The sequence below is a fragment of the Giraffa tippelskirchi genome, chromosome 1, assembly GCF_054371585.1.
Source record: "Giraffa tippelskirchi isolate mGirTip1 chromosome 1, T2T-mGirTip1v1.2.pri, whole genome shotgun sequence".
In the NCBI taxonomy this organism is placed as follows: domain Eukaryota; kingdom Metazoa; phylum Chordata; class Mammalia; order Artiodactyla; family Giraffidae; genus Giraffa; species Giraffa tippelskirchi.
In genome coordinates, this window is record NC_137275.1 from 196959133 (window position 1) to 197202925 (window position 243793).

Sequence of the window (243793 nt, forward strand, 5' to 3'; positions counted from 1 at the left end):
GTAGAAATTACCATTTACTAAGGAACATTTTTGGGGGGCAGGAGGAGAAGAGGACGACAGAGGATGAGATGGCTGGATGGCATCACCGACTCGATGGACATGAGTTTGGGTAAACTCTGGGAGTTGGTGATGGACAGGGAGCCCTGGCGTGCTGCGATTCATGGGGTGGCAAAGAGTCGGACACGACTGAGTGACTGAACTGAACTGAAGGAACATTTACATTTTTAAGGGAACTCTCCATTCATGGTGGTATCTCCCTCTCTACACCAGGAGGAATAGGATGACTGTAAATCACAAGAAACTTATCAGAGGAGAAGTCACCACTTAAATCTGTATAACAACCTTACCCTTCTTTACTGGGCTTTTCCTGCTACCCTCCCATAACTGGCTCTCCTTCTGCCCCACCCACCCTTTTGTCTTTAACTGAAGATATATTTAATATAAGTGGTGGCGTGGGCCATTTGAGGGAGTTCTACTCAGTTTTCCTGGGTATCGCCCATGTATATGTCAGGTATACACACTAACAGACTTTCATGTGTTTTTTTCTCATTAACCTGTCTTTTTTTACAGGAGGGACTCAGCAAAGAGCCTGAGAGGGTCGAGGGGAAATGATTTCTCCTCCTCTACACTTATATAAGGGCTTCCCAGGTGGTGCTAGCAGAAAGAACCCACCTCTCAATGCAGGAGACACAAGAGACAGGTTTGATCTCTGGGTAGGGGAAGATCCCCTGGAGGAGGGCATGGCAACCCACTCCAAGATTCTTGCCTGGAGAATCCCATGGATAGAGGAGCCTGGTGGGCTACAGTCCATCGGGTCACAAAGAGTCGGACATGAGTGAAGCGACTTAGCATGCATGCATGCACATCTTCACAAAGAACTGAGAGTGAGGAGATTGGTTGAGGGTGAGCTAGGGCAGTAGTTGTTAAGCTTTGCTGTGTATTCAGTCCCCTGGAGAACTTGGGGAGGCTGCTTAGTCCCAGGTGTCTCTTATGAGCCTTAGACTCTGTGTCCTGTATTAGCTCTCTGGGTAATTCAGATACACACTAAGTTGGGGGATCACCAACTCAGGTAAGCAACCTCCTATAGTGTGATTGCCTCTTAAGCGACTTGCTCCTCCCTCCTGCTCACTAACCATAAACCTCAGGAACTGGGCTGTTTCCTATGGCGGGAGCCTTTAGCCGTATGTGTCTACGTAGCACTTGAACTGTGGCCAGTTCAAATTGAGAGATGCTGCCAATATAAAACAAACACTAGATTTCAAAGACTGGGAACACACTGAAATGACAGTATTTTGCTATATCGAGCGTCTCTCTTTTTCCTTTTTTTTTTTTTTTTCAGTGTGGCTACTAAGAAATTTAAATTACACTTGTAGCACATAACTTGTTTCTTTGGGACAGGCTGCTCAGCACCTGGCTCAGCAATTTTGCATCAAATAGGCACTCTATTGAGATTTTTTGAAAAGAGAAAATGAGTTAGTGAATTAATGAATGCACACAGACATACGGCCGCCCAGGCATTCATGGTATTATCCCACAGACAAAGGAGAGACTTTTGAAAAATAGCAGCTATATTGGCTTGGGTTCCCCCAGAAGCAGTCCCTGAGACAAAGATCAAGTGCGAGTGATCTATTGGGGATTTACCTGTTAATATTTGCTCTCTCATTCCATCCTAGAAAGACCAAAAACAAAAGCCAGGGAGTGGAGAAGTGAAACTGGGAAGGCAAGAAGGCTAATCAAGGGTGTGATCTCAAGTCAGTTACCACCGTGGGCAACAGAAACTTGATCCTGCTGGGAAACTGCAGAATCAATGCTTCCAAGGTATCTCCTTCTGCCAGGGTATTTCTACACCATTCCTATCTATCATAAGTTAAAGCTGCTGGGAGGGCTACATGTGTTCATCCCAGGAACTCTTGTGCTGCTCTGTGGCACAGACAGAGAAAGCAGGCAAAGAGACATCAGGGCCAGCAGGTGGCATGTGCTAAAGTGGTACAGCTGAGGGGTGGGGCGTAGCCAGTGACAGCTAACTATAGTTTCTTTCAAAACAAGCCATCATTTATTCCATCACCTAATAGTTAAAAGTGGGACCACCGTCATACAGCTCTCCACAGCCCACAAGACAGTCAGTAAAACCCCTTTGGGACCCTTGGACAATTCTTCACTTGTTAATCTCACTTCTTGCCCTCCCATCCCATCCTAGAGTTACCAAATGGAAATTGGGAAGTGGTTACCAGTTATGAGCTCAGTGCGCCTTAATGAAGAGTTGCCAAAGTTGATTGAAGATGGCCCCAGCTTCGCTGTCACTGAGTTACAACCCTGCCCTTCATCTCCTGTTTGTACACCCTCGGCAGGTATGGGTAGCCGATTTTTTTCTTCCGGTTTCTCCACTACAACGCATAGTTACCCAGGAGTGTGACCAATCATTGTCTTTGAATTGCCCTTAATACATGTACACATGAAATGATACCTGTGTGTGAAACATGAAGTGGTGGCAGCTCAATCTTTTAACAAAGAGTCTCAAATTTCTAGTTCATATGACTTACTCAGTACTAAGTCATTTCACAGAAACCAGACCATAGCAGTTCTGTTGCTGGAGGTTAATTTTGTCTGGTTCTAATTTGAAATCAGGAGAGGCTCCAGAATAATTTCATTAAGCACAGTGAAGCAAGGCAAGTAAGACAGAAGTAGTAAACAAATTGAAAATGAGAAATGGCTAATCCAGGGGGAATGGAATTCAAAGTAGTCTGGAGTCTTTATAGTAATTTTAAATCTACTTGATACCATAAAAATGTGTGTGCTTTCCATGAACAGTTCACTTCAGTCAAGGCCCTGGTTCTCTTCAGAGGACTTGGCCAAACCACTGTCACAATCTGTCACTGCTGGAACTTTGCATTCAAGGCTTTTTCCCCAATCTAACATTTTAGCATTAATTTTCCTTTCCTGGAATTTAAGTAATGTAACTATTTAGGTTATTTAATTATACGTTTAGGTTATAAATAACCAGGTGGCTTAATTTAGATAGATTAAATAGATAATGTAAAGGTCCTGAAAATATTTGGACCATCATAAATTTAAGAATAAACTGGATATGCCAATAAAAATATGCAAATTAATCCCGCCAATCACCGATCTTTCTCTGCTTAACAAACACATGTGAAGCACCAAGAGTTGGAGAGCACAGATGTCCATAGTGAGTAAGATAACAGCTCTGTCTGGGCAAAGAACCCCTATAAAGATCCCCAATTGTTGCCATGAAGGAACATGGGTTCCATCTTTCTTAATTTACTGATTTTATATGAGAAATTGCATCACAGACTTTTATGAGAAATATCCCTTTTTAGTTTAACGTTGGCAACAAATGTTTAAAATTTTTAAAAACACTTTGCAGGACTTCCCTGCTGGCCCAGTGGTTGAGAATCTGCCTGCCAATGCAGGGGACACAAGTTCAATCCCTGGTCACGGAACCAAGATTCCACATAACATGGGGCAACAGAGCCCTTGCGTGCCACAACTACTGAAGCCCACACGCCCTAGAACTGGTGCTCTGCAACAAGAGATGCTATCGGGGCTTCCCTGGTGGCTCAGTGGTAAAGAATCCATCTGTTAATGCAGGGGACACAGGTTCAATCCCTGATCTGTCAGGATCCCACATGCTGTGGAGCAACTAAGCTCGTACACCAGAACTATTGAGCCTGTGCCCCATGTGCCACAGCTACTAAGTCCACATCCAGTAGAGCCAACGCTCCACAACAAGAAAAACCACCGCAATGAGAGAAGTCCACACACTGCAACTAGAGAAAAGCCTGTGCAGCAAAGAAGACCCAGTGCAGCCAAAAATAGGCAAATAAACAAAATTCTTTTAAAAGTCAGATTTTCATTTAAAAAAAGAGAGAGAAGCCACTGCAATGAGAAGCCCACGCACCACAACTAGAGAGTAGCCCTTGCTCACTGCAACTAGAGAAAGACTGAGCACAGCAACTAAGACCCAGAGCAACCAAAAATCAATTAATTAATTAGTTAACTAAAAATACCATGCAGATCCAAATAAAAAGAGCCAAGTAGGGGGCAGGCAAGGTTGTGTCTTTGAATTCACCATAGAGCAAATACAGTTGTAGGTGCTAACTGGGTCAGATGCGAATATACAAAGAACATGTCAACTGCTCTGGTTTATGTTTACATGTGATCCACAAAAGGAATGGGCTTAAATTCAAGCAGAACAAAACACTGATAGAACACTGGAAATATTCTTGGTTGTACATCAGGAAATACACATCTCGACCAGAGAAAGAAAGATTTATCCTGGGAAACCTGCTGCTTTCAGCATTGAACTCCCTAAAGACCAGACAGGTTATAGTCATTTAGTGGGAATGTGTATCAAGACTTTGAATTTTGGTTATTGATTGGCAAGGATAAAAACACAGCCACCCACACAGAAAACAACAGCAAAATTGGCTTCTCTTAAATGAAAATATTTCTTTGGCTTTCTCTTAGTTGCTTATTTTTAGCAAAAATTAAACATACACTGCAAACCATGCTTTCATTTCTTGGGTAGGGAATAGACTCATTTCAATCTAACTTGAAAGGAGCAACCAGGAGACTCTTCTTTCCTAGCCTGATTTTGAAACACTCCCACACATTTTTATCCTTTTCTCTCTGTGAGTTATTTTTTCTCTCCTCAGAACGTAGAGTATGTGAGAAATCTGTACTGTTCTATTTTTGCTGAGGAATAAATTTTAAGCTCAAACTGTTGTCTATTCGATTGTTATTCCTTCTCTAGATCTTTATGTTAAAGTCAGTGCTAGGTCTTCATCCCTCCCATGGTCATAAAGATTTCATGAGAGATAGGCTAATGATTTTAGCTACTATCTAAGACTAAACAATCATCTGTAATTGTAAGTATTATATCTAGTCTAATTTTTTCTCTGTAATAGTAATCATCCAACCCCTCATAATTTTATGTGATGGTCATGATATTGCAGATCGAATAATAAAAATAAAGTTTATATTCACTGAGCTGTTCTGTGTGTTAAGCACCAGGCTATACACATATTTAAAACTCACATCAACCTTATGAAAAAGTGAAAGTGTTAGTCACTCAGTCATGTCTGACTCTTTGCGACCCCATGGACTGTGTGTGGTTGGTGTAAAGGGTCTCCAAGCCTCCACCTCTGTGTTATAGCTTATTGTCTGGTGTAGATTCATAGTTCACCTTTTGACTGGTGTCTTCCCTGAATGAGGATAAAGCCACCAACTTCTTCAGTGTTTCCCTTTGGAGTATTTGTGTTTACCTGTTCTGCCTTCATTGAATGGTGTTTCAAACTCCCAAGAAGGAAGAGAAAATCAAGAAAATAAAACCTCACTATCTTTTAGTGGGAGTTGTATACATCTTTACGACCACAGATGGTCTCTGCAGTTAGAGGCTTCATTTTAAATCTCAACTCCATTCCATGTAAACACAAGCTACTGAAGTCCCCTACATCTCAGTTTTCTCCTTCAAAAATGGGGGCAACAGTTTGGCACCTACCTCCCTGGTTCGATCTTGGAGTAGGGAAGATCCCCTGGAGGAGGGCATGGCAACCCACTCCAGTATTCTTGCCTGGAGAATCCCTTGAACAGAGAAGCCTGGTAGGCTATCACAAAGAATCAGACACAACTGAAGCGAAAGAACACACACACATAAGAAATCATAGTCATAGAGCTTGACACCTGTCTTAGACTGTCCAGGCTTCTGTAACAAAATACCATTGACTGAGTGTAAACAACAAAAATTTATCTCTCACAGTTCTATAGACTAGAAACCCAAGACCAGGGTGCCAGTAAGGGCCCTCTTACTGGCTGCAGACTGCCAACTTTTTGCTGTATCCTCACATGGCAGGAGGAGAAGGCAGCTCTCTAGGATCTCTCTCTCTCTCTTTTGATTTTACTTGTTTCTATTTACTTTCTTTTTTTAAAAAAAAAACAAACAACATTTTATTTATTTTTGGTTGTGCTTGGTCTTTGATGCAGGGCACAGGCTTCTGACTGTGGTGGCTTCTCTTGTAGCAGAGAACAGGCTCTAGGCTCACGGACTTCAGTAGTTGGAACACAGAGGCTCAGTAGCTCCAGCTCATATGCTTTAGTTGCTCCATGGTATACGGGATCCTCCCAGACCAGGATAAACTCATGTTCCCTGCATTGACAGGCAGACTCTTATCCTCTGTACCACCAGTTGTTGTTCAGTCACTCAGTCATGTCCTCCTCTTTGCGACCCCATGGACTGCACCACTCCAGGCTTTCCTCTCCACCATCTCTGGAAGCTTGCTCAAACTCATGTATATTGAGTCAGTGATTCCATCCAACCATCTCATCCTCTGTCGTCCCCTTCTCCTCCTGCCTTCAATATTTCCCAGAATCAGGGTCTTTTCAAATGAGTCAGCTCTTCGCATGAGGTGGCCAAAGTATTCGAGTTTCAGCTTCAACATCAGTCCTTCCAATGAATATTCAGGACTGATTTCCTTTACGATTGACCGGTTGGATCTCCTTGCAGTCCAAGAAGTCTCAAGCGTCTTCTCCAACACCACAGTTCAAAAGCATCAGTTCTTCGGTGCTCAGCCTTCTTTATGGTTCAGCTCTCACGTCCATACATGACTACTGGAAAATCCATGGCTTTGACTAGATGGACCTTTGTTGGCAAAGTAATGTGTCTGCTTTTTAATACTCTGTTTGTCATAGCTTTTCTTCCAAGGAGCAAGCTTTTTTTGATTTCATGGCTGCAGTCACCATCCACAGTGATTTTGGAGCCCCCAAAAATTAAGTCTGTCACTGTTTCCATTGTTTCCCCATCTATTTGCCATGAAGTGAAGGGACTGGAGGCCATGATCTTTTTTTTTTTGAATGTTGAGCTTTAGGCCAGCTTTTTCACTCTCCTCTTTCACCTTCATCAAGTTCCTCTTTGCTTTCTGCCATTAGGGTGGTGTCATATGTATACCTGAGGTCATTGATACTTCTCCTGCAATCTTGATTCCAGCCTGTGCTTCATCTAGCCTGGCATTTCGTATGATGTATTCTGCATATAAGTTAAATAAGCAGGGTGACAATATACAGCCTTGACATACTCCTTTCCTGATTTGGAGCCAGTCTGTTCCATGTTCTAACTGTTGCTTCTTGACCTCCATACAAGTTTCACAGGAGGCAGGTAAGGTGGTTTGGTATTTCCATCTCTTTCAGAATTTTCCACAGTTTGTTGTGATCCACATAGTCAAAGGCTTTAGCATAGTCAATGAAGCAAAAGTAGATGTTTTTCTGGAATTCTTTTGCCTTTTCTATAATCCAACAGATGTTGGCTATTTAATCTCTGGTTCCTCTGCTTTTTCTAAATCCAGCTTGAACATGTGGGAATTCTCAGTTCATGTACTATTGAAGCCTGGCTTAGAGAACTTTCAGCACTACTTTGCTAGCATTTGAAACGAGTGCAGTTGTGTGGTAGTTTGAACATTCTTTGGCATTGCCCTTCTTTGGGATTGGAGTGAAAACTGACCTTTTCCAGTCCTGTGGCCACTGCTGAGTTTTCCAAATTTGCTGGCATGTTGAGTGCAGCACTTTCATAGCATCATCTTTTAGGATTGGAAATAGCTCAGCTGGAATTCTATCACCTACACTAGCTTTGTTCATAGTGATGCTTCCTAAGGTCCACTTGACTTCACATTCCAGGATGTCTGGCTCTAGGTGCATGATCACACCATCATGGTTATCTGGGTCGTGAAGATCTTTTTTGTACAGTTCTTCTGTGTATTCTTGCCACCTCTTCTTACTATCTTTTGCTTCGGTTATGTCCATACTGTTTCTGTCCTTTATTGTGCCCATCTTTGCATGAAATGTTCCTTGGTATCTCTAATTTTCTTGCAGAGATCTCTAGTCTTTCCCATTCTTCTATTTCTTTGCATTGTTCACTTAGGAAGGTTTTCTTATCTCTCCTTGATGTTCTTTGGAACTTTGCATTCAGATGGATATATCTGTCCTTTTCTCCTTTGCCTTTTGCTTCTCTTCTTTTCACAGCTATTTGTAAGGCCTCCTCAGGTAACCATTTTGCCTTTTTGCAGTTCTTTTCTTGGGGGTGGTTTTGATCACCGCCTCCTACACAGTGTTACAAGCCTCTGTCCGTAGTTCTTCAGGCACTCTATCAGATTTAATCCCTTGAATTTATTTGTCACTTCCACTGTATTATCATAAGGGATTTGATTTAGGTCATACCTGAATGGTCTAGTGGTTTTCCCTACCTTCTTCAATTAAAGTCTGAATTTTGCAATAAGAAGTTCTTGATTTGAGCCACAGTCAGCTCCTGGTCTTGTTTTTGCTGACTGTATAGAGCTTCTCCATCTTTGGCTGCAAAGAGTATAATCAATCTGATTTCAGTATTGACCATCTGGAGATGTCCATGTGTAGGGTCATCTCTTGTGCTGTTGGGAGAGGGTGTTTGCCATGACCAGTGCATTCTCTTGGCAAAACTCTGTTAGCCTTTGCCCTGCTTCATTTTGTACTCCAAGGCCAAATTTGCCTGTTACTCCAGGTACCTCTTGGCTTCCTACTTTTGCATTCCATTCCCCATGATGAAAAGAACTGCCAGGGATGTCCTCAGATCTCTTTTATAAGGGCACTAATCCCATTCATAACCTAATCAGCTCCCACTCATAACCTAGTCAGCTTCTAATATCATCACATTGGACAGTAGAGTTCAACATATGAATTTGCTGGTGGGGGAAACATGAATATGCAGTCCACAGCAATATCTAACCCATCCCCCTCTTTTCACCACAGTGACAACAGAAGTCTAAAGAAGGAAAGTGGCTTACCCAGATTCACAAAGTTTTTGGTAAAACTGTAACCATTTATTCAGTTAACCAATTTCTCTGCATCTCATGGCCTCTCAAACAGGTAAGTTTAGGCAAAAGTGTGTGGCTCTCAATGTCAATTCAATAGCTCAAGTTAAATACAGAGACAATAATATTCGGGTATCAGATGTTCATCTTCTTCTTTTTTTTTTTTTGAAATGTAACTGACTTATAACACTTTATTAGTTTTAGGTTTACAAATAGTTATAAGATAGTTACAAAATTTGTTTTTCTTATGATGAGAACTTTTAAAATGTACTCTTTCAGCAACTTCCAAGAATGCATCACAGTAATATTAACTACAGTCACTATGCTTTACATTATACATAATTTGTTTATTTTAAAACTGGAAATTTGTAACTTTTGACCTCCTTTACCCATATTGCCCACCCTCCAGTCCTGCCTATTTTTTGCTTACGTTTTTTAGATTCCGCATCTCCATAAGATCATACAGTAGTTTTCTTTCTCTGATTTATTTCACTTATAATGCCTTCAAGATTCATCCATGGTGTGGCAAATTGCATTCTGTTTTATGGATGAATAATATTCCATTGTATACCACAATTTTTTATCCATTCATCCATCAGTGGACACTTAGATTATTTCCATATCTTGGCTATTGTAGAGAATATTACATAAACATAGAGGTGTGTATGTCTTTTTGAGTTAGCGTTTTCATTTTCTTTGGTTAAATATCTGAAAGCAGAATTGCTGGATCATGTGATAGACCTATTTTTAGTTTTTTGAGGAAACTCCATACTGTTTGCCATAGTGGTTTCACCAGTTTTACTTTCCCACAACTGTGCACAAGAGTTCCCCTGTTATTTCTCATCTTTTTGATAACAACCTTTCTGATAGGTATGAGATGGTGTCTCATTATGGTTTTGATTTGCATTTCCCTGATGATTGAGCATCTTTTCATGTGTCTGTTTGCTAGCTATATGTTTTCTTTGGAAAAATGTTTTTTCAGATCCTTGGCTCATTTTTTAATTGAATGTGGGTTTGTGTTTTTTTTTGCAATTAAGTTGTATGAGTTTTTTATACATTTTGGATATTAACTCCTTATCAGATATGATTTGCAAATATCTTCTCCCATTCCGTAGGTTGCCTTTTAATCTTGTTGATGGATTCCTTTGTTGTGCAGAAGTTTTTCAGTGTGATATAGTCCTGTTGCTTGTTTTTCCATTAGTTGCCTTTGCTTTTGCTGTTAAATCCAAAAACTCATCACAAAGACTGACTCCAAGGAACTTACCACCTATGCTTTCTTTTAGAATTTTATGGTGTCAAGTCTTATGTTCATGTCTTTAACCCATTTGGGGTTAGTTTTTGTGTATGGTATAAGATATGGGTCTAGTTTCATTCGTTTGCATGTAACGATACAGTTTTCTCAGCACTATATATTAAAGAGACTGCTCTTGCCCCATTGTATATTCTTGGCTCTTTTGTGGTAAATTAATTGACCATATAGGCCTAGGCTTATTTCCGAGCTCTCAATTCAGTTCCATTGATCTATATGTTTGTTTTTTATGCTAATAACATGCTGTTTTGATTACTTACAGCTTTGTAATATAGTTTGAAATCAGTAAGGATAATGTTTCTAGCTTAGTTTTTTTCCTCAGGATTGTTTTGGCTATTTTGGGTCTAGATGTTCACTTTTTCTCTGGCATTACAACAGATTTTACCAATATTTCAGCACCTCCAAATCTCTGTTAGCTGGAATTTCCATAAAAGATGCTCATAATTCTTCCAGATTTCACTGTGCCTTCTGGATCATCAGAGAAAAGATAAAATTGTGGTCAGTGCAATTTCACTGTTGGCAATCTGCTTTATTCTCTCTCTCCATATGGCATTTTATCTTGTATCTTCTAAACTCAGAGTCTGCTTATTAACCAGAGCAGCCAGGCTGAGCAAGAATGGTTAAAAGTTGGTGGAGGTGGGTCATGTTTCTCTCCAGAAAACTCAATAGGTTCTAAGTAGAACGGGAGGAAAACTGGGACAAAATAACAGAGAGAAAATTGCTATAAGACAGCATCAAGGTCTCTCAGACATAGAAGACATAATGATTTATGCTTCTTCATGCAGGGAGAAAGCTTCCTTCAGCTTATACATGAAACCTCAATAAACCTACCTTCTTCCAAATATGTAAAGCAGCAGAACTTGGTCTTACTTCAGGAAACACTTGGAAGGAGTGTAGTCAGTGAGAATCCGGGTGACTCTGAATACTCAACACCAGACAAGCAGAGGTCACCGTTGCCAAAGCCCTGGAGGTCCAGGAATTGGGTTACAGGGCTTGGATTTCCCCGGACTCTGAGTGGAGGAGATTGGTCTGCAGAACATCGGTTAAGGGGTATCTTGAGATCCACACTTGAGGGGGCAAAGGGCAGGAGATAAGACTGGGAAGAGGGGGAAGTGCAGCAGCAGAAGGCCACCGACTGGGATAACCCATTCAGGAAGTCTAAAGCTAGGATAACTGTTCAAAGATGTCCTGTACCCCACCTTCAGCCATCACTGGAGGAGTCCAGCCCAGATGGAGCCACGAGGCCCTTGCCAGCTGAGGAAGGTCCTCCACTGGGCTGACAGCTGAGGGTTTTCTTCCAGGGGACCTTCATGCACCTGGAAGATCAGCGCTTCATTCCTGAAGGGAGCCTGGGGGGCACATCAGCACCATCCTAGGGACACAAGCGTGCTCTTCTCCTGGGTGCAAGGCCTTGCAAAGCCAGGCAAGAGTCTTAGGGCTATCATCCCAAGACAGGGGTCAGGGCATAGCTCCCATCCCAAGAACAAGGGGAGTGCCTGGGCTTGGAGGATGAATCCAGACTTTGCAACAGATCACAAACTAGACTCAAGGTCAGGCCTGTGATGATGCAGACCCAGGCAGGAGGGGGCCAACCAGAGGGCCCCTGAATGCAGGGGTATGGCCTGGGGCCTGGGCCTTACTGCCCTCTCTCCTCCACCAGCTTGATAGTAAGGAATCACTAGAAGTCGCTAGAAACCCAGCGAGATTGTCTGGGCCACACACACACACCCAGTTTGGGGTGTGCGGCTAAATGGAGAAGTGAAAGGAGATTACTGAGGTGCTGGGTGAGGAGCAGGGCCAGACTGGTGCTAGGGGTGGGTGTATGGATGGGGACGTGATGAGGAACTTCTCAGCCACACCAACTTGAAGGAGATGGGCAAGGCAGGAGAAATACAGTGGGGGTAGAAAAATATACAACTGATAATACTTTACATATATAGGATGTTTCAATGTTTCAAAATTCTGTGTGTGTGTGTGTGTCTGATCTCAGTTTGCTAATTCTGCTCCTTTTATGTTTATATTAAAAATATATATCATCTGTGAATGAATGTGACAGATCCTTGTAACACAGTTAATCACCCTCTCTCTCTGTGTCTCTGTCTCCTCTCTCTGTGTGTATCTCTGTGCCTCTGGGTCTTTCTCTGTTTCTCTGTCTATGTCTGTCTCAGGGCTCTGGAATTATGAGCAAGACCCAGCAGGAGAGTGAGTGTCTGGAGTGTGTGGTTTTGTGGGAGTTGAGCCATTGCAGATTTCCTTGGTTGCATGACCATTCTTGCCCAGAAAGTCACCTCTAATGGCCCTTTCTTCTCTTCACCCTTCACTTTCTTCATTCACAATGCTAAATGACATCATCATTTTTTGGAGATTCACCTAAACTGTGAAGATGGTGAGGTCGTGTCACCACTATGACAATGAGATTGCTTTAATGTTTATCCAAACCCACCATAGTGCTGTCAATGACTCAGGACAACCATTGAGTATCTTTCCCAGATGATGTTCAACCTGGAGGATGGAAGTATTTTGTTTGAAAAAATATAAAATAGAGAAAGAGAAGATCCCAATCATCCTAAGTGTTAATCAAACATGGCTCTGCAAGAGGTGACGTTAGAAAAGAAATTGGATGTCTCCTGAGGTGATCACATTCTCTTGTTGTAAAAAGTTAAAGATAAGTCTCAGGAGTGCCTATTAACTTCAGTGTGGTGGACCACATCTTCATCTCCATAAGCTGCTTTGAATGTTCTACAGAGAAGGCAGGAGAATGGAAAATCATGTACACACAACTGAGGCACTGATTGGAAACTTCCATTGCTAGCTGCTCACAAGTGATTCTTTGATGACACAATCTTATTATCATAATGGGTGAAATCTAACCCTTCAGGGCCAATTAACAAATGCTTTATTCAGATACTTGCATGCTTAGAACTATTGAGGAATGTCCTTGCACAGCCACATCTTCCTGTCTGTTCTCAAATATGTAATGAATGACCTTGCTCCATGATAAAACACATTGTGTTTTCAATAAAATGATTAAAAGCTTTTTTTAAAAAAAGTATCCTAAAAAAAAAAGTATCCTGCATGTCACTACACTTGAAATTGTCCTTCGACACAAAATGGTGAAAAATTATTGTAAACAAATCTATTGTAGTAACAAGACTACAAATCTATTGTAGTCCCAGGTGCCCAAGGGGTAAAGAATTTTTCTCCTGTATCCAATGCAGGGGACACAGGAGACGCGGGAGTTCGATCCTTGGGTTGAGAAGATCCCCTGGAGGAGGAAATGGCAACCCACTTCAGTAATCTTGCTTGGAAAACCCCATAGACAGAGGAGACTGACAGACTACAATCCATGGGGTCACAAAGAGTCGGACATGACTGATTGAGCAAGCATGCATGCACTGTAGTAACAATTAGAGAGGATTCAGCTCTGGAGGCTGTCTGACAACTAATTCATCCGGAGACTTTAAGAATATATTTATATTGTGCATTACATGCAAAAGGTTACAGTCTATTATATCAGACTGCCAGGAGAAATATCAATAACCTCAGATACACAGATGACACCACTCTAATGGCAGAAAGCAAAGAGGAACTAAAGAGCCTCTTGATGAAGGTGAAAGAGGAGAGTGAAAAAGCTGGTTTAAAACTCAGCATTCAAAAAACGAAGATCAAGGCATCTGGTCCCATCACTTTATGGCAAATAGATGGGGAAAAAATGGAAACAATGACAGACTTTCTCTTCTTGGGCTCCAAAATCACTGCAGACAGTGACTGGAGCCATGAAATTAAAAGACGCTTGCTCCTTGGAAGAAAAGCTATGACAAACTTAGTGAATTAAAAAGCAGAGACATTACTTTACCAACAAAGGTCCATATAGTCAGAGCTATGGTTTTTCCAGTAGTCATGTATGGATGTGAGAGTTAGACCATAAAGAAGGTTGAGCACCGAAGAACTGATGCTTTTGAATTGTGGTGTTGGAGAAGACTCTTGAGACATCCTTGGATAGCAAGGAGATCAAACAAGTCAATCCTAAAGGAAATCAACACTTCATTGGAAGGACTGATACTGAGGCTGAAGCTCCAATATTTTGGCCACCTTTTCACTGGAAAAGACTCTGATGCTGGGAAAGATTGAGGGCAGGGGGAGAAGGGGGGCAACAGAGGATGACTTGATTGGATGGAATCATTGACTCAATGGACATGAATCTGAGCAAACTCTGGGAGATAATGAAGGACAGGGAAGCCTGGTGTGCTGTAGTCCATGGGGTCACAAAGAGTCGGACATGACTGAGTGAACAACAGCAACAGCTCTACTTCAAGAATTTCAAGAGTTTTCTCAATGCCTCTTTGGATAAAATTCTGCAATTCTTTTTTTTAAAAAACAGCTTTTTTGAAATTTATTTAAGTGTTCAATGATGTTTAGTACATTTTGCTATTCATTTTCAAGGTGATTATCCTTGGTAAAACTATACATTGAGTTTTCCTAATCACATGAAACATTTCCAATTCGGATGTTTTGGTTGTTCCTGGATCTGGGTTACTCTTTTGTACAGAACTCTGAATTCTTGCTAACTAGAAGATTGAAAGCCCTGGGATTCCCTGATGACAGCTTTTAACAAATATTTGGTTGCCTCTGCATTATAAAGGAAAGGGAAGTTGCTCAGTCGTGTCCGACTCTTTGCGACCCCGTGGACTGTAGCCTACCAGGCTCCTTCGTCCATGGGATTCTCCAGGCAAGAATACTGGAGTGGTTTGCCATTTCCTTCTCCAGGGGATCTTCCCGACCCAGGGATCGAACCCAGGTCTCCCGCATTGGAGGCAGACGCTTTAACCTCTGAGCCACCAGGGAAGTCTGCATTATAATCAGAATACAAAGAAATCTGCCTGGCTAATCCTATTTAACATCAGAAAAGACTCCAAGGGCAGGCCATGATATGTTAAACATTTACAGTTTGCATATAAGTCTGTCTTTTGCAATTATATTTTAAAGTGGTTTATTCCACTGTCAAAATACAATGTGTTTCCTCATCATTAAACAAATTTTTCTTTGCTTTTTGGAAGGTGTACAACCTATCTATCATTGAGAAAGATTGCCCCAATGCAGCATATAAAGGTGCTGTAAATTTTGCACCTTATGAACATCTGTGCCTTGGTGTACTTAAACAGCTTGCAGTGCATATTAAAAGCCAGCTGATCTAATTTAGCACTACAGTGATCCACTTTGAAAATAGATAGAACTGTTAGGTTTTCAATTAGCATATATTTAATCAAAAGGTAAATGAAGGAAGACTAGGAAAGAAACAATTATTTGACAGTTTTAATTGAAATCCATGTATACAGCAGGTGTAAGATACTTAGCAGTTATACAAGGCATGTTCCTGAAGAAACAAACTGTGCAGAGAGATGAGAGCAGCAAACATGGAATGATGAAGGCTACATAAGGGAATACATTTGAGGATAAGTTGCATAGAAAGACTTAAAGGTCAAAGCAGCTTAGAGAAGAGAGATCAACATAGACCATAAATAATAGGGAATTTTTTATGGAGAAAACAAGACATGCGCTGGACTTAAGAGATGGTTAATATCCTTAACAGAAATTTTCAAATTTGGAAACACTCTGGTACATACAGTCATAATTTTGATGAAGTGGCATAATCTGTATCTCAGTTCAGTTCAGTTGCTCAGTCGTGTCCGACTCTTTGCGACCCCATGAACCGCAACATGCCAGGCCTCCCTGTCTACATCACCAACTCCCAGAGTCTACCCAAACCCATGTCCATCGAGTTGGTGATGCCATCCAACCATCTCATCCTCTGTCATCCCCTTCTCCTCCTGCCCCCAATCCTTCCCAGCATTAGGGTCTTTTCCAATGAGTCAACTCTTCGCATGAGGTGGCCAAAATATTGGAGTTTCAGCTTCAACATCAGTCCTTCCAATGAACACCCAGGACTGATCTCCTTTAGGATGGACTGGTTGGATCTCCTTGCAGTCCAAGGGACTCTCAAGAGTCTTCTCCAACACCACAGTTCAAAAGCATCAATTCTTCAGTGCTCAGCTTTCTTCACTGTCCAACTCTCACATCCATACATGACCACTGGAAAAACCACAGCCTTGACTAGACGGAACTTTGTTGGCAAAATAATGTCTCTGCTTTTAAATATGCTATCTAGGTTGGTCATATCCTTCCTTCCAAGGAGTAAGTATCTTTTAATTTCATGGCTGCAATCACCATCAACAGTGATAAAGGTGGTCCCAATAAGAATTTGCAATCACTAACTAATTCCATAAGGATTTCTGGTCTACATATATTTTTTTTTTTTGGCAGCAATTTGCAGTTTGTGCAAAGGGATCTTTGTTCCCTAACCAGGGATTGAACCTCTGCACTGGGCAGTAAAAGTGTGGAGTTCTAACCACTGGACTACCAGGGAATTCCCTCTGGTCTACTTTTTAGCCACATAAATCTATTATTTCTCCTTAAGGACTGATATCCTTCCACCCCACTCTTACCTTGAAAAAGCAGATGTAATTTTTAAAAAATGTGGCGGCTGAATGCAGTGTTTGGAGAATGATCTGATTAAATCAAACATGTATAAGACCCACAGCTCCCACTTTTCATCTCTTTTAGTACATTCCCTACTGCCTGGCAGTCATTTAGCAACCCTTTTCCATTTGTGTCCTTCTATACTTTTTAAGGAAATGGCAACCCACTCCAGTACTCTTGCCTGGAAAATCCTATGGACAGAGGAGCCTGGTAGGCTGCAGTCCATGGGTTCACTAAGGGTCGGACACGACTGAGCCACTTCACTTTCACTTTTCCCTTTCATGCATTGGAGAAGGAAATGGCAACCCACTCCAGTACTCTTGCCTGGAGAATCCCAGGGACGGGGGAGCCTGGTGGGCTGCCGCCTGTGGGGTCGCACAGAGTTGGACACAACTGAAGTGACTTAGCATACTTTTTAAGTCTGAGTCCTTCTTCAATATCTTTAGTCATTTTTAACATTCTTACTTTCTAATCTCTATCCAATTGTCCTATTAGCTAAATTTCTTGGGAGAGAGATTGTTCCCCTCATTGATTAAGCCTGAAAAGTAGTGAAAGTGTTAGTCATTCAGTGGTGTCCAACACTTTGAGACCCTGTGGACTGTATGTAGCCCACCAGGCTCCTCTGTCCATGGAATTCTCCAAGCAAGAATACTGGAGTGGGTGGCCATTCCCTTCTCCAGGTGATCTTCCTGACCCAGGGACCAAACCCAGGTTTCCCACTTTGCAGGCAGATTCTTTACCATCTCATCCACCAGAGAAGTCATGACTAAGCCTAGTGATTCTTAATTCTGCTGCACTGGTTCTTGGAGAATTTTATAGCTTTTGATTGTGAACTCATCTTCAGTGAGATTTGGGTATCCTCCCTGGGGTGGGGATGAGGCCAGGTCTCTTCAGAGGATTTTACCAGTTCAGAACCACTTTCCTGACATAGGTGATTCTGGACCAACACAAAATATCAATTTTAAACTCAATTTCATTTGAGGAGGAGGGGTAAAGTTACAAATTCCCACATACTCTGTGGCAGATCAGCTTTATGTCATCTGCCCATGTAAGAGGGTAGGTTTTTTATCAGTTCACCTCTTTCTGAAGGTTTGATCTCTTGAAGAGCGTTTTATCTAAAACTGCCCAAAGTCTCAACTCCTGTCCCATTTGAATATTAAAAGTCTAACCCTTTATATTCCTGACGCTGACGCCCATCTCCAGTACTGTCAGGATTCATTTTTATCACTAATTTTTTAAATTTTAGTAGCTTTATCTTTTCTTTTTGGTTTTTTTCTTCCTCACTTTCTTTCAGCTGCAGATGAACATTTAAATGATTTTTTTTGTATGTTATTAGTGTTTCTAATAACTCAAAGCTAGAGGGTTTTATGTTTTCTTATTTGCTATACAGTCAAGTTCAAAATGTCTTTGTGCTTTCACTGAATGGCTTCTGTTAGAGAACAAGGAAAGAGCTCAGGTTGCTCAGATTGTGTTATATGCCTTTCTTGATTAACTCTATTAGAATACATAAAACTAATATTATAAGTTCAAGGTTTTTCAGTGCACTGGAAAATGTTGTTCTGTATTCTTTTCTGGGAGCTTTCCTTGTATTTCATGATAAACAGAATTTGTAAATAAATTGATGGTGCAGCAAACAGTGAAGAAGAGATGTTTGGTCAAACTTGAGATCCTTAAAAAATTACTTCTCAGTGTAGTAGCCATTGATGTCAACAAGTAACACATGTTGATAACTTCATACCGTCCTTTGAAGCAGCACTGACGAATTCCAAAGCTTCTCATTGCTTTAAGGAACTTTCCCAAGAGAGAAAGGGGAATCACCTTAAACCTTCTTGAACAGATATTAGAAACCTGTCCCATGCCAATTATCTCGCCAAAGTCCTTCCAAACTTAGAAAATAAGCATGGTTATTATTGATGAACTATTTAATTAATGCATATTTTATTCAGCATACCATTTTAACTAGAATTTATGTTACTATGAGATGCATTTTATATGACATACTTACATATATACACATGTATCTGTAACAGTGGAGTGCTGTGGTGATGTCTACAGTGAATTTATGCCCATCTTATTAGGCTTGGAACATAATTTTGCTGTTTTGTATTTTCACAGAGTCATTGCTGCTGAGCCTTGATTTTTATGACACATTTTTGTTTACTGCCATGTTTTATATCATGCCAAATCCTTGGTCAGTAGTACAACCTCCAGTTATTGCATTCTCCCCATGGAAAAGCACTATATGTTTATATAGTGGGTTGCACGATATTCTAGTTTCCTCAAATGCATTTTGGTTAAAAGCAAAGACTGTTTGTATATCAGAACATCATTGTAGCTAACTGATTACCCCAAAAGGCAATTAATCCAGGAAAAAATTTCACTGCCATCATGTGCATGAAGTGAAAGTTATCCAGTCGTGCCTGACTCTTTGTGATCCCATGGGCTATACAGTCCATGGAATTCTCCAGGCCAGAATACTGGAGTGGGTAGCCTTTCCCTTCTCCAGGGAAGCTTCCCAACCCAGGGATCAAACCCAGGTCTCCCACATTGCAGGCAGATTCTTTACCAGCTGAGCCACCAGGGAAGCCCATCATGTGTGTAGTACCATTGTTTTTTAGTACTAACTTTTTGAGATCTTCTTAAAGATACAAAACCTGGACTTTTAACACTCAAAGAGTCTGTAAATATTTTAAAAACTTAAATAAATCAAATATCTAATCAAATATTTGAAAAATATTTGACTTTGCAAATCAAGTGGGCAAAACTCATTTTAAAAAGACATATTTAAGTCATTGAAGACATACTTAAGTCAACCTAAATGCAATTTTCTTTTTGGTCATACCTCGCAGCAAGCCAGATCTTAGTTACCTGACCAGAGATTGAACCCATATTCCCCTTGGAGTCCTAACAACTGTATTGCCAGAGAATTCTTCCTAGATGTAATAATTTTTTTTAATATATGGAAGAATCTATCTGGTTTCATGCACTGGAGAAGGAAATAGCAACCCACTCCAATATTCTTGCCTGGAGAATCCCAGGGACGAAGGAGCCTGGTGGGCTGCTGTCTATGGGGTCGCACAGAGTCGGACACGACTGAAGCGACTTAGCAGCAGCATTTAGTTAATATTTGAAAATTTAACCACCTTTGCAAAAAGTTAGGATAGGAAGAGGGGTGGGAATCTTATGTTTTTTAAATATTAAGAGAGTGCAGTAGAATGGAGATATGGCAGTGGTGTGAAGGTCTACAGAAGAGGTGGGAGGTACATTTTCAGCTATTATGTCTTTTTTATTGTGTAACCTTGATTAGGGGGAACTACTCTTATCAATTGTGGTTGGAGAGCTCCATTGGGGAGATTTCTCCTAGGAATCTTAATCAGGATATTTCAGAAAAACCAAGTAGATCTTTCTTTAAGAGGATTCTATTAAAACAGAAATATAAAATGTAGCTACTTCTAAGTCATTACTCTCTGGGTCTGTCTTATTCACTATTATCCTTATCACTCAATAAATAATTAAATGAATGAGTGAGCATGAAACAATTAGAAGTAATTCTGAATTCCTAAGAAGTTATAAATCCAGTATAGTGTTCTTAAGTAGTATTTCCTCAGAAATTTTCATCATCTCAATATTTCTTAAAATTAAAAAATGGAGGAAATAGTTAAGCAACAAGTTAAATTATGCCCATTGTTAGAATACAATTTTTTAAAAAGAATATATTTGGACTTATTAAGTCTATGTAAGCAAAAGCTATCAATTTTGTAGGTGTGTAGATTTATGAGAATACAGCATTGAAAGGGTCAAAGATTATTGCTTTATTTTCAAATCTTCAGACTGACAAAGCCTTCTGGAAAAATTTATGACAAGTTTGTCTTTTTTTAAAAAGCAATGTTTCTATAAATCCTACCAAACTGCTATGAATAAGGCTGTAAATCACTTCATTGGCTTGAGTAATGGGACCTGTATTTCATGAAACCATGCCAAGAAACGTGGAGGCTTTCATTGATATTGAATCTCCTCCTGTAATATTTAATGTCTCTGTGTCCAAAAAAAGAATTTGGTACTGATCCAAAATATTTTTGCCATAATTTTTTCTTAAAGGAAAATAAATAGAAAACAATGATATTAAATCTGATGATTTTAAAGAGGTTCATTAGTTACTGATAGAGAAAAAAAAGATTAGAAACGGTAGAAAATAAATAGAATTACCTTCACTAAATCATTGAGGCTGTAAGCTTAGATTTTACCTGTAATTATGATTCGTACATCCACTCCTAATGGAAGAGTAATATCAAGTGCTTCCTTAGGGGTGACTTTTCTTTCAGTCTTGCTTTAAGTTTGTTTGACAGAACAGAAACTCTTGAATGTTCCACTCTTCCCCTTCCCTCTATATCCGAATGGATATGGTCCCAACTTTATCCGTTATATCCAAATGGGGAAATGCTGTAAAATCTGGTGGTTAACTGCACTAAAAGTCCAACAGCAGGAACTCTGTGGAGAGATAAGGAGTTATATGAACGCTATATTTGCATTTAACAGTAAAATGAGTGACATGTACGGTGCTTAGAGACAGTTCTATGCACCTCTAGTTAAGAACATGACTGACACTCTGGGCTATGAGTTTTATGATTGCTGTTCAGTGGTTCAGTGTTACCAATCTTTTGCTCCAGGGAGTGTCTGAACCTAAAAGAAATTGGGCCATGCATATAAGAAATCAGGCTAAGGACCAAAGTAGGCCGGTATCTCAAGACATTTAGAATCTCCTATGGCCTTTCATACACTGGTCAGTGATTTGTATGTGTTTGTTTACATCCCACTTGTTTTTTTGTTTTTGTTTTTTTTTAAAGAAGAATTTAATGAGGGTTAGCAAAGCATTCAATATCATAAAATAAATAAATAAAAATTGGAAAGAAAGTGAGTCAAATGAAAGTAGGTGGAGCCAAGCAGACAATATCCACGCCATGGAGTCTCAAACTTGGGGTCCTAAACTCCAGTGCAGAGGACCAGGCAGGTAATGGCATGTCCTAATCTTTAAAACTATGCACTACAAAAAAGTAGAGAGGGGAAGGGTCTTTTGCACTGTGTGCAGCACTTGGATAAGAGCAGAAAGGTAAACCAATGGAGAGCTTGACAGTCTTGTCCATTGTGCTCAGCACTTGGGTCTTCACTCTGAAGACTCTTTGATACCCTGGGTGATTTGTGCTAACTTGGCACATCCTAGGAGATGGTGGGTAGAGAGAAACAATGAGAAACTTTAAGGAGGTAGAACTCATAGGACTTGGTACCAGAGGAAAAGGACAGAGTCAGGGCAATACCCAAATTTTGGGTTGAGTGATTAAGTAGATATTGCTGCTGTGTGAGCTGAAATACAGACGGATGAGCTTTTGGGGGGATGAGAAGATGAGGTCAGTCCTTGATACATGAAGTTTGAGGTGCGTGTGGGGCTGAGTCTGGAGCAATGGTGGGAGAAGGGGTCAGAGAAGTGTTTCATTTATCTCACAGCTCAGAAGGAGTTGTGCAATGTGCATTCGACGTTTTGTTTGTGAATATTCAATTCTGTTATAGGAAACAAGAAAACGAATGGGATGGATTAAACTCACAAGATGTGTTAAGCACAGATAAGGAAGTTAGTAACCTATTAGACCAAGAAGACAGCAAATATTTATAATGCATTGTACATACAGGAGGCATTTGAGGCACTCAATATTCATGAGGTCTTAATTCACCGCTCTAACCCTTTCTGACCCCAAGAAATACAAGTAAAACCCATAGCTGCTCAGCAGACTAACTCAAACCTCCAATGGTGTACACAAGAATTACCTCTGCTCTCCCATAGGAACCCTTCTCCACCAGGATGTTACCTAAATGCCCCATGGGCACCTCAAACTTCTGTCCTTTTCCTCTGGTACCAAGTCCTATGAGTTCTACCTCCTTAAAGTTTCTCATTGTTTCTCTCTACCCACTGCCTCCTAGGATGTGCCAAGTTAGCACAAATAACCCAGGGTATCAAAGAGTCTTCAGAGTGAGGACACAAGTGCTGAGCACAATGGACAAGACTGTCAAGCTTTCCCTTGGTTTACCTCTCTGCTCTTATCCAAGTGCTGGACACAGTGCAAAAGACCTTTCCCCGCTCTACTTTTACATTGGAACATTTCACTGCCCAAACTCTGGTTACTTACAGACTTCTGAATGAGCCATTATCTTCCTCACATCCGTGATTTCACCTTCGCTGTTCTCTCCCTAGATGTCCTTCTCTCCTAGTCGTCCCACCCCACAACCCACCACCCCATCACCCACCACTTTATTCTGCTAGCTCTTAATCTACTTTCACAGATTTTTAGGACCATCAGCTCCTCCAGGAAACTTCCCTGAAACCTCAGGTTCACCCATTGTCACCCTCCATCCCCGGTTTTTATCTGAATTAAGGGCCCTTCCTTTGTATTTTGACAACAGTCTGTTGGGGTTGCAGAGAAAAGTGATGGCACACTCAAATTAGGATGATTCAACAAGATGTGCAAGAGATGCAGAGGAGCCATGAAGGATGAGGCAGGAACTCCAGGTTTGTAATGTGGAGCTGCCATCAGTTCTAGGTCTGAAGAAATTAGGGGAGAGAGTGGTCAGAGACAATCACAAAGAAAATTTACCTGGTGAGGGGCAGTGACTTTTATTTGATAGTGACCAAGGCAAACTTGCAGTGAGAAAAGCAGGACAATAATTACCCTGGCCTCCTTCGCCTCCCTTTTCCTTGACTCCATGCCTGGTACCTCAATGGCCAAACCCACCAGAGGACAAGGTAATGAATTAAAATAACCTCACAACCAGCCTGGAGACCTGTAAAGGTGGAGGAGCATAGAAAGTACATCTTGAGAAATAAATGGATTATATCTAACACAACCACACTTTAATAGAATTGCCCCTTTGTTCTTTAGTCTCCCTCACTGGATTGAGTTACTTGAGGACAGAGAATGTTTATCTTTGCATCCTTAGTATTTAATATATATTGAACAATAAATGCTTATTGATTGATTCAGAGAATATAGCAAATTGGACATTACTTGGAAGATTATATTTTCTGATCCTGCTATGTGCTTTCTGGAAGCCAGGGGAAAATGGAAAACAAAGTGAGCTCTGTAATTTTCATTGTCACAAAAAAGAAACATTATTTGGTCAGAAGTGATGTGTTCTCTTAGCACTCAATGCTGAGAAGAATTGGAGTCAGTCATGTGACTGTCTACATAAGAGGCACTCAACTACATAATGGGCAATATCTTCAACAGGGAAACCACAGGTGCAGAAACATTCTTCCTGTGGCCATTTAAAAACATTAGCCCTTGATAAAAGCCAAAGGCATGTCACAAAAAGTAACCCCAAAGTTGAACTAAGCTAGTGTATTCCACTCTGTTTGCTATTAGAACATCTTTTCCAAGAAAAAGTCTGAGGCTTCAACCTGACCTCCTAAAACAACTTCAGTGCAGTCTTTTCTGAATTCTCTCTTCTCTCATCAGCCAATAGATGAAAAGGATCAACTGAGAAACTCAATGTACCAAGGAACCATGGATCTATTAGAGGACAGAGGCCTGGATCCTCCAATGAATATGTGGAGGGGAACCCTTTCTCTAATTCCTGCAAATGTCTGTTCTGAGTGCAAGAAATAAAAATGCGTCAAACCTCTAAGATCTGTGGAGTTTTTAGCAGCAGTTATTTTACCCTAACTAATGCAGATGTAAAATAGTGTCCTAAATTCTATACTTGAGTCTGTTTTGAATGTTATCATCATGATTATCATAAGTCACAGTCCATATCATAATCAAGTTCTCTTCATGGAAGTCCTTTCCAGATTGAATCTCATAATTTCAGGATTGTAGTATTGTCATCTTCCATGAAAGAGATGTTCATAAGAGCTCTTCTTGCTTGGAATATGATAGAAAATATAATACCAACATTCTGATGTATTTTATAATGTACAAAGCCTTGTTTCATGCATCATCTCTTTAGAATCTTCCAGCAACTCTGAGGAAAACACAAGGGTCTATTTATTGTTCCCATTTTGCAGGTGATGAAACTGAGACTAAGGTTAAATATAAAGTGGAAAAAACAATTAATTTAGAGTTGTTTGAAGATTAAGCAAGAGAATAATTCAGTCTGATTATCATTTGGCACAAGTTAAGAGTTAAGTTTTCTTATATAAGTTATCTATTGCCTCATAACAAACCACCCAAAATAATGACTTAGAATGGTAACAGTCCTTTCTTCTGCTCCCAAAACTGGGGTTGTGAAGACACAAATAGCTGAGAGTGGGGGTGGGGCTGGAACAGCTGGCTTCTTTGGGCTTCTCTCTTTCTGTGGTCCCTCCACATGGTCCCTCCACATGGCAGCCCCAGTGTAACCATGGCAGCTGAAGGCTTCCGGAGTGTGTGGAAAGAACAAGAGTAAGAGAGGGAAAGAGAGAGAGAGAAAGAGACAATAAGAGAGTATTAGGCAGAAGCTCTAAAACCTTATGACCCAGCCTTAGAAGGATGTTACGGCGTGTCAACTTCAACTACATTTTCTTAAACTCAACCCACCACAGCTAACTCATATTCTTGGAGGAAAATTAGACTCAGCTTCTTCACTGAATTTTGGGCACATTTCCCTGTCTAAAATGCTTGCCTAAATTAGTGCAGACGTGAAACTAAGAGGTAAGGGACACAGCCAGGGTCATTCACAGCTAGGATTAAATGGTTCCACTACTATTAGATCCAACTGTGTGACTCCCAAGTCTGTACTTTTTTTTAATACTCTAGAAAATCCACTGTGATCATCATGTCCAATAGGGTAGGGAAGACATGCTGGTCACCAAACAGAGCCAATTCTCCTCACTGCCTTGGAAAACTTATTTATTTATTTTGCAGGAAAACATTACCCCTAAAGCATTCATCTACAAGCACTCAAGCCTGTGTTTTTAATCCCTCCCACAAACAGATGTATTCAGTTACATTTTCCCAAACCGAATCACTTTTTTTGTTATTTTTGCCTGTATTTCTCACCTCTCAAGATCCTTTTGAAACCCATCACTTAGGTTGATAATGCCTCCCAATTTGGAATCTTCCCTTGATTCCGTCATAATGAATGTGTGCCCTTTCTGTGGGTCACTGTATGAAATGTTCTTTAAGAGGAGGGTCTCACATAAGATCTGAGGAGTATTCTTTTTTACCCCAAGAATTTCTGTTGACCTAAAGCGAGTTTTGGAGAAGGAAATGGCAACCCACTCTAGTATTTTTGCCTGGAGAATCCCATGGACAGCTGGCAGGCTACAGTCCATAGCGTCACACAGAGTCGGACCCGACTGAAGAGACTTAGCACAAAGAGAGTTTAAACCATCTCATTTTGGAAAATCTGGAAATTTGAACAATGACATGGAGCTGAATTCTCAGTGTGTTCACATACCAGTTTTAGTAACTCTCAGCAGTAAGGTAGATTTTTCCAATAGGAGTTTTTCTCTGTTTAAGAATTCCCAGCAGTCTCTACGGACTTCCCAGGTAGCTCAGTGGTAAAGTAATCTGCCTGCCAATGCAGGAGACTCAGAAGACTCTATCCCTGCATCTGGAAGACCCCTGGAGAAGGACATTGCAACCCACTCCAGTATTCTTGCCTGGGAAATCCCATGGACAGAGGAGCTTGGCGGGCTACAGTCTAAGGGGTCACAAGGAGTCAGACATGACTGAGCTGGCAGGTACAGCAGTCCTTATAGGGAAACATCCTTTCTGTTTCTCACACCTCAGGGCTTGGTGGGGGCCTGGGCTAAGAGGCAGAGAGAATGGATAAGGATCTCCAGTAGGTATGGGATCTCTAAGAAGACCAGCACAGTCCACAGAAATATAACTGCAAGCCATACAGGTACTCATATTTTATAATATCTGCATTTTGAAAAGTAAAAAGTGACATTAATTTTAATAATATATTTTATTTAACCCAATATGTACAAAATAGTATTATTTGAACATGCATTTAACATAAAAAATATTCAAGAGATGTTTTTCATCCTTATTTCTATACCAAGTCTTGGAATCCCATGTGTATTTCACACTTCTTGCACACCTAATTCTGGACTAACCACATTTCAACTCATCAATAACCGATTCGTATTGGACTGCACACATAAGCTTTTCGTTTCTGCTGTTAACACTGAGCCTCTGATACCCCAAACTTTATTCTTTGGTTTCATATCTTTTCACAATCTAGATCTCAGCTCAAAACACCTGTTCCGTAGAGAAACTCCTAATGAGGTCTACTCCTGTCCAGTCATTCTTTATCGTGTTATCCTTCAGTATTGTCTCCACAGAACCCATCCTTTCTAAAATGATCTCATTTATTTGTTTACATACTTATTGTCTAGTTTCTCTGCCAAATGTAAGTTTCAGAAGGGCTGAGATTTTTTAAAACTTATTATGGTCTGTTGTGATTTTCCAGTGCCAAGCACCGTGCCTGGCCCACGCCGGGGGCTCAAAACACCTTTGCAGGAGGAAGGAATCGCATTCCTCTGGATCCTAGCGGAAGAGGGCAGCGTAGCCGCGTGTCACAGGTGGGGCACCCACGTTGCGCGCGACCGCTCTCTGCGCGGGTGTAGGGTGAGTGGGTGGGTGTGGGGGTGTGCGCGGTAGAGCGCGCCAGCGAGCCCCAAGAGCCGAGCAGGGAGGAGCAGCCAGCACCGCGCCGCAGCTGCAGCGCCGGCCCGGCCGGGCAGCTCGGAGGTGGGTGGGCCGTGTCGCCAGCCCGCCCGCGGGGTCCCTATTGGCCGCCTGTCGGCCGCCCTCCGCCCGGAAGGCGGCGAGGAGCCGCGAGGCTGCTCCGGAGCCGGAGCAAGAGAGCCAGGCCGAGGCGACGCCGGGCGGACGCGCGGGATCCGCGCCCCCACTCGCAGCTCCTTACACTCCCGCCGCCGCCCAGCTTGTCTCGGGCGCTGGCGCCTGCCGTCGGCCTCCGACAGCGCCCGGGAAGGACCCGGGCAGCTCCCGGGCGCCCGGGTGAGTGGCCGCGCGCGACTCTCTGCTCCTTCCGAGCCCCGCTGCCTGCTTTGGCTTTCGCGGCCGCGGCACGACGAGGTATGCCCGGGCAGCGCCCAAGACAACAGGGAAGGCCGAGGCAGGGTAAACTTGACTGAGGGGAGAAGTGGGATCGCCACCAGGAGGTGGCCCCAGCCCCGCGGGCCGGATGGGAACAGGTGGCGCGGGCCGGGCGCTTTGTGTTCGGGGCGCAGAGACTAGGAAACCGGCGGCCGCGCCTCCTTCGGCCGCTCCCTTCCCTCCCTTGCTCCCCCGGGCGGCCGCACGCCGGGTCGGCTGGGTAACGGAGCGGGAGTCGCCAGGAATGTGCCTCTGGGGACAGCTTGGCTCAAGGGAGGAGAGAAGGTGGCCGTGGCGGCCGGGGAGCTGCGGGCGCCGAGAGGTGGCGCGGGGGCTGCACGGCTGCTGCTGGTAGGAGAGGGATGCTTCCAGCCAGGCGCTTTCCGCCCGGGCGAGGGCTTCATTCTTCCTCGGCGCCCCTGGAGGTGGGGAGCTGGGTGGGCGTGTGTGCATAGAAAGAGGAGGCGGGGAGGCCAGCGACTTCCGGAGCGGGTTCTGATCGGTGCTCCGCGCCTTGCTTTCGGAGACCCAGACCTTGGGGTGCGGCGGTGCCCGGCCACACGAGTGCGCCAGCGATGCTGGGCTGGGGGCATCCCTATGCTGGGGTTTAACAAAGAGTGCTCCTCTCCACCCGGCGGGGTGGGGCAGCTCCGGAGAGGTGGTCTTCAGCGAGCTCGACTTAGCCCAGGGGAAGGATACTTCCTTTTGGGGTTGTCATTTAATTATCATATTGCCTTTTTTTTTTTTTAAAGGACTGCTGACTGATGCATGAGGGGCCCACGGAGGCGCAGGAGTGGTGGTGATGGTTTGGGAAGCGGAGCTGAAGTGTGCTGGGCTTTGGTGACGCGTGACAGTTTATCATGACCGTGTTCAGGCAGGAAAACGTGGATGATTACTACGACACCGGCGAGGAACTTGGCAGGTACGGGGCAGGTGGGGTGGGGTGCCGAAAGCTCAAGCTTCTGGGTGGTGGGAATGCATAATATTGCGGGTAGTGGGCGGTAAACAAATGCAGTTTGAATTCAGACGTCTCCCTCTCCCTTCTAGGAGATGTGCAAATTATAGAGAAAAGAGTTACTAACCCAGCAAGGACTAGGGACCAGAAATAAACTACCACATCCAAGAGGTTGGGGGTGGAGAGGCAATTTCAGTGTTAGATTATGATGCAGTGTATTGATCGAGACCCCTGGACAAGAACAGATTTAATTGTCTTCAATAACTCTTGTCAGCTTTTGCCCTTCTGAGACAATGAGGCAAAAGCTGATATGTAGTTGAAATTGGAGTTAGCTGCTTATGTGTGATTCAGATAGAGAGAACAAAGCTTTTAAAAGCTTAATACTTTCCCTCTTTATGAATTTTCGGAGTAACATGCATGCACAAGTATTGGTAGGTCACACATGAAGACTTGCCAGATGTTGATGTTGGGTTTAGATTTTGAAACTTCCTTGAACCAGCAGTTTAATTACCCAGTTGGTGTCAGTGGTTGCTTTGCTTTGCTTTCATTCACAATGTTAAATTTTTAACAAATCCCTGTTGGCGAGTCTAATATGGCTATCTGGATTCAGAGCATACTTCCATTGCTGTAGGAGCTGTGATTCTGAAAGTGGAGGCTTTCAGTTCCAGGTGAACAAAGAACGGTTTTTTGGGGGACATGGAAGGGCTGGATGGGTCTCCTCTTGACTGGGGATTTGACAAGGTGGGTTGTGCTCTGGTCTAACTTCAGCAGAAAACCCAGGTTACACACCTTAATTTAAATTCAGCATAAGGAATTTGACTGTGGTTTATTTGTATTGTGAGTCAAGTAGACAGAAGAATCTTTAAACAAACAAAAAAGTATGTCTTTATTTAATATGTGTATCAAAATGTGTATTTTTCCATATACATCTGTTGTCTGATTCAGTGCTTCCTTTTTCCCCATGAAAAGGAAATTCAAAAACACCCACACCCTAGATTACCTTATGAGAACTGAAGTTGAGTTTAAAATATTTTTCAAGTTCAAGTAATAGTTGAGACTAAAAGCAATGTTTTTAAAGTTATTATATAAAATGTTTCTGTATACATTTAGTATGACCTAAGAACATCACTGGGAGCTTGTGCTTAGGGGAAGGAAGCTTATTGTATACTGGAGATTTACTGAATGAATAAGAAGGAAAGCTCTCAAAAATCACATTTCGTGGATATGTTTAAGATTAAGGTTTAAGAGTATGTGGTTGAAATACTTGGTTTAACTAGAATTAAGTCACTTTATTCCTGTGGCTTTTAGCAAGATGAGTGGTACATGGAGTTTTCCTTTGGGAGCAGGGGAGAAAGGCGAAAAACTATATTTAAATTCTGTGTAGTGTGGCCTGATTATATAAATTCTGTCATAAAGAGAGATGATTAAAAGTAGGTGAGATGACTGCTTTGTAGATTAAATATGCTGACCTTATTTTCATTAAGATCTTTTGATAGAATTATGTGTGATGAGAAGGAAAAACAAAGAAACGAGGACTCCCTGTGGCTGGTGGGGGAGTTTGTGATCCTTTATTTCGTGGGTGTGATGACAGACCCTCTGCCTCTGCTATGGGAAGTGGTTTGCTCATTTGTCACTAGCAGTTGGCTTTGATTCTGGCTCGTTCTACATTTCTGTGTATAATTTTCTCCCCACTGTGCAAGACTAACTGACAAATTGTTTATTGAAAATTTTAACTTGTGTGACCTATGAATTTCAAAGAAGTGCTCTGAAAAACTGGGAGTTGGGGATTTTGAAAAAAAGTATACGTGCCCATCTGTCTAATAGGTCTTTTGTTTTTGTGTAAAAATGTGGTAAATAGTTAGGGTTTGTTTTTTTTTTTGAAGTTTTTTTTCAAGTCCTGTGAATTTTATCTCTGCTGGGAAATTGCCGCTTCCTGAAAACAAATGCAGACATAAGATGGAAATTTGGAAAAGATGCTGCTTCGTGTGTCACTGTGAGCAGATTGGGAGTAGAGGCAAGAGCTTAGTGGTGGAAAATGGAAATGGGCAGATATTGAACACAAAAGCAAGGTTGTTCTAAGAGTGAGTTACAAATAGACCAACTTCTAGGATTTAAGACTTCACCCATGTATCTTTAGCAGAAATCTAAATAATAGCTACTCACCTTATAAATGAGCTGAGAAAAGTCCATAGCTAGAGGAGGAAAGATGGGTTTTTTAACAAGTAGAATATAGTATTATGATTATTACTATTGTCACTTTACTTTTACGAAAACAGAGTTTGTATGTACAAGGGCAAGAGTGTGTGTGTGTCTGTTTATATTAGTGTGTATACTGCCAGGACTACCATAAAAACTCTTTGTCAGCTCTAAAAAACTTTATAAAGGATTATGATCATTTGCAGTAGTGACAGAACAGACAGACCACTGGACAGATAGTCTGATCCAAAATTGGCTCTACAGCTCAGTAGCTTTATAACTTTGAATAGGTCAGTTATCCTCCCTGACCCTCAGGATCTTCATCTATAAAATTAGAGGCCTAGTGCTTATTTCATGACTGTTGTGAGTATCAAGTAATCTAAGACATGTAAAAGTATTTTATCAGCAGTCAGGAGTTAAACAAACAAAGATATCATCGGCAGAACTTGGTTGAGACGTGAGTATTCCAGGCACGCTAATAACTTGGTTTGCAATCTGATATTCTTTTAAGTGTCTGTTTACCAATTTGGGGAAGGAAGGGCCTGTGGGAAAAGGGCCGTGGGGAAGACCCATTGCTGACGGCCCTCAGCCTCTCCACTCTGATTCTGAATAATGCAGCTCTGGCCTTGAAGTCAAGTGGAGACAAGCGCCTGCAGTGAAAGGGACTTCATCATTAGGGTATTGTTGGGTGACCTCTGTTGACTCCAGGAGGTCCTCTGGGTCTCAGCCTCTATCCCAGGAGGTGGAATGAAGAACTGCTTCCATCATGTGTAGTGGTTTCTGGGAGGAGTTCTTACAAATGTGGATTTCTGCATGTGCTGTTACGCTGGGTCATTTTAATGCCCCAGGTGCCTTAGCATCTCTTATCAGCTGGCACTTGGGGCAGCTGAAGTCAGGCTTGTCCCACCATCAGGCTCCAGTTTCACCCCTGAACCAAAGTTCAGCCTAATCTGTGAGCCTTCCGGGCATCTTTCTGAACACTGCCTTCCTAAGGAATGGCTTTGTTTCTCTTCCACTGTCTGACCTTATGTGATCTTAAGACCTCGGTCCTACCTCCTGAATAAATCTCTCCACAATGATCCCTCCCTTTCAGAAGCCAAATGGCTTGTCTGAAGCACTCCACTGATTGTGACCACAGACTGCCCCATCCATGCTCCATCTTTGCTTTGTGTTATTAATGTTCTTGTATTACTCCACGTAGCTGACTTGAAAGTTCCTTTAGAGTGTGTTCTGGTCTCTTTTCTCCCCAAGGTGTACAATGTGCTTTATAATTCCAGGCAAAAATTCGATCGATGCCTGAATAAGTTAATGCGGGCCTGCAGGTACAATATGGAGACCAGAATGGGGATTTGAGATGCAAACAATGATGCGGATGCCGACACAGATTGAGAGGCAGTGTTTAGCATGGGACAGCCTGGTACACCAGAAACTGGGAAGATACCTACCTTTGCAGGATGTTGTGAGAATTGGAGGCAGTGGCTATAAACATCGGACACATAGTCACTGCCCCAGATATTATTTTTAATAACCTCTTTTCCTCATTATAACATTTACCACAGTGCATACTCATTACTTGTTTGATTGTCTGCTTTCCCCACAACTTGTCACAAGGTTGTGACCTTGGACTTTCTCACCACTCTTTATCTCTTATGCCTAATTAGATGTGTGATACTAGGTGCTCAATAAATGCTTGCTGATTGAATGAATGAATGAATGAATTAATATTCATAAAACATCATGAACACACCCATATATATTTACATGTATGACCCTCAATAAGTGATGACTGGTGGGGATGAACTTAGGATATTAAAGACTGCAGCTCATCAAAATAAGAGCTGCTTTTGCTTTTGCATTCTCTGGCTGAACAGTAGTGTGCACAGCAGCCAAAATTTCTAAGCACAAGATGAGTTTTAAACAAAACACAGTGGAGCCTTACATATTCTACCTTTGTTTGGGTGGTCACTGGAAGATAATAATTCAAAATTAAAACATTCTCATTTTGGCATAAAATCCATGGGCATTTTAATCAGCATAAGGAGCTATATTGATAATAAACCCTGACAGTCTGAGTACATCTCTCAGTTGATTTACTGTGAACTGCAGAAATCAGTCTTAAGGATACTGGCAATCTCATGGGGATGGGGGTGAGGGTGGAAGAAGGAGAGGCCTCCGAGCATGTTTTCTCCTTGAAGTGGGGCTCAAAGGCTCATGGGGTTGACTAGTGAGATCATCCCATAGGACCTCGCTGATTGTGAGTTTTCTCTTTTCATTTCCGCTTTCTTGTCCCCTCAGATGTTCGCTCTGATGGGAAAGGCAGCCAAGCTTTAAGAGAGATAAAGTTCAAATATACGTATTAGAGATAACAGTCAGGGATTTAAAAATTCTGTGCATTTCAGGGAGATCTAATAATAGTCTTCTAGAGTCTGAAGGGAGGGCGCAGTGACAGTGCTGAGTGGCGTTTGGGCTGAATGCTTGCTTGCCGGCACTGGGAATGCGGAGTGTGCCTCTGGACCTCCTGGGGACACAGAAATTCAGCTCACTGGAACCTAGTAGGACATACCCCGGGAATGTAGGGCATGGAGGTGCTTATTGATGGAGAAGCCAGGGAACACTGAAGCAGCCTTCTTGGCTCCTCTGTGCTCTTTACTCTAGGCTTGTGTCTCACCCAGCTGCTTAGGAACCTAAAAGCCCCATAGCGTTGGCTCACCCCTGTAAAGCCATGAAAGACACAATAAGCTTACAGAGATGGATGCTCAGATTAATTTCAGTAATTGCAAATACGGTGTTATGTTAGAAGAGGTGCCATTGTCAGACATATCCTCTGGTCTCCCAGCAAATTTGTAACCTCTGAAGTGCAGAGTGCATTTCCTTGAAGCATTGGTGTGTGAGTGTGTGTGTATGTGAGGCATTGGTGTGTGAGTGTGTGTGTGCATTAAGGTGAGGGGTGGAGGGGAGAGGCTTCAGAGATGCTGTGGTGGGGGGATGAGAGGTAAACCTCAAGGTCAAGATTGTGTTGTCTGACCTCTGGGACACCCTGCCGGGGAATGTGTTATGAACTTCCACTTTTAATTCTAGTCAGTTGCTTTGTGTACCTAACCTTACCTAATCTTGCATTTCATATGCATGAAAGAAAGCATGATTTTAGTGTAAAAACTTATTTCTGATCAGGACACAAAGAAAGCTACCTACTGGTAGAGGGGAGGGGAGGAGCTTTTGTTGGTGAAGGGCAGCCCAAGACTCTTGGACACTTAGACCTTAGAAGAAGCTGAGCAGCCAGTGAGTCCTTTCTTCTTGTTTCATCCCATCTGACCTTAGGTCCAGTAGCTTTCTTGAGGTAGCTGGTTGGTAGGTAGCAAGAGATGGACCTAGACTCCTGAGCAGGACTGTTTTCATTATATTCTTCACACTACTTAGGATTTGGTGATTATCTTTTTTTTGGAAGCCAAGAAACATTGATATTTAAGAGAAGTGGTTTAGGTAGCCATCTAATGCCCATCTATCTTAATACCTGCTTGGACAGGATGGTCAGGAGTAACCAGTAACCATTTCATGGTGGGTTTTCATTTTCACCCCATGCAGAGATTGACCCTTGGTGTTCAGAACGCTCATGGGCACTTGACAACACACGCGACATTCTTGCCTTTTCCAAATGGCTTGTGCCCCGTAGTTACGAATGGCGCTAGAACCCAAGTCTCAAAGTTAATAATTCAGCTTTTTGGAAAGTTCACAGAACACTTTCATTATTATTTAACCTTTGAGTCTTGGAATGTGTGAGAGCTGTAGCTCTACCTAATAGGTCACCCCATAAGTGACAGCTTCTCATTTCATTAAGCATCACTAGTCTGTCTGGTTTAAGGCTGGGGTATGATTATTTAAATCTTTATGTGGATTTTTGCTAATTGTTTTGCTTTGGTTTGTTGTGGTAAGTTATCACAACAGAATGCATCATCCCTTGGCCTTGAAGGAGATTATATGATAGTATAATTTTTTATAATAAATGCAATTATTACTTTGTTAATATTTTAAATGAATTCCTTTAAATATACAATTAGGAGAGAGTAGAGGAAAAAATGATTGATCTGTGGTTTTTCTACATCATCTAACAAAAATAGGTTTAAAAATAACTGTCTAACTAGTGCATCTTTCTTAAGTAAAACAGAAAGTGCCATATCCCCGTTCTAGGTTTAATGTTCAGTTCAGTTCAGTCGCTCAGTCGTGTCTGACTCTTTGCAACCCCATGGACTGCAGCACGCCAGGCTTCCCTGTCCATTACCAACTCCCGGAGCTTGCCCAAACCCATAACCTAAAATCACTGGTCTCATTTTCAATCCCGGTTCAAAACGAAACAAAACCAGTCATGTGCTGGTAACTAATCCCTTGTGATAGCTGACAGGCGTGACCCTTAGTGACTCTTGTTTGTCACTCCTGTCTTTTGGAGGGGACGTTAAGAGCTCGTGTGGCTTACAGACCACAGTGTGATCATTTAAGTATAATGTTGCTTACCTCTGAGAAATGACCCTGAATCCTTCCCTTGTGTCCTACCTGTCGACATTTCAATTGTGAGCTTGAGAAATTTTATTCAGTAATATAATGTTATATTCGGAGACATCAGGAGGGGATGGAGGTAGGGAGAAAGTTGGTTTTTTCCCTTTAAAAACACCTTCAACGTTGGATGAAGAACATAATGTTTGAACAAATGAATGCTGTGGACTGCTGATCTCTGGTGTTTGAAAAGTTTATACTGATGGTGCTGATATTCATAAGCCTGATGGTTTTCAGCTGGAAAATTTGGCTCTGTGTGTAGACTCTTGCAGGACACATTTTCAGTCAAAACTGTTTTGATTATTCCTACTCAGATATCATGTGATGAGTGGGCCTGGTTTTTAAATATCTCAGTACAGTTGATATAGTAAATTTTCACTTATAAGTAATGAGCTAATTTCCATTTTTCCATAGCTCATTGTTTTCTACCTTCAGAACCATGCACCCCTTCCCTTTTTAACTTGTAAAGATTGTCAGGATTTTTGAGACCTTACTTCAGTCCACCATGTTTTTGTCCACCTCCCAGTGTAGAGTTTTCCATAGAAGAAGTAATCAGTACCTTTTTTGGTCCCATCATGAAGAGGGTCAGATTTCCCTCTGAACTGCCTGTCTGTGTGTCTGCCTAGCAACTCATACTGCTGTCTTAGACTAGGCTATATATGTGGGAGGGTAGATAAGACTCAGCTCAGGTGATGGGACAGAGTTGTGACAGGGATACGTTGGCACATGGAAGGAGTGGCTTGGGGGAGAAGAGATCAGTAGTTGGTGCTGGTTCTGCTCTGATGTTTCCACCCACCCCACTTTGAGAAGTTTTTCTAAATTGTTTTGCCTCCTCTAAAGCCAATTTTTTTTTTTTTTTGCTATCTGTTGTTTATGGTAAGCAGCAGATATATGTGTCTCTGAAAGAGTGTTGAAAGGCTGCAACCTTTTGAGTCTAATATTATATAACAGACTGCTTCCCTTTAAAAAAACAAAGCTATTGGCCCTGTAGGTATATGGATACTGTAGAGAATAGACTTTTCACAGCTAACTGCTGAAGCTGTAAATGCTGAATTGCACCTGATACCCAGAGGAACTGTCCTTAGAAATTTGGTAAGTCAGAAAAACATTAATAGGTTATTTGTTACCTTAAAAATACTAGTTTACTGCGACATAAATCAGTTAACTGAAACCAGAGCCTGCCAGGGTTTCTGCTATACACCTTAGATGTGGATAGAGAAAGTTGTCTTTCTAAATGTTGTTTTTGCCACTTGATGTTGAGAATCAGCATGTGAACTGCTGTTCGTAGTGCCAGAATTTTCCACCAAAATGTCCTCAGGAGCTCCCCTTTCTTTGGATAACAATAGGTTTATTTCCCTCCCCTTCCCTGGCCGGCTTACGCCTCTCTTCAGACCATAACTGCAGAGGCACCATGTGCTCAGGACAAGGCCTGCCTGACCTAAGGCAGCTCTGCTCTTGTTTTCCTCCTAATGTCTCTTTTTCCACATTGTACAATCAGAGGAGAGTCCTCACGTGTCATCCCATTTGGTGAAAAATCTATAAAAAGAGTGCTTGAGCCCCTGTTCTAGGCACTTCTTTGCCATGTAATTCACACTGCCTTTGGAATAGAGTGAAGATAGTTACAATGACACTTTTAGAACTGCAAAGTTTGGACACCTGTCAGATGTGCCTTCTCACCAGCTTCAGGCAGCTGATTCAATTGTTTGGCAGAGAAAGTGAATTTGAACAAGTGGAATATTTTCCAGGATGAAGCTTTATCATCTTGCTTTCCTCCCCACCCCTCCCCTGACACAGAGAGCTAGGAGAGTTTGGCAAATGCAGTTGGGGACAGGCAAAGTAAGCCTAGCTGTGGTATAGAAGCGTTAGGTCCCTTGGTTTTGCTAAACATGGTTGGGGCACTGAATGAGTATATCCAGTTTTATGAATGGTACCAGTTAAGATGGACCATCCTTTGTAGGCCTTATCTTCAGAAGCAACATTCTTTGAGGCATATAATTTTTAAAAAAATGTATGGTGTTTTTTTTTTTGAATTTTGCATCCACTGGACAAAGTCAGACGGAGAAACAGTGGAGCAGAATCCAGAGTCCTGCTGGGTCCACACTCTCAACATTCTTGAGTCTCCAGTGCTCCTTCCCCAAGGCCCAATCTGCCTTTTAATTTCATCTAGAACCCAGGCGCCCCTGGGGAGGGGCTCACAGTCATTGCGCAGCCTGCCCTCTGCCCACAGCCCTGCGGGGGCTGGGTCCTGACTGGCCGGTGCGTGCACCCAGCCTGCCTGGAGGAGGATGCAGGCCCGTGAAGGCCAGTGCCCTTGCCCGCCGACCCTGAGCCACCTCCACTCTGGCCCAAGCTGGGCAGGCAATAAAAACATATTTTTTTTAATTAAAAAAAAATTATCTGCATTAGAGAGAAGTTTTAACCTGGAGAACTAAAAAGCAAATGCAAAGTGAGCTGGCCAGTGTTGGCCTGCAGCCTTCTGTGGAGCCTGTCCAAGCTTGTCCTGCAGGTTCTCTTTCTTATCTTCTATATCCTTAATTTGTGGTAAATAACTGCACACTTGGTATTTTTTTATACTTGGCTTGTCCCTGTGATTCTTGGCTTTCCCTATGAATTGGGCGTTTCTCAAATTGACTTTTTGTGGGTCTTACATTGGGTGGGATTCACCTATCTGCACAGGAGGAGGTCTTGTTTATCTGCCTCGAAAGTGTTAGTCTCTCAGTTGTGTCCAACCCTTTGCGACTCCTGGACTGTAGCCCAGCAGGTTCCTCTGTCCATGGAATTCTCCAGGCAAGAATACTGCAGTGGGGATCTTCCCAACCCAGGGATTGAACCTGGGTCTCCCGCATTGCAGCGGATTCTTTACTGTCTGAGCCACCAGGGAAGCTGTGAAGGTACATATCCAGAAATGATAATATAGATCAGAGCTTTTGACCTACATCCCTGACTCAACAAAGCACTAGCTGTTACCTTGGGGAAGGCACTTGACTTCTGTGAGACTCAGTTTTCTCATCTGTGAAACTGGTATAATAATCTTAACCTGCCTCAGAGGGTAGTTGTGAAGATACACGTGACGTGTGTAAGGTGCTTGACTTAGTAGCAGGAACACAGAAAGCACTGAAGAAGGGGTGGCTGTTTACTAAGACAGAGTAGGAGAAGCTGACCGCGCTTCTGGGTCCCTGCCTCAGGGGCCTGCCTTTTTCTGTTAGTTCCTCATCTCCCCACCCAGGTTCTGGCCTGGCCGCCTAGGGGCGGGATGGGGGTTACTTCCCACTTCTCCTCAATTCCATCCTCCCGCTTTCTCTTCTCCTCTGTCTGCCCTGTCTTTGGCTCAGCCCACAGGGTGGGCTCATTCTACCAAGTTTGATGTCGTTTGTGTGATGTCTTGGCTGTCTGTTTCAGCTGGCTCAGACCCAGGACTCAGTTTATGTGCTGGGCTCCCTTGCTGGTCTGCCCTGTGGTGGTTAGTGATTCTCAGAACTCCTGAGAAACAAGCTATCCAGGAATTTAGCCGTGCATTTGAGAGTGGGCTGCTGGAGGCGGGGCTTATGGGATGCCATTGCCAAAATGCACCCAGAGTCTCTGGGAAGAGGGAGGGAGGAGCTCATATCAAGATGGGAAGACATGCTTTCAGGAAAGCCAGAACAGCTAAAAGCTGCACAACAACTGTGGGAGGGCTGCTCAGAAATGCTCCGGGGGACGGTCATCCTGGCATTATTAAGAACCTGAGATATGCCCACACACAAATTCATGTTTTAATGGGGTGTGCTGTAGCTTCCTGAAAAGTCAATTTCATTTTTCTAGTTGCTTTTTAAATGAAAAAAACTGTCTTAAGCAGCTGAATAAGAGACTAGGAATTTGATCCGATGAACAAATCATTGATTTTTATTACAGACCTTTATGGGGGAAGGAGTCTGAATGAGTGTGTGAGTTCCATTCCAAGATGAGCTTGCTGCAGAAGGCAAGACGTACGGCAGGTCTGAGCCTCCGCTCAGTTGTGACACGTACTGATTTAAGATGTGAAAATGAGTGTATGGCCAAGCCAGAGTTTCCTGTGCCAAGAAAAGCCTATTAGGCTGGTGGCTGAAAGGCTGAATTGTTAGGATTTACTTAATGGTGAGGCTCTGCCAGCTGCTGGGAGTGAATGCCCACTTAGGCATTTGAGTGCATCCTTGTTCCCTGGACTCGGGGCCCATTTGTTCAAGGAACATGGCGCCCTTACAAGAGGCCACTCTAAAAGGATGCCTGCTTATTCTTTGGGCCCCTTGTGTTGAGATATCTGTAGTTTGTAACAGTAACATTAGTTGCTCACAAATTTGTAAAGAAGAATGCCTGGAAATTGGGCTTATAAGGTGAGTTCAGGTGAAATATCAGGGAGTGACAATGTTAACTATAAACAGGCAACATAAATGGCCTGTTAAACAAAAGTTGTCGCGTGAACTGTGATATCTGCCCATCACGTATGCATTCATCCAGGGTTGGTGTCTCAGTGGTAGGGCACTGTCTGGGGTAGTGGGCAGAACCTTTTATCTCAACGAGTTCCAAGTAGGGCAGACAGACTTTATATAACCAATGATAATAGAAAACCTAAATAAGAAGTGAGATAAACCAAGTATGAAAAACTGTTTCTGGAGTTCCAGCAAAGAGAAGCCATTCTGACTTTGAGAGTTCATTTGTTTATTCACTCATTCATTCAGATTTTGTGGGGATAAAAACATAAGCAGGTAGGTGCCCAAGTGGTTATGTGTGTGTATGTGTGTGTGTCTACTTGTTTATTCCCTGAAAAAAACTGGAACTCAGACATGAAGGAAGAGACTAGGAGACTAAGATTTACTGAACCCATTCTAGACCAGTGACTGGAGGTAAGTTTTGTAACCCATATTTTACAGATGAGAAAACTGAGGTACAGAAAGGCATTGGCCTTGGATAATGTGTTTAAAATAGTGGAGGCAACCATTGGACACTGCAGATTGCTAAGCGATGACTGGAAATTGGGTGATGGGCTTACTTTGTGGCCTGCTCCTCTGCCACTGTCATGGAAGGGGGAAGTTCAAAGAACTTTAAAACATTCAGAGCAATGCCTAGCACATGACATGTTCAATACATATTTCCTTCCTTTAAACTGGAAATTTTCAACCTCAGTACTAGTGACATTTTCAAAGAATCGAGATGATTCTTTGTAGTTGTGGGAAGCCAGCATCCCTGGCTTCTGCCCTCTGGATGCTAGTAACATTTCACCCTACCCCCACCCCAGCCCACTGAGAATCACTGGGCTACAGGATCAAGACAGGGAAGTGTTAACAAATGGACCTAGGGGTTGGAACAGGTGGTAGCCAAGGAGGATCCTGCACCCAGTGAGCAAAGAAACTGCCTCTGAAAGAAGGTATTGGCCTCAGATGTCCAGAGCTGAGGAAGGAAGAGAGCAGGCTACTGATGGTGTGAGCCAGAATTCTGGGGCAGATGTTGTTGTGGTCTGGTCTTTACGTTGTCCCTGCGGTGGGCAGATCTGTTGTGTCCAGTAGTATGGGGTGGCACACAGACAGTGAGTAAGACCTGGAGAGACTCCATGGTGTTGCTCACCCAGTGTGACAGCCACCCATGGCCCGCATGGAAGTTTCTGCCTGCCCTCCCTGATGCTCTGAGTCATGGCTCAGCTGGGTCCCCATCATGGCTTGCTCTTTCTTGGTCCACTCTGCTCTCTCCCAAGGGTGGCCTTCTGCTACTGTCTCCATGACTCTGTTTTTAACCTGAATAGCTATGTGGTTTTCTTTTTAATACTGATTTCTGATTTTTACTCAGAGCTAGAGAAAAGTGTGTTAGTTGCTCAGTCGTGTCCGACTCTTTGTGACCCATGGACTGTAGCCCGCCATGCTCCTCTGTCCATGGAATTCTCCAGCCAAGAATACTGGATTGGGTATTCTTCTCCAGGGGACCTTCCCAACTCCTTGCTTTTTAATCGCTTTACATTCTCTTAAGCCTGCAGTGTGGTTCCAGCCTCTCCAGCAGGCTGGATGGCATAGCATGCTGTGGAACTATGGGGAACCCACAGAGCTTAGTTGTTGCCTCCTATATCCCCTCCTCTTGGCAGGGGGCTTTTGAAGGTGAAAAGTTGGGCCTTGGGATGTGGCAGGAGGTGTGAAGAATGCTTTCTGCCCTCTCCCAGCTCCCTGGGGGAAGGGACACTTATGTGGAGTTTACCCGAGGAAGCTTGCCAGTGGTGGAGGGTGTGGAAGGACCTAGGCTGACTGAGAGGGCATGGTGGGGAAGGGAAATGGGTCAGTCAGGGGGCTGGCAGGAAGTGAGTCCACTCTTGATGGTCACAGTGAAGAATGGCCAAGTATGCATTGTCTGGGAAGATGATACTTCACCTAGGGCTGAGCTGGAGCCACCGAGGAGGGCCATTAGCACATGCCACGCCCCATTAGCACATGCCATGCCGGGGAAGAACACCTATTCTTCCTGTTAACGCCCTGCAGGGAGCCAGGGTGGGGCAGGATGTGGGGCAGCCTCTGGCTGGGCAGAGAAGAGTGAAGAACAGATTTAGGGGGGGTGCTGGCTGTGTGGACGGATGGAGGAGAGGGACGTCCACTAATGGCAGCTGTGAATAGCACTGGGTTTGTCATGGAAACTGTTCCCCTCTGTTGGTGCAGGTGCTCAGAATCTGTACTGTCAGCATGCAGGACCCGCCTCTCCACTCTGAATAATGGGTCTCCATTCCATTTGTCCCAGGAAGTCACTCCTGACTGTGCCCTTGCAAAGTGTTCCTTCCTCTTGCAAACGCTTGGATATTTCCTCTTTGGCACAGTCATCCAGCATTTAGACCCTCCATGTTGCATTGCTGGCTGTCCCTCTGTGTGTGTTCAGTTCAGTCGCTCAGTCGTGTCCGACTCTTTGTGACCCCATGGACTGCAGCACGCCAGGCCTCCCTGTCCATCGTCAACTCCCAGAGTTTACCCAAACTCATGTCCATTGAGTTGGTGATGCCATCCAACCCTCTCATTCTCTGTTGTCCCCTCTCCTCCCGCCTTCAATCTTTCCCAGCATCAGGATCTTTTCCAGTGAGTCAGTTCTTCACATCAGTGAAGGCCAAAAGTACTGGAGTACTGGAGTTTCAGCTTCAATGTCAGTCTTTCCAGTGAATATTCAGGACTGATTTCCTTTAGGGTGGATAGGCTGGATCTCCTTGCAGTCCAAGGGACTCTCAAGAGTCTTTTCCAACACCACAGTTCAAAAGCATCAATTCTTCAGTGCTCAGCTTTCTATATAGTCCAACTCTCACATCCATACATGACTACTGGAAAAACCATAGATTTGACCAGACAGACCTTTGTTGGCAAAGTAATGTTTCTGCTTTTTAATATGCTATCTAGGTTGGTCATAACTTTTCTTCCAAGGAGCAACCCTCTTTTAATTTCATGGCTGCAGTCACCATCTGCAGTGATTTTGGAGCCCCCCAGAATAAGTTCTGTCACTGTTTCCACTGTTTCCCCATCTATTTGCCATAAAGTGATGGGACCAGATGCCATGATTTTAGTTTTCTGAATGTTGAGTTTTAAGCCAACTTTTTCACTCTCCTCTCTCACTTTCATCAAGAGGCTGTGTGTGTATCTTCCCTGTATTGTAAGCCACTTAAGTTGTCATAGTTCTTTTGTTGCCAGCATCTTGTGCAGAGAAAGTATTCCAGAAGTACCTGTTGTTTGCTGATCAGTTCCCTTCATTGGCCATAATCAACAGAATTCTGAAATGCAGGACTGTACCATAGCTCCTATGAATTTTAAGTCATCACTAAATACTTCCTTAAGAAGTACAGTATGTTTTCATCCTTGGAATAGCCCTGGGTAGCATCAGCCCCTTAAAGTTACAGAGTGGGTCCCAGTGTCAGTAGCTCGCTGGAGAGTAGGATATGGACAAAATGGTTATGTCCTTTCCATCATGGTATCCTGATAATTTCCTCCAAATCTGGTGGTACTCTCTTTTTTTTTTTACTATGTTACCTATTCTCATTGTCATTTTTTTTTTTTTTAATTTTAAAGCATGATGGAGTCTAGTGAGAGTAAGCTGTGGTTGACCCCATATCAGTTACTGAAGGGAAAGTAGGTGTCAGAGGTGATAGGCACCAGGTACTGATGTGCCCATGTCACGGCTTGTGTAGCTCTTAGAGAAAGCAGCACACGTGTGTGCTGAGTCTGTGAATGGAGCCTCTACAGCACAACTGTTTGCCCTAGAATATTTGCAATTTAAAAGTGAAAACCCACGGGACTTGATGTTAAACCTCTCTGCAACTGGCAGTCTCCCTGCTGTCAGTCAGTCCGGTCAAGTTTGCTCTGTTTTTTTATGATGCTGGAAAACTGGGACTTCAAAAAGGAAAAAGGAGGTCTGAATATAGAATTGACTTCTTCCCCACCAAATTTTAATTGATTCTAGTGCAAGTAGAAAGGTGTATCATGTGTTCTGAAAAGATAGGGTTTAATTATGGTTTATAATTAGTTCTCTAGGAAGCGCTTGGAGTTGCACCCAGAGACAAGACACAGAGCGCTCCGGTGCAATCGTGTAAACGGATTGATGAGAAAATGGGTTTCTGCTGAGGAGGATTTGGGCACGGTGACAGCCTTACGACAAGGTGTCAATTAGCCTCCTCACTCAGGGAGCAAGAGAGGGGACTGCCAGCATGGGGGACCCCTGCTCTGGAGGACAGGGACAGCTGGAACCAGAGCAGTTTCCAGGGCAGAGATGCTTTGGTTTCTCAGGTAGCATTTCTTCCTGTGATAAAAACGAGGTTACAGGCAAGAAGACAGCTGCTCGAAAGCCGAAGACAAGGGGACAGTTGTGGGGAGTATATATTTAAAAATCAGCCACCATGAGATGGGAAAAATTAGGATGCTGGAAACAATTGGGGTTCAACTTTATAACTTAGAGTTTCTTTTTTGACCCTTGAAGGTAGGTGGAAAGTGTTTTTTTTAATGTTCCTTTTTCAGATTGGGAAACTAGTGTTTAGAGAAGTTAGGCTCAAGGTAGCATAGGTCAGTTCACAGTGAATTGAAATATGTGTATGTGTGTATATACTTACATACATGTATATACATATATGTATATAATATACACATGGAGAGAGAGATATATATATACCATACATATATTTATTGTAAATCTTACTGATGTAAAGGATATGTAACAATTGACAAATAATGCAAAATATCCATATTCATTATTATAAATTCCATACAGCCAATACATAGCCAGAATGCATTTGTTAATTTTTGACAAATCTATGCTTGAACTAAAGAGCCTCTTGATGAAAGTGAAAGAGGAGAGTGAAAAAGCTTAAAGCTCAACGTTCAGAAAACTAAGATCATGGCATCTGGTCCCATCACTTCATGGGAAATAGATGGGGGAACAGTGGAAACAGTGTCAGACTTTATTTTTTTGGGCTCCAAAATCACTGCAGATGGTGATTGCAGCCATGAAATTAAAAGACGCTTACTCCTTGGAAGGAAGGTTATGACCAACCTAGATAGCATATTTCAAAGCAGAGACATTACTTTGCCAACAAAGGTCTGTCTAGTCAAGGCTATGGTTTTTCCAGTGGTCATGTATGGATGTGAGAGTTGGACGGTGAAGAAAGCTGAGTGCCGAAGAGTTGATGCTTTTGAACTGTGGTGTTGGAGAAGACTCTTGAGAGTCCCTTGGACTGCAAGATCCAACCAGTCCATCCTAAAGAAGATCAGTCCTGGGAGTTCATTGAAAGGACTGATGTTGAAGCTGAAACTCCAATACTTTGGCCACCTCATGCGAAGAGTTGACTCATTGGAAAAGACCCTAATGCTGGGAAGGATTGAGGGCAGGAGGAGAAGGGGATGACAGAGGATGAGATGGTTGGATGCCATCACCAACTCGATGGACATGGGTTTGGGTAAGCTCCAGGAGTTGGTGATGGACAGGGAAGCCTGGCGTGCTGCGATTCATGGGGTCACAAAGAGTCGCACACGACTGAGCGACTGAACTGAGCTGAACTGATGCTTGATGATGTTTTGACAAATGCTAGTTCTTGTCCATCTGCTAACTCTTTTCCTGATAAATTGATTGCCCCGGAATCTGACATGTGATCTACTGTTAGACTATTTCTCACCCTTGTACAAATTGTATTTAGTAAATTGAACCCCCTTTCACCTTCAGCACTGCTGATTATGGTAGTGCTGTGTTTTCAGCTCTTGGTGTCATTGCTGGGATTGGTACATTGTTGGATTCTGTATTCTTTAACAGTGGCTGTGTTTAACCAGCAATTCACAAAATTCCTACAAAATGAGCAGTGGGCTCTTGTGAGTAGCACTGGTCATCTAGAGCAGTTCCCAGTTCCATTGTTAAGGTCTGAAAAGGCAAGTGCTTGCCTGTCTTACTCACTGTTGAGCCCAGTCCCAAGGATGGTGGCAAATGTGTGCTTGGAGGACTTGTTGTTCACAGGGATGAATGAGATTTCAAAGCTGGGACCTGGAGCCAGTTTGTGGGACTCCAGTTTGTACCCCATGAGGACAAGGTCCTTGGTGGGCAGTGAGGAAGCTCCGGAAGGAAGAGACAGCAGAGACGGTCTCCACCGTCAGAGCTGGCTGACAGAGCCCTGCCTTCTGGTGGGATGTGAGCACTCGAGCAGTGACACAAGGAAGAGGAGAGAGGACAGCATCTCCTTCTGTTCCCTTTCTTCCAGCTTTATCAGGCCTGACATTTCTCTGTCCCGTCTTCGACATGGCCTTCTTGTGTATCAGTGTGAAGACTTCCGTAGTCATCAGTCCTCAGTGTGGGTAAGCAGTCATGGGAACAAGAGAGAGATCACTTCATCTGAAATGGAACAGGTCATACCTGTCACTGACACAGATGTCAAAGAGGACGTACAGGGAAATCATGTCCCTCCTTCCATCTTCCAGCCACCAGCTCCTCAGCTACTTGGGGATCCTTCCAGGTGGAGCCTGTGCATATTTCAGTCAAAAAACTTTTTACATTATTTTCATGTGTTTACTAAGATGAGCTCATGTTATATCCATTGTTCTGCACTTGTTTTTTTTCACCTGACAGCATATTTTGAAAATCATCCCATTACTGCACAAAGAGAAATGACTCTATTCAATGGGTTTACCGTAATTTATTTAACTTTCTCCCTATCTATGAACTTTTAGAGTTCATTTCCAATTTTTTACTACAAATAATTCTGTAATGAAAACTTTTGCATAAAAGATTGAAATTATCTGTAGGATAAATTCCCAGAAGCGAAATAGCTGGGTCAGAGGGTATGAGCATTTTTCATTCTGATAGATATCCTCTAGGTTGCTCTTTCTAGAAAATAAGCCAGTTTACCACTCTGTATGGGCTTCCCTTGTGGCTCAGCTGGTAAAGAATCAGCCTGCAATGCAGGAGACCTGGGTTCGATCCCTGGGTTGGAAAGAGCCCCTGGAGAAGGGAAAGGCTGCTCACTCCAGTATTCTTACCTGGCGAATCCCATGGACAGAGGAGCCTGGTGGGCTACAGTCCATGGGGTCCCTGAGTCGCACATGACTGAGTGACTAAGCACAGCATAGTGCAACCCAGTACAACTGAGAGAGCCAATTTCTCCCCCTCCTTTCTGGAACTTTTGGGTACTTGCTACTTTGATAGGTGTGGTTTTATTAATTTTTTTTTTTTTTGGGCTCCACCACATGGCTTGCAATATCTTAGCTCCCCAACCAGGGATTGAACCCAGGACACTGCAGTGAAAGTGCCAAGTCCTAACCAGTGGACCACCGGGGGATTCTGTCATTAATTTTTGAATATGAATGAGTATAAGCATCTCTTCATGTGTTTAAGAACTATTTGTCTTTGTTGTGAACTTTCAGTTCATACTATTTGCTCATTTTTCAATAGCATTGTAGACCTCTATTAATTTGTAGGAACTCTTTATATATTAAAAATTGCTTTATGTCTGTTGCATGATTTACACATCTTTTCTATAGATTGTCCTTTGTCTTTTGACTTTGTTTCTGGTCTCTTCCCAAGATATGCATGTTTTTCTGTATTATGGTAAAATATACATAAAATAAAACATACCATGTTTAAGTGTACAGTTTAGTGGTGTTAAGTACAATCATATTGGTTATACACCACAATCTAGCTCCAGAACATTTTCATCATCCTATTTTTTTAAAGTAGTTGAATTTATCAACAATTTGTCATCTTTTTTAGATTTTATATCACTTAGAAAGTCTCTGCTCACTTTGAGTTTATTAAAAATATTTTCTATCATTTCTTCTAGTACTTTTTATGGTTTATTACTTATTTATTTATTTCTTATTTTTGGCTGTGCTGGCTCTTCGCTGCTTTACATGGGCTTTCTTTAGTTGTGGTGAGCAGGGGCTACTCTAGTTGCAATGCACAGGCTTCTGATTGCGGTGGCTTCAGCACAGGCTCTAGGCTCATGGACTTCAGTATCTGCAGCACACAGACGCAGTAGTTGTGGCTTCTGGGCTCTAGGGTGTGTGGGCTTCAGTAGTGTGGTACTTGGGCTCGGTGGTTACAGTTCCTGGGCTCTAGAGCTTGGACCCAGTAGTGTGGTGCACGAGCTTAGTTGAGCTGTGTGACAGGTGGGATCTTCCCAGACCGGGGATCAAACCCATGTCCTCTGCATTGGCAGGTGGATTCTTACCCACTGCGCCACCAGGGAAATCTTATTACTTATGTTTAAATTCTGTGATCCATTTGGAATTCCTTTGGGTATAAAGTGTGACCTGTGGCTCCAAGTGTACTTATTCCTGATAGTGAACTCCTTGATTGCCATTTGGTCATCAAACATGGTTTGAGGACTAGGTGGATGCCCCTGGCTATAGGGGATACATACAGCACACAGGACAGAACTGCCTCTTAGGTAAGGCTGTCCTGCAAGGCGAGCAGTTTGTGTCCTTCCAGGGGCTCTGCAGCAGGCTAGGGAGCAGTGAAGTCAGGGCTGAAACCCAGCTGATGCTCAGCAGCATCTTCCTGGAAGAGGGGGCACCTGTTCCTAATTCTCCTGAAGGTACCAAGTAGGCAAGAGGTGCCATAATGTAAGAACTCAGTTTCCTAGGTGTCCAGACCCACTAGCAAGTACCTTTCTGGATCTGTCCTCCCAGGCTCCTCAAGCGGAGGGTCAAGGAGCACCCTTCATGTTCCAGGTGGGCTGGGCCATGGATCATTGGTCCCCTCACTCTCAGGGTAGCTGGGCATGGCCTGAGGGCACCGGAGTCCCGAGGCTGGTAATCTCATGCTGCAGGCAGCACATATATCTTTTCTTCGTGGTCCATGAGGTGGGGGAGAAAAGCTGGAAAGCACAAACCTGGCCTCTTGAACTTGTGTCTTTCTCAGAAGCCTACAGGTGGAGCTGGGGTGGGTTCCCTGCCAGAACCACCTCCCCACAGTATTCCAGAGTACACCAGCCATGGACATTCACATCTGACCGTATGAATGGTATGCCCTGCAGTCTCCCCAGGGTCCCATCTTATACCATAGAAGCCTGTGGGTGGCCCAGTAGAAGCAACTGGGGTGGAAGGATGTGTCTTTTCTATGAATGAGGGTGAGTTCCAGGACTTTCTGCATCTCTGTTTTTCACTGCGTGCAGCTCAAAAATGAGTTGAATAAATGAATGGCATGATATGAACTTCTGAAAAAAACCCTGTGGTATTTCTTTTGTCAGAGCAGCCACGTCCAGACTGGGGGCTTCTAGTCCATGTCCTCCGTGTGTTTTCCCTTTATCCCTTCTCCCATGAGCTCTCCAAGGCCTGGTCTGGGACATCTCTCCTTTGCCCAGCTCCTCTCTCTATGCTTGGCATGTACTGAATGCTTGAATGTTTGAGGAACTTAATTACCTGCCCCTGTTGCTCCTACCACAGGTGAGAAGTCAGTTGTTCTGAAGGGCATGGCCAGTCAGTTGAGCCACCAATGTACAGAGAGATGTAAGTTTGTTTTTAAATATTAAAATTAAACTTACCTAGAAAGAGCAAATATTTAAGTTCTTTATTGGGTTTTGCCTTTTTTTTTTTTTCAGATATAGTTGGTGTGCAGTAATATTGTACTTTATATTGTACAATGTTATGAGTTTTAACAAATCCATATTGTCATGTAGACACTGCTGCAATTGAGAGATACAGTAGTTTTGTAATCCCTCACAAATTTCCTTGTGCCCCTTATAGTTAACACTCCCCCTGTTCCCACCATCTGACCACTATCAGTTTTCTGTTCCTCTAGTCTCTCCTTTTCGAGAATGGTATAGAAATAGAATCATAGCATATATATACCTTTTAAGTCTGGCTAGCATAATGCATTTGACATTCATTAATGTTGTTGGTATCTTCAGTTCAGTTCGGTTCAGTCACTCAGTCATGTCCCACTCTTTGCGACCCCATGGACCGCAGCATGCCAGGCCTCCCTGTCCATCACCAACTCCCAGAGTTTACCCAAACTCATGTCCATCGAGTCAATGATGCCATCCAACCATCTCATCCTCTGTTGTCCCCTTCTCCTCCCGCCTTCAATCTTTCCCAGCATCGGGGTCTTTTCAAATGAGTCAGCTCTTCGCATGAGGTGGCCAAAGTATTGGAGTTTCAGCTTCAGCATCAGTCCTTCCAATGAACACCCAGGACTGATCTCGTTTAGGATGGACTGGTTGGATCTCCTTGCAGTCCAAGGGACTCTCAAGCGTCTTCTCCAACACCACAGTTCAAAAGCATCAATTCTTCAGGGCTCAGCTTTCTTTATAGTCCAACTCTCACATCCATACATGACTACTGGAAAAACCATAGCCTTGACTAGACGGACCTTTGTTGACAAAGCAGTAATGTCTCTGCTTTTTAACATGCTGTCTAGGTTAGTTCATTCTTTTTTATTGCTGAATAGTGTTTTGTCATATGAATACAGCACAGTGTATCCATTTACCAACTGAGGGACACCTGGGTTTTTCTAATATTAGCACTTTGACTCTATTTACTATGGGTGGGAAGCTTTTAGATAATCGTTATGGTACTAACCTAGTATGTTTGGTATCATTTTTGAGGGCAAAGCTCTTTGAGCAGCATCCTCCAAGGCACCCTTGTGAAATTGTGCAGTCGATGGTCCTTTAAGGTGATGGTGGTAGTGGTCCTGTCACCGTGCCCAAATCTGGATGACTTCTTACCCCTCAGCCATCCTTAATTGCTCTCTGCTGCTCACTGTTGTGGGTGACATGCCTTCTTTGATGTTGAGGCCAATTAGAAATGTTATAAAAAGCATTTCTCTGAAAACTCAGAACCCAGACTAAACCATCTCCATATGCTGATTTCTGCTTCAAAGACAGCTGGAGGCTAGTTCGACAGGATTTCTTCCCATTAGAACAGGGAAGACTCTTGGCAGTGGGGCCAAGGAGGAGGGGATGAGAAGAACCCCCTGAACAGAACACACTGGTCTCAGGCAGGCTGTGAAAGTGGACGCCTGAAGGGTGGAGGGTCAAAGGTGACATTAGCCTCTGTACTTACTTAGCTGATGGAAATAGAATTCCACAAACATTCCGTGAAAGCAAAGGCTAGTAGCTGGCTACACGCTCTACACACTCCATTGAGCTGGGGTCTGCATATTTCATGGATGGGGTGTTTCATTTGGGGGCAACTCTGCCTCTCTGGGCTTTCCAGGTGGCTCAGTGGTAAAAAATCTGCCTTCTAATGCAGGAGACACGGGTTCCATCCCTGGGTCGGGAAGATTCCCTGGAGGAGGAAATGGCAATCCACTGCAGTGTTCTTGCCTGCGAAATCCCATGGACAGAGGAGCCGGACAGGCTATAGTCCATGGGGTCTCAAAGAGCCAGACACAACTTAGCGACTGAGCATGCACATCTGCCTCTCTAGATGTTGATCTCCAAGTGACCAAAAAAAAAATCCAAGAGACAAATTGAGGAAACTCATCTTTTGACTTTGACTTGTGTGTCCTTAGGTGGATCACCTACTCTCTAGTTCCTCTTTGCCAGAATGAAGGGCTTGTAGGGGATGGGCCCCCTGGGTCTCTGACACTGATGTCACCCTCTCAGAGCCCAGCACATCTTTGCTCTTTGCATCTGCAAGTCCAGAAGTGACAGCTCGGTACCATGGGGAGGTCCCTGCAGCCATCGCTGCTCACCAGCCATGGTGGGTAGGGGCATACTCTGTTGTGGGACAAGCCTGGGCTGGCCCTGCCCCCCTCACAGAGGGCAGGTACAGCTTGCTCCCCTTGGGAACTTCCCGGGAAACTTCTCTGATGCTTTCTGAATCCAGGCCTATGAGGAAGGCTGTCTGGCCAAAGATCTCCAGAGCCTTTGAAAATCCCCTGTTTAGATGTGCATGCAGTACTGTCTTTCAAAACACAAACCTTGTGGGGTTTTTTGGACCATTTCCAAATACTGAGCTTTTTTTTTTTTGAGCTGTCAGTGGCTGAATTACTGGGACTTACCTCAGATGGTTATTTCACATCCTCCTTTTCTTGTCAGTGACATTTAAAATATCAACACTTCTCCTTTGATAGCACGCCATGGTAAGCCAGGAGAAAATCCTAGGATAGGCAGAGATCTTTTGGCTGAGGTCTTATCTCCAAATGATCGTTTGCCGACTGGAACACAGAAGCTATGAGTCCTCCTTTGTTGCTGTGTTCTAGTGACTTTGAGGTGGAAAGTGAAATTTCAGAAGCATTCCCAGTGCTCTGTGCAGCCCACATTATTTCATATGCCCATATGCACTGGTAGTTTGAATTCCATACATGGATATATTAAGCTACCTGTGTACAGAGAATGCTGTTGACATATAGGAATGCACCATTTTAGGCTAAAATCCAGAGAGTGAACGCTCCTTTGCATTCATGATTCTTATGAGTACTTCAGCAACATGTGGACGCTTTGTCCACTTAAGCTTATCGTAAGGATGTGATGTCTATTCCCTCTTCCTGGGATGCTCTTCTCCCCAAGAGCCACATGTTAATCCTCACCTTCTTCAGTGTTTGGTCAAGTGTAACTGTCTCAGTGAAGTGGAACTTTACTACCCTATTAAATTCACTTCTTACCCCCCCCCCATTTTTCTGCCCTATATCTCCCCCAGCATTTAGCACTTTCTAACATGCTACTAATATCACCTTACCGTTTTAAAGTTGTTGTTCAGTCATTCAGTTGTGTCCGACTCTTTGTGACCCCATGGACTACAGCACGCCAGGCTTCCCTGTCCCTCACTATCTCCTGGAGTTTGTTCAAACTCATGTCCATTAAGTCGATGTTTTAAAGTTAAGAATGTGTTTTCTTTTTTTTCTGGGCAGAGATCATTGTCTCTTTTGTTCTAGGTATCTAGAACATTATCTGCCTGACACATAATAGTTGCTCAATAAAAAGTGATGGTGTGAACATATGCATGGATGGCATAGTTGTTTGCTTTCATTCTTGCCTGCAAAGCTGGTGGGAAGGCCCAGGTTGCATTGGAGGAGACCAAGCTTTAACACTACATGGGGTGCAGTCCACATCCCTTTTCCTGTTGGGATAACTGACTGCTTTGAGGCTGCCTGGAGTGAGGAAGCTGTGACCCTCAGGAGGCTCAGGCTGGACCAAGAGAGCCTAGGAGGAGGAGGGGTCCTGGTCACCTGCCCCTTAGTGCAGGACAGATCCCCTCCTTGCACTGGAATCTGGTCTTTTGCTGTAAATTTATTCCTTGTTGCCTATGGCCCTTTAAATTTGGGGTTTTATGAGAATAGGTGGGGTGGTAGAATATCTGATGCCTCCTTTGCTTCTCAGGGCCCCTTCTTCCTCATCTGCAAAATAAAATCCTAAGAACTGCTTTAGAAATCTGTGCACGTTAAATGAAAGAATGTCCATAACTTTTTATTGCAGTGCTGTCATTAATTTTTAAGCTCCCTGCTTCCTCCCTGCTACCATCCCTATTTAGAATTAAGAAAAACCTTGCCCTCTTGTTTTTCCCAAGAACCTGTATGGTTTCTCTTGTGTTTTCTTGTTATTCTTCCATTCACCATAACTTAGGCCATAGAAAAGTAGCATTTTCCAGAATGTGAGGAATAGCTAAACATTGAGACTGTCATTTTTGTGCAGTTGTCAGAGGTCTGGAAGAAGCAGTTGAGAGCTCTTTTGATCTTTAGTATCAACCTCAGAGACCCTTGCGTTACCAACATAGGTCGTGTTTTCAGTTCATGCCTTTAGTTTTTTGGAAGGTAGCTTGATTTTAAGATTGCAGGTTGATTTCAAGTTTGTTTCATAGGTACAGTTTATATTCAGCACATTGACTATCATCCATTGACTACCTCGGTCTCTCTGAGGGTCAGATAATAGCTCTTCTTTTCTGGACCCATTCTGAAGTTGGCAGAGACAGTTAATAGGCAGCTGTGTGCCCTCCCTTTTAGTTTTAATAATGGATGAAAAGTTCTTTTATCCACTGTATTTCTTAGAAAATTCCAAAACAGCTTTCCTCTGAGGAATATTAATATGGCTCTTAAAAAGTTAAGCATGTTATTTAATTTTAATTTCTAGACACAACTTTCCAGTGGAATTCTGGTGTTTGGGGACACCCTGGATTCAGGGGTTGGGTGTTGCTACATGGAAAGGGCACACAGTGGGGAGCCTTCTCAGGCTAGTGGGAAAGGACATCAGGAGATCCCTAAGGGGCCCTTTTGAAGGTCAGGCTCCCTAGAACAAAGATAGTCATTGGGGCCAGACCCTTGGCCTCTTCATATTCATGCAGTTCTCCCCTTCAAAGGAGATTTTTAAGTAATTTCCTTCCCCCGGGGATGGAGCAGCTGTGAGCCAAGGATTAGCATCAAGCCTTTTAAAAATAGAGACTGATGAATTTAAGAAATGCTTACCCTTTGGAAAGTCGAGTAGAGACATGGATATATTTTAAAGTAGCTATCTATCTAACCCTCTCTCTCAAAGGAGATGGAGAGGGAGGGATGAGAGCGGAAGAGTGAGAAAAAAAGCTAGAGACAGGTGGATTTGTGCAAAAGATGGGGCGTGGAGGAAAGAGAGAAGAGTCAGACATTTTTAGGGGAAAAAAATGGTCTGATGATTCTGTGTTGGGCACAGTGGGCTTGGTTTGTGTGCACCCCATTGTGGATGGTGGCTTGTTCTCAAGCCCTCTTGTGCACCGTCCCCTCTGAGTGGGGGGCTGCCCTATGCCCGTTGCCAGCAGCCACTGAACTGCGTTACTGGGCCACCAGCCTCCGGCCTGGTTGTTCAAAGAAGAAGCAATATTTGAAAACTAGCTTGATTTTTTTTTTTTCCCTTTGAAATTTACTGCATTTTCTTTACTGAGCGTGTTTTCCTTTGTACAGTAATTGGGGCGAACAGAATAAATAGCAAAAGGAAGGGTCGTGAGATGAGATTATCTGAAGGCTTTGTGAATTGTTAAGAGGGAAAGGCCGGGGTGAGAGCCTGGTCACCAAGCAGCAGAGACTGGTGTGTTTCAGGCCAGTGCAAACCTCTGTGAGATTAGTGACCCAGGATGGGTAGACAGATGTAGAAAAAAGTCATCACTTTCTTTTAATGCTAAGGAAAAGCCACTCCCTCCCTGGCAGAAGGCACGGAATCCTTCAGGATTTCGTTCAGGGATTAGACATTACATATAGTTTAAAAAGCTAGTTGTTGAAAGTTAAGCTATTATTGTTTGCTCTGGCTTGCTGGAGAGTTCTCAGTATATTGGAGACAATGGGAGAGAGAAAGAAGGGGGTGCCTGAGAGATGGTATCAGTTCAGAGAAATCCCTGGGCTCTCTTATTTCTGCCATTTTCCCTGTGTGTCCCCAGGCATTTGCTCCGTAATCTGTTACAGGTAGTGGCGAGAACATTCCTGGCTCTCCATTTTACTTTTTTTTGAGGCATCATCATCTTAACAACATATTACTAAATTGGTGTTTGTGCTGTGATGGGCCTGCTCTCTTTCTGGCCATGTGGGTATTAATGACACCCTTTGATCTTCTCCTATTTTTGAGCCCTTATGTGCCATTGATAACTGGGGCCAGACTTGACCAAGGTCCTGTGGTTTACATCGGATCACAAAAGATGACTCTAAAGCCAAGTCTGGCCGAATGCCTTTTTGTCCAGCTTACACATTTTTAAATGATTGGAAAAAATCAAGAGGAGATAATACTTTGTGACATGTAAGAATTATATGAGATTCAGATTTCAGTATCCACACATAAAGTTTCATTGGGACACAGCCTCGCCCACTCTTTTACATTTGGTCTACAGCTGCTCTTATGCTATAGAGTTGTGTCGTGGCAGAGATCGGAGCCCTTGAAGCTGAAAATACTTACTATTTAGTGCTTTACAGAAAAAAGTCTTTAATCTCTGGTTTATACCATTGGGCTTGGCATATTGTACTGTTATCCTATGCTGTTTAAACTTTGAAAGTTGAAATGTATTAAGTTTATCCTGTTTATATTATTACAATGGAGCAATTTTTGTTTTGACAGCATTTTTCATGCCCCCTGTAAAAATCTGAAAATGCTAGACAATGAATAAATGTTGAAACTATTGAATAGACAGAGCCAGGTGTCCATAACCAAGCGCTCTGATGCTTTAAGAGAAGAGAAACCTCATCCCTCCACTTCTACCCCTTTTTTCCCAACATGTTTAATGATAAATTTAAGGTATGCAAAACAGTTGGTAGAATATGCAGAGAAATTCTCTATGCAGTAAACACTAATATGCCTACCACTGAGATTCTGCATTTTCTAACATTTTGCTTTATTTCCTCTATCCTATATCTATCCATCAGCCTACCTCATTTTCAATGCATTTTAAAATAAGTGGCATATGCTACTACATTTCAACTATGGGTTACTTTTATTTTCACTACTGATGAGGCATAGCCAGAAGGGTGTGGAATATTTTTATTCTCTGAATGGAGTAAAAGGGAGGTGCTAAAAGTAGATAGGAGCAAACAGGAAGAGATAATTAATTAAAGCCTGGATTTAAAAAACTAAACGTGTGTGTGTGTGTGTGTATGCACACACATTGTAAAATTGTGTGTACATATACTTGTGTGTATATGTGTATATATGTCTACACAGAAAATAAAGTAACAAACTTGTCCATAAAATATGGAATTTGGGGGAAGCTGGTTCAGAGGCAGCTGCTGGGAAAGAACTATGCATTGCTGGGCCTGGACACCAGGACAGTGTTGTGAACTTAGAGATGCTAGAGACAAGGCCAGGTTGAGTGTCTAGAATGTGAGCAGATGTATTTTAAGGAAGGGACCATGTGGCCATCTGGGCAGCCCCGTTTCTAGCCAGGGTGTGTGGCACCACCAGGGCAGCCTGGACTTGCCTGCCCATTTTTGGCGAATCCTCCAGAAGACTGAGCGCTCCCGCAGTTGTGTTGCAGTTTTGCCTGAACCTGTTGGGCTTTGCTCCAGAAGAGCCTTTGCGGAGTGGGAAGAGTCAGGAAAAGAGGTGGCTGTGTGTTCCAGGTGGCTTCAGACAGGTGGAGAGGTGCCCTTAGGAACAGAGGCCGGCCAACCCAGAGTGCATTGTGCCCAGGTGGGCAGGGAGAGCAGAGCGGGGTTCAGGGGAGCAGAGTTGGGTTCCTGAGGGAAAGTCTGAAGTGCAGTAGGCAACCTGCTACCTGAAGGACCAGTGAGGAAACTTTGATTATCAGAGAGCCTTTTATGACAGGAACAATTAATCTTTAACCAGTTGTGTTCACAACCTTCTCAGCTCCCTGTCCCCAAACCGTATTTAAATGTATGTTTGCATAGTGCTTTACAGTTTTTAAAGCACTTTTCATGGGTGGTATTGACCGCCACTATGATCAGGTGGGGGTTATTATCCCAATTTCTTAAGAGAAATTTTCTTTTCAAATTGCTCTAAGTTCTTAGGGAAAACTATAGCCTATTTAGCAGTAAATGTACAGGAAACTATGTACCACATATGTAGCAAATTACAGTAGGCTTATTTTGACAATTGTTTTTGGTTTTTATTTTAATGCTATGATGCTGTTCCAATTAGTTTGATTTAGAAGTTTTTTAATTGACAGTTTTTTGCCACTCCCAGTCTTTGCTCCTGAGGATTGTACTACTCTGTTGGACATTTACTCAAACCTTTTAAGCCCCTTAACATAATGTTGATCCTCTTGCAGATCCTCTGTAATGCTTACTTTAAACAGACTGAGTTATTGATAGGATGACTTAGTTTTGATTGATCTCTGACCCGTGGAACAGCAAAAACAACTTTAGGCATACTCGGTGTTCTTGTAACTGGGTATGTCGCGAACACATGAAATACCTTCTTTTTGGAGACCATTATTTTAAAATTGTGTTCTTGCTTGTGTTGTATTCATCCTTGATTTGTTTTCTGTCATTGATTTGATTCATGCAAATGTATTTATTAATATGAAGGACACTTTTCGAGAAGACATATTATTCAGAAGATTAAGGAATAAACATTTCCTGATTTTAAATAATATTGTAAAGCTATAGTAATCAAAACAGTGTGGTATTGACATAAAATAGATACATAAATCAATGGATTGGAATAGAGAGTCAAGAAATAAACTCACATGTTTATAGTCAATTCTCAAAAAAGGAGACAAGACATTGCAAGGGGGAAAGGACAGTCTCTTCAATAAATAGTGTTGGGAAAATAGGATATCCACATGCACAAGGACAAAACTAGACCCCTGTCTTATACCATACACAGAATCAACCCTATCAGTAACTCAGAATAATCCTATCAATAACATCCTATCAATAACGGAAAATGGATTAAAGACTTGACTATAACTTCTAGAAGAAAATATAAGGGGTAAGCACTTTGACATCAGTCTTGGCAATGATTTTTTGAATTTGGCACTAAAGCAAAAATAAACAAGTGGAACTACATCAAACTAAAAAGCTTCTATATAGCAAAGGAAATCACCAACAAAATGAAAAGGCAGCCTGTGGAATGTAAGAAAATACTTGCATATCTGATGAAAGACTAATATCCAAAATATATAAAGAACTCATACAACTCAATAGCAAACCCCCCAAACCATCTGATTAGAAAATGGGCAGAAGAACTGACTTAACATTTTTCCGGAGAAGACATACAAATGGCTAACAGGTGTATGAAAAGATACTCAACATCACTAATCAAAACCACAGTGAGCTATCACTTTACACCTGTTAGAATGGCTGTCATCAAAAAGATAAATGTTGGTGAGGATGTGGAGAAAAGGGAACCCTTGTACACTGTTGGTAGGAATGTAAGTTGTTATAGCTACTATGGAAAACAGTATTGGATGTTCCTCAAAAATTTAAAAATAGGACCACCATAAGATCCAGAAATCCCACTTCTGGGTAATATCCAAAGCAGAGGAAAAGAGGATATCAAAGAGATATATGCACCCCCATGTCCACTGCAGCATTATTCACAGTAACCCAGATATGGAAACAACCTAATGTTTCAATCAATAGAGAAGTGGTATAGAATATTATTCAGTGTGAGAAAAAAACGTCTTGCCATTTGTGACAACATGGATGAACCTTGAGGGAATTATGGTATATGAAATAAACCAGACACAGAAGGACAACACTGCATGGTATCACTTATGTGGGATCTAAACAACAAACACAAACTCAAAACCCAGTCAATCTCATAGAGATAGAAAAGTGGTTGCCAGGCACTGGAGGAAACAGGAAGAGGTTGTTAAGAGGGTACAGATTTTCAGCTATAAGATGAGTAAGGTCTGAGGATCTAGGGTATAACATGGTGATGATAGTTGATAACACTGTTTTGTGTGATTGAAATTTCCTAAGAGAGTTCACACACACAAACACATATACACAAGAATAAATAAAACTTCATCAGCTCTTAGCTTCTAGAAATTAGGTGATGTAAATGAACGGATGACACAGCCGTTTTGTTTTTTTCGTGTCCTCTGTGCTTCTAGCCCCAGGCTAATCCCTTTGTAATGGCCCCTGTTATGCTGTCACCGGGGCTTATGACTCTTCCATTAGCCCCCCTTTTCTGGGTTTACCTGACCCTGGATTATTGTTCCCTTAGCAGCTTCAAGCAGAAAGCAGCAGAGAATTGCTTGTGAACATGCTGCATCACCAGTGTTCTTAGATTTATCTTAGTGTTCACTTCTAGTATTGACATGAAATTAATTTGTTTTTTATATTGACTTAAAATTATAAGTTCTAGCTTTTGAGTGTGGTTAAAAAAAGTCCTATAAATTTGAAACTGGTTCTTATATCGAATCAGCATTTTATATCATAAATTATAGATACTCAGAATAACTTACAGGGTTCAGTTGATCCTAACGTCCGAGCTCTTATGTGTGAAGGTCTCCTTTGATGTCAAATATATAATCTTTTTTAATGTAGTACTATCTATAAATATGATTTTCTTTTCTAAGCAAGGTTATAGTCTTGCCTTAGTTAATTTAAATACATAGTCCTTTAGAGTTTTATTCCCCTTTGTATGATAGGGACATAATTGACATAATTCAGGATATCTTAGTGTATTTCCAGACCCATAAATTTGCTTCACCAATTCCTTACAAAATTATTAGATAAAGTGTGTATTATTTTTATAAAATAGATGATGATATAGTAAATGTCTTTTGCCTAAGACATTCTATTAAGGCAGCTAAATATATTCATATGTATAGGGAAGAAAAGGGTTAGATATATAAATCAAAAGCCACTGGTGGTTATCTTTCCATAAAAAATTGCATCTTAGTCATTTTTGTTTCCCTTTTGCTCATCAGTTTTCTAAAATTTCTACAGTAGATGTTTTACCTTAGTAAAAAACTAAAATGATAGATTTCGTTTAATAAAATCAGTTGCAGTACCTCTCAGCTTTTCTTCCTTCCCAAGTGAGGCAGAACTCATGTAAATGGTTTTTTAAAGCTTTATTGAGATGTGATTGACAAAATTTTAAGATATTTAAAGTGGATATTGTGGTGATTTGATAAGCATTGTGAAAAGATTCCTCCCATTAGTGTGTGTGTATGTGTGTATGCATATGTGTGTGTATGCATATGTGTGTATGCATATGTGTGTGTATATGCATATGTGTGTATGCATATGTGTGTGTGCATATGTGTGTGTGCATATGTGTGTGTGCATATGTGTGTATGCATGTGTGTGTATGCATATGTGTGTATGCATATGTGTGTGTATGCATATGTGTGTGTATGCATATATGTATACATGTGCCAGTGTGTGCATGTACACTCAGTTGCGTCCGACTTTGTTACCCCATGGACGGTAGCCTGCCAGGCTTCTCTGTCCATGAATTTTCCCAGGCAAGAATAGTGGAGTGGGTTACCATTTCCTGCTCCAGGAGATCTTCCCGACCTGGGGATCAAACCCATGTCTCTTTTTTTTTTTTTTTTTTTTTTGAATGTAAGAACAATTTAATAAAATATACTTACTTTTTGTGATAACCTACTAATATCTTCCCCTCCCCCAAACAGCCTCAATTCTGGCTGATCATGCGAACAAGAATACAGAACAGTGGAATGTTAGGGGCTGTCTTCAGAGTCCACAATGAGTCCAAAATCCTTCCATCCCTTTAGCCTACAAGCAGTAGAGGAGACTTGTTGGTGAAGGTCAAGGCTGCAGGTGAAGCTGATCCATGCTTCGTGGGCTGTGACCCATGAATGCTGGGTGTAAGGCTCTACTGTCACTATCTAGAGATTCTGAATCATTTTTGAACCAAGGAGCTTTGTGTTTTCGCTCTGCACAAACCCATGTCTCTTGCGTCTTGTGCATTGGCAGGCAGCTTCTTTACCAGCTGAGCCACTGGGGACACAAACATATATAATATTGTTGTTGTTGTTCATTCATTCAGTTGTGTCTGACTCTTTGTGATCCCATGGACTGCAGCATGTCAGGTTCCCTTGTCCTTCACTATCTCCTGGAGTTTTCTCAAATTCATGTCCATTAAGTCGATGATGCTGTCTAACCATCTCATCCTCTGCCACCCAATTCTTTTGCCTTCAATCTTTCCCAGCATCAGTGTCTTTTCCAGTGAGTCAGCTCTTCACATTAGGTGGCCAAATTGTTGGAGCTTCAGCATTAATCCTTCCAATGAGTATTCAGGGTTGATTTCCTTTAGGATTGATTGGTTTAATATCCTTGCTGTCCAAGGGACTGTCAAGCATCTTCTCCAACACCACAGTTCAAAAGCATCAATTCTTTGGTGCTCAGCCCTCTTTGTGGTCCAACTCTCACATCCATACATGACTACTGGAAAAGCCATAGCTTTAACTAGACAGAAGTTTGTTGGCAAAGTAAAGTCTCTGCTTTTTAATACGCTGTCTAGATTTTTCATAGCTTTTTTTCCAAGGAGCAAGCGTCTTTTAATTTTATGGCTGCAGTCACCATCCACTGTGATTTTGGAGCCCAAGAAAAGAAAACCTGTCACTGCTTCCACTTTTTCCTCTTTTATTTGCCATGAAGTGATGGGATCGGATGCCACAATCTTTGTTTTTTGAATGTTGAGTTTTAAGCCAACTTTTTCATTCTCCTCTTTCACCTTCATCAAGAGGCTCTTTAGTTCCTCTTTGCTTTCTGCCATTAGGGTGGTGTCATCTGCATGTCTGAGAAAGTGAAAGTGTTAGTTGTTCAACTGTCCAACTCGCGACCCCATGGACTGTAGCCCGCCAGGCTCCTCTGTCCATGGGGTTTCCCAGGCAAGAATACTGGAGCGGGTTGCCATTTCCTACTCCAGGGGATCTTCCCGACCCAGGGATCGAACCCATGTCTCTTCCATCTACTACACTAGCAGAAGGGTTCTTTACCACTATCGCCACGTGGTAAGCAAATCTGAAGTTACTGTTATTTCTCCTGGGAATCTTGATTCCGGCTTGGGATTCATCCAGTCCAGCATTTCACATGATGTACTCTGCATATAAGTTAAATAAGCAGGGTGACAGTATACAGCCTTGTTGTACTCCTTTCCCAATTTGAACCAGTCATTTGTTCCATATCACCAGTTCTAATGGTTGCTTCTTGACCTGCATATGGGTTTATCAGAAGACAAATAAGGTGTTCTGGTATTTCCATGTCTTTAAGAATTTTCCACACTTTGTTGTGATCCACATAGTCAAAGGCTTTAGTGTAGTCAATGAAGCAAAAGTAGATGTTTTTCTGGAATTCCCTTTCTCTATGATCCAAGGATAGTTGTTTTTCTTTAGTGAGAACATTTTAATTGCTACTCTTATAGCATATGGCCCTTATATAGTACAATAGTACAGTTTTATCAGTGGCAGTCACCTTAGGGTTGTATCTGGCCTTGTTCATTGCCTTCTAGGTGAGATCACTGCTCAGGTCAGCACCAGAAGCTCTTGGAGGTCAGGAGTAAGGGTAGCTTGCTGTCACCAGAGTGGCCTAACTGGCTGAGACAGGGGCATGGAGAAGGTTTCAGGTCTCAGTGGATTTTAAACCAATGAACTCTTTTGGTTTCTTTTGGGGAATCACATAGTGCGGAGAGCTTGGGCTTTGGCTTCCTTGGCAAAGATGATGTCAGGCCAAGTGAGGGGAAAGGATGTAAGTCATAGTGTGTGTCTGCAAGCAAAGATGATTTTAAGAGACCATGTGAATGAGAATGTGACCCAAAGGCTGAGTAATGATGATTTCTTTTCTCCAGGGAACTGCTCAACAATTAAAGCCTTTATCTGTCTATCCTGGTTTGGAAAACCAACTGCCTAAGAGTCTGACAGCTGAATTTGTTTAAAAGAAAAATCTTGAGGTCATATGAGAGTTGTAAAAAATCAACAATACTTGATTTCCCACTCATTCTTCTTTTCAGTCACCCCACATTCATGCCAGCTTTAAATGAAACTAGTATTATGCTATATTTAATTCATTTCACAAATTATTGCCGTTATTGCTACTCTTTCCATGTCATTTGGTTTTAAGTCAGATGATATCCTCTCTGAGAATGTTTTATCCTTATTTAAATTCTGTATTGCTTTGAATAGGCACAGTAACAATAAATGTATTCAAAATTCAAGAATGGGAAAAAATTTTAATTATCCTGATCATTTTATATTGTTTATAACGGAATAGCAGTGTTGGTTTTATCATCTGGGCAATAATGTTTGTTTTAAATTAAATTGTACTTAGAAAAAATTGATACTGAGGAGAGATGAGGTTTTGATGTGTTTTGGAAGTCCTGTTGAGAACATCAGCATCTACTGTGATAAGAACTGTCTTATCTGCCCCCTCACCAACCCCTGACAGGCTGGGTGTCCAGGGAGATGTTCCCGGGTGTGGTAGGGTCTGTGTTTGTGTGTGTGGCATATGGAATGCCTGTGTGTGTGTGTGTGTGTGTGTGTAGTATGTATTGTATAAGGTGTGTGTCTGTGTGTTCTCGGAAGGAATAGTGGATGCCATAAAGGATGCATTCTCACGCTCTGCTCTAAGTGGAGGGAAAAGGATTTCTGGAAGCAGCAGATGGAATGAAATGTGCTGCTGTGAAGTCAGAAGAAAATGTTGTTGGGGACCAGAATGGTTCTCAGACCCGAGGAGCATCCTCGTAAAATCCACCACTTAAAACTATAAACATCAGATAGCAGAGCCGGAGGCCACCCAGGGGGTTGAGAGGAGCTGAAATGTGTTCCCATTCACAAAGGCAGGGGCTGCCAGCTTTGATCCACAGTCCCATGGGAATTACAAGTATTTTACTGGTCCAGAACACTTTGTAATTCAGCAGATGGCTTGAAGAATTCAGTTTCTTCCCATTTTTACTGTAAGGCCAAAGGATTCTAATGAAAGCTAAAGCTACAATCTCAATGTTGTTGTTTAAATCAATTCGCTAAGACTGTAGTTCTAGAATCTTTTTAAAGACATTTGAAGATGTTAATTTCCTACAGAAGTGTAGTATACTAATAATTGAACCAGGTAATTACACTAAAGAATGATTTAGAGATCTGCCTTTTGGAGTACTTTTTTTTTTTAAAGAAAGATTTTTTTTTTCTTTCCTAATTTAAAAAACTACCATTAAAAAAAAAAAACCCTGAAAGAAAAGAAAATTACTTATAATTCCCACACTCAAAGAGAATCATTGTAAATATTCCTTCATTTCCCAATCGTAAATGCAGATGTCTGAGACTGCATGAAAGTGTATGTGTTGATTTATTTTGCACATCTGCAGTTCATGTTGTGTCTGTAAAGGTTAGTATCTTTCTCTTCAACCTAAGGTTCTATTATCATCTCCCTTTCAAAGGCCTATATCTGAAATCCCCAATATGTCACAGTTCACATGTCTTGGAGACCTGTTGTTAGAACAAATATTTGAACAGAATTCTTTTAAAATCCTGAAATATGCAAGATACAATATTTAAGCAAGACTGACTTTCTGCCCAGATGTTTTGTTGCTGACTCATTCTATGGAAATTGACCATATGACTAAAAAGATATTGTGAAAGATTAGAAACAAAATGAAACAAAAATAAAAATACTTTAAAACCACAAAACCGACTGTCCATTTGATTGATTAAAACATTTAAATATACCTATGTTAAAAATAATAAATTGCAAAACAACAATGAATTGTCATAGCTTTATAAACTGTTGACTTTGTTTTTTAAATTAATTTTAACAATTTTTAAAATTAGGTGGCTTGGGGTCTTTAGCTGTCTTGTCTTTGTAGTTCTAGATAGTAAAGGCCTTTAGACTCCAAAAAGTGGGCTAAATACCCTAATTGGATTATATATGTATTTGGAGGCTTTTTAATGTTAGCTTAAATCTCCTAAAGGGATGTCCCAGATGGTTCAGTGGTAAAGAATCCACCTACTAATACAGGAGGTAGATGCAAGTTCGATCCCTGGGCCAGGAAGATCCCTTGGAGAAGGAGATGGCAACCCACTCTAGTATTCTTGCCTGGAAAATTCCATGGACAGAGGAGACTGGTGGGCTACAGTCCCTGGGGTTGCAAAAGCGTCCGACAGGACTTAACGACTAAACAAATCTCCTAGAGGTGATGAGACTTACATCAAGGCAGTTACTGAAGTTAAAGTTGTATAGATTTTGTTTAGATTTAAGATGAATAGATGTATAGTTTAAGATGTATAGGTTATATGTGCTGGTAAAAGCTAGGTAAAACCTTTTCCTGGCTGCTGTTAAGTTAGTTTAATAGGACAAATAATTATAGTTGATAATAGGAATATCAGTGTGACAGCCATAACTAATTCTGTTATTATACATATTATTCAACAATGTAGTCGCTCACTCATCTGTCTCTGTCCTAAACTGTAAGCTTCTTAGTGAAACGTTTGTCTTAATCATTTTTTAATTCCTAGGACTGACATGTACTTGAGACAGAAATAATTGCTGAATTAATGAAAGACCCTCTCACAGAACTGGTTTCTCTTTACCTAAGTTCGTTTGGACTGTGACATGCATACCACAGAAATCTGTTTTAGTTTTCCATGTCAGTCTCATCCTCACACAGAACTGAAAATAATTTGACTTTCCAGGAGCATTCTCATACTTTACCACATTTTGATTTAAGTACCCCAGGTTTTCAAAAAGACATAGTAATATTTATTATGTGTAAATTACCAGTAGTTACATAAGAGCAAAATCAAGACATTCAGTTAGAACATCCTTTTACTAAACATTGAATATTGGTTACTGCTTTTATTCCTCCATCAGCCATTTTTGGCAAATGCTTATATATTCCTGTGTAGTTCCTGTCCAGTTAAAGTATAAGTGTGTCTTCTTCCAGCACTCAAAGAATGGTGATAAGAGACAATGAAAGGTGCTAGAGCAAACTGCATCCCACTAGAGGAAACTTGTGACTTTCTGAAAAGTCCCTCAAACACTGGTTAACCAATGAAGAAATGCAAAAGAGGAAATGTGAAGTTTATTTTCAGACTGAAGATGTAGAAAGAAGAGTTAGAATCTCTCAAGGATATATTTTCATTAACTACAATCACATCTTACATTGCCACAGGTACTATTGTTATCTGTAGGGCCGTTCTGGTTACTAATGTTATTGACTTAATTTTCTGTTATTTATCTACCATGTAGTCTGTATATATTTATGCTTTTCTTATTTGTTACAATTAGATTTTGTTGTTTTCAGTAGTTCCTTGTAACATTTCATGCAAACATGGGCTCGATAAAGGACAGAAATGGTATGGACCTAACAGAAGCAGAAGATATTAAGAAGAGGTGGCAAGAATACACAGAATTGTACAAAAAAGATCTTCACGACCCAGATAATCACGAGGGTGTGATCACTCACCTAGAGCCAGACATCCTGGAACGTGAAGTCAAGTGGGCCTTAGAAAACATTACTATGAACAAAGCTAGTGGAGGTGATGGAATTCCAGTTGAGCTATTTCAAATCATAAAAGATGCTGCTGTGAAAGTGCTGGGAAATGCTGGGCTGGAAACGCTGGGCTGGAAGAAACACAAGCTGGAATCAAGATTGCTGGGAGAAATATCAGTAACCTTAGATATGCAGATGACACCACCCTTATGGCAGAAAGTGAAGAAGAACTAAAGAGCCTCTTGATGAAAGTGAAAGAGGAGAGTGAAAAAGTTGGCTTAAAGCTCAATATTCAGAAAACTAAGATCATGGCATCTGGTCCCGTCACTTCATGGGAAATAGATGGGGAAACAGTGTCAGACTTTATCTTTCTGGGCTCCAAAATCACTGCAGATGGTGATTGCAGTCATGAAATTAAAAGACACTTACTCCTTGGAAGGAAAGTTATGACCAACCTAGATAGCATTTTAAAAAGAAGAGACATTACTTTGCCAACAAAGGTCCGTCTAGTCAAGGCTGTGGTTTTTCCAGTGGTCATGTATGGATATGAGAGTTGGACTGTGAAGAAAGCTGAATGCCGAAGAATTGATGCTTTTGAAATGTGGTGTTGGAGAAGACTCTTGAGAGTCCCTGGGACGGCAAGGAGATCCAGCCAGTCCACCCTAAAGGAGATCAGTCCTGAGTATTCATTGGAAGGACTGATGTTGAAGCTGAAACTCCAATACTTTGACTACCTCATGCGAAGAGCTGACTCATTTTAAAAGACCCTAATGCTGGGAAGGATTAGGGGCAGGAGGAGAAGGGGATGACAGAGGATGAAATGGCTGGGTGGCATAACCGACTCAATGGACATGAGTTTGGGTAAACTCCGGGAGTTGGTGATGGAGAGGAAGGCCTGGCGTGCTGCGATTCATGGGGTTGCAAAGAGTCGGTCATGACTGAGCGACTGAACTGAACTGAATTTGTGTCTCAGGTCAGAGAACATCTTTGCTCATCTTTAAAATAGCATTGATAGCTGCATAGAATTAAATGAATTTTTGAAGAAATAGAAGTTAGATTGTTTTAGACCCTGAACTGAAGAACTACAGTAGTATTTATAAGTCCTCTAAATCCTCAAAGGTGATGCTGTGAAAGTGCTGCACTCGATATGCCAGCAAATTTGGAAAACTCAGCAGTGGCCACAGGACTGGAAAAGGTCAGTTTTTGTTCCAATCCCAAAGAAAGGCAATGTCAAGGAGTGCTCAAACTACCGCACAATTGCACTCATCTCACATGCTAGTAAAGTAATTCTCAAAATTCTCCAAGCCAGGCTTCAGCAATATGTGAACCGTGAACTTCCAGATGTTCAAGCTGGTTTTAGAAAAGGCACAGCAACAAGAGATCAAATTGCCAATATACGCTGGATCATCAAAAAAGCAAGAGAGTTCCAGAAAAACATCTATTTCTGCTTTATTGACTATGCCAAAACCTTTGACTGTGTGGATCACAATAAACTGTGGAAAATTCTGAAAGAGATGGGAATACCAGACCATCTGACCTGTCTCTTGAGCAACCTGTATGCAGGTCAGGAAGCAACAGTTAGAACTGGACATGGAACAACAGACTGGTTCCAAATAGGAAAAGGGGTACGTCAAGGCTGTATATTGTCACCCTGCTTATTTAACTTCTATGCAGAGTACATCATGAGAAACGCTGGGCTGGAAGGAACACAAGCTGGAATCAAGATTGCCGGAAGAAATATCAATAACCTCAGATATGTGGATGATACCACCCTTATGGCAGAAAGTGAAGAACTGAAGAGTCTCTTGATGAAAGTGAAAGAGGAGAGTGAAAAAGTTGGCTTAAAGCTCAACGTTCAGAAAACTAAGATCATGGCATCTGGTCCCATCACTCCATGGGAAATATATGGGGAAACAGTGGAAACAGTGTCAGACTTTATTTTTTTGGGCTCCAGAATCACTGCAGATGGTGACTGCAGCCATGAAATTAAAAGACGCTTACGCCTTGGAAGGAAGGTTATGGCCAACCTAGATAGCATATTTAAAAGCAGAGACATTGCTTTGCCAACAAAAGTCTGTCTAGTCAAGGCTATGGTTTTTCCAGTGGTCATGTATGGATGTGAGAGTTGGACGGTGAAGAAAGCTGAGCACCGAAGAATTGATGCTTTTGAACTGTGATGTTGGAGAAGACTCTTGAGAGTCCCTTGGACTGCAAGAAGATCCAATCAATCCATCCTAGAAGAGATCAATCCTGGGTGTTCATTGGAAGGTCTGATGTTGAAGCTGAAACTCCAATACTTTGGCCACCTCATGCGAAGGGTTGACTCATTGGAAAAGACCCTAATGCTGGGTAGGATTGGGGGCGGGAGGAGAAGGGGATGACAGAGGATGAGATGGTTGGATGGCATCACTGACTCGATGGACATGGGTTTGGGTAGACTCCGGGAGTTGGTGATGGACAGAGAGGCCTGGCGTGCTGCAATTCATGGTGTCGCAAAGAGTCGGACACGACTGAGTGACTGAACTGAACTGAACTAATAAAAAAGAGTTGGGGACTTTAAAAAATGAAGTACAGAGTTTGTCAGCAAAGGTGTATACTAATCTGTCCCTTCATAATAATTTAGCTCACTTTAGTTTCACATTAACAATGAAAATTAATAAGATACAAAAATTAATTATTAATAATAATAGGTAACATTTCCTAAAGACTTAAATCAGATAGTGATAATGTTTAATAGTGCTTTCTATGGATTTTCCCATAATCATCAGTATAATCGTAAGAGGTTATTGCTGTTATGCCTATTTTGCAGATGAGAAAACTGAGGCTTGATGAGGTGAAGGAATTTGTCCAGGTCACACAGAGAGGAAGGGATAAAGCCAGAATGAGCCCAGGTGTGTCTGACCTCCCGGTCCCTGACGTTGTGCTCCACGCATCATTGCTAACTTTGTCAGCAGTCCAGTATGAAGCTGCAAGCAGTGTGCATGCCATTGCCTCACCAGACCTAGCCTGTGCTGCAGGGGTTTCAGCTAGGTTTTCCTGTGCATGTTACTGAGGACTTACCAGGTACCTACGGTGCTAAATGTGACTTACATTCAGTGACTTTTTTGAAGCCTCACCAAACCCCATGAGCTTAGAAGGATTATTTGCATTTTAAGGATGAAGAAACTGGCTTTGTGGCTAAGTTGTCAAAAGGCAGACGGCCAGTGACAAGTGAAACTCAAGTCTATCTGAAGCCAAGACTAACACCCTTGTCATTGCCTGGGGCTGACTTCAGAGTCAACGCAGCCTTGAAATGTTGGATGCCCTGCACAAGTTTCCTTGCCCTTATCACCACAGAGTTCATTGACAAATACATGAAATATCAGCATGGTCCTAAATAGATGTTCAAATAACCTGGCATATTGTTAGCATGTCATTTTATAATTAAATCCTAATGCCATTGTGGCAGAAAGCGAAGAGGAACTAAAGAGACTATTGATGAAGGTGAAAGAGGAGAGAGAAAAAGCTGGCTTAAAGCTCAACATTCAAAAGACTGAGATCATGGCATTCAGTCCCATCAATTCATGGCAAATAGATGGGGAAACAATGGGGATAGTGACAGACTTTATTTTCTCGGGCTCCAAAATCAATGCAGATGGTGACTGCAGCCATGAAATTAAAATATGCTTGCTCTTTGGAAGAAAAGCTATGACAAATCTAGACAGTGTATTAAAAAGCAGAGACATTACTTTGTCAACAAAGGTCCATATAGTCAGAGCCGTGTTTTTCCAGTAGTCATGTATGGATGTGAGAGTTGTATCATAAAGAAGGCTGAGTGCTGAAGAATTGATGCTTTTGAACTGTGGTGTTGGAGAAGACTCTTGAGAGTCCCTTGTACTGCAGAGAGATCCAACCAGTCCATCCTAAAAGAAATGAATCCTGAATATTCATTGGAAGGACTGATGCTGCAGCTAAAGCTCCAATACATTGGCCACCTGATGAGAAGAGCCGACTCATTAGAAAAGACCTTGATGCTGGGAAAGATTGAAGGCAAGAGAAGGGGACAACAGAGGATAAGATGGTTGGATGGCATCACCGCTTCAGTGGACATGAGTTTGAGCAAGCTCCTGGGGATGGTGAAGGAGAGGGGAGGCTGGCATGCTGCAGTCCATGAGGTTGCAAACAGCTGGACACGACTAAGCGACTGAACAACAACAAAAGTGATTGTACAGGTGACAAATCAGAATAAATTTTTATTGCTTCTACTGTAAAACGTGGACATTTTGTAAGAATCATTTTAATAAGTATTAAAAATATGGCATGTATTATATAGAACAAGTTAGAAAATAACATAAAAGAAATTCTAAAAGTATTAAAGTTTCACATTTATGTGTAAAATATATAATTCTTGGCTATGATAGTTCTGCTTGTCTGAAGCAAATGATCTGAACATCCCTTAGCCCTGAAGGTTGGGGCAGGGTGAGGGCAGGAAGTCTTTATAAACAAAAATAAAATTATGGTGACCTCCTTAACAGGCATATGGATGAATCTTTCTCAGTGCTCATCTCTTAAAAACTGCTTTTTATACAGAAAATTTTCTTTGCTCACCAGTTAAGTATAACTATTAATCATTTTGAACCCAATTTCTTTAAAATACATTGTTGTTAATACATGTTTTCTGGAGGTAAATAAGTGGATTCTGATGTGGTTAATAAAAGCAGCACAATCAGCACAAATGCTTCTGAGGATTATCTTTTCATTTCATGGAGCTTTCTGCACATTTATCACTTGTTCTTATCTGAGTTTTTTCTGCAGTTGCTTTATTAAGCATTGCATTGTTTAATAATGCAAACTGTTTGAATTTGCATGAGCTGAATGAAGTGGTACAGACTTGGGGAAAATGTACAAGCCTCACTTTTTAAATATCCAAGTTAATTTCAGTATATTCTTGTGTGTTTGGACTTTGTTTATTGTTAACATTGTGCTGTAGGTTTAAAGACTGAAGATTTAGAAGACTGTGGCCTTACTGTCATATTTTAAACAAACTTGTATCAAGATAATAAATATAGAAGCTGTAAATATTAATATTTACAGCCTCAGAAGGCAGGGGTTGTATCCAAAAAATTATTTTGGATAATTTTTCAGAAGAGACTATGCATGATTAAATGTATAAATCTATTATCTGTAGAAAAATTATACATAGACCACAATTCATTATCCAAATTTTGAAAAAAACAGAAGAAAATTCACCCATAGCTCTACTGTTTCTTTAAAACTTTGTCATGATTTTGAGTTAATAGACGCTTGTTGACAATGAAGGTAAACCAGTAGTTCACCAGGTTTTCATTTTCAAATATTGCATGCATGAGCAGGGAAAAATTTTGTAAATACCATATTCAAGAATGTATGGTACTTGAGACTCTATGAGTGTGTTCAGGTAATGTGAGTATACATGTATACATATATGTACACACATTTCAGGAAGTTGTCTAACATGTCTTCCAAAACACAGTCTGCACCTTTATGAAAATAAGTATTTTTCCGTTGTATTTAGTGACTGTATCATTTACACCAAGTCCCCTACATATAGATGAGTTCTGTTCTAAGAGCATGTTCATTAAGTCAAAGTTGTTTAACAGAGTTAGCCTAGGTACCCAGCTAGTCTAACAGAGTTTGCCTAGGTACTCAGCTAGCACCATCAGCTATAGAGTACTGTACTATAATAAGTTTATAATACTTTTTGGACAAATAATCATAAAAACAAACATAAAAAATAAAACATTTTAAATCTTACACTACAATAACATGAGAAGTACGGTAGTACAGTACAACAACTGGCATACAAGTGAACAGGCAAGAAGAGTTACTGACTGGAGAAGGGAGAGGAAGTGGGAGATGGAAGAGCTGAAGAATCATCAACAATGGGAGACAGGAGGGCAAGCTGCAATTTCACTCATACCTGATGCTGATGGAACACACATTCGCATCTTTGAAAGTGTGCAACTTAAAGGTTCATGTGTAAGGGACTTACTGTATTTTTCATAGCAAGATTCGGGTGGTCCCTATAGAAGGTGCTCTTCTTTTCAAGGTGAATTCTGTATGTCCCACTTCAAACAGGGAAGGCAGGACTGCTGGATACTGGTAAATTTTAAATGAGAGCTTAAGATCAACACAAAGTTAACTTCCCCGCTGGTATCCAAAATGCAGAAAGAAAGGCATTTTTTTTTCTAGGATGAAATTGAAAAGTGAAGATTTTAATTTGGTACCCCCCAACCCCCAAGGTGGAACTGCAAAACAGTTCTGCTTTCTGACAGGTAAATGATTTTATGCACATTTGTGGCCCCCACACTGTGGACAGTGTCCTCACATCCCCTAGGATGCTTTCAGCATCTCATTGCTTGCTTTCAAATCTGCTTCCCATCTGGAAGATATTGTCAGCTACCCTTGTAACTTCACAGAGGAGGATAGAACTCCTGAAGAGCAGAGGTTGTCAGAACAGCTGCTGAAGTGCTTACCACAGCCTTTTTTTTTATTCAGGGCCCCCCAGCAGTCTGGTCTACCTGCTTCTCCCAGAGCAGGCTCCCTAGTGAGAGGTTAGGAAGGACTTAGCTTGAGAATGGTTCCTGAACCCAAAGCTTGTTGTTGTTTAGTCACTAAGTCATGTCCACCTCTTCTGTGACCCCATGGACTGTAGCCCACCAGGCTCCTCTATCCACAGGATTTCCCAGGCAAGAATTCTGGAGTGGGTTGCTATTTCCTATTCCAGGGGATCTTCCTGACCCAGGGATTGAACCAGCGTCTCTTGAGTCTCCTGTATTGACAGGCGGATTCTTTACCACTGAGCCACCAGAAAAACCAAAACCAAAGGTAAATTGTTATTGATCATCTCAATTCCAGCAGTACTTGGGATGAATAGATCTTAATGGCTTTTTAAATGAAAAAATGCATATATAGAGAGAGGATTAGGCAACCTAATTGAAGCTGAAGCTCCAAAACTCTGGCCACTTAATGCAAAGAACCGACTCACTGGAAAAGACCCTGATACTTGGAAAGATAGAAGGCAAGAGGAGTAGGGGATGACAGAGGACGAGATGGTTGGATGGCATCAATGACTCAGTGGACATGAGTTTGAGCAACCTTGGGGAGATAGTGAAGGACAGGGAAGCCTGGTATGCTGCAGTCCATGGGGTCGCAAAGAGTGGGACACGACTTTGCGACTGACCAACAACAAGACAACCACAAGTAAGAGTCTTTGTCATTTGTTAGTTTTAGGTGAATATGGACCAGATTGAGAAAAACAGGCTGGACATAGACATCAGTCAGAATGTTGAAGATCAAATCCTAGTTTTACTCATGCTGGTGACATTTGGAGAGACATTTCAGCTGTAAAGTAAGGGGTTTTGTATGATGATCTGATAATTAAGTTTCAGAGCAGTTCCACATGGTCCTGTAGGACGAACCATTTTGCTGCATCCCCAAAAACTATAAAAGGGGTGTCTTTTTTTGGCTGCATGTGGCTCTTGAGCATTTGAAATGTAGCCAATGAGACTGAGGCACCGAATTTTTAATTTTAGCTCATCTAAAGTTAAATTTAAATAGCCATCCCGGATGGACCGCACACATGTAAGACAGTCCTCCTGTTAGCGTGCCAGGCACTTCACGTGGGGCTCCATCAAATAAATGCTGTTATACATTCTGTAGAAAACATTGCGGAAGCAGTGGTTAAGTCATTTGCCCAAGGTCACTAGGCTGGTAAATTAGGATTCACACTGGGCAGCTTGGCTACAGAAGGCCTGGGAGCCTCCCTTAGCTGTGAGGGGCAGAGTTGCTTTCTAAACACGTCTTTTTTCTTATGGAGGCTAAAGTCAGAAAGCTTAGGTTAGAACCCTCATTCTGCCCCTTAAATAGCTATGTGATGTGTAAGTCACTGAATGTCTGTGAACAGTATCGTCATCTCTAATATAGGAAAGATTATTCCCTCCACTTGCATTTCTTTTTTTTGTTTTAATGAGGGGAAAGAGGATGAGAGGGTCCTAAAATTTTGCTCGCATTTGTCTCTTTCACCGTCTTATGGACTATGTTTTTCCTATTCCTGTATCTCTTCTGCAAAACAGATGGATACCGTCATCAATAAAAGGCATTTGGTTGTTGAAGAGTTAAACTGATTTGCATTCTTTCTTTAATGCTAGAGTGCTGGAATGGCTTCTTTAATTCTACAGAACAGCTAAATTTACACATACGAATTACCTTGCTTACTCAAAGAGGAAAGCATGGCATTTTTCTTATTTGTGTAAGGCTTTTCTTTTGAGTAACTGTCTCTGAGCCACTTCCTCATATTTGACTGCCATCTTGTCTCGGGAGCACGGTGGTGCTGATTTTGCTCCTGCTATGCACACTCCAGAGGTTCTCCGGTGGAGTCTCCCCATCAGGTTTCCATACCTGCTTCTGCTTCGGGGAGCTTCTGTCTATGCCACACCTCCAAACAAGGCTCTCAAGGACATACCTTCTGAGAACTCAGCACTGAATGTGAATTTTTTATGTGGTTTGTTGGTTTGAGTTATCCTCGGGGTTATTAAGAATAGACTTCCCTCATAAAAAAAAAGGAAAATTTTGCCATTTGCGACAAGGATGGACTCAGAAGGTATTATTCCAAGAGAAATAAGTCAAACAGAGAAACACAAATACTGTATGATGTCCCTTGTATATGGAATCTAAAAAACACAGCAAACTAGTGGAGATAACAGAAAGGAAGCACACTCACAGAGAACAAACTAGTGATTACCAGTGGGGAGAGAGAAGGGCGGGAGCAATATAGGGGCAGGGGATTAAGAGGTGCAAACCATTAGGTATAAAATAGGCTAGAAGGATATATTGTATAACATGGGGAACATAGTCAACATTCTATAACTATAAATGGAGTATAACCTTTAAAAATTATGAATCACTACATTATACACCTGTAATTTATATAATATTGTATATCAGTGATGCTTCAATTAAAAAAAAAAATAGACATCCCTAAAGTCAAGAAAAAGTTTTTGGTACTATCCACACTCTATTCTGTTTTTTTAAAGTAGGAATTCAGACAAATTAGTTTTACAAATAGATTGGAGTAGGAAAACCTTCCTCATCGTAAAGAGCATAAAGTAATGTTCCCTCTCATTAACCTGGTTTTCAGATCCTTAGCAGAACTGTCATGAGGTGGTACTGCCTGGCAGTGGTGCCCTGAATGAGGTCAGACGGTGGGCCTGGTAACAGTTTTCTGTGTTTTATTTTGAAAATCTGCAATTTTGTAGTACTGAGTACCCCATGCATTCCCTAAATTCAGCAGTGAACATTTTGCTCTATTTGCTTTATCAAATCTCTGTTCATATCTGTTCATGGGTCTAGCCCTCTAACAAGCCATCTTCATTTTTTTGTGGATTTCAGAGTAAACTGGAAATACCAGTACATGCCACTCCTTAACACTTCAGCCTGCCTATCACCGCCTAGATTTCAGCATTTTTTTGTAGTTCTTTTTATGTGAAGTAAATTTTACATGTAGAGAAATACTCGTCGTAAGTGCACCTTTTAATGAGCTTTGGTAAATGCATACCCCCATTTAACCCAAACCCCCATCAAGATAATTATAGAACATTGACATCTTCCCAGAAAGTTCCCTCTGCCCCCTTCTTAGTCATTCCCTGTTTTCACTATAGTTTTGTTTAAGCTGTACTAGAACTCAAGGTAGATAAAATCATACGTTTTATATGCTTTCGTGTTAAGATCTCTGTTGCCACCAACATTTTGCTAGGGCTGGTGGAACAAAGTGTCCCAGACTGGGAGGCTTAAACATCAGAAATGTGTTTTCTCCCAGCTCTAGAGGCTGTGGGAGGCAATGTGTGGGAGACAAAATTCAACCCATAACCCCAAGGAATGACTGAAAGTTTCTCCTAGGTTGTTGCATGTGTCAGTACTTTGTTCTTTGTTTTTGAGGTGTTTTCCAACATGTAAGTAAACTAGAGTTTGTTTAGTCGCTATCCTGTTGGTGGGTGCTAGTTCTGACTGTGGTGAATAAAGCCACCGGGAACCTTCTTGAGCAAGTCTTTCTGTGGACTTGTGCTTTTGTTTCTCTTTGATACAGAACTAGTGTGGAATGATTGGCTCATCTTCTTCCAGCTCTAAGCTACTGAGATTCAGAAACAAATCTTTGGGCCTCTATTTCCATATCTGTGGAATGAAGATGATTAGACTAAATGAATAATCTCAAAGAAAATAGCTTCCTTCTATGTTCCTCTATAATAATAACCAAGAGATGGAGGATTCCCCAGCATGTCAGGATCCATCAGCTGTAGGACAGTAACCACAGTAAGCTTTGAATATTGGCGGTGCAGACTTGGGGAAAATGAAATAACAAGTGAATTTCATACTTGCCATAAAATAGCTCCTGTAGGATAATTGACAATTCACCTTGAAATATACAGCGAAATAATGAGAAAGTCAGTGTCTACTTGACCAACAGTGAGAGAGGTTCAACAAATTCAGTAGACCTGTAGGTGATAGGTGGTATTTGTGTGTGTGTTAGTCACTCAGTCGTGTCTGACTCTTTGCAACCCCATGGACTGTAGCCCACCAGACTCCTCTGTCCATAAAATTCTCAGGGCAAGAATACTGGAATGGGTAGCCATTCCCTTCTCCAGGAGATCTTCCTGACCCAGGGATCAAACCGGGGTTTCTTGAGTTGCAAGCAGATTCTTTACTGTCTGTACCACCAAGAAGCCCCTGTCAGTGGTAGTGAAAGTTAATTTTGCTGGGCAAGCGCTGGGAATCGTCAGGCAGGTGTGCCAAGGTGACTGCCTTTGTCCTTTCCATAAAAGGACTTGAATGCATTCAAGTTTCTTTTGGATTGAAGCATTGCTTACTCTGGGCTTTCTGGGTGGCTCAGTGGTAAAGAATCCATCTGCACCGCAGGAGCCACAGGAGATGCGGGTTTGATCCCTGTGTTGGGAAGATCCCCTAGAGGAGAGCTTAGCAACCCACTCCAGTATTCTTGCTTGGAGAATCCCCATGGACAGAGGAGCCTGGCAGGCTACAGTCCACGGGGTCATAGAGAATTGAACACAACTGAAGTGACTTCGCACACACACACAATGCTCACTTTCCAAGGGGTTTGGTGTAGGGTGAAGGGATGACACATGGGTTAGATGAGACCCTAAGGAGGGGCTGGTGTCAAAAATGGGAGGCAGTGAGCTGTGAACTGAAGCTTTCTCTGCATCTGAAGCGGAATTCAGGGGAGGGAGGCCTGTTGGGGCCAAAGAAAGGCTAGAGAGGCAAAATGGGGCCCTGGGCGGTGATGGCCAGGAACCCCTTAGGCCAGGGATAAAGTCAGCATGGAGCCCAAAGAGGGACGAAGTGTCAGCAGAGCTTGCAGATGAACAGAGAGTGATGGGGGTGTGTGTGCCCAGCAACCACCCGGGATGCCAGGAGGGGTCAGATGAGGAGGCTGGGCTGCCAGCGGTCTGGTCAGGCAGAGGAAAGTCTAGCCCCTGTGTCATCTCAGGGACTTGGGACCAGAAGCAGGGATGAGATGTCCCAGCATCCAGAAGCAGCAATATTTAGGAAGGCAGAGACAGAAAGTAAGTGTGTGTTGTATATTTTTATATATAATAAAAATAAATAGCAACCTTTTCAGGGTTGTGCAGAATAGCCTGGTGCCCAGGAGAGCCTGGGAGAAGTTCCTTCACCCATGGGAAAGCCAGAAGGGTTGACCTCAGGGGTGGTGGTGCATCTTAGGGTGAATGTTAAAGGGCATTCCCCTCCAGGTCAGAGGACCCCAGCTGGTGGATCCCCCCCGCCCCCCTCTTATGGGCAGAAACCTGACGGTGTTGCTCGGATAGAGTCCAGTTGGGAGAGAGTAATACAAACCACAGCCCTCCTTCTTAAAAGCAGGCGACATCTTCACGTCCCTTCATTTAGACCCTAGGCCAAGATCTATTGGTCTCTGTCTAAGGTTAGTGATGAAAACCCTAAAGACCCAGTGATTGAGAGTATAAGTGAGACCGCAAAGTAAAGGGAAGATTGTCCTAGTCCCCAGGCCTGTGCTGGCAGCGATGAAGGACAAGGAAGAAGGTGACATCCTCCAGAGCTGCAGAATAAAGAGGACAGACCTCCCTGTGCATCTGGAGGGCCAGCCCAGCACGATGTCCCTTGCATCTGTCATGGGAAAGGAAGCGATCAGCGCCTTGAATGCTTCCAAGGCAGCTCGGGTCCTGATACATCAGCACAGAGAAGCCGTAAGAAAACCAGACGGTGATGAACCCTGAAGGTGGATCATGAAGATAATCATCACCCCTGTACAGTAGTGATAGTCAAAGAAACTGGAAGCTGATTCGGAGTTTCAGATCCCTCTGTGGGGTGTCAAATCTAGAAGCATAGCACTCTAGATAATCTCAGCTGCCAGTGAGCCTGGGGGCTTTGTGAAAACCAAGATCAAGTTCTGAGATGACCAGGAAGCCCACGTAGCTCTTCCCACAAGTGGCTCATTTTTCAGGCTGCCTGAGATGGAAATATGATGCTGTCCGGGACCCAGGGAGCAGGCAGGAGACGCTGTGGCTGGTGGCCACTCCAAGTATCAGAGGAGGCTGCCAGGCACCACACCTCCGCTCAGGGATGCTCAGGACTCCTTTCCAACCCTGAGGGCGTCTGAGAGGAAAGAAAGGAAGGGTGTGTCAGCCTGAGAGGGACACCACCTAGGGAAGAACCAGGCGTGCATCAAGGTTTGTGAAACTCTAGGTCCAGCAAACTCATTTCTTTAGCAACCCAGCATAAGGCGGTGCCAGTATCATCTCTTTTTTGTCAACTATGTACAGAAAGGGCTTCCCAGGTGGCACTAGTGGTAAAGAACTCACCTGCCATTGCAGGAGACATAGGAGACATGGGTTCAATCCTTGGGTCTGGAAGATCCTCTGCAGAAGGAAATGGCAACCCACTCCAGTAGTCTTGCCTGGAGAATCCCATGGACAGAGGAATCTGACGATACAGTCCATGAGGTTGCAAAGAGTTGCACACGACTGAAGCGACTTAGCATAGCAAACAGCACATACTGGAAAATCAAGACTGCTTCTTATTAATCGTGGTAAGATACACATTCCCTAAAATTTACCATTTTAATGTGTTTTTTTGTTCATTGTCATTCAATGCATTCACACTGTTGGGGAGCCATCCCTCCATTTGCCTGCAGAACTTTTTCATCTTGCCACCAAAATTCTGTACCCGTGAAATATCAGCTTCCCATTCCCAGCCTTCCTCCTGGTCATCTGCTTTTTATCTCTGAATTTAAGACTGCTCTTGAGGACACACAACTCATCCTTGACATTGTTATTGATACTGTTAATGAAAAAATATGTCAGTAGTAAGAAATGGAAGATTTTGATCTAAGAAATGGAGAATTTTATTTGAGCCACCCTAAGGTGATAACCCAGGAGACAGTATTTCAACAAGCTCTGAGGACTGTTTCTGGCCATTAGAGGTTAAAGCACAGATAAATAAGTATTTGAGATAAAGGGTTATATGTCAAATGATGTACTATTGACAGTTTACACAATCCAGATCTGCACTTATAAAGCGAGTCATGGATCATGGGTCATCTTGGCCCCTTACAGGATTAAGAAAGAAGGTTATTTCCAAAGGAGCTTCAACTCTTGATGAGATTAAGAATATTATCTCTTAAAAAAAGTGCAGCTTTCCTGATAGCTCAGTTGGTAAAGAATCCGCCTGTAATACAGGAGACCCCGGTTCGATTCCTGGTTCGAGAAGATCCCCTGGAGAAGGGATAGGCTACCCACTTCAGTATTCTTGGGCTTGAGATCAAATTGCCAACATCCGTTGGATCATCGAAAAAGCAAGAGAAAACATCTACTTCTGCTTTACTGACTATGCCGACGCCTTTGACTGTGTGGATCACAACAAACAGGAAAATTCTTAGAGAGATGGGAATGCCAGATCGCCTGACCTGCCTCTTGAGAAATCTGTATGCAGGTCAGGAAGCAACATTTAGAACTGGACATGGAACAGACTGGTTCCAAATTGGGAAAGGAGTACATCAAGGCTGTATATTATCACCCTGCTTATTTAACTTATATGCAGAGTACATCACGAGAAACGCTGGGTTGGATGAAGCACAAACTGAAATCAAGATTGCTGGGAGAAATATCAATAATCTCAGATATGCAGATGACACCACCCTTATGGCAGAAAGTGAAGAAGAGCTAAAGAGCCTCTTGATGAAAGTGAAAGAGGAGAGTGAAAAAGTTGGCTTAAAACTCAGCATTCAGAAAACTAAGATCATGGCATCTGGTCCCATCACTTCATGGCAAATAGATGGGGAAACAATGGAAACAGTGAGAGACTATTTTTGTGGGCTCCAAAATCACTGCAGATGGTGACTGCAGCCATGAAATTAAAAGACGCTTACTCCTTGAAAGAAAAGTTATGACCAACCTAGACAGCATATTAAAAAGCAGACATTGCTTTGCCAACAAAGGTCCATCTAGTCAAAGCTATAGTTTTTCCAGTAGTCCTATATGGATGTGAGAGTTGGACTATAAAGAAAGCTGAGTGCCAAAGAATTGATGCTTTTGAATTGTGGTGTTGGAGAAGACTCTTGAGAGTCCCTTGGACAGCAAGGAGATCCAGCCAGTCCATCCTAAAGGAAATCAATCCTGAATATTCATTGGAAGGACTGATGCTAAAGCTGAAACTCTTAATACTTTGGCTACCTGATGTGAAGAATTGACTCGTTAGAAAAGACCCTGATGCTGGGAAAGATTGAAGATGGGAGGAGAAGGGGATGACAGAGGATGAGATGGTTGGATGGCATCACCGACTCAATGAACATGAGTTTGAGTTAACTCCAGGAGTTGCTAATGGACAGGGAGGCCTTGCGTGCTACAGTCCATGGGGTCACAAAGAGTCAGATACAACTGAGTGACTGAACTGAACTGAACTGAAGAAAAGTGAAAGTGGAAGTTGCTCAGTCCTGTCCAGACTCTTTGTGACCCCAAAGACTATAGAGTCCATGGGATTTTTCAGGCAAGTGTACTGAAGTGGGTAGCCGTTCCCTTCTCCAGGGAATCTTCCCATCCCAGGGATTGACCCCATGTCTCCCTCGTTGCAGGTGGATTCTTTACCAGCTGAGCCACCAAGGAAGCCCTCCTGAGAAAGTCTAGTTAACACGCAACACACACTAACAGGGAGGGAGGAGGCCCAAACAGGCAGAGAAAAATTTTATGTTCAAATTTTTCTCATCTTGCCATAAAATATGAATTTTATTTCGTTAAATCTTTTTTCTTCTTCGGTTTTTGCTTATTATTTCATTAATTCTTAAGTTCCAGCCAGCCAACTCAGCTAGAAACCACTCGAGATCCCAATCATCAGGTTCTTTGAGTATCTTTTCCCTTGATTTTTGTCTCTGATGTAGGCTGGGATTGGTGATTGGAAATTGCCATCTCTCACAACAACTTGCGAGGCTCTTCCAGCATTCTGCCTTAGGCATATCAGATTATTTGTGTCTTCTTTTCTTTCATCTGACACCAAGCTCCTTGGGAACATGGGAATGACCTTGTATCCCCAACTCTGAACACCATGTCCGGCACATGGTACTCAATATTGATTTATTTAGTTTTAAATATTCTTCAGATGAGGGTGACAAAGGAGGAAGAAGAGAGAGGATGAGATGAGTAACTTGTGGGGAGAACAAGGAGATAGGAAAACACCCTCATGTGTGTCTTCCACCAAGTTTTAACATGTTCAAGGGAATAAAAGGAACTGGATGGGATAACTTTCCTGTAAATTAAGTAGACTCTGAACTTAACATTTTGGGAATCTTCTTTGGGAATAGTTGAGAGTATATACTCCTTTCTCAGGAAAATGCCCTGAAATACTCAAACACATAGCCCATTCATTAACCTACAGGTCAGAAATCTTGTCCCAAGGCTAAAAAATAGGATTTTAATTTTCTTCTAAATAAAATTCATAAGCAGCTACAGATTCATTAAAATTTTACAGTTGGTTTTGCCCTCAGTAATCTCTTCAATGAATGCAAGGGAGTCAAAGGAGGGTATTCTCAAGTACAATCATACTATTGCTGTTAACGGTTCTTGTTGCTGACTACCATTTTAAAAATTATTATTATTCCCATCTTGTGCAATGCCTCAAGGCATTTTTAAGCTCAACAGCCATCATTAATTTAACTAATGATTAAATAATTGTCAAATACCGGAAGCAAAGCAGTAAAATATAATACTGAAAAAAATGTTAAAAAGTCATCTTTACTTCAGCTAGGAAATTCAGTTGAAAGAAAAGAAATCCTTTCCTTACAGACGTAGCAGTGACTAAGCCAGAACATTCCCTCTGACCCAGCAGGGCCATGGGGGTCCAACCTACCCAGTCTGTACACAAAGCCCCCTTCCTCACCACCTTGACTTAGAGGTGCTCATGTAGCTCCTTCCGGTGGTCGTTTAGTGAGGGCATCTAGAGAGAGACTGCTGATCTCTAACACAACCTGGACCAAGGGAGCAAAGCCCATTGACTGTTCAGGGACCTCTGACTACTCGGAGGGACTGTGGCGGCTGGTCCAGCCCTGGCTTCCTGCGCCACCTCACATGGACACCTGGGGCAGGGGTTTTCCACTCTCAGCTTTAGCTGGTTCTCCAGGTGGTCTTTAAAGAGAAGCCATCAGTTCAGTTCAGTTCAGTCGCTCAGTTGTGTCCAACTCTTTTAGACCCCATGGACTACAGCACGCCACGCCTCCCTGTCCATCACCAACTCCCAGAATTTACTCAAACTCATGTCCATTGAGTCGGTGATGCCATCCAACCATCTCATCCTCTGTCATCCCCTTCTCCTCCCACCTTCAATCTTTCCCAGCCTCAGGGTCTTTTCAAATGAGTCAGTTCTTCAAATCAGATGGCCAAAGTATTGGAGTTTCAGCTTCAGCATCAGTTCTCCCAATGAGTGTTCAGGACTGATTTCCTTTAGGATGGACTGGTTGGATCTCCTTGCAGTCCATGGGACTCTCAAGAATCTTCTCCAACACCACAGTTCAAACGCATCAATTCTTCCACGCTCAGCTTTCTTTATAGTCCAACTCTCAAATCCATACATGACTACTGGAAAAACCATAGCTTTGACTAGATGGATCTTCTTGGCAAAGTAATGTCTCTGCTTTTTAATATGCTGTCTAGGTTGATCATAACTTGACTTCCAAGGAGCAAGTGTCTTTTAATTTCATGGCTGAAGTCATCATCTGCAGAGAAGCCTAGCTGGTGACAAATTCCCTGACACAGCCCAGGGCAAGGTTGTAATGATGGATCTTTAGGTGCTCAGGGAGCCAAGTGACTTGTTGGAACAGAGGAGGAACTGTGGCCTCTCAGAGCCCGTAGCATAGCAGACGCGGGAGAGCTGTGTGATCAGGGAAGCCTCACTGGTATGACTTTTAAGGACGTGGAGGTTTACGTAATATCCCTTTTTCTCAGCAAAGTAAGTTCCTTATTTCTGAATCTCGTTGCTCTGAGAAGATCCAGTTCCCGAACTGGCTGTCCCTTTAGAGCACTTCCCTAATATAGCACAGTCTTCAGCAGGCGTTAAACCAGGAAGTACTTAGGTCAGAGCTAAGATCTCAACCTTCTAAAGCAGTGTATCTGCACTTCCTTTTGGCTTCTCGCTCCTGTCTGATGGATTAAGGAGAAGCTGGGACTGATCCTTACGGAATAGAAAACACACCACAAAAAGAAAACCAAAAATTTAAATCCACAATTTTATAAACTAACCACTGAAAGCACCTTAAAGTTTGCTGTTAAGCACAAATATACAATCACGCAAGAGCACGCTGTTAAAAAATTACTAACTCACTACAAAGCAGGTGAGTTCCATATCAATATGATTAAGTGGTGCACAGGAAAATGATTCTTTAAAGGAGTGGAGGTGGTCACATGCTGCCACTGTGGGAGATAACTGTGTTAGTCTTTAAAAGACAATTGAGAAAATTAGGTATTATGAATGAAGAAGCAAGTGCAAATGTGACCATCATAATTACTGCCAAGGAGCAGGGGAGAAACTGTCTATTTGTGTTCTAGTTTTGGTCACTGGGATTCACAGGTGAAGCCAGATCCAGAAACAGGAGAAGGCAATTTGGGGTGGACCTTTCATTAACAGTAACTTGTATGGCTAAACGGCTGTGTGGGTCAGGTCCTGTGCTAAGTGCTTTTTCATGTATTATCTCAATTAATCCTCGCAACAGTCCCTGAGATAAATCCCTACCAGGGCTTCCCTGGTAGCTCAGATGGTAAAGAATCCGCCTGCAATGCAGAAGACCAGGGTTCAATCCCTTTGTCGAGAAGATCCCCTGGAAAAGGGCATGGCAACCCACTCCAGTGGAGAATCCCATGGACAGAGGAGCCTGGCGGGCTACAGTCCGTGGGATCACAAAGAGTTGGACACAACTGAGTGACTAACTCTCTCTCACACACACAGATTGAGTGACTAGCTCACACACACACACACACACACACACGTATTTCAAACATGGTGTGAGGATTTCAGCTCAGACCTATGTGGCGCCCAGCATCTTAGAAGGAGGACTTCCTCCCCATGTTTTTATATAAAGAGGGAGAAAAATTGCTTTTCCGTCTCCTTGCTCTCAGGAAATCCTAAGAATGGAAATGATTCTCCCCTGCCAGGCTCAAATGGGGTGCCTTCACAAGGGTCGGGCCTGGGGGCTGGGGCTGGGCTTTCCCAGCTGCTGTTTGCAAGGGGGCAGCCTGGAGATGGAGGCAGGGCGGGCAGAGCTCCCGGACCTGGTGGTGGAGGTGGATGGAGGGCCTTCAGCTCTTCCCGTCTGACCCACAGCTGCTCACATCCTTTAAGGAGTCAAGGAAAGAGGAAGGTGGAGGCCTGGCCTCTACCCTTATTCTCCCCGAGGCTACTTTGCAGGAAGGAAGGGCCGCAACCTCCCTCGGCAGTGTGGCTTCTCCGAGGTCAGTGTTTAGCTTTGTGAGGCTGTGGTTTTCTAATCCTCTTTGGTCTCTAGTTCAGGGCGTGTTCCCTGGCAGCCCTACATCTACCAAGCAGCCGTCTGAGGAATGTGTGGGACTCCTGAGAAGATTCTGGAAGCCTGGAATCTGCCTTTTCCTTTATGGCTAGGCCTCAGGGGAATCACATTTTGCTTTCGTCCTGACCTCTGTTCACTGCATCTGGCCCCTTCCTCGTGCTTCTAAGAAGAAAATTACAGTTTTCTTTCTTCGATTCAAAAAGTCCTCCTTTGTGAGCTCTAAAGCCATACAGATTAAGAAATTATAAAGTTAAAATAACATTGAATGTTCATTGATTTTTTTTTTTGGCCATGCTATGCAGCTTTCAGGATGTCAGTTCCTCACCCAAGGATCGATCCCAGGCCCTCAGTGGTGAAAGCACTGAGTCCTAACCACTGGACCACGAGGGAATTCCCCTATTCATTGCTCTTATTGCCCAACAGTTTTAGTCGATAGAATTTTTTTCCTGTTTTTTCCTGTCTCCTACAGAATCCTCCTCTTATTACTTAAACCATTACTCATTGAGAAGTTATCTATTAAAAATGTATCAGGCTTTTAAAAATACCTAGTCCTTTAGCCAAGTGTGTCTCTTTGAAAAGTCAGTGCTTTCCTTCTTTCAGTCTTTAATTTTAACTTGAGTGATCAGGATCTTGAGTGAGAGCCCAGTGTGGTAGCTGGTAGTGAGCACATCACACGTCCAATCGTCTGACCAGCCCCTTGGAAGTCAAGTGCAAGGGGCAGACAGTCTGTCTGGTTTCATATCATGGTCACAAAATCTCCCCGGCTGATGTCTTACCTGCACACAGGTGTGTTGTCCTGTCCATACTCTCCTTGAGGCATCGTGGGAGGATGCTAAACAAAGTGGATTGTATCTTTTTGTGATAACAACCCAGTGGTGTGTATTAACAAAACCTGAGGATAAACTCACAGACCAATGGGAGAAAATAAATAAGGCAAGTTTATAAAATTGAGATATATTTTAATTATGAAAAAAATCTTAAATGAGTAAAGGATCTTGGAATCCCTTGATTATGTGCTCCATATACACAAATATAGCATATGTATATGTCCATACATGTAAACACATACACAGTAGCAGTACGCTAGATATGCAAGGTGCAAAGCAGTCAGTGAATATCAGTCCCCTCTTGAGGGACATGAATAATTCCCCGTACTGGCTGGTCCCTGGGTGTCCGACATCTATCACTGCAGAGTCATTGAAGGGAAGAGCTGTGATTGAAGGGGTTCCTATTGACATGAGCAGCAAGTTTTCATCTGTGGATCCCTCACTTGACTCATTGACAACCTGCTCTGGGCCACACTCACCCATGTGGGCTCCGCATGTGGTCCTTCTCCCTGCAGTCCCTGTCGGTGGACTCCTGATAAGCAGGTGGGAGAAGGGAGACCAGACCTCCCTGAGTCTGGCCACTGTGCCTGGTGCCTCATGGGCTATCTGGGAGGGGCTGTCCATTTCAGTTGTTTAATCAGAATCTAATGCACTCTCTGGGGGTGAGGAGGGTATACAGAGGATGGATTCCTGCTCCCTCTCTGCAAGGGGTCCCCAGCGTATATATGCTTCTGTGCATTCGTATTCCAGTTGCACCCTCCCCACAAAATAATACCCGGTCTTCCCTGAGCCCTTACTGTGTGCCTGACAAGTATGATCCCATTTTCTTCACTGAAGAGCCCTGTAAGTTATGTGCTAATAGTATAATTTATGTATCACATAAATGTATGTATCACATTTTTCCAGTAGTCATGTATGTATGTGAGAGTTGGACTATAAAGAAAGCTGAGCACCAAAGAATTGATGCTTTTGAACTGTGGTGTTGGAGAAGACTCTTGAGCGTCCCTTGGACTGCAAGGAGATCCAACCAGTCCATCCAAAAAGAGATCAGTCCTGGGTGTTCATTGGAAGGACTGATGTTGAAGCTGAAACTCCAATACTTTGGCCACCTGATGCAAAGAGCTGACTCATTTGAAAAGACCTGATGCTGGGAAAGATTGAGGGCAGGAGAAGAAGGGGACAACAGAGAATGAGATGGTTGGATGGCATCATCGACTCAATGGACATGAGTTTGGGTAAACTCTGGGAGTTGGGGATGGACAGGGAGGCCTGGTGTGCTGCGGTTGAACTGAACTGAATGTATCACATGTAGATCCCAGTGCCCCAGGAAGCCTTCTTTCCATCACTGTGTCATGTAGTATATAGTGTAGCATCTATACCAGTGCTGTGCAATAGAACTTTCTGTCATTGTGGAAATGTTCTGTGCTGTCCATTGTGCTGGCCTAAAGATTCTGTTTTTAAAGGTTAAATAGTATTCCATTGTATGTGGGTTTGCCTTTATCCATTCATCCACTGATGGATGTTTGGATGCCCTTCTATCTTATCTTTTCTTCCTTTTCCCCAGGTATATCAATAATATATAATTAATATATCTAGACAGTTATTGTATTAGGTGAGGAGTTCAGTTCAGTTGCTCATTTGTGTCCGACTCTTTGCAACCCCATGGGCTACAGCGTGCCAGGCTTCCCTGTCCATCACTAGCTCCCAGAGCTTGCTCAAATTCATGTCCATTGCGTTGGTGATGCCATCCAACCATCTCATCCTCTGTCGTCCCCTTCTCCTCCTGCCTTCAATCTTTCCCAGCATCAGGGTCTTTTCTAATGAGTCAGTTCTTCATATCCGGTGGCCAAAGTATTGGAGTTTCAGCTTCAGCATCAGTCCTTCCAATGAATATCAGGACTGATTTCCTTTAGGATGGACTGGTTGGATTTCTTTGCAGTCCAAGGGACTCTCAAGAGTCCTCTCCAACACTACTGTTCAAAAGCATCAATTCTTCAGCACTCAGCTTTCTTTATAGTCCAACTCTCACACCCATACATGACTACTGGAAAAACCATAGCTTTGACTAGACGGACCTTAGTTGACAAAGTAATGTCTCTGCTTTTTAATGTGCTGTCTAGGTTGGACATAACTTTTCTTCCAAGGAGCAAGTGTCTTTCAAGTTCATGGCTGCAGTCACAGATGAGGAGTAGTTTGTTCTTATTTCATATTTTAAGAGCAACACGTTAAGTCTTTATTCTGTCCCTCTCATCACCCCAAAATGCACCAAATGTGTCTACCCAAAGTAGATTTTAGTCCGACGAAGCCTCCCAGTGATTTTAATTCCTCTAGGTTGTTGATTTTCCATGGAAAAAGAAATTCTCCAGGCCTAGAGAGTGAGTTCAGATGGTAGGTTGGATAGGCGTTGCTTTGGGGGTAATGTTTGTGTATGTTGAGCACAGTAATCCTGATATGTTAAAGGGTTAGTTTTTCTCTCCTACGAAAGTGAGGAGGTAAGTGGCTGAGTGTGGCATGGTGGCCCCTCGGTGCCATCAGAGACACAGACTCCACATGGATTTCTCCCCTGCCATCCTTAGGGGTCACTGTCATCTGTGAGGCTCCATGTTGGCCACCACAGCTCCATCCACCATGCCTGTGGTTCAGGCAAGAGGAAGGGAAGCCTAAGGGGTCCTGGAAGTGCCACCTGAGACTGTCCACTTATCAACCGGACTCTGTCAGAAGGCACCCTGGCTCCTCCCCTAGAGCACGGGAGACAAGGCACATTTGCTGCCATGAATAAAATTTGATTCTGGGGGAAGGTGGAAGGAGGTGGACATAAGGCAGGCAGCCAGCAGCTCAGCTGGGGGTCTTCAGCACCTACCCTCTTGGGGTTCAGGATATGGCATCAAGAACTGGGGCACAGACTCCTTTCAAATGGCCTGCGCTTGATACTAGAGGCATTCAACTGCTTTTTTTTTTTTTTTTTTTTGCTGCTAAAGCATGCCAGCTTCCCTTTGTGGTTGAGGACACTGAATTCTTCCAAAAATAGAGGAAAAGAGTGTGTTGTGTCGCTGTCTGGTCTCCTTTTCTTTGTGTGTCTTGTCATGGAGAAGTGTGGGATAAAGCAGCTGCCTGTGAGGTCTCCTCTGCATGGGTCTCTTTTAAAATTCTTCTATTTAAATGGGTTTTAAAATGTGAAAGGGAAAAAGGGTTGTCCCCTTAAAGAAGTCTTTTTCAGATGATAGTTCGTCAAACTGCAGCTTAATAAAGACACTCATTCATAGTGATTAGGTCTTTGTTAGAAAGGATGGGGGAGAGTTACTGAGGCTGGTTTGCAGTCTGCAATTGCCCAGATACCCTCGTGGTTTGAGCAGACAGGTAATTTAATCTTCCTCTGTGCTTCACGGGGGTCTGTGAAGGAAGAGGGCACAGAGAGTGTGGGCACTGTCTTAAGTCCTGGCTCCTCAAAGTGGTGAGGTAGGAGCAGGATTGTCAGGTGCTGGAAAGTCCTGGCGGGGTTTTCTTGCTGAGTAGCTGTGATCAGCTAGAAGTGATCAGCTTTGGGCATCCAGGGGTGGCCTTTGAGGAGATGTAGCTGTAGGACCAGAGAAAAGAAACCTCTTGGGGAAGCAGAGGAATCTCAGACCTGGAAACCCTTAGACCAGAGGCAGAAAAGGCAAGTCAGATTCTAGGGGAAGAAGATGGCAGACAGCAATTGGCTTCAAAAAAAAAAAAGAAATTGGCTTCCATGTGTTCCGTGTACTAGTGTCAGGGAATAGTCTATGAGCAGCCATGAGCCTTGGAAAACAGCCGGGCCTTAGACCTGAGTTTGCTACTTACTCTAGGCAAGTGGCTCACTCTTTGCCCACAGGGTCAGGATTGTGAGTGAGACAGCCCTGATAGTCAATGCAAAGACCCTGTGATCCCATGATCCAGACTTGGGGGTGCTATCCAAGGGGTCAAGGCCAAGATCCTGTGCCAGGGAGGAGCTTGATATGCCCCAATCTCTCTCCCTTAACACAGTCACTTCTGTGCATTCCCTGCAAAGAAAGGATATAAAGGAGTTTCCTAAATTCAAGACAAGCAAGAAGAGAGAAGTAGGAGTATTCAGGCAGAGGGAAGTGAGGGGCAGAGTAATTATTTCACTTAAACTGCCCTAAAATCCGGAGCCATCTTGCTTAAATGGGCTATCACTTTCTTCCTTGTAGCAATTTAAGGTAATTGTGTGTTCATCTAGTTATGTTAAGATGGGCAAAGTCATGCCACTATAACAATCAATGCCAATGGCCAGTATGAGTGAGTTGAGGGCTCTGTCTCACATGTCCTGTTTCTGGTACCTAAGCTGTACCATCTGAAAAATGGCAGTCACTTTGGGTGAGGGAAGAGGATGTGGCAAATCAAGGTCTGGCTCTTGAAACTTTCATCCAAGGCAAGTACTTTGGCTCACGTTTCATCAGCCAGAGGAAGTCACATGGCCAAGCCTAACTTGAAGAGTATGGGGGTGCCTCCCTACCATGTGCTGACCAGAAAGGTAGCTGAAATATGTGACAAATAGCACTGCCACAGTGGTTATTTTAATAAAGAGTTATATTTTCACAGAAAAGGGGTCAAGAACTGGGTCATTTGCTAATCCAAGTCCCTACATTATTTATACCTAAAGGAATTTGAGACTCCCATATAACCTTACCATTCCATTTGCTTAATCTCAGGCACAATGTCTAAAAGGAAATAAATCTTGCCAAGTCTAACTCATAAAATGATAGCTTGTCAGTTGCCCAAATTAGGAAGACAGATTGAAACAGCAGTCTGCTGCTACTGCCGAGCAAAGACAATTTACTGTATATTAAGCTTAAAGAGCGATTTAAAGAGGATTCTGCCCAGACATGATGATTTGCTCTGCTTTTTTATGGAACCTAAAGCAGGTCCTGACCTCTCAAACTTTTTTACCTCCATCATGACAAATGATGGGATCTCGAATGAAGGCTGGAAAATGGAAGAAGAGCAATAATCTGTCTGGAGATTTGTTACTGGTGAATTCCAGGGCACATACTCTTTGTGTAACAGTCATGTTCTTATTCTGTCGTCTTGATGTGTTTTGTAAGCAAAAAAGACTTTTTATTCTTTATTAACTGGGCCCTTGGGCATTCTCTGCCCATAAACTCCAATTCCTAAGTTTATAATTATGTGCATTTGTGACAATTTAATTAATCCACATGAATTTATTAAGTACTCATCAGAAAGAACTATGGGAGTTACAATTGGGGTTACAAAAGTAAGCAAGATTTTAAGTTTCTTGAATGCTTTTGAATTTAAGGGACCCACAGAGAAGGTATAAATAGATGGTCTAATGATATCTCTTTCCTCTCTGGGGTAGGTGGTAATAATCATATTCCCTCAGGAACCTCTGCAAGGGGCGCCACCTGCCTTAGCAGTTTGGCATTTCTGTTCTTCCCCTCTCTTTGACTCAAGGCTGGCCTTGTGGCTTGACCTGGCCCAGCAGAGTCCTACAGAAGGGATGTGGTGACCTCTGAGGCTAGGCCTTGCTCTCTTGGCCACTTTGTCTTCATGTAACGATGCTCTGGGTAGGCTCCTGGAGGGTGAGAGGCATGTGGAGCGAGAGGCCCAGGTGACGGCCACCAGATATGTGAGTTAGGCCATCAACCCCAGCCAGTCCCAGTGGACTGCAGATATGTGAATGAGCCAGGACAAAACGTGAGGAGTGGACAGCCTGCCCATATTGCAAACATCAGACCGTGAGCAAGTCAATGACTGTTATTTGAACTACGAAGTTTGTGGTGGTTTCTGTGCCTCTTGGTTGGCCGTGGCCCACTCCCTTCACTTACCCTCTGTGACAGCTAGACCTACCCTCTTGCTGTTCTCCAACATGATGTGATTTTTGGCTCCTTCTTGGGTATATTGTCCCCGTAGTCTGGAATGGCAGTCTGCCCCTTTCCTTCTTAGAACTTCATGTCCTATCTTCAAGACCCAGGTGCCTCTCTGAGTTCTCCTAGAGTCCTTAATACACATCTCTGGAAGCGGTACTTTCTCTGTTGCCCTGTGGTTCTTTGCTTACAGGTTGAAAGGGAAAGTAGTAGTCGCTCAGTCATGTCCTACTCTTTGTGACCCTGAGGACTGGAGCCTGCCAGGTTCCTCTGTCCATGGAATTCTCTAGGCAAGAATACTGGAGTGGGTTGCCATTTCCTTCTGCAGGGGATCTTCCTGACCCAGGGTTGGAATCCAAGTCTCCAGCATTGCAAGCAGATTCTTCACCATTTGAGCTACCTAGGATTTACATGTTAATGTCTCCTGTTAGATGCTGACTTCCTAGGGAAAGAGGCTGTCCTCTCCTTCACTGACTCTGGGCCTCTACTCAGATCCTGGACCACAATGGACATGGTGGTCTGCCGGGAGACCAAGCTTGGAGAACAACTCCTTTGTGAGGGTGAACCCTGCACTGACCGTGAGACATGGCTGCCGAGTCCTGGATATAAGTGCATGCCATACTGCAGTGCTTCTCATGTAAATCAACTGTGATCCTGTTAAAATGCAGCTTCTGATTCAGTGTGTCTGGAGAGGGGCCCAAGAGTCTGCATTTCTGTCAAGCTCCCACAATCTACATTTTGAGTAGCAAGGCTATAAGATAAGCCAGATGCCCAAGAATGACAATCAGTAACAAAGGTCCTCAGTGGTTCATGGAGAAGAAAATTATGAAAGAGTCTTTTTTTTTTAATTAAAGTATATTGTTAATGTGCAATATTGTGTAAGTTACAGGTGTACAATATAGTGACTCACAGTTTTTAAAGATTATACTCCAGTTATAGTTATTATAGAATGTTGGCTATATTATTTGTGTTATATAATATATCCTTGTAGCTTATTTTATACGTAATAGTTTGTATGTCTTAATCTCCTACCCCTATATTGCCCCTCCCTGCTTCCCTTGCTCCACTGGCAACCACTAGTTTGTTCTCTGTATCTGTGAGTCTGTTTCTTTTTTTGGTTATATTCACTAGTTTGTTTTATTTTTTAGATTCCACATATAAGTGATATCACACAGTATTTGCCTTTCTGTCTGACTTACTTCACTTAGCATAATACCCTCCAAGTCCACCCATGTTGTTGCAAATGGCAAAATTCCCTTTTTTATGTCTGAGTAGTATTCCAGTACTCTTGCCTGGAAAATCCCATGGACAGAGGAGCCTGGTAGGCGACAGTCCATGGGGTCGCCAGGAGTCGGACACGACTGAGCTACTTCACTTTCACTTTTCACTTCAATGCGCTGGAGAAGGAAATGGCAACCCACTCCAGTGTTCTTGCCTGGAGAATGCCAGGGACGGGGAAGCCTGCTGGGCTGCCGTCTATGGGGTCGCACAGAGTCGGACATGACTGAAGCGACTTAGCAGCAGCAGCAGTATTTCATTATATATATATATACACCACATCTTTAATCATCTGTTGATGGACACTTAATAAGGATGAGCCTTGATTAGCAGTGCTGATAGCCATAGAGTATAGAATATGACTAATAAAGTGAATGTGATCATTTTAAGGGTGTTCCAATTGAAGGGAAATGGTAGAAGGAGATAAATATTGATTAGAAAAGGAGTGTTTTAAATAAGCTCAGATTTTGAAAGGATCTACCAAAAATAAGGTAGGGAGAATCAATTATATCAGTACTGTTGACTATAGAACTAGCCTAGATTCTGACAGATACTAAATACAGAAACAAGACAAAAAAATCTGGTAGACTGATGTTCTGAAGAAGAACGAGGATGGGATAGATGCATTAATCGACCTCTTAGAAGGATGAAAGGAAAGCAGTGAACACTTGGGAGCTGGTCATAACAGGCTGACCTTATTTCCTTGTTTGAAAAGATGACTGTGCTGCTGGAACAGAGGAGTGTGGTTACCGCCCACAGAGGGTTTCAGTAGGGTGTTTGATTCCTGGAACAGATCCTGTGGTCAATATGGAAAGAGATGTACTTTGGAAATGTACAGTATATACCTTTGGAAAGATATCTGTATGTTTTGGTGACTGGTTGGAAAACAAAAATAACAAGAACTCTGGTTGATGATGTTTACCAGTGCCAAGATTTGTGCTCATAGTTCATCTGAAGATATAATTGGACTACTTATGAAATATAGAGTTCCTCCCAAACCAATTATTAGAAGATTAAAATATACTCTTTCTATTGGCAAAGCAAGTGAAGGCAAAGTCCAGGGGACATGGCGGACATGAGAGATACTTGGCGTCCCCTCCCTGGTGGCTGGTGCCAAGTCAATCTGTAGCTGTTTATTGTCTTGAATATGTACTCAAATTAGCTGTGCAGCAGGCCATCTGCCGTCTCCTCCAGACTCAGTTGATAGGCCCTGGGAAAAGGAAATCCTGCCAAAATGCAAATAACCTACTAAACTGATAATACAGGGAAAGATAAGGTCTGTGGGGGGATGGGGTAGAAATAAGTGACTGTCTTCTCAGCTTCTCTTTGTCTTTCTTCCACCTGTATTTCTTCCTGTTAGAGAAAGACCAGGTGTGGAGCAGGAGACCCTGGTCTCAACTGGAAATGCCGGGTCAGAACCCGGAGTAATGGGGGAATTAGGAGGTTCCCCTTTAAGAATGCATCTTGCAACTTCCTAAACTAGTCTCAGCCCCTGACTTGGTTTCTACTGATCAGCTTGCTGCCGTGGAAGCCTGATCAGATCTGTGCTCTTCCAGGTGCAGGGTTGAGGTCTCTGCCCCTCTCAAGGGGCTATTTATTGCCTGAATTCCCCAGGTTGCCTTGTCATTAACCCATGAGCCCAACCCCCTTACTCCCCACCCCCACCCCAGACTGCCCTCCATAGTGTTCCCACCCAAGCATAACTCAACTGTTCCAAGTGGCCGTCTTGAGCTGGTTGGACAACTGTCATTTGCAGGCGTCTATGGCTTTAGTTTCCAAATATTTTCACAGTCACATTCAGCTCCTTTTCATACTCGTAGTCTCCCCAAGAAGCTGTCACTACTTAATCAGAATAGTAATATTAAAGAAACTCCGGCTTCATCCAACGAGGAGGTTGTGACCATCTGAGACCCATGGCTCAGCAGTTGGAGACGAAAAATGTGAATGCAGATCTTATCACCAGTTCTGTTGATTTAGAGGGAAGAAGAGTTTGCAAACTCAGGTGTTGGCAGGGGCTCTGCAGCTAGCAGCAGTGAGTGAGGCTGACCAGGCACAATGCAGTAGGGAGCAGTGAGGCCTGTGTCCTGCCAGAGGGCACAGAGTCATCGCAAGTGGCCAGCCGTTATTCACTGTGTGATGGTCGTATGTGGGGATGTGGGCCAGCACTGCCACCTCTTCCAAGTCTAGGCAGTGCCAAGAATTAGTTTAAAATATTGACAGTGGATTCATTTCTTCTCAAAACACTGTGTGGCTCAAACAAAAATCATCCCACAACCCTCCAGTTTGATCATCAGATAGATTACAGTAATATTCCCCAGTGAATGGTGCTTTTGAGGGTACTTGCATTTTAAAAGAATTTGGTGAAACAATTTAGTTTCTAATTAATGCAGTCAGTGGGGGAGATGTTTTTTTCATCCGTGGCACCACCTTCCTGAGCCTGCTTTAAATCTCTCAGCTTCAACAAATCTTGGCTAAAGAGAGTCTGAAAATGAGATGCAGTATTCATAGCATTGCCTTGCAGTTTATAACCATATTCCCCCCACACCCCCACCCCCGTTCTGTCTACACAGGGGTCTAAACTCTGCAAGGTGGCTGTGCACCAGGATGCAGAAGAGGGGGCTCTCTAAAGTCACCCTGGGGAGTGCACAGAAGTCATTAAAAAACCGTTTTCTAAAAATCCTTGAAAAGGGGGGAAAAGGACTGTGTGAGCTGCAGATTATCATTTGGGGTGGTTGCAAAGCAGATCCATTTAAAAACTGCAGTTGTTCATCATCTACCCCCTGTGTTTGAAGGAGGATCTTGCCACAGCAAAGGACTTGGTGTGCTTCTGGGCTGAGGTAATGAGCAGGCTTCATACTGGGAGAGGAGTTTAGAGGAACAGAGTCGGCTCCTGAAAGGAAGTGTGAACCTAGCAGGAGTGATTTTAAAAATATGGTGGTTGGGCGGGGGGTGGGGGTGGGGGCGCAGGGGGGCACGGCCCTCTCTTGATTCAGGAATGCCTTAGGCCATCCTTATTTCACGGCCTGCATGAGTCTCAGTGGTTCCAGGGAATCTGGAAACTTTAGAATCCACTGCCATCAGGGCCCAGCCTCTGAGATTACGATTTCATTGGTCCACGTCTGATCTAGGCACCTGCATTCTCAACAGCTCCCTGTAACTCTGGTTGAGAACGATTACAAGTCTGGGGGTTTCAGACTTCACAGCATTAAAGCACCCAGGGAGCCTGTTTACATGGGCAGTTATGCCTTGCCCCGTCCAATGACTAAGAACCTCAACGGAGGCCTTAGACTCTATTTTTAAAGACCCCAGATGATCCTTGGCTTAGATTTTTAATAGTTTTTCAGCCCTTTGTAAACCACCCCCTACCATATGGGCACCCAAGTACACACACAAACACACCATTTACAAGTATTTCTAATAAATAGAAACACTTTATGGTCCCACCTTTGGCAAGCACTTGAGGTGAAAATAGATTTCCTGAAACATGTCAGTTAAGGCACAAAGGCTGTGACTGCCCAGCTCTTCGCTGCTGGGGGAAGGGGGTGGTGTTGGATGGGGCAGCAAGGACTGGATTGGGCTGGGCTTCTGGTTAAACTCAGACTTTCTCTGCTACAGCATCAGTTCCCAACCTTTTTGGCACCAGGTACTGATTTTGTGAAAGACAGTTTTTCCATGGAGCAGGAGTGGAGGGTGGGGGGAAGGTTTCGGGATGATTCAAGTGCGTTGCATATATTGTGCCCTTTATTTCTAATCTAATGGCACCACTGATCTGGCAGGAGGTGCCAGTCCACGGACGGAGGTTGGGAATCCCTGTTCTAGAGATCTTCCAGCCCACTGATCTTGCGTTATTTGTAGAAATGGTGCCAAATCGCTGTAAATGCAAGGCTGAGAGTTGTCTTTCCTCTTTCTTTGTTCTCTTTCAGATTTCAGAAAACACTTCTGACTAATAATGTCAACTTAGTTTTACTTATTCTCTTTTGATTCAAGAAATCACCATAAAACCCACCTTGGAGAACTCTGAATGTCATGATTTTATTTCTGGCACTATAATATTCGTGTTTCTGGGTCTTAGCATGTTGGAAAAGCTTCTGAAACAAAAGCAATTTGTTTTTCCTGCATGTGATTCTTACACTCCTTCTCTTGAAGTTTGCATTGCACATTTTAGCATTGGTCTTTGCATAACTGAATCACTTGCTAATATTATTTTTGTTGTTCTTTTGTGATTAGAGTGAGCTGCAGTCCAGGAGAAAGAAGGTACAAACCCTGCAGATCAGATATCACCTGGGCCCGTATGGACTCCTGGTCTTGCTTCCCTCCTGTGTCTACAGGAGTCACCTTTCATTCTGACTGTTCAGGCCTCTCTGCCTACTAGAAAGTTCCCTTCTGATCCCAACCTTGTCTAATTATTAACACTGAGAGATACTACTACCGAGTTGATCAGTAAGGGGGAGAAAACTTAAGTTTGGGACTAATTTTATTACATCTCAAAATGGCTTTGATGAAAATCTGCCACGTGTATCTGTTTATATATCGTCAAACACTGCTTTAACTTCAAGGATATTACCCTCCACTTGGGCCGTGCTCTTTTCCATTCTCCTTATTATTTTGTTACGCAAACAAATAGCCAATTGCACATAGCGTAAGTAATACAGATTTTATGTGCAGATCTAGAATTCATGGGGCACCTACAAGCAGAGTACTTTTTTCAGGGAGTGAAAAGCCCACTGAGCACGTCCACTTCTCAGGATTTTCTCGAAGGAAGAGAGTCATCGTTCACGGCAGCCAACAAAGGAGATTTTATTCCAAAGACTGAATTTTCTGCTCAAATGTCTGAAATACCTGACTCCGCAGACTTGGGGGGCAGGAGAGGCAGAGAAAGCATTCAGGAACACATAGCGTGTTGGATATGAGTCTCAGCAATTTTTTTTCATCCTAAGTGTCATTTGCTCTATTTGTTTTCCTTGCTTACATGTGGAACTGACCCCTAAACGTGCTGATAAGGGAAGAATACGTAAGTAAATGCTCCCAAGGTTCGAGGCTGATATAAAAGTCACTTGGTTTCAGTGAACCGGACTGGAACACGAGCCTTTTGTTTGCTGTTGAAAGTTTAGCACTTGAATTTCGGGTTGGGCTGTTCATTTCATTAAGGAAAATGTGGACACCTCATGCCAACCCCTGTTTTCTTTAGTCCCTGAGAATGAAAGGCATTGTGTATTCGGTCCACACACAAAAAAGTGAACAGTGACTTAATTGTACCCTGGGAACAAAGCTATTACCTGGGGACTAGATGGGAGACCCCAGTCTTCTGCTCACCCGACTTCACTCTTTATAAAGTCAGCCTTGCTAGGAACCTCAGAGCAAATGTTTGCATTGTGGCCGCTGTTTGCATTTGAAATTGTAATCCACAGAGTAGTTTCTCCTGGTGCTTACAAATCAGAGGAACGTGGCAAAGTGTTGCTGCTGCTGCTGCTAAGTCGCTTCAGTCGTGTCCAACTCTGTGCAACCCCATAGACGGCAGCCCACCAGGCTCCCCCGTCCCTGGGATTCTCCAGGCAAGAACACTGGAGTGGATGTGGCAAAGTGCAGACCTGGCTTATTAGGAAGAGGCCAGGCATTGGGCCCCAAGTCCCCTGACAAAGGCCAGACATCAAGCAGAAGGAGGAGACTGAAAGGGGAAGGAGAGAGTTTGGTTCCTCCGCTCAACCTCCCTCTTCCTTGCAAAAGCTCCAGTGACACAAATTGATGGCTGCATCAGTCATGTGGGTCCCATCTGCTTGCCAGCAGTTCAGCTATGGTTAAATCCATTTAAAAAGCATTGACCCACTGTTCAGTTATTTGCAGGCAACGACTGTGTGCAGTGTGAGAATTCGGGGGCAGCAGCTTTTTGGGTGGTTAATGGCAGCCCCTTGATTCTTCCGTCACACAAGGGTGAAGAAACTATCTCCATGAATGGTGATGTTGGGTCGGAAGCCACTTTTCTCTTCGGAGAGTGGCTGAAGAGTTGGCTTCGCTGTTGGTTGAAGCCAGCACTTTGGTTAAGGACCTCAAGTCCCAGGACATTTTCTTTTGCCTTGGAGTATCAGGCAGGACTAAGATTTTGAAGGTGTTTTGGTTCACTGGGGAGAGTGTTGACTTGCCAGGGGGTTTGGGATAAAGTGTCTCCAGTCAAAAGAGTTACTTCAGAATTTGAAATTCCTATTCCCTCATTGATCCCATTGAGTTGTAATAAATTGAGATCAGTGAGTAGCACAGCTAATAATAATGGTGGTAGCAAAAACCAAGCTAGAATTTTTTGACCTTTCACACTACATGCGTGCTAAGTCACTTCAGTCGTGACGGACTCTTTGCAACCCTGTAGACCATAGCCTGCCAAGTTCCTCTGTCCAGGGATTCTCCAGGCAAGAGAATTGCCATTTCCTCCTTCAGGGGATCTTCCCAACCCAGGGATCAAACCACTGTCTCTTATGTCTCCTGCATTGGCAAGCAGGCTCTTTACCACTAGTGCCATCTGGGAAGCCCAAAATGTTCTGCCTTCCCACACCAAAAGTCAAACCCAGCCCACCTGGGTGAAAAGCAGAAATTCTAACTGCTAGACCTTGTGGGATTTCACACTATAGCATAACCTTTAAAAGCATTATCACTTATAATCTCACAGTAAGTGGTTTTTATTTAAAAAATGACACAAAACGAAAAGCAAATATTGAGATTGGTTCCCAGGACAGTGGCTGAATATGTTACATTCTCCATGAAGTCATGACATCATGGACCTAAGCCAGCATTTCCCAAACTTCAGTGTGTACATGAATCACCTGGGATCTTGTGAAAATGAAGATTCTGGTTCAGTAGGTGTGGGTGGAGACTGAGGGTCAGCATTTCTAATGAGTGTGATGCTGGAGGCCCACAGAACATCCTGTGTGGCAAGTTTCTAAGTCAGAAATTGACAAACCTGGCTGATCGTTGGAATCGCCTGGAGACTCTGAAATACAGTTTGCCTTCCACTGTGTGGATCACAACAAACTGTGGAAAATTCTGAAAGAGATGGGAATGCCAGATCTCCTGACCTGCCTCCTGAAAAATCTGTATGCAGGTCAGGAAGCAACAGTTAGAACTGGGCATGGAACAACAGACTGGTTCCAAATCGGGAAAGGAGTACGTGAAGGCTGTATATTGTCACCCTGCTTATTTAACTTATATGCAGAATACATCATGAGAAATGCTGGACTGGATGAAGCACAGGCTGGAATCAAGATTGCCAGGAGAAATATCAATAACCTCAGATATGCAGATGATACCACACGTATGGCAGGAAGTGAAGAAGAACTAACTAAAGAGCCTCTTGATGAAAGTGAGAGGAGAGTGAAAAAGTTGGCTTAAAACTCAACATTCAGAAAACTAAGATCATGGCATCTGGTCCCATCACTTCATGGCAAATAGATGGGGAAACAATGGAAACAGTGAGAGACTTTATTTTGGGGGGCTCCAAAATCACTGCAGATGGTGACTACAGCCATGAAATTAAAAGACACTTGCTCCTTGGAAGGAAAGTTATGACCAACCTAGACAGCATATTAAGAAGCAGAGACATTACTTTGCCAACAAAGGTCCATCTAGTCAAAGCTATGGTTTTTCCAGTGGTCATGTATGGATGTGAGAGTTGGACTATAAAGAAAGCTGAGTGCCGAAGAATTGATGCTTTTGAACTGTGGTGTTGGAGAAGACTCTTGAGAGTCCCTTGGACTGCAAGGAGATGAAACCAGTTCATCCTAAAGGAAATCAATCCTGAATATTCATTGGAAGGACTGATACTGAAGCTGAAACTCCAATACTTTGGCCACCTGTTGTGAAGAACTGACTCATTTGAAAAGACCCTGATGCTGGGAAAGATTGAAGGCAGGAGGTGAAGGGGATGACAGAGGATGAGATGGTTGGATGGCATCACTGACTCAATGGACATTAGTTTGAGTAAACTCCAGGAGTTGGTGATGGACAGGGAAGCCTGGCGTGCTGCAGTCCATGGGGTCACAACGAGTTGGATATGACTGAGCGACTGAACTGAACTAACTGAACTGAACTTCCACCTTTGAAATGCTGATTCTTAAGACACCAGCCTGGCTTTTATTTTTTAATTATTTAAAAAGATTTACTTATTTATTTATTTGGCTGTGTTGTGTCTCTGTTTCTGCCTATAGGCTTTCTCTAATTGCGGTGAGCAGGGGCTACTCTTCATTGCAGTACGTGGGCTTATCATTGCAGTGGCTTCTCTTGTTGCAGAGCACAGGCCCTAGGGCACATGGGCTCAGTAATTGTGGTGCACCAACTTAGTCACTCTGCAACATGTGGGATCTTCCCACACCAGGGATCAAACCAGTCTCTTGCATTGCAAGGTGGATTCTTAACCAATGGGCCACCAGGGAAGCCTTGCTTTTATACAGTAAGCCAACTGTGACCCTGAGAGCAGCTGTGATCTATACAAGATCACACACAGGAATGCAGCCTCCTGGGGCCCAGAACACCTCCTTCCTCACACTACCTTTGACTTACTGTTGACTGGAATCATATGCTGAAAGATGCACCCATGTTTTTATCTTTCTTTCTTGCTGAATCTGCATAGCTGGCAAACTACCCTGGGTGCCAGGAGGAATGGGCCTCACTTCCTTCCACATGATCTGAGCTGGTCTTCCTCCCTGCATGTCTCATTGTGTGCTACACATTTCTCCCAGGCGGCACCACAGCTAAGGCTCTGTCTCTACAGGATGGAAACAGTGCTCCCTAAAGAGCTGGTGACCCTTGAGTTGTGTCCTTGCACACAGCCATGTATTAACATAACATCTGGAGGTGATATGAGGAGGAAGTGGGGAGGGCTGGGGCTGGGGTGGTGAGGATGAGTGGTTCTAGAGGAGGCTGGGCATATATTTGCAGAGGTGAGCAGCACAACAAGGGCTTCCCTGGCATGGTATCTTGTTGCTGTCCATCCCTGACCAGGAAGGCCTAGGCTCTGGAAGTGCTCCCAACTCTAGCCAGTACCTTATATCAGTGTCCTATGGCCTCAGGACAATCTCTAGTCACTTACACTCAGCCCCAGTCTCCATAAGTATCCAGGAACTCAGCAAGCTTATGAAATGGTCCTACAGGATTCACTTCCTGCCCCTGATCTCTATGACTCTAACCCAAGCTGACCCTTGATCATTTGGAGGTTTGAAGATATTTTCATTACTGCATGTTTGTTAGGATTAGTTTTGGCCACTTGTGACAGAAAACCCAAGATACTAGTGGCTGAAAGAAAATAGGACTTTATTTCTACCTTGTGTAGGAGTCCATGCTGCTGTGGCACCCCTGTAGTATCAAGGACTTTGCCATCTTTTGTGATGCCACTCTGCCATCCTAAGTATGTGATTTTTTTTTTTTCACCTCATGGTCCAATATGGCTGCACATGCTTCAGCTATCAGATCTTCATTCCAGCCACAAGAAGAAAGGAGGGCATGTGCTTTCTCATGAAAGACATCCCTTGAATGTTTCACCCAGTACTTCTGCTCAAATCACTTTCACCAAGATAAAGTTACATGGCTATAGCTAGGTAGTTACATTGCCACAGAAAGGCTGGGAAATGTAGTCTTTATAGCAAGTGACCTGACTCTCAGCTGAAAGTTGATAATTCTAGGACTCAAGGTGGTAAAGAACTCACCTGCCAATGCAGGAGATGCGAGAGACTTGGGTTTGATACCTGGTTCAGGAAGATCCCCTGGAGAAGGACTTGGCAACCCATTGTAGTATTCTTGCCGGGAGAATCCCATGGACAGAGGAGCCTGGAGGGCTATGATCCATAGGGTCTCAAAGAGTTGGACATGACTGAAGCGACTTAGCACAGCACACAGGACAGGACTCAAGATAAAGGAAGATCAAATATTGGGATAGACAGCTGGCCCTGCCTCTTACGGTCATTTTCAGACCCAAGTAGTATTTAAATTAGAACCAAATGTTTCAGATCGATGATTCTGAGCCACATTATGTACCACAAGAGGTTTGAGGTTGTGCTGGATTGCTTAGGCATTCCTCCAAGAGAAGTCAGAGCTGGCATTATAGTTTTATCCAATTAATTATTATTTAGTAATATAATTAATTAGGATTGGTGTGGAATGCAGATTTGAGGAGAAGGCTGCCAGTAGTAATCAAAGCTTAAAGGCAGAAGGCAAGATTGGTAGATATATAACATTTTCTCTGATGCCATCATCAGCTTTCTGGAGATGTTTGCACATGTGTTTGGAGCCGGGCAAAGAGATTAACTGTAACCACAGCAAGAAGAGAAAAATGGACCAAGTCTTAGTACCAGAAGAGATGGTTGTTTTGAATCAGCATTAGGTACATTCTATAGCATGATAGAGCCTGTGAATCTTAGGAGCATTTGGGTCCTGAGATCATTCTTTTGTAAAATGAAAGCCTGGATCTGGAGGTACCTAGGATGTCAGGTTTCATGGGGGTTTCAAAGAAGCAGTTTGAGGAGTGGCATCTATATTATTTGAACATTGATAGCTAAGTATATTTTTCTCAGATAGTGTAGGGCTGAGTGGGTCATTCTGTGTTTTTTCTAGAATATTCTGCCTTGTTTTTAGAAAATACCTCAGATAACTTCTGTGTAGCCCATAATGGGCTGCCTTCCCACCTTTTTTTTTTTTCTGCCTAACAGCAAACACAGAGTTTTCACTTTAGAAGAGAAAGTGCCCAAAGAGGTGGGAAAATAAGAGTTTTCTTCAGCCTAATCATTCCAAACAACTGGAACATAGCAGTCCTCACACTCACAGGTAATAAGGAGCTCCCTGGCAAGTGGAATCTAGGGCAGGACCAAAGATGTGGGTAAACCCAGCCATGCCTTGCAGGGGGAGGCTGTGAATACAGTTAAGTCCTGAAATCAAAGTAGACAAATCTCACATTTTTTACAAATGCTTTCTGTAGTTTCTTGCTTTGCTTTTACTGACTACTCAGGATGTCTGCTTTAATGTAATCCTCTTTAACATCAGTGTCCAGAGTCCTCCAAACTTCAGTGGATTTTGATGGGCTCATTCTTCACAGACATACACATTGAAAGTATGTTTGAATTTGTGCTAAAGGTAGGCTGAGATGTTTTCTTACACTGAATGCATTGCTTCTTCCTTGTACTAATAACTTTAAAAAAAAAAAAAAAAAGCGTGATAAACTCATACGTTTGCTCCTGCGTTTTCCTCATGTTATGTAGGTCATGTCTTTTCAGGCAGCATGATATTTGTTCAGACGAAAGGTTTTATCTTAGTAAAATGTGTCTATTCTCAGTGGGAGAGAAGCCAGAACTTGGGCATCTGACAACTCTGGTTGCCTCTCGGCCCCACCCCTCACTAGCTGCCTGTCCCTGGCAAATGACCCTGTTCCCTGGGATCTCAGTTTTCATTTTCCTATAATAAAGATTCTTTACTGGCTGAGCTACCAGGGAAACTTCCACCGGCTTCCCCAGTGGCTCAGAAGGTAAAGAATCTGCCCAAAATATGGGAGACCTAGGTTTGGGCTTCCCTGATAGCTCAGTTGGTAAAGAATCCGCCTGCAATGCAGGAGACCCCGGTTTGATTCCTGGTTCGGGAAGATGCTCTGGAGAACGGGTAGGCTACCCACTCTAGTATTCTTGGGCTTCCCTTGTTGCTCAACTGGTAAAGAATCCGCCTGCAATCTGGAGACCTGGGTTCGATCCCTAGGTTGAAGATCCCCTGGAGAAGGAAATGGCAACCCACTCCAGTATTCTTGCCTGGAGAATCCCATGGACAGAGGAGCCTGGTGGGCTACAGTCCATGGGGTCGCAAAGAGTTGGACACGACTGAGTGACTAACACTTTCACGCTTTCCTGATAGAGATGGCCATGCCTCCCTCCAGCAGGATGGAATGAGTTCTAGAGGATGTGAAGGGTCCAATCCATGCCCAGTTCCCTGCAGCTGCTTAGTCAGTGGGCATTTCCTTTCTTTGTCTTGATTTTCCGGAAATTTACCTTCTTTGGGAAAAAAACAAAAAACCCTGCCAGTCAGTGTTTAAGGCAAGAAATAATAATCTGGTTTGTCACTAAAATTTGGGAACCTGCTGTGGGTGGGACTTAAGGTCCCTGGGGCAAATTCAAGAAATTTTTGCTCTGTATCTGCGGTTCTGGAAGTGTGGTCCTCAACCCCATAGCATCATCGTCTGGGAACCAGTCAGAAATGAAAATTCTCAACGCCCCAACCCCAGACTTGTCAGTTAGAAACTCTGGAGATGAAGTCCAGCAATCTGCATTTTAACCAGATTTCTGGATGATTTGAATGTCCACTAACATTTGAGAACACTCCTCTATATATATGGGTTCTCAGACCTTGCTAGACCTGAGAATTCTAAGGCCTGTTTTGAAATACGTGCACCAGGGCCCTGATCCCAGAGGCTGTGATTTCCTGGGAGTCTGGGGTAGAACCCAGACATGAGGATGTTTTAAAGGTTCCCAGGTAATTCCATTGTGTGCCACGATTGAAAAATTTTGCTCTGAAGAGTTTCCATCTTATCCTCTTTTCCTTCTCTCTTCCCCTCCCCACCTCCTCCTTTTCCCTCCTCCTTCATGTTGGAATTAGGGAAAGAATCCACTTGTAACGTGAATCCAGAGAGGCTCACAGGGAGTGGGGGAGATGCTACCCACAGACCACAGAAAATTTCTATTGCTTTTGCTTCATTCCTATGGCGCTGTGCTCTGTGACGCAAGTCTGACTTTAAATGTACCACACATTCATGTACAAAAAGTTTGGCAAAACTGAGAAACTTTGAAGAAGAAAATAGAAATACCACATAATCATAATCCTATTCCTCCAAAGATCTCATTACATGTTACCATTTTAAGAGTTGAGAGAGTAGCTTTGACATATATACACTACCATGTGTAAAATAGCTAGCGAGTGGGAAACTGCTGTATAGCACAAGGAGCTAAGCTTGGGGCTCTGTGATGACCTGGAGAGGTGGGTTGGGGGGCAGGTGGGGGACAGGCTCAAAAGGGAGGGGTTATTTGTATATATATATAGTTGATTCATGTTGCTGTACAGAAGAAACTAACCCAGCATTGTAAAGATATTATACTACAATAAAAAAAGTATGGTAAAAAATAATAATTATAAAAAATAAGTAAATATGTAACATTTTGCTCTATTAGCCTCCAATCTTGCACTTCTATGTTATTTTCAATATCAAATCAGGATCATGTATATGTATACACACATACACACATATATATAGTTGTATATCTTGCTTATTTATCTGACATTATGATAATTTTGCATGATATTCTCTGAATTCTGTTTCAAAGCCAGCATCAGATTTTACTGCGTGGATTTGTCATAATTGTCTCAGCCATTTCACTCTGGTTAATTCCATTCTGTTTTTTCCAGGATAAGTTCAAATATCCTTGTAAATAAATCCTTGCTTTTCTGATCATTTCCTTAGATGGATTCCTAGAAGTAGAATCACTGAGCCAAAACTTATAAACAGTTTAAAGGTTCTTGTTACCTAGTGCTAAATTTGTTTTCTCAAAGGGCTATGTATGCCATTATCACTCCCACCCTCTGAAAGTGTGCTGTTTGCTTGTACTTTTGCTAACATTGGTGGTTATCTTAACAAACAAACAAAACTTGTCACTTTGCTGAGCCAAGTGGTCATGTTCTTGCTCTCTAGCAGCTCTCTCTGACATGGTCACAGATTTCTAAACCTATGTGTCTTATCTTCCTTTCATTCATCTTTTGGATCATGTTTATCTTTTACTGTCTGATAGCACTAGCTTGGGAATTTTCGTCTTATCTTGGGATTTGAAGCCATCTGGAATTCCCAGCTCTGCTCTTTTGTAACTCTTTCTTCACTGTATCTGGGCTTCATATTCACTGCCATTGAACCTTTGAACCCATTCATGTCATGCACGCCAGCTTACCAGGGAGACCCCTAGGACAGCTCCCTTAAGAGGCCCTTAATAAATGCTCTGGGATGTGGTAGCAAAGGGCATACATAGGATCACAATCAAAATTAAATTATTATAGGCTATCAACCAAGGTATAAGTCATCTAATGCAGAAGTGACACTGCATTTGCACACAACACACACACACACACACACACACACACCCCAACACACACCCTCAAGCGCACTTCTACAGTGCATCATGAGGGGAAGTCTTTTAAGGACCTTCAACTGAAAGAATCAGAGAATCCATTTTCTTGGCCTTCCATGGCAAATGATATTTGCTTGAAGCACAGAATGATTATAATTGTAGACTTCCCTTTTAAACTGAAGGTGCCTTACTTTCATGGAGGAAGAGGTTGAGAACATTTCCACTAGCCATTTAACATCATGCAGCCATCCCAGCTTGTCACAATGGCTAAAGCCATGTGTAAAATAGCTTATCTTTAAGTTTGGGATCTCCTAGGACGGTCTCTGGGCTTCCCAGGTGGCTCAGTGGGTAAAGAATCTGCCTGCAATGTGGGAGACATGGGTTCGATCCCTGGGTCAGGAAGGTCCCCTGGAGGAGGGCATGGCAACCCATTCCAGGATTCTTGCCTAGAGAATCCCTTGGACAGAGGAGCCTGATGGGCTACAGTCCATAGGGTTGCGAAGAGTCAGATATGACTGAAGCGACTTAGCGTACATGCAAGAAAGTCTCTGCGCTGGAAGGGTGGTGATGAAGTTGTAAATCATCATTGCTGTAATTCATGAGGCTTCTTCTGGTACCTTCCCATCCTAGGTGCTCTACTTTTGAAAGTGTAGACATCTACCTGCCAGCTTCTGTGGTCTGTGGTGAATAACAGAGGCCCAACTATTGGTGAATTTCAAGAATTTGGCATTATTTGAGAGGTGGGAAGTTTAGGCGGGACAAGAGCAGAAAGGATTGAACTCTTCTATTTCAAGGTCAGGGCCACATTACATTGTCTTCTATTTGTTTGCAGAGTGATTTCTTTTTTTTTTTTTTAAGCTAGATCAGATAACTGATGGGGCAGAAACAAACTGATGGCCTTGCTTTTATCCCAAAGGCTCCTGGATGTGTTCTGTCCTATCCATTCACCCATCCATCCATTCACATATCCATTCACCTACTTACCCATTCAGCCAGCCAGTCAGCCACCCAACTAGCCAGCCAGTCATCCATCCATCTATCTATCCACCCACTCATCTACCCATTCATCTATCTATCCACCACATATCCATCCATCCACCCACTCATCCATCCATCTGTCCACTCATCCATCCATCCATCCACCCATGCATCCACCCACACATCCATTCATCCACCCATCTGTCTTTCCAACACACATTTATTAAACATATACTACCAGAAAGCAGTCACTTTTATCCCTGGTTTTCTGAAGCACTCTAATACTGTATAACACATGAGGATGTGCTGTGTATCCAGAGGCCCAGGTGTGGACTCATTTGCATATGCAGGGTTTTTTTTTTTTTCACTTAAACTGGACGTTATGGCAGATAAATAGGAAATTAGCCAATAATAAGGTCCAATCTATTCAAAGACAGAAGTCGTAGCATGTAAATAGTGATTGAGGGGGCAGTTGGAGAACAGCTTTAGTTTTGGTTAGAGAATCTCCAGGCTATAGACAGAGCTGCCCAGTCTGCTTCTTCTTCCATACAATTCCTTTTAGTTCTTAATTTAAAAAATAAAGGTCTGTAGTTATGTTTAGCTCATTTTGTGAGTGTTGCAGACTTGGGTAATAGCCTCCAGTGATGTCCTTCTCCTAATCCCTGGACCTGTGAATATGTGGCAAAGGGACTTTGCAGAGGTGGTAGGAGAACCTAACATGAGGGGTAAGGTGCTGTTCAGTGCAGAAGAAATCTCAAATATTTTATCCTAAGGGGCTTCCCTGGTGACTCAATCAGTAAAGAATCTGCCTATAATGTGGAAGACCCAGATTCTATCCCTGGGTCAGGAAGATTCCCTGGAGGAGGAAATGACAACCCACTCCAGTATTCTTGCCTGGAGAATCCCATGGACAGAAGAGCCTGGTGGGCTATAGTCCATAGGTCGCAAAGAGTCGGACACAACTGAAGTGACTAGCACGCGCGTGCACAAGTATAATTTGACTTTTTTCTACTACGTGAACTATTTTTTGGTTTAAAAGGTTCAATCTCATAGCAGATACACAGAAATGAATTCTGCCCTTACACGGCTAACATGAAAGTGACCACACAGGCTGATAGCTACTCTTTGCTTTTGCACTTTACCACCTGTTATAAGATCACTTTGGTCCTAGCCTCCATGGTGTCCCAGTAGTGATCAGGTTGTCCCATAAAGGTAGAACATGTATGGTTCTCTCAGGTAGGACTGTGAGGTTCTTCCAAAGAGAATTTTGAAAGTTTTATGGAGAGGCAATCCTGAGTACGGTTCTGACAGTGTATCAGAGCAGGTAATACAAAATAACATCGTAATTTCAGTTGTGTGGCCTTTGTACAACTTGGTGTTGATTCTGCTGTAAAATGGAGATGACACCGACCTCCATGGAATGCTATGCTGACAAAGTCAGTGCAGAGGGACTGCGTGCCCCAGTCAGATAAAAACATGATGACTCCTGAGTGGTTCTCACCATTCGCTCAGCCTCCTCAACCACTTTCAAACTCACTGTCTAAAACTATGATGCAGGCTGTTTCTCTCAGCAGTTCAGACCAGCCTCCAAAAGCATAGCTTCCTCGAACACCAACTATAATCTTTAAATTGCATAGTTTCTGTGCCTTTGTTTTCATTTTTCCTTCCACGAGGAGGAGCAGGGAATAGCAGTGGCTGGTGGGAGTTACCCTAATCCGTCATGAAAGTTTTTATGTCCACAGGCAGATAGACTCAGCTTTGCCTAAGCACAAATGGTGATGATGGAACCACACTGTGACTCTTTTTAAAATGTAGTTAATTTTACTTATTATAATATTCTGTAATCAAAATGGATTTAAAATTGTGTAGTTATCATTATCAGTAATAAAGCTGACTCCAGGGCCTGTGTTTTCGGAGGTGTTTAAGACCATTTCAGTTTTGAGATCCACGTGTTCTGTATTTGTGGCTAGGTTGGGATGTAAATTAGAATTTGATTCTTTTCCCTAACTACCCCAATTCCCTCTTGGCCATGTGGAAGGTAAGCTGTTGTGTGTTGAGAGCATTGTGCTCACATGACCAGCTAACAAACAGAGGCAGCCTTAAAACATGCCTGACTAAACCAGTTTGGAAACTTGGAGAAACTTCCCCCAGTGGGGAGAGGGTCATGGTCAGGGAACAAACCAGCAATTCATCTATGCCCTTCACTTGGAGTAGATGATGTGCCTGGAGGTCATGTGTATTTTTAAACATTTATCCCATCTCATTTTCTTTCATTTGAAAATCTTCAGCTTAATGTAGTAAGAAAGTTTAACTGAAATTTTGAACAGAGCCTCACATACAGAGCTCAGTGCTCTACAAAATAAAAACCTGAATTTCCAAAAGAAAGCAAATTTAGAAAGCCTTCACAGCTATACTACTTAAAACAATCAACTTTATGTTTAAAAAAAAAAAAAATGAATTTTGTGTTCCGCTGGAATGCGGCCCCATACCAGTGTGTTCTCCTCCAGTTCCTTTCTTAATGAGCTGGAGTATCCACTGAGATCTGAATGAAGTGCACATAAAGTAACACTGGAAGAATTGCTACAATCTTGTCAGCTTTTCTGATTGTACCAAATAATTTAAAGCAAAGTTGGAAGTGTATAGCCCAGGAAGCCAAAACAGAATTCCATTGACTGGGTGGCTTAAACAGCAGAAATGCATTTTCCCACAGTTCTGGAGGCTGAAAGTCCTAGGTTAAGGTACAACATGGTTGGATTCTGGTGAGAATTTTCTTACTGGATTGCAGATGGCTGCCTTGTCACTGCGTCTCTTCTTATAAGGGCACTAGTCCTGTCATGAGGGCCCCACCCTCATGACCTTATCTAAACCTAATTCTCCTCCAGATGTCTCAAATATCACCTCCAATATCATCATGCTAAAAATTAGGGCTTCAACATATGAATTGTGGGGAATGTGAACATTCAGCCCTTAAAAAGGGCTGTGTAGCACAGGGACCTCTACTGTGTACTCTGTAATGGCCTATACAGGAAAAGAACCTAAAAAAGTTATACATGTATGGATATGCATGTATATATGTGTAACTGATTCACGTTGCTGTATACCTGAAACATGATATTTATAAATTAACTATACTCCAATACAACGTAAAAAAAAAAAAAAAAAAACTTTTCAATCACACACACACAAAGGGTAAAATCAGTTAAAAGAGTAGATGTGTTGTGAAAACGATAGTAGAAAAACAGCAATCTCTAGAGTCTCTGGGACTGTAGCCTTTTGGGGCATAGTAGTGGTTGACATTCAGTGACCATCTTCACTGCTCTTCAGTATAATGGACTGGACGGATGAGTCCTTAAAAATGTGATCAGGAGTGGCCAGCAAGTTTGTTGAGACTTGATGCTCTTCTCCAGTTGCTTCTGCCATGTGTGTCCATAACCATGAAGCTTCTCTTTCTACCATGATCACACTTTGCCAGCCGTCCCAACTTCTGGTGGGGTCCCTGTGCTGTAAAGGACCCTGAATATTGATGATCAGAACCACAGGAGCAGTGTAGTGTGTGCACATCTGCCAAAAAGTAGCTCCTCCCTGGATCTTGGGACCTGTCTTTAGTGGAGTTGGCCACTTTTAAAATGGCATGACATTTATCTTCCTATTATTTAATAGGGAGAAGGGAGGAAGCAAAGGAATAGTAAACAGAGGAGAGACCCTTAGAGATCTTAATTCTCAGTCAAGCAAGGAAAAAGTAACATTTCATTGTTACAGACTCCCCCTTTTTGTGGTATTTTAGGGAGGAAAAAACCGACCATACTGTGCCCGACTCAGTGCTCAAGAATTGTTCGATGAGTGAATGAATGAATGAATGAAAGTAACAATTACCCGGAATTCAGGCAGAGACCCCAGTTTTTCTCAACATAAACTTACCATCTGCTGCTGCTGCTGCTAAGTCGCTTCAGTTGTGTCCGACTCTGTGCGACCCCATAGACAGCAGCCCACCAGGCTCCTCCATCCCTGGGATTCTCCAGGCAAGAACACTGGAATGGGTTGCCATTTCCTTCTCCAATGCATGAAAGTGAAAAGGGAAAGTGAAGTCACTCTGTTGTGTCCGACTCTTAGCGACCCCAGTGACTGCAGCCTACCAGGCTCCTCCATCCATGGGATTTTCCAGGCAAGAGTACTGGAGTGGGTTGCCATTGCCTTCTCTGCTTACCATCTGACAGAGCACTAAGTATGGCAGATTTAGTGAGTCCACGTAATAGGCTTGTTAATTCCTATGAGTTTCCTAAGCAAGGGGAAATAATGGATGTCAGTACCATGATCTCTCACAAGAGAAGAAATAAATCAGCCCTGTGTTTAAGAAATGTGCATGAAGAGGACAGATGTCAGTGAGCAGTGAGAATCTGGGCTTGCAGACATCCCTTCCACCCTTCCCCACCATCCTGTCAGCAGCTTTAACCTCCCTGTGGATGACAGAAACCTTACCTGCCTCCTACTCCCTTGACCTCCTTGTTTCTGGTATCCTTTTCGCGGCTCCACAGTATCGCCAGAGACTCTACCAGTATATCCATTTCCAGGCAGCTTCCCAGGTGTCACAGTAGTAGAGAATTCACCTGCCAATGCGAGAGATACAAGAGATGTGGGTTTGACCCCTGGGTTGGGAAGATCCCCTGGAGTAGTACAATGCAACCAACCTTAGTGTTCTTGCCTGGATAATCCCATGGACAGAGGAGCCTGGCAGGCTATAGTCCATGGGGTCGCAGAGTTGTACACAACTGAGTGACTGAGCACACACACTTCTCTCAGCACCTCCCCCACTGACCTGCCCACCCCTTCCACCATAGATACGCTTTGGCCTCCTTGGAAACCTGTGGTTCATCTACCATTTTTCCATGTCTATCACTGCTCTTCTTTCTCCACTTTAGTCTTTGGGTAGAAGGAGGGGATGACTGAAATAAATAAGATCATATGCAAAATAAATTTACCAAATAAGGTCAAACTTTTGAAGTCAGCTGAGTCATAATCTTTGTGTTTCTCACTGGGGCTGGATGTATTTTTGTAGTCTCATGTAGTATGCAGCATAGAAATCTTGATGTTTGCCTTTTCTGAACCATAAGATGGTCTATACCAACCAGTGGTTTGTGGTAGCAAGAATCTGCTAGAGAAAGCTATACAGAGACTTAGGAAATGCCTTAAAATGCAAAAAAGTTGGTTAAAGCATATAGGTTGTCCAGTTGACTCCCATACTCCAAACAGCAGAGTATGCTTACAAAGAAAACTATCTTAGGGCACATAAATGAAGAATTGAAATGTATTCATATAATTTTAAGAAGAATATTGAGAATACATAATCTAGGTTTCCAGGAGAATTTTCATCTCTATTATTGTTCTAATAATAGAACAATGGCAGTATTGTTAGTATTAATAACAATGTTAGTATTGTCAGTGGTAGTATCTTTTATCATCTAATGATTAATGTACTAAATTAACAGTGATTCACCTCCCAGGGACTTCACAAGTATCCTTTCCACCTTCCTTCTATAAATAAAATAATCACGCTATATCCCTATTTTATGTTATGGCTATGAAATTAGCCTGAAGCTGTGCTGTGTGACACAACATCCCTCAGCCACTTGTGGCCATAGAGTACTTAGACCATGGCAGTCCCAATGGAGGTGTGCTGTGGGTATCAAACATGCACTGTGGCTCGAGAACCCAAACAAGGGTAAAATAAATCATAATCGTTTTTAATTCTTGATCACATGTTGAAACTAATATTTGGGATATATATTGGGATAAATAAAATATATTATTAAAGTTACTTTTACCAGTTTCTTTTTGTAGCTACTCAGAAATTTTAAATTGCACATGGGGTTTGCATTTGCGGCTTGTATTATATTTCTGTTGGTAATTATTGTATTTTATATTGTATTATATTTCTGTCTTAAATAAATCATATTTTAATTTAATTGCTTAAAACTTAATTTTATATTTATTTCCTAATTAGGAAGATCACATATTTATTTATACCTATAAATATACCAGATTACATATTTGTAATTCACTTACTGTAAGAAAAAACTATTGGATACATCTCTGAACAAATTAATTGACACTTAAATGGATAGTACTTAATAGATAGTAGTTAAATAGATAAATGTAAATTGAATCAAACTTAATATAGTTAGGTTGTAAGTTTTTAAAGCTTTTCTTATGTGAAATTTTATTCTAAGTATGTTTGTTTAACACAGGTTAAATAAACCTCTGTTAGAGGTTAGAATTCTGGAATTAGTGCAAAGTTCAGTTCTGTTTGCTTTGCCCTGAACCACTAATATTAACTCTTCCAGTGACATGACACCCAGTTACACAGTGAGTTACACAGTGACATGGTTACTGTGTTACAAAGTTACACCCAGCATTTTTAAAGTTAATTCAGCATGCTAAAAGTCATCATCTTTAGTTTGTTTACATATGTCTTTATCATATTGCATGGGCCTAGCAATGAAATTCATCTAACTAACAGTTCTGTTAATTTGGTCAGTGAATCAAAAACTAACAAGAGAAGCTTGGAATTCCAAGGACCTAAGGCTAAACGAATTAATACATCCACCCATTCAACAAACATTTGCTCTGAGAAGGAGGAAAATGAGGTGTCTCAGCAGGGTGGGAACTCTCTCTTCTCCCTCACCGTGTAAGGTTCATGGACTTGTAGACAGACTCAAAGACATAGATTCAAAAGCACGTGATATGTTCTAGTACAGGGGTCCCCAACCACCAGGCCACAAACTGGTACTGGTCTGTGGCCTGTTAGGAATCAGGCTGCACAGCAGGAGGTGAGCAAACAAAGCTTCATCTGTATTTACAGCTGTTTCATAACTCACATTACCACATTACCACATTACCTACCTTGTGTCAGATCGATGGCTGCATTAGATTCTCATAGGAGTGCAAACCCTACTGTGAACTATGCATGTGAGAGATCTACAGTGCACGCTCCTTATGAAAATCACCCCAAAACCATCCCTCTTCTCCCCCAAGGCCTGTGGAAAAATTGCCTTCCATGAAACCAGTCCCTGGTGCCAAAAAGGTTCAGTTCAGTCACCCAGTCCTGTCTGACTGTGCGACCCCATGGACTGCAGCACGCCAGGCTTCCCTGTCCATCACCAACTCCCAGAGCCTTCTCACACACATGTCCATTGTGTCGGTGATGCCATCCAACCACCTCATCTTCTGTCGTCCCCTTCTCCTCCTGCCTTCGATCCTTCCCAGCATCAGGGTCTTTTCCAATGAGTCAGTTCTTCACATCAGGTGGCCAAAGTATTGGAGTTTCAGCTTCAGCATCAGTCCTTCCAATGAATATTCAGGATTGATTTCCTTTAGGATGGACTGGTTGGATCCCCTTGAAGTTCAAGGGACTCTTAAGAGTCTTCTCCAACACCACAGTTCAAAAGCATCAATTCTTCAGCGCTCAGCTTTCTTTATAGTCCAACTCTCACATTCATACATGACTACTGGAAAAACCATGGCTTTGACTAGATGGACCTTTGTTGACAAAGTAATGTCTCTGCTTTTTAATATGCTGTCTAGGTTGGTCATAACTTTTCTTCCAAGGAGCAGGCTGCAGTCACCATCTGCAGTGATTTTGGAGCCCACAAAAGTAAAGTCTCTCACTGTTTCCATTGTTTCTCTATGTATTTGCCATGAAGATATGGGACCAGATGCCGTGATCTTAGTTTTCTGAATGTTGAGTTTTAAGCCAACTTTTTCACTCCCCTCTTTCACTTTTATCAAGAGGCTCTTTAGTAGTTCTTCGCTTTTTGCCATAAGGGTGGTGTCATCTGCATATCTGAGGTTATTGATATTTCTCCTGGCAATCTTGATTCTAGCCTGTGCTTCATCCAGCCCGGCATTTGTCGTGATGTACTCTGCATATAAGTTAAATAAGCAGGGCGACAATATACAGCCTTGATATATTCCTTTCCCAATTTGGAACCAGTCTGTTGTTCCATATCCAGTTCTAACTGTTGCTTCTTGACCTGCATACAGATTTCTCAGGAGGCAGGTGAGGTGGTCTGGTATTCCCATCTCTTAAAGAATTTTCCAGTTTGTTGTGATCCACGCAGTCAAAGGCTTTGGCGTAGTCAATAAAGCAGAAATAGATGTTTTTCTGGAACTCTCTTGCTGTTTCAATGATCCAGTGGATGTTGGCAATTTGATCTCTGGGTCCTCTGCCCTTTCCTCTGCCCAGCTTGAATATCTGGAAGTTCATGGTTCACATACTGTTGAAGCCTGGCTTGGAGAATTTTCAGTATTACTTTGCTAGCATGTGAGATGAGTGAAATTATGTGGTAGTTTGAACATTCTTTGGCATTGCCTTTGGGATTGGAATGAAAACTGACTTTTTCCAGTCCTATGGCCACTGCTGAGTTTTCCAAATTTGCTGGCATATTGAGTGCAGCACTTTCACAGCATCATCTTTTAGGATTTGAAATAGCTCAACTGGAATTCCATCACTTCCACTAGCTTTGTTTGCAGGGATGCTTTCTAAGGCCCACTTGACTTTGCTTTCCAGGATATCTGGCTCTAAGTGGGTGTTCACACCATCGTGGTTATCTGAGTCGTGAAGATCTTTTTTGTACAATTCTTCTGTGTATTCTTGCCACCTCTTGTTAATATCTTCTGCTTCTGTTAGGTCCATACCATTTCTGTCCTTTATCGAGCCCATCTTTGCATGAAATGTTCCCTCGGTATCTCTAATTTTCTGGAAGATAGCTCTGCTGCTGCTGCTGCTAGTCACTTCAGTCGTGGCCGACTCTGTGCGACCCCATAGACGGCAGCCCACCAGGCTCCCCTATCCCTGGGATTCTCCAGGCAAGAACACTGGAGTGGGTTGCCATTTCCTTCTCCAATGCATGAAAGTGAAAAGTGAAAGTGAAGTCGCTCAGTCATGTCCGACTCTTCACGACCCCATAGACAGCAGCCTACCAGACTCCTCCATCCATGGGATTTTCCAGGCAAGAGTACTGGAGTGGGGTGCCATCGCCTTCTCCGGAAGAGATCTCTAGTCTTTCCGATTCGATTGTTTTCCTCTATTTCTTTGCATTGATCACTGATGAAGGCTTTCTTATCTCTCCTTGCTATTCTTTAGAACTCCCCAGCCAAATAGGTTGGGGACCACTATTCTAGTAGCTACCGGTTGCTGAGTCCATCGCTGTCAGATTGACAGGGATAGTGTTATAGCTATATCCCAGGCCTGAAATTTTCCTGTGTTCCCTGTCTTCATGGCAGGTAGATGATTATATTTCACATTTATGTTATTAATAATGGAAGCAAAAACAAAACCAGATCTTTCTCTACTCCCTTCTTATACTTAATTTTTTTTAATGCTTTGTCTGTGCTTTAGAAAATGTTATTTTTCTTGTGCATGATAAATGTTGGTCTTAAATGATCAAAGTCACAATGTTAGCTTGAGACATTTGAGGCTTCTTTGAACTCAGGTAAACTTGAGTTTGGGTAAACTCCAAGAGTTGGTGACGGACAGAGAGGCCTAGTGCGCTGAGATTCATGGGGTCACAAAGAGTCGGACACGACTGAGTGACTGAACTGAAACCTGAGTTAGAAATAGCCTCAAACAGCCTAAGAGTCTTTCCTCCATGGCTGTCCAACAGATGGACCTATAATTGTCCCAGGATGAGGTTGTTTCACAGAATTTGACCATCTAGTCATTCCTGAGGCCATGAAACCAGAAAGACATTAGAATGATATTAGTTAGGGACCCAAAATGTGAAAATTGGCCATTTTTGTTCTTATGCTTTCCTTCTCTTCACCCTGAATATTTTAGTATTTCCTTAGTCCAACTGGTTAGCACCATCCGCATGTCCCAAAGTATTCTGAAGCCAGCAACCTTCATGGGGGATTCACTCAGCAGCCCATGTTCAAGATGGCTTTTCCAGAACATGATGGGAAAAAACTTGCATAAATTATTCCTACTCTTATTTCTCTAATAAGGCGATATATGAGCCCTGATATTTGTCTAAGAGATGTGATGGTTTTAAGCAACCATATACTATAATAGCACAGGTTTTTCCTACTGTATGGAAGTACAGCATTCCTATGAAACTTCCTAAGCTGAAATAACATGAAGTGAAGCATATCCCCTGCTTCCCAAAAGTTCACTTTATATCACTTAGCTTTTATGAAAGACCTACATTAGTACATGTTTTTGCTAACCCCAAGAAATCTAAAGGGTAACAGAAATTTTTGTTTTCATAAAAATATAAATCCTCTGTTTGCCTTTATTCTCTTTTCACACAGCTAGTAAGTGGCAAAGCCAGGATTCAAAAGTAGGCCCTCTCTTCCCAAAGTTCGAGATACATGATGTCATGAAGATTTATCTGTCTAGATACTTATTTTAAGTTTTTATTTTGGAAGACTTGAATGGGCTGTTTCTAAATCCTGCTTAAAAGAATTCTTTCCCTTTTTTGTCATTCCCTCTTAGAGACTGACTTGAACTTATTAGGGATCTTTGGACATAGACACAGGGATTTTGTTCTCAGCTGTGATATCACTTAAATATTTCCAATTATTAGCCTTATATTTGTGTGATAGTATGGACTCTGTAAAACACAGTCACATATTTTTACTTCTTTTGAGTCTTACAGCAGCCCTGTAAGCTATGCATTGTTAATCTCAGTTATGTATGTGTGTGTATGTGTGTTTAATTTCCAAAATGACCATGCTAAGGCTCAGGAAAGGTACTAAAGGATCAGCGTTCCCACTGTTGCTGGATGGGAGAGTGGGGTCAGCTTCCTCCTGGCTGAGCTCTCTTTCCTTCCCACAGTGCATTTCCACTCAGATTATTAATACTCTGTCATTTTGGAGAATTAATCTTAAGGTACAGATGCATAAGTTTCCAGATAGAGTTGAGAGAATTTGATGGCAATATGGAATTTATTTTGAGTTTCAGTCTGGGAAGATCATTAGTATAACAGAGATTCAGAAAATGCATGAAGAAAAAATAGCGTCATAGCATTTCAACTGTACTCAGTAATATGTTTTCTTTCAGTTAAGTGAGGAGTACAGTGCCTTGATCTCTGCAACCTCTAGAAACAGAGCATCTTAAGGTTGGAAGGAATTTAAGAGGCCATCGTCCAGCCTCCCACTCATTCCTGGCAGATGGCCTGATTCCTCTTGACAAGCTTTCAAATAGTGACAGTTCTCATGTCCAGAAGCAAAACCTCCCTATTGTCATGGTCCTCCCCTGACTGCCACCTACTCTGCCAGCATCTTTCCTACCAGGGGCAAGTGCCCAACATGGGGCACAGATTCATTCTGAGAGCAGGCACATTGGAACCACGTGCAGGGTGTGGGCAGTGAGATTACACTGTGCTTGTGTCATGTGTGGTCAGATAGAACCATCATCTGTTTTCTATATGAACTGCTATCCTATAAGGTTGATTTCCTTGAACCTAACTATAGCGATTTCTATTTATTTCTCTTATGAATTTTATTATTAAGCCAGTAGGGATAATGTAGATTCTAGATTCTGTCAGTAAATACTGCCATTACTTTCCATGTTATTTTAAAATGTGGTAAATATGCCTTCATCTGATATACACTGAAAAATATCTTGTCTAGGACAGTGTTAAACTCAAGAGCCTTATGGCCTGCCAAAATCCACCACATGGTGATTCACCATTTCATCTACAAAAATATCACGAAAAATTATGTCAGAGGCCCTGCTAAAATCAAAACATTTTTTTGTCTATAGCATTTCCTATTTTTGCTGTTTTTATAATGTAGTTGGGACAGTGGGAAAGTTCTAGCTGATTATGCTGTTTATTATTTGCTATTTTTAATTCCTCAGATCAATAATTGATTCTCAATGTTTGCTCTGTACTAATAATAAGCTAATTGATCTTAGAGAGGGATCCAATTTGGTCTTCTTTTGAGTATCAATCCAGTACTACTCCTCATAATTTGTCCAACGTTACCAGCAGTGATTTGAGATTGCTTCTGCCACACTGAGGTTTAACTTTCCTATAGATTTGAATTTTTCTTTCTTTTTTTTTTAATTGTCTGGCCAGGCAGTTTTTATCATGTCTTTTCTAAACTCAAGCTTTGGTTACACTTTAGTAGTGTTTCCCCAGTCTTCCCTAAGGGAAGACAACTGGCCTCATATGAAAAAAATGAAAGCACAAGAGAATTTTGCTTCCTACATGTCTTTTATACCATCAATTCTAATCAGCCATCTTTAGCCCCTTTCTCTCCATCTTCTGTTAGGTTTTGAAGGATTTTTTTTTAATCTCAAGTTCTTTTAGGGTTCCTGTTGTATACATACGAACTCATGAGCCTTGCCTTCTCATTTTCCCTTTTTTAAAAATCTCACTTTCTGGAGTTTGCAAATTGCATTGACCTTTCAAGAGCCAATTACAAGTTGATAAATGACTATGAACAGTTCATATTTTAAAAATCTTTAGGTTGTGCTTTGATTAGGGAATTTTCCCAGTCACCTAAAGTTATAGCCTAAAGGCAACTGCTTGGGAAAAGCACTTGGCCTCAAGGAGACTGGGGGAATTCCAAGGACTGTCAATAGCCCTATGAGAACTATAATATGCCTTTGTTTTTCAAATGAATGTACATGATCAAATACACTGATTATACCTTTGACAGTTTCTAAAGCAGGTGGGCCAGTTAGGACCTAGCACAAGGCTGAAGCCTAGTAAACATTGGAGGAAAGTAAATGCACATGGACTGCCCAGGGCCATGAAATTCTTAAAGCAAATGATGAAACATATTGCGTGATATTTTTAAATACCAACAGTTTTTCCATGTCCAGAAGGTCAGTGGAAGCAATCTAAACAGTTAAATGGTCAGCATATAAATTTAGGGAGACACATAAGGTGATTGAATCAACATACTAATTCCAGAATTTTATTGAATGTACCATGTTGTGCTCTTGGCACTCAATAGTGTTAATCTTTAGGAAGAATCCTATATACATGTGTGATATAAACAACATTTTACAAGCTAATGTATTGGTAGATCACTATGAAGAGGATTAAAATTCAGACTCTATAAGCTGATTCTTCTAGTTTTACTTCTGTGTGGTTCTAAGCGTAGCTAGTGGTGTATCTTTCATAGACTCCTAACAGATCAGAGTAGCTGGAAAAACAGATTCTACTTCTGTGCCATTCACTTGCCTGTTAAGTGGAAAGTCCATTCCAAACTGTGTACTGGGCTTCGGAGTACACAGCTACGGCTTTTTAGAGTTCGCTGTCACCACGAAGCCACCCAGCCACACGTGAATCCAGCTACCTTCTCTTCTTGAGTTGCTCTCGAACCCCCAGAAGTCAGTCCCTCGACTGGAAGTGGCCTAAGCAGGTGGCCTGGAGTATTGCATGTAACCTCTGGAGCACCTGCCTAGGGGTCATGGGTGTGTTTATTCCTGTTGGATTGTTCGCTGCTCCAGGCCTGTAGTCGTGTTTCCTTTGTGTCTCATTACCTGCCTGCAGGTTCTGGATCTTGCAACCAAGTAGCCTGGCCCAGGTGTCTCCTTGTAACTGCACATAAGTACTTGGTTTTGATCCAAGCGGCAAAACAGTGAAGACCCTCAGGGGAGGAGTTCTGACAGCCTCACTCAGCTCTGCAGAGTCCAAGGCCATCAGTGGGGCAGGGTGGGGGTTGCACAGACCCTCAGTGCCCCCCACTGCAGATGAGGAAGTGGGGGAGGTTTTCTCACCTGCTCCTCTACAGGGGCTGTTCCAGAGGTCAGAAGTCAGAATGCCCCCTCCCCCACCCCCTTGCCTGCTAGAAATATAGGTTTCCAGCAGACAAAGCTGAAGGCCCCTGCGCATGCTCACTCTGAGATCCCCCTGAATGTAGGTTCCACATTTTCTTGGGAAAAGATGTCACAAAACGGCCACGGGGTTTGAAGCCCCTGCTTCAGGAAGCATCGTGTTCATGAGTGTGAAGTGTGAATTAGTTTTCATTTTCTTTAATGTTTGACCTAAGACCTGATAAGTGACACCTGCTCCTCAGAAGTCTCCCTTCCTGGGAGAAGTAACGTCATCCATGTGTCCGGGCTCCCGGATGGGGTATTTACGGCCCTCCCAGTCTCCAGCGATAAGTTTTGTGTTTGCTCTGGTTCGGGGCTCCGGGGTGAGGTCAGCCCACATGGCAGGCTTCCAGAGAGTTCTGCTTCCACTGAGGGAATACTCAGCCTTCCCGGCTGCTCTGGTTTCTCTCTAACTTATCATCTTTCAGTTTTATCTGCGTGGCTCTCTTTCTGGGTAACTCCAGCAGTGAATTTCCCTGCCAGCCTCTCCTTGCCTGGCCTGAAGTGACCCCCTCAGTCCTCTGCCTGTTTTCTCTGCTCCCCAGACTTCCTCTGGGAGGTGAGTCCCCTCCTGACTCAGAGCCAAGGTGACAGATCTGTAGACCCCATGGGAGAGGGCTTGGCCAAGAGCACTGCGAAAAGGACTCCTCCTGGCTAGGCTGACGGCCAGACAACCACTGGCTGTCCCAGAGAAGGCAAACCCTCAAGAAGCCGCTGCCTCAGTTTGTATTCAGTCTCCAGAGCTGGACAGGCCCGTGAGCAGTGTCTCCACAGCACATCCGTCTATGGCTGCACCAAGAGCCACATCACAACAGCATATCTGAATTTCTTGCAGATCACTCAAGTCCAAACTCTTCACCAGTACAGACCTGACTTCCTGGGATAAGACAGAGCTGATTCTCAAAGCAGGACAGAGGGTCCCAAACCTGCTCATGAAAACACATAGGCAAATAGTATTTCTAGCTAAAAACTGAGAGGGAAGACATGAAGCTAGTCAGACATATTTGTTCAGTACCTGGAATACTCCAGAACTGGGTAGACTGCCTGGTGGGGGATGGTGGGGATCATCCTACAGTTTCTATAAATTACATTTAATCTACGCAATTCAATGTAGTGTTTGCACAGTTACAACCTGTACCCATCAGATGGCCAAACTGGTCCTTTCTCAATACCTTGAGCCCATTCCCTCATCTAGAAGCTCAGCACTTGGAAGGAATCTGCCTTTCTCTTTGGCTGAGGCATGAGGAACTTCAGCTTAATTCCTTGACTTCTGTCTCCCTGTGAAGATATATGAACCTGCTGCTCCCTTTTTCAGCCTTTTCCCCAAGAGCTGCTTGCTGAGTTGAGAACAGATTGTACCTTGTGGCCCAGTTACCTTGAGCCCAGTAATAGCTGGAGGGGATTGCATGACAAAATCTGGAGGATCAAATAATAGGATTAGCCTGGGGAGTAGTTTGCTGAGGTTGGAGTGACCAAACAAGGGACAGACCCCTCTGAGTCTCAATGGGATATCCTGAGGGTCTCCTGCAACTCTGGCTGTCTGGGGCAGGAGGCCCCAATCTCCAGTCCCCTGACATGGTCACCATTCATTAAATGTGCAAGTTTCTCCTGACATGACACCCTCTCTTTGTAAAGGCACTTGATTCTCCATAAAACTGGACCTACAGGGCAATCCTGGTTCCCGTGTGGGACTTACTATTTGGGAAAAACATTTGGAATGTTGTTTGTTTTGTCTGGTCCACTGGAGCATCATTTGGATTGTATTAAATGACACTTTTCCAATACTCATTTTCTTCTTTCCTTTTTCCTTTTCACTTTAAATGAAATGATACGAATGAACTTATTTACCAAACAGATACAGACTCAGACTTAGAGAATAAATTTATGGTTGCCAGGTAGGGAGGATGGGGGAAGAGATGGTTAGGGAGTTTGGGATTGACATATTCACACTGCTTTATTTAAAACAGATAACCAACAAGGACCTACTCTACTCAATGTTATGTGGCAGCCTGAATGGGATGGGAGTTTAGGGGAGAATGGTTACATGTATATGTATGACTGAGTCCCTTTGCTGCCCACCTGAGACTGTCGTAACATTGTTAATTGGCTGTGCTTGTGTGCGTGCATGCTCAGTCACTTCAGTCATGTCCAACTCTTTGTGACCCCATGGACTGTACCCCTCCAGGCTCCTCTGTCCATGGGATTCTCCAGGCAAGAAGACTGGAGTGGGTTGCCATTTCCTCCTCCAGGGAACATTTCTGACCCAAGGATCGAACCCACGTCTCTTACAGCTTCTGCATTGGCAGGCGAATTCTTTACCACTGAGCACCTGGGAAACCCTGTTAATTGGAAGCCCTGCTATACTCCAATATAAAGTAAAAAGTTAAAAGAAACAAGCAAACAGTCATCAGGCACCAAGTTTGCTCTCTGCCTAGCCCTGAGTTCGGTACCAGGGGTGGTGCTGAGCAGAGTGGATAAAGTCTCCCCCAGCCCTCAGCTCCAGCAGAACTTCACCTGCTTGGCATACTTCATCACGCAGTACTCACAGCTCTGTCATATAGAAATATTAACTTATAAAGTCTTGTAAATCCCCGTGGGTTGTAGGTTCCTTAAGAACCTACAGACCGGATCTGAATCAGGCCGAATGATTAGGTACAGCAATGAGTAAGGCAAACCAAAGGATGGCTCCCAGAACAAAATGGTTTTCTCTAGGCTCCTGCAAATCAAGTGCTGGGGGAGGCCATTCAGGACTCACTTTGAGGGCTCCTTCCCACCACGACACTCTTCTCAGGGGTGGTGCTGTTGGTCCAGGAGCTCCAGAGGAACTCCAGGAGCTCCAGAGCTCACCTGGAATCATCATAAAGCAGATATCCCTGTCTTCTGCCTCATCTCCCACTCTCCACACCTACTCAGCCTGTTCTCAGTTGCCACAGAAAATACCCAACCCGACTGATCATGCAAAAGAAAAGGGAAACACCAGATTCCCTAGTCTCTGGTGGTGCCGAGCGTCTGTCAGGATGAAGACCACTGTGCATCTGCGTGCCTCCTGTGAGCAGCCCAGACCAGCAGCCAGAAGGAGGCAGGGAGCCCCAGGCCCAGGGTGGCAGGTGGCCTCCTCTTCCAGGCCTGACAAAGTTGATCCCTCTCCCTTCTAAAGGGCCAGAGCCCCGAAAGGATCTGAATCTCTGTGAACACCTCCATCAAGCTCTGCACTCAGCTCCCCCAGGCCTCTGAGCAGCATCGTGCCTTAGGAAACACCTCTAAATGCAGCTCTGGGTTCAAAAGGAAAGGGAACTGCTGTCTGCAGACTCAGTCCCAGCTCTTAAGAATATAACTATTAACTGGAAGAGAAGACCAAAGCAAACTCTCCCAAGAAAACTGGATTTCACAACCAAGAAAAAAAAAAATTATGGTTAACAACACCCTCCAACCCGCTAAAATGCTGAATTCCGTGCCCCCTTGGAGATAGAGGGCCGGGTCTGGTGAGTTCTCCATATAGAGGCCTGTTGTGTCTCTGTTTACCCGGTTTTCCCTAAATGTGCTTCACCATGAAACTTTCCCCATGAAAAAAATTTTAAAAAGAGTAGCCTCTTTTTAAAAAAAAAATTTAAATAATTGATGTACAATATTGTGTTAATTTCTGTTGTATAGCAGAGTGACTCAATTATACATATATGTATGCACACTCTTTCATATTCTTTTCCATTATGGTTTATCACGGGATATTGAATATAGTTCCCTGTGCTAGACAGTAGAACCTTGTTATTTATCCATCCTGTGTATCATAGTTTCCATCTGCTAATCCCAAACATGAGCTCCAGAGAACCTACTTTGGGAAATGATTTTCCAGGTGGAGCTCAGACCTTCCCCCTCCAAAGAGGTATCCTGGGGACATGTCAGGTGAACAGAGATAACCACTGTTCTCTTTCTCATCTTCCTTATTTCTGGGTCTTCACCAGCTCTGGTTTGCTAGTTCCTTAATTATAAGGAGGCTGCTCCAGCCACCTGATACTCTGTGTATTTGGTTTCTCTGACCCGCTGGCAGCCCCACACTTTTATGGAAAGCCAGACCCGTCCCTGCCCTGCCTTAGGTCCTGGGTCTTGCCCCGTTCTCCTGGGTGGCTTCTCTGTGTCCTATCTTCTGGGAGGATGCTCCCCCTAAGAGGTCCGTCTCTGATCTGAGCTCCCCTGCCCAGTCTGTAGCTCCCCCTTAGGCAGCACTTACGTTCTGCAGCGCACTCCTGATTCGCGTGTTGTCCTGGTTCCCGGGGTGACATGCTGCTGTTTATCCTCTTGGCAAACTCTTCTCCCCGTCAGTGTCCTGGCAACCTGCTGTTTGCTCACTGGTGGGGGAACTCTTGTTCTCTAGATCACGTGACATTTTAACTGACCCATGGTGGTAGTTCAAAATAATTTTTGGAGGATTGTTTGTTTTTAATAATAATAATAGTAATAAATCCCCAACTTTGTTTCTTTGTAAAAAAAAAAAAAAAAAAAGTGGTTTCTCTTCCTGTCACACATAGCTTTCCAAAAGGCAGAAAGAGAGCAGTTCCAAGTGTGGGCTGCAGCACGGAAGTGTTCCAGGAACTCAGACTTGGTGCTGAAGTACCAGGTTCCCATACTGGGTCATCATCTGCTGAAGTCTGCAGAGCTGGTGGGTTGGAATGGAAGGGGAAGCTTCCACTGAACGAGGACCAAGTGCTTCCTCATCACCAGAGACCTCTACAGGTGATGTCCCTAGGGGTAGGCCCTGGGCGGCTGCACCAGTCAGGATGGAGATTCGTAGCCATACGTTTACTGGATCTTGCTGGAGAGTTTGGCAACTCCCTGGTGGCTCAGCTGGTAAAGAATCTGCCTGCAATGTGGGAAACCCAATTTCAATCCCTGGGTCAGGAAGATCCCGTGGAGAAGGGAATGGCTACCCACTCCAGTATTCTTGCCTGGAGAATCCCATGGACAGAGGAGCCTTGCGGGCTACAGTCCATGGAATCGCAAATAGTCGGACACGTCTGAGCGGCTGGACGCTTTGGGTCTTGTGCATTTCCCAGAGGGGAGGACCTGCTTCCCCAGAGAGACTGGGAAAGGTACGTTGGGGATGAGTACAGCTTAGCCAGAAATCTGCAGAGGCATTTTAGTGTGATCTTTGGGTTTTGTTGTCATCGGTTTTGGGTTTTGGCACAGAGGTCCCTCGTAAATGATGTAGCACTTCCCTTAAAAGAGGGCGACTTGCTCCAAGATGAGAAGCAGAGAACTTGAAAAGTGAGCCCATACCTGCTGATGTAACAAGGGGGCTGTTTGTGTGGGCCCCACCCCCACCCTGGGGGGCTGACTGCGTGCAAAATGGTCCGGACACTCTCGCTCCTGTCCCTGGCTCTTCCTTTAGGCTTGCCAGAGACACCGGTCACCTTCTGTCCCCTCACCTTGTGTATTGAATCTTTTCTTCACATAGCTTCTGGGATCATCTGTTTTAAAAAAAAATTTTTTTTTTAGTAGCTGTGCCACCTATCCATTGTTGTGAAACAAACACCCCAAAACTTGGTAGCTTGAAACAACATTTCTTTATGAACATATGCTTCTGTGAGTGTTCTTGCTTGGGGTCTCTCTCACATGGTGGCACTGAGATGTCGGCTGGGGATGGAAGCCACCTGAAGACTCACCTGGCTGACTTTTTAGAGCTGCTCTCCACTCAGCGGGAGCTATTGATGGGAACATGTCCACCTGGCTTCTCCCAGCATGGTGGCTGGGTTCCCAGAGGAAGCTAGCTCTCAAGAGTGTGCATGCTGACAACCTAGGCAGAAGCCCCAGAGTCACGCTGCCACGTTCTAATGGTCAGACAAAGCTCAGATTCCAAGGGACAGGGGTGGTGGGAAAGGCAGGGCCACACCAAGCAAAAGCATGAGCGATGGAAGATACAGCTGAGGTCATCTTTGCAAAATGCAGTCTGCTTCCCATCACCTGCATGCATTAGTGCTCAGTCACTTCAGTTGTGTCTGACTCTTTGTGACCCTATGGACTGTAGCCTGCCAGGCTCTTCTGTCCTTGGGATTCCCCAGGCAAGAATATTGGAGTGGGTTGCCATGTGTTCTTTCAGGGGATTTTCCCCACCCAGCAGTCAAACCCATTTCTCTTACATCTCCTGCATTGGCAGGCGGATTCTTTACTGCTGATCTACCAGGGAAGCCCTCCCATCACCTACCTACAGGCTAAAAATTCAGCATACAAAGCCACACAGTCCTTTATGGACCAACTGCGGAAAATCACACAGGTCCCATCCAAAATGAAAATAGTTTTGTTGAGTCCTAATGAGGGGAAAAATGTAGAGACTTAACACTTAGATTTCAAAGATGTTGTAAAGAAAACTGCCAAGAAGAAATTAGGTGCTGCTTTTCAGCCTCTGAAATACCACTCTCTTGGCTTCTTTGAGTGAGTGAGTAGCCTTTCCCTTCTCCAGGGGATCTTCCCAACCCAGGGATTGAACCCAGGTCTCCCACATTGCAAGTGGATTGGTTACCAGCTGAGCCACCAGGGAAGCCCAAGAATACTGGAGTGGGTAGCCTATCCCTTCTCCAGGGGATCTTCTCAACCCAGGAATCAAACCAGGGTCTCCTGCATTGCAGGCAGATTCGTTACCAACTGAGCTATCAGGGAAGCCTCTTGGCTTCTTTAAAAAGTATGAAACTGAGGCAATGTGCTAACTTTCATCCTTTTCATGTGCTTGAATGCTGTACTCACATGCATGACTTCATTTCATGTTGCCATTGCTGTTATACAGACGAGGAAACCAAGGCTCAGCCAACTCCCTGCTTTCCCACGTTGTTAGCAGGGTTGCGGCTGGCATTGCTCCATTCTGGGCAGGACCCTGGCTGTGAGGATTCCTCACTTCCCCACCACCACTTCCTCTTCTGTCAAGAATACCAGGCAGGCTCTTTCATGCCTCCCTGCCCTGGGTCATGCTCTTCTTCCTGTTGGAAGCCATCCCTCCAACACACAGTTTCTTCCTCTTTTGGCTGGAGCCCAGACTTCAGGACACAGCTTGGATCTCCTGACCCATCCTCTTCCCTGAAGTGGTCCCAAGTGGCCATGTCCTTTCTGTGGCCCTTCCCACCTTACAGGGTTACAAGCTTCTCTCTCCCTTACTCTATAAGCTCTTTGGGGTTTTTATCGCCTGCCACAAATGTGAATTATTATCAAATGTGAACTCATCCTTGCACAATCTTTTCTGTCACCTCACCTCTTATTTAAGACCTGTAATTCCTGTATTCTAGCAGGATTTGAGCCTATGCCACTCTCAGCACGCAACTCTTCAAGAAAAATGTGTTTAATTGCTCGGTCATGTCTGACTCTTTGTGACCCCATGGACTATAGCCTGCCAGGCTCCTCACCAGCACTAACATTTTACCAGGAGCTTGATATATGAATTCAAAAGTAAAAATTATTTTGTGTTAATTAAAAAACATATTGCAAATCTTGGAAGGAGGGGAGAGATGGAACTAATTATAGACATATAGACACAAATGTTTCATCAGTTGCATGTAATCCTTGTATGCTGACCTTTCTCAGTGTTAGCGTCTTGCTTCCTAAGCATACACATAAACAGGGTTTTCCTTTCGTGGCAGAGCCCCCGTGAGCATGTAAAAGCCGTGGTTTTAGTTAATTAAACACTGTTTGAATTTTCAGTGGACAAGAGGAAGCTCCATTGCCCCAACTTACTTGACCACAAGGCCCCTCTCTTTGCCTCCCCCTTACAAAACTTTCCTGAATGATGTTCCAGTCCTGTCTGTGACTTCACAGGAGGTGGCTTGTATCTCAGTCAGAATGGACACAAGCCCAGTATAGCAACTGTGCTCATTGAATAGATCTTTGGAGGCAAATGCACTTGGGTTTGGCTCGAGTTCTCGGTTATGCAACTTACTTGCTGAGTGATTTGGCGTGATTTTTAAAAATCTCTCTGAGGCTTGGTTTTCTCGTTGGTAGAAGAGATGGTGATAATGTGAATTTCAGGTAAAATGCCTGGCATAGCATCTTGTATAAAGCTCATTGAATGACTGCCAGGGTACTGTTTAAATTAGATATATTAATAAATAAGACAAGGAAATCAGGTTGGAAATTAGATTGTTTTTGTTTAGTTGCTCAGTCGTGTCCAAGTCTTTTGAGACCCCATGGACTGTAGCCCGCCAGGCTCCTCTGTCTGTGGGATTTCCCAGGCAAGAATACTGGAGTGGGTTGCCATTTCCTCCAGGGGATCTTCCCGACCCAGGGATTGAACCCACGTCTCCTACATTGGCAGGTGAATTCCTTACCACTGAGCCACCAGGAAAGCCTCTGAAATTAGATTAGGTTATTTTATTGAAGCTTTGGTCCTTTTAGCCAAAGTTTTTTCTTTTTAATGAAATTCGTGATTATGTTTGAAACACTTTTTTTTTTTTTAGTAGATAACTCTTATAAAGCAGGAATGGCTCTTGTCTTTATATGCATCTGACCACTGGTGTTTGGTTAATAAACATTACCTTAAATGGAAAGTTTTCATTTGAAAATGAGTGTGGCTGTCTGTACCTAATGTAATAAACTGTCAGTGATTAGATGACAGAGAATGTTATGAAAAAAAAAAAAATGACACACGGTCAGTGCTCATCGTGGTCATCAATGTTCTATAAATTCATCACAATGACTTAGAGGATACTGAACCAGTGGTCCTGGAGGAAATACAGAGTTAGGATCCTGTGAGCTGGTCACATTTTTACCAATAGATCAACACATAACCTTGCTTGTTGTGTTTCTGTTTAAAGGCACCTTATTATATGTATATAGTAGATGCACTAATGTTGATCTCATGGCCAACAGCACTATATCTCATGCCAAACATGGCTTATCTAACACGTGTTTTCTCTGTAAGGCACACCATAGCCTCCATGCTTAATGAACACTGGACAGCACTTCAATACCATGCTTGGGGGCCATTATAAATATGAAATCATGAACAAAAAGCACAAAATGCAAAATGAAACAGAAAACATGGCACTGAACAGACTATGAAAAGGACACTGTTTACAGTGTGAGAGCTGAAACAAGGAGGCAGAGCGTGCCCTTAACCGAGCTCAGCTGGGAACATGCATGTCTGACCATGTCTGGTCATTTGTGGTCAAATCCACAAATGACCACAAAAGTACTATGAGTATTAAGTTTTTTAGATTACAAATAAAATTGTAAGGAGTAAGTGAATTTGCAAATAAAGATCCCGGAGAAAATAAGGATTGCCTGTACTCTGTCTTGTCAAGTTTAAATGTTTCTGTTTTCTAGTAAGGAAGCTACCTTCCCCATCAACTGCCTGTGTGGGCATCAGTCACTGAGGCGCCTCGTGTGTTTGTCACAGGACGGGGGCTGGAGTGACAGCCAGTCCCCTAGGTGGGCAGCAGTGGTGGCCTGGCTTCTCTGTGTGTGTTTGCTCTCCTCCTACCCTGGAAGCTGCATCAGGAAGGGAAGGTTGGGAGCAGCAGTTAAGCAACAGTCCAATGGGAACTAGGTCTCGCAAAGCAAATCACTGTGTTTGAGACAAGTTTCTTCTCCGAGGAGTCTGTCCTCAGCCTGCTAATCTCCCTGAGGAGGTGACCCTGTGGAAATGCCCGACAAGCATCACCGAGTCACACCAAGCTCCTCGCCTTGGGCATCCAGTGCAGTTCAGCTGGGACTCCATTCCTTCTTGGGTGCTGGGCGCAGCTGTGGGGAGCAGGAGTCCTGAGCAGTTCTGTCCATCTGGGTGGGGCGAGGACAGGATGCTGTGTTAGAAGGCTGGAGCCAGCCTCCAGATTTAGCAATAGTTTTATACTTTTCCACCAAGTACAGCCCTGTTCTTTGTGTTCTGTTTTACTTTTCCTTTCAGGGCTCTCTTCCCCCAGGCAGTCATGAGAGGGGACATTTAGGGGTTTATACTGCAGTGCTTTGAGGTTTAAGGAACTGAGCTGTTAACAATAATGCCAATTGTGAAAGATAATAGCTCACGGTTATTAAGGATTTTACTGTTGACGGGTACTATTCTAACCACTTGCCGAGTATTAGCTTAATTTAATCCTGCTCCCTCCATCCCAACAACCTTCCCAAGCAAGCACTATATTGTACCCACTTTACAGATGAAGAAAATGAGACAGAGTGGTTAAGTATTAACAATAAGTAAGCCCACAGGTATACACAGCTATTAGGCATTGGAACCAAGACTCAGATACAGTCAGTCTGTGCCCATCGTCGCTCCATGGTTCTATGGAATTATAGTGAGGCAGCTTCAGTTTAGCACCTCTGGTTTTTGGTAGTGGTGCTTAGTTGCTAAGTCTCTTGCGACCCTGTGGACTATAGCCCATCAGGCTCCTCTGTCCATGGGATTTCCCAAGCAAAAATAGTGGAGTGGGTTGCCATTTCCTTCTCCAGAGGATCTTCCCAACCCAGGGATTGAACCCAGGTCTCTTGCATTGCAGGCATATTCTTTACTGACTGAGCCACCAGGGAAGCCCATGATTTTTCGGTTATAGATTCAGAATTCAAGAATTCTGCATTGTGCATGGGCTCCTGGAGGGGCTGTGCACCCAGGGCTTTGGGATAGAAGATGCACCAACAGCCCTTGGTCCTGAAGGGATTATGGTCTTAGGAGGGGCAGAAATGGGCAAGAAATAGGAAATAGCAAGTGCCACAGAGGGGTATGAGGTGCCCTGTGGACTCGGGGATGCAGCACTCATTGGAACAAAGGAATGGGGAGGCAGATTGTTGAAGAGTGGGTGATAAGTAAGGAAAAGTGTCTTTAAAGAGGCAGCATTAAGATAGATCTAAAAAGTGTTTCCCCAAATTGTTCTACACCCTCGTCTGACATCCTGCAGCCAAAGTTAGCTCAGATGCTAGCATGCTGCCATGGGGGGCACTAGAGTCACATTTTCTCCTGTGCGGGGGCCTCTCCCACCTTCAGACCACTCATGAGGGGACCCTGAAGTGTGAGCGAGGGGTCAATGGTTTGGTAAGGGAATGGGTTCCAGATGTTTGGCTGCAAACCTGGGTGACACGGTTGTCTTAGATGTGTGCACACACTCTTGGCCTCGACACACAGGATGTTCAGAACCATACTTGAACTCAGCCTTAGGGTTGGGAACCTGATGCTCTCACTTCCCATAATTGAAAGCATCGAATGTGAACATGGAACATTTGGCTGTGAACATCTTTGAGTTTAGGATTGTGTTTAAATACTCTGTGGCTCTCCTGATGATTTTTCCCCCCTTTGGCTCTTTGCTTTTGTTTTTTTAAAGCAATGTGATTCATGTCACCGAGGTTGCCTTAAGTCTGCCTGACAAGTGGCTGTGACTGCCAGATGCATGCACGGGCCCAACTCCTAGAAGCATGTATTGCTGTGGGTTGGAGGTCCTCGGCTGGGCTGGGTCCTGGCACCCCTTGAGAGTGCTTAGTGGGGAAGTGGTACTGTATTTTTGAGGAGAGGGGTTACAAGCACCACTTCACTGGCTTCTGGAAAGCTAACGTTGTTTTGTATTCAGGCTGTTTTTCCTCTTTTCTCCATAAGCCCCATCTCTGCAGCCCACCCTCCAACCCCTACCAAAGGGAAAGCCCAGTGTTCCACTCCCCAAGGAAAGCAGACAATGATTGTAATAAAATCATAACATTTCCCATGGCTCTTTAAGGTTGTGAGCTTACAGGCAGTAGGTGCTAGTGTTCCAGTGTGATTTATTCTTCAGTGTCTCTGCTGTCCTGCTGACCGGGGAAAGAAAGTATTAATAACCTTTCATGCCAAAAAATTGACACCGCTATAAAAATAAGTCTTCACTATGTGTTTTTATCTTCATGGGCCTCCCACTGCCAAAGTAAATGAGTAACATTTTAATGTATCCATTCTTTAATATCAAAATATTAGCCTTAATTTGATTTTTCTGTCTTCCTTTTGTCTTCACCTGAGGAGAATAAAGCTAGCAAAAAATAACTGTGATAATTCTCCACATAGCAGTTCCCCAGCAGGTGCCAAGAAATGTGCCCATCCTGTGATGGCCGGATTGGCCCTTGGCACTAAGGTGCTAGGAAGGAAGTGAGGGTGCCAGCACTGACATAGGAAGCACCTTTCCATTGTGTTTCACTTAACTTTAAGGGTATGCTACTTGCTTCTCCCCTGCTTACATGGTCACTTTACTATTTTGTGTCAAGCTCTGTTATTGTATTCTTTTACTGCAAAGCGTTGGACACGACTTAGCAACAGTATATGAGTAGGAGGCTCTGCTGTCAAATTTAGGATGCTTTCCTCTGCAAGAAATAAAAAACCCAAACCAAACTGGCTTTAGCAGTAAAGGGAATTTTATTGGCTTGTGTTGCTGAAAAGTCTAAAGGCAGACGACTTCAGGCTAGGGTTGATCCAGCCACTCCACAGGGTTACCACAGACCTGTTTTCTTTCCGTTGACCAGTTGTGCCTCTGCTTTAAATCAGGAGTGGTCCCAAGATGACTGGCAGCAGCTTGGGGAGGAGGGGGGGGTCAAAGTGTCTTAACAAAAATCTTTGTCTTCACATTCTCCCAAAAAAGAATATAGTGCACAAATTGATTAGTCTAGGTCACATGAACCATATCTATGGTTGGTGGTGGACTTGGCCTTTCAGAACCAAAACACCCTGGAGGTAGATACTTTGGGAAGGGAATACGAGAGAGGTGATACTGAAGAAGCAGCCAACAAATGTCTAGTGTATATGACTTATCAGTGCCTGAAGATTGAACAAAATATATACAGGCAGACTCAGACATTGCAGGTTCAGTTCCAGACCATGTCAATAAAGCAGAGATTGCAATAAAGTGAGTAAAAAATAACTACATAAAAAAATTTCACACTATATTGCAGTGTCTTAGATGTGCAATAGCATTATAGCTAAAAAAAAAAAAAAAGCAATATAGATACCTTAATTAGAAAATGTTTTATTGCAAAAAATTGCTAACCATCATCTGAGCCTTCAGCAAGTTGTAATCTTTTTTCAGGGGTAACATCAAAGATCATTGATCACAAACTACTGTAACAAATGTAATAATCATGAAAAAGTTTGAAATACTGCAGAGACATGTGAGCAAATGCTGTTGGAAAAAATGGAGCAAATAGGTTTGCTCAATACTAGATTGCTACAGATATTCAAATTGTAAAAAATATCTGTGAAGCACATAAAGTGAAGCCCAATAAAATGAGGTATACTTGTATTTTTGTTGTTGTTGATGTGTTTCGATTAATAAGTATTTGTGCTTCCCTAGTGGCTCAGACAGTAAAGAATCAGCCTGCAATGCAGGCTGGGTCAATCCCTGGGTCAGGAAGGTCTCCTGGAGAAGGAAATGGCAACCCACTCCAGTATTCTTGCCTGGAGAATCCCATGGACAAAGGAGCCTGGTGGGCTACAGTCCATAGGGTCGCACAGAGTCAGACACGACTGAAGCGACTTAGTACGTGCTAGAAATACATCACTGAAGGCAGGACCCTGTATATTTTCTGCCCCCAACCCCTTGGTCCCAACCCCTTGCTTTCCTAGAATACAGGACAAGAACAAGGAAGTGAGGCCCAAAGGGAGGGAGCCCTATCCTGTGGCCCCTGAATCTGAAATGGGAGAGAAGGAGGAGAACAGAGAAATGGAGGTGTTATTACCCATTTAATATATATATATAAAATGTGATTCAAGAAAAGAAACTTATACTCTTTGCAGCATTGTTCATAAAGAAAGAGGCTTAAATTAATGGAGCCAAAATAGAAGAAAAATTTGTCTACTGAATTTATTAATTTCCCGCAATTTGGACTTCCTTATTTGCAATCCTATTGTTCCCCCCAACCCCACCCCGTGGGACTACATTCTTGCCCAAACCTGGGTTTTAGTGAACAGTAAGGAACATAGATCCCCTGGAGGAGGGCATGGTGACCCACGCCAGTATTCTTCCTGTAGAATCCCATGGCCAGAGGAGACTGGCGGGCTACAGTCCATGGGGTTGCAAAGAGTGGGACACGACTGAGGGACTAAGCACAGCACACAAAGAAGATATAAATGACCCGGGACCTCTTCTCCCTTCTCTCTGCAGTGGGCAGTTTGCAGTCGTGAAGAAATGCCGTGAGAAAAGCACCGGTCTACAGTATGCCGCCAAATTCATCAAGAAAAGGAGGACCAAATCCAGCCGGCGGGGCGTGAGCCGCGAGGACATTGAGCGGGAGGTCAGCATCCTGAAGGAGATCCAGCACCCCAACGTCATCACCCTGCACGAGGTTTACGAGAACAAGACGGACGTCATCCTGATCCTGGAACTGTGAGTGCTGTGCTGGGGCGGGGGACGGGCACTGCCGGCTCCCAGCTCCCAGCAGCCGGACAGCACAGCCACCAGCCTGGAGCCTCCTCTGGGACAACTCGGCTTGGCTGAGTTTGAGAACTGGGGTGTGCAGTCTGCCCTGAGGCCCAGTTGCAGTTGTCTGGAGTAGGTCTGCAGTAGCTTCCACCCATGTGGTCGTACTTGGTTTGCCAGTGGGTCCCCAGTCTTGAGTTCTTCCTTGTTTGTCATGAGATCGTCTGTGTTCTAAGTTTCATGCTAAGCTTTAGGCATATGCTCTTCACCTCTCACACTGTTCCTCTGCCTTCCCTCTGTTTTCCTACTTCTCTTTTTCTCTTCTCTTTTTTTTATATACTTTTAATTTATTTATTTTTTGGCTGTGCCACACAGCATGCAGGATCTTAGTTCCCCGACCAGGAACCCATGCCCCCTGCAGTGGAAGCATGGAGTCTTCACCACTAGACAGCCAGGGAAATTTTCTTTCTCTCTTCTCTTTCCTTCTGTCTTATACACACCTCATTTTTAACTGTTGAAACTGTCGACACTCATTATATGAAAGGGTGAGATTGAAGCAGGATCACTCAGGGGTGATTACAGGACTTGTTTTTAAAGCGTTCTGCTGATTTTCTCAGGCACACCCTGTCCATCGGATGTTATTGTGGGAAACTGACTAGTGCGTTGTTCTATGATGTGTCCCAGTCCCTGGCCCCCTGCCTGAGGGCCCCGCTCCCTGTGATGAGTCCAGCAACCAACATGGGCTGCGGGGAGAGGAGAGGAAGTCATCCAAGAACATGCAGCTGGGAGTGTCTCTGGCTGGTTTGGGTGGAGGACACACATTATTACCCTGAGGGCCGAGGGAGGGATGGGTGGAGCAATCCTGGGTGGTTCTTGGTGATGACTGGCCCCACCTGTTTCCTGGAGCCTCTGAAATTCAGATGTACCCTTTTGCCAGCCCAGCAGTTTGCCAGCCCAGCAGCTCCCCCTTATTTGCAGATCTCTCAGGACTAAGAGGTGATTTTGAGACCAGAGAAGATGGAAGTGAGGGGAGGTATACAGAGGGCTTGGCACCTCACTGTGGGGACCTGTGCTTTGCAGTCACAAGGGCCTGGGATGCCCACTGCTTCTTGTCTCATCACTGGGATCTGAGCCCGTTCCTTTATGCATCTGAACAGGAACCTTGTTAACTATAAATTGGGATCAATTAATACCTCAGAAGGGTTTTGAGGAGATATGTGAGATGAGAATATAAACATGGCTAGCAAAGTGTTTGGCTCATTTGTTGTCATTGTTCAGTCACTCAGTCGTGTCCGACTCTTTGCAACCCCATGGACTGCAGCGCACCGGCCTCCCTGTCTTTCACCACCTCCCAGAGTTTGCTCAAACTCATGTCCATTGAGTCAGTGATGCCATCCAACCATTTCGTCCTGTATCACACCCTTCTCCGGCCCTCGATCTTGCCCAGCATCAGGGTTTTTCCAGTGAGTCAGTTCTTAGCATCAGGTGGCCAAAGTACTGGAGCTTCAGCTTCAGCATCAGTCCTTGCAGTGAATATTCAGGGTTGATTTCCTTTAGGATTGACTGGTTTGATCTCCTTGCTGTCTCAAGAGTCTTCTCCATGGATGTGTTTAATACATGTTTCTGGGAAGTTCTCAGCCTCTGCACTAGTGACATATTGGGCTGCATAATCATTCAGGGGACTGTCCTGTGCATTGTCGGATGTTTAGCAACATCTCTGGCTTCTACCCACCAGAGAGCATCCTCTCCCCTAGCTGTCACAACTAAAAATACCTCCAGATGTTACCATATGTCCCCTGGGTACAGACTCTTCCCCCCTCCCCCACTGAGAACCACAGCATTAAAGGAAGAGCAGGATTCTAAGAGCACAGAGGATTAGGGAGCTGCTCCAGGTTCAGCAGAAAAAAGAGAGGAATCAGAGTGTAATCTTTCCTGTGACTTTATATGATGATTTGAAAACTAGACAGACCCGAGATCAAAATCCAGAGCAAATCCTTTCCCATATATGGGCTGTACTGTGCTTAGTCGTTCAGTCGTGTCCAACTCTTTGCAACCCTATGGACTGTAGCGCCTCCTTCTATAGGGATTCTCCAGGCAAGAATACTGGAGTGGGTTGCCATGCCCTCCTCCAGGTAATCTTCCCAACCCAGGGATTGAACCCAGGTCTCCTGTGTTGCAGACGGATTCTTTACCATCTGAGCCACGAGGTAAGCCTAAGAACAATGGAGTGGGTAGCCTATCCCTTCTCCAGGAGAACTTCCCGACCCAGGAATTGAACCAGGGTCTCCTGCATTGCAGGCAGATTCTTTACCAGCTGAGCAACCCAGGAAGCCCTTATCATATATCTCTAAACCTAAATTTTCTCCTTTAAGGCTGTTGTCAGAGTCCATGAATGCAAAGTTCCTGGGAAAGAAATTATATAGATCACAACTGTTTTGCCGTTTCAAAGAATTACCAGGTCATGCCTGGTAACTCAGCCTGCCCAGGTGGCTCAGCGGTAAAGACTCTGCCCCCCAATGCAGGAGCCACAGAAGACATGGGTTTAATCCTTGGGTCGAGAAGATCGCTTGGAGAAGGAAATGGCAACCCGCTCCAGTATTCTTGCCTGGGAAATCCCATGGACAGAGGAGCCTAGCAAGCGATAGTCCATGGGGTGGCAAAAGAGTCAGACATGACTGAGCGACTGGGCATGCCTGCATGCCTAGTAACTCAAGAATGTCATTTGCTCCCTTTGTATATCAGAATGTACAAATGATGGTGAGGCGTTACTGCTACCTGTGTGTGTATATTCTGAGTTCAACTTCTGTTGACTGACTCCCAATTCATAGAAATTTTCCATTAGATGCATTTATCCTTTGCATAAAGTAGATGACATGCAATTTCTTTAGCCACTTGTTTTAAAATTATTATACAGTAAATTTGGTGTTGGAGGAGAGTTGTATAATTCTATGAAAGGTAACACATGTGTAGATTTGTATAACCACCTCCCAAAGCAGGATTCAGAATACTCCGTTTGCCCCGAAAATGCCCTTGTACTCACCCCTTAGAGTCACATCCTCCGTCCACTCCATTCCCTCTGGTGGTCACTGAGCCATTCTCTATCACTATAGTTTTGTGTTTTCAAAAATTATTTGAGTAGACCTATATTCAATCTTTTGAGACCAGCATCTTTCACTCAACATAATGCTTATGAGATTCAGGCATGAGTCAGTTTTTCATTTTTAATCCTGAATAGTATTCCATTGTATGCTGTTTTTTAATCTGTTCACCCATTAAATGACATTTGGGTTGTTTCTAGTATTTGGTGATCATGCATAAAGCTACTGTAAATATTCACATACAAATGTGTTGTGTGGATGTAAGTTTTCATTTATTTGGGGTAAATACAATGGAGTGGGATTTCTGGGTCATGTGATGGGTACATTTAACTCTATAAGAAATTGCCAAACTTTTTTCTAAAGTGGCTGCACCAGTTTACAGCCTTTCCAGCAATGGGTTGGAGTTCTAGTTGTTCCATCAGCCCTTTGTCAATATCTGTTTCTAATTGTAGCCATTCAGTCAGGTGCACAGTGGTACACAGCTCTACATAGTTTATTGTGCAGTGATCTTGCATATTGCATAGGAGCCTGGAATGTTAGGTCCATGAATCAAGGCAAATTGGAAGTGGTCAAACAGGAAATGGCAAGAGTGAACGTCAACATTTTAGGAATCAGCAAACTGAAATGGACTGGAATGGGTGAATTTAACTCAGATTACCATTATAACTACTACTGTGGGCAAGAATCCCTAGAAGAAATGAAGTAACCATCATAGTCAACAAAACAGTATGAAATGCAGTGCTTGGATGCAATGTCAAAAATGACTGAGTGATCTCTGTTCGTTTCCAAGGCAAACCATTCAATATCATGGTAATCCAAGTCTATGCCCCATCCAGTAATGCTGAAGAAGCTGAAGTTGAACGGTTCTGTGAAGACCTACAAGACCTTCTAGAATTAACACCCCCAAAAAAATGTCCTTTTCATTATACGGGACTGGAATGCAAAAGTAGGAAGTCAAGAAACACCTGGAGTAACAGGCAAGTTTGGCTTTGGAGTACAGAATGAAGCAGGGCAAAGGCTAATAGAGTTTTGCCAAGAGAACACACTGATCATAGCAACCACTTTTTCAACAACGCAAGAGAAGACTCTCCACATGGACATCACCAGATGGTCAATATCAAAATCAGATTGATTATATTCTTTGCAGCCAAAGATGGAGAAGCTCTATACAGTCAGCAAAAACAAGACCGGGAGCTGACTGTGGCTCAGATCACAAACTCCTTATTGCCAAATTCAGTCTTAAATTGAAGAAAGTAGGGAAAACCACTAGACCATTCAGGTATGACTAAATCAAATCCCTTATGATTATACAGTAGAAGTAAGAAATAGATTTAAGGGACTAGATCTGATAGACAGATTCCCTGTGGACTATGGACAGGGATCAAGACCATACCCAAGAAAAAGAAATACAAAAAGGCAAAATGGCTGTCTGAGGAGGCCTTACAAATAGCTGAGAAAAGAAAAGAACTGAAGAGCAAAGGAGAAAAGGAAAGATATACCCATTTGAATGCAGAGTTCAAAAAAATAGCAAGGAAAGATAAGAAAGGCTTCCTCAGTGATCAGTGCAAAGAAATAGAGGAAAACAATAGAATGGGAAGGACTAGAGATCTCTTCAGGAAAATTAGAGATGCCAAGAGAACATTTCATGCAAAGATGGGCATAATAAAGGACAGAAGTAGTATGGACCTAACCAAAGCAGAAGAGATTAGGAAGAGGTGTCAAGAATACTCAGAAGAACTAGACAGAAGAGATCTTTACCACCCAGATAATCATGGTGGTATGATCACTCACCTAGAGCCAGACATCCTGAAATGTGAAGTCAAGTGGACCTGAGAAAGCATCACTACGAACAAAGCTAGTGGAGGTGATGGAATTCCAGTTGAGCTATTTCAAATCATAAAAGATGATGCTGTGAAAGTGCTGCACTCAATATGTCAGCAAATTTGGAAAACTTGGCAGTGGCCACAGGACTGGTAAAGGTCAGTTTTCATTCCAATCCCAAAGAAAGGCAATGCCAAAGGATGCTCAAACTACCACACAATTGCACTCATCTCACACACTAGTAAAGTAATGCTCAAAATTCTCCAAGCCAGGCTTCAGCAATGCATGAACCGTGAACTTCCAGATGTTCCAGCTGGTTTTAGAAAAGGCAGAGGAACCAGAGATCAAATTGCCAACATCCGCTGGATCATCAAAAAAGCAAGAGAGTTCCAGAAAAACATCTATTTCTGCTTTATTGACTATGCCAAATACTTTGACTGTGTGGATCACAATAAACTGTGGAAAATTCTTAAAGAGATGGGAATACCAGACCACCTCACCTGCCTCCTGAGAAATCTGTATGCAGGTCAGGAAGCAACAGTTAGAACTGGACATGGAATAACAGACTAGTTCCAAATAGGAAAAGGAGTACGTCAAGGCTGTATATTGTCACCCTGCTTATTTAACTTCTATGCAGAGTACATCATGAGAAACACTGGGCTGGATGAAGCACAAGCTGGAATCAAGATTGCTGGGAGAAATATCAATAACCTCAGATATGCAGATGACACCACCCTTACGGCAGAAATCGAAGAAGAACTAAAGAGCCTCTTGATGAAAGTGAGAGGAGAGTGAAAAAGTTGGCTTAAAGCTCAACGTTCAGAAAACTAAGATCATGGCATCTGGTCCCATCACTTCATGGCAAATAGATGGGGAAACAGTGGCAGACTTCATTTTGGGGAGGCTCCAAAATCACTGCAGATGGTGACTGTAGCCATGAAATTAAAAGACTCTTGCTCCTTGAAAGAAAATTTATGACCAACCTAGACAGCATATTAAAAAACGGAGACATTACTTTACCAACAAAGGTCTGTCTAGTCAAGGCTATGGTTTTTCCAGTAGTCATGTATGGATGTGAGAGTTGGACTGTAAAGAAGGCTGAGCACCAAAGAATTGATGCTTTTGAACTGTGGTGTTAGAGAAGACTCTTAAGAGTCCCTTGAACAGCAAGGAGATCCAACCAGTCCATCCTAAAGGAAATCAGTCCTGTATTCATTGGAAGGACTGCTGCTGAAACTGGAACTCCAATACTTTGGCCACCTGATGCAAAGACCTGACTCCTTTGAAAAGACCCTGATGCTGGGAAAGGTTGAAGGCAGGAGAAAAAGGGGACAACAGAGGAAGAGATGGTTGGATGGCATCACCAATTCAATGGACATGAGTTTGAGAATACTCCAGGAGTTGGTGATGGACAGGGAAGCCTGGCGTGCTGCAGTCCATGGGGTCGCAAAGAGTTGAACACAACTGACTGAACTGAACTGAACTGATCTTGAATAAAAATTGCCTGAGCTTACAAAGAGCAGCTATTAGGTGGAAAGGGCAGGAGAGGCTCAGGAGATAGCCTCTTCTCCACAAAGTCAGACACATGTTTGTCTTCCCTGGGTATTTGTTCCTCACAGATTTGAAAATCCCTGTGAGGTGACTGTCTTTGCCTTTTCACCCATAGGGCATGTCGGGAGCCATGATGATTACATTTATGTGTCAACTGACTGGGCCACAGAGTGTCCCAAGAGTTGGTTAAACATTATTCTGGATTGTGTCTTGAGGGTGTTTCTGGATGAGGTTAACATTTGAATTGTAGACTGAGTAAAGCAGACTGCCTCCCCATTGAGGGTGGGCCTCATCTAATCAGTTGAGGGTTTGCATGGAGCAAAAAGGCTGACTTTACTCTGAATAAAAGGGAGTTCCTCTTACCTGACAGCCCTTTAGCAGGTACATTGCTTTTTCCTGCCTTCACACTGAAACTAACACACTGGCTCTCCTGGGTCACCATCTACGTCCAGCCAACTCAACTTGCAGGTCTCGGGACTTGTCAGCCCATGATGGCATGAGCCAGTTCCTTAAAATACATCTCTTTCTCCCTTTACATATGTACATCCTATTGGTTCTGTGTTTCTGGAGAACCCTGACTAACACAGTGATACCAAGGACTAAGGAGAGAAAGTGCACTCTTGTTTTCACATCACAAGTCTCTCCCCTTTTGTATATGTATTTGTTTTGCCATAAAGAAATGTTTTAACTTTTAATACACTATTCAAAATATTAGGTCTTTCTGAGTGAGTCATCTTTGCCTTTGCGAAAATCATGCTTGTTGTAAATTCTTACAGTTTTAAAGAACATTAGTCATCAGTGACATATTCCATCTTCTCTTTCCTTTCTTAAGGGTGCTGGGATGCAGTGGTAGTTAAGGAGAAAATAAAATGTAAGAATTTGTTAGAAAGTAGCCCTACAACTCATAGTGTTGTCTTGTGTGTATCCTCTGGTTCAGTAATCTTTGAGTGTATTATTATTATTATTATTTTTAATATATATTGCTTTGGGATGAACTCCATGGCAAGTAGAGCTTCCTTCAGGCTTCCTGATGAAGTGTGTTCCCTTGTTGATACTTCTGTTATTGAAGCCTGTCTCCACGTGGATGTGTGAGTTCCCACCACCACTCTCTGGACTTGTCCTTACCATTGAGACAGAGATCCCAAACCCCTACTCCCCGCAGTATTTCATCAGCTGCGCCCAGGGATCTGGGCAAAATGCAAAAATGGTACCTTCTGTGTCCTTTGTACAGAAACTACTTGGTGTTAAAGGCACATTTGTTCAAATTCTACTCCAGGATTTGACTTAAAATTTCTGTAAGCCCTGAAAGTATTTTTGAAGAGTGGCTTTTTCTCCACACGCTTCTCTGGAAATGAAGCTGATGTGCTGTTGCAGCTCAGCAGAGCACATACATGAATGAGGCAAACCTGGTGTCTCAAAATCACTATTTCATATCCTCCACACCCCTTGGGTCCTTAATGAAAATCCCTTCCTGCCATATTATAGCTCACTCATGCATTGTCACATGGGCAAGTCACTACAAAACTTTGATCTTCAGTGTCTGTGTCATTTTATAACTTGCTCCATTACCTGGTGGAAAGTGAAGCCAAACAAAGTCAGTGCTAATCAGAGACACTGGCGTCTATAATTCTGTTCTACACTTGCAGCTCAGAAACAGCTAAGTATTTCAGGCTGCGGATAATTTAGGTTCCCTCTGCCCAGATGTATGTGCGTGCATCCTAAGTTGCTTCAGTTGTGTCTGACTCTTTGTGACCCTGTAGCCCACCAGACTCCTCTGTCCATGAGATTCTCCAGGCAGGAATACTGGAGTGGATTGCCATTCCCTCCTCCATGGGATCTTCCTGACCCAGGGATTGAACCAGCATCTCTATGTTGCCTGCATTGGCAGGCGGGTTCTTTACCACTAGTGCCACCTGGGAAGCCCCTGCCCAGACATGAGTCAAATCCAAATGCCCTTAGGGGCCAGACAGGTGATGTAAATGAGTGAGATTGGTCTGTATGGAGTCTCAGTGTTGGGGATGTATGAGGGAATGGTAAGGACTGTGGCTGATTGAAACCCTCAGCCACTCAACAGTGGATTGTTGCCATGTGGGTTATTGGATCCAGTGTTGCCAGATCTTGCAGTTTTTTCCAAGGAAAGTCTGGTATCTAGGCTTTTAATTTTGGCAGTTAATTCATAATACTTACAAGTAGACAGAATAAAACCTTCCTGGAAGGTCACATGTGGCCTTCATAGAATTTCAGATTCTTACCTCTTTTGTGTAAGGAATAAGTATTAGCAATATGTGATGAATACAGTTAGAGATAGCCCCAGAAGGCTAGCAACTCTGTTGGAACAGCAAGTTACACACTTCACATTACAAAATGACTTTTTTTCAATGTACACTATGGTTTATCAATGGTTCTCAAACTCTAGCATGCCTCAGAATCTCCTGAAAGCTTGTTAAAATATACATTATTTGGCTGCACTTCCAAGATATGAGTCAGTATGTCTACGGTAATGTCCGGGAATTTACACTGCAAACAAATTCCCAGGTGATGCCGATGCTGCTGGTCTTAGGGTTCATCTTTCGAAAATTCCGTATTTTTATATATTATTGTGTGTGTGCTCGGTCACTCAGTCATGTCTGACCTTTTCCCACCAGACTTCTCTGTCCATGGGATTTCCCAGGCAAGGAGTGGGGTGCCATTTCCTTCTCCAAGGGATCTTCCCAACCCAGGGATTGAACCCACCTCTCTTGCATCTCCTGCATTGGCAGGGGGTTTCTCCACCACTGCGCCACCTGGGAATCCCTAGGGTTCATCTTTGGAGAAGCTGTCGTAGGTTGAATTGTGTCCCCTGGCCCCAAATGATATGTTGAAGTCCGAATCCCTTTTACCACAAAATGTCCCCTTCTTTGGGACAAGGGTCCTTGCAGGTGTCAGTAGTTAGGATGAGGTCATCCTGGAGTAGAGCAGGCTCCTTATCCCATGTGACTGGCATCCTTATAAGAGGAAGACTATGTGGAGATGGAGTGTTGGAGTGATGGAGCAGTAGCATCCACACGCTACTAGGGGAGAGGCCTGGAACAGATTCCCCTCCCAAACCCTCAGAAGGAACCAAGACCACAACCCACACCTTGCTTTCCAACATCTGGCCTCCAGAATTGTGAGACAATCAGTTTCTGTTTTCTAAGCCACCCACTGTATGGTGCTTTGTTATAGCAGCCCTAGAAAACTAATACAGAAGCACTAGTTGAATAGAAAGCTACTAGGCTCCTAGTTGGACTCGGAGCCCACTCACACATTAATCTAAAATTCTGTAAGCCAGTTAATGACAAAATAAAATACCTAATTGTGGTAGTTCCATTGGGCAACCAAAAAACAATGGGATGTACGAATCTTCCTCCCGACTGGAGGCCTGAGCAGAGGAGGACTGGAGTGGGGTAGGTGATTCTAGGTCTACCTACAGCAGGAGTGGACCTCACCCATCATGACCTGCTTCAGGAGGGACACCTGAACTTTGGGTGACCTGTCTGATAGGTTACCCTGTTAAGATTTTTAAAGTAAAAATGTTGGAATTGCCATGTCACACTGTCACAGTGGACTGTTCCAAAGAAATCAAGCCAGTTTGGGCTCTCCAACCTTAAATTTTCTCCTTTATTTGTTCTGGTTGGAATTTAAAGCTGGTCTTTATATTGGATCGGGGCTTCCCTGATATCTCAGTTGGTAAAGAATCCGCCTGCAATGCAGGAGACCCCAGTTCAGTTCCTGGATCAGGAAGATCTGCTGGAGAAGGGATAGGCTACTCTCTCCAGTATTCTTGGGCTTCCCTGGTGGCTCAGCTGGTAAAGAATCCTCCTGCAATGCCGGAGACCTGGGTTCGATCCCTGGGTTAGGAAGATCCCTTGGAGAAGGAAAAGGCTACCCACTCCAGTATTCTGGCCTGGAGAATTCCATGGACTGTATAATCCTTGGGGTCACAAAGAGTTGGACACGACTGAGCAACTTTCACTTCACTTTATATTGGAGTAACCTTTTTCTCTCTCTTTCTCTCTGATTTTCTCTTTTTCACAGGAAATTCCGTTTAATTAGTGCAGTATGCAGTGGTTTTAGCCAAGTATGGGACATGAAATTAATACACTCTTTTTTTGCATTTAATAAAGTAAATTCTATTAGTTTTTCAATCTGGTAGAAAACACATAACGTAAAATTGACCATCTTAACCATTTTTAAGTATACACTTCAGTAGTGTTATGTATTCACCTGTGCAACAAATCTGCATAACTTTTTCATCTTGCAGAATAGAAACTCTATACCTATGGAACAACAACCCTCTTTTCTTAGCTTTTTTTTTTCACTTTGTATAAGTTAATAATTTCTGGAATTCAGTTTGTTCATTGCAAACAACTGCTGAGTTTTGTTCAAACGTTTGTGCAATATTAGATCACTTTATGCGGGATCATTGTTAAGCTGGCTCACTCTCTTGTAGCCAGACTGAGATACACACCAATAAGAATATAAATATGATTTTTCCATGTGTATCAGCACAGTGGATGCATGTGGATTGGGTTCATGCTGCACTGTCAGCAAATCCAGAATTGCAGGAGCCTTTCAGAAGCAAATGCAGTGATTAAAGTGATGGTTTCAAGCTGCCGCCTAAGTGGCAAAGTTGTACTAAGTTGAAAGCATTTGTAGGGACATAAGTGATGCTGGTAAACGGGGTGTGTCTGATGCCAGGGGCCTTCCAGCCTCCCACCCCTACTCTCTGCTGCTCTCCTGGTTCTCCCAAGATGCAAAAGCACACTCAAATTTCTTAAATGCTTTCCTTTCTTTCTTTCTTTTTTTTTCCTGCAGCTACATTTGTTCTCTCTTCTCTGAGCTCCAGCCAGCTCTTTTGACTTTTTGAACTCTTGTTTTTATTCACAAAGGTAATTTCAAGAACTGTTCTGGGTTACACTTTTGGCCTCTGGCTCCTCAGATATCTACTATTAGGCAAGAACAGAGAACTGAAATGCATTTGGCAACAGTCGCAACCTTTCACAACAGAACTAAATGGTGTAGAATAAGTTATTTTACACTCAGGAATTCTCTTGAGAAATAAAACCCCATATGTATGATTTCCCCCATGCTCTTACTTCTTGCCAGTTCAGTTGAAAGTGTTTCCTTAGTGTTTATTAAATGGGCATTTTTACTCACTTAAATGGATTAATTGATTTCCAGATGGCCTTAAAAGAAGTAGGACAATGAAAGTCATAAAAGTAGACCACATATAGTATCTGTGAACTCATAGATGTGTAGTTTTTATCATATATTCATAATTTTAGTATCTGGCTCAATATACTCTGTGCTGTTTACCTAAATTATAGGTAATGAGTATTTGAAGTCTTTGCTTGTCTCCAAGAAAGATGTATACTTGTTAAAGTTTGGTAAACTGGGATAACACTGCTGCCTGCCAGTCTCAGAGGCTTCCAGAGCTCCGGGGATGGGCTATTCTTAATCCCTCCTATGGGACCACAGATTTTACTTTATGATGATCTAGGGTACTGCAAATCCCTGGGAATCATTCAGACTTCCTCTTGGAAACTCACAGCCATGTCACAGATCTTATTATTCTTCCTGTGTTGGTTAACCCCTCTCCTAACCATCAACTTGAAGAGGATGTAACAGATGGTTACTCTGTGGAACTGTGGCTTTAACTGACCCCGCCTACCCACCCACCCACCCAGGCGTTCTGGTTTCCCCTCGCTCTGTTCCCTCTCCTTGCGGCTCTGGTTTCTTCTGTCCATGGTGGGACCATCCCGGACATAATCACAGCCTCCCTGCAATGCTCAGCTCCGTGTCTTCCCCTAGAACCCAGGTCCCTCCCAGGTTGAGGGCTACCAGTTTGTGGTCCAGGCTCAGCCCAAACCTTCAGCCTACTTTCCTCCACGCCGGTCATACAGCCCTCCATGTCCAGGCACGCTGAGCCCAGAATTCTGAGGCAATGGTTGGGGGTCCACTTTGGGGACAGGAAGCTGGGGAGAGGATTGAACCCACGTCACCTGCATCGGCAGGCGGATTCTTTACCACTGAACCAGCAGGGAAGCCCTGTTCACTTGTTTTGAGGCATATCCAATGGGCGTGGATCTTTACAGACTTCCTTGAGAGACAGGACAGAGGATGAGAGAGGCTTCCTTGGAGAAGAAAGGGACGCGCACTTCACTGGAGTCTTCACTGGGTCAATCAGCCACTTGGCAGGGGATGCTGCTTTATGTTTTCTCATTCAGTCCTTGGACACAAGCCCAGCAGGGTGGTGTTGGCACCAGCCTCCAGACCTGGAAAGCTATGCACGTCAGTCCAGTTTGAGCGGTTGGGGATTCTAATTCTCAGATAGCTTCTTGGGGAGAGAAGTGTTTTGTTTGAGTCCTAAAGTTCTGCTGAGCCCCTGTAGGACTTAGCCAACAAGGCCTATCACCCATCTTTTCTAAGCTGTCATCTTTGGGGGTTGGGTGAGGGTGGCTGAAATGAAAGGCCACTATGGAGCGGGGAGGACGTTCCAGGCCTGCCCCCCACCCTCTTCCTTTTCTAGGGCTGCAGTCAACTTGGACGTGACCCTGAGGGCAGCATTGCTCACGTTCTAGTGGCTCCTGAGCTGCATTTTGCTGCTCTCAATTTCAAAGCAGTGACTTAGCAGCCTTTGAAAGCCAATCTGGACTTTGAAGACCTTCCGCTTTCTCTCCTTGGTGCCGTTTCTCCAGCAGTCGTGTTATTCCTGCCCCTCATCTCTTAGCATTTCCATGGTGCTGGGAGAGAGCAGAAAATGCTCTCGTGTTCCCGTGGGAATGACGGAGTTCAGGACACTGTGTGGGGGCTCTCGTGTGCACATTTGCCTCCCTCAATGTTTCTTTGAGCACAGGACCATGTCCTGCTTTGGCTTCCACAGCCCCTAAAACTATTCTTGACCTAATAAATGTGTGCAGATAGGGCCAGAAGAACGCTATGTGATGGAAGAGTCACGTGTGGGTCAAGAACCAGTTGACCATATTTTTCTTGGTGAGATGCCGATCGGCTTGCTTGGGCTTCAGGAAACGTACTCTTGACTAAGGCTCTTAGAGGGTAGGGAATAACACCTTTAACATCAGGATCTGAGTCAGTCTGGATCCTACCAGGAAGCAGATGGCACACACAAACAGGGAAATTCGAAGAGCATTTAATAGCGACTGTTAGTAAAAGTGTGTCCAAGGGTTAAAGAAAGCAAGTGATAAGGAAACATCCTACAACTAGTGATAACATGGCGCTCTCACCACCCTTAGGTCGGGGAGTGAGGAGGGGGATAGGAGAGGGAGTGGTTTGGGGAACCTGGAAAGGATAACTTCCTGGAGAGAAAGCCCACCTGATCTGAGCTGAGCACTCAGCAGAGGGACTCAGCCCTCCCTTGGCACTCTGGCAGGGGAAGTGGAGTTACCTCACTGTCCCTCTCTCCTGGTGCTGCTTGTTGCCAAACCAAACCAGAAGCCAATTGACAAGGGAACCTTTCATTCCATCTCAGTGAGCAGCCTCCTTGTACCCAAACGTGGATGGAGAAGAATATAACACATGTCTGGAGAGGTAATCTTGCTCTGGGTTTAGAAGGATTTTTTTTTCTTGGTTCTCTAATCTTTTGACACTAAGTAGTTACAGTTCAAACTTCCTGGCACCACCCCCCCACCCCCCATGAAATTTGTTCAGGCCTGAAAAATATACCAATTTGTCCCTGGATGGTTAGGATCCACTTGATCTCATACCCTTCTTTCTCAAAGGCTGTGTGCCCATCACAGATTCTTAAAAAGGAAGTACTTTTTTTGAAGCATAACTCCCTTTTGTTTTCCCTGTTTTTTACTTTGTTAAAAACTCTATTGGAGAGAGGAGGTGGAGACATGGAAGGCAAGGCTCAAAGTCCTGGCTCTTTGACAGGCAGTAGTTCTCTGTTGCCAGGGCAACCTGCCCAGCGGGAGAGCTGTGTTGACCGTACGTACCTCTTTTACCCCTTGAGTGCCGCATCTTTCTCTGAAGGGACAGGAGTTTTCTTGATGCGCCTCAACACACAGGTATCTAACAGATGCACTGGGAAGGATCTCCATGGAGATGGGAAGCACTCTTTATCTGTCCCCTTCTTTCTTCATGACTTGCATTCCCTTTTCAGATCTCTTTAGTCTACTTTTCATTTCTCTACTTGCCACTGAAAGGACTCCTGCTGAAGCTTCCTAATTCACAAAATTCCTTAATATATAAACAACGCGTGCTACTCAACCATCACCTACCAATATACTGATGTTCCTACAGCTTTATCTCTCAGTCTCTCTGCAGCTCCACGATTGCTTCTCCAGTTGCCTATCCAACATCTCCATCCGGATGGATCTTTCCAGGTACCTCAAACCTAACGTGTCCTCTCTGAACTCATAATCTCCCCTTCCCCAATCTACTTCTGCCCTCTCCTTCTCTAGCTCAGTCCATGGTATCACCATCTTCCTGGTTGCCCGCCCTGGAGAGCTTAGCACCACCCTTGCTACTGCCTTCTCCCCTCACTTCCCACTGTGCTACTCAGTCAATCTTTCATTAAGTCCTGTGGATTCTGGTTCTGAAAGAGCTCTGAGTCCCTCTCTTTACACCATGCTCATACTTTCCCCTGACCCAGGGCCTCATTAATTCCCCCCCTGAATTATTAGAACAGCCTCTAGTTTCTCTCCCATTCAGTTCACCCCCAAATTTATTATAAAACAGTTACATCTCTTACTTAAAAATATTTGATTAATAAGCATATGAAAAGATGCTCAACATCATTCATCATTAGCTATCTCTACAAATCAAAACCACAGTGAGACCATTTCATATCCAGTAGGATAACCATGGAGCTTCCCTGGTGGCTCAGACAGTAAAGAATCTGCCTGCAGTGTGGGAGACCTGGATTCGATCCCTAGTTCAGAAAGATCCCCTGGAGAAGGAACTGGCAGCTCAGTATTCTTCAGTATTCTTGCTGGGAGAATCCTACAGACAGAGGAGCCTGGAGGGCTACAGTCCATGGGTTAGCAAAAAGTCATACACGACTGAACCACTTCACTTTCTTTCTTTCTCTTTCTTTCATTCCTCAAAATGTTCGACACAGAGTTACCATATTCACTCCTCAGATTATATCCAAGAAAAATAGAAATATATGTCCACATAACTTACTCATGAAATATATAGCAACATTATTCACAGTAGCCAAAAAGATTGAAACAACCCAAATATCCATCATCTGATGAATGAACAAACAAAAAATGTGGTATATCTATACAATGAACTGTTATTTGGCAATTAAAAAAATACAGAGGTACTAATACTTTTTACTGTGAATGAACCTTTGAAACATTATACTAAGTGACAGCAGCCAGTCTCAAAAGACCACATATCATGTGATCTGATGAATATGAAATGTCCAGAATAGGCAAATCCATAGAGACAGAAAGCAGATTAGCAGTTGCCTCCCAGTGTCAGGGAACGAGACCAATGGGCACAAGATGCCTTTTGGAACCATGAGAATGTTCTGAAATTAGATTATGGTAGTAGTTTCACACTCTGTAAATATACTAAAAGCCACTGAATTGTAGACTTTGAAAGAGTCAACTGTATGCTATATGAGTCATATCTCAAGAAAGCTTTAGAAGACATCTCTGATGGCTGCCTCCTGGCCACAGAATAAAGCCCATCATCTATAGAATGGTGTAGGATTTTGAACCCATGTCCAGCCCCCTCCTCATAACCAACTACTTCCCTGCACCCCTTTGCCTCTGCCCCTGTTGCCTGATTCACAGAGAATCTCTTGCCTTGATCAGATTTTGCCAGATTCCTAGGCATCCCTCACATGAGTTTATGCTGTACCCTCTATCTGACACACCATACCTTGTCTATCTGGAGAATTCCGACCCATCTCTCAAAGCCTACTCACACATCACTCTCTCTGTTTGGCTTTCCTAATTGCCCTGGCTAGATTTAATTGCTTTCTTTTGTGTGTCTTCATCACCTTTGATAAGTGTGTTGATTATAGCACATGTAGTACTATAACTTAAATGTTTGTATGGTCTCCCTGTAATGGATTGTGAGCTTTCTAGGAGCTGTGCCAGTATATTACTTACTTATTTTTTCATCCCAAGCCCCTAGAAGAGGATATGAAAACTAGTGCACAGTCAGTGCCTAGTAAAAGTTGCTGAAGTTGAATTCAGTCAAGGAGACTAGTGGGGAAATCCTGATGAGCAGCAACGAGGGGCTTTTCTAGTTAGGACAGTGGGAATGAGAAGAATTAACAAAACCAACAGCTCTGCATCATTTGTGACCTGTGAAGGCTGCTCTCTCTCCTGAGAACAGAGCAATCTGTCACCTTAGCTAGTTTCTATCCTGGGCCTGAATAGGACCGTGTGTTTAAGTTGAGGGATAAGGCAAGAGTAGGTAAAGAGGGCTGGTTGGTGGGATTCTGAGGGACAGGAACTGAGAACCTACGATGTGCCTGACATTGTGAGGCTGGATGCCAATGACAATCAGAGGTAGTTGGCTAAAATTAAAGCTGCTGATTGTCATTGGCATCTGGTATAATAATGCCCTTCACAAGTCAGGTTCTCAATAAATATTTATGCGAATGAAAAAAGAAAGCTTTTCAGATAGTCAAAAGTCACCTTTGCCCATTATAGCATTCTGCATAGAGCCTGCCCCAGGCTGACCATACTGTTAGATAAGAGGTCTACATCCCTTTTCCATCTTTATTTGATGGCTCCGGTGAGGGTGACTATCCGCTCTTGGCCCCCTCTTCCAAGGAGAGCTGGTTTCAGGCGTCCTTTCTCCTGCCTTCTCTCCTTGTACTGACCGAGGTGGCCAGTAGGAGGCGCTCAGCTTCCCGCCCCTCCTGTGCCTGTGACTCCTGGTCTTCTGCCAGTGGTAGCCAGGTTCTTTGGAGCTCTTAGCGGGGAAGCCAAGGTAGAACGTGACCTGAGAGCCTCCAACTTGCTGAGTGACTATCAACTCCCTCACTTTTTCCATCTCTTCCTCCTCCAGCTCTTCTTCCTCTTCCTGAAATCCATGCTCACGCTCAAGGGAAGGACCACTCTACGCCCATTTAAAATCACAGCTTTCCACACTGGGGGCAGCCTGGCCCACTCTGTGTTTCAGATTGGCCTGTGCCCCCTGTGTTACAGGCCAGTGGTTTTCCATCCTGGGATTTCCAGGGCATTAACAACTATGGGCAGCTTTCATCTGAGCCCTTTGGGCTGGATGGTCAGAGACAATAAACCTGGTCAAGGGGTAGGAGAGGTGGATTCCTGGGCCTCCCCAGATGATAGCCCTGCCTTGTTTGCAGCTAGATGAGACAGATTGGTTTTGGAATGAGCCTCCATCTCTGGCTGTCCCAGCGTGGTTTTCTTCCCACTGGCCTTTTATTCTCACACTAGTTACAATGGCCCAGGCTGGGGAGGTATCTGGCTGCCCAGCTTCTCCATTTGCCCCACTTTTGATTGACCTGATTATTTCTGTGGGTCTCCAAAGCTTAGGCTGGACCCATTAAAATAGAAAGAGGCTTGTCGGATGCTGTGCTTAGTCTTGCTGATGAGTTTCTAGTGTCTCTTTACATGAATACATTTTTTAGTTGAAGAAATCTGCGTGGACATACTGGAGAGAGGGACCAATCTGCCTTTCAGCACCTTGTCTACCAGCCCCCAGCCCCCAGCAGTGCTGCTCCTCCTTGCCACACGACACTGGTGTGGGAAGCCCTGGTGTAAACAGATGAGGCTGTTCATTGCTGGAGGTGACCACCCTTTAGGCCCATGCAGGCACCTCTGGGTCCCATCCCCAGACACCTGAAGTCTGGGGCCCCGGTACCTCTGCACACCTATCTCTTACCTGTAGTCACCCAGTTGGCAGGCTCTGCCACTGAACCCTGGACACCATGCCTATGAAAAGCATGGCCTTTCTAGTGAGTTTCTTGCCTGAACCATCTCAGCCAGGATTCCTGCATTCCTGGGCCATCTGTGTCCTGTCTTCCCCTATCTCCTGGCCTCCCTAAGCAACTCAGGCATGCGCAGTCTTTACATGTATCTTATAGCCTTACATGTATCACCCCCATTGTTGGCCTGGCATTTCCTTACTATCCTCCAGACTCCACCATCTTGCTTGAAATGTAGCACCAGGACAGTGGGCTGTCCTCGGGGTGTCGACTGATGAGGGGTTGAAAAGAATTAACAAATTTATTGACTTAAGAAATTTTTTTTAAAACGTTTGGCTGTGTCGCATGTGGGACGTTAGTTCCCTGACCAGGCCCCGAACCTGCACCCTCTGCGTTGGCGGCACGGAGTCTTAATCACTGGACCACCAGGGAAGTCCCCTGTGTTCAGGTTCTGAATCTACCTGCATTCCCAGCACAAGCAGCTGAGGGTCTCCTCTGACCCTGGTTCCCTTCCTTGCATGCGAGCGTCTGCTTTTTCTCATCTGAGTTTGTTTATAATCTCACCTGGAGTGGGCATTTTTGACACTCCCTCTCTACCCTCCCTTTCTTCTTCCCCTCCACCCCTGTTAGAACAGAGGCCTGGGTGCCTCCAGATCTGGGGCTCCTCATCACTCTAACTCAGAAACCCAAGGTTCTGCTGAAGTCATGCCGGGCTCCCAACACAGCTCTTTCTTGCACACTGTTCCCTCTGTCCAAGGGCATTCTTCAGTCTAGTGGAATTCTTTGGAAAGCACATTGAGTCTTTGTTCTACAAAGGTTTTTGTTCTGTATTATATCTTTTTCCTATTTTCTTCCCTAAACTGATGTACCCCCTCGTTTTTCGTTTCTGGGGTGTTTCAGCTTTAAATGGATTTTTTTTTAATTTGGCATATTTGTATGTTCCCTCCTCCAGCCATTTCTCTTTCCCATGTTCCCTTGTGACATCCAGTGTGGGGGGAGGCGGGATTGCAAGTGGGGGATCAGAAAATGAGCAAGTGCTCAGAATTGGGGTGGATGGCTGTGGCTTACATTAATCTACTGTAGCTGTGATGACCACCTACGTGAGACATCCTGCAGTGTGACATGTCACCCCACTGCCTGAGCAGCAGGCCTTGACACCCCAAAAAGCAGCCATCAAGGTTTTCTTCTCCAGAGACCTGGTCTAACAAACCACATCTCTGAATCAATAGCATATTTTCAAGAGTTGTAATGATTTTGAACTGTGGTGTTGGAGAAGACCCTTGAGAGTCCCTTGGACTGCAAGGAGATCCAGTCAATCCATCCTAAAAGAGATCAATCCTGGGTGTTCATTGGAAGGTCTGATGTTGAAGCTGAAACTCCAATACTTTGGGCACCTCATGCGAAGGGTTGACTCATTGGAAAAGACCCTAATGCTGGGTAGGATTGGGGGCGGGAGGAGAAGGGGACGACAGAGGATGAGATGGTTGGATGGCATCACCGACTCGATGGACATGGGTTTGGGTAGACTCCGGGAGTTGGTGATGGACAGAGAGGCCTGGCGTGCTGCAATTCATGGGGTCGCAAAGAGTCGGACACGACTGAGCGACTGAACTGAACTGAATGATTTTGATCTGGTCAACAACAGAGAAGAAGTAGATTTTGATTCCTGAGCGAGGAAGAAACAAAATTGGTTTTGGTTTGTTGGCTTCTTTTATAAATGCTTCATTATATTCCACATAGAGCATCTTCAATTAAGAAAATTAGGGATTTTTTTTTTTAGTACCATATCTAGCTGAAAACTGCAGCCTCCTATTTGAAAGCCTGCCTCAGCAAACTGTGGCTTCCTGCTTTGACCTTGAGCATGTAGTCATGTAAGTGAGGGGTTGGATAATTGCATCTGGGGACCACTCAGTCTGCAGCACAATCACTCATTACGTATTGTCCACAGCTACTGCCACCTTCTCATCAGCTGAGCGACACAGCCTGCTCCCCGTGCGTCGTGCCTGCTGTATTGATAAATCATGACGCATTATCTGTTTACCAATCCAGCATCCTGTTTCCGTCTTGGATACTGAAAGAAAAGTCATGATTCTGCTCTTTCATTCATGAAGGAAAGTGATTGCTTTAAAATCTTAATTTTTTTCACAGAAGTCATACCTTAATCCAGTGTCACAAATTAGTCTTTCCTGACGATAGAAGGCTAGATTTTTGAACAAGGGACCTTTGTGGGCCCCCAGCTTATTTCCAAGTGTGTCTTTTGTACAAGACTTGAATCTTCCTCTTCTTGCCATAGCTGGCAGAGCTAACAAGTGTGGTACCTCTTGCACAACGCATAGGTCCCTAAAAGCACATAGACCAGCTCACTATTTATTAAGTACCATTTCAGGTTTTCTTGCCAGTTACATCAGCCAGTCATTCTCAAATCACTGGAGGTGCCATGTCCACCAGGATGCAGAGAAACTGAAATGAAATTGTTAATTCTTGAGGAGTTTGAGGATCAGGTAGAGCTACTCAGGTGGAGTGGTTACATGGTAGGCTGGAGGTGTGAGATGAGCTAGAGCTTGTGTGAACATTTCTGAGTATCTAAGCAGGACTTTTTGATGTTTCCTGAGCAACTACTTTATGCCATACTCTGTCAAATGCTTTTCATTTAATCTCATTTAATGAGGAAGTCACAAGAAACATCAGCCTCTCTAGAAAGCTGAGTGTTAAGAGCAGACCCCCTGAGATAAGGAAGTGAAACATTTCCCCTATTCCTGGAAGGGAACTCAAGTAGCTATATTTTTTTCTAAAAAGTAATTGCAAATTACTGAGGACTTTTTATGTGCCAGGCATTGAGCTAAGCACATTATATACATCATGTCATTTAATCCTCACAAAAGCCCAAGGAGGTAGTGTTCTGGACCCCATTCTGGGTGTCTTTTGCTGCATAACAAACGACCCCAAAGTTTAATGACCTAAAATGGAAACAGCCATTTGTTTTGATCACATAGCTATGACATGGGCAGGGATCAGCCACGCATGCTTTCTCTATACCTTGTGGCGACTGCTTGGGGCTGGAGGACCCCCTTCTAGGACAGCTTCCTCACTTGATGGGCAGCTGTCAGCCACGAGTTCGGCAGGGGTGTTGGCTTCACTCCATGTGTGCCTGCCTTTCCACAGAGCCACTTAGGCTCCCCCACAACATGCAACTGGATTCCCAGAGCAAGAATTCCAAACAGGATGGAGAAGCTGCCAGTGTCTTAAGATGGACACAGCGTCACTTCTTTTGTCTTCTATTGGTCAAGCAGACACAGAGCCTGCTTAGGTTCAAGGTGAGGAGACCAAGGTCATAGCTCACAGTGGGTAGTGCCAAAGCATTGGCAGTCATCTTTATCCTACCAGCAGCCCAGAAAGGTTAAGTGCCTTGCCCTGGACCACACAGCCAACATGTAGATGGCTCCCCTGTGCTCTGCGTCTTCTAGATCCTGTTATGCTACCAAGTTGGCCAGAGCACCTGACTAACCTCAGTCCAGAATTCTGTTCCTTTTCCTGCCGTTAACCAAGCCTATAGTATCAATGCCCAGTGAAACAGATTCTAGAAACATTCCTAAATCACTGCACCTGTATTTGGGGTTGACTTCAAGAACACCCCTGAAAGAATCTAGGCTTGAGAAGAAAAGACCCAGAGCTATGTAAGAAGCATTTTTGGATACGGGGACGATGGTTGTGTCAGTCATAGTGTAGCTTGTGTTCTTCGTCTTGTGTTGTTCATGAGTAGAGGTTGTCAGACTCCAACCAGTGAACCAAAGCCTGCCACCTGTTTATGTGTAGCCCTTGAGGAAAACAAAATGGTTCAACATTTTTAAATGGTTGAAGAAAAAAGCAAGAAGAAAATGTAACAGTCGAATAGTTGCAGCAGAGACTGTGTAGCACACAAAGCCTCTTACAGAAATAGTTGACCTCTGTTCTAGAAGACAGAATCAGGACTATGTGAGCGGGCTAGATTTCATGGCTGCATAATGAGAATTTTCTGTCTAGAGTTGTCCATATGCAGAAACAGTAGCTCTTAGCTGAAGGCTGTGCAGGCAGAGGGCTGTGTGCCTAGGATGCTGCTGTCAGTGGTGTGCTGGTAAATGCATAAAAACTGGCTCTCCAGGCAAGAAAAACCTTGCCATGTAATGTTTATCTATTTCTTTGGTACAGATCTCACTGTGGTCAGTTTCTAGTTCTGACATGATGGCCCTAACGATAGAGTTGGGAAGAGATGCCCATAATTGGCTCTTGGAGTTCTAGTTCAGGGGACTGGGAATCGATACTATGTAATGCTGCCCTCCTGTAGCTTCCAGTGCAGAGAGCTTCAGGGGTGCAAGGAAGAACAGCAATGCAGGAAAAACCTCTGCCATTCCCTCTGCCTCTCTGGGCTCACAGGCAGCCACTGTTAGTATCTGCAAGCACAGGAAGATGAAGTTTCATGCCCTGAATTACACAGCTGCTAAAAACTCCACCTGCCATTTCACTGCCTCACATTTGGTTTAGCAAATCTTGATTTCTACAAAGAGTGAAAAGTTGGACTGCATCCAAATTGAGAACTTCTGTTTAAGAAAATATCACTTTAAACAAAGTTAGAAGGTAGAGATGACAGATTGGAAGAAGATATTTGGAATCTTTAGAGATCCAGATCTCGTGTCGAAAAGATGTAAGGAACACCTAGCAATCATTTAAAATTAAAGCCAAAGACAGTCCAATAGAAAAATGGGCAAAGGGTGTGGACAGACAGTGTATTTCCTCTCAAATATGAAAGGCTGATAGCATATGAAAGATGACTAATCTTTCAATACGTAAGAATACCAATCTTACTACTAAGCACGGAGATGTGGGATAATAATGGGATTTCATTTCACCCATCAAATTGGCCCGAAGTTATGACACCAGCATGTAAGGCTGTGATCCACAGCACATTCATCCACTGCAGCTGGAAGAACATAAAACATCCATATTCAAAACTGAGGTTCCTTCTACCTCCTCTTCTCCTGAATCCTGGCCTCCACCCTCCCTCCTTCCCGCCCCAAAAGTAAAGATGGTCTCAATTCAGCTTCATGATTTTCCAGCTTTATGGTGGTGTGGGAACAATAAGCATTCAGTAGAAACCATACTTCAAAGTCTGAATTTTAATCTTTTCCTGGGTCTAGTGATCTCCCGTGATGCTGGGCAGCTCCCAGTCAGCCACACGAGGGGAACTGACACACACTCTTATTGCATATTGTGCTTTATGTTTCAAATCGCATCATGTCTACAAAACAACCTCTGATGCAGAAATTCCAAATCAGGCTATATAGGCTACTCCTATGGCCTAGAAAAGCCCTCACATTTTCAGAAGAGGCTAGGGGCACAAAAATATTGTTGCCTTGTAGTTTGTGATAGTGAAAAATTGGAAACATAAAGCCCCTCAGTCAGGGAGTGGCTGAGTACACTCTCATTAAAACATTCCAAAGAGCGCCAGGCAGCAGTGGAAAGGAGGGCCCTGGAGCCCTGTACCAATGGGCATAGCTGAGCTGAGATTAACAGACTGTAGAACAGCTCGTGCTATCTGATACCATTTATGTTCTTAAAGTGTAGATGAGAGAATGCTGTGTAGTCCATAAGATATATATAGAAAGTTTCAGGGGGCTATTCACCGTTGTCATAATCGTGTACATAGGTGCTCCTTGAATGATGATGGAGTTAATTAACTCCTAATAAACCCACTATATGTTGAAAATGCATTTAATACACCTAACCTCCAGAGCACTGTCGCTTAGCCAGGTCTCCCCTAAACATGCCCAGAACACTTGCATCAGCCTGCAGTTGAGCAGTTATCTTGAGCTAAAACTAATTATTTTTCCTTCCTCTTCTTCTCACCAGAAGCAGGAGAAACAGATGGGCATTTTGTAGACATGATGGAATTTGAAACATAAAACACAGTTCAGTTCAGTCGCTCAGTCGTCTCCGACTCTTTGCGACCCCATGAACTGCAGCATGGCAGGCCTCCCTGTCCATCACTAACTCCCTAAGTCCACCCAAACCCATGTCCATCAAGTCGGTCATGCCATCCAGCCATCTCATCCTCTGTCGTCCCCTTCTCCTCCTGCCCTCAATCTTTCCCAGCATCAGGGTCTTTTCCAATGAGTCAGATCTTCGCATCAGGTGGCCAAAGTATTGGAGTTTCAGCTTCAACATCAGTCCTTCCAATGAACACCCAGGACTGATCTCCTTTAGGGTGGACTGGTTGGATCTCCTTGCAGTCCAAGGGACTCTCAAGAGTCTTCTCCAACACCTCAGTTCAAAAGCATCAATTCTTTGGCTCTCAGCTTTCTTTATACTCCAACTCTCACATCCATACATGACCACTGGAAAAACCATAGCCTTGACTAGATGGACCTTTGTTGGCAAAGTAATGTCTCTGCTTTTTAGTATGCTAACTAGATTGGTCATAACTTTCCTTCCAAGGAGTAAGCGTCTTTTAATTTCATGGCTGCAGTTGCCATCAGCAGTGATTTTGGAGCCCAGAAAAATAAAGTCTGACACTGTTTCCCCACTTATCTGCCATGAAGTGATGGGACCAGATGCCATGATCTTAGTTTTCTGAAAGTTGAGCTTTAAGCCAACTTTTTCACTCTCCTCTTTCACTTTCATCAAGAGGCTCTTTAGGTCTTCTTCACTTTCTGCCATAAGGGTGGTATCATCTGCATATCTGAGGTTATTGATATTTCTCCTGGTAATCTTGATTCCAGCTTGTGCTTCATCCAGCCCAGTGTTTCTCATGATGTACTCTGCATAGAAGTTAAAAAAGCAGGGTGACAATATACAGCCTTGACGTACTCCTTTTCCTATTTGGAACCAGTCTGTTGTTCCATGTCCAGTTCTAAATGTTGCTTCCTGACCTGCACACAGGTTTCTCAAGAGGCAGGTCAGGTGGTCTGGTATTCCCATCTCTTGAAGAATTTTCCACAGTTTAGTGTCATCCCCACAGTCAAAGTCTTTGGCATAGTCAATGAAGCAGAAATAGATGTTTTTCTGGTACTCTCTTGCTTTTTCGATGATCCATCTGATGTTGGCAATTTGATCTCTGGTTCCTCTGCCTTTTCTAAAACCAGCTTGAACATCTGGAAGTTCATGGTTCACGTATTGCTGAAGCCTAGCTTGGAGAATTTTAAGCATTATTTTACTAGCGTGTGAGATGAGTGCAATTGTACGGTAGTTTGAGCATTCTTTGGCATTGCCTTTCTTTGGAATTGGAATGAAAACTGACCTTTTCCAGTCCTGTGGCCACAGCTGAGTTTTCCATATTTGCTGGCATATTGAATGCAGCACTTTCACAGCATCATCTTTTAGGATTTGAAAGAGCTCAACTGGAACTCCATCACCTCCACTAGCTTTGTTCGTAGTGATGCTTTCTAAGGCCCACTTGACTTCACATTCCAGGATGTCTGGCTCTAGGTGAGTGATCACACCATCGTGATTGTCTGGGTCATGAAGAATTTTTTTGTACAATACTTATGTGTATTCTTGCCACCTCTTCTTAATATCTTCAGCTTCTGTTAAATCCCTACCATTTCTGTCCTTTATCGAGCCCATCTTTGCATGAAATGTTCCCTTGGTATCTCTAATTTTCTTGAAGAGATCTCTAGTCTTTCCCATTCTGTTGTTTTCCTCTATTTCTTTGCATTGATCGCTGAGGAAGGCTTTCTTATCTCTCCTTGCTATTCTTTCAAACTCGGCATTCAAATGGGTATATCTTTCCTTTTCTCCTTTGCTTTTCACTTCCCGTCTTTTCACAGCTATTTGTACGGCCTCTTCAGACAGCCATTTTGCTTTTTTACATTTCTTTTTCTTGGGGATGGTCTTGATTCCTGTCTCCTGTACAATGTCACGAACCTCCATTCATAGTTCATCAGGTATTCTGTCTATCAGATCTAGTCCTTTAAATCTATTTCTCACTTCTACTGTATAGTCATAAGGGATTTGATTTAGGTCATACCTGAATGGTCTAGTGGTTTTCTCCACTTTCTTCAATTTCAGTCTGAATTTGGCAGTAAGGAGTTCATGATCTGATCCACAGTCAGCTCCTGGTCTTGTTTTTGCTGACTGTATAGAGCTTCTCCATCTTTGGCTGCAAAGAATATAATCAGTCTGATTTCAATGTTGACCATCTGGTGATGTCCACGTGGAGAGTCTTCTCTTGTGTTGTTGGAAGAGGGTGTTTGCTATGACTAGTGCGTTCTCTTGGCAAAACTCTATTAGCCTTTGCCCTGCTTCATTCTGTACCCCAAGGCCATATTTGCCTGTTATTCCAGGTGTTTCTTTACTTCCTACTTTTGCATTCCAGTCCCCTATAATGAAAAGGACATCTTTTTGGGTGTTAGTTCTAGAAGGTCTTGTAGGTCTTCATAGAACTGTTCAACTTCAGCTTCTTCAGCATTACTGGTCTGGGCATAGACTTGAATTACCATGATATTTAATGGTTTGCCTTGAAAATGAACAGAGATCATTCTGTCGTTTTTGAGGTTGCATCCAAGTACTGCAATTGGGACTCTTTTGTTGACTATGATGGCTACTCCATTTCTTCTAAGGGATTCCTGACCACACTAGTAGATATAATGGTTATCTGAGTTAAATTCACCCATTCCAGTCCATCTGAGTTCACTGATTCCTAGAATGTCGATGTTCACTCTTGCCATCTCCTGTTTGACCACTTCCAATTTGCCCTGATTCATGGACCTAACATTCCAGATTCCTATGCAATATTGCTGTTTACAGCATCGAATCTTACTTCTATCACCAGTCCCATTCACAACTAGCTGTTGTTTTTGCTTTGGCTCCATCCCTTCATTCTTTCTGGAGTTATTTCTCCACTGATCTCCAGTAGCATATTGGGCACCTACCAACCTGGGGAGTTCATCTTTCAGTGTCCTATCTTTTTGCCTTTTCATACTATTCATGGGGTTCTCAGGGCAAAAATGCTGAAGTGGTTTGCCATTCCCTTCTCCAGTGGACCACATTCTGTCAGACATCTCCACCATGACCCATCCATCTTGGGTGGCCCCACACGGCATGGCATAGTTTCATTGAGTTAGATCAAATTGGCTAGTTGTCCGTGACTGTAGTTTCAGCCTGTCTGCCCCCTGATTCCCTCTCTCAGTGCCCACCGTATTACCTGAGTTTCTCTTACCTTGGACGCGGGGTCTCTTCACAGTCAGGCGTCGGGGCAGCGGCCAAGAGGAGCTACCCTGGGCCGGAGGTATGCAATAAACACTGGTAACGTTACATTATTGAGTACTGACTGTTTCCCTGGGCACAGCTGCCCTTCCCAGCATCATGGGAGAAGATTGTACCTTTTATCAGTAGCCTTGGAAAAAGACTAGATTTCAAAATTCAATGTAGAGTTTCTATTGAATGCTTATGGCTTTTGCACCATCATGAAGCTAGAAAATCATAAATTGAATTGGCCTGATCTGTACTTTTGGGGAAGGGGAGGGACAGAGAAGACCAGGACTGGGGAGAAGGGGAGAGAGATAGAAGGAACTTTAGTGTTATACATGGATGTTTTAATTTTCCTTAGGGCGAGTATATTCATGTATTTCTTGTATAATATTTTCAAGAGACCAAATTAAAGTTCAGTCCTCTCTGCATGGAAGGGTATCTGTGCCACATCTACCAGGTTGGCCAACAGGGGCATACTTGGGAAGGGGCGTGTGAGAATGGTGATCACTTTGGCCCATGAGCCTGAACTTCCCTTGAGGACTCTTTTACCTCCACCAAGGTCTCAGTGTTCCTTAACACTTTTGCCTAACCAAGAAAAGGCTGTTGTCCTTAACTTCCTGTTGCTCAGTTGAGACTGGCCAGGAACGAGGGAACTGGAGCCATACTGGATGGATGGTATTGGGCTGGAGTTGGCTTCTGCCCACCCTGCCTACCTTCCCCTCAAGGCTCTCATCCCAGTGCCCTGGGCAGCTCTCCAGACTAGATTCCTCTGTGTACAGACCCAAGGAAAGTGAGCCAAGGCTCCCTTCCACTTTACCTATTTCATGTCTGGAAACCCACCTCTTCCCCAGATTAGGGGCCCCAGGAGTGTCCCCCCATTTCAGGGAAACTCTTAGGTTTAACTGCAGGCGAGTGTGTGGTATCATTCTACTGTTAGCATGAGAGCTGCATGAGAAGCCCACACCTTACAATGGCATTTTGACAAGAGATACTCAGAGAGTAGCTTCGAGGGTTTCCTCACCCAGACGCCTATGGCCTAGAGTAGCGAAGGCCCAGGACAGCTGCATGGAACACTGGTACACTGACCACGTGGCCAACATGCTTATCCTACGTCATTATCCCCATGCATCCCCAGAGGTAATAATAAGTGTTGTTCCTATTCTACAAACAGATGAACTGCGCCTCAGAAAGTAACTTGCCCCATCTGAGGTCACAGAGTCCAGACTGAAACCCTGCCTCCAATGCTTTTTTTTAACTTGAGCCATATTCTTTCTTCCTTCAGGGATTTCATTCTAGAAACATTCAGAAGTCTTCCTGTTTTTGGCACAACCACCCCGGGTGAAATGAAAGATCATTTCCCCCATGAGTTTTGAGTGCTAGGCATTCTTTTCCATGAGAATCCCCAGAACTCCTTTTAAGTTCTACTTGAATTGAAGTAAAAACAGAGAACTTATTTGCAGATATGGCTTACATTTTGGATGCAGAAGGCAGGACTAATTCAAGAGGAGGCGTGGAGGTTGGGAACTCCTTTGATATTATTTATGTGATTTGAGGCAACAGTCTATAATCAAAGAATGGTGTTGTCAAACCCCTAATCTCCCTTGACCTTAAATTTACACTTGCTTCACAGATGCAAAAAGGAAGGTATTGTACCACATCTTTCCTTTGGGTTCTCCAGCTTCAGTTTTGCATTCCCCAAAGACCTCAGTTACCCAGGGAATTTAAATTAGAGAGTGAGAGGTGAGAATGTGAAAACCCTTCAGGACTTCCCCTAGATTAGCGAGAAAGAGCCTTCAACACTTGGTAATGACCATGGAGCATCGCTTTTTAATTTGGAGGTTATTTTGAGGCAGAACTGAGAAACGGTTGGGTACTTCCCCTCACACGTTCACAACACAGTCCACTGGGAGAGTTGGGTTTCAAAGAAGCATCTCAGGGTCTTGGGGAAATTACTTCAGGATGGGATCAAGTATGTATTTTTCTCCAACATTTTCTGACTTGAATTTAAAAGTTTTTTATAATAGTGCATGAATGAACCCCTCTTTCATAGGAGAATCTGAAAGCAAGACTAACAAAAAATACCAGCGGATTCTACTTACCCTCCCTTTCTGTTGCATCCTCTCCTTTCCCTGAGTTGCTTTAGCCATCCCATAGTATTTTGTTGCAGCTCTGTGAGCAGTTACTACCTGTTATGGTTTGAATTGTGCCCCCTGCAAAAAAAAAAAGATAATGGTGAAGCTCTAATCCCTAGTACCTCATAATGTGACCTTATTTGAAAATAGGGCCTTAGCAGATGGTTAAAATGAGGCTGCTGTGGTGGGCTCTAATCCATCTGACCCATGTCCTTATATAAAGGGGAAAATTTAGGCATAAACACAGATACGCAGAGAGGGAAGATGATGTGAAGACACAGAGAGAAAGGCCATGTGCAAGCATAAGGTTTGAGTGACGCATCCACAGCCAAGGAAAGCCCAGGGTTTCCTTTTAGGCAAACTTCTGAAAACTAGGAAGACGCAAGGAAGATTCCCTTACAGGCTTCAGAGGGAGCAAGGCACTGCTGACACCTTGATTTCCAGCTTCCAGAATTGTGAGACCATAAATTTCTGTTGTTTGAAGCCATCCAGTTTGTTTATGTAGCCCTAGTAAACTAATACAGCTGCCTATACCTGCTGCTGCTGCTGCTAAGTCGCTTCAGTCCTAGCCCTTATCAAATATCCATGTAGGATAACTAAGAGTGAGGATTCCTATTCGTCTCTCTCATAGTTAATGTGACATTATATTTTCCAAAGATGGCTGCAACTTCCTCCCCTGTCCTCCATGTCCGTCTGGACCCTTGAAATCCCCCCATCAAGAGATGAATTCTAAATCTCCTCCCCTTGAATCTGGACAGGCTCTGACTCCCTTTTGATGCTCTGTGACTTCTGAGGCAGCTTCCACCCTGTTTCTAGAACACTTGCCTTGGAGCCCTAAACCGCCATGTAAATAGTTCACTTGTCTTGAGTCTGCCGTCCCGTGAGGAAGCCCAAACTACCCCAAATGGAGAGACCACACAGAGACACAAGACTAAGTGGAGAGAGACGCCCAGACAGTCCCAGATGTTCTGGTACCCCTGTAATTTCAGTTTCAGCCACTGATTGCACCCACATGTCAGACCCTGAGCCAGAGCTACTGCCTAGCCCAGCCCTTCCTAGATTTCTGATCCATAGAAACCTTAAGAGATAACAAAATAATAGCTGTGTTTAAAGCCACTAAGTGCAGGGAGATTTGTAACACAGCAGTAGATGACCGGAACAGTTAATGTACTTTGTGCTTTACATTGGTTGCTTTCCTTTAATTTTTTAAAAAAAATTTAATTGAAGGATAATTGCTTTATAATTACCCTGGTTTCTGCCATACATCAACATGAACCAGCCACAGGTATACATATGTCCCTTCCCTCTTGAGCCCCCTTCCCATCTCCCACCCCATGCTCCTCCTCTAGGTTGTCACAGAGCACTGGGTTGAGCTCCCTGTGTCACACAGCAAAGTCCCACTGGCTATCTGTGTTATATACGGTAATGTATATGTTTCTATACAATATCAATTTGTCCTACCCACTCCTTCCCACACTGTGTCCACAAGTCTGTTCTCTATGTCTGCATCTCCATTGGCACCCTGCAAATAGGTTCATCAGTACCATCGTTCGAGTTTAATTTAAAAAATGGATTGCATTTTTACTTCTGACTAAAGTGATTTATATTTAGAGCAAACAGACTACAACCACAGAATCTCAATGACTTAACCTAATAGTATTTATTTCTTACTCACTCAAAGTCCAGTGTGTATGCTGCAGGTTGAGTGGCTCTCCTGCAAACATTAACTCAGGGATCCATATACTTTCTAACTAATGTCTCTGTTGTTTCTAGTCCTCCTTGGGGTCCTCTGATGGGTCATCTGTGTTCAGGTAGCTAAAGAGAAAGGAGAAAGAGAGTGGAGGATTGCATGAGGTATTTCAGGGGCCAGGATGGAAAGCGGCACACTTCATTCTGGCCCATGTTGCACTGGCTAGAACTAGTCTTCAGCTCAAGGTAGCTGGGAAGTGCAGATTAGCTGTGCAGCCAGGAGGAGAAGGTGAGCATGATGGAAGCAAAGCTCTGCTGCATTCACACATAGATTCATAGACTCTTATATTATCAGAGCTGCAAGGGATGGGAGATAGGCTTCTCCAAGTGTGGTCCACCAGCATCAGAACCCCTGAGGGACTTGTTAAAATGCAGGTTCTGGAGCTCCACCTGCTGAGTCAGAACCTCAGGGACTGGTTCTAGGAAATTGCATTTTTCCAAACCTCCCAATTCTTGTTATGTACAGTAGAGAATCACTTACCAGTTCAACTCTCTCATTGTACAGACAGCCAAGTTGAGGTCCAGAGAAGTGACATGACCTCTATACTTTCCTTCTGTCTACCCACAGCCTGAGGCCACAGCTGGAGTGGGGGCCTGTGTGCTGAGGCCCATCCAGTCCGCTTGCCAGGCCACCTCCCAGGGTTCTGTGTCATAGCCGGCCAGGCCCCCAGTGGTGCGCCCTGGCAGGACCTACTCAGTTCCTGAATGGCCCCCAGTTCAACAACCACACAGACTTGCTCTAAGCCACCGACATGGAAGTCCATTCCGACACTGTAGAATCACGGAGTGTGCCTTGAAAAGTCTTATCAACTTATAGCCAGGAGTCCCCTGCAGTTTAGATTATGACCAAATCTTGTCCAGAAGCAAGTCTTGTTATATCTTGGACAATTCCTAGTAAGAGTCAGGGACCCTGAAGAGTGTTTTACTTTAGAAATTGGAATCCTATAGTAATTTTTCTTAGGTCACTCTGAAGGCCCACCTCATCTTTAAAGCTGGAACATGTCCTGATGACATTCTGATACAGTAGCTTCAGGAAAGGCATCGGTGTTTGATGAAAGTCATGAGGAGGAAAGCGAACCTTCGTATTTTCCAGAGCTCTTGGTGAAAACAGCTGATGGTTATTAACATGCATTTCACACAATTTCTATTATGATGCTATAATTTAAAACACTGACTCAAAGCCCTAATAAAGGAGGTGAAACTCACTTTCTAAATTTACTGTACAGATTGCTCCTCCTCTCTCCATCAATCTTCCTCCTCTGAAGCAAAATGTACAATTTGGAACAAAGAGTGAAAATACTAGGGTTTTGACTGATCTCCTTGTTAACAGTATTCTGCTGTGCAGCAATGGCATTGTAAGCATTTGAGTTCTGGTTCAAAGCATGCATGTGAAAGTTTCTATGTGAAAAAAATCAGGTCACTTTCTATCTTCTGAGTTTAGGGGAACAAGCAGGGGGTAAATTAACAAGGGGTGATTATCATTCTCCCCACCCTTTGCTGGAATCACTTAGTTTCAATTATTTTGATTATTGATTAAAGATTTTGTAAGTGGAGGCCCTTGGCTAAAACATCAGCTTTCCCGTACTGGCATGAGGAGAATGAGGATATAGGGGAGACCTTCAGGGCATCAGGAAGCCAGTGATGGGTCCAGGTGCAGTGAGATGGGGAGTGTCCTAACCCTCCTGATGTCTAGCTAAAAGATTTGGCTCCCAGCACAAGTGATGGTATGGACCTCATTGTGAACAACACAGAATTTGAAAAGAGCCTAAGAGCAGATGGAGAGGCTAAGGGTAGATGGAGAAAATCAAAGATGACCCTTGCTTCCTTTCTCACTGCAGTGCCACTTTGCTGTCTGCTCCCTCACTCCAAGGTTGTTCCCAGTTCTCACTTCTGTGATCAGGAAGCACTGTTAGAGTTAAGTTACTTAGGACATGAAGACTGAATAGGGTATGAGGTGGCCAGCCTTTAGAACGGTAAACCTGATGTCCATTGGCTGCTCAGAGTAAACAGACCAAGTCAAGATGGTGAATGTTCCAGACAGCTATTGCTGTGTAACAAACTACCTCCAAATTTAGCAGGGTGCAAGGTGTATTCCCTGGGAAGCAGACTCTGAACTGGAGTAGAATGTATAGGATGTTCCTGAAGAGCTGCTTTTAGAATTAAGTCTTCCAAAGGAGAGGAAGAAACTGTCTTGCAGCTCAGCCCTGGCTGGCCCAACAGAGTTCTGGGGCCAGAACGACCCTTGAGAGTTGCCCCAAATTGGGCTGGGATGACCTGGCATTTATATCAGGGGTGCACAAACAAGCATGTCTTCCAAATACAGGTGGCCACCTGTTTTTTTGTTGTTCAGTCGCTAAGTCATTTCTTGACTCTTTGCAACCCCATGGACTGCAGCACACCAGGCTCCTCTGTCCTTCACTATCTCCTGGAGTCACTATCTCCTGACTCATGTCCATTGAGTCATTGATGCGATCCAACCATCTCATCCTCTGGCGCCCCCTTCTCCTCCTACCTTCAATCTTTCCCAGCATCACGGTCTTTTCCAGTGAGTCCGCTCTTCATATCAGGTGGCCAAAGTACTGGAACTTCAGCTTCAGTATCCAACCTTACAATGAATATTCATGGTTAATTTCCTTTAATTTTTTGATCTCCTTACTATCCAAGGGATTCTCAGGACTCTTCTCCAGAACCACAATTCAAAAGCATCAATTCTTTGGTGCTCAGTTTTCTTGATAGTCCAACTCTCACATCCATCCATGACTACTGGAAAAACCATAGCTTTGACTATATGGATCTTTGTTGGAAAAGTGATGTTTTTGCTTTTTAATATGCTTTCTAGGTTTGTCATAGCTTTTCATCCAAGGAGCAAGCATCTTTTAATTTTGTGCCTGCAGGTATGGTCTGCAGTGATTTTGGAGCCCAAGAGAACCCCACCGTTTCCACTTTCTCCCCATCTATTTGCTGTGAAGTGATGGGACTGGTGCCATGATCTTAATTTTTTGAATGTTGAGTTTTAAGCCAGCTTTTTTCTTTTTTTCTCTTTTTCTTCAACTCTCCTCTTTCATCTTCATCAAGAGGCTCTTTAGTTCCTCTTTGCTTTCTACCATTAAAGTGGTATCATCTGCATTTCTGAGGTTGTTGACATTTCTCCCAGCAATCTTGACTCCAACTCATGAGTCATCCAGCACAGCATTTCACATTATGTACTCTGCGTGGAAGTTAATAGCCTCCAACTAAAATAAATAAATAAATTTAAAAAAAAAGTTAAATAAGCAGGGTGACAATATACAGCCTTGACATACTCCTTCCCCAATTTTGAACCAATCTGTTGTTCCATGTTCAGTTCTAACTGTTGCTTCTTGACCTGCATACAGGTTTCTCAGGAGACAAGTAAGGGTTTATGTAAATAAAATTTTATTGGAACACAGTTCCACTCTTCATTTCCATATGATCTAAGGCTGCTTTCAGGCTGCTTGGGTAGAGTTGAGTAGTTGTGACAGAATCTGTATTACCCATAAAGGCTAAAACATTTAGTATCTCGCTATTTCTAGAAGTGAGTCGACCTCAGTTTTATGTTCCCACAGTAGCCATTGGCTGTGGGCTTCCAGGGAAAGAACAAGACCTTGCACAGCGGTTCTGCAGCAGAGATGAGCCCTGCTGGGTGAGGGCTTGGGGCTATGCTGCTTCCATTCCCAGTATTGGGGACAGTAGGTCTTTCCTCAAGGGAAATGTGGGCAGAGCTCATGGTGTCCATCATAGCAGATTAAAATGACCATTGCATTTAATGGGTCAGGAATTCTGGAAGGACTCAGATGGACAGTCTAACTTCGAAGATTCCTTCCTTGCTCAATGCTCCTTTGCCTCTTTCTCTCTTTATGAGGCATCTCATCTTCCAAGGTTTCTCCATGCCACAGGGTGGTTTTAGGATCATCACACTTACAGGAGGGATTCAAGAGGCTGGATACGGAAGCCCTGGGCCTATGAAAAAGCACACCAGAGCTGAGGCAGCATCACTCTACTGTGTCTAATTGGTCAAAGCTGTGATGGACCTGCCCAGATTCAAGGGGGTGGAACCAGATGCAAGATCACAGCACAGAGAAGGAGGTGGGAGATGCTGTTACACCATCTTGGGAAAATCCGGAATGCCTCAGTGGACCAGGTCTCAGAGCTGTTTGAACATGTCCCTTCCCTTTGAGCACATCACATTCCCTCTTCCAGAGGAAATGGCACCCCACTCCAGTATTCTTGACTGGAAAATCCTATGGACAGAGGAGCCCGATGGGCTACAGTCCATGGGATCAGAGAGTCAGACACAACTGAGCATGAAGGCAGTGGATTTGAAGGGGGAGAGGGGAGCAGGCAGGAAGGGGCTTTCATGCTGGAGCACAGGTGCATGGACCCTTCCTTTATAATAGTACCAGGCTACTTACTGCGCCTCAGCCTCATGCCAGACCTGCCTGCCGTGGGCTTTATATATATTTATTATCATAAAGCTTCAAAACCCTCCAAGTAGTAAGTCCTATTATTCCCATTTGATGAAAAAAAAGAGGCTCAGTACAAAGGAATAAACTTTTGGCCACAGAATTAAGGTGTGAGTGTGACAGGCTGACTCTGGCCCGTCTCTCCATCCTGCAGCCCGCAGTGTCTACCTAAGGGGTGGCCGTGCAGGCCGGAGAGCAAAGAAGCAAAAGGACCGTAGAGCGACTTTCTCAGCATTAGGTGGTTCACAGTTTCCCATTTTTTCCTCCTTTTTGTTCCCTATAGTTGAAGGAGTCCCTCTCTCTGTTTTGTTGGTTTTAAGAGGAATAAAACAAAAAAGTGAGAAGCAAAGGGCTCCATGAAGTTGAGCAGGGAGCCAGTGTGAGGCCCCATGGCCAAGGGGAGCAAGCCTGGGAGGGTGCAGACGGTGGAGTTATGAAGGGCCACACCAGGCCTCTGCTCCCCATGCAGGGCTCAGGCTCTGTGGCTTGTGGCAGAAATGCCCTCTGGCCCCAGGGGTGGAGGAGTCACTTTGCCCTCCCCTCCAGATAAACATCCTCAGGTTAAATATTAGAGATAAGCCTTGAAACGGGAGGATGTCATTAACACTGGGAAAAATAGTCCTCAGTTTTTAGTGTGCTAAAAATCACACTTGGGGCTTCCCAGGTGGCACTAGTGGTAAAGAACCTGCCTACCAATGCAAGAGATGGAAGAGATGCAGGTTCAATCCTTGGATCCAAAAGATCCCCTGGAGGAGGGCATGGCAACACTCCAGTATTCTTGCCTGGAGAATCCCATGAACAAAGGAGCCTGGAACACTAGGGTCACACAGAGTCAGACACAACTGAAGCAACTTAGCACACGTGCAAGAATCACCTGAGGTGCTTGTTTAGAATGTTGCACTCCGGGTCCCCACTCTTGGAAACTCATGCAGCAGGTTGGAAGTGGCGCCCCAAATCTACATATTTAAAATACCCAAGCCATTCTGCTGCCAGTGGCTCCTGAGCCAGGCTAAGAAAAACATGGTCTTGGAGGGTGAAGGGGCAAAATCTCAAACTTCTTTTGTGAAAGCAGCTTGTTTGTCATTATAGTTTAATCTCACGAGCACCAGTTTTCTTATTCTGGATGTAGATGTGGTAGGTATGTTTATGGAGCTGTCTTGCTGAAAGAAAGATAATGCACACGCAGTTATGTGCATAATTGCAGTTAATTATTGTGTTGTGAACGTATGGTTAAACTCGATAAAGATCAACTTATAAAAACTCTTATTACAAGTTCTCTGTTATTTGCCATTAATCACTACTGTGGATTTTTTAAGGGAGTTTCTTCATTCATCTACTTAATTAAAAAGTTTTGAGTTCTTGCTGTGTGCCTGGCTTTGTGGGAGGAGTGGGGAGAACACACACAGGGGGCCACAGCCAGGGGCTGACCACTGCCTTCCAGGGATTTGCAGTCTGGCCAAGGAGACAGATTGAATAAATGCCCAGCAACCACAGGCATTTCAATTTTGTGTATGTTTGTGATTTTTATAAATGTGAAAGTATTTACATAGATACAAATACAAAGTATACAAACAAACACTGCTTGTCAGGCCATAGGTTGTGATGTGAGGTGTTTTTTTTTTTAATTGACTAACATACAGATTTTGAAGTGTTCAGGTAGTCTCTGACTGGGCTAGGAAGATATATCCTATAAATTCTACACGAAGTTGGATTGCAGGGTTTTTTTTTCAATCAGTGAGTTAAGACTTCACATCTGAATATGTTGAATTAAGATGTCTGAAAGATGCATTGATTTTTTTTTTCCCATCACATTTCTGCTCCTCCCCCATTTGCGAACCTAGTAGGAGAGCAATACCCAGCTGCTTTCAAGCACAAGCATACCTGAATGCAGAATTGTCATCCAACAATGAGAAGCACAGAGAATTCTGATTCCTTGCTTAGCAGTTTCAGCATGTCCTTAATGCTATTTTCTTGCCAGAAATCTGAGCGTGCAAATCGTCTTTGAGAAAACAAATCAATAGGAGACAGAAGCTGTCATCAGTAACCTCTGCTTCCTGGTTTTCAGCGTTGCAGGTGGTGAGCTGTTTGACTTCTTAGCTGAAAAGGAATCTTTGACTGAAGAGGAAGCAACTGAATTTCTCAAACAAATTCTTAATGGTGTTTACTATCTGCACTCCCTTCAGATTGCCCACTTTGATCTTAAGGTACGTTGCTTGGTGTAAACCAGATGAAAGCATATGCATATCACAGCACTTGTTGTTTGGTTGCTGGGAAAAATGGAGGCATCCAAAAGAGATACATGTGGGTTTTTTTCCTAGAGGGGATTAACACATATAGTTATCGGTATAAATCAGCAAGTATATAATGCATGCTTACTACAGCAGTTCCTAACGACTGTGTGGAATAGAGGCTTAGGATTAATCATCACATTCTAGAATTTTCTTGGGGAAGAATTGAGGGCTCTTGCCAGCCAAGTCTTTAAGCAAGGGGGCTGCTGTTGGTTATGGCATATTTTCAGCCTGGAGTAGCCACTGGCTGCTCCATTTCTCCCCGCCTATGGCTACCGTCATATAAGATGGAAGGTATTTTAATCTCTACTCTCTTTCTTGATGCAAAGGCTTCTGGGCTGACTCAGTGTCTCACAATCAATTAAGCCAGACTCTGAGACTGTCTGCTTGGGGTCTTTGTTGACTAGGGGCAAGGCATTATCAGCAATAAAAAGGGGGGGGGGGGGCAGGTCATACTCCCACGCATCACAGAGGTTATGGTCACTTTGGGAGGAGAAGACATCCATATGAGCAACAGAAGTGACAATGTAAGATTCAGGGTACCGTCCAAAACAGTGAGAAGATTATCACCAAGCAGTATGTGGTTGATTGCTAAGTGAATGATTCCTGTCATTGGAGCTAGGATAAGATGTAAGAGAAGGGAAGATTTTTCTCCATACTTACTGTAGCAGAGCTGTCAAGACCACATCTGGATCCCCTAGTACTCACTGGCACACACCCCAAAGACTGCTGCTGGGAGCTGGAAATGCAAAAGCATACACACCCACTGAAGCAGCTCTTAGCAGTGGACCTGGGGAGATAGTGGATAAATACCCCAGCTTCCCTGTGCTTCAGTTGGAAAATTCTGAGTGCTACCATTTCTCCCCAAGTCCTCCAAAGAGACTGTGCTCCAGTCACCCCCACCTTGATAAGACACTTCATATCAGCTTCCTTCCTTCTGTTTCCTGTTTTCCCATTAGGCTGCCCAGTGTTCCCTGGGGTCCCCTCCCACTTAAGCCGCTTGCAGCCAAATCCCTTTCCAGATCTGTTCCTGGGAGAACCTAAACCAAGACATTTATTTTTCCTGGTGCTGTCTTGCAACCTCTCTTTTATCCCTACTTTTTGTTGTTTTTTCAGGAGAGAGGAAGAACTATACTGCCATCTTGTCCTCAGCATAACATATGATAGTATTTTTTTTTGATTGTGGAAAGATAAACACAATATAATAGTTACCATTTTAACCATTTTAAAGTATGCAGTTAAGCGGCATTAAGTCTATTCACATAGTTCTGTAGCCATCATCACCATCTATTTCTGGAATTTACTGTTCTTCCAAACTGAAACTATGTATCCGTTAAACACTAAGTCCTCAGCCCTCCTACCCCCAGCTTCTGGCAGCCGTCATTCTACTTTCTGTCTCTATGATTTTGCCTATTCTAGATACTTCATATAAGCAGAATTATACATTTCTCCTTTTGTGATTGACATTTCAGTTAGCATCATGTCTTTAGGGTTCATCCATATTGACGCACATGTCAGAAGTTTACTTTCTTTCTCAGGCTAAATAATATTCCATTGTATGGATAGACCCTGTTTTGTGGACATGATGTTATTTCCACCTTTTGGTTATTGTGAATAACACTGCTATGAACATTGCTGTACTATTTTTCTCTTTTTAAAGCCTGAAAACATAATGCTTTTGGATAGAAATGTTCCCAAGCCTCGGATCAAGATCATTGACTTTGGGTTGGCCCATAAAATTGACTTTGGAAATGAATTCAAAAATATATTTGGGACACCAGAATTTGTTGGTAAGTTTTCTTCATTCCTATGGCCATTCCATTCATTTTTCATAAACATTATGCTGGCAGAATACCCCCTGCTGCAGCATCATTTTCCTGGTATGTGTTTCTGATTTATACATGAAGATTAGGCTCTGTTGGTTCACTTCCTTCCAAAACTAAATGTGCATTCATTTCCCCATAGCTCCTGAGATAGTCAACTATGAACCTCTTGGTCTTGAGGCAGATATGTGGTAAGGAACATGTCCTTAATGTTGTCATTTTTCTGATTTATTTTACTATTCGTCTGATATTGTTTTTCTTCTTGTTTCATGTCTAGGAGTATTGGGGTAATAACCTATATTCTGTAAGTACCCAAATTCACTGTTTGTGTTCTTCCCCTTTTTCTTTGAAACTATGTGTCGTGTTGATCACTTCAGGTTCCGCATGCTTTTTATGTACACAGAGTCATTTTACACCTCCAGAACACATTTAGTTTATACTACTTACACATTTTCTCTTAATTTGAAATGAGTCGTGAGAAATTGCAACATAATCACTGAAAGAAAGCTTGACGGCCCATCACTGCTGAGAAAATGGGAAAGGTTTTTCTTTTATAAACTACTAAATGCTCTTCTAAATTAACTTTTTAAATGTGTCCTTTGCATAAGCTGAAGCTTTTGTGCATGACAATTAAACGCCCTGTAAAATGTAATTGAATTCTGAAGTGACGGCTCAAGCGCCAGGTTAGAGGGTTATTCCTCATTCTCCTAATCAGATATTAGAGGAGCAGCATGATAACACTAGGGAGACTCACTCATGTTCTGTGCCGCACTTTATTAACAGCCTCAGCGGGGCCTCCCCGTTTCTCGGAGACACTAAGCAAGAAACCTTAGCAAACGTATCTGCTGTCAACTACGAATTTGAAGAAGAGTACTTCAGTAATACGAGTGCCCTAGCCAAAGATTTCATAAGAAGACTCCTCGTCAAGGATCCAAAGTGAGTGTCCCTTACTCCTAAAAGTTGCCTAGCCGTGGCCTCAGCTAGACGAGGGTTAGCACCTGTCCTGTGCACGCAGCCATGTGTATTCCCCCCTGGTTGTTTCCACCTGGCAAAAAGAAGCATGCCACATGAAACGCTTCAGAAAATGCAGGCAGGGCCCTTTGTACCTTTCAGTCAGTCCCGGTGGGCACAGTGAAATAATCACACAAAGACTGACGTTGTTTTTGGCTTGCTTCCGTGAAGCAGGCCCCGAACTGCGTTTTCCAGAGCATCTGCTTGGTAGGTCCAGCCGGCATGGAAACAACCTTAGTGTTTGCTTCTATGGTCACCGCATTTTTTTTCTTTCCCCTCCCCCCTGCAAAGGAAGAGAATGACAATTCAAGATAGTTTGCAGCATCCCTGGATCAAGGTGAGTTGCATATTGCAATTGGTTTGGGGATCATAGGGCATCCTGGAATTCATTTGCCCTGGGCTTTCTGGGGAGCTCAACTGGTAAAGAATCCGCCTGCAATGCAGGAGACCGTGGTTCGATTCCTGGGTCGGAAAGTTTCCCCTGGAGAAGGGATAGGCTACCCACTCCAGTATTCTTGGGTTTCCCTGGTGGCTCAGATGGTAAAGAATCCACCGGCAATGTGGGAGACCTGGGTTTGATCCCTGGGTTGGGAAGATTTCCTGGAGGAGGGCATGGCAACCCACTCCAGTATTCTTCCTGGAGAATCCCCATGGACAGAGGAGCCTGGTAGACCACAGTCCATGGGGTCGCAAAGAGTCAGACAAGACTGAGTGACTAAGCACAGCACAGGATATCACATGGCACTGTGGGTTCTAACCACTGCCACGTCTGGAGTATTGTGTTTGCTGTTGATGCCGTATTTTAAGACAGCTGAGAGAATCCTCATGATAACAGAGGTAGAGAGGAGTGAGCTACCACAGGGCAGGATGGTGATGAGAAGCTGAAGGGCAGAGCCACTCAACCACCTTGCATTTGATTATGGGATATTAGCCCAAGCACTATTTTTGTTAAGTTTTTGAATTAAATTCCAGCATTTAAAGAAGATATCAAATCTAGATTCCCAGCTTCTCTTGAAAAATCTGAAGTTCTGCCAACACTGAGACCTCATTCTGTAAGGCTGCCAGAAACTCTACCCTGCTGCCTTTGTGTCAGGCCAGCGGTCACCCCCACCATACGTATACCTACCTGCCTGGAGCCTGTTGGCATTTAGGTTAAAGAACCAAAGTTGCTTTAGCTAGAGCAGAAAGGACTAAGGGTGGGGGAGCATGGCAGTTGCAAACTAAAATCGTGGAACCAGTGAACGGATTGCAATGCACTAACTTGCATTGCAGAAGTAGGTTTGGGGAAGCTGGCAAACTCCGCCTGTGCCAGCTCCCAGCAGTTATCTCGGCTTCCCTGGAAGGCAGTGATACCTCCTTCTCTCAGAGGTAGAACTTCATGGCCTTCTGAAAAATATGCAGTGGAGGAGGGATTTTAATGCTGCGGGATAGAGTGAGTTTGCTAACCTCTGAGGTCTCAAACAGCTCTAAATTACTTGACGATGTTAAGTTTACTTGTCTCATAACATGGCCTCACCATGAATCATCCCATTCCCAGACTCTTTTATGGAGAGTTGTAATTCAGCTTGGTCCAAGCTCAACTTTTCAACTTTCCCCCAAGACCCAGTCTTTATGGATTTTTCTCAAATCTTTAGCCACAAGAGTTAGCCTTCGGAGACTAGGTTCCTAGATCTGCTGTATTATCCCAACTTGTTTTGTTACTTTAGCAAGATGAATAGGTAAGCATCCCAAATAGTGAGAGATATCCAGAAGTTATCATGTAACACATTTCTGTCATTTGAGAGCTCTAAATTGTTTGTCTTGGGTTTTCATTTTAGCCTAAAGATACCCAACAAGCACTTAGTAGAAAAGCATCGGCAGTAAACATGGAAAAATTCAAGAAGTTCGCAGCCCGGAAAAAATGGAAAGTAAGATTGTTTAATTTGAAGGGATTAACTAATTCAATTTCCTATATGGTTCCCTCTGCTGAGGGCACATGTCTTCTGATATCAGCAATGCGAAAGTGCATCCTTTTTTCAAGTTCACATCTGTACCATTACTCTATTTTCAAAGACAAGCAAAAATAGTATTTCAGTCCTATTTAACTCATCTTTTTACATGTAATCTTACATTTTTTTTAATCAAAGCCATTCCCAAGGCACATTTTTAAATCAGTACAATAAAATTATAGTGCAGTTTTTTCTAAATGCAACAAACCACATTTTAAATAGATTTGTTCCTTGTGGTAAGCAGCATGGCATTATGATTATCCCAGAGTTTGTGTAAATGGTTCTCTAAATCCAGCTTTGGTCTGTGAGTGGTGGAGGTGAGGGTAGAGTGGGCCAGGAGCATTCACTACAATCTCTTCTCAGCATGCATGGTTTCTGCAGGGGCTGAGTAGGATGTGGCTCTAAAGAACATGCCATCCAACTTGAACAAATACAAATTCAGGGTTCAGAGGGGAACAGGATGGCTTCCTGTGCACAGGGTCATGTCAAGCCCAGAGGAAGCAGGTACTTGCCATGTCGCCTCATCACTGGCCAAGAGGTATACCTCATTGTCATGCCCATCAGGTTGGGATGCCGTGATAGAGATGAGGAACACAGCAATAGATTACTCAAGACCTGACTCTTAGTTCTCAAAGAAGCCCTGAAAATAAGGCTTAAAATGTAGTGTGAACACCATAACTTTCTTTCTTTTTTTTTTATTTTTATTTTTATTATTTTTTTTATAAATTTATTTATTTTAGTTGGGGGCTAATTACTTTACAATATTGTAATAGTTTTTGCCATACATTGACATGAATCAGCCATGGCTTTACATGTGTTCCCCTTCCTGGACCCCCCACCCACCTCCCTCCCCATCCCATCCCTCTGGATCATCCCATTGCCCCGGCCCTGAGCCCTTGTCTCATGCATCGAACATGGAATGGTGTTCTGTTTCACATATGATAATATACATGTTTCAATGCTATTCTCCCAGAACGTCCCACCCTCACCTTCTCCCTCAGAGTCCATAAAATTGTTCTATGCATCTGTGTCTCTTATTCTGTCTCGCATATAGGGTTATTATTACCATCTTTCAAATTCCATATATATGCATTAGTATACTGTATTATAACAACAATACATAACTTTCTTTCTTTCATTCTCTTTCACACACACACACACACACACACACACACATAGTCTTTACATGTTGCTTCTGCCTTTGAGAGTAAATGCAGAGATGTCTGTCCTATTGGCAAAAAAGTCCCCCACCTGCTCATTTCCAACAATTGTAAGAGTTTTGAGTGTCACATTGTCTGCCATTACCAGCTTGCCTGGGCACCACGGACATGGGGCCCTTGCCTACCATGCTTCTCCAACGGGGCCCTCCACAGGCTTTGTTAGGGTAAGATCACATTCCTCAAAGAGTAGAGAGTGAAATATGGAGAGAGAACAGACGTGTCCACTTCTGTGGTTTGATAATGAAATGTAGAAGGAGAATCTCTTTTTGTTGTCTTGATTTATAAGACCTTTAGAAGTTTCTTTAAGCAAATATAATCCAACCTGCTTCTGGTATTGTCCACCCCTGAAGAGTATGTGCTGTCAGCAGTGAATGCTATCTCAAAAGACTTTGTCATCTGCACTAATTTGAGTACTGTTACATAAGCTCGCTCTCCTCCTTTTTCCCTGCCTTTTGTTCACTCTCCCTCTCTCTCTCTTTTTTTTTAATAAAGCAATCTGTTCGCTTGATATCACTGTGCCAAAGATTATCCAGGTCATTCTTGTCCAGAAGTAACATGAGTGTTGCCAGAAGCGATGATACTCTGGTAAGCAATCCTTTTCCCTGGATAGATTCATCCTTAGCACTGTGTATTTACAATGTTTAAGTTGTTTGACTTGTTCCACAACCCAGAAAACCTGAAATCCTGGAAATGTCAGGCCTGTTCTTCCTCCTCTCAAAGAGGGAGTTGGGATGGCTGATTTGATGTACTCTATACTTTTTGGTCTTTTTCCTCTTTGTTTTGATTGGTTATACCCACTACCTCCAACCTCCACCTTCCCACCCTCCTCCACCCGTCCAACACAGTTTGATAAAAGAGAGGCTGGCCAGTAAAGAGGAAAGAGCATCTAATTTTCATGAACTAAAACGAGAGCCCTCTGTTTCCACTGACCTTGGAGAATATTGAACTGTAATAGTACAAAAGGAACAGACAACCCTTCTTCTGAACATACACACACACACACAGCAGAAAATCAGGGGAAATGCAGTGGGGCTTGATGATATAGTTCATGGTGGATCAGAACCCACTCTCTTTGTTGACATTGTATTGACTTCCAAAGGTCCTTGAGAACAACTGCACAATTTTTTTCTCTCATCCAAACTGAAACTTAATCATAGATTAACTCTTGAGATATAGTGGACACATCAAAATTCAACAAGACTTTATCTGACAGTCAGACAACGGGACTTTGTGAACCCTGGAGGAAAAGGGGACTCCAGAAAAGGCAGGAAGGGTGGTTCTGTGGGAACCTGCTGGCTCATGTAACTGAGTAGTCAGGGCTTCCTGAGTGGAATCTGAGGACTCCAAGGGCAAGGTCACACATCAGCAGACACTAGCTCTTTTTTTTAAGCCCCTGAAGCTAACAGTTTTACTCAAGTTCCAGGTCTAGCCTTATAGAATGAAAAGAGTTAGGAAACACTAAAAAGAAAAAAAAAGTTGGAGAGAAGCAAGTTAGGAGAAGAGAGGAGAGGAAGCGGAAGAAGTCTGGATTGGGAAATTGTCTGAGGGTGACAATGGAACCAAGATAAGATATAAACTATTAATCTAAGGTGATGAGAATGATTAAATCTTATAAATTAAAATCACAGAACAGTCAGTTGGGAGAAAATACATTGCAATGAAAAGTTTAGGGTAAGAGAGGGCCTGGGCTTGTGAAGGAGCTCCAGGTGGAAAGACCCCCTCCGCAGCCCTCGGGTTCTCTCTCTTGCCATCTCGGTGTCCTGTTTCATGAGGTGTTACAGCAACCTGCTTATTCCTCCATTCTCCCCTTTCTCGTCATTCTCACTTTCAGGCAAATGTCTCTTAGTCTTCAACTTGGAAAGGAAAACCAATGGTAATCTTAAACATGTACTCTCTACAAACACTATTACAGCCCTTGTGAAGCTTGTTTGAATTCAGATTTATAAAGAGAAAGCAGTCTCCATACCACCCCCACAGGCAGAGGTTCAGCCGCTGTAGCTATGCTTTTCCAGATCTGAAATTGTAGTCGCTGTACCTCTATAAGTCCAAAACTTTTGTGTGGAATTTTTCTAGCTTATTTTTTGGTTTTAATTTACTATATTTTACAAATATCTTATTACAGATATTTAAGAAAGTATTTTGACAAAGAAGCAAAAATTTAGTAAATTTATTGTTCAATAGTATCTAGTTATTTTCTCTTTATAAATAGAAATGCATCCATTTTACTTTGTTTTATCTGGCCTTTATTTTTACATTTCTCCCCTTTTAGGATCTTTTTTTTTAAAAAAAAAAAAGAAAAGAAAATTATGATCAACTTTCAGAGAATTGTATTATGTTATAGAATACAGGAATTTCTAGTAATCAAAAAATGACAATCCGTAATTGCAAAAATGGCAAAGTAAGTCTTTCTTATTCAAAGACATCATTTCCTTGGTTCAATGGCTTTAGAGTCTGAGTTACACCTGAAATTTTCTACAGTGGTTTCTGGAACTGTATGTTTTGAAAGATTCCTAAGATAAACACAAAGAGTAGTTTGTCATCAATCATTGTCCGAAATCTGAATCTTCAGAGCTGTTTGCTGTCTGGGTTATAATGCAGGTGACATAAAGTCACAGGTAAATAGTAGATGGTGTTAATTCGCAACGTGGAAGGGGGAAAAGGTGACCTCCTGCTTCCCTTCATGACCAGGTAGATTTGGGGATTAAATGGCTTACTTGCCCCCTGAAGGCTCCTTTTAACAAATGAGCCTTAATTTCTCTGATATTGGTAAAAGGAGCAGCACAGCCAGCTGTGTAACCTTTCTCCCTCTTCCATGTCTCTCTCAAGGATGAGGAAGACTCCTTTGTGATGAAAGCTATCATCCATGCCATCAACGATGACAACGTCCCAGGCCTGCAGCACCTCCTGGGCTCCTTGTCCAACTACGACGTTAACCAGCCCAACAAGGTCTGATGCTGTTCTGCCAGAGGGAGTAGGGGTCAGAGGTCATGGTGACTGTGCTCCTCCAAGTCCAAGGTGGAGAGAACCCATCTGCTTCTCCATTCTCCTTTCCTGTGTAAACTCCATACTGTGGGGAAAATCACTTCTGCTTAGAAAGTGAATTGAATTAGAAAGAAGGTCTTTTTGCATTGAGGGCCTTTCTTCACACAAGGCCTTTCTATATGCAGCTAGCATGCACCTCTAACCATGAAATTTTATACGTACTCATCTTGCAAATGAAAATGTCACTTTTGGTTGTGAATCCAAAAGAGGGCAGGCTACTGTGTTCTTCCGTTTCTACTCCTGTCAGGCAGAGCAGGTGTGTGTCTGTGGACACAGGAAGGTGTCTGGGGCAGCGGTGGTAGTTTAGGCTTTTCCTTTCCTATCAAACCTGAAAAATTGTATTTTTTTTTTCTCGCCTTTTCCAGCATGGGACTCCTCCGTTACTTATTGCTGCTGGCTGTGGGAATATTCAAATACTACAGTTGCTCATTAAGAGAGGCTCAAGAATTGACATCCAGGATAAGGTCATAATTCTGTTTTATTGCGAAAGGAATTATTTTTTAAGTATTTCCAAATGTCTCTAGTCATAGAGGTAACAAAGAAAAATACCACATATGCCCAACTTCATTTCTCAGTTTCCTGTAAAGGAAGATGAACTGATTAAGTAGCCTGGTCCCGTCTAACAGGTTAAAAGGGAAAAGGCAAACATTCATCTTCCTCATGGCTCTGTTACTCAGCATCTGCCTTTCTTTGCGTCCTGCCCAGATTGACTCCTTACTGATCACACTGACTCAGCGGTGTTAATTGATGTTACATTTGGAGAAGTTTTCATTATCCAATTAATCTCATCAGAAATGTATTTTCCCGCATGTTTATTAGGGTAACAGAATAAGGAGGATATGCTTTGAGGTGTATACCTCACTGGGGGTGTAGACACAAGTGATGACCAGCTAATTGTCGTTACAATGGATCTGTCATCAGCTTCCATTGACTTCCAACAGCGCATTTAATAGCCTAGAACTGGCCCTTGACAATATAGGGAATTCTAACTGGAAGTTGAAATGAAGGTTTTAGGAAAGAAAAACAACTTTTTATTTTGAGATAATTATATATTTAAAAAAAAAAGATCTACAGAGATAATATAGAAAGCTCACTTACCCTTTCACCCATCTTCCTGGAATGTTCATGTCTTACATAACCTTGGTCCCTTTGTCAAACCAAAAACTCAAATGGGGTTTTATTCCTCTTGGGAGTTGTTCCTTTGGCGTTTGCCATCACATAGGAAAAGAAATATAGCAACTGAGTGATGTGTGTGTTCAGATCCATCTGGGAGCGTGACTCTGCCGTGGTTTTTGTACAGGGTGGATCCAATGCCATTTACTGGGCCTCTCGGCATGGCCACGTAGATACCTTGAAATTTCTCAATGAGAACAAATGCCCTCTGGATGTTAAAGACAAGGTAAGGCCACTTCTCTTCTTAAGGAAAGTGATAAAAGACTGCATTTGAGTGTCAGCATGCCATCTGCATCATGACCCAAAAAATAAGGATTCAGGACCAAAATCTTCCTACAGAAAATTTCATTTAGAAGTTTCCTTTTGCTGGTGACTTGGTCTAACATTAAAACCTGATTTTAGCAGAAATATGCCAAGTGGTTGCCATATTATGTGAGCAGTGAACTATCTTCCCTATAACATGAAAACTCAAACGTTCTGCTAGAAGGACAACCAGGAAGTGACCTGAGTCCTGGTCCTCTTCTCACCTTGCCATGTGCACGTCTCTATTATCCTCTTCCTCTTTGACATAACTGACTCTGCTGACCTTGACCGCTGGTACTAGAAGTGGTAATGAGACAGTGCAAGTAAAGGTAAGGCTTTGGGGGTAAAAATGTTATAAAAATTACTGATTTAGGAAGATACCCTACTTTCACATACCATGTTTCATTCAGTCCACACAGTACTCCTGTGGATTAATTACAGGGCTGGGGCTTGCACTAGGGTTCCTACTTTCTCGTCTGTATGTATTCCACTATGCAACCCCTTTCTGCTTCTAATACTAGTGGACTGATTGGTTATGTTCGGTCAGGGCTGTCACATACAGTTGTATGGATTGCACACTATACCATATCTAAGGGATAAGGGATGACATTCACATTCCATGTCCGGTTACTCAATCATGTTCGACTCTTTGCAACCCCATTGATTATAGCCCATCAGACTCCTCTGTCCATGGAATTTTCCAGGCAAGAATACTGGAATGGGGTTGTCATTTAAAGACATACTTTTATTATAGCAGTTTTCTGTTAGGTGGCAACAAATATCTCATTATGTTTTAGATCAGTTTATTCTGACAGTTTTATGGCAGATATAAGTAAAATATCTTAAGAAGTTGCATCTATTACTAATTCACAGAATATGTTATTGTAGGGGCTAATGGTAACATTTATAAAAATCTCTGAGGATGTAAGAAATTATATTCTAAACACAGACAGTAAAATCAGAAACTTGCTAATAAATAAAACCTTGTGTTTAAGTAACTTAATATTAAAAAAGGAATTCTGTGTTTTGAAAAAAAATCACATAGCTGGAAGCATCAGTATATAAAGATTAGGAATCCATCACAGAAGAGGGAATGGACTCTCACTTGGTAGGGTGGGTAGGGTGGGTGGTATTACACACAAGAGAAGCCAGGTGTGTGAGTTTAACACTAGCGACATGGTGGACACCCCACTGCAGGGTCCCTGGCCCAGTCACCAAAGGGGCATCTGGCCTGAGAGGGGCAGGCACTGCCTCAGGAAAGGACATGGAGCCAGGCATGTGTGGGAGTGGGCCTCCAGTCCTGTGTGTTCTAGTCCCTGGAGATGATTCTCAGGGGCTCTGAATCTTTGGCTGTGTCTTTTGCAGTCTGGAGAGACAGCCCTTCATGTGGCAGCTCGCTACGGCCATGCTGATGTGGTTCAGTTATTGTGCAGCTTTGGCTCGAATCCCAACTTCCAGGACAAGGTGGGTCACGGTAGCTGATGTTCTCACTTCTTCCTACTCTTTGCATGGATGCACAGACAGCCAAATGATAGGCTTGACTATTGTGGAGGTGCATCCAAGTTAGGTTTTCTGCTTAAATTACAGGGGGCAGTTACTCAGACAAAAGCACTGCTATTCATTCATTCATGAATCCTCTGAACAACCCTTCAATTCTCATTTTACAGATGAGGAAACTGAGGCAGAGAGAGGTTCGGGAACTTGCCTAAGATAGCACAGCTCGGTAGTGGTGGAGCTGGTGCTCAAACCCACACAGACTGGTTCCAGAGTCTGTGTTCATACCACTACAGTGAAACAGCCTCTTGTAGACAGATATCTATGTGTCTGATGATGTTGGTCATGAACATGTAGACCTGATGACCATTCCTTTTTGTTGAAGTGTGGTTATCTTGGCCCTTTCTCTGCCAGAGCAATAATCCATGTATGTGACTCATCTTTGTGCTATGTTCGTGACAGGAATCTTGAGACAGGTTTGTTTAGAGGAGTTCTAGCTCAGAGAAATGCTCTCCCTCTGTTAGTAATCGCAAATGAAGTAAACTATTGCACTTTCACAGGAAAGATGCTATACATCCACACACGCAGGGTCTCCATTGTTTAGAAAAGCTGAGCCCCTGGTGCTAGTGGGCTCTGCAAAGTCAATTGTCAGTAAAATGCTGAGAAAGCTGAATTTGAATTAAGGAAAGACATCAGATCCAGCCCATTATGTTAATATTTTGCTCCAATAGCTATAAGCCCTTTCTCTCCACTGCCTTGAGTTTGCTGCCAAATTTGGTTAGGACTCTCACCACGCCTGTACTTTCTCTCATCTTATTGCATTCTCCTCTTCTCTGCGCTTCTCTCCTTGGCCAGGAGGAAGAAACCCCCCTGCACTGTGCTGCCTGGCACGGCTATTACTCTGTGGCCAAAGCCCTTTGTGAAGCCGGCTGCAATGTGAACATTAAGAACAGAGAAGGCGAGACCCCCCTCCTGACAGCCTCCGCCCGGGGCTACCAAGACATCGTGGAGTGTCTGGCTGAGCACGGAGCTGACCTTAATGCATCCGACAAGGTGCTTTGTGGGTGAACATATCCCACTTGCTGAAAAGTCATCTAGTGGGGGCTACAGGGACCACAAGACTTCTCAATTCGTTTACCTAAAATAACCTAGATGCAACAAGTTATAATTATCCTTTCTCTCCGCCAATCTAAAGATTCTGTGATTCTTGATTCTGTTTCATAATTAGTGTTCATTCGTGGGATGCAGCAAAATTTATGAGATGGTCAAATAATTCAAGTCTCTATTTTGTTTTTAGCTTTTTTAGCTTGGGAGCAGGTACAGTGATGATCATGGAACCCAAGACAAATCCTCATTTAGGACTGAAATTGGCAACGCACTATTGATTTGCAGATAGACAAAGAAATAGGTGGTTTATTTACTTCCATCACCTGCTATTTTGTAGAAAGATAATAGACTATTCTTATTTGTTTGATAACAATTCTAGACAAGGTTTCCCTTCTTTAATTAAGCAAATTCAGCATAATCTTTTCTTATTGTGAACTTATACTACAGTGAAACTGACGCTACCATCCATGTTGGTTTTGGCACACTGTGGTTCATTTAGTCACTGCCCTCTGTGGAGTATTCTCTTGGTACAGAGCAGCAGTTCTCAAGTGGGCAGTGACCTTACCCCCAGGTGACATCAGGTAGTGGCTGGAGACGTATTTTTGGGTCATCACAGCCAGGATAGGGCGTCTAGAAGATAAAGACCAGCGGCTCTGTTGAACAGCCTGCAATTCCTAGGACAGGCCCCAAATGTTAACAGGGCTGAGGATGAACAACCCTAGAATAGATGAGTTACAGAAATGCTTCTAAGCTCCCTCTACCCAGCTCCTAAAACTCAGCACATCTCTTCACCAGGGGCTCTACAACAGGGAAAATGAACTCCCAGGCTGGTGTTGTGTGGGTGCAGAGGTTAAATATGTTATATTTGCTTCTCGGGGTTTCCCTGGTGGCTCAGTGGTAAAGAACCTTCCTTCCAATGCAGGTGATGTGGGTTCAATCTCTAGGTCGGGAAGATTCCCTGGAGAAGGGAATGGCAACCCGCTCCAGTATCCCTGGGAAAATTTCCTCCTGGGAAATCCCATGGACAGAGGAGCCTGGCGGGCTATAGTCTATTGGGTCACAAAAGAGTCAGACACAACTTAGTAACTAAGCAACAACAGTTTGCTTCTCATCTATGTGACAGCACATCACCTCGCTTTCTCAGTTTCTTAGAGTATAAAATAAAATAATAAACTCTCTACTTAGGAAGTTAGTAAAGATCACTGAGCAAATGTTTTCCAAATACTTGATAAAACAGGCCACTGGAGAACCAACAATGACTTAAGTCCTATGAATTCAGATACAAGAAGGAGTGTGGTGTCTTCCTACCTGAATGTACTGGCCAAGCCTAGATTAGTTAAACTGATGGTCAGCTCAGCCCATAATTATTCAGTGAGACGTGTGGGGCCTCACCTCAACCCCGCCAGGAGTAAAGTTTGTGGCTTGTATTCCTGCTTCAGGCTTTGCAGTAACAGTCCCATTGCCAGTTAAACCTGACCCAGTGAGGCTAGAAAGGCAACCAGCCAGTCCCACGTGCTCGGTCAAAAGCAGTCACGGCCCTGGTGTTTGTTACAGGATGGACACATTGCTCTACATCTTGCCGTGAGACGGTGTCAGATGGAGGTCATCCAGACTCTCATCAGCCAGGGCTGTTCCGTCGATTTCCAAGACAGGCATGGCAACACCCCCCTCCACGTGGCCTGCAAAGATGGCAATGTGCCGATTGTGGTGGCCCTCTGTGAAGCCAACTGCAATTTGGATCTCTCCAACAAGGTAAAGCTGGAGGGAAGATCCCTGCACAGTCCATCCATGTCTCTGTGTCTACCTGCTTCTGGGTTTGGGCAAGTTTCTCTCTTCACTGTTCAAAGTCAGTATTACTTTTATGGACCTGTTCTTTTTCATAGGGCTCTCCACTTTAAGTGTATTTTGCATATGACTTTTTAATAACGTCCTATAGTTTATTAATTTAATAAATTGTTTAATAATTATTTAATTACTAAATAAATATATAGGAAATTAATAATTTCCTATAGACTATTAATTTAATAATAGTCACAGAAAAATATTATGTTAATATTTCCTGCTGAGACTGCCTTACCATTTATGAGCATCTAGGAAGAGAGAGAAGGAGGAAGGGAAGGGGAGAGAGAGAGTGTGTGTGTGTATGTTCTTTTCCTGGAGAAGAATCAAAGAACATGGTACAAATCGGGGCACTGAGTCTTCAGGAAAACACCTAATGAGTTATGATATGAATGAAATTCCTAGAACCAGATTTCTCCAGTTTCCCCTATTTGGGAGTTTTATGGTCAAAAGTTCATACATCTTTCTTGTGCTAAATAAATTTGGTAAGACGAAGGGGATACTATCGTTTGGTGAATGATAAAGAAGTAAAAATCCCCATATGTTGACTTCTAGAAATTCTAGAAATTAGCTAACACCTTCTCTTTTCCCTGAATGCCATCTAGATTTTCATTACCCATTACCAAGTATGGTAAAACAGTTGGGTAGTCATGTGGTTTCAGCTCTGTAACTGTATGAAAAGCAAGCACTATTCTGTTACCATTATGTTAAAAACAAAGTCCAAGTAGAATTAATTTTGTAATTGCAGGAAATGTTTGTTTATAAGTGGCAGACATGATACCAGCAGAATTTAATATGGTTTGTTTAAGGTAAAAAATAACTAAAATGTCTGGAAAATTATGGTTCTACCAAAAAAAAATATTCCTCTTGCATATTATGTGATTAATTCTAATAGAAATTGAAATAGGTAATCTTCATATTCTGGAAATATGAAAAGGCAATATCCTAAGTCCTAGCCATCAGCTGCTGGTTGCTTTCTTAGTTTATCCTTTTCTAATCTTGCCAAGTCAGTTATGTAAGTGGCTTAAGGAAGAAACTAAATGTAATATAATATTAAGCTGCATCAAGAGCTTGGCTTTCCTTCCAGGAGTCTTTAAATGAATAAAAAGCAGCTTTAGGGACCTCGTGGCACTCATTTGGATGCCTTTGACTTGGCCATTGTACATGGTGACTTTGTGGGTCTTGCACCTTCAGGAGGGCTGGTGTCAGCTTGTTTTTCTCTTCCATTTTTTTGTTGCTTATTTTAGGAAAGATGATGAGGTCTATAGAGGAACTTAAAAAATGTGAAGAAAAGTAAGAGAAAGGCCTTGTTTCCCCAGAAAGCATATCTGACTTTACATGGACTGACCCTGGTAACCAATTGCGTGGCCATGGCACAGTGACGGCCACGTCGCCCGGCAGACTGTCACTCCTTTCCTTTGCCCTGCCATTTCCTTACCTGGATTCCATTCCCCCAGAGATACACACGGCCATTCAGATCCTACCCCTGTCACCAGTATGTGACAGGAACTTGTCACGATTTCTGACAGTCATTGCAGTGAAACAGGCATTTCTCTATCTGCATTCTTCTCATGTGAAGATTGGGAGACTGGCTATTTAACTTGGCCGCGTCGGGGAACGTGGAAGAAGAGAGGAACTGGACGATGCAGAGAGCATGCCCTTAACCCTTTGTTCCCTTCTGGATTGGTTCTTCTGATCAACAAAGGGAGAAAAAGCATGTTGGCACATGCACAGGTGTACACGCACATACACACACACACACACACACACACACACACACACACAGATGTGTGGACACACCCAGGATCCTGCCCAAGAATTCCGTGCCTGCCAGGTATTGATGAATGAATACCTTTTTCTGACAACACTGTGCCAGGTGCGATGTGAGGGGGCTGGGAGGTGGGCAGCAGGGAATGATTCTTGTCCTCAGGCTGCTTGCAGACAGACACAGGGACATTTCACTATAAGAGCATCTCATGTTATAATCATTACTGTGATAGAGACACTGGTGCTCCAGAAGCATGGGCATCTGGACACTGAAGAAACTGGGAAAAGCTGTTTAGAGGTGATTATTTTAAATGATTGGGATTTGGACAGATGGAGAAGAGGGGGAAAGCATATTTCAAGAAGAGGGAGGCAGCCGGGAAGGGGCATTGAGTCCAGATGGTAAAAGACCTCGAATATAATGCTAAGGAGGTTGAGTTTTGCTCGGTCAAACATTGGAGGCCATCAAAGTGTAAACTCTCCTAGTCTTTTATTCATCATGTGTCTCTTCCTTGACCTTTTTCCCTTCTATAAAACTATGCATCTTGTTACCCAGGACTATCTTCCTTACACAGAAATCCAAACACATCCTCCAAATCTTCCAAACCAACTCCTTACTTTTCACTTTAGCTCTGGGGTATTTGAAAGCTTCATACCTGCTTTCTAAATGACTCTAGGAGTTAACAGTAAACAAAACATAAATATGCACACACACTGCATCATTACTTATCATAGCAAGAGATGGAACCACCTTAAGTGTCCATCCTCAGCAGGCTGGCTAAATAAGTTATGATACATATATATATATATTGAATATTATTCAGGTATCTGAAAGAATGTAATAGATTTCCTTATAGATGTGGAAAAGTATTCACAGTCTATTATCAGGTGAATAAAGCAAGTTGACAGAATTGAAGGTGGAGTATGATTATGTGTTCGCTTTTCAAATTATTTCTCTCCACTTATGAATTCATAGAGAAAAGCCTGGAACGTTTGCATGGGGCTAGCTCTGAGTGGGAGAACTTGGGGGAACGGAAGGAAAGGACTTCATTTTTCTACCATGTATCCTTCTATGTTGTTTGGATATTCTAAATGAGCTAAATGAGTGCATTAACTTCTTAACAAAAACCTACATTTATTTGCACATAAACAGCACAAAACAGAGAGAGCCAAACTTGCTCAGTTCATAATGTCCATTGTGTAAAGTAATTTATTTTTTCCTGGTTTCCCCAGAGCAAAAGAAAAACCTTAAGTTCCAGGAGTTTCCTGGTAACCTAGTGGTTAGAATTCTGGGCTTTCACTGCCATGGCCCAGGTTCAATCCTGGTCAAGAGCTGAGATGCCACAAGCTGTATGGCGCAGCCAAAAAAGAAAAAAAAACTTGTTTAAATACCTTTGTTGTTGTTCAGTTGCTCAGTTTGGTCCAACTGTTTGCGACCCCGTAGACTGCAGCACTCCAGGCTGCTTAAGTTCTGTTTATTAAGTTATTCAACCCAAACAACCTAATATTTCAGGAGCTGTTGGAACAAATGATTCACATAAATTGAAAGAAAGCTATTTTTATTTCGTTCTCGATTGACCACAGTTGTGTACTAATGGAAGGTTTGTGCTTTTTGGGCACATCACAACTCTTTAAACGTTGGACTCAGAGTGGACACCGCCACCCCTATATCCTGTTCTGTGTGAATCTTCACAAGATACCTGCTTCGTATCACAGCCGCTGCCAACCCCGTGCTGTGCATACACGATATCACTGAGAGGAAGGCAGTCCCAGCTAATTTGAGACACTGAACTACCTGGAGCTAGTAGTTTCCCTGGTGTCTGAACCTGCTGGTTCCATCAAAAATTTAAAATACTCCTCAGCACCCCCTTGAATACACTGCAGTGCCCCTAGATGCCTTGGCACACGGTTTGGGAGCCATAGGCAATCAAAAATGTTGGGTATGGCCTTGGCATTTCACCTCATTAGAGCGCCTTCACTTTCTGTCCTTCCATGCCTTCTTCCCTTGCTGTATCTAAATCTGAGCCACAGTGCAAATTTTTCCGGAACTTTGGGGCCTTCAGCCCTGACTCATGCCTCCTTTCTGCCAGCACAGCAGGAGACTTAATTTAGTTATCTTATGATAAGCCTCCCACTCTTTCAGCCTTTGAAGTTTTATTTTAAAGTCACTCTGTTAACTGAGAAACACTTGAAAACATTTTGTTTGGCTTGCCTCCCCGAGGAGATGGCAAGTTTCTGGACAGAGGGGACCTCGCCTCCTGTCTCTTCCTGATGGCTGCCAGATCCTTACACAGTGCTGGCCTCGTGAGATCCCTCCACACACGTCATCCTCAGCAGCAAAGGTGAGGACTCTCCCGGGTCTTTTTGTCTCCTGCAGTATGGACGGACGCCTCTGCACCTTGCCGCCAACAACGGGATTCTGGATGTGGTCCGCTACCTGTGTCTGACAGGTGCCAATGTGGAGGCGCTGACCTCGGTGAGTAGCCCTCTGGCAGGAGAAAATGACTGCAAATGTCTCAGGCCTCGAGGGCACGAGAGGGAAGGTATTGCTTGGCAACTGCACTGCAGAGCAGACAGGCTGCTATTAAGCTCCAGCTCCTCCGCAGGCAGTTATGTAAACATCTGCCCACACAAACCCAGGGTAAGATCTTGCTAATGCCTCATCCTCTTCTTTCCCCAGACCCGAGCTGCCAGAACACCTGCTGTTTCCCACTGGCCTTTTAGTTTCCTGTGTTACACAACAGGCCTTCATGTTTTGTGTTAGCTTGTGTGTTTATCTTTTCTAAATGTGCCCCCTCCACTGTGGGGGACTGGAGGGGCCATGGGCTTTCAGAGAGGGAGGAGCAAGGCCCCTCAGTGTGAGGGGGAACAGGTGACGAGAGCTGTCCTCTCATCTTTGAAAAGTCTGACTTTGCTCTGAGGCCCGTGTGCGTGCAGTCGTGTCCGACTCTTTTGCGACCCTACGGACTGTAGCCCGCCAGGCTCCTCTGTCCACGGGATTCTCCAGGATACTGGAGTGGGTTGCTGTGCCCTTCTCCAGGAGATCTTCCCAACCCCAGGGATCTAACCCACATCTCTTATGTCTCCTGCATTGGCAGGCGGGGTTTTTTTTTACCACTAGCGTCACCTGGGAAGCCACAGCATATTTTAAAATGAGGTTCCTTTAGTTTCCCTGGCTCCTGACACTCCCCATTCCAGACCTGGTACCTCCCTGCAGAAGAAACCCTTTGATCCTCATTTCGAGGATACCAGAGAGGAACAATGTGTCTGCAGATGAGATAAGGTTGCTGTTTCACAGCTGCAGTGAAACATTATCTTTTGAGCTGTTTCTGGCCCAGCAGTGGGTTGAGTCTCCACTGGCTCATGTGGGAGATTCCTAAAACTCACAAGAGCTTTGCTAACATAAATTGTTTCTTTAGAGGAGACCCACTGGAGTTTTAAAACATGGCAGCTAACCTTGGGAAAATCAGGGATCTGAAGCTGGAGAGTCATACAGGGGATGGCAAACTGTGGGCCACAGATCAAATTCAGCCTGCTGCCCGCTTCTGTTAATAAAGTTTTATTGGGACACTGCCATGCCTGTTGTTTACATATTGTCTGCAGCCATCTTCACTCTTCAAGGGGAGACTTGAGCAATTGCAGCAGAGACCCTAAGGCCCTCAGAGCCCCAAATATATGCTCTCAGGCCCTTTACAGAAAATGGTTGCTAACCCCCGGGCTAGGGCATTGCCTTCCTGGCTGCACAAATGTGACGAGCATGTCATTCCCTCCCCACAAGCAGAGGGTCTGTTTTCTGCAGTGTTGAGCCCTGTGCTGGGCTCCTCTGCAGTCCCAGTGATGACCAGTGCTCTACATGGGACTGGACATTCTAAGGGTACTTGCTCAACCATCACAAGCCCACCCACAGCCACCTATGAACCTGATGTGCCATTATCAAACCTTCCCCAACCATGTCTAGGCACTCAGTCCAGTTACTCCACAATAGAGCACTTATATACATTTTTACAAGAAGAAATATTTTTTTTTACAGATGTTGCTTCATAAAAAGTAAACCGTTGACAATGGCTGTGAAGATGCCAGCAGCTGCTCCTGCCAGCCTGGCAGTGTGGGTCAGGGTTTTTGGCCTCTGCTGGGTCCTCAGGCTTCCCCATGACCTCTGTGAAAGTGAAGTGAAAGTTGCTCAGACATATCTGATTCTTTGCGACCCCATGGACTGTAGCCTGGCACACTTCTCTGTCCATGGAATTTTCCAGGCAAGAATACTGGAGTGGGTTGCTGTTCCCTTCTCCAGGGAAGCTTCCTGACCCAGGAAGGAATCGAACCCGAGTCTCCTGCATTGCAGATGGACTCTTTGCCAGCTGAGCTTCCAGGGAAGCCCTGACTTCTGTGAGGCCACAGTTATCTCCCTGTGCCTTCCCCACAGCAGCTGCCCCCCAGCCTTGGGGTTCCCCTCTGGAGGCTCCCAGGTGTACTTCCACTCCCTGCCCACCCCAGCTCTCTGCAGATGCTCCTTCTTGGTCCTGCGAGTCCACTTCCTGGGGGCTCCATTGTTTATTCATTCAGCAGATATTGAGCACACACTGCACACCAGACAGACACAAGGGACACAGTGGGGCCTCGATGGGTGAGCTGCCCCTCCCTTGAGAAACTTCCAGTCTAGTGGGAGAGAGTCAGAACCAAGGGTCAACAGCAAGGGTCACAGTGAATATGCAGCTACAGAGTGGGACCTGAGCCAGTTGGGAGCCAGGGTCCCCAGGAGTTTCCAGAGGTCAAGTGCACTCCTCAGAGAGAGAGGAGAACAGTCTGAGCCCAGGGGAAGGACTATGGGCTGGAGCGCAGAGGGGTGACAGGGCTAGATGTGCATGGCCTCCCCAGCAGGCGCAGTGGAAACCACGCTGGCTCTACGCAGGAAGGGCGTTATCGTGGAGGTGCAATGAGGCAGGCCTAGTCTGGCTCCATAGAAGGACAGCATGCTGCCTGTGTCATTCTAAACTTTCTAATAGCCACATCTGATGAGGAAAAAGACAGGAAGTCAGTATCAGTCAAATACTAAAAGTAATATATAAAGTAATATATTTTGTACATAATATGCCAAATATTATCATTTTGACTTGTAATCATTATTTTTAAATTACTGAGATATGTCCAGTTCTCTGATTTAAGTCTTCAAAATCTGTCTGATTTAAGTTCTCTGATTTAAGTCTTCATCCACAGCACATCTTAGCTGCACATTTCCAGCCCCAGGAGCTGCATGGGGACTGGAAAGTGAAAATGAAAGTGTTAGTCGCTCAGTCGTATCTGACTGTTTGTGACCCCATGGACTGTAGCCCATCAGGCTCCTCTGTCCTTGGAATTTGGCTGCCGCATTATGGACAACACCCTCCAGCCGGTTTTGTCAGCGGGCTTTTCTCCTCTGCCTGACAGCACAGTTCTTCCCGGTCAGCACCACAGCCCTCAACCCTACAGCGCCCCCTAGCTGCTACCTTTCCCCTCCCAGCCTGATCTCAGCCAGGATGGCTGGACAGTCTTCTGACTATCTGTTCTCTTTCCGTGCTTCCCACTTCTCTACCCTCCACAGTCTGTCGTCGAATTCCTGTGACTCAACAGAGGGAGTCACTTTGCTTTTTTGTTGTTGTTAGTTAGTCGTTAAGTCATGTCTGACTCTTTGCGACCCCGTGGACTGTAGAGCCCACCAGGCTCCTTTGTCCTTGGGATTTCCCAGGCAAGAATACTGGAGTGGGTTGCCATTTCCTCCTCCGCGGGATCTTCCTGACACAGGGATCGAATCCATGTGTCCTGCTTGGTGAGCGGATTCTTTACCGCTGAGCCACCTGGGAAGCCCCTCAAAACTTCTTTGCTGTAAAATAAGACAGATTTTCTTTTTAAGAAAGGACATGAACAAAAGAACTTGGTAAATTTGACAAACGCCTTTGTAGCCACATTGAGATCAAGAAACAGAACTTCAGAGGCCACCCCAGAAGCTCCCAGTGGCCTGTCCCAGCCAGAGTGCACCCCAACCCCCCACCCCGAGTGTAAGCCCCACTCTGACTTTGTAATTCTCCAAGCATTTCCTTCCTTGCCTTTCTTTGATGTCTTTCTCACCTACAGCAGTCACATCTAGTTATCTCTTCAGGACATGGTACTTCCCTGACACCCACCCCTGCCTTGGATAAGAAAATCCTACTTGCCCTTCTTCCCCTCCCACCTCTGCTGCCCTCCTCCAGCTCTAGGTCTTTTTGCTGCTCCACCCCGCCTGGCCAGCTGCACTCCCACTCTCTGCCCCCTGCTCCTCTCAGAAGCCGCATGGCTGCAGCTGCACCTGGGAACTCAGACCTGCATCCGGTATCTCCAGCCCTGTTTGACCCCTGAGCAATGGGACGAAGCCTTGCTATTTATGCTGTCTCAGGGCCTTGGCACTTGCTGTTTTGTTGTTGTTGTTATTTGTTTTTGTTTTCCTTTTGCAAAACCTCCTTGGGTATCCAAATGGCTTGCTGTCTCACCTCCTTCAGGTTTTGACTCAAATGTCACCTTCTCACTGATGTCAGCCTCCTAGACCACTGTGTATGACAAGGAAGGCAGAAAGTGCTGGGCTCACCTGTGGGCCAGCTTCAGAGCTGGCACTTTGCTTAGTATGGGACTGGGATGAGGAGATCTAGCTCCTACCCCTTTCCTTCTTGAACAGAAAGCTGGGGAGGGGGACGCTGGGGACACTCTCAGCCCTTTTTTTGTTAATGACTGCTGCTTGCTTTTTCTGCCCATGGTGCTTCATTTATTTGTTTTTCTCTAATCTGCTCAAGAACCTATGCAGTAGAGTGTCATTTCTCATCTCATGGATGAAGAAACCCAGGCTTTAGGAGGCCAAGTGACTGATCACACAGTCTGGGAGGGGCAGAATCTGAATTAAACCTGGGTCCTTCTCACTCTAGAGTTCAGCCTCTTTCCATACACTGGCAAAGAGTTCTTTTGGAAGCTGAACAGTGTCCTTTAGAGCAATACCTTTTGCAAACTGTAAAGTACCATGCAAACATAAAGAAGTATTGGTGGCAGTTTTTCTGTCATTTGAGAGACTTGACAGTGGAGAATAACTTTGCCAGTGAACAAACATCCTGCATCTGTGTGCTATGCAGGTTTAAGGCCTTTGAGAGAAATCTATGGTCACTCACACCAGAAGATAGAAAATTTTAAGATGAGGCTCAGATTTCTTCCAACTAAGGCAACGGTTCCAAAACCTATTGGAACCGTTGCCTTAGTTGGAAGCCATTCTATTGGCTGCACAATAGAATCACCTGGGAGGGTTTAGAATCCTGATGTCCAGGTCACACCTCAGAAAGGTAGAAGCTGAGTATGCGGGTGGGAACCTGGAAGCAGAAGTTCTTAAAAATCCCAATGATTCCAGGGCGCCATGAGGTTTGAGAAGTAAAGCCTGTCCTTATCATGTCAGTAAGGACCTAAACAGTTCGGTATGACCCCCTTGTGTGGATGCGGTGTCTGACAACTTACTCATTCACCCCAAAGCAAACTAGAAGCTTTTGTCTGCCCACTGGGGCCACTGTAGGACTTGACAGCGGGGAGTGGGCAGAGAGAGGTGGGCAACATGAGTGCAGAGCATGCCCCCCAGGAGCACCCACCAGAGCTCCGACCACAGCCTACGACCATACTTCTCAACTGGGCAGTTTCACTGCTCAGGAAACATTTGGCAATGTCCAGAGACACTGGACTTTCCTTGTGGCTCAGATGGTAAAGGGCTTCACTTGTAACTCAGACGGTAAAGAATCCACCTGCAATGTGGGAGACCTGGGTTTGATCCCTGGGTTGGGAAGGTCCACTGGAGGAGAGCACGGCAACCCACTCCAGTATTTTTGCCTGGAGAATCCCCATGGACAGAGGAGCCTGGTGGGCTACAGTCCATGGGGTCTCAAAGAGTCAGACATGACTGAGCGACTACGCACAGCACAGAGACACTGGGTTGGCACAGCTGGTGCAAGGGAAACCTGCTGGTGTCTAATGGTGGAGGCCAGGGTACTGCTTGACATCTCACAGTGTACGGGACAGCCTCCCATGGCAGGGAATCGTCCTGGCCAGAATGTCAGCAGTGCCAAGGCTGAGGTGATGTGATGGTTGGGATTGTGTCCTGGGCTGCGAGACTGGCAGGTATGCTGTCAGTCAGATCCAGGCATCCCCCTGCTTCCTCAGGAATGGTACTTGAACTGGCCCTAGTAAACACTGACAGATGGGTCAAAGGCTGCTTAGTCTTCTCATTTAAGAAATATTGCTTTTATTTCTTTGGAAATTGCTTCTCATCTTTTCTACTTTTCAATTTGTAATGATTCCTAAGCTGCAGCAGAGCAATCCCTCAGTCTCCAATCCCTCCTCTGTGGTGGGCGAACAGCCAGCGTTCCCACCGCCCCGGAGCACCTCTGAGGTTACTACGCTCAACACCCTGAGACTCTGAGGAGGCGCTTGAAAAACGTTAGCCATCATCGTGCATGTTCACAGCCTGGAAACAAATTCGTTCAGTATGAAACTGCAGCCCTGTGAAAATTCTTTCATTAAAAAGCAAACACTGAAGTGCCGTGGACCCTTATTTCCAACCTTTATGTTTCACTGAAGATCTTCAGATCCAAATTGTCTGTAAAACACAGCCTTTTCTTTGAAATGCACAGTAATTACCAGTAACTAGCTTGATATGAGTGCTGAGGTTTGTCCCTGGAAGGATTCTAAGACATTAGCTTCCACTAACTAGAATTTGGCAGCTAATGACAGTCTTTATCGTTGGCCTAATTGGAGGGAGGTTCAGGATGCAGAATAATCTGCCTGCTAATGAGGTGCCCGGTTTGATTAAAGCCTTTGGGCCTGAGATATCTTGCCTTTGGACCTCAAAGCACCAATGCATGGTTTTTTCCTACTTTCATTATCTTCCTTTCCTGGACAATCAGTGAAATAAGGATTCCACAGAAAAGGGAGTAATTCAGGACGGGGTCTTTTGTCCACCTTATTTGCTTCTGATGCCTGTTACACTGTTTCTGTCTCAGAAGATGGTGTTGGTGTGTGGAACACACAGTTCTCTGCAGTGAAGGAAAAAACTAATCATTTCTCTCCAACAGGATGGAAAGACAGCAGAAGATCTTGCGAAATCGGAACAGCACGAACACGTAGCAGGTCTCCTCACAAGACTCCGAAAGGTGAGAAATTGTTTGTGCTCTGAAATGCTCTGTGCTTTTTATGTGAAAAATTCTGTCTTGTCCCTTATAAACACTGAGAGTGAACAATCTGTTGGACACACAGGTGGTACCAAAAGACACCTGTCCTGGGCTGTGGTTTGCTCATCGATTTGCATAAACGTGTCGGCTACCTCTCTGGTTTCTTCTTCTGTGTCAGGACTTGGAAATCACTGGCCTCTTTTTGCGGTCACTGTGCCTGATTTTCCTCTTCTCACCCTGTCTATAATACCTGCCCACTGTGAAGTAAAGGGGAAATGAAAAACCTGACCGTGCTTCTTTCTTTCTTAATGTTTCGAGCTCCAAAATATCACATATGCTCCAGCTTACCAAACAGCATGGCTATAAGGTTTAAGAAGACATGACAAAAATAAATAAATGCAGGTATGCCGTTTTAGCCCACATCACAGCAGTGTGTACTGAGAGACTTCAAAATAGTCACACCCTTTAAGTTAGGGATTCTCTGTCTGTGACTCTATCCTAAAGAAATGAAAGACATGCATTTTTAAAGAAGTTGTATGCACAAAGATGTCCGTTGCAGTGTTATTTATAAAAATTGGCGATAAAAATTGGAAATGTTGGATGACCAACAATAATGTCTGATAAACTGTCATACAGCTATAAAATGGAATGGATTTTGGCCTTTAAAATGTTCTTGAAGAGGTTTTAGTAACAGGAATTTAATGTTTAGGATGTTCCTAGGCTGCAAAGCAGAAGATGAATTATGTGCACATTATAATTCCAACTATTTTTTTAAAAATACATAGAAAGAAAATGTTAACAGTGGTGTCTTTGGGTTTTGCTTTCTTAATTAACAGTCTCTTCTTTAAACATAACTCTGCTTTTTCCAAACTTCCTATAATAATCATGTAATAATTTTTTTAAAAAAGGACAAATGTTATAGAAATTTTTAAAATTACTCAGTTAATTTAAGTGTTCATGAAAAAGTATTATTTAAAATAAGCTCAGGGTATCCTACAAAGATCCTGCCATATAAATTGAGACGTGCCTGGGGGGGGGGAGGGATAAAAATGTCTTAACTTTCACAGCTACTAAAAGTTTGAATTGTCATAGTGGTCCCTTGGTCCTGGTTACAGGGGAAGGGCAAGGGGACACATGCAGAGGTTGGAATGATTTCAGTGCTTGGAGTTGGCCTGGGGAAGATAATGGATTTTCACAGGAGTCTGTGAACTGGTAAACACTGAGATCCCCCAGGCCACTGCTGAGATTCAGTCTCCTCTTTGATCTAGAATTTCTGGAAAGAGATCCTGCCTTATTCACACGTTCTTAGAGGAAAAACTTAAATTAACTCTGGACTTCATGTTCTCCCACTCTGTACCACCACAGACTGTCTCACTGTGAGGGAGAATTTGGACTAGAAAAGCAAGGGAAAACTTTGTTTACAGGCAAAACAAGAGGCGGGGTGGGGGGGGGGGTAGGGGGTGCAGGAACCTATGAGTCTGTCAGCAAATCAACAACGAACTTTCACATAAAATCTCCTAATCTTAAAGTTCACTTTATTTGAAGTGATATTCAGCCAAATGAAACACAACTTCAGGCCAGATTGACTCAGAGGCCACCAGTTTGCAACCTCTGACTTTTGCTGGATTTTATTGTAGGGAGCCCTGCATTTGAGTATAGAATTCTATGTTTATAGACAGATTATCACACTTTAAGGGCTGGGTGTTTTTTTTTTTGGAAACAGTATCTTTTGTTTGTTTGTTTTTTAATATTTATCTATTTGGCTGCACCGGGTTTTAGTTGCAGCATGTGGGATCCAGTTCCCTGACCAGGCATCAAACCCGGGCCCCCTGCATTGGGAGCACGGAGTCTTAGCCAATGGACCACCAGGGAAGTTCCATAATAAGGGCTGTTTTAAATTGACTCCCCATTATAATATTCACTCATAGTGGAAAGAAACCGAAGCAAATCTGGCCTTTCCACGTTTGGGTGAGTACACATTTTTACAGTTAATACCTCTAGTATGGTCCACTGTTAGGAAGAAACACTTTATTAGGCTCAACACCTTAGCAGGTATATAAACATGCTGAATCAGGTATTCTTAGGTTTCCCAAATTCCACAAAGCAGGATTTTAACCTGCCTGCCTCCCCTGGCGCCACCGTCCTGCTCTGAGCCCAGCGTCATCTTTGCGGGTGTTTTGTGAGCTCAGTTGGTGCACGGGCAGCCCCTCTCACAAGTGTAGCACTCTGGACAGTACTGTTGCCTCATACTTTCTTGGCTTGGAGTGCGGTTCATCATCCCAGAAACGCTTGTTACACAGCAGTGCTCCAGGGAAAGATGCAGCCTGTTCATCTTAAAGCAAAAATCAGCTGCACACCATGATCTTCCGTGGTCTAATGGTCACCCCAGGAAACACCCTCTTCTGGCCAAGGGACAAGGCTTTTCCTTGGACTGTGCTGTGTTTTAGTGCCCATCTACCCCTTAGGAAGGTACTTTTATTTAAAAACATTGCTATGCTAGAAACAAGCCCAGATGTCCATTACAGCAGGTCAGAAACAACAGACAGATGCCATTAAAAAAGACAGGAAGGATAGCACTCTACAAGATAGCCAAGGTTGGGTGGATTGGATGGGTGGGGCTCAAAGCACTTTCTCCCATTATCTGATTCCTGTATTTCTTGCTATGCTTCAGCCACTTTTATAATTAGGAATATAAATAGTAAGTGAAGCCACATGCAGCTCAGGGAAGGGTGGCTGTCTTCAGATTGGAATTTTCAATTCGGTGTGGCATGGGTTCTTGCACAGCCCCAGTTTGGGGCTTTCCTTTTTTTTTTTCCTTCCATTAATTTGTACTTTTACTTTTTGATGTCTAGATTTTTTCAAGAGCAGTGGAGGAAGCAATATTACAGCATTTAGTCTTTTACCATTATCCTATGATTTTTGTAAGGCAATGAAGAAAGTCATTACGATGCCTGTGAATATAGTACATCATCCCTCTTGGAACCCAGAATCTACTGGGAGGTTCCCCTCTTGTCTTTGCTTTGAGAGGCAAAATATAGGGTAAAGGCTGAGAGCACAGACTCAGGAGTCCCCGCTCTGCCACACCTTCATGCTGGGTGAACTAGCAATCTGCTTAACAGGCTGGACCTCAGTCTCCCTGTTTGTTAAATGGGGTGAGTACAGTTCTACTCACAGGATGGTGGTGAGGGTCAGGCAGGTGGTGTAAACGATGTCCTTAGAGCAGTGCCTACACATTGTGAGCACCGTGTGTTTGCCACAGTCGGCATCCTAGCTCGCATCCTGCAGACCACCCTCCAGGTCCAGGGGGACCATGGAGGCTTCCGTGGGGGCCCCCTCTTGTGACCCAGCCCCCAGGAGCAGTTGTTGGGGTGTCAGCAATGGCAGCCGTGGCAGGGTACATTTGAGAGTCACTTTTAGTAACAGCCACCGTTGATGCGCAGTGTGTGTGGCAGCACTGTAATTTTACATCCCTGAGATGCGGATGTTCCTGCAGGAAACCCGGTCTCCACGAGGTTAAGCAACATGCTAATTACAGAGCGGGGACCCAAACCAAAACAGAAATGCCTGCTTTTGGGGCTCGATCAGGGGCTCAGGACTCCTTCAGAGTCAATTCTTCAACAGCCCAGGATGCTCCTTCCCTCCAATGGGGTCACCGCTTGGTGGCAGACACGGGTCACTTCCCTCAAGGTAATGCAGAGCCCTGTGCCTTTCAGCGGAGTCTCCCCAACTTCACGTTCAACAAGATCCACATAATCATTTGCTTTAGTCATGCCTTCAAACGACTCTAGACCTCAGCTTTCCCATTAGCCAGAAAGGGAGGAGTTGACTGCCAAACATTTCTAACCATCCTCTATCTTTAAAAAAAAAAAAAAAAAGTAAATCCCAAAATAAATAACTGCTTGGGATTTCGGGACACCCAGTACTGGAACCAGGTTCTTGAAAATGATCATGATGTCCCAGTGTGTCCCTGGAGAATGCATCGCAGAGGACTCGTGGGCGGTTGCCTCAAGGAGCAGGCTCTACCTGCAGAGAAAGCCAAGAAAGGCAATTTATTTGCAATGGTAATCTGGATCATCTGCAGGAGGAGACTGCCCATAACCCTGTACAGTGGGTGAGGGGAACGGAAGAAGGTAATTTACACTGAGAGGCATTTTATCACCATTCCTTTCTGTGTCATTTTCTATTTCAGGTTGCAGTGTTTCTTACTGAGGTGCTGTCAGAATTTGGGGGTGGGTGGAACTTCCTGTCCTTGCAGGATGCAAGGGCCCCCAAGGATCTAAAGTCAAGCATCCCCTCCCACATTCTTGTGGAAACCAATGAAAAACTGCCTCTGTACCTTTCCTGACACCCCCAGGGGTGGTGCCACCCTCTGCCCACCCACCCCACATGCATCCTAAGCGCAGTCACTGGGTCAAGTCTGTGTCTGGGACAGCAGAGGGGGTTGGCCGTAAGTTGCCTTGCTCTGCCATTTGGTTTCTCAGGGCCAAATTAGCAACAGAAATGCTCCCTGTGTTTTCACCTCTCATCAGTTGTCAATCCTAGGAACGTGTTCTTAAACATCTGTTAGGGGTAAGCCATGGAGCTTTCTCTTCTGAAAACAGAACCAAAGTCAACTTGTTGAGCCGCATGGGGCAGCGGAGGGTGGGATGGAGGAGAGTGAGAGGAGATAACATCCCTAACGCAGGGGGCTGACTGTGGGAGGTGAGACCTGCAGCCAGCACATCTGCATCTGGGCAGGTAGGGGAGAGGGCAGCCGAGCTGGGGCTTGTGAGGGAAGGAAGAACACAGCACATCTTCCTCTCTGACCCAGTTCAACAGGAGATGACGGGGTGGTGGCATGTGGGAGCCTCTGGTAGTGTCTGGGAGAGCCCACCATACACATCTCTCCCCAACTGCATGTTCAGTGCCATCACATTCGGGGCTGAAATCAGCTGCGGTAGTGGTATTTACACCACAGGAATCAGCAATCACCGGTCAGGCTTCACCTTTTGCCCGAAACCCCTGCCTGCTCCCCCCACCATCCCCTGTAATGAGCTGGTTTCCCAGCACACCATTGCTTTAGGGGTCTCTGGAGGCCCCCTTAGCTCCACCATGCATGGTAGGTATCACTTTCTTATAAGGAGCTGCACCCTCTACTGTCCTCTGTTCACCTCCACTGCTAAACAAAGCCCCCTTCAGCCCTCCAAACCTGCTCAAGAACTCTGTGGTTACTTAGCCAAACCAGTTCTCCTCCTGGAAAAAAAGGGAGCTTGTTATAACAGGTGGGCAGGGGGGCTGTGCTTAGATTTTGTACTGGTATCCATTTTTACTATCATATCAAGGTCTATTCTTTCCTGATTTTAAAACACTAGTTTTAAGGGGGTTGAGGAGTCAGCTTATTTTTATTTTGTTTGATTGTCCTTCTAATCAGCTTTTCTGTAAACTGATATTAAAAGTAGTTGCTTTTCCTAAGTCTGAGACTAGATGGTAAAGAAAGATGCCCAGGAATAGTTTGAAAAAATAGGACAAAGTTGGGAGCTTGCCCAAAATTTAGAATTCACCACAAGTAAACTGTATTTGCATAATTAAGAGTTGCTGCTCCCATCCTGTGGGTCTAATTGCATCCTGCCACATGCAGAGAGCCACATCACCTCTCCATTCTCTTATCTGTCTTTCCCAGACTGGAGATGGCTCTTGATCTCCCATCAGTCTGCTGATGTTTAGTCACTTTTGCCAATGAGAAAGTGAAAGCTGAATTGCCAGGGGGTAGAAGGTGCTAGAAGAAAGGAAACTAGAAACCAGTGTCAACTAAAAAATACAGTCAGAATGTGAAAGTAGAGTTATTTTATTTGGTGGGAATGTTTAGGACTCTGAGCCAGGGAGACAGCATCTCAGTGGCTCTGAGAAAACTGCTCCAAAGAGGCAGGAGGGGAAGTCAGGCTATATACAACTTTGTAACAAAGGGAGCAGGCATTCTGAACATCAAAGATTGGGTATCAAGTTAAGGAATTTAGCATTATATGTATGGGGAGATGCAAGCTTCTGGGCTCACTGAATTCATTCCTTTCAAATGCACCTCAGCTTTCTGGGGCCAATCCTGTTTCCTTGTTCGCCTTGCTTCTTGCATTCCCCCAGCTCGTCAGCAATCACCCTTGGGGGTGGCAGCGTCTGCACTTTTGGGAGCTCTCATTCACATTTGGAGGCCAGAAATCGGTGATGGCTGTGACATTTCTTGTTTATTAATATGGAAGGAGGTATTTTCATTTCACACCAGGGTTCACCAGGGCTTCAAAAAGCAACACAGTTACCAAATAATACTCATTTAAAAGATAATCACAGTGTCTACCGTAGGTCAAGAACTATGAGAGACCAAGTGAAGGAAAGAGGCAAGACCAGACAATAAACAAACAAAGAAAATGTCAGGGGGTGGCAAACAATGACCATAGAGCCAAAACCGGCCCCTCGCCTGCTTTTATAAATAAAGTTTTATTGGAACAGAGCTACACCCCTCTGTTTACTCCTGTCTATGGCTGGTTTCTAGATGCATACATGGCAGCCACAACAGAGACCACCAGTTTCTTTACAGGAACCAGCCAGAGGAAGGGCTGGGAGAAGACAGAGGGAGCAGTGAGTGAAACGGCCTGAGAAAGTAAACAGTTACAAATAGATCAAAAAGGAGGCAGTGATGGGGGTAGCAGCAGAGTTTGAGTGTGATTGTTGGGGCAGAGGATGGTGCCTGAGGTGAGCAGAAAGATAGTCCTGGCTTGGAAAGGGGATCGGGTACTGGCCCTATGTGTTAAGTAAGTTGTTCAGTCACTCAGTCATGTCAGACTCTTTGAGACTCCATGGACTGCAGCATGCCAGGCTTCCCTGTCCTTCACCGTCTCCCAGAGTTTGCTCAAACTCATGTCCATTGAGTTGGTGATGCCATACAACAATCGCATCCTCTGTCATCCCCTTCTCCTCCTGCCTTGGGATTTCCCTCTGACTGCTCAGACCCAGAAACCAGATAGAAGGTGGTCTTGGCAGCCAGGCGAGATGGGACGGCTGCCTGGACTGGTGCTGTTCAGGCTCAGTTACTTTGTGAGCTTGGGGCAGGAATACAAATGAGAGCTCGCTCTCCTGTGTAAATATTTGAAGTATGTGGTTAAAGCTAACGGGAAAATTCTGGCCTCCCACTTTCACAGATACACCTTTGTGACCACCTGGAAGCCTGAGTTCTGGTTTAGGGGTCTGGTTCCTCAGGGTCCCTGCTGCTTCCCCTCCCATCTTCCCAGCCTGCACGCGAGGCCTTGCCGCGTCCCAGCCACATCCACCAGCCTGTGGGGTCAAGGGGGACGGGACACACGAGAATATTCTGAGGCATGAGTCAAGACTTAGGGAACCCAGAAGTCCTGACCCTCCTCTCCTCTGGGCAGTGACCCTGCTCACACTACCCTGGCCCAGCCAGTGAGGGCCTGACCAGACTGGGCACTGGGGCATCTTGGAGTTTCTGTTAAATATAGACCCCACTCCTCCTCCAAAGAAATCAACATTCTTCCACCTTCTCGAGCTAACCAGGAGCATACTCTGTACCTCTCTTTTCCTCCTCTCTGCATCAAAACCAGAGAGTGCATTGGAGGGCACACACACTAAGGCTGCTGGAAGCTGCCTTCTTGGGGAGAAACGCTAATCTGAGTACGCCACTCGTCCCTGCTGCGACATCTAATGGTGAAAAATGGAAGTGCACCACCCACCGGGAGGAGAGAGATGTCAGAAACTTCTTGTTGCAGAGTTGTTCAGTCACGTAGTGTCTTTGCGACTCTTTTTGACCCCATGGACTGCAGCACACCAGGCTTCCCTGTCCTTCACTGTCTCCTGGAGTTTCCTCAAACTCATGTCCATTGAGTCGATGGTGCCATCCAACCATCTCATCCTCTGTCTCCCCCTTCTCCTCCTGCCTTCAATCTTTCCCAGCATCAAGGTCTTTTCTAATGAGTTGGCTCCTCACATCAGGTGGCCAAAGTACTGAAGCTTCAGTATTGGTCCTTCCAATGAATATTCAGAGTTCATTTCCTTTAGGACTGACTGGTTTATCTCCTTGCTGTCCAAGGGACTCTCAAGAGTTTTCTCTGGTACTACACCTCTGTCGCAGAGGGCTGTCTCAAATTCTGTGTTCAGATTCTTCACAGTTCTTAGCACCAGCGGGGAGGCGCCCTCCTCGAGGACGAGGTTAGATTTCCTTGGACTAACGACTCGAGTATATTCTGCTTGTCCTTGCCTTTAAGCAGTTTCCCGGTGCATCTTCCTAAAGTCAAAGTAAAGGGTGAGTGTCCCTCCCAGTCCAGGCCAGCAGGTCCTGACTGCAGGGGAAGGGAGGGCGGGAGATGTGTGAAGGCCCTGGGCAGAGAGCAGGAATGTGGGATGGCTTGCAACCCCTAGACCCCTTTCTTTGGCCATCGAAATATTTTTCTCACCTGCCTGCCAATCATCTCCACTTGAAAGGTGAGAATGTATGTGTGTGTTTGTATGATCGTCCCGGAATCGAGGACACTGTAAAAGCTGAGCTGTCAGTCCCATGAAGCAGTATTTTCTTGGACAAAACAAGATTTCTTGAGGATTGCTATTATTTGGGAAACAGCATGCGAACTAGTGATGGATTCTGACATGAACACAGTCCCTGCAGAAGAAGGTTCAGTCTGTATTTCTGATTAAAAAAAAAACAAAACAGTGCCCTGGAGCTCCCCAAGGACATGGAGCCTGTTAACATAGGCCCGCAGTCCAACTCATTTGCTTGGGAAAAATGAGGTGCCCGAGTGTGCCCTTTGTCCATGCAAATCCAGAGCGGGGAGGCGGGGTGCACTCTCATCCTACTGACCCTTTTCATAGCAATGACTTTTAAGCCTTACTTTAAATCAGGACTCTGCACTAACTAGAAGTGTTTTCTTAGTGAAAGGAATTGGAAATGGCCCTTGTTGGATATTCATAGTGCTAGGACTACTAACTCAAGCACAACCCAGCTTTGAGTTTCTGTTCTCAACTTTGTAAATCCTCGTTTACTCCTCCCTGCTCCCCACTCCCTGTCTAGAAACCCATCACCTCCCTTTCAGTGACAGCAGTGATAGAAAGGAAACCTGGTTCTGTCTTCGCCTTGGTCAAGAAAGGGCCTTGACCCCTCTGAGCCTTGGTTTCCACATCTGAAAGGGAGAACGACCACATTAACCACAAAGATTTCTTTGAGGTTTAACGAGGAATGTGAAAGCACAGCGTGAAGATACAAACCTGGAAGTTACTGCTGCAGACAGGAAATGCATCTGTCACAACTCCTAGGGGTGTTCATGAAAGAATAATTCAGGACCCATGTTGAAGACAGTAGGATTGACTATTTGGGGGTACTGCAGTGGGTGTGGAGCAGAGGAAAGAGATCAGCTTCAACAAGGACAAGCGGGGATTTATAACCAAGGAATTGGGTGGGGTTCATGGATGGAAAATCACTAAGACGAAGCCCAAAGGCTAAGGGGTTTCTTGTTCGACCCATGCCTTGGATTCTTTCGTGAGATGGTCAGCCAGCTGAGGCCACAAAAGGAGACGGAAGGGAGCCTCGGAGGAAATGCAGTTGTTTATATCATAGGTCCCAGAGAGACAGGGGTTAGAGTAGGGTCATGCAGCTCAGGCTGAGTTAAGCAGGGGAAAGCAGAGAGCCCCTGTGGCAAGTGCCTTTACTGGGGTCAGGTTGGGTACAGAAGGAGAGGCGCAGGGCGTGTCACTGGGGCATTTGAATGTCAGGGGTCACAATGGGAGGGTAGGAAGGGGAACTTGTGGCTGAGCCCACGTACACACTGGTGCACCTGGGCTGGTGCTGTGGGGACGTTGAGGCAGCAGGAACATAGGAAGTTTTAAAGATTATAATGCTCATCAGGATTCTTGCTGAAGGCAGGGCAGGTGCTCTGATATCAAGGTTGGGCATGAAGAGTTTGCTCAGATATCAAGGGTGGGGGATTTCCTCTAAACTTGACCCTGCAGGATTCTTGTTCATCCTGGACTAACCAGGCCAACACAGCCCACCATCACTAGCCCCTCTTCCCTCTTTCCTCCATTTTTCTGGGGCTGATCTGGGAAGCAGGCAGACAGACCACCAGCCACTACTAGCCCACCACTGCCCTGAGTGGAACTGGAAGGAGCAAAGAGGGCTCTCAGCCCGGGCAGCACTGAGCAAGGCCGAGACACACCCTCTCTCAGTGGTGTGGGACAAGCCCACGTTGGTTCAGAGCAGCTGCTGGAAGCAATGAGGTAACACCTGTGTCCGAGGGTTACCGCAATCTGCTCAGACTTGGGTTCAGACCTGCGGGACTCATGCAGAGGGAACAGAGGTGCCCTGACTCCTTCACACAAGACAGATGTGTTGGCCCAGCCTCATAGTGTCAGGATCAGAGGACACGGAACAGACAGAATAGAGCAATGCTATGGGTAATGCCCCCAGATTCAGTGACGGGACTAAAGCCAGAAGCAGGTTTTCTGCCTTTGCCCCATCTCAGGAGAAGCACATACTGGCTTCCGCAAAGAATCTGTCCGTGTTAGTTAGTCATGTGTCATGGACTAGGTGGAGAACTTTTTTATTTATTCATAAGATTCTCCTAAAGGAGGGAGCTGCTCACAATTCAGACACTGACTGTGCAGTGGGTGGCGCTAGTGGTAAAGAACCCCCCTGCCAATGCAGGAGACATAAGACATGTGGGTTCAATCCCTGGGTTGGGAAGATCCCCTGGAGGAGGGCACAGCAACCCACTCCAGTATTCTTGCCTGGAGAATCCCATGGACAGAGGAGCCTGGGGGCTACAGTTCATAGGGTCACAAAGAGTTGACACGACTGAAGCAACTTAGCATGCAGCATGCACGACTTGAAGATAGAAGGGCTAGTTTGAAGATTAAATTATAATGAAAGGTGGTAGATTGGCTTCAGGGGTCATGGGCTCATCTGCCACAGTAAATGGCATCAGGGAGAAGCCAGTGCCCCATTTCTTCTTGCCTGATCAGCAGCACCCCAATGAGTAACTGCCTCAGAATAGAACTTTTCAACTCCTGTGCTGACTTGGGTCATAATTCAGGGGAAGGGCTGGCAAGATACTCCAGCCCTTTCCATCCAGTGCAGAGTTTTGTCTCAATACCTGCTGAGATTTGAGCTTAAAGGAAGAAACCCAATAAGGACAACCTCATGTTCTCCAGATCACTGTCCAAACTGTGGTTTCCAACCCCAGGAGAACCAATACTTTATGACAGTGGTCCCCAACCTTTTGAATCGGTGAGTGGTTCGGGCAGTGATTCGAACCCTGGGGAGCGGTGGATGAAGCTTTGCTGCTTACCTCCTGCTGTGCTTCCTGAGTCCTAAGAGACCAAGGACTGGTGGGGAGTTGGGAACCCCTGCTTTATAATGTACATATTGTGATGCCGCCATTACGCTCCTGAAATAAAACTCAAAGATAACAGTGTACCTACTGAGATAATTTTAAAAGATCAACAGAATGCCCTAACTGTAATATAACAAAGACATCAAAGTAATATATATGTGGTATAATAGGATGTGTTTCAGTGTGTTATTGCAGAGCACAGGCGATGAGGAGACATTGTTAACTTGACAGACGCTTGGGCCCATCCACGGAATCACCGAATGTGACACTACAGATGCCATGGATGTTGGAGGGACAGCAACTCAAAACAGCAGCAACAGGCTGACATTTTAGAAGTGGGGATCAGAGCTTCTGAAAGATTAAGCGGAAAAGGATGTGTGTATAATTCCACCAACATATACAGTAGTTGCACTCTTGGGAAAGTCAGTATGTATTAAACCATACCCTCTCAAAACCCTCTGGGTCATATTAAAATGCAGTTAAGTCCTAAGTTCAGATGATCACAAACAAGGTCTTTCTCTTATGTAAATGCTCAGCAGACACTCAGAAGTCAAGCAGACTCGGGAGAATTCGTCCCATTCAGAACATTGTGTGTACCTGTCAGGAGCCCAGCACCCACCTACCCACCACCCGCCAGCAGCATCCCGCAGCGCTGGGAACTAAAACTGCCACCATACATTTTCAAAATGCCAGCTCCTAGGCAGTGTTCCCCTTGTTGAGAAAGATGGGTCAGAGTTTACCAGGAGGAAACGGAGGAAGGAATGCGGGAGAGTTGTGAGTTTGTTACTAGGGCATGAGTATGCCCTAAGGCTCGCATCCTTGGTTGTTGGTAGAAAATGTAACAATGGCTCAGGAGGAGGAAATGAGCACTAAATCAGCACCTCCTAGGATTTAGGTCTGGAAGCAGGGGCCCAGCCAGCTCTGAGATCGCACTGAAAGGAAAAGGCAGACCCTTAGCTCTGAGGCACTCCTGCATGGGTCACCCTGAGTACCTCATTTATGCAGCACCTCTTTGTTGGCCATCCTACATGAGCCAGGTGCTGGGGATACTGTCCTGCCCTCAAGTTGGCCTCTGTTTTAGAGGGGAAGAGTATCGCATGATTACCCTCCAGTCCAGTGGGGTCACGATGGGAGAACCACGTGTGTGCTGGAGACTGCCCGTGAGGAAACTTCTGGGAGAGATCACAGCAAGATAGGTCTCCTAGGTGCAAGGAGTTAACAGGCTAAAGTATAGGGAGTCATCGTGGGTAGGGGAGAAGGACTCGTCCTCAGGCTGCAAGCCAGAGGCTGTTATTATGCAGCTGGGAGCTGAGAGCCAAGAGGGTCCGTGAGGCCAGGATGGAGCTAGGGTGGCATGACCAGTGTTCCACCATGTAGCCCTTGAGGTGGGCTCTCCGGGTGTACAGAGCTCCTCGCCAGCACCATCTATTCAAAAGCACCTGTGTTATATTTAATAGCACATTGTTTGAGTGTCTGTCTCTCCTCAAAGCTGCAGATCTGGGGCTGGTATAGACCTTCCTGTGCTAGCACACAGGAGGTCCTCCACGAACGTTTGTTGATGAATCTGTGCATCATCCAGGGCTGGGGAGACTTCTGCTTCTCCCTGTAGGGCTGAGAAAGAAGACAGCAGGAATGTTATCATGTCCTGCAGGCCCTTCCCCAGCATTTAACTTGGTACCTTGTGGCGCCCTTCTCATCATCTTGTACCTTCAGAATGTCGTCAAGGAGCAGGACTCTTCCACACAGAAGGGGCAGGTGCCCTGGCCAGTCTAACAAGGCCAGTCTAGACTGCTTCCCAGGAATTGTTCTACCTAGTTCATCGTGCATCAAAGTGCAATGGAAGTGGGCAAATCCGTTGAGACAGAGCACCTTGGTGGTTGCTGGTGGCAGGGCAGAGGGAGGGATGGGAAGTGACCACCAATAGGTACAGAGTTTCCTTGTAGGGCAGGTGAAAGTGCTTTGGGACCAAATAGCAGTGATAGTTGTACATGTAGCAAAAGCTGCTGAAAGGTCTGCTTTAAAATGGTTAAAATGGTGACTTGTATGTTATGTCTGCATGCATGCTAAGTCACTTCAGTTGTGTCTGACTCTTTGTAACCCTATGGACTGTAGCCCTCCAGGCTTCTCTGCCCATGGGATTCTCCAGGCAAGAATACTGGAGTGGGTTGCCATGTCCTTCTCCAGGGGATCTTCCCCACCCAGGATTCAGACCTCTATCTCTTATGTCTCCTGCATTGGCAGAAGGTTCTTTACCACTAGTGCCACCTGGGGAGCCTATGTTATGTCTACTTTACATTAAAAAAATTTTAATGCAATGGGGACAGAGCAAGAGGTATCTACCACATGAGTAGAAATTGCAGACCTCCTGGAGTACAGACTTCCAGTTAGAAGTTAAATAAACCATGGGGCTATAATGCACAGTTGTTGACTAGAGTTAATAATACTCTACTGCACATTCAAAAGTTGATGAGAATAGATCTTTAATACTCTCATCACAAGAAAAAAATATTTTTACTGTGGGTAGTGATGGATGTTAACTAGACTTACCATGATGATCATTTCACAATAGATACAAACGTCAAATCATTGACATTGATTTGAAACTAATGTTATAGGTTACTTTTACCTCCAGTTTTTTTTTAAAGGCAAAGAAAACTCACAGACCAGAAGGATGCATTGGGGGTCTTTTGTTTGTTTGTTTTGGGGGCTGTTTTATGTTTTTGTTTATCTTCTGCCCTCACTGCGCAGCCTGTGGGATCTTAGTTCCTCCAACCATTGATCGAACCTGGGCACAGAGTCCTAACCACTGGACCCCCAGGGAAGTCCCAAGCAGCAGGGTTCTTGAACTGTGGGAATCAGCATGTGCATTGTGCTCAGGGCCTGCTCTTCTCCCTGACTAAGGGCCCCGTTTCATCTCTATTCAGGACACGCACCGAGGACTCTTCATCCAGCAACTGCGACCCACACAGAACCTGCAGCCAAGAATCAAGCTGAAGCTGTTCGGCCACTCAGGGTCTGGGAAGACCACTCTGGTGGAATCTCTCAAGTGTGGGCTGCTAAGGAGCTTCTTCCGAAGACGCCGGCCCCGGCTCTCCTCCACCAACTCTACCCGGTTCCCACCCTCTCCCCTGGCCTCCAAGCCGGCAGGTATGCGTGCACCCCACCAGCCCTTGTCTCTTCACTGGGTGCTTCCAAAGTCAAAGCCTGGGAGGAAGGGTGGCTTTGTTTTGAGCACTTGGCCCAAGGCTGACTGACTCCTGCCCCCTTGGTGGCTTCAAGGTGTGGGCCCCCTGGCTCTTGGCCCTGTGTCCACATCACTCTTGGACAGCAAGTACACCCTGTCCCCGTGCTAGCAAGGAAAGGGCCTCACTGAACTCACAGTCCACAGTCACAGACGTGCAAAATAGCACAACCGTGTCATATTCTGCTCAGGGCTTCTGCCCTTGAAGACGCAAAAAACTGGGACTGACACAGATTCAAGGTTGCACAGATGGAATATCAGCTCCCAGGATGGGTCCTCACCCCTGACACTCTCTCCTTGGAATGCTGTGCGCACGTCCAGGAATGCAAGAACACAGAGCAACAAATCTGGGTGCATGGGGAGGCCCATCCACGCATATCTGGAAGCGGGGTGGTGGTTTTGAAAGTCTCCTGAATGGTTTTTCAATTGGCCCATCCACTCACTTGGACCCTGGTTGGAAAGCAGATGTTGCCATCGACCCCCACCTCCCACAGGCACAATTATCAGTGTGTCCACACCCAGAACTGCAGGGTGACCTGTCCCTCCCAGGAAGAAACACCTGAGATGACCAAGGGGAAGTTGAACAGTCTGGGGTGTTGTTTTTCCTGACCCCTCCCCCCCTTTTAGAATAAGGGAATTTTTTCAAAGATAGGAATATAGACCTTCAGAGACTTTTCTAAACAGTGTCATTTTTGAAGCTCTGTGCCTCAGATTCACTTTCTGTACATAATACAAAGGTGTCATACCTGTTGCCTAGAATGAGAACAGGTGTTTCAAAGTTTTGTTTCTATGTAATTTCTCTCTCCATGAGGAAGGAGGTCTGGGCAGCATTAGTAGGGTGAGGGACCATTGACTGAGATCTTCATGCCCCTTTCAAGTTTTTCCCTCTGAGCACAGCAATAGGATTGAAACTAGGGGAAGAAGTACAGCCAAAATGGATATATAATTAGAATGATTATAATATTGCTAACATATATTGCTAATGCAAACCGAGCACTAACCGTGTGCCAGGAACTAGGCAAAATGTGGTACGTTTGACACCTCATTTAATCCACGTGACAGTTTTATTGGCATTTTCCCCACCCTTTTACTGAAGCCTTGAGGGGTCAGATACACTGCCTAGAGTCACACAGCTGGCAGTTCACGAAGTGTCTGGCTCCTGAGCCAGGGCTTGTTAATAACGCTTATAGCTCCATCTGACTTGGGGCATATTTTTGCTCACATTTTCCACTTTCCACTGTAACTTAGCTCAATTTCAGGATGTAATATAGGTTTATACCTTCTCAGAAGCCAGTAGTTTTCCAGATTTAACCATTAAGTTCAGCCTCTGTGTGTGGACACTGCCAACGTTTGCTTAAGGTTCAGAGTGAGCTTCTCTAGCAGTTCCTGGTGTCACCCCTAGAGGGAGTCAATGCTCAGCTGCTGTGGGTAAGGTCACTCCAGTCTCAATGACTTGAAGCTGGGAGGTGCAGTGGGAGGCAAAGAGAAACAGACAAGCAGCAGAGACAAAGAGATCTATACAGATCCGTGATCTGGAATTTTCATTAGCCATATTAGATATGAATTTATGCTGCAGGGGGCTTCCCTTGTGGCTCAGCTGGTAAAGAATCTACCTGGAATGCAGAAGACCTGGGTTCGATTCCTGGGTTGGGAAGATCCCCTGGAGAAGGGAATGGCTACCTACTCCAGTATTCTGGCCTAGTGAACTCCATGGTCTTTACAGTCCGTGGGGTTGAAAAGAGTTGGACACGAATGAGTGACTTTCATACTTCACTTTTGCTGCAGGAGCTCATGGGCACATTTCAGGTGACATACAGGCTCTCCAGGAGGAAAAACAGCTCTATCCTCACTTCTCAGAAGTCAGATCTCCATTCTTCTTCCTCTGATCAGTTCCCATGTCTGGAAGAATCCAGAAGTAGATTCTTGATAAAACACAGCTCAGGATAGCTAAAGTGAAAGAAAGAGTTGTCTCTCAGTCATATCCAAGTCTTTGCGACCCCATGGACTGTAACCTGTCAGGTTCCTCTGTCCATGGGATTCTCCAGGCAAGAATACTGGAGTGGGTTGCCATTTCCTTCTCCAGGGGCTCTTCCTGACCTAGGGATCGAACCGGGTCTCCTGCATTGCAGGCAGATTCTTTACCATCTGAGCCACCAGGGAAGCCCCTCAGGATGACTAGATTATCGGCAAATCTCACTGCATCTTCCAGCCAGGGCTTACGTGTCATGGGGCTGAGTGACACAAGATTCTCTCAAGGATGACAGGTTCTTTGAACCAGATGAGTGTCCCTGACTGCGATCAGCACAGAAAAAAGTAACTCGGGGTGCAGAGATGTAAGGTCAGAGGTCAGCAGCCTGGTAAGCTGCAGCATTTTGTGTAGTATGAGGAAGGGGAAGGAGAAAAGTTGAATTAACTTCCAGCATTTGCAAATCAAGACACCTCACCTAAAAAGTTGAATATTTATTTGGTTTCTTGTAAAAAATAAAATTGGGAGCTCTGGCCACACTGGATTCACATTTCTACCTGGAGCCAGTTAGTGGCTGGGGTGAGGGGCGTAGCACCATATCTAGGGGCCCAGGCTCTGCATTTTGCCCTGCCCCCTCCCAGCCCCCTAACTCCAGGAGGGAGAGCTCAGGAGTAGACTCCCCACATCTGTGTCCGAAATTTCTCCCTGTGACAGAAATGACATTTCAGCAGTGCATTGGTGTGTGCGACCCTTGGGCTAAGGTCACTCCTAGTTCATCCCAAATCTGTCTGACCAAGGCCAGGCAGCCTCCCAGAGGGCCTGGGCAAGGACGGAAGTGGCCCACCCGGCTTCGTGCCCAGAGCTGGTCTGCTCTGAGTGTGGCTGAAGTGTCTATATGGACAGTTCCTGGAAGGGACAAGATTCACTCGCAGCTAATTCTTGTCCTGCTGAGACTGATAAGAGCTGGGAGGCTGTATTTTCTGCAGGAGGCTCTGTGTCAGGCCCTTCTCCTGCCATGCCCAGTGCGGGGCCAGCAGGCCCCCAGCTGTGGAGTGCAGGCAGGAGGTGGCAGCACGTGAAGCCTGACCCCTGCTGCCCCAGAACAGGCAGCCTAATAGTCACTTTCTGACCCTCACAAAACAGAAGGAGGTCCTCAGGAAAACAGAGCATGGCACAGATATGAAGCACCAGGAGGGCCACCTGGGGGTACCCGGCTTGGGGAGGGCGGCAGGCTCTGGGGGCTTTGCGTACCGTAGGAGAAGGGATGGGGCAGCGTTTCTTTGTAAGGCATGAGGAAATGCTGCTCTGGAGCCCGGTCTTCAGGGAAGGAGGTCTGTTGCAGCCAGGCTTAGCTGCACCCCAGCTCTGGACACCCCTGACTTCTGCTAGAATGGTCAGGCCTTCCTCCTTTCCCCAGGAGAGATGCCTGCATGAACACATTTATGTCACTCAGGTGGCAGGAAGGTTATGGGCTTTTAGAAACTTTCCTTTTGCATTGTGCTGGAGCTAGAGGCTGAGCCACCAGCCAGGAGACAGTATAGCATGGCATGGGGGACCTGGTGCAGCCGCTCACGGCATGTGGCTGCCGCACACACTCCCTTTGTGCCACAGCTGTTGAACTGTGATTCTGCGGTAAGAAGGAAACCCCTGGTGCCAGCAGAGGAGTGAGTGTCCAGAAAGAGCACTGCAGGAAGCTGTTGCCTGCTCACCAGAGAGCAATGTTTGCAGAAAGTCTCATCTGACCTGGGTGCATAAGTGGCTTCTCCATCGGGGCCTTCCACTTTTTACCACTAGAGGTCAGTGGTTAGCAAGAATGCTTGCCTCATGATTTTACTGTTTCCCTGTAAAGTTGTTCTTTAATAATATCATATACAACAACGTCCTGATTTTCATCCTCCCAACAAAAACTGTCAGTGAGGTGCAGTAGTGCCTGTCATTTACTGAATCTGGTCTGCTCTTCCTCGGCAAGCCCACAGTGCTACTAAGACAAAACTATTCCTGACAGTGGCCATCCCAGAAACAGGTTTTGGAACACAGGGAAATGGACACACCCATTCTTATGGAAGTTACATGGCTTTTCTCAGATTTGGACTAACAATCTCTAAAGAAATACACTAAAATGCCTATCTCGTTGGCCTAGAGGGTTGATCTTTACCTTTCTGTTTGCCAAGTTTCCTCCTTTTATACCAGGGCTGGGGGAAGATTATGGGGCAGCGAACATATATATATGAATAATTCTTCCCTTCTTATTGCCCCTTCTTCTGCCCTTGTACCTGACCCAGCCTCTGAGCTCCACTTTTATCCTCCTCCCCCCAACCTCTTGAAAATTCCTATTGTCTGTGTCCTCCCTCTGAAATGTTTGGTCTTTCAACAAGGGTTATCTTTGTGTTTGGATCACCAATTTTAAAAGTCAGGTGGCCCAGGTATAATGACCTTGCAGTGTCTGTCACTGTTAACTCTGAACCAGAGGTACTAACTGTGTGGTATGATTTAGTTCACTGAGCCCCTCCCTGATGCACTCTCGGAGCCCCCAGATGCGCCCACCCGAGTCCTAGCCTTCACCATACTGTTGGAGGTCTGTTGGAGAGACAAGCAAGCCAACAGGTAGTCAGGACTGAAGACACACAGGGCTCTGCCCATGACCCAGGGGACCCAAACTGTGTTATTCAACTGAGCCTTCACAAAGTTCTACCATTATTATTCATGATAATATCTTTAAGACTGGTTCTTTTTATTTACTAAAATATATAGATTTGAAAATGAAGTCCGTAATGTCCTTTCCATGAATAGAAGACCAATACCACTGCTACCAATAAATAAAAATAAATACAGTGAACAGTGATGTGATGAAAATCTAGCTATATACTGTTGAAAGTGAAAGTCGCTCAGTCGTGTCCAATTCTTTGCAACACTATGGACTGTAGTCTGTCAGGCTACTCTGTCTATGGAATTTTCCAGGCCAGAATACTAAAATGGGTAGCCATTCCCTTCTCCAGAGGATCTTCCCAACCCAGAGATCGAACCCAGGTCTCCTGCATTGCAGGCAGTTTCTTTACCATCTGAACCACCAGGGAAGATCGTATACTGTTACCCACTCCCTTCTTATTAAAAGGGAAGATTAGCAAGGATTGAAGACATGCTAAAGACTTAATGCCACAAACTGAGACTTGCTGCTAAAGCAATTTAAAATCTTTCAAGGGGATCTTATAAAGGAATAGCTTTCTCACTGTGTGATTCAGCATTAATTAATGCTATGGCCTGCTATCGTCTAAGATCATTTTTCATTCAGTCTAACAATCTCATGTGCCGGAGTGATACTCATCTCATCTGAATCAGTCAGGCTCCTGGTGGGGATTTAATGAAAGGTCCAAGTCACAGACACAATTCACAGGGACATACAAGAGAGGGTGAAGCACCCAATGGCTAGGTTAGTTACCACCCCTGCAGCTGAAAGGGCAAGAGGAAGAAGTCACAATCCTGGGAAAGCTGGAGCTCCAGGGCAGAAGCTGCTCAGGGAAGTCTAGAGTCAGGGACACAGCTGGCACCAGAAAAGCAGCAGGCAGTGCAAGGGGAAATGGGCATCAGCCTTTTTCTCCAGTGCCTCCCGTCAGCAGACCCTAAGTGGAGGCAAATGGCGAGCAAGCGTGGGAGAGGCAGTCCGTCGGGTCGGCCTCTCCGTGCACAGAGCAGCACAGGAAAGGATGCAAGAGGTGGAGCAGACAGAATCAGCCCAATGTCCCTGGGAAACATTGCTGCACAGCATATGCGAGGGACACACACACACACCCTGGCCTGAAGCAGGGGTGAGGGGGAGACAGAGGGCAGAGGCTGGAAGGGACAGGGCGGGCAAGATCTAACGTGCCTGTTCTCTGGCCCGCAGTGTCCGTGAGCATCAACAACCTGTACCCAGGCTGTGAGAACGTGAGCGTCAGGAGCCGCAGCATGATGTTCGAGCCGGGCCTCACCAAGGGGGTGCTGGAGGTGTTCGGGGCCCCGTCCCACCACCCGCACTGCGCCACCGATGACCAGTCCACGAAGGCAATCGACATCCAGAATGCCTATTTGAATGGTACGGCTCACCCTCCCCAAACGGAAAGAGTTTCCAGCAGGGAACCTGTCCCAGCAGGCATCTGCCACAGCTGCATGAAGGGTGGAGAAAGGGCCAGCGTAGGAATGACCCAGGGCTGAGGCACGTCTGGTTAATATCCCAAAAGTAAAACTAAACACAGTAGGTGCTTAACAAATGACTGTTAAGTTGTTGTTCAGTCGCTCAGTCGTGTCCGACTGCCAGCCCATGGAATGCAGCACGCCAGGCTTCCCTGTCCTTCACCATCTCCCAGAGCTTGGCTTAAACTCATGTCCACTGAGTCTGTGATGCCATCCAACTGTCTCATCCTCTGAGTCCCCTTCTCCTCCTGCCCTCAGTACTTCCCAGCATGAGGGTCTTTTCCAATGAGTTGGCTATTTGCATCAAGTGGCCAAAGTATTGGAGCTTCAGCTTCAGCATCCAGTGAGTATTCAGGATTGGTTTCCTTTAGGATTGACTGGTTTGATCTCCTTGCAATCCAAGAGACTCTCAAGAGTCTTTTGAGTAAAAGTGAAGAGTCTTTTGAGTAAAGAGTATGTTTACTCTTTGGAATAAATTTAGAGACTCAAATTCAAAGACTTTGAGTAAATTTTTTAAAAAGACTTTACTCAACAGTCTTTTGAGTCTGTTGAGTATATTAGCACATTTTTTAATCTCATAAAATACAGTCCCATTAGCAGTTGGTATACCCAATTTGAAACCCAAGTGCTGGCTCTCCCCGGAGCTCCCAGGGCCTCCAGCAGGAACACAAACCTTGCTGAGACACAGTCCATTTGGAACAGGGATAGAGCAGTTTCTCTGAGGCTTAGTTTCCTTAACTGTGAGGATTTTATAAGCTGGTGTCTATTAAAGGTCCTAGGGAAAGGAACTCAGAAGAAATTGGGGGCATCTTCATGAAAGCCCTTTTATATACTAAACCCAGTGAAAAATAGAATACTCAGGTTATTTACCTAAAGTGGCAGTTCTTAAACTCCAGCATACAGACACATCCCCTGGAGCCACTGGAAACACAGGACTGCCAGGCCCTGCCCCTAACCTCTGATTCCATCTGGGGAGTTTCCTGGTGATGCTTCTACTGGGCCAGGGACCCTAAGGAAATAAAGTTCATATGCATTTTGCTCCCTTGAAAGTTGAGTGTTGTCAGAGTTCCAGGGAGCACAGCTGGCCCTGCCGCATAGGGAGAGAAGTGTGTGCTCAGCACCAACCGCCCACACCCTCACCCCTGCCCTCCTCCCCTGGTCTCACCTGCTTCCCGTGTCTGGCTCCCAGCACTCTGCAGGCTCAAAGGGCCTATTTCTGTGTTCACAAACTATTCCCACTGAGGTCTTAGCTGCCAGACTTACAAGTCATGCTCCCCAGGAGTGCTGGGCTCTAGAAAAACCCTGTGGATCTTCTAGAATGTCTCAACTGCAGAATTTCTGGCACAGAGTAAGCACCAAGGGGAAAAATTAGGGGAAAGGCACCTGAAATCCTATAACTTAAGTGGTCCTGCCTGACTCCCCAGAGGCCATTGCGTGGGTGTCACTGACCTTGTGGGATCTGATGGTGTCCAAGTGTCTGGACGATCATGAGGAGGTTCTGGGTGCCCTAGAAACTCCAGGTTAGAATCTCGCCCATGACATTTACAGGAAAACCAGCCACACCACAGCCCCTGTGTGGGAAAGCAACCGCACCCCTACCACACACACACACACACACACACACACTTCCTCCCCAGCCTGACCCTTCCACTGCCTGCTCTAGTGTGGTTGGCCTCTTGGACCCAGTCTCCTCACAGTTCCTCTTACATCCTTCATGTGCCAAGCCGCTCATCAGTTATGGCATCTTACACCTGTGTACAGTGGCCTGCTCCCTTCTGACCATCCAAAACAGGTCGCTCCCTTAGCTGTAAAGGTGAATTTAGTCACCATTAAACCAAAATTAAGGTTACATTTCATAGTGAAGATTCCAGTGTTGGGGGGTAGAAAACAAAGTATTTGTACACATACACCTTTCCATGTATGCTTATAGGCATGCACATACTCACATGTGTGGGGTTTGTATGTGTGTGTTTGTACCACTCTGGGGTGTTATAAATAGATGTGACAGAGATACACATATAATAATGATATAGATATGATAATGGAAGTGTTAAGGAAAATGGAAAAGCAGATTACAGATACAAGTAGGTTTATTGTAGTAGTAGTGTTAGTCACTCAGGCATGTCCACTTCTTTGCGACCCGATGGACTGTAACCCGCCAGGCTCCTCTGTCCATGGGATTCTCCAGGCAAGAATACTGGAGTAGGCTGCCATTTCCTTCTCCAGAAGATCTTCCTGATCCAGGGATTGAACCAAGGTCTCCTGCGTGGCAAGCAGATTCTTTACCGCCTAAGCCACCTATAGATGTATAGATAAAAGAAGTGGGTATAGAAACAGACATAGACAGAAAATATAAGGATATGTAAATATTCCATATGTAGATGCATAAATAAACAGATGAATGCGGTGGATGTCACTGTCCCTATTCATAATCCCTAAAGTGCTGAGAAAAATTGTGATTGAAATTTGGTGGCATTTCACGATGGTAATCTTTCTTTTCCTTTTTCTCTGTAGGCATTGGTGACTTCAGTGTGTGGGAGTTCTCTGGAAATCCTGTCTACTTCTGCTGTTATGACTATTTTGCTGCGAACGATCCCACATCCATCCATGTCATCGTTTTCAGTCTGGAAGAGCCCTATGAGATTCAGCTGAATCAAGTGATTTTCTGGCTTAGTTTCCTGAAGTCTCTTGTCCCGGTGGAAGAACCGATAGGTGAGATGCGATGCCGGGGGGCGCATGGCCCTTCCTCCTGACCTTGCTTCCCGTTCACGCCCAGATCCAGCAGCTTGTGGCCAGCAAGACCCCCTTGTTCCTCCTTCCTATCAGGAGATTTCTACTCGGGAAGCTTTCCTAAGGCTCAGCTGTTGGTTTTGTTCTGCAAGGAGTTGTTTCATGACTGCATATTTATGCCACAAAGACTCAGCTCTGAACAATTTCTTGAGAGTAATTTCTCGCTTTCTTTCTGTATTTCAGAGCTGTGGTCATTTTTGTTAGGTGCAAAGTGGGGCACCTCCTCTGACAGCTGCTGCGCCTTTACCTAATGCGCACGTAATTAATAAACAGAACAAGCTCCCCTTCATCCGTCAAAAATGAAAGAAAGGGAACCATGTTAACTGAATGTAGTATCTTAGCCTTATTTTTGGAGGAAAAGACGGCATGGACAGATTATTTTGTTCTTTTCATACAAAAAGAAGAAGCAGCCTTCCCTGGTGAAACGTAAAACTCAGCAGTCAATTCTTTTCTTGAAAAGCATATAACAGCAAAATTAATTGGGCTAATTCCCTTCAGGGTACCTCCACTTTTGCCTCCTCCTTTTTCATGTTTTCATTTTAAACACTGCCATAAGTGAGAGGCTCTCTGCTGATGTGAACTGCAGGAGTTTCCCTTCTGAGCCATTTCTGTGCTGTGCTGCATTCAGCAGCTGGCTCTGGTCTTGGAAAGGGCATCCCCCAGCCAGAGGTTAGAACTCCCCTCACCATGCAAACAAGGTCTACTTGGAGAAAGATCTGAGAAGCTGCATCATGCTCTGTGGTCGCTTCTGGTCCACTTCTGAGCAGCCTTCCTTGAGGCCCAGGAAATAGGCTCATTCCATCTTTGGCCAGGCCTAGACCTTCTAGTGACTTTATAGGTCACTCCTATCAGCAGGCATAGATTTGCAAGTCTGCAGGCAAAATGTACCAGTCTCGTGCACCTAGCGAGGCAGCCCAGACCTGAGGCCGAACACCCCACCTCACCTAGGCAAGGTGGAGGTTTGCTCTCCACACCTGGGCAGGTGTGAAATGGCTCACTTTCTGCCCTCAGCCTTTGGCGGCAAGCTGAAGAACCCACTCCGAGTTGTCCTGGTGGCCACCCATGCCGACATCATGAACCTTCCTCGTCCAGCTGGAGGCGAGTTTGGATATGACAAAGATACCTCGTTGCTGAAAGAGATCAGGAACAGGTAAGGTGGCTGCTATATCTTCAGGTAATGCAGCCAAAATCAGGTGACCCAGAGAGAGGAATAAAAGAACTGAAAGGTCTCTTAGGCTTGGCCGAAATTTTTGTTGTATGTTTCATTGTTACCAAAGCCACCAATACACATAATAACAAATGAAACAGAAGTAAAAGGTACAGGGTAAAAATCAGCAGCCTTGGAGTACCACTGCCCAGAGGTAACTCTTTTTAATTGTTTTATGCATTTTTTTTTCAGTTTTACTGAGGTGTAATTGACAAGTGAAATTGTAAGCTATTTAAACTATACAAAGTGGTGATTATATATTCATATATATATATATATATATACATACAATGTGAAAGGATTCTCTCCATCTCATTAATTAACATATCAGTCACCTCACATATTTATCTTTTTTGTGTATGAGGACATCAATCAGTATTTCTTAGAATGTAAGTTGCAACCTGCTAGTGGATCATAAACTTCATTTCAGAGGCCTGCAGTAGAATGTAGGCTAGAGGAACATGATAGAAAATATCGGAGTGCATTTTATGTCAAGTATTCTTGGAAAACTTTTTTGTTTCACTTAGAAATATGGATGTGCTTAGAATCACAGTGTAAAAGTGTCTATTTTTACTTAGTGTCTATCCCCCCCCAAAAATTTTGAATCTACAGCTCTATTTAATATGCTAGTAATTTGAATTCTTGGTTTATCAACTCACACTTACCTATTATTATCTTCCTGATATGAAAAATAGGGCTTCTACTAATTTTTGTTTTTTTCTGAACTTTTTTCTGAACTAATACTTTTTTTTTCTGGAGTGTAGCCGATTAACAATGTTGTGACAGTTTCCCGTGATCTACTAATACTTTAGATCTAAGGTGCTGTTTCATACTCATCCCTCTGTTCTCACTCCATCAGCTTCCACAGCATCTCTTCTCCTGCCTGGTCAAGTGAGTTCATTAGGCCTCCCCTTTGCTGTGTCGAGGGAAGCTGTGTTCCCCAGTTTTGGGGAACCTGGGGCGCCTGTCTGCACCGGGAGCAGGAGGTGTCCCCTGCCTCCACACCAGGGTAACATTACAGAGTCCAGCCAACAGCAGGTGGGGCTGTGTCTCCACAAGGCCACCAGCCCTTCCTTGCCCCCCACCAGCCCTTTGGACCAGCAGGAGCCTGGCCCTCTGTGGAAACACCTGGGGAGTCTGCGTCCCTCTCAGGAGGCCACTGCTCTTCCCTTAGGTTTGGGAACGATCTTCACGTTTCAAATAAACTCTTTGTTCTGGATGCCGGGGCTTCGGGGTCTAAGGACATGAAGATACTTCGAAATCACCTGCAAGAAATACGAAGCCAGATTGTTTCAGTGAGTATACCTGGGGAGGGCTGGACCCAGGCTTCAGCCAGACCATCCAGTGCCCAGGGAGTAGGACCTCTTTGTGCCTCTTTGCATGGTTCTCTTGGTTTGGTCTGGTTTTCCCGGGACCCAGTACAAGGTGTCTACATGGCCACGTTTTTATCCTGTTGTTCTAGGATGAGTAAGAGTAGAGAACTGAGGAGATGGCCTCAAGATGAAGAGTTGTTATGGGCAAGACAGACTACCTTAGAGTGTATGAAATTCTGAGTTCTAGTGGTTTGTTTAAGAGTAAAATTGCTTCCTAAGAATTACAAAAGCAATTCAAAAAGTGAGTAAACATATTGTGAAATATTTGGGAAATGCAGAAAAGTGGAAAAACAGTCACCAAAAAAATTCACTGAAGAAATAATAGATTACCAAACAGAATGAGATGGTGTTCTTAAATGGCAAGATCTTAGGAAGTGTTTCATTTTCCCAAGTTATCTAGACTTTGTAGAGTTCTCATTAGCATCTGAATGGGATTGAGGACATGGGGTTTTTGTCTTAATATTTCATTAGAAGAATAAGTGAACATAAAGGCTCTGCAATCAGTAAATAAATGGAATAGATTAGTGAGGGTAGAAATAGTTCAGAACATCTGCAGAAATTTAATAGAACACAGAGATGTTATTTAAATTTAATGGGGAAATTTAATAAATGACCTGGCACAACTGGCTAGTTGCCTGGAAGGAAATAAGATTGAACTCCTACTAACTACGCAGCCCCAAAATAAACTGCAGGCATATTAAAGTATTTAAATGTAAAAAGCAGTATCTTGAATGGAAATGCAAGAGAATTTATTTTTAAAATACCTCAAGAGTGTTCGAGAAACCTTTTAAACCAAGACAGAGAACCTCAAAAGTTTTCAAAGAAAATACACCAATATTTTGTTCAAATACATTGGACAACATAAAAGTTTAAAAAGTTTTTTCTGGCAAATAAATTCCATAAATGAAGTTAAAAGGTGACATGGACTGGGGAAAAAAAATATTCTCAATGCTTCTGGCATATGAAAGATTACTATCCATAATATTCAAAAAGCTCTCTGAAATGAGCAAATGTTCCAATGGAAAATGCTTAAAAAAAAAAAAGTGCTCCAGGGACTGTTTCTTCTTCTAAGCTCCAGTGTAACAAGGATACAGCTCTTACCCCCCTGCCTGGTAGAAGCCATCGTCAGTTATAACTTACTGTTTACCTGATGAAAGTGACCTGTTTACAACACCAGGCTCCAGTTCCAGACGTGCTTTGGGAATTTTCAGGAACTCTGTCCTCTCTCATGAAGCCTGACCCCGACTTTCTGAAATGGGCCGCACTACAGCACTTAGTGGGCAGGGAGTAAGGCTGGAGGGCCTCAGAGAACCTGGTCACAGAACCCAGTGAGTGGTGATCAGGAACAGTGGTCTGTGAAGGACTCAGCGCCTGCCTACCAGGTGGGACAAGGGCCTGTGCTCCCTGCAGAGTTTTGAGCTGAGGTGTGGCATATATCTGCTCCATGTCCCTGCACCCCATCGCTCCTGAAATCAGGCAGATGGAACTCACCAAACCCACTGCTTTTAGCCCTGGGAATGTTGCTGAATTTAGAGGGCATAAAAATGTGATTGGAGAAGGGACTGCCCAACGAATGATGCAGTGCTGTGTATAGCTTGTGGGAGGTTTAATTAGGAAGGTGTGTTGATTATATGAGTCTGTAATATAAACTGATTTATTTAACCAAGTTAAGAGATGAAAAGCTCATTACAAGCCAGTTACCAAGAATTAATCAAATTGGCTTTAATGGTAAAGACCCACCTGCCAATGTAGGAGACATAAGAGACACAGGTTTGATTCTTGGGTTGGGAAGATCCCCTGGAGGTAGACGTGCAACCCACTCCAGTATTCTTGCCTGGAGAATCCCATGGACAGAAGAGCCTGGCAGGCTGCAGTTCATAGGGTCACAGAGAGTTGGACACGACTGAAGTGACTTAGCACGCATGCACATCTCAACAGTAATCCTCACCGATACCTAATTTACTGGTAAAAACCTATCTAATGTTGATATAATGATACTTAACTCTCTTTTCCTGTCTCTTTGTTCATAAAGTGGTCAATCCCCTGGCTGAAACCCTCACTCCAGGGGGGTGGGGGGACATCAGAAGTTGGTGCACCTTAGGTCACTGAGTCCACAGTTTCAGAACCATTATTGCAAAGCCTCACCATCTGTTTAACATGAGCAGAAGTGAAAGCCTCTATAAACTTGCAGATTTGTGAAAGAGATTCTGCTTAAAGGCAAGGCTGAAAAAAGAACTGCCCCAGGCACCTAACACGGTGCTTTGCACATAGTAGTCATTCAGTGTTTGTTAAATAAAGTTATTAGTGTTCAAATTCTAAAAAAAAAGAGCTGCCCCAGTACTTAACCAAAAAAGCGTAAGTGCACCCAAATAATTCCATGCAGCAGTACAGATGTGAGCAGCATCATTTTTAATCCCAGCTCCCCCTGAGTCCCCACGGCAGTACGTTGACCTGCCCACCCTGCATGTTCTAGGTCTGCCCTCCAATGACTCACCTATGTGAAAAGATCATCTCCACTTTGCCCTCCTGGAGGAAGCTCAACGGCCCCAACCAGCTGATGTCACTGCAGCAGTTCGTGTATGACGTACAGGACCAGTTGAACCCCCTGGCCAGCGAGGCAGACCTCCGACGCATCGCCCAGCAGCTCCACAGTGCTGGCGAGGTGAGAGCTCCAGCCTGGCGGGGATCTGGGAGGAGCTCCCCAGGATATATTTCCAGCATCTGAAGGTGGCATGAGCTGGAGGGGCAGAGTGGCAACTGCATACTGCCCATGATGCCTCACAGGAAGGCTCAAGTTATTTCCTGAACTGTGAACCTCTGCTCTCCTGTTCACCTTAAAAGCGCTGTTTATTTGTTGTTGTTGTTGCTGTTGTTTTTGCTTTGCTTTGGTTGGTTGGTTTTCTGACTTCTCTTAGTTTGAGGGCAGAATTCCTGCTACAGTCGGTGCCTGGGCCTCTCCTCCCTCTCCCTATAGTACTTGGTGCTTAGCTGTGATTCCTGCGGCTCGGATGACTGCTCTCCATGAGGCATGTCAGCTACACACAGACCTAGTGGGTTCACAGACAGTCAAGAAATGGCAGTGATGTATCCTCAGGGAGATGACATCTGGAGACACTAAGATGTGGCAAGCAATGGTCCCCAGAAATGATCAAGAAATAGAAATCTCTGTTTCTGGTTGTATTACATTCAGCACTGGGATGTAGTTTGGGAAGTCTGTTCTAATTGCTTCATATGCTGCCTGTCCCTCTAAAGGGGGCATAGCCTTCACATGCTTCCATCTTGTGAAATCAGGAAACAGTATAAGCTAGTCTGGACCAAGAAGAACAGTTCTGAACATGAAAAACCAGAAGCAGTTTGGAGAATTTTGCAAACAAGAAGTTTGCCTCCCCATTCTCAAAGGCACATTAGGCCCTTGGCCATGGATCATATAGGCTTGAAATTCTAATTAAATAAAGAAGCCAGTGATCCTAAAAAACTAAAGCCTCAAGCAGTGATTATGTCAGTCTTTGAATCCCCATGAAACTACAGGCTAAATCCACTAGCCCCTCCAGCGGTAATTTAAATGATTGCCTCCAAGGATGGGAAAAATGAAGGACCAAAGCTTACCTTATAGTGCTAGATATAAACGTCTATATTTTAACCATAATAATAAGCTCACTCTTTTTAATAATGTATTCTCTTGCCTTCTGGCATTTGACCAGCAACTTTCTAGCCGGTCAATTCAGCAATTCATCTCTCCCTGCTCTTGAGACTTTAATAAGTAAATGAAGATAGAAAGAAAAGAAGGGAAATCTGAATCAGGCAGCCCTACTCTGACTGACCGCCCGCCCCTCTCCAGTACTGTTCTGCTTTCTAGGAAATAATCTAAAGATCTTACTCAGATTTCATCAGTTGTTTTGTCTTTTTCTGGCTCAGGATCACACATTGCACTCAGTAATCTGTCTCCTTAGTCACCTCCAATAAGGAACAGTGTATCTGTCTGTCTTCTATGACTCTAGGAGACAGTTATGTCTGGGACTGAATTGCAGACAGTATTCTACCAAAGTGAAAGTCGCTCAGTTGTGTCCAACTTTTTGCGACCCCATGGATAGTCCATGGAATTCTCTAGGTCAGAATACTGAAGTGGGTAGCCTATCCCTTCTCCAGCAGATATTCCCGACCCAGGAATTGAACCAGGGTCTCCTGTATTGCGAGCGGATTCTTTACCAACTGAGGTATCAGGGAAGCCCATTCTACCAAATGTCTTATTAAAAACTAAAAGATACTGTTCTGCATTCCAGAAATGTCTCAAGTTTGAACACAGGGCATCTCAAAGACTTAGACTACGGGGAGAAAAGTGGGGCTTCTTTGGTGGCTCAGAAAGTAAAGAATCTGCCTGCAACCCAGGAGACGTGGGTTTGATCCCTGGGTCAGGAAGATCCCCTGGAGAAGGGAATGGCTACCTACTCCAGTATTCTTGCCTGGAGAATTCCAAGGACAGAGGATATAGTCTATGGGGTCGCAAAGAGTTGGACATGACTGAGTAACTAACACTCTCTTTCACTTTTCATGGGGAGAAAAGTACTCCCAGTGCAAACAGGTCTCAGCCTCCATATGAGGTCACTGATCTTTGTAGAACTGACCCAGGAGAGAGAGGGAGGGAAGGAGGGGTAAGTGCCATAAAGGAGAAAGTTGCTTCTATTTGTGTGTATGTGTATGTCAATGTCATTTTTTTTCCCTAACTTCTGCTTTTGAAAGAAATGAATATGACAGGAAAAGCCGAAGTCCCCTTTGGCCATCACCTCTCGCCTCATTCCTCCCTTTCCCCTCCAGGGCCAACCACTGTGATAGCATATCTTTCCAGAACAGTCTAATATAACATTCTGAATCTTTTTTGAAAAATTTCAAGCCTTCAGAGAAGTTGCAAGAATAGTAGGATGTATCCTCATATCCTCCAAACTTAATTTAACTAGCTGTTTACGCTTTGCTAAATTTACTTTGTTTCCCTTCTGGTTATTTATTTGCTTTGCAAACATCGTGACCTTTCACCTCTAAATAATTTAGCTCGTATCTGCTAAGGAGGACATTCTCCCACATAACCATAATAATTGATTATCATATCCTGGAAACATAATGTTGATATAATACTACGGTTGAATTTATAGTCCTCTTTCAAGTATTTGCCACTTGTCCCAGTATTTTCTTTTACAGCAAATTTTATTCATTTGTGTATTTATTTTGGGATTCATAATCCAGTCAAAAATCACCCATTGCATTTGGCTTCTGTCTCTCCCTCTCTCTTTTATTGCATTGGCCTTTTATAATAAGAGTCAAAGGTAGTCTTTTCAGAATCTCCCTTACGACGTTGCCAAGCTGGTATTTCTTGGCTCAGTATTGATTTTGAGACCCCCTCCATATGAATGTCCTGGTTTGTTCCTTACAGCATCTGCACAGATTTCATCCCTGCTCAGGCCTGTTAGTGGTTTGAGCAGCTGGGTCATCTGGCCCTTTATGTTCCTAATGCATGACTTCCCGTTGTCCCCTTGGACAGATCAACATCATGCAGAGCGAAACCGTCCAGGACGTGCTGCTCCTGGATCCCCGCTGGCTGTGCACCAACGTTCTGGGGAAGCTGCTCTCTGTGGAGACCCCACGGGCCCTGCACCATTACCGCGGCCGCTACACCATGGAGGACGTCCAGCGCCTGGTGCCCGACAGCGACGTGGAGGAGCTGCTGCAGATCCTGGATGCCATGGACATCTGTGCACGGGACCTGAGCAGCGGGACCATGGTCGACATCCCCGCCCTGATCAAGACTGACAACCTGCACCGCTCCTGGACTGACGAGGAGGACGAGGTGCGGGTCTACGGCGGCGTGCGCGTCGTCCCGGTGGAGCACCTCACCCCCTTCCCGTGCGGCATCTTCCATAAAGTACAGGTGAACCTCTGCCGGTGGATCCACCAGCAGAGCGCTGAGGGAGACGCGGACATTCGCCTGTGGGTCAACGGCTGCAAGATCGCCAACCGCGGGGCCGAGCTGCTGGTGCTCCTGGTCAACCACGGCCAGGGCATAGAGGTCCAGGTGCGCGGACTGGAGACGGAGAAGATCAAGTGCTGCTTCCTGCTGGACTCGGTGTGCAGCACCATCGAGAACGTTATGGCCACTACGCTGCCCGGGCTGCTGACGGTGAAGCACTACCTGAGCCCCCAACAGCTGCGAGAGCACCACGAGCCCGTCATGATCTACCAGCCGCGGGACTTCTTCCGGGCGCAGACCCTCAAGGAGACCTCACTGACCAACACTATGGGCGGGTACAAGGAGAGCTTCAGCAGTATCATGTGCTTCGGCTGTCACGACGTCTACTCGCAGGCCAGCCTGGGCATGGACATCCACGCGTCAGATCTGAACCTCCTGACCCGGAGGAAACTCAGTCGCCTGCTGGACCCGCCCGACCCCATGGGGAAGGACTGGTGCCTCCTTGCCATGAACTTGGGCCTCCCCGACCTTGTGGCCAAGTACAACACCAATAACGGGTCTCCCAAGGAGTTCCTCCCGAGCCCAGTCCACGCCCTGCTCCGGGAATGGACTTCCTACCCTGAGAGCACTGTCGGCATCCTCATGTCCAAACTGCGGGAGTTGGGGCGTCGGGACGCAGCGGACTTCCTACTGAAGGCGTCCTCTGTGTTCAAAATCAACCTCGACGGCAACGGCCAGGAGGCCTACGCCTCAAGCTGCAACAGTGGCACATCTTACAATTCCATTAGCTCGGTCGTGTCCCGGTGAGGGCAGCCTTTGGCTTGGGCAGGGTCTCTTCCAACTGCAGGGGCAAGGGGGACACAGCCCATCTTTCCCACCAGAGATTCTGGCGCGTTCCTTCCTATGCCCACATCCTGAAGGACGCCCCCTCCCTCCCCGCTTCACCTATTTCTCTGCCACTACCTCCCTCCTCTCACACATTCCCTGGTGTGTGAATGAATGGTCTTTCTAGTTCAAGAGCAGACCCTATCCTTTAAACCTTTGGCCATTTGAAAAGCTAGCCACCCTCCACCTCTCATCCTCTAGTACCTTGCTTCTTAATGGTAATTTTACTGGAATTCCTAACTTTTCAATGAAATTTTTTAAAACTATTATATTAAATGTCCTTTAAAAAAAAAAGTGCACATTTATCCAAGATGTGTATTTCTTATACTCTTTTCTTTGTTATACCATGTCCTCAGCTTATCTCTTTTATATTTGTAGGAAAAACTCCCATGTAAGGAATCCCACTGTATGATTTATAAACAGACAATATGTGAGTGCCTTTTGCAGAAGAGGGTGTGTTTGAATCATCCAAGTCAGCCCGAAGCTGTCGAGAAAGAAACACTCCCTCTCTGTCTCTTGCTGTATGCTGATCATCGCCAGAGGTGCTTCACCCGAGGGTTTTTTGGTTTTTTTTTTTTTTCTTGGAAACTTTTGTGTTTCCTTTGGCAAGGAAGGGGAGAAAAAAAACCTCTTCTAGAGCAATTTCATGGCCAGTGTTGTTACTACAAGACATGTTCGTGTTTGCTTTTGTTTCAACGTCAGTGTGAACGTTCACGTGGAACCTGCAGGCTGTCATGCTTCTTCATCCCGTCGTCTCAGGTAGAAGGTTGACACGGTCATAGGGAGCCAAGACCTGTGTGAGAATTCAGAAGACCCCGACTCATGATTTGTGGCAGTTTGTTGTCATTGTGCATAGCAGACAGTTCTCCACATTTAGATCCTGGCTTGAAAACTTCCTGTACTTGAAGTCGCAAAAAGAAAAAAAAGGAAGCAAGTCTTCTTGCAGTGATTTTGAATTGTGATGGAATTTTAAATTGAAATAAGGGAACATGTCCTAATTCTTTTGTCCTGAGAAGCATGTAATTTTAATATTATATCATATGTATATATATATATGCAGTATGTATATACATATATATTAATACAGGTATTTTTACTTAATCTTTAAGATGTAGTAAAAAAAAAGTTTTCTTTTTTGTTCTTTTTTTCTTTTCTTTCTTTTTTTTTTTATAAATAAACTGTTGCTTGTTGCATTAGCTTGTTGGTCTTTAATTCAAAAAGGATTCTTTTTGTCATGTTTTCATTTGTCAGTACCCCACCTCGTGGGACCAGCCAATCCAGAAAGTGATTAAACCTAAACCCTTAGGGCTGGAAATCTACAGCAGTTTATTAGGTGCTTAATTATTACTGAAGTTGGGAATGGTGTGGAAAAGCAGAAAGAGCTTCGATGATGTCACATGTGTTTTTGCTTTAAAGAAAAGAAGCTCTTTCCATTTCCTTGGGTGAACCCTAAAACCAAATTGTATCATTTAGTTCTCAGCCATGGGGAAACAGGAAGGTTTCTATTTCTGTACAAAGGTGGAGAGACTAGTGCCATATGGGAGCAAGAGAAAACTTGCTACAAAAGATACATACCTGCCTGCCTTTCTTTACTTAAAGACCACACTGCCCCAGGCCATCAGGTTTTGTCCTGCATGGTAGCTGTAAGTGACAAAAGCTCTAAGTGACAAAACCCATCTTTAGTAAAATCTCAAGACTTCTTTAAAAAAAAAAGAATGAGCAAAGAAAAAAAACGGGAAGGAAAACTACTACAGTGGTGTGGTTGATTTTTTTCTGTGGTGGAAGTAGAATTCATTTCTGTTTTGCCTAAATCGTCATTAATAAACATGATTTACTTTTATAGGGAGAAAATAAATTTTAATGGAGTAAAGTTTAAAGCTACATATAGATATGTGTCAAAAGGATGGCACTGAAGTTGAAATCACAGTTGCCTTAGAGGAATAGAAACTTCTTTTATTTTTTTGGCCACACTCAGCTTGCTTAGGAATTCAGTTTCCTGACCAGGGATTGAATTCAGGCAGTGAAATTTTGAAACCCTAACTACTAGGCCACCAGAGAACTCCCAGAATCTCCTTTTCTTATGTCAACTCCCTCCTGAATGTCAGCTTTGTTTCTCCTGCTTCAAAAGTGCTTCACATCACAGGTTCTGGCACGAGAACATAGGACCCAAGAGTCAAGGACTATGTCTGGCTGCATCAGTAAGTAAAATCCCAGAGAAAGATTCTGACTGCTCCAGCCTAGGTCATGGTCTCTCCCATTGGTTGGAAGAGAGAGAGTCAAATGATTGGCCTGGCCCTGGAGACCCTGGAACAGTTTTGGGAAAGGAGCAATTTCGCCCAAGAAGGGAGTTCTGTCAGCAGGAGAAAGGGACAGAAGGAGGAAACAGGGTAAATAAAGCAGAGGCAGCAAACATCCCGCATGAGTCTTCATATTTTCGTTTTATGCAGGTGCCTGTTCATAAGATTATGGGGCCACCTAAGCTCCTGAAATATTGAAGCCATACTTCAGAATCATTACTACCCAGAGTTTAAGGAGCACTAAGCTCACTGCCTGCCCTGGCAAGTGCTGTGGGGACATTCCAGGTGACATTTGGGGGTCTTCAGTGCCATGAACCCTAGCTAGGCTGGAACCATTGCAAAACCCCAGCATTAGTAGATGACTCTGCCTCCTACAGGAGGGAAGAAACCAAGCCATTCATAGCCTCCTGGACCACAGTGAGAATCAAAGGTATAGGTTCTTAGGAGCCAGAAAGGAGCCTTTTGTGGACCCTTTATTAGAGTTGCTGTAAAATGTATTTGGGCACATGTTCCTCATCCCCTGTTGTTGCTCTGGGATGCTCAGGGTCCCCCTATGGACAGGAGCATCCTAATGACCCAAAGTCTCTAAGGCATGGGCTGGTGAGGACTTCTGGGAGTTCTGATTGGTTCAGAAATCTGGATCCCACACCTTTGAAAAGGAATCTGAATTCTGGGTGGTCTTTTTTGCAGAAAGTGGTTTACAATTACACTTACAGGATTCCCTGAAACCATAAAACTACCCTTGGCCCTTTCTAGGATTCCCTGATGGCTCACTGGATAAAGAATCCACCTGCTAATGCAAGAGACTCAGGTTCAGTGCCTGAGTTGGAAAGATCCCCTGGAGAAGGAAATGGCCACCCGCTCCAGTCTTCTAGCCTGGGAAATCCCATGGACAGGAGAGCCTGGCGGACTATAGTCCAAAGGATCACAAAGAGTCGGACTCGACTTAGCAACTAAACACTCTCTCTGGCCCTTTCAGTGTCCAGAGTCTCCACCAGTGTTTCTAAATCCTGCTGGTGTGACCCCAGAAAAGCTACACCAAAGTGAAGAGCTGGGCCTGGCTACTCCTGCATCAACAGCACTAGATGCTAGCCAGGCTATAAAACCAAAGGGTAGCCAGGAGATCTGAGCTAATAGGGGAAGACCTTCATTAAAAATAAAAGGCGAGCTGCAGTTTTGCAAGATGAAAAAAGTTATGGAGGTGACAGTGGCACAATAATATCAGTGTATTTACTGCCACTGCACCGTGCAGTTACAAGTGATTAAAATGAAAAAAAAATGTTATATTTATTTTACCACAATTTTAAGAACAGAGAAAAAATAAAGCTGGAACCTAAAAATACCCAGATAACTGTAAAGCTTGCTGAGTAATATACAAGACTACTCATGTGTTTAGTAATATACAAAACTATTCATGTGTTTAGTGCAGCCCAGCAAAGCATGTGCCCCCCACTTTGCGGGGAAGGTGAAATAAAAAAATGAAAGATTGCCTTTTGAAGGATTTGATATTTGTTATTTAAAAAAAAAAAAACCTGTAAAATGGTTATCATGGGAGGAAGCAGTGAGAATTTTGTTTGACTTCTTTTCTTTTTTCGTTTACTGTTCAGGTTTTAGTTCTTTTTGTTATTGAAAAGTTTGAATTCATACTTGTAAAGGCGACAATAGTCTTTTCAGGACTTTGGATTCTTGAAGATTTAATCAGGCCACAGTGTTCATAAGGATAAGGTGCTCTGATTCATCATTCCCCAGATGTCTGCTGGGCACCTGTTGCTATGAGGGGGTGCCAGGCCCAGGCTGGCCTTGGGGCTCAACTCAACCCTCTGAGGAATTTGTTCTCAGTTCAGTTTAGTGGCTCAGTGGTGTCCGACTCCTTACAATCCCATGATCCGCAGCACACCAGGCCTCCCTATCCATCACCAATTCCCAGAGTTCACCCAAAATCATGTCCATTGAGTCAGTGATGCCATCCAACCATCTCATCCTCTGTCATCCCCTTCCTCCTGCCCGCAATCCTTCCCAGCATCAGGGTCTTTTCAAATGAGTCAGCTCTTTGCATCAGGTGGCCAAAGTATTGGAGTTTCAGCTTCAACATCAGTCCTACCAATGAACACCCAGGACTAATCTCCTTTAGGATGGACTGATTGGATCTCCTTGCAGTCCAAGGGACTCTCAAGAGTCTTCTCCAACACCACAGTTCAAAAGCATCAATTCTTCGGCTCTCAGCTTTCTTTCTAGTCCAACTCTCACATCCATACATGACTACTGGAAAAACCATAGCCTTGACTAGACGGATCTTTATTGACAAAGTAATGTCTCTGCTTTTTAATATGCTGTCTAGATTGGTCATAACTTTCCCTTCCAAGGAGCAAGCGTCTTTAAATTTCATGGCTGCAATCACCATCTGCAGTGATTTTGGAGCCCAAAAATTTGCTCTCAGGGGGCTATTTTCAGGGACTGTGACTGTGTTTGCAAGGTCACCTGAGGTTGAGGTCCATTTTATCATTGCAACCAAAGGTCATGTGCAGGTGAGAGGACTCAGCAGCTGCCAGGCAGGGGCCAGGTCAGGGCCAGCAACTTCTGTCCCTGCTGAACACCTAATCAGGGAGGTGCCCCTGAAAAGGGATTTCAGGGAGTAGTCAGCCACTTCCATCCTCTCTGGAAATGCATGTGGTGGAGCAGGAAATGACCTGAGAAGGAAACAGCTGCTAATCGTAGCAGAAACGCCTCAGATGGGTGCTTGTGTCTACTGTTCACAAGGCAATTTTCTGATCAGAAGAAATGTGTGGGGATGGAGAAGAGGGCAGGAAAGAAGCTTCACAGATACTACAGCAGAGGTTTCTGTGGCATCGGACTCTGATGCCCATCACTCTAGGGACTAATGCTTGGTGAGGGTCTCCTGGCCAGGTGCCCAAGGCGGACTGTAGCCCGTGGGGATCTTGTCAGCAGTACCATGAAGGGACCGGGACAAGCTCCTGGTGAATAATGTGTCTTGTCCCACTGAAATCACAGAATTTTACAATGAAAAGAGATCTTACAGATGGTGATTCAAACCACACTCTTTGGAGGGAAAGTGTTTTAAGAGATTTAGACCAACTAGTGTGGTTCAATTAGTCACAATTTAGACTAAGTGTCGGGCCCTCTGACCGCAATGGGGGCTCTTTATACTTCTCTGCTAAGTGTTTATATTGTAATGTAGTATGTGTGTCATGAGTGCATGTGTATGTGTGTATATTGTGTGTGTACGCATAAGTGTGCACAAGTGTATGTAAGTATATGTATATGTGCATGTTCACCTGTCCATGCCTACATGTAACTGTGTGTACATGTGTCTACGCGTACATGTGCTGTGCCGTGCTTAGTATCTGACTCTTTGTGACCCCATGGACTATTGCCCACCAGGCTCCTCTGTCCATGGGGATTCTCCAGACAAGAATACTGGAGTGAGTTGCATGCCCTCCTCTAGGGGATCTTCCCAACCCAGGGATGGAACCCAGGTTTCCCAAACCCAGGTCTCCCACATTGCAGGCAAATTCTTTACTGTCTGAGCCAACAGGGAAGCCCAAGAATACTGGAGTGGGTAGCCTATCCCTTCTGCAGTCAATCTTCATGACCCAGGAATCAAACCAGAGTTTCCTGCATTTCAGGCAGATTCTTCAGCAGTTGAGCTACCAGGGAAACCCAAGTGTATGTGTATATACATGTAAAGTTTGTGTATGAGTGTATGCATGTGTGAATGTGTGTATAAGTGTGTGTGTGTGTTGTGTATTGTGTATAAGTGTGTGTATATGTTTCATGAGCAGCTGTTCTGGGCAAGAGCCTCTATTCCTGTAATTCAGCCTTGAGGGCCCATTTCCCACAGCCGGGGTGACTAACAGCATGGGTGACTAACAGCATCACGAGAAATTTCTCGCCCCATCCTGTGCCAACCTCCTGCACCAGTGTGACCCTCTGGGGTTCTGCACAGCCCTCAGATTACATCACAGCCAGTGTTGATGACAAAGTTCCTGTCTTCCCAGAAGGGAGGGGCAGTCACCCTAGACGGAGGCCAGAGCTGTTTCCTCTAAATCATGGGATTCTGTGACCAGTTCTCGCCTGGGAAGGAGAAGCCCCTGTGCTGAAGGCAGCAAACCCTGCTATGCTGGCCCTCCCTGGGGCTCAACTGTGTCCTTCGGCTTTTGAGGCAGGTCCATGCAATGCAAGTTGTTTTTTCCTTTCACTCTTTTTCTAGACATATTTTAATGGACATTATTAAGATGTACAATTTTATATGCTGCTTTTTTAAAAAACTGAAGTATAGTTGACATATTCTATCATTTAGTTTCTGGTGTACCTGCTTTTTCTTTGATGTAACATGACAGCTGTTTCAATGTTACTAGAAGCTCTTCAGAAACATTAGTTTTAATGGCTGCATAATACTAAAATAGCATTGTCATATCCCAATTGGCCTCATTGTTGCTTACCATGAAATACTCAGGTCTTTTTCCCCCATTATAAATAAAACTGGGACAAACATCTTTATGCATCTTCCCCCCTGCATTTTGGATTAGACATGAAACATTTTGGGTGGGGGTGGAGCTTTGTCACATGACAATTAAAAATCCAAGGTCAGAAACATTTATCGCTGAGCAAAAAACTGCATTCGTGTTGCACTCTGTCTGGATTTCTATTTTCCCAGAAAAGTGTTATTTTACCTATTAGCTGTTAGTACACCTTATGATGGTCTCTTACTACATTTTTTGCTGCTTTAACAGCTTTTATAACATCAATCTTTTAGCAAGAATGGAAAGAAAATTGAATCTTTCCGCTGAGAGAGGAAATATTTCCTGCCGTATCAGTAAACAAGGCTGTCACAGTCATCAGTGATTACAGCCCTTCAGTGTGAGCTGGTGAGCCTAAGGGCACTGGGGAATGCAAAGAATACCCACCTCCATCAGACTGCAGCCACTCCCTATGGTGAGCCTAAGGGAGCTCAGGATGTGAAAACACAGGATACTGGCCTCAGATAGCTGTGATGCATTTATGAAAGAAATGACTTCTGTGAGCCCAGACTCTTGTAACTTCTATACAGAGAAAAGTTTTAAATTCCTGAACTTGGGATACTTGGTTTTCTTTAATTCACAAAAATACTTTTGACTTTCAGACTACCTGCCCTTTGTTCCAAAACTTCTATATAACCTGACTCCTCGCCTCTCCTCATAGGAGCAGTTCTCTTAGGGTTCTTGAGATGCTGCCTCCAGACTTAAACACTAAAAATTCTCTCTAAATAAAAGATAACTCTCAACTTTTAGGTTTTGTGTATTTTTTCAGTCAACATCACCATCATGAGACATGAAAATGATTAGTTAATAATTACAGTTACTGATTGTTTAGAAAACCTTCAGCTTCAAAATTCATAATTAGTAATGCCATATAAATTTTGAGAATTGTTTTCAAATCCAAGCAAATTCTATCAAGTATATATATGAGCTGTAGGATTTTCTGACATGCTGAGTTTTCTTATTTAGTAACTTATTTTATATGTTCATTTAACTGTACACACTCACTAACCAGTTGTCACAGTGGATGTCCTTCTCCATCTGACTGAATGTGCTGAGTTTCTGTGCAGACTTCCCTCACTGGGGAGGCAGCCTTCCTGGTACTCTGGTCTCTTCTGTCTACGTGGCTCCCCAGCCATCCTGCCCAAGAGTCTCAGTTCTCCAGTAGACACACATTGCTGACCCTGAGAGCCAGCTGTACCATTGGGTCCCTATCCAGCATATTGGGAAACTACAGGATGAACTTCTCAGTCAAAACAAGCTGTAGGTAGTGAAGATCCCCACTAAAGACTTGTTCATGCAGAAAGCACTCTGCCCCAGTGCAAAACTATGAAGCTGGTTATTTTGTAGAAGGTTCTAATCTGTGGATTTAGCTGACTGCTTCCTCCTCATGACGTTTGACTTATCTCTCCATGAACTGGACAAAGGAAGACTAAAGCTTATATTTGACTCTCATCCATCATTTAGCAAGAATGCGCATCCTGAAAATGAAAAATAAAAGTGAATTCTACTTCTCTCTGGTCCCAAAAGCTATAGCCTGAAGCTTTTTCCCAATAAGTAGCTTTTTGTTTTACTGATTCTTGAACTCTGAGACATACTACTGTGTCAGTGGTTCCATGCTTTGGGAAATTCATGGACTAATAAAATGTCATAAAGGACATGGGCACCTGAAACTTTGTTTTGCAAAGTAAGACCATTTAGATACAATGACTACCAAATATTGTCACCAGTCCTTGACAAAAAAAAAAAAAATTTAACATTATAATGCCAAAAAAAAAAAAAAAGTAAATTAGAGTCTTAGAATAAGGGACATTTCTTTCCATTGAATTTCCATTGAATCTAAGCATAGGGGAAAAAACCATCCAGTGGTCCTTATTTTCTCCATGTCATGAGACTAGTGACCAGCTGGTCATGGGCAGTGTGGCTTTAAAATTCATTGTTTTGTTGGTCTAGAAGATTTTGCTCTTTGCTATATAGAGAAGTACATTTAGAGCCCCACAGGCCCCTTCCCATGAAGTATTTTATAGCCATGTTGATTTTATCCCCTGAAAACTATAAAATTCACCTACTGTTCTCTAGGCAAGGCCAGGTTTTAGGAGGCACAGAAATTTTGGCTGCTCTGGAAAGAAGGTCACAGGATCGTAGCGTTAGGGGAAACCTGGAAGTTAGGAGGTTTGGCTAGGGCATGAGGCCGCCAGGAATGGCAAAGTTCAGTCAGTTTCTGCTCCAACAAGCCTCTGGGCTGAGGAACTGCAAAAGCTGGTGTTAATTCCTAAGTGTGCTGACACTTGTCATTTTTGTTCTCTTTTGCCGATGTATACAAATCTTGATTCATCAACCAAAATAACCACTTAAACATTTTTTTTTTTCAGTTATCACACTGCTTGCTGACTTTCTGTGTACCACGGGAGACAAGAGGACTGAAGTCAGGCCATCCTAGGTGCCTACCTCGCTTCTCATGAGCCTTTGGGATTTGGAAGGACATTTTGTCTCTCTCTATAATAAAAACCTCTAGATTTCTACTCAATGTCAGGAGCTTAAAATCGTATTTTGGAAGTTAAAGCCTGAACATTTGACTCTTTTCCCTTTCATTTCTCCTTTAAAAAAACAAAAATTATTTTTTTATTGAAGAATAATTGCTTTACAGAATTTTGTTGTTTGCTGTCAAACCTCACAATGCATCAGCCATAGGTATACATATATCCCCTCCCTTTTGAACCTCCCTCCCATTTCCCTCCCCATCTCACCCCTCTAGGTTGATGCAGAGCCCCTGTTTGAATTTTC

At 43.9% G+C, this 243793-nt stretch overlaps 1 protein-coding gene across 16 annotated transcripts; it reads left to right on the forward strand.

Annotated features, from left to right (window-relative positions):
* Positions 1 to 25818: 25818 nt before the first annotated feature.
* Positions 25819 to 243529, forward strand: DAPK1 (death associated protein kinase 1). 16 transcript variants are annotated; one of them, XM_081522267.1, is made up of 28 exons: positions 25819 to 26571; positions 27145 to 27256; positions 28550 to 28719; positions 136764 to 136985; positions 175043 to 175181; positions 176926 to 177055; positions 177231 to 177279; positions 177366 to 177392; positions 177872 to 178024; positions 178391 to 178436; positions 179917 to 180006; positions 181800 to 181892; positions 184134 to 184253; positions 184715 to 184813; positions 185650 to 185748; positions 187191 to 187289; positions 188175 to 188372; positions 189981 to 190178; positions 194407 to 194505; positions 201134 to 201211; positions 215517 to 215739; positions 221680 to 221868; positions 224481 to 224678; positions 225768 to 225906; positions 227138 to 227258; positions 229810 to 229998; positions 232867 to 234095; positions 234556 to 235111. In XM_081522267.1, exons 3-28 carry the CDS (start codon positions 28658 to 28660, stop codon positions 234587 to 234589), a joined length of 4323 nt encoding a protein of 1440 aa, XP_081378393.1. In that variant the 5' UTR covers positions 25819 to 26571; positions 27145 to 27256; positions 28550 to 28657; the 3' UTR covers positions 234590 to 235111. The 16 variants fall into 16 exon arrangements, 15 of the variants coding, with proteins under 15 accessions (XP_081378393.1, XP_081378465.1, XP_081378495.1 ...); XM_081522256.1 differs by lacking the exons at positions 25819 to 26571; positions 27145 to 27256 and adding an exon at positions 27531 to 27776; XM_081522295.1 differs by lacking the exons at positions 25819 to 26571; positions 27145 to 27256; positions 232867 to 234095; positions 234556 to 235111 and adding exons at positions 27531 to 27698; positions 243382 to 243529.
* Positions 243530 to 243793: the final 264 nt, after the last annotated feature.

Coding starts and splice junctions, on each gene's coding strand:
- DAPK1 (XM_081522267.1), top strand. CDS start 28,658: ATGACCGTGTTCAGGCAGGAAAACGTGGATGATTACTACGACACCGGC. Junction 136,986..175,042: donor GTCATCCTGATCCTGGAACT/GTGAGTGCTGTG, acceptor CCTGGTTTTCAG/CGTTGCAGGTGGTGAGCTGT. Junction 188,373..189,980: donor ACCTTAATGCATCCGACAAG/GTGCTTTGTGGG, acceptor TGTTTGTTACAG/GATGGACACATTGCTCTACA.